Genomic DNA, 288,358 nt, shown 5'->3' on the forward strand with positions numbered 1-288,358 from the left:
GTTTTTAGGGATCTTATGAAGGATCTGTTCAAGGTTATTTATACAATCCAAATCAACAGCCTTACATCCTCCATCAGGTCTGTAAAACACACCGAGGTAGACAGCCTGGCTGCCCTTCATGTGGATACTAGCCCATGTTGATTCGCAGTTTGCAGACAGTTCTGGTTCATCTTTAGCAATTAAATTATTTCTGATAGCCAAAATACTCCTCCACCACGAGTGGTGGTTATTCTATCTTTCCTAAATACTTGGTAGGTAGGCGGTAACATTTCACTTGAGTAAACGGAGTCATCAAGCCAAGTCTCTGTGCCTGCTATTACATCAGGTGAGAAGTTGGAAGTCAGAATTAGGATTCAGTCAGAATTAGGATTCAGTCAGAATTAGGATTCAGAGAGTCAGGGGTCAGATAAGGTTTGGGGCTAGGTTTAGGTTTAGGATTAAAACTTAGGTTACAGGTTAAGGCGACGTTTAGGGTTATGGTTGGGGTTAGGTTTAGGATATATTTGTGTCTTATCATTAATTGTGAACAAAAAGAAAGAAAGAAAAACAATAAAAAGATACATTTCAGCATATACCTTCATATGACATAAATGTTTCATTCAGTCAAACATTTTACCTCAATCACCCTAAGAAAATAATACCACAAGGCAAGGGCAAAAATTAGGAAAATGTACATTTTTCGGCAGGCATAATTGATGACGTTTTAATGTGAAATGTGTACAATATTTCAAAACCAAATTGTTTTTGTATAGGACAACGGATCAATTTTAATATGCCACAAATGGCCATATTAAAAGATAAGCGCCCCTAAAACAAGCAACCTGCCCTACACACCATCACATGTTACGCCACACTATAGGCCTACATGCTACCACACAGAGAATGCTGCAGTATTTTAAAACGTAGTTTAAAAACTCTGCAAAGTAAATCACAACTCGCCAATACTATATTCCACAAATATGGACATTAATGTATTCGGATCACTGAGGTGTGTCCAATTTAGACATTCCCTCATTTCAAATATTTAGTTTTGGTTTCTCTTTTGTTTAGAAACCAAAAAAATGTAATTTTATTCGTCACACCACTTATAAGAAACTGAAACCAAAACCGAAACTACCTGTCACAAATGTTTAGTTTTAAACAAAAGGTAGAAACAAAGAGTTCGATATCTTGTGATTCAAGTGGTTAGGCAGGACAATAGGAAACCACGTGACCAAAACCAAAACCAAAACCAAAACTAAAACTTATCATTATCATTATCAAGATATCATAGGCCTATTATTTTGTATTTAACATAGGCCCTACTTTACAGTTAACATGGTACTTTATGAAGTAGTGTTAATGAATCATCAAAAATTCAAAATTAAATTCATGTAGGCCTATATACCAAAATTATTAACTTCAAAATCTTCCAAACAGGACATAAAAGGTATAATTTACGAGGACACTATTTTGGTGCCACACTCTACATGCATGTAATCTAAGACCAATTGTAGGATATTGAGTTTGGATCTATGATATGGTCAGTTTTTTGTGAGTACATAATTTTTGGTCCTACTCCTACATGTATGTAATCTAACAGTATGGAAAATGGTGCCAGGTGCAATGCTAGCCATTTACATGTAAACATTAAAGAAACCACCATGAGTTAATATCAGCACATTTATATTTATTGCAAGCTGGATTTGACCAGGGATATGAGACAAGGGGGGGGAGCATATAAAGCAATTATTGAATAGGCCTATATTGTATGCTTTCCCACATGTGACTTATAGAACCAAAGCCTTGGGCCAAGGCTACTATAATTGCTTTAAGCAATGCATTATGTAAAGCCACACAATTTATTATTCAAGGTCTGACCGTCTGTTAATGACCTGGCAACAGACACGCCCACGGTACAAATAATAATGTAGCTTGTAAACATGGTAAAAGATACTGTTTATCGCAAAAAAAACATTAAAAAATGATACTTTAAGGTATTGTTTTGTTAATTTTTGTATGGCACATCATACATACACATGTGCTGAGGTCAAAAAGGTAACAATTTTGTTTTTGACCCCTTCAAAACAACCCCTTAATTCGTTTTTAATGTGAGTTGGTATAAATAAAACCATGTGATTCGTGCTTGATAATTATTTTCCTTAGGCTGAGTTCACATAGAAGTATACGGTATACGGTATTCGCTATACGAAATACGCTCATTCGATCAGGCTGAGTTCATATAGGAGTATACTATGTGAACTCAGCCTGATCGAATGAGCGTATTTCGTATAGCGAATAGCGAGTATGTCAGTTTACCCATTTTCTTCGTCTTATCAAATGCTTGTAACTTTACTTCTTGAGGTCACATTGCATTCAATGAGGTGTTATAATGTGCAGAATTAGATAGTGCATCTATTAAAAAAATGAATTTGCCCACATATGGTTTAGGTTTTTAAAATTTGGACGGTATACGCTGCACTAAAATCGAACACGCGCGATTCCCACTATACTATACTATACTATACGCAGGTATACGGCCTTTTCGAATAGCTCTTATGTGACCCGGTACTATGAAATTACCTTGCTCGATTTAATCTATACGCGTGCACCTGCAAAACGTGCATCGTATACCCGAATAGTATACTTCTATGCGATCGTAGCCTTATGTGACCCGGTACTATGAAATTGCCTTGCTCGATTGAACTATATACGCGTGCACCTGTAAAACGTGCACCGTATACCCGATACTTCTATGTGAACGCAGCCTTATACATGTATAAGGCATAATGTTGTGATTGCCGGAGACTCCCTTTAAGGGAATGAAACGGTTTTTTATGGACAGGATATATTTACAGTGTGCATGGTGTATGTATTGGGCTATTCCATTTAAAATCCACATACCCCTGTGGAAGATTTGGGAAAATATCTTCCACATTGGTCTGGGTGGAGGTCCTGGTGGTCCCATCAGGACCCAAGCGTGTGTCCACCCAGACCAACCGGTTAAACAATCAAATAGGGGGGGTATGAATTTCCAATGGTATTAGCCCATTAGGCAGCTCTATTTGAATTTCATATAATACACCTTCTGAGAATTTTTCAACCTGAATTTTTCACAGAGGGAGGGCGAGTCTCAAAATTGATGTCCTGGTGCTAATTTCATTTGCAATGCATACTCCCACTGTGGAAGATATTTTCAAAATCTTCCAGCCCCACCATTGGTTATGCCAATGTCCTTATGGCATGTATTCGCGCCAAACGATTAATAATAACTTCTTTTCATATGTTTATAAAGGAATCTCTTGGTGCTGCCAGATCTAGAGCTGAACAGAGATATGTTCAACGGCTTAACTAATCCAAGATTTACAGTGTAAGTACCCTGATATTTAATATTTGTATGACTTTGTGTACATCGAATTAGCCCATATTTGACCATTTTCGCCCCCCCCCCCTTGACTTTTCACTGGGAGGCAGTGGCGGCACCAGGATTTTTTCAGGGGTGGGGGGGCAAGTGAATTTCGGGAGGGGGGCAAAATCGACCAATTTTGCGCAAAATTTCCGCAAAAAGTGAAAATTTACGTAATTTTTTTTCTGGCAAACTGCCACCCCCCGTAGCGCCGCCACTGCTGGAAGGGGGAAGAGCAGCCCCCAGCTACGCTACTGCATATTCCCCTCAACCCTGCATTATCATTTTACAGGAGAGGCATATACAATTGTAGTAAATGAAATCAATCTTAAATAATTAAGGCGTATTCCTGCTGAGAACCAGAACGTATAATCTGTCGTATATACGACGGCCTTGCTCTGAGCTCAGCTCAAAGGCACGAATGTAGGTCTCAGAGATACATAAAATACTTTAAAACAAGAAATGTCTTTAAAAAGACAACGCCATGGATGAAGATCATGTTTCATAATTTTGCATTGCAAGTACTTGGAAAGCTAGTAAATTTGAATGTTTGGCACAACTAACCGGGTGCGAAATATTGGCATTTATTGGTAAATACCACCAATGACATACTAGGAAATACTCAAAATTTTCATGTCGAAAGCTGAATTGGAAAATGTGTGCTAAATTGGTCTACATTTAATTCATACTTGTAACAAACGGCTCAATTGAAATCACATCCTCTGAGTTTTACAACAATCCAACAATCTATATTCAGATAACCTTAAGAATGTTTGCTGCTTAATTAAGGGATTTCATATCAACCACATTTCATGACAATCCAATTATCTATTATCAGTCACTGTTAACCTTGATATTGAAGCATGGTAATTAATTTTAGATATATTTATTCACAATGTATAGTTTACTGGTAGTTACAATCACATCATAAGGCCACTAACAGTCAATTTTGAGTTTCCCGTCACATAATTTCTGAAAACAAGTGAGGTAACTTTTTCATTATTCATTATTTTTCTGCCTTTCGTTATATGACTAACACGAATCAGTTAGCAACCTGGACAACCGATTCTTTAGAAATGCTTAGTCGCGCTAAAAGTCGATCGATACATGTTAAAATCAGCACAATTCAGAGATACACCTTTTTGCTATGAAATTAATTTTCTTTGTCAAATATAAAGCAATATTTTTGTTTTCTTCAGTAATGTCAGTTAAAAACTTGGTGCTTGGATATACATTTTTTTTACAAATCCTGGTGTTAAAATTAAGCATCAAATTGTGTCTTTTAGTGTGATATTTTTGATTTTTATAGGCCTTCAGTTCGCCCGCGAGCTTTTTACGGAATTCATTTTTAGCGTCTCAAACTAATATAGTTTGCTAAAGAAAGATATTTCCCACCTCTGTAAAGCACATCGTGTGGGTCTATATATTATAGTTTTGTCAGAATTTCCGTTTTTGTTTTACCCTTTTCCCCTTCATGCTCCGAACATGTCTAACTCAGTACTTTTATCTCGAGAGCAACCAGCAGAAATAGTCGATATTTCCTTTGTTGTTTATCCAGGTCAATTTTCCATTGAAAGCAAATTGCCCGACCAGCGATTTGGTAGCCCAAATCCCCAATTGAGTGTTCTAGTTAAACATGATCAGTAGGAGCGCTATAGGCCTGGGAATTTCTTTGCTATATTGAAGTTCTAGCAACACTGTAGCCATGCCGGTATTCCTATTAAACCCAGGGATATCGATCCACAATGCTAGTATTAGCCTTAGATTTCACTCGTTGATTTTGAAAAATGGTCAGCCGGCAGTAAAAATGGTGAAAATCCTTCATTAGCGAACTATCTTACTTTGAAAAGCTAAAAGGTCAAAAAAAAGGCTCGCGGGCAGAGTTTAAGCCTATCAAAATCGAAAATCTTACACTAAATGACTAAATTTCACGCCTAAGTTTAACACTAGAATTTGAAAAAAAAATACAGTATCAAGCTCTACAATTTTTCCTGACATTTACTGAAAAAATGAAAATGATTGCTTTTCATTTGGCCGAGAAAATTAATTTTACATCGAAAAGGTGTAACTAAAAAATTTGCTCATTTCAACACCAAATTCGATCGTTTGTATTGCCTCATTGAATGACTGAGTGAGCCTTGCCAAACAAAAGAATCGGTTGTCCAGGATGCTAACTGGAATGTAAAATGTGTTGTTATTTGCCACTCATTCACTTGAAGATGGATGTTTAGCCCTAATGAGATTCAAAAGTATATTAAAAATAGTCACAATAATGAATTCAAGTGAGGGTCAGAAAATGAAGTGAGGGCGGTGACGGGAAACTCAAAATCGACTTTCATTGGCCTAATCAAAAGACTGATTACTCAATCCCAGGGATTTCCGGTTGCTCTACACGTACCAAAAATGTATAAAACCAAAGCCACTATCTACCCCAATTACTGGTATCCCCCCCCTCGACGACTAGTGTCACTCCCAACATCAATTAGTGTTGGTAGTAGTGCACTATTTATACCCAGCTCTGGTCAGATCAGGGAATGGTCAGATAATGCTCATTATTATTGTTTAATTAGTGGTCACACTTTACTTGTCAATGCTTGTTGACAGCTTATCAGTAGTCAGATCAGCAGGGGTGCAGTATCCTTTTTCATAGAGCAAAATTGTTCAAAATGTTCTAAAAACCTTATTTTTGAACGGATTTTAATCGTTAACAAAGTAAAATGTATGTTTAATATATTAATTATTTCATTAATAGCAATTTCCTAAATTTCCATCCATAAATAACCACAGAGCATTATCTGTTTACAAAATAAGTGTTTATTTTCAATTAGCCATCTTATCAGTAAAACTGATAGGAGGCCAAATTATAGTCAAATCAATTAGCCATCTTATCAGTAAAACTGATAGGAGGCCAAATTATAGTCAAAAACAGATTCTTTGTCTGGTAGTCCCGGCAACCCAGTCTATATGTGGCTCAGTTGTAAACATACACAACACAAACTGACTGTGAAGGAGCCTATATGCACGTAAACAACTTTCTAGTACATGTATAATAAAATCCGTTTTTGAGTATAATAAAGAAAGTCATGCATTGGCAACATGAAGGAAATACCTATTGCTAACTTGGTAAAATGCATACTCGTAGCCCAATCTTGTACATCATAGCACCCAGTTTGGGTTTGTAGTTTCGAAATGTTGCAATTAAACATTAGTTCTTTCAAATATGAAACGCTAAAACACAAATCTAGAACAAACAATCATTATATTTAGAAAGATAGCAAACTTTCCATGATAGAGATTGGACCCAAGACAAAGTACACCCAAATTAGGTGACAATTCGGAATTAAGCCATGGCTGGAAAAATTGTGACGATGTACTTGAGAGTTCTTGGCTTCGAAAGCAGACATGTGCTGATCGATACGTCAGCTGCATGTCCCCTTTAACGCAGTTTACCATTTTACGCTGTAAAAGTGGATAAACCTAGTATTTTTTTTTTTTTCAAAAACAACAGGAACACGGATAGACACGGGGTGTGTTGTCTAGTTGGAAACGACCGCTGTTCACTTAAGACCCAGCCAGTTGAATTCACCACCTGTGGCGAACTACTACCGCCAGGTCTAAGTGTGTGCATATGGATCATGGCAATACTCGCCATCATCGGTAATATCGTTGTGATTTCGATTCGTCATCGAAGACGTAATGAAACAAGTAGCCAGAATGTTCAACGTATTCTTATATTAAACCTAGCCTTGTCTGATTTTCTCATGGGTATTTATATGCTGATAATAGCGAGCGTTGACGTAAGCTACGGTCGGGACTTTTTCTGGTATTCTGAAGATTGGCGCGTAAAATCTCATCTGTGTAAATTCGCGGGTTTTTTAGCCTTATTATCAAGCGAAACATCCGTGTTCATCTTAACGGTTATAAGTATTGATCGCTTCATAATACTTGTTTTTCCGTTTGGGCAAAAACGTTTACGGGGAAAAATACTATATATCACTATGTTAGTCATATGGGCAATGTGGATTGTGATTTCTGTGTTCGCGTTGGCTTATCCTAATGATGAATTGTATGGCCAGTCAAGTGTGTGTATCGGTTTACCATTTGTACTTCGGGATGTAGACGTCTCTGGTGTTTTTTCTTATAATCACGTTACTGATAATGGCACAAATGAAGTCGGCACAACATATAGACAATTTGACGAAAGTACACAACCAGCCTGGGTTTTTTCCATTGTGATATTTCTTGTCGTCAATTCAATCTGCTTAGTTATCGTATGCATCTGCTATGTTACAATATTCATTTCAGTGCGCAGATCACGACAGTCTGCATGCCGCGATCCAAATCGTGGGGAAGAAATCAAGATGGCCGTCAAAATGGCGCTAATCGTCTGTACCGATTTGTTATGTTGGTGTCCGATTATTATATTGGGTATATTAGCACAGGTGGGTGTCCCTATCCCGATAATTGCATACGCGTGGATTATAATATTCGTGTTGCCAGTAAACAGTTCTGTAAATCCATATATCTACACAATTTTAGGCGCCATGGACTATCGGAAGACACGACGAACCGGAAGCAGTAGCCAACCAACGTTCAAAACTACCCTCAATAATCGCTTGGCTGGCATTCTTTCGGTCAAAGACTGTAGCAATGGTAGTAAAACCAATGAAACACCATCGTCACCAAATAAATCTGATCCTACGAATCCAGCTGCAGTGCCTCTCACACAGAGGAGATCGACCGATAGTGATGATGATCAACATGAAGATGGCGTCAAAGATGAGAATAATGGGAACTATGTAAAGATTGAAAATTCGAAACATTAGCTAACAGGATTAACATGCGGAGTGCTATCACATAGATGGATATAATATATCAGCACTTTTCCAAGTAACAATAGGAGATCTACAGGGTGACGTACTTGCTCCGTGCTTGTTTATTATTATTGTAGAAAGCATACTGAAATGATCCACTTTATGTCGAGTCGATTCCGAAGTCGTCACCCATCTACACCGGTCAAGAAGACTGACAACTATATAGTTGAGATGTTAAATGACCTAGACGTTGTGGATGAGCGTTTAGGTCTAAATTGAAGAGTTTGTTTCCAAAAGGCATTTAGCCCAAAGGCTGCTTTGTAGAATTTTTTATTTGAAGATATATCTAAGTGTAGCAGTAACCTGTAGCAGCACTATAGAAATATTTAAATGTATGTACATGTATAATATCGACTTTACGGAGGATATCGCCCTAGCTTAGGAATTCTAAATTGCCTGGAGCCCAGTCAGAGATCTCTAAGACTGCAACAGCATGCAGCAATAGATCTAGATCTTACAAAAGTGTTTCCAAGACAAAATACACCACTTCAAACTGTCATTCCTTGCCATCAACCATGTTTATGACTTCAAGTACCTGTTTTCCAAGTAGGGTTCCAGTGCTGGGGGGTATTTGAAGAGACATTAAAAGTTTTAGCATGTGGCTGCATGTGCAACATTTTCTCAGGCTTAAACTAGCTCTTAATCAGAGCCCTCGTGATTTGATGTAAGTCCAGTGTAGTGACCGTGACTTCTCTCTAGCATCGTGACCGTGACTTCTTCCAAGGCCGATCTAGTCCGAAGGGTCGCTGGTCCAAAAACTAAATTAAGTTCGCTAATCCGAAGGTTCTCTAGTCCGAATATAGAAAAGGGTTAGTGTTATGGTTATGGTTCTATATTCGGACTAGAGAACCTAATTATTTATTATTCGGACTAGCGAACTATCGGAAGAGCGAACCTTTTTCAGAATTCGGACTAGCGAATGGTAAATTACGTGTTCGGACTAGCGAACCTTCGGACTAAGGAGCCTTCGGACTAGGGCACCTTTGGACAAGAGTGTTGTCTCAGTAGTGACTAGGGAACAAACCCTTTGTTCCTGAGGCCGCCCCTCTGATCGCGAAATATTTAAATTCCGCTGTCAGCCGAGGAGAACAGCTCATAGAGGGTAGGACATGGTTTTCACATAACTTTATTAAGGACTCATATCAATACTTAGAATCTGAGCTAAATTAAAACGTCTTTGAAGCTGTCCTTCCCTTCGGGTCGCAATACCCCAAACACTTATGGTTAGGGTTAAGGCTTAAGAGCGTATTGCGACCCATTAATGTATATAGACGGTTAGCAATTACAATTTGAAACGGTTTCAGAATATCATAATTGTGACCAGCTCCAACAAAACCCTAGAACAAGTCGCCAAGCATGATTTTGAGTTTTAGGCTTTTAAATGTATTTCCCATTCCCATTTTTAAAAAAAATCAAATTTTGGAAATCTGAATTTCATTAGTTTCAAAGTACTTATTAAAAATAGGTTTATTTAATCAATAATTGACAGTTGAACTATGATAATCCCTATTCAATCCTGTGCAAAGCAGGAAACTAATTAGCCCAATCGCAATTAACAAAACTATCAAGATATCAATTACAAAATTAACCATATCTTGAAAAGTATTAATGCTATGTATATAATTTTGGTAATATTTTAAAGCTTATTGTCCCGTACGTACATTTTTATACAAATCATGAAATGTTAAAAATGCGACTTGTTCATGGTTTTGTCAGAACGGGTAACAATTTTGCTTTGAAAAACGCATAACACGTTTTGAATTGTTTTTGACGATTTCATGATTACGTGTTAATCCAATGCCAACGTGAACAATGACGATATCGCATCCAAGGAGGTACAACCTCGCATGATGATCCCGGTTATCAATGGCTGAAATCATATTACGTTACTGAACCCTAGCAGATTTGACCAATTCACACCACTCATAAACTTCGACTTAAGGCACTAATATTATGTAAAATAATAATCAGTAATAATAAGATTTGTAAAAAGCACTGAATATAATATATTCACGGTTAATTGCTTGAAGTATAATTATAGAATGAGAGTGATTATTAACTAAATATGAACATTGATGGCGCTATTTATTTGAAATCATGTTTGCATATATGTACAAGCTTACGGGTACGTACTTTTATACTGGCCAAAACTCAAGGTAAAGATATTTTATTCAAACCTCTTATCATGGAATGAAAGGAATAACTGATATTATTTGATATTAATTGACTATAATGAGTATACGTTTGTGAAGGATGTTATTCATCCAGGTATAGTAATTTGAATCATAAAAATATTACAATAGTTTGATCAGCTCTTAATAGCGGGAATTGTTAGGCTTTTACCACTATGCCGAAAAGTAGACCCACGTTAAGAGTGATACACTTTATCTGTCTGGTCTAGTATTATGTGCATTAAAGTTGGTAAATAAAGTATAGGACCCGAATCGATAATTCGATGCTTCTGGCGAGATATCTCAACAATTCTTGAAATAAAATAATTTTATATTAATCCACGATGTCCCGTCGATTCGGAGCTGACCTTACTATTAAAAATAAAACCCAAAAAAACACCCAACAACAACAACTTGAGTTTACCAAGTAAAAACGTAGTTTTAAAGTGAAAAAAACTTCTGATTGACACTGATAAACTCTGTTTATATACAGGTATATGACTGCAGTACATACATTTTAAATACATACAATTGTTTTACTAATCTACTGCACTGTAAAGGGTACTGGTTGTGTTTTTATATTATAAAAGAAGTGTCGAAATGAGAGGAATGAGCCATATGGGTCTTTTAGAGGTGCTATTATATAATTCAGGGTCATAAATGCTTTATTTTGCTAAAATTTAGTGGACTTTCGCAGCTCATAAACAGGAGTCTTTCCGGCGAACATACCCGTATGGTTATTGTCTTTTGGTCCTCCATGGGTGTATTTTTATATTAGAATTGCGATTTCTAAACGTAGGCATCGGACTTACGTCGATCTATTCAAAACCACTCCTGTATCGAAGCAAGGTCACGTATTTAGCAAGTTTTGAAGATTTTCCACGTGCGAAATCAACGTAGCTACATCGTTCAAAATGCCGAAATGTGTCCATTTTATTTCACAATATGTTAAAGAAAGTCAAGGATAATGAACATACGAAGGAAAGTCTAATTATTATTTTAATCCTATTTGTTTGCAAGAAATCATTATAATAAAGGTACAGTGATGTGTTAAAATTGACTAAATTTATACGCGATATCCATGCGCAGAGATTGCCCATTGAAATGTGTGTGATACTTTGCGTATGAAAAATGACATTGCGATTTTACAATTTGGACCCTAACGTCGTATAAAACGCATGTGTTACGTAGAAATTACGACATGTCAAAGTTCATGCAACGCGCCTAATTTTCAGGATGAAAAAGTCTCATTTTAAAAGTAAAGTCATGATATATGGATGTAGTGATCCTTAATCTACCAAAATATATGTGTTTGGGCAACTATAATATTTGGGGAGCACAAACATACAATTAAGTTTGCTTAAAACCAGCATGTTAAGTGAAAATTTTAGTCAAAATCAAAAGCGTGCTGTTTGAATTAGGCAGAGACTCGGTAGCCTGCGGTTACCATTAACTTTTCAATCACTATGCCCTCTATCGACCAAAATCAGATATTATAGTCGTTGTTCCAGCCGATCTTATTCTCCTTCGTGACGAATTAGCACAATCCAGTTTGGAACCGAGACTAGCAATATTTACCCGGGAATATTTAACACCGTATTAACGTACGTACAAACGTACGGCCCACGTGCTGCGTATGGAACATCGCAGTCTCTCTATTATAACAGTAGTGTAAACGGAGACATACCGCGCGCTAGTCCGAAGGTTCAAAATTAAGAGGTTCGCTACAGGAGGAAAACTAGGGCTACGTTTTGGTTTAGGGCTAAGCTCAGCAAACACAAAACGTTTTCGACATCATTCGCAAAAGGTTATAAAAGGTTGTCAGAAAACGTTTAAATGTCGGGTTATATAAAGGGTACATTAATGGTATAAAACGTTTTTATTAAATAACATTAAATAACATTTGTTGGTAATTTATTGCACAGTAAACACAAATGTTTTACAGAAAACATTTAAATGTCGGGTTATATAAAGGGTATAAAAACGTTTTAATAACATTCCAAAAAACATTTTTGAAAACTTGGTACAAATCATTCTAAACAAAATGTTATTTTTGGGTTGAAAAAATATTTTGCAAAAAATGTTTGCCCAAAATATTTACAATAACGTTTTTAAAATGTGTTCACGACCTTTATATAACCCGACATTTAAATGTTATTAAAACTTTTTGTAAAAACATTTTAAGAACATATATGTGTTTGCTGGGTGCAAATATTTTAACATAATGTTCTTTAAGTGTTGACAAAATATTTGGCCAAAAATGTTTGCAAAAATAGTTTACAATGACATTTCGAAAACATTTAAAAATATTGTTGTAGTGTGTTTTCATACAAAACGTTTTAAGAATATTTCATGACTGATATATAACCCGACATTTTAATATATTAAAACGTTTTTACCTAAACCAAAATTCAACATTTTTAAAAACGTTTTTGTGTTTGCTGGGAGGTTATGGTGCTAGCGAACGTTTGGACTATCGACCCTTAGGACAAGCGAAGCTAATAGATGTAGACCGTATAAAGACAATACTAAAATGTATTATTTCATGAGCAGAATGACGTATAATGATGTGATCCATCACACGCTATGCATATTACATGTATTATGGATCAACTTACGAGACAATAGCGCCATAACACATAAACTGGCCTCAAAAAGAAACTTATAATTTTTCACAAGGTCATATCTTAAAATCCTCTCCATAAAAATGAACAAAAATTGCACACAAGATTACTGTAATACTCTACTCTAAACACATGTCAGTAACCAAGCAGTTGTCCAACTGACACAACAGCAAAATGCACTGACATGGAACACCTTCCTGGACCAAAATTGACAGCCCAACAGATTTCTTTGGCTGGGTTCCAATTATTCACCTGTGCATGAACAAAAATTACACACAGGATAACTTCAATACTCTACTCTAAACATATGTCAGTAACCAAGCAGTTGTCCAACTGACACAACAGTAAAATGCACTGACACGGAACAGCTTCCGGGACCACATTCACAGGCGAATAATTGGAACCCAACAGAAGAAATCTGTTGGGCTGTGAATTTGGGTCAAGGAAGGTATTCCATGTCAGTGTATTTTGCTGTTGTGTCAGTTGGACAACTGCTTGGTTACTGACTTGTGTTTAGAGTAGAGTATTGAAGTAATCCTGTGTGCAATTTTTTCATTTTTATGGAGAGGATTTTAAGATATGACCTGAGTTTCTTTTTGAGGCCAGTTTATATACTCAGATTTTGTTTATCACACAGCCGTGATACTATTTTTAGTACCATAACTCCCTCTCAACGGTGGTCAAAATAGCACATTTTTAAGGCGCTTGAGATGTAATAGTGATTCTCGGCAGTGCCTTACATGTTAAATTATATCCCTTCAACATACTTTGGTATGAAGTTTACCACTCTATTTTAGTTGACTATATTGTTAATGTTTATACATTGCTTTAAGGTGATACAATGTACTACTCCCCCTGATAAATTGTGTGACTAATTTTGCATTTTTTCTCAAAAAATAACTACACACTGGTAACAAAGTTATGTATATTATAGGGGCAAGGAATCTAATTACTTCACTGAAATTTCAGTGATTCAAGAGAAGTGGTTCTTATATATGTTAAGAAATGAGGTACATTCTAGCGGTACCTCTTTTCTTACCATTAATAACGTACCGCTTGCCTTGAGTCATTGAAATTCCAGTGTAGTAACTGAATTACTTGCCCCTGTAATACATAACTTTTGTTACCAGCGTGTTATTATTTTTTGAGAAAAATGCAAAAATAACCACAAATTTATCAAGGGTACAACGAGCTTGTAGAGTTCACAGTACTTTAATTAATACTTGTATACCGTAAAACCTCGTCTACAAGCATATTCAGTGCTCTTGATGAAAGCTAAATTAATCAAGGCGCCATCCATCGACAAAATTAGAACATAGAGTTTTAGCAAATAAATTACCAATACAAGCATATACAAACAAGTACTTATTGTAAGACAAATCTATTGGATTGGGATATTTATGACAGCGTCGTTTTAATATTGCCTTCATCAAAATCACTCTATTATGCTTCAGAGGATGTTTAAAGACATTCCCATAACCCAATGGGGTTTCTGACCTTGTATGTCTGGCTTTTGTACACATATGGCACAGTTGACCATACCTTGCATTGGGATTGTGTGCAAATATCTGGTGTTTTCATCCTTTTATTTAACATTCAAACATCGAGACTTATGAATAAAATTAACGCAGTGGGACAATATGAATGTTTCCTGTAAGAAAGTCAAATATAAGTTATAAGTCTCAACTATTAGCTCGTTGGCTGCAGTTTTAAAATTACAATTTTGTGTGTGTGGCAATGGGGACTTTGCCTTTAAAATTAGGTTAAATTGATCAAATTTCCCAATCATAGTGCATTGTAGGAATGCCTTTAAGCCTCCTCTGATTATGCTTGTAGACGAGGTTTTACGGTATTGTATATAACATGGGTTGCAGGTGAACAGATCGAGAGGTGTAAGAAACCTAAAATAGGCTATTCCAGTTGAAATATATACACATCCTATGGATGACATGACCTTATTACTATACCTCATAAATATTTATTAGGTAATCCAGACATCTTATTGGTTAATAACGCCAGCGTCCGAGTACGGTATTTTGACTACTTCCCCGCACCTGTGCAATTACGCGCACGCGGGGAAGTAGGAAAAACTTCCACACCCTACTACCACACGGTGTATCGACCCCGCGAGTCACCGTTCCTTTTGACGTAGCATTATGCTACACAACGGCGATTCTGCAGGTCGCACTGAGGTAAGGTAATCAGGTAAGCCAAAATATCATAAGCTTATTTACCATGCCGGCCGGCACGTTGACTGGTGCATGGTGTGTGTTTTGACTTTTGTTTACGATTTTACCGTGATAGTGAAAATATTAATGAGGTATAGTAAAACAAATACAACATGTTTTATTTCGGGCAAGTAGTCAAAACTACTGGTCCCTCGGTGTTGGATGATTTGACTACGTCGGGAAGTAGTCAAATCATCCAACACCTCGGGACCAGTAGTTTTGACTACTTCCCCTCAAAACATGTTGTATTTGTATAATCTCCCACACAGGGAATGTGAATTTCAAATGGAATTACCCATTCGATCAGATAACTCCATTTGAAATTCACACTCACTGTTTGAAAGATTGTCACGTCTTCCTTAGGGAGTGTGTGGATTTCAACTGGAATAGCCCAATAGTTGTCAAGGGTAATATTATTTTTAATGTGTACAATCTGTCGGTTTCTAAACCGATCAGGGGTCAAAACATTCTACTCTAGGTCGGCCAAATTAAGAGACATCCTAAGCCACCCAAAAGATCCTCTGCCCAAGGATCGTGCACCATGTGTGTACTCTATACCTTGCAGTTGTGGTGAGCAATACATAGGCCAAACCAAACGACCACTAAAGGTCAGAATATCTGAACACCGAAGAGCCACAAGACAAAAGAAAGAAGAAGGCTCGGCATTAGCTGAACATGCTTGCAAAGAAGGCCATGAACCTCTGTGGGACGAAACAACAAAACTGGCACAAGTTTCTCACTTGGGGATGAGGTTGACCCGTGAAGCGTTGGAAATCAGAGTTAATGAAACTTCTACTATCAATAGAAATGACGGCAAAGACATCAGTCGTATTTTTTCATTTTTATGGAGAGGATTTTAAGATATGACCTGAGTTTCTTTTTGAGGCCAGTTTATATACTCAGATTTTGTTTATCACACAGCCGTGATACTATTTTTAGTACCATAACTCCCTCTCAACGGTGGTCAAAATAGCACATTTTTAAGGCGCTTGAGATGTAATAGTGATTCTCGGCAGTGCCTTACATGTTAAATTATATCCCTTCAACATACTTTGGTATGAAGTTTACCACTCTATTTTAGTTGACTATATTGTTAATGTTTATACATTGCTTTAAGGTGATACAATGTACTACTCCCCTGATAAATTGTATGACTAATTTTGCATTTTTTCTCAAAAAAGAACTACACACTGGTAACAAAGTTATGTATATTATAGGGGCAAGGAATCTAATTACTTCACTGAAATTTCAGTGATTCAAGAGAAGTGGTTCCTTATATATGTTAAGAAATGAGGTACATTCTAGCGGTACCTCTTTTCTTACCATTAATAACGTACCGCTTGCCTTGAGTCATTGAAATTCCAGTGTAGTAACTGAATTACTTGCCCCTGTAATACATAACTTTTGTTACCAGCGTGTTATTATTTTTTGAGAAAAATGCAAAAATAACCACAAATTTATCAAGGGGTACAACGAGCTTGTAGAGTTCACAGTACTTTAATTAATACTTGTATACCGTAAAACCTCGTCTACAAGCATATTCAGTGCTCTTGATGAAAGCTAAATTAATCAAGGCGCCATCCATCGACAAAATTAGAACATAGAGTTTTAGCAAATAAATTACCAATACAAGCATATACAAACAAGTACTTATTGTAAGACAAATCTATTGGATTGGGATATTTATGACAGCTTCGTTTTAATATTGCCTTCATCAAAATCACTCTATTATGCTTCAGAGGATGTTTAAAGACATTCCCATAACCCAATGGGGTTTCTGACCTTGTATGTCTGGCTTTTGTACACATATGGCACAGTTGACCATACCTTGCATTGGGATTGTGTGCAAATATCTGGTGTTTTCATCCTTTTATTTAACATTCAAACATCGAGACTTATGAATAAAATTAACGCAGTGGGACAATATGAATGTTTCCTGTAAGAAAGTCAAATATAAGTTATAAGTCTCAACTATTAGCTCGTTGGCTGCAGTTTTAAAATTACAATTTTGTGTGTGTGGCAATGGGGACTTTGCCTTTAAAATTAGGTTAAATTGATCAAATTTCCCAATCATAGTGCATTGTAGGAATGCCTTTAAGCCTCCTCTGATTATGCTTGTAGACGAGGTTTTACGGTATTGTATATAACATGGGTTGCAGGTGAACAGATCGAGAGGTGTAAGAAACCTAAAATAGGCTATTCCAGTTGAAATATATACACATCCTATGGATGACATGACCTTATTACTATACCTCATAAATATTTATTAGGTAATCCAGACATCTTATTGGTTAATAACGCCAGCGTCCGAGTACGGTATTTTGACTACTTCCCCGCACCTGTGCAATTACGCGCACGCGGGGAAGTAGGAAAAACTTCCACACCCTACTACCACACGGTGTATCGACCCCGCGAGTCACCGTTCCTTTTGACGTAGCATTATGCTACACAACGGCGATTCTGCAGGTCGCACTGAGGTAAGGTAATCAGGTAAGCCAAAATATCATAAGCTTATTTACCATGCCGGCCGGCACGTTGACTGGTGCATGGTGTGTGTTTTGACTTTTGTTTACGATTTTACCGTGATAGTGAAAATATTAATGAGGTATAGTAAAACAAATACAACATGTTTTATTTCGGGCAAGTAGTCAAAACTACTGGTCCCTCGGTGTTGGATGATTTGACTACGTCGGGAAGTAGTCAAATCATCCAACACCTCGGGACCAGTAGTTTTGACTACTTCCCTCAAAACATGTTGTATTTGTATAATCTCCACACAGGAATGTGAATTTCAAATGGAATTACCCATTCGATCAGATAACTCCATTTGAAATTCACACTCACTGTTTGAAAGATTGTCACGTCTTCCTTAGGGAGTGTGTGGATTTCAACTGGAATAGCCCAATAGTTGTCAAGGGTAATATTATTTTTAATGTGTACAATCTGTCGGTTTCTAAACCGATCAGGGGTCAAAACATTCTACTCTAGGTCGGCCAAATTAAGAGACATCCTAAGCCACCCAAAAGATCCTCTGCCCAAGGATCGTGCACCATGTGTGTACTCTATACCTTGCAGTTGTGGTGAGCAATACATAGGCCAAACCAAACGACCACTAAAGGTCAGAATATCTGAACACCGAAGAGCCACAAGACAAAAAAGAAAGAAGAAGGCTCGGCATTAGCTGAACATGCTTGCAAAGAAGGCCATGAACCTCTGTGGGACGAAACAACAAAACTGGCACAAGTTTCTCACTTGGGGATGAGGTTGACCCGTGAAGCGTTGGAAATCAGAGTTAATGAAACTTCTACTATCAATAGAAATGACGGCAAAGACATCAGTCGTATGTGGCGCTCTCTATTTTCAAACAACCAATCACAGAGCCGCTAATCTTATCACATCGTATGTGGCGCTCTCTAATTTCAAACAACCAATCACAGAGCCGCTAATCTGTACCACGTCCGCAATTAAGTGATATAAACGCTCATCGTGCATACAATCAATCAATTGGTCCATGAGTGGCCAAACGGTTCCTGGTAAGCCGTATACTTCTATTACAGTATATGCAGTCTTCATGTTCTCTGTTGACAGGGGGCAGTCTTCATTGAACAGCTCTTCCTCAGAGCGAACAAACCTTTAATTTAGCAGATAGGCGAGGTCTGCTTGTTTTCTGTTGACAAGGGGCAGTCTTCAGTGAACGGCTCTTTTCAGAGCCACCAAAACTTACAAAATCAGCAGATAGGCGAGATCTGCTTGTTTCTGTTGACAAGGGGCAGTCTTCAGCAAACGGCTCTTTTCAGAGCCACCAAAACTTACAAATTCAGCAGATAGGCGAGATCTGCTTGTTTCTGTAGACAAGGGGCAGTCTTCAGCAAACGGCTCTTTTCAGAGCCACCAAAACCTTTATATTAGCAGATAGGCGAGATCTGCTAGTTCTCTGTAGACAAGGGGCAGTCTTCATTGAACGGCTCTTTTCAGAGCCACCAAAACTTACAAAATCAGCAGATAGGCGAGATCTGCTAGTTTCTGTTGACAAGGGGCAGTCTTCAGCAAACGGCTCTTTTCAGAGTCATCAGTAGACAAGGGGCGATCTACATGTCTCATTCTTAGGTACTTTGTCCTGAAGAAGTCAGAGCTACTCCTGACGAAAGCTTGACAGTTCTTAACTTGTCCGACGGCGAACCCGCTAAAAACCTACTAATTGCTAATAGTGTACATAGGTGTCAAATTGCTATATATAGCAGCTATTCCAGATAGGGCCTTGTTGTAGTAATCCCTTGAAATACGAGTCGTTTTTCTTTCGAAAGGCTACACCAGTAGAATACCGCAAAGATTCGCCTAATGGCACAATGAGCTCACTAAACCTAAGTATAATTTTATGCACAGCCCATAAGTGCCCTCCAGTAAAAATCCCACCAGCAAATCAGAGCACAGAACCTTAATTCTTGTTGGGATTTCAGAGGAAAGAGCTCTCTATTTGCACAAGAAATTTACCACAAAAGGCAATGGAGCCCAAGTGTGCCATTAGGTGATCTTTACGTTCTGACGTATAATGCACGTATTTAATTGTAATGCCATTAGAAAACACACTTAAAGTCTTTTAAGACTTAATTTAAATTTGACCGAAATCGTACATTAAAATATACGATTTCGGTCAAATTTAAATCCTCTCCGCTCTTTGCTCATCAAGTTATTGTAACATAAGCAAGTAATTATGCTTCGGTTTTAAAACCCTTGTGATATTTATAAGTTACGGTCACGTTAACAGGTTAAGGCTTTCGTTAACCCTTGTGTTATGTATATAAATATAATAGTACTGTATTAAGTTGCCTTTTAATGGTTCATATCTAATAAGCTTTTGCACCTAAAGCCAATTATTTTATTATGGTTAATAAAGAATTTTATTTTATGCACACAGAAAAAAGAAAACGTTTCAGAACCGAACTTGTATATAATAGAGTATATTTGTGTTTTTAATAAACTTGCTGTTTTCAAATAATAAGAAAAATGAATGTTTTTCCTTTGTATTTATTATAAATCCTTCCAAAAGACATACGTATAAGACGGCAAGATTAAAACGGTATAGGACTGAATATGAGGAGAGTTGCTTTCCTTCCTCTTGATCTTTCTATAATCCTTCCACTGTTCCTTCCTTCCTTCATATCTTTCTTTCTTCCTTCTTATTTCCTTTCTTTCTTAGCTATTAAATCGAAGTATTGTGCTATCAGCTGCACACTATTTCGCCAGTAGATAGCTAAGTAATTTGCTATCAGCAGTATATAGTTAACGTAGTCCGCTAGCTATCAGCAGTTTATCGCTGATGAAGTATTCTGCTGGCAGCTGAAGATAGTTGATTAAGTTGCACGCTATCAGTATTAAATAGCTGACGAAGTAGTGTGTTATCAGTAGAAGCCAAGATAAGTAGTTTGCTATCAGCAGTAGATAGCTGATGAAGTAGTCCGCTGTCAGCAGTAGATAGCTGATGAAATAGTTTGCTAGCAGCTGTAGATAATTATGAAGTAGTGATGAAGTAGTTTGCTATCAGCAGTATAGTTGTTGAAGTAGTCCGCTATCAGCAGTAGATAGCTGACGAAAGTGAGCTGCAAATAGGCCTAGTTATGAAGTAGTGTCCTATCAGCAGTAGATAGTTGATGAAGTAGTGTGCTATCAGTAGTAGATAGCTGATGGAGTAGTTTGCTATGAGCAGTAGATAGTTGTTGAAGTAGTCCGCTATCAGCAGTAGATAGCTGATGAAGTATTCTGCTAGCAGCTGAAGATAGTTTATGAAGTTGCATGCTATCAGTAGTCGAAAGCTGATGAAGTAGTGTGTTATCAGTAGTAGATAAGATAATTTACAGTTTGCTATCAGCAGTAGATAGCTGACAAAGTAGTCAGCTATCAGCAGCAGATAGCTGATGAAGTAGTGTGCTAGCAGCTGTAGATAGTTATGAAGTGGTGTCCTATCAGCAGTATATAGTTGAAGTAGTCTGCTATCTGTAGTAGATAGCTGATGAAGTAGTGTTATCAGTACATGTAGTAGATAGTTTATGAAGTTGTTTGCTATCAGCAGTAGATAGCTGATACGTAATGTGCTATCAACAGTAGACAGCGGAAGTTGTAGTGTGCTCTCATTAATAGATAGCTTATGTAGTTTGCTATCAGTAGTAGATAGTTGTTGAAGTAGTCCGCTATCAGCAGCAGATAGCTGATGAAGTATTATGCTAGCAGCAGAAGATAGTTGATGAAGTTGCATGCTATCAGTAGTAGATATAGCTGATGAAGTAGTGTGTTATAAAGTAGTAGATAAGATAGTTGATGAAGTAGTTTGCTATCAGCAGTAGATAGCTGATGAAGTAGTGTGCTAGCAGCTGTAGATAGCTGATGAAGTAGTGTGCTATCAGTAGTAGATAGCTGATGAAGTAGTGTGCTATCAGTAGTAGATAGCTGATCAGGGCTTGAAATAAGCAGGAGCAAATTTAAAGGCAAAATGCCCTGGTTCTGAAACAGAACTGTGTGTGTTTGACTGTTGTAAATTAAAAATGGCGGTAAATTACCGGTAAAAAATGGGAAAATAAGTAAATTAATTAAATTATAAAAATTAATTAAAATGAATGATAAAAATTCAATTCTTTTCATATTAAGAGCTACATATAGATACTTGACACAGTCCTGTTTAGTTGAATACCTTTCCAGATGAAAATTAGCTTCAACGATCCGGCTAAAGTTGTAAAAAGTGAAACAAAAGTCATGTAGTATTTACGTACATTTTTAGCAAGTGTTTCAATGTTTTCTCTCATAACAATACATGGATACAGAGCCGGCCTATCTAGCCACTCGGCACTGGACTATACCATCTGAGAAAACTACATTCAGTTTATATCACATGCATATATGCTTTCATTTTCGTGATAGAACATTTATATACTAGGAATTTCAATTGAATGAACACAGCTTTCAAAAGCTTGTATTCGATCCATCCGTGATCGTATTTCGGGAATTTCAAACTGCAATGCGAACCCACAACCTTGGACACAATACTAAACAACTCTCGAGTTACGGACACACAGTTGCACACGCTGGCATGCGTACATCACATAGTGTACGCACACAAATTGTCACGCTATGTCAGGCTGTGTTCATTCAATTGAAATTTCCACTCATGACTGATAGTAATGAACCTGGTCATCATATTTGGATCTGGTTAAAAGTAAACTTGTCAATGTTATACTTCCAGGATGCTAACTACATGTACAACTTACATGTAGAATGATGATGTTTTACAGTGGGTGGCATGTCACAAGGTGTCAAAAATGGGCAAAAAAGCTATTTTTTGATATGTTGTAGATAACTTCTAACAATTGACACTTTTTTTTCCTTCAAACATGTTTATTTTTGGAGATAACCCATAATTACCGCCTAATTAACATACAGGCTTCTATGTAAATCTCAATTTTCAAACACGTTTTTCTCAAAATGTATTTTGCTGACAAAACTGACTGTAATTTTATTAATTTATGCAAGAAATCAGCCAAATTTCTTAACATATTAGTGCTTCACATGAGCTCATCAAAAATTAATTATTTAATCACTCCATTTATATCCTATGTATTTAACATGTAACCGCATCCACCTGCACCGCCTATGGCAAGCCAAAAGCCCCATTACGTATTGCGACAACGTGTTGCTTTCGCCAAAGCAACGCGTTGCTAAGCCAGCCAATAGAAATAGAGCTTTTAGCAACGCGTTGCTTACATCAATTCAGGGGCGCCCAAGCCGAGTTTTTGATTAGCCAATCATATCGGCGCTTTGAAGAGCTGTTGGTTATGTCCATCCCGCCTTAGTGGTACTAGCTGTTACATGTAACAGCATGTTTTGCGTGTATCACACTATTGTACACTCAATTGTAAATGAGAAATTCCTTGAGCAACAATATTAATTTGTTCATATCATAAAACGAAATCCATTTCAAGCGTAAAATTTCACAGATATTATGAGAACAATATATAAGCTTATAAAGATTTTCTTGCATGCTTGTGTGTATCCTGTAAGAGTCGCTGTGATTGGTTGTCGCCACAAGACGTAAAAAATGACAACAATATGTTGTTTGCGTTGCTTTCAGAAGGCGAAAGCAACGCGTTGCTTTGGGGAAGGTTACGTGCTGCTAAAAGCTCTATATCTATATTGGCTGGCTTAGCAACGCGTTGCTTTCGAAAGCAACGCGTTGTCGCAATACGTAATGGGCCTTTTGGCTTACCATAACCGCCACCCCTGGCATTTTCCATTCTAAGTGATGCCATCTTTTTACAGAATACTATGTGAATGCTTCTCTACACTGAATCTATATTAAATTAGGCTTAAAATGAGGTATCAACCACTGCTGTGGGACAAGGGGTTGTGTGGCAATCTAATGGGTAGCACAGTTTTCGATAAAGTGTTATTCCATCCTTTTGGGGTGCCCAACTCACGACATGCCACCAGTGGTACCCAAAATACACAGGGAACACTTTGGTAAAACAGAGACAAAAAGCATTTATATTCTGAATAGCACATTACCAGTACTTCATCAGCTATCTACTGCTGCTAGCAAACTACCGTAAAACCCCGTCTACAAGGATATACCTAAGAAACGCCCTCAATAAAATTGGTTGCTTGTTGTATTTGGAGTTTGAGCAAATATATACTGGCACTGGGTGGCTATGCATTCCATCTAAGTATGTTGTAACACCAATCAATTGTATTGACATAATAACGACTGTTTCGTATATCAGGATCGTATAGCTCAATTGATAGAGCGTCAGACTTTGGAACTGAAGACATGCTGAAGAGAGCATGGTCCGGGCACCGGTTCCGTTTTTTCATTCTCGGTTTAATTTTAACTTCTTGACATGCTCTTTTTATCTTTCTTCAAATCTACCTTTCTACTTTTAATTTTAGGTGCGTTTTTTTTTTTTTTTTTTAGTTTTTTTATAGTTTTTTTTAGTAATTTTGTGGTTTTATAGAAACTAGTAAAAGCATTTATTCTAAATAATAGCGAAACACACGGTTAGACAGATGTGTTGTAACTACTTGTCTGTCCTCGTCTTTGCAATAAAAACCTATGTTGCACCTTTGTGCCATCCCAATTCTTGAGGTAGGGTGCGTTTTTGGCTTAAGCACGATTTTGTTTCTACTTGAAATGAAATCAAAATAAATATTGTTCTGTTGCCACAATTGCAGTTTTTTCAATAAAAAAAATAGATGAGGAATAATAATTATTCCATATTTGAATCTATTGTCCCATCAAGAATAGAGTGTCTTCAAAAACTTCAATCAATTCATCTGACAAAGGAAACTATTCTGGTCATTCAATTTTGTTTCGCTTGCACATGTTATATCACAGGCGTTGGTAGAGAAGGCACACTTCTCTTGTCTTCACCGAAGTAGTGATGTAAACACTAACATGATTAATTACCATAGCTAGCAATGGACATACACTATTTTTTGTTCCACTTGAACCCATACTATAGGCTATTCGCTGTCGATATGACGTAATTAATCGGATTAACTACCATAGCAATTGATGAATACAATTTCGAATATATAGCCCTGCACTTCATCGTTCACGTGGCACCTATGCATTAAACCATAGTTGTCAAAGAAATGCTAATCACTCGCCATGTAAGATTAGTATTTATGAAAAGAGTGGTATAGACGAATCCAACAAGCCAAGTGATGGTCAGAATTTATTCGGCCATTATACGCTGGTGAAGTTGCGTAATTAATCGGATTAATTACCATAGCAATAGGTGAAAACAATTTTGAACATATCGCGCTGCGCTACAAGCAGGTTTCATAACATCGAGACTTAGGAATAAAATTAATGCAGTGGGACAATATGAATGTTTCCTGTAAGAAAATCAAATATCAGTCCTAAGTCTCAACTATTAGCTCGTTGGCAGCAGTTTTAAAATGACCATTTTGTGTGTGTGGCAATGGGGACTTTGCCTTTAAAATTAGGTTATATTGATCAAATTTCCCAATCATAGTGCATTGTAGGAATGCCTTTAAGCCTCCTCTGCTCATCACCTGTACTGTGTATGTCTGCAATCATAGATTGAATACAATACTGGTCTTTTCAAAGATCTTACAGGTGCAGCATGATATGGTTCAATGAAGAGGTACCGCCTGAACGTATCAGTGTATAACGCGGTATATTCAAAAATTGTTTTCACCTATTGCTATGGTAGTTAATCCGATTATTACGTAACTTCGCCAGCGTATTGGAATAAAACAGGAGGATGTGAGTTCATAAGGGCAATGTCGGGGATAGGTCACAATCGATGTGGAGAGATGAGAGGTCCGACCAACAGCCATAGCGATTCAACTAATTCCAGCGGACGGTCTGTGGCTAGTAAGGAATCGTCTTTGACCACATGCGCAGATCTGTCTCGTCAGGAAGATATTTAATATCCCGAATTTATAATAGGCCTATGCCTACCAGTTCCATCGTATAACCGATCTGCTAGAGAATATTTGTTACCATGTTTAATAAATTCGTATTTATCGTATAATCAAATGTAGCCAAATGTAAATTATGTGTCACACGGTTTTCTGCTGAACCACTAGCAGGCTATGTTACCACATCTATGACAATGACAAAGGTGAATTTTGATGATTTTTACGATCGTCCGGATGAGCAAATCACTGAATGGGTCTTTAGTACCCTCCTCTCCTAATCCTGCCAATATTATATGAATCAAAGAAAATAAAGAAAAAATAAAATTAAACAAGAAAAAAAGACAAAGAAAAGAAACAATAAAAGAAAAACAATAGAATAAATTAAACTAAATATGAAAAAAAATGATCACGAAAGGAGTCTTTAGAAAATGCAAGAAAATATAAATGAAAAGTTTGAACAATATTTTGTTTATAAAAGTTTGTGTGACCGTGATGAGGCTCGAACTCACCATCTTCCGATCTAAAGAACCAAAGTCTTATGCCTTGCCAAGTGAGCTATGCTCGTGAGATGCGAAATAAAGATAAAATAATACATTGTATACCTGCTTGTGTCGGTAAATGATTTGCTCAAATTCCATAATGATATAATATTGTGGAGGGCGCTAGCGTGAAATATGATATCATCACAGTCGCTTCTATTCCTTATAGACGGGTTTCTACGGTACTTCATCAGCTATCTACTACTGATAACACTACATCAGCTATCTACTACTGATAGCACACTACCCAGCAAACACAAAACGTTTTCGACATCATTCGCAAAAGGTTATAAAAGGTTGTCAGAAAACGTTTAAATGTCGGGTTATATAAAGGGTATATTAAGATAAAACGTTTTCATAACCTTAAAAAACATTTTTGATAATCTACTGCTCAGCAAACAAAATGTTTTACAGAAAACGTTTAAATGTCGGGTTATATAAAGGGTATAAAAACGTTTTAATAACATTCCAAAAACATTCTTGAAAACTTGATACAAAACATTCTAAACAAAATGTTATTTTGGGGTTGAAAAAATATTTTGCGAAAAGTGTATGCCCAAAATATTTTCAATAACGTTTTAAAAACGTTTTCATGACCTTTATATAACCCGACATTTAAATGTTATTAAAAGGTTTTGAAAAAACATTTTAAGAACATTTCTGTGTTTGCTGGGTTCAAATATTATAACTTGTTATTTAAGTATTGTCACAATATTTGGCAAAAATGTTTGCAAAAATAGTTTACAATAACATTTTTTGAAAACATTTAAAAATATTGTTGTAGTGTAGTTTTCATACAAAACGTTTTAAAACGTTATCATGACCTTTATATAACCCGACATTTTAACGTTATTAAAACGTTCTTACCTAAACCAAAAGCCAAAATATAACTTATTTAAAACGTTTTTAAAACGTTTTCGTGTTTGCTGGGTACTTCATCAACTATCTACAGCTGCTAGCAAACTACTTCATAAACTATCTACTACTGATATCACTACATCAGCTACAGGGCTTGAAATAAGGATTTCAGATCCAGGAGCAATTTTGGGTGTTTTTGTGTAAATATTGACCCTGATCTATACAAACAGTCAGTGTTGTGAGTCGGTAAATTACCGGTTAATTTACATGGTAAATTACCGGTAATTTACCGCCATCTTAATTTACCGTGGTAAAATAGGGTAAAATAAGTAAAATAAGTAAATTATGACAAAAAGGATTTTTTAAATTAAAATTTCTAATAAAATTGTTTTTGTTTGTTTGTTTTTATAGTAGATAACCAGTTTTGTTTGCAATATTTGCACAACTGACTTGAAATAATGATTTTGTAGACCCCTGCTACCTATAACTGCCCATACATGTAGGCCCTACTGTTACAAATAGACTGTACATTCAGCGGATCAGTATGTTCTTGTGACTTGCAGGTACATTGCATACAACACTCATACATGTACATTGTATAAGCAAGAAATAAAACAATAACACCTCAAATCTTGTAATAATTTAAACCTGGCTAATGAAATTATGAAAACACTGAAATGTGATGACCCACGCAGCACGCTACGCCACTGTGAAGTAGTGTGTTATCAAAAGTAGATAAGATAGTTGAAGTAGTTTGCTATCAGCAGTAGATAGCTGATGAAGTAGTCCGCTATCAACAGTAGATAGCTGACGAAGTAGTGTGCTATCAGTAGTAGATAGTTGATGAAGTAGTGTGCTATCAGTAGTAGATAGCTGATGAAGTAGTGTTATCAGTAGTAGATAGTTTATGAAGTTGTTTACTAGCAGCAGTATATAGCTGTTAAGTAGTGTGCTATCAACAGCAGAAGTAGTGTGTTATCATTAACCCTAACACCCAAAAATCTTACAAAATCTTACGATGAAAAAATCTGCGCATGCATGAATCCCAGGGTCTGCGATGACGCAATCACCCCAAGTGTTATATGCGCACGGAATTGCTGGCCGGGCAGCAATAACCCGTGTAGCTACCGGTCCGTGATCATGTGCTTGGCATGCGAGGGGTCAAAGGTTCGAATCCCGGGGGTGCCAAGTCAAAAATTCTTCTTCTCCTTGACTTTTTCGGATCTTCTTTGACTTCCGATCCCAAAAAGCAGGGTCCAGTGTTAGGGTTAATACAATCATGTAGATGGTCAATTCCAGCCAAAGCGGGCCAAAATTCTCTCTGGGGGCCATTTTGAAAATGTTTTCCTTTTCAATTCTAGACTTATCAAATGAGACGATCATGTCTAGTGAATCATCAGGTGGAAGTGCCATCGGATTGAAAAATAACTTTTTTTGCTAGACCTAATAAAGTGTTAAATGCGCATATGCATGTTACCCACGAATTCAAGCATTTTTCACCTGTTGTACGCCATAAAATTTCACTTTCTTTAATATCTTTCAATATTTTATGTGTGACTCATATACACTAGAAATCGGTGAAGACTTTGAACGTAAAATAGAATTTTATTACATATATCTACAAAGAAATATTTTGGTTATTACAAATTTTAAGAAAGAACCAGGTGTACAGTTAAGATTGTGTCAATTCTTCGAACTCTTTCCAAAGTGGCTGTCATTTAACATTACTGTATTATTTCGAAAGATTAGAATAAATGCTTCATTTAATATAAAGTTAGATTTTGTATCTCGTCGCAGGATGAGGATCTCGGATGGATTCGTGGGTAACAGCGTCTGGAAAATAGCAATTCCTATTAATTTTTTTTTAAATAAAAATAAAAAAATACGTTTCCGTATGTCAATAATTCAGGCTGCAATGGCACTAAAATGAATTTTAATCAAAATACAGACTACATGGAATATTTAGAATGGATCATTATGGCATTTTGGGTATAAACATTTTGAGAATAATGAAGTTGCCAAATTTAAATAGACAGAGCAAACAGTTTTATATTATTATTTTAGTAAAATCATTCCATATTTTCATGCAGCAATATTCTATTAACTCGTGTTTGACAGTTCCTATGAACTAAAACACTATCAATACATTGTTAACTATAATTTAAGTAGGGATTCGTGGGTAACCAAAATGTTCGTGGGTAACACATATTTGAAGGTATGTATTGGTAAGCGGCAAAATAGAAAATATTACAGAAGGTTGGAAACCACCATGCGGTTATTCCTCCATTGTGTTTCAATGATTCCTGTTTCTCTAACCAATTGCATTTACCCAAAAAATGGTAATTTAGGATAATCAATCAAAACTTCATGATGCAGCTTCAGTATACCTTCAAGAGGACGCTATTAAACAGGACTGTTTTGGAACCTATTTCGCATGTTTTCAAAATGTTAAGATGCATAAGAAACATATAATTTACGAGTAAATCCTTGGATTCGTGGGTAACGCCGAATTCGTGGGTAAAGCTATAAGTACTATAGTACCGTTTGGGGTTTGCGTTTCTTAGGTGTATAAACTGTAAGTACTGTCAAAATCATAGCATACCCATGGCTTGAATATGTGCTGATTTAAACTTAAAATAATCAATCTCCTTATTTTTCAAGGTTAGCATCTATTCGGGATTCGTGGGTAACAAAAGTTTAAACCGTCGTAGATTCTTTTTTAAAGCGGTGAACGTATTTTACGATTTGCAATTTTAAGCGCTTGTCAAACTAAATTCAGTGTCCAAAGTCATTAAATGTTAATTTAAGTTATGGCAATTATATTTGCTGGACTCGTGGGTAACAGTTGATACGTGGGTAACGTCAAATTTGATTTTATGGAATTTTATGGGTAAAACGTATTTGCATAAAATAATCACTTGGACCTCAGAATTATAGAACGAAACTTCGTTTCATGATATAGTCATTTATGGCATATTCACTTAACATTTTCAGAACGATCATTTTATTTTTGATACGCGGGTAACAAAATTATTAGCCAAATTGACTTAATGGCCTCTAGAGTCCACAAACTTTGGTGGAATTCAATCGTTTTACACATGATGAGAGATCATGCAAACGTCTTTCTAACGGTAATAATTTCATTTTGATTGAAGGACATTCAATGACATATATGGTGCTTTATCTTTGAATTCGTGGGTAACGCCAATTCATTTAAGCTATCATAACTTGTCCCCTGGTATGACTTGCTAGTAAAGGCCTATATGCACAAAGAGAGCACATTGGACGTGACATGATATGCTCCATCAATAACGTGATTTCCTTTATTAATGACATTTTAATGTGGAAAGTTAACATAGTGAGAATTTTGTCCCGCTTTCGCTGGAATTGACCAGATATAGTTTATGATGTAGTTTGCTATCAGCATGCAGTAGATAGTTGTTGAAGTTGTCCGCTATCTGCAGTAGATAGCTGATGAAGTATTCTGCTAGTAGCTGAAGATTGCATGCTATCAGTAGTAGATAGCTGATCAAGTAGTGTGTTATCAGTAGTAGATAAGATAGTGGATGATGTAGTTTGCTATCAGCAGTAGATAGCTGAAGTAGTGTGCTAGAAGCTGTATCAGCAGTAGATAGTTGATGAAGCAGTGTGCTATCAGTAGTAGATAGCAGACGAAGTAGTGTGCTATCTGCAGTAGTAGATAGCTGATGAAGTAGTGTGCTATCAGTAGTAGATAGCTGATGTAGTGTTATCAGTAGTAGATAGTTTATGAAGTAGTTTGCTAGCAGCAGTAGATAGCTGATGAAGTAGTTTGCTAGCACCTTTAGATAGTTGATGAAGCAAGAGCTGTAGGCATTCTTGTATTGTTTGTAAAATGTTTTGTCAAATAAAATACATCTTTTAAATATTATGTGTTCATTTATCTTATTTTTGTCTCTTTCTGTTTGTTACAAGTAATCAGAAAATATCATAAAAAAATATAAAATAAATATCGATTCATCGTATCGTGTCCCTGCTGGTTTGATTAATTATTAATATAGCGCCACCACTTTTCCCGATCGAACCTTTCATAAATCACTATATACTTGACATGATCAAGATGAAAGATGGCCGAACTTCATTAAGTATGCATGATATCTACTTAATATTCATATTGACATTTCGCGATAAATATTCATATTCACATTGCGGACCAATCAGAATACTTCGGTGTAAATCAGTCTTGCCGGTTCTGAATGCATAATTAATACTTGATATCTTAGATAGTCTTTAAAATGCGGAAATAAACACTACTTATGAATAATATATCATTCATCGATCATGAATATGCATGTTATCGCGACCTTAAAATCATCCGATTGAATCCATGGCGTTTACTACGTGTATATAGTGTCGCGAAAATCAGAAAAGTGGTGGTGCATCGGAAGGATATTTTTCTCCAGGGGGAGAGGGGCAAGTAAATGAATACCATTTTAAACGATCATTAATACGGTGGAATGAACAATATTCATGTATTTTGTTGTATCTTTTAATTATAAAGAGTAAAAAATCAGACAGATTCACAAATAATATTTATTAAAAACATATTTTATTTCACACATTGTACAAATATCACAAACAATACAAGAATGCCTACAGCTCTTGGATGAAGTACTGGTAATGTGCTACGTATCAGCGATAGTTGTAGTAGTTTGCTACCAGCCGATAGTTTCCTCGACTAAGTATAGTGTGCAGTATCAGTAGTCGGCTATCACTATGGACCACAATGGCCTCATCCCAATGACAAATTACAGTAACCTCAATAAACAATCATAGTGCAAAATCTGACCTCAAGTTGCAGGGTATGAGTTTTTGTACCCAATTTTCATTCAATGAATATACAATTTTATTGAGGTTAAAGAACTGTGCCCTGATAGATGAGTATGTTGTGGACCCTAGTGTATTAGCAGCAGGTATTTCAGCAGCGTAGTTACATTTAATGTGGGGGTGGGTGTGTGGAGGATTACAAAGCAATATTTTCGTCCCTATTGTCACATTCCAATCCCGATTGTCTAAATTTCCACGTGGGGTATATTCGTGTGGCAACCCTATAACTACACAGCACAATCTGTTAAACTACCGTAGCCTATTTTGAAAATGTTTGAGAATTACACAGATCACACTCATGAGAGAATGGTCGCCCATGGAAGACAATTCACATAAAAGATTATAGCAAATAACAATTATAAATACAGATCGCTTTCACTGGCTGATTTGAAACCCATCGTATTATTAATTGCTCTGCTCTTGTCATAGAGTTCAAAATATCAAGAGCTATTTTAAGAACCAATGAACCAATACTAGGCTTGTTTGTACTCATTTTAATGCACTTTTCATACCGATTCCAAATATAGTAATTGAAATGTAGAATTATGAAATTTTTGAATATAAATAAAATATAATGTGTCGTCTGCAGTCGGCACCCGCGTGGAGAGAGTTATACGATGGTATACAAATATTAACTGTCTATGAGTGTGATGGTCGAAATATAATCACGAGGTGAAAGATGGATTGTTCCATTCCACGAGCCGGAACGGCGAGTAGAATGGAACAATCCATCTTTCACCGAGTGATTATATTTCGACCATTACACGAATTTAAGACAGTTAATATTTGTTTTATATCACTCATGCATAAATTCTATTACTAAAATACTATTCAGGCCTAAGGTAGGATATACATTTTTTCATCAACATAACACCATGTTTTGCCGTGATATACTTTACATTTTGGGGTCCACCCCATAACTAAATCGGCGAGTCCAAGAGTCAGCGCACGGCTTGGCGCAGGCGCACTACGGCAGAGCACATTGATGGTAAAGACTATCACACGGAGAGGGTGATAGTAAAAATGATAAATGGTAATCAACCAATGAACTGTCTAGAATTTATGTATGAGTGATATAATACATCATGTCCATCACAAATTGTTTCAGCACATCTTCGAAATGGTTGCTGCTGGAAGCAAAAGGAAGAAAACAATGCTTAGTCACTCCTGTTACACTACCCTTTTCCAATAATAGATATATTAGTTTGCTATCAGTAGTAGATAGTTGATGAAGTAGTTTGCTATCAGCAGTAGATAGCTGATGAAGTAGTTTGATAGCAGATAGTTGAAGTAGTTTGCTATCAGTAGTAGATAGTTGAAGTAGTTTGCTATCAGTAGTAGATAGCTGATGGAGTAGTTTGCTATCAGCAGTAGATAGTTGTTGAAGTAGTCCGCTATCAGCAGTAGATAGCTGATGAAGTATTCTGCTAGCAGCTGAAGATAGTTTATGAAGTTGCATGCTATCAGTAGTCGAAAGCTGATGAAGTAGTGTGTTATCAGTAGTAGATAAGATAATTTACAGTTTGCTATCAGCAGTAGATAGCTGACAAAGTAGTCAGCTATCAGCAGCAGATAGCTGATGAAGTAGTGTGCTAGCAGCTGTAGATAGTTATGAAGTGGTGTCCTATCAGCAGTATATAGTTGAAGTAGTCTGCTATCTGTAGTAGATAGCTGATGAAGTAGTGTTATCAGTACATGTAGTAGATAGTTTATGAAGTTGTTTGCTATCAGCAGTAGATAGCTGATACGTAATGTGCTATCAACAGTAGACAGCGGAAGTTGTAGTGTGCTCTCATTAATAGATAGCTTATGTAGTTTGCTATCAGTAGTAGATAGTTGTTGAAGTAGTCCGCTATCAGCAGCAGATAGCTGATGATGTATTATGCTAGCAGCAGAAGATAGTTGATGAAGTTGCATGCTATCAGTAGTAGATATAGCTGATGAAGTAGTGTGTTATAAGTAGTAGATAAGATAGTTGATGAAGTAGTTTGCTATCAGCAGTAGATAGCTGATGAAGTAGTGTGCTAGCAGCTGTAGATAGCTGATGAAGTAGTGTGCTATCAGTAGTAGATAGCTGATGAAGTAGTGTGCTATCAGTAGTAGATAGCTGATCAGGGCTTGAAATAAGCAGGAGCAAATTTAAAGGCAAAATGCCCCTGGTTCTGAAACAGAACTGTGTGTGTTTGACTGTTGTTAATTTACCGGTAAATTAAAAATGGCGGTAAATTACCGGTAAAAAATGGGAAAATAAGTAAATTAATTAAATTATAAAAATTAATTAAAATGAATGATAAAAATTCAATTCTTTTCATATTAAGAGCTACATATAGATACTTGACACAGTCCTGTTTAGTTGAATACCTTTCCAGATGAAAATTAGCTTCAACGATCCGGCTAAAGTTGTAAAAAGTGAAACAAAAGTCATGTAGTATTTACGTACATTTTTAACAAGTGTTTCAATGTTTTCTCTCATAACAATACATGGATACAGAGCCGGCCTATCTAGCCACTCGGCACTGGACTATACCATCTGAGAAAACTACATTCAGTTTATATCACATGCATATATGCTTTCATTTTCGTGATAGAACATTTATATACTAGGAATTTCAATTGAATGAACACAGCTTTCAAAAGCTTGTATTCGACCCATCCGTGATCGTATTTCGGGAATTTCAAACTGCAATGCGAACCCACAACCTTGGACACAATACTAAACAACTCTCGAGTTACGGACACACAGTTGCACACGCTGGCATGCGTACATCACATAGTGTACGCACACACATTGTCACGCTATGTCAGGCTGTGTTCATTCAATTGAAATTTCCACTCATGACTGATAGTAATGAACCTGGTCATCATATTTGGATCTGGTTAAAAGTAAACTTGTCAATGTTATACTTCCAGGATGCTAACTACATGTACAACTTACATGTAGAATGATGATGTTTTACAGTGGGTGGCATGTCATAAGGTGTCAAAAATGGGCAAAAAAGCTATTTGTTGATATGTTGTAGATAACTTCTAACAATTGACACTTTTTTTTCCTTCAAACATGTTTATTTTTTGGAGATAACCCATAATTACCGCCTAATTAACATACAGGCTTCTATGTAAATCTCAATTTTCAAACACGTTTTTCTCAAAATGTATTTTGCTGACAAAACTGACTGTAATTTTGTTAATTTATGCAAGAAATCAGCCAAATTTCTTAACATATTAGTGCTTCACATGAGCTCATAAAAAATTAATTATTTAATCACTCCATTTATATCCTATGTATTTAACATGTAACCGCATCCACCTGCACCGCCTATGGCAAGCCAAAAGCCCCATTACGTATTGCGACAACGTGTTGCTTTCGCCAAAGCAACGCGTTGCTAAGCCAGCCAATAGAAATAGAGCTTTTAGCAACGTGTTGCTTACATCAATTCAGGGGCGCCCAAGCCGAGTTTTTGATTAGCCAATCATATCGGCGCTTTGAAGAGTTGTTGGTTATGTCCATCCCGCCTTAGTGGTACTAGCTGTTACATGTAACAGCATGTTTTGCGTGTATCACACTATTGTACACTCAATTGTAAATGAGAAATTCCTTGAGCAACAATATTAATTTGTTCATATCATAAAACGAAATCCATTTCAAGCGTAAAATTTCACAGATATTATGAGAACAATATATATAAGCTTATAAAGAGTTTCTTGCATGCTTGTGTGTATCCTGTAAGAGTCGCTGTGATTGGTTGTCGCCACAAGACGTAAAAAATGACAACAATATGTTGTTTGCGTTGCTTTCAGAAGGCGAAAGCAACGCGTTGCTTTGGGGAAAGTTACGTGCTGCTAAAAGCTCTATATCTATATTGGCTGGCTTAGCAACGCGTTGCTTTCGAAAGCAACGCGTTGTCGCAATACGTAATGGACCTTTTGGCTTACCATAACCGCCACCCCTGGCATTTTCCATTCTAAGTGATATGCCATCTTTTTACCAGAATACTATGTGAGTTAATGCTTTTCTACACTGAATCTATATTAAATTAGGCATAAAATGAGGTATCAATCACTGCTGTGGGACAAGGGGTTGTGTGGCAATCTAATGGGTAGCACAGTTTTCGATAAAGTGTTATTCCATCCTTTTGGGGTGCCCAACTCACGACATGCCACCAGTGGTACCCAAAATACACAGGAACACTTTGGTAAAACAGAGACAAAAAGCATTTATATTCTGAATGATGTGAAATCAAAAGGGTCATTCCTCGATCACAAGTTCACTCATATTTGTGACAAAAAAATGGGGCATTTTCCCTAGAGTTGTACATGTACAGTTCCTTAGAATGTTTAAAATATAAAAAGCTTGTGAGATAGTCAAGCCATGATCAACCCCTCAAACTTTGGAAGCACATACATCAAGGGGGCTTGGGAGGGGGTGCTGCTTTCAGTGTTTTCACCAACAAGCTGATACTGCACACTATACTTAGTCGAGGCAACTATTGGCTGGTAGCAAACTACTACAACTATCGCTGATAGCACATTACCAGTACTTCATCAGCTATCTACTACTGATATTGCACTACTTCATCAACTATCTACAGCTGCTAGCACACTACTTCATAAACTATCTACTACTGATATCACTACATCAGCTACAGGGCTTGAAATAAGGATTTCAGATCCAGGAGCAATTTTGGGTGTTTTTGTGTAAATATTGACCCTGATCTATACAAACAGTCAGTGTTGTGAGTCGGTAAATTACCGGTTAATTTACATGGTAAATTACCGGTAATTTACCGCCATCTTAAATTACCGTGGTAAAATAGGGTAACATAAGTAAAATAAGTAAATTATGACAAAAAGGATTTTTTAAATTAAAATTTCTAATAACATTGTTTTTGTTTGTTTGTTTTTATAGTAGATAACCAGTTTTGTTTGCAATATTTGCACAACTGACTTGACATAATGATTTTGTAGACCCCTGCTACCTATAACTGCCCATACATGTAGGCCCTACTGTTACAAATAGACTGTACATTCAGCGGACCAGTATGTTCTTGTGACTTGCAGGTACATTGCATACAACACTCATACATGTACATTGTATAAGCAAGAAATATAACAATAACACCTCAAATCTTGTAATAATTTAAACCTGGCTAATGAAATTATGAAAACACTGAAATGTGATGACCCACGCTCAGGGCTGTCAACTCTCACGCATTGGCCGTGAGTCTCACGCATTGGGTCACTTTCTCACGCCAAGGTAGTAAAATCTCACGCCTAGGTAGTAAATCTCACGCAAAAAGCTGGAAAATGAGTAAAATCTCACGCTTCGTCATGAATCCTACCCCCCCCCCCCGCTTTTCACATTCTCGAACGCCGTGGCTCAAATAATCAAGATACAAAAAGAACATTGGAGTCGGCAAATCCCAGTACGCCTCTGTCTCACGCAAAGCAATTCCAAAAAGTTGACAGCCCTGCCCACGCTACGCCACTGTGAAGTAGTGTGTTATCAAAAGTAGATAAGATAGTTGAAGTAGTTTGCTATCAGCAGTAGATAGCTGATGAAGTAGTCCGCTATCAACAGTAGATAGCTGACGAAGTAATGTGCTATCAGTAGTAGATAGTTGATGAAGTAGTGTGCTATCAGTAGTAGATAGCTGATGAAGTAGTGTTATCAGTAGTAGATAGTTTATGAAGTTGTTTACTAGCAGCAGTATATAGCTGTTAAGTAGTGTGCTATCAACAGTAGACAGCAGAAGTAGTGTGTTATCATTAATACAATCATGTAGATAGTTTATGATGTAGTTTGCTATCAGCATGCAGTAGATAGTTGTTGAAGTTGTCCGCTATCAGCAGTAGATAGCTGATGAAGTATTCTGCTAGTAGCTGAAGATTGCATGCTATCAGTATAGCTGATCAAGTAGTGTGTTATCAGTAGTAGATAAGATAGTGGATGAAGTAGTTTGCTATCAGCAGTAGATAGCTGATGAAGTAGTCCGCTATCAACAGTAGATAGCTGACGAAGTAGTGTGCTATCAGTAGTAGATAGTTGATGAAGTAGTGTGCTATCAGTAGTAGAGAGCTGATGAAGTAGTGTTATCAGTAGTAGATAGTTTATTAAGTTGTTTACTAGCAGCAGTATATAGCTGTTAAGTAGTGTGCTATCAACAGTAGACAGCAGAAGTAGTGTGTTATCATTAACCCTAACACCCAAAAAACTTACAAAATCTTACGATGAAAAAATCTGCGCATGCATGAATCCCAGGGTCTGCGATGACGCAATCACCCCAAGTGTTATATGCGCACGGAATTGCTGGCCGGGCAGCAATAACCCGTGTAGCTACCGGTCCGTGATCATGTGCTTGGCATGCGAGGGGTCAAAGGTTCGAATCCAGGGGTGCCAAGTCAAAATTCTTCTTCTCCTTGACTTTTTCGGATCTTCTTTGACTTCCGATCCCAAAAAGCAGGGTCCAGTGTTAGGGTTAATACAATCATGTAGATATAGTTTATGATGTAGTTTGCTATCAGCATGCAGTAGATAGTTGTTGAAGTTGTCCGCTATCTGCAGTAGATAGCTGATGAAGTATTCTGCTAGTAGCTGAAGATTGCATGCTATCAGTAGTAGATAGCTGATCAAGTAGTGTTTATCAGTAGTAGATAAGATAGTGGATGATGTAGTTTGCTATCAGCAGTAGATAGCTGAAGTAGTGTGCTAGAAGCTGTATCAGCAGTAGATAGTTGATGAAGTAGTGTGCTATCAGTAGTAGATAGCTGACGAAGTAGTGTGCTATCTGCAGTAGTAGATAGCTGATGAAGTAGTGTGCTATCAGTAGTAGATAGCTGATGTAGTGTTATCAGTAGTAGATAGTTTATGAAGTAGTTTGCTAGCAGCAGTAGATAGCTGATGAAGTAGTGTGCTAGCAGCTTTAGATAGTTGATGAAGTACTGGTAATGTGCTATCAGCGATAGTTGTAGTAGTTTGCTACCAGCCGATAGTTGTCACGACTAAGTATAGTATACAAATATATTCTGCTATGAGAGGTTCTGGTTAAAACTATGGGCCCGAGGTGAGATCAATAGTACTATTTTTCTGAGGGGCGCAGCCCCGAAGGAAAATAGTATTAATTGATCTCAACGAGGGACCATAGTTTTAACCAGAACTTCGAATAAAGGCAGTATATATTTGTTTTATATACTTCATTAATATGTTCTTTGTTCATTGATTGGTTAAAAGAAAATTATATGACGTTTTAACTCTCCCGCTTCTATCCTGAGTGAACAGCACGACCAATTTAAGCACAACCTATATTTTGCCCTTCAAAAAAATCGAATAGGCTAAAATCGGGCTAACCAATTACAGCAGCGCGAAATCACGCTATGGCAGTTTCGCGTGCGTGAACTGTTCCGTCGCATTGAATGCGCGCACGCGGAAGGCATGGTCAAAAGTACTATTTACGGCTTGGAGGTACTATTTACGGCTCATCCGGGACATTGAAAATACTATTTACGGCTTAGAGGTACTATTTACGGATAAGAGTACTGATGGGAGAACTATTTTTGGTCATGTGATCCACTTTTAACCAATCAATGAACAAGAATATATTAATGAAGTATATAATGTTGGATAAGTAGTGGGCTATCACTATGGACCACAATGGCCTCATCCCAATGACAAATTACAGTAACCTCAATAAACAATCATAGTGCAAAATCTGACCTCAAGTTGCAGGGTATGAGTTTTTGTACCCAATTTTCATTCAATGAATATACAATTTTATTGAGGTTAAAGAACTGTGCCCTGATAGATGAGTATGTTGTGGACCCTAGTGTATTAGTAGGTATGTCACAGTGGCTGCACAATAATTCTGCTACACTGTGCATGCAAGCATAACAGTGAATTGAAAAGGGCGCGTTTCAAATTTGGCCAATTTTAGAAAACATCCATGTCGATAAATGAATTTCTTCATATGCTTCATTTATCCAAATTGTTTAAATTTTTAATATATGGTGTGTGAAGCCTTTCCGAGGCTAACATCGGGTCCATAAATAAAAAAATTGTTTTGTTTAAGAGCTACTGCCTGTTTTTATGGATTTTTGAAGATCGCTCATAAATCAGTAAATATAGGCCTATTGAAGTAAAGGAACTACCACCATTTAGCTGCAATACTAATCTTTCTTAGCATGTAAATTAATTCCGTCGACAACGAATGAAACACTTCCCTACAACTAGTTGAAACAAAACATTAATCAATGATATTTTTAGGGAGTAATTTTCCAAACCACAATAGCTCTAAGCCATTGTGTGTGTCCAAGGCCATACTTTTTTTGTATACGCGGTACAGTAAAATGGCTTTTGCTTTTACCGATTATCCTCCCATGTTAATCCAGATGACAAAATGTTAATTTAAAGTCTCATTGCAACTGAATTTTAATTTTTACTTTTCGGACTTGGCTTTGAGTAATGGTGACACATACCATGTTTACAGTAAAATGAAAATTATATTCCAGACACCGTCAAAATGTCAAACTTTTTATTTTTTGTATTGTTTTTAAATAATTAACTGCAGTTCATTTATTCAACCTCATAACAGGATCATACTTAAAAAATTGATGATGAATGAACAGACGTTCATTAAATATTGAAAAAAAAACCTAAAATTACTCATGCCTAATTTGCATAATAATATCATAAATACATAATTAGCTGTAATTACCTAATTTGCATAATTAATTACTTTTTGTGTATTTTTTGTTATCAATTGAAAGAACTTTGTATACATATGTGTGCAAAAAAACCCGCACCTTTATATCATGTATGGTTTTCTATTGGCATCAATTTTGCATATTAATTAGCTGAACTTAGTCATTTTTTGAGATTTAATTTGTCTGCAGATTGGCCGAAATTGCTAAAATAGTATATTTGGTTAATTTATTATAATTATTCAATGATAGATTTTTTAATTTTGTTTTCTGTAACGAAGTCAGAAAAGATATGCATTTAACATGTGATATTTAAATTAACGCTGCTTTTTCAAGCAAGCATCCAAATATACCTTCAAAATCTTAAAATGTGCCAATTTTGTCATTACAGCCATTTGTGGCAGGATTTCATTCCATCTACGAGCATCTTTAAATTGATACTACGTCACAATGCATTGACCGATTTCAATTCTGTTTTTTGATGCTTTAATAAAGCTCAATAATGTAGGAACATTAAATAACATGTTTCTGCTGCGATTATTTTTGAGGTGATATGCCTAGTATTAGCAGCAGGTATTTCAGCAGCGTACATGTAGTTACATTTAATGTGGGGTGGGTGTGTGGAGGATTACAAAGCAATATTTTCGTCCCTATTGTCACATTCCAATCCCGATTGTCTAAATTTCCACGTGGGGTATATTCGTGTGGCAACCCAATAACTACACAGCACAATCTGTTAAACTATGTACTGTAGCCTATTTTGAAAATGTTTGAGAATTACACAGATCACACTCATGAGAGAATGGTCGCCCATGGAAGACAAAATTCACATAAAAGATTATAGCAAATAACAATTATAAATACAGATCGCTTTCACTGTCTGATTTGAAACCCATCGTATTATTAATTGCTCTGCTCTTGTCATAGAGTTCAAAATATCAAGAGCTATTTTAAGAACCAATACTAGGCTTGTTTGTACTCATTTTAAAGCACTTTTCATACCGATTCCAAATATAGTAATTGAAATGTAGAATTATGAAATTTTTGAATATAAATAAAATATAATGTGTCGTCTGCAGTCGGCACCCGCGTGGAGAGAGTTATACGATGGTATACAAATATTAACTGTCTATGAGTGTGATGGTCGAAATATAATCACGAGGTGAAAGATGGATTGTTCCATTCCACGAGCCGGAACGGCGAGTAGAATGGAACAATACATCTTTCACCGAGTGATTATATTTCGACCATTACACGAATTTAAGACAGTTAATATTTGTTTTATATCACTCATGCATAAATTCTATTACTAAAATACTATTCAGGCCTAAGGTAGGATATACATTTTTTCATCAACATAACACCATGTTTTGCCGTGATATACTTTACATTTTGGGGTCCACCCCATAACTAAATCGGCGAGTCCAAGAGTCAGCGCACGGCTTGGCGCAGGCGCACTAAGGAAGAGCACATGATGGTAAAGACTATCACACGGAGAGGGTGATAGTAAAAATGATAAATGGTAATCAACCAATGAACTGTCTAGAATTTATGTATGAGTGATATAATACATCATGTCCATCACAAATTGTTTCAGCACATCTTCGAAATGGTTGCTGCTGGAAGCAAAAGGAAGAAAACAATGCTTAGTCACTCCTGTTACACTACCCTTTTCCAATAATAGATATATTAGTTTGCTACCAGTAGTAGATAGTTGATGAAGTAGTTTGCTATCAGCAGTAGATAGCTGATGAAGTAGTTTGATAGCAGATAGTTGAAGTAGTTTGCTATCAGTAGTAGATAGTTGAAGTAGTTTGCTATCAGCAGTAGATAGCTGATGGAGTAGTTTGCTATAGTATCAGCAGTAGATAGCTGATAAAGTAGTTTGCTATCAGCAGTAGACAGTTGATGAAGTATTTTGCTATCAGCAGTAGATAGTTGATGAAGTAGTTTGCCGATCAGCAGTAGATAGCTGATGATGTAGTTTGATAGTAGATAGTTGAAGTAGTTTGCTATCAGTAGACGAAGTAGACGAAGGCAAGTAGGCAAGTAGACGAAGAAGGTTGCTATCAGCAGTATAATATTATAGTTGATGATGTAGTATGATATCAGCAGCAGGCAGTTGATAAAGTGGTTTGCTAGCAGTAGACAGTTGATGAAATAGTTTACTATCAGCAGATGGTTTATGACGTAAATTCGTCAGACAGTTTTAAAGGGTTTGGGCGACCATTTTGGACTTACCCGATTGAAATAAAATGGAAATGTTTGTTTTGTTTTCCTTCGCCCCAAAAATAGACCAAGTGGAAAAAATTGCTTTTAAAGGTGATATTCATTGAAATACAAATAGGGTACCGTACGCGTACCAATGGAAAGATTGCACGAGAGCTATTATGTTCAACAACGCGCTGAGCACTATAAGGCGGCCTGATAACAGGGCATTTTCCAATAAAGAATGCCAATAATATAACTTCATTACAAAAGCTGCTCGTCTCAACTTTTCCCCAACGTGCAGTCTTTCCCCCTGTCTGTTCGTCTTTTGTTTCTCACTCCTATGCGCCTGCACCAAGCAGAAGCTTGGACTATCGTTGCGCCTAGTGTTCCTAGTACTTTGGCGCTTTACAAATCCTGCCAGTCAGTCATTATAAACTTATTTGTATATTATTTATGGTATATATATGGAGGGAATACAGTTCGAAGCCTTAACTCACTACAGCGCCAAGTAACTGCAAGAGAAAATATCCTGTGTGATGTGATTACGTCATCATGCAAAATCAATTATGGGCATCGAAAGCGTAGCCGATCAAGGGTTTCCCCAGTGTCACGCTATGGCCGTTCGTATGTCAAAACCACACCCAAGAAAAAAACCCCATATTTTTCCTTCTTTTCGTCCCCTCATATTAAAGTTAGGTTTATCAGTAGATAGCTGATGAAATAGTGTGCTATCAGCAGTTGATGAAATAGGGCAAAAAAGTGTTTGGCCTCTCTTCGTATAAAAAAAAAGGTTGGTCATCCAAATTGGTAGGATCCAGCCAATGTCAGACTTTAGATGTATACTAAAAGGAAAGTTTTGATAGGATAACCACTGCTTTGAAATGTGAAGTCTTCTTCTGAGAGTAAATGATTTATTTTACATAAATTTGTTAATTTTAGGTTGGAATAATACCTATTTTCACTATGAAAATGGGAACAATTACAGCAGTAGATAGCTGATAAAGTAGTATGCTATCAGCAGTAGACAGCTGAAGTAGTGTGCTATCAGCAGTAGATAGCTGATGAAGTAGTGTGTTATCAGCAGTAGATAGCTGATATAAAGTAGTATGCTATCAGCAGTAGATAGCTGAAGTAGTGTGCTATCAGCAGTAGATAGCTGATAAAGTAGTATGCTATCAGCAGTAGATAGCTGATGAAGTAATGTGCTATCCGCAGTAGATAGCTGATGAAGTAGTGTGCTATCAGCAGTAGATAGTTGATGAAGTAATGTGCTATCAGCAGTAGATAGCTGATGAAGTAATGTGCTATCAGCAGTAGATAGCTGATGAAGTAATGTGCTATCAGCAGTAGATAGCTGATGAAGTAGTGTGTTAATCAGCAGTTGATAATCAAGTTAATTGAATGAACTGTACAAGCTGACTTCGTAGTATTTTTAAGCATCAGTCTCAACTATCTCGAAGGTTAAAAACATCCCGTGTTCCTTTTGGGGGAACATGTTCAAATGATCATCCAAATCTAAACAGGAGTCAAATTTCAAAATTGCTCAGAGTTTGTTACAAATCATGTCTCTGTATTTATCTGGTCATACTGCTTCAGAAAATGTATACTTTGACAGATCTGCCATATCTCGAGCTGGTGATAGACAAAATGATAAATTTTCGGATCCACATATATATAAACAAATGCTCCATTTTGATAAAAAAAGGTCCAAAATTGGAACAAATTTAAAAAGGAATAGTTTACCTCACCTCTGGTGCTGCATTACCAGACAAATGTGACGTGTCATGTCAAAAGGAGACACTTTTGGGCAGGTTATCAATTTTGAGATTTTTACATATCTTAAATATAAAGATATTTGGTCCACAACGCTGTTTTCCCCAATGAAATCGGACATTCCTAAGCGAAGATATTGAGTTCGTAATTAAGGTATGGTATTGTAAAATTGGATATTGAGATATTGGCCTTTAAAAATATTATTGACAATGTTGAGAGTAGGAATTACCTTGAAAAATGTCTCAAAAATACAAGATGCCAGTTATATTCTGGTCTGAAACGATGAGACAATATTTTTAACATTAATAATATCACAAATTCGCAAGAAACACACATTGTGAAAAAGTTACCCCGGACAGAGTTTTGGCTACTTCTCTATTTACGATCCTGCCCAAAAGTGTCTGCTTTTGACATGACACGTCACAAATGTGACTGCAAATGTCAAGGTTAAAAGGACTCAGTAATTCAAAATACCAGAGGTACAAATGTATACTATACTCTTCTATAAATGTGAGACCATTTTGATCTTTGACCCTTGTGGAGCCGAAAAATTGACATTTTACCGTTTTTGCTTTTAACAGATAGGTCAAACTTCTTCCGATTCATTTCAACTAGACGAATACTCTGTTTTGGTTTTTAAAATATATTTGAACAATTTTGAAATTTGGCCCCTGTATTAAGGTCAATGACCTTTTGAACAGAAAAGGGGTTTTAAAAGAAAGAAACCTCTGGTGCTGCATTACCAGACCAATGTGACCGCAAATGTCAAGGTCAAAAGGACTCAGTAATTCAAAATACCAGAGGCATACTATACTCTTCTTTAAATGTGAGACCATTTTGATCAAAATTGGTGCATTTTTTATTCTTTGACCCTTGTGGAGCCGAAAAATTGACATTTTACCATGTTTGCTTTTAACAGATAGGTCAAAATTCTTCCGATTCCTTTCAACTAGACGAATACTCTGTTTTGGTTTTAAAAAAATATTTGAACAATTTTGAAATTTGGCCCCTGTATTAAGGTCAATGACCTTTTTGAACAGAATGCATCAATTGTGCAATGAACTACATAATGCAAAAGGGGTTTTAGAGGCTTAACATTGGGCTGACACATTAAAGTCAGTCAAATTTATTCTGTTTCTCCACTTTTTATATTCCACTTTTTCTATCATCAAACTGCAGAAATTGTGTCAAAATGAGTTATGAAATATCATAATTGAATCAATTATGTTGTCAAATGCGCTGAAAAAAGTAATAATCTAACTTTTTGACATCATTTTGGGGTCATATGATCAAATGTCAACTGGAAGTGGTCAAAGGTCAGATGCCAACCAGAAGTTGTCAAAGGTCAGGTTTTAACCGGTAGCTCATGGTCAAAGGTCAACCGGAAGGGCAGCCATTTTGAACCAGAAATAACGTCAGAGGTAAATCGAGGGGGCTATTTTGATTGACTTTTTGAGGGAAAGGAGTAATTGCCAAAAAAGCACCCTCTTTTCTTGGTCCTTCGACTCTAGCCCCTTACCCTCCCCAGGGTTCATAATTATTGCACATCCCAACTGATTGATTTATTGAAAGGATCCTTCCGAACCTTTAAATAGATGTTGCTTATTGGAATCTGATTTGTGTGAATCCTTTCATGTCTAGCCTTGGTACTTTCCGTTGAGAAACTTTTGACACAATATGTACATCGGAAAGGTTTCTCCTTGGTATGGATCCTTTCATGTCTGGCTTTGTTACTTGTCCATGAGTAACTGTTGTCACTATATTCACATTTGTAAGGTTTCTCTTTGGTATGAATCCTTTCATGTCTAGTCTTGACACCTGCCTTTGAGAATCTCTTCTCACAATATTTGCATCGGTAAGGTTTCTCTATGGTATGGAGTTTTTCATGTTTAGTTCTGCTAATTTTATGTGTGAAACGTTTGTTACAAAATTTGCATTGGTACGGGTTCTCGGTATGAAGCATTTCATGTGCAGTCTTGTCACTTGGGGTAGAGAAACGCATGTCACAATGTTTACATTCATATACACGTACTTGTCTCTTTTTAGTATGATTCATCTCATGGACAGTCATGTGACCTGCATGTGAGTAACTTTTCATGCAATATTTACATTGGTATGGTTTCTCTTTGGTATGAGTCATTTCATGAGTAGCCTTGCAACCTGCATATGAGAAACTCTTATCGCAATATGAACATTGATATACCGGTATTTGTTTCTCACCAGTGTGAATCATTTCATGTGCAATCTTACTGCCTGCATATGCAAAAACCTTGTCATAATATATGCATGGATAGAATTGTTTCACGCCGGTATGCGTCATTTCATGAGTAGCCTTGCTCTCTGCACATGAGAAACTCTTATTGCAATATGAACATTGATATAATGGTTTCTCACCGGTGTGGATCAGTTCATGCTTAATCTTTTATCTTCCGTAAGAAACTTTTGTCACAATAATCACATGGGTATGGTTTCCGTTTGGCAAGATTTCTTTCATGAAAAGTCTCCCAATGTGCCATCATCTGTGATACCAATGTGAAACTCTGGCTGCAATATTTACATTGCAAAGGTTTCTCTTCGTTGTGAATACTTTCATGTGAAATATTGGCCCCTTCCTGTGAGAAACCTTCGCTGTAATAATTAAATAAGGATGATCTCTCTTTGGCATGAACCATTTCATGTCTTGTCCTGCCAGCTGTCTGTGAGAAACTCCTCTCACAATATCTACATTGGTAAGGTTTCTCTTTGTTGTGAACCCTTTCATGTACAGTCTTGGCACCTGCATGTAACAAACACTTGTCACAATATTTACAATGGTAGGGTCTTTTCTTGGTATGAATCCTTTCATCACATGGCGCATTGCCTTTTGTTCTTGTCATTAGACCAAATGTTTTACTGGCTGTACCAGTATCTTCGTAATTTTGCTCTATGTCGTATCACATGTTTTACATAATATGTGAAATCACTGTAATATTGTCCGCAATACATACATGTGTATGGCTGAAAATGGCACAAGTATTCTGAGCCAGGTTGTGCTTGGTAGATCGCCTTACGCTGCAGTTGTTGTCTAGGCTTCATGGCTCTGAAATATAGAAAAAAAAAGAATTGTTTTAGAAAGAGATAATTTCAAAGAGTACCATGCGTAAAACTTACAGCCCGTTCAATATTTACGCAGGGAGGGCAGATTTGAGAGAGTATCTAAAACCTTTGCGAAAGGGGATTTCAATTTTTTTTATTTCAACCATACATGTATAGTATACTTTATCAACCTATTTCAGATATGAACCAAAATTACTGTTTCTAAAGGTTGGAAACCGGAGACTAACACAGTGTACAGCTACTTCAGGCTTTGAGTTTTGAAAATACTAGGCGTGCAAAAAATTGCACAAATTTATTGAAATGTTAAGGCAAGAGAAACTGAACTTATATAAGTATCAACTTAATAAGACTCTTATGTCCATGCACAAAACAAGTTAAATCAGGTCTCTTTAGAGTTAGACCTGGTCCAACTATGGACGTGAGACTTAAATTCTTTTCTTTTCCTCACTTACTCCTAGTAATTATGAGAAAGGTTTTTAACACAAGTCAACACATACATAAATGACAGCCAGTGAAAAAATTTCACTGACCATCCAGCTACCAACTGAGCTAATTAGTCAGATGGAGAAGAGCCCCATATTTTTTTATCTATAGGCCTTCAGTTCAATACCTGCCCTCCATCTGACTCATTAGCCCAGTTGGTAGAGCATCGGTCCGTGATCCCAAGGTCCCAGGTTCAAATCCTGGATGGTCAGTGAAATTTTTTCACTGGTTTTCATTTATGTATGTGTTTGACTTGTGTTAAAAACCTTTCTCATATTTAATTTACCACATAGTTTAACTTTATTTCTCCGTACTCCTAGTAATGTTAAAAAATTAAACTTCAGCTATATATAACATGTATTTGGCTCTACAATATTATAGAATAAGGTATGTAAATACCAAAATGTTCCTTATCCATGACTTATAGATCTCCATAGTTACAGCAGGTCTAAAGTTAGACCTGATCAAACTTGTTTTGTGCATACAGACCTAAGAGTCAGACAGATTTTATAAGGTGAGCTTTAAATCACACTCAATTGGATGGTAAGGTGAGCCCTCTACGTGTGTTGCATCCTCTCACCTTAAAACTCAAAGCCTGTTACTAAAAATATTTTTAAAAAAATTATTTGCAAAATTTATACAGCACTGCTTTACTTGCCCATAAGGTCATGTGTCTTATGGTGGGACCCCAAAATAGTGGGAGATGTTACATTTTTCTCTCCTTTTCCAGATTTAACTTAGTTGTTACAGAGCTGATTTGCGCTGACGGGTCTACATGTAGGACCATTATGCTCATGGAGCCGTGGAGCATAATTTCGGACATTCTTGGCCTATCCAGGTCAAAATTTACAGGTTAAAGTATCCGAAAAACACACACAAGTGTTTTTTTTTACAAAATTCGAAAAAAAAGGAAGTTATAGAGTTAAAGGTCCGTAACCGGATCGACAGCATCATCCCCCCGAGTTTTCTCATTGTTGATGAGTTTTTGGTATCACTTAATAGATTATATTTTCTCATTACGATCCTGAAATTTGACAATCCAATTTGATGTATTTTCGGAGAAATCAAGAAAAAAACAGGCTATATAGTGGTAGCCACCTTCGACATTCTGGGTAGGAAAAAATGAATCCATGAATATGAGCCGTTTTACTCCCATACCAATTCGCACGAACGGAAATAGGTCTGAAATAATGAGGCTGCTATAATGATAAACGCTTAAAACAAAAATAAAGAATACATAAGGGATGAAATAAATACAAAACAAGACCTTACCTTGTTAAGTATGATACAAGGAATATGAAAAAAAATATGAGAAAAAATGCCCCCCCCACTATAAAATTAATTAATTAATTAGAAATAAAATTTAAAAAATCATTTTTTTTATTAAAACAAATTCTAAATCAAAAGAAAAGTGTAAAATGTACATGATGATAATAATATTAAAACAAATTCTAAAAGAAAAGAAAAATGTAAAATGTACATGATGATAATATACAAAATTAAAAGGAAATGTATCAGGGTCAAATTAAAATAAAAAGAATGAGATATTTTGTCACAAGAATGATGGACGTAGTGGTATGGCGAAGCACTCGGCGGGAGTGTTGTTCAATGCAATTCATGCGTAACAACGTATTGGCTTGCTAATTGTTCACTTTTACGCTGAAAATGTTCTTGTTTTCTCACATAGATGCATAAAGGGGACAATATTTGAAATTGTATGTAAGTTTGAAGACAATCCATATCCTAAACTGAGAGGGTTACCCCCCTTTTAAGTTACTTATTATTCAAGGTTGGAAATACTACTTTTAAAAAAAATGCTAATTTTTTTTCAAAGTTGGATAAAGTTGTACATTTTAATTACTTTTGTTTCTATTGAGCAGCTAGCAATGCATACTAATTCAATGTGTCCTTGCCTGTTCAGTAGCAGTAAAACAGTTTTTTAACAGTATTTCTTCGGATTCCAACCTTACGGCCTATCACTTTTTTTCAATTTTTGTGAAAAAAACAATAATAATAATAATAATAATAATGATTTTTGGATTTTTTTCCCTGTATTTTCGGGTACCTGGATTCCCAGGGGTATGTCACAAAAGTAAAATCTTTAAAATACTAAAATGGTTTATCGCATACCTGTACACTGTCATTGACTCTGGGGTTTTTTCCACCTCTGATAATGCTTTTTTCACATTTTCCACTTCGGTTTTCAGTTCATTGTTTTCTTTGCACAGAATGTCCTCAAGTGTTCCTCCCTCAAGTTCATCTACATTGCTTGTGTCTTCATCTGCTTTGAATTGTTCAAGATTAACACAGTGCTTGGGAGGTGCACTTGTTGGTTTACTGGTAGTTGTACTTGGGGTGATATCAAAGATGGATGGCACTACATTTGGTCTTAGAATGCGGTTTGTAGTGAACTGGTCTTTGAAAAAATCACCCTCATGGAAATGCAAAGAGCATACTTTGGTATGTCTAGAAATGCTGCCTGGGTCCCGTTTTATAGCATGAATCCATCGTTGCCTTAATAGCTGGTTCTGTGACGGTATCTTGTGGAAGCTGACTTTTCGGCCATCCTGTATTCTGTAACCGGCTTTATGACATGATGGAACAGAGCAATGATGCACCATTCTGTTCCTGAAATATATAAAAATCAATATTAAAGAAGGTTGTTAAAGAAATTACACATTCACTGCATTGAAATAACAATAGCTATGCATCAAAATATATGCCTAGTAGCGGGCCTAGTATATATAGTTATGTGAATGAAATCCATACAATGTAGCTTCATCAGCAATTACCAGTAAATAGAATGAAAACAACCCCCCCCCTTTTTTTCTCTCTAGCTCTCAAATCACATATTTGAATTTGCTGAAACTATAGTCAGACCTAGTACAAGGCTGGCAACATAAAAATTTCAAACCTACCCCTGGAATTACTTTTTCTGTCAGAATAGTTCCTTCAAAACTTTTTGAATCGCGTGAATCGGACAATCCATTCTGAAGATTCACAAAATTGGCCATTTTTAGGAAAATTCTGATTTTGTCATAAATATGCTCAAATAAAACATACGATCAAATGTACTGATATCATATATCATATAATCATAATTTTTTTTATACATATTAATGGAGCGATAGTGGGAACAAAAATAAAGAAGGCATGAGATGTATTGTATTTTGTTTATTTAGGGTTCTTTTATGTAAATATTAAAAATTGCTATTTTATTCCTTACAACATTTTCAAAATGCCTGAAATCACAAAAATAACACTTGCAACTTGCATTTCACCATGGTAGGTCTGGCCCAGATTATGCACTTTCAAGTTTAACACATGTTTGAATGGGAAATATTTTGCCTACTCACCACATGTTTGGAGAGCACATTTCACAAGCACAAGTTCAAGTTGACATCAAATTTTGATTCTATATTGTTTGGCAATAATATCTTTTGCCATGTTCAAAGTTTGAATTTTGTGTTTTTGATCGCACAGATCGGGTATTTTCCTTCCATCCATATACATGCTTACCTCAACTGTTTGAGTATCAACGCATGGGTTTTATGTGCACAGTTTAACTATGCACGATCCTGGAACCCAGGATTGATTGCAGATATCAGAAACGGGGATGGCCCTCCTTCTCTTTTCGAATAACTCTGACACTTAAAGGCCGCTCCAAATATCTGGAAAACACATTAGTCATAAAGTTATGAGCTGTACAAAGTTTGGTGGTATAGAAGTGAACATTGACTTGATTATATTTCAAGCCTACTTTTTTGGGTTGCCCTTGAAAGTTTGCCTGGTCAACTGGATGGGTCTTTAACATGCACAGGGTTTGACTCTTCCGGTACCGTACACAGGCCTGACTGGACGGCTTTGCATGACTTCCGAACCATGGACGTCGCACATACATGTACATTTTGTACAGTGCTACCTATATGCACATGCTAGATAGTGAATGGGGGTGAGAAGAAATTCTACAAATTTACATACATGTAAATTCTGTGATATAACTTTTAATTGAAGGATTCCTGGCGATAGGAACTTTTTGGGAGGGAAGAGAATTCTCTCCTGGGCAAGCCCAAGGCTCTAACCAGGTATCTATACGAAGGGATAAGCATCCTACATGTAGGTTACATAACCAAACCGGAAGATGTAGCCTAGGTCTAGACAATAGGTGGCATATTGCAGGAGGGTTAGAGTTCATAGAGGAAACGTTAAAGGTTAGTAGATTTAGGTCACCCAGGCACATCACTAATTTATGTGTTTCACGAGTTGTAATGTACCGACAGGTAAAAACATTGATTTCTTAAAATTCTCCCGATTTTTAATTACTAAATATAAGTATAGTACAAACAAACCATTCTTTGGTGAATCTATGCAATATGACGGCAATTTTGGAAACATCTATGAATCAATCTTAAACATCTTCATGATATTATTTTTTTAACGCATGGTCAAAGCATGCTCTTACGCTATCCACAGACTATCCGGTGGAAATTGCAAAGCAACGATCATGCGTTAATACAAAATGGCGAATGATGTATCCTAGGTCGAACAATAGCGTGACGTAGTTTCCGGCATTGTTCCTACATGTATGCACTTTCACCCTCCTGGCTCAAACCCTTGCCGATTGTATTCTCCAGGCTGGCAGCGCAACGCTTTAACCCCTCGGCCATCTCGGCCTCTATACGGCGTATGAGCGTGAGCGAGTCTAGGTAGGTCTTTCTGGTATGAAAGGCAAACTCTAAAACACATTTGATAGTCAGCCAAATTGGCCTAAACCGGGGCCCAAACACAATACAAACATAGAAATTTAAAAGAAAAGATTTGTCAAGGAAACCTACATATGTTGTATGTGAGGCTTGTAGCTATACTACACTTGACCCAAATATTTATTTTTGTGATGAGAGAATCACACATGGAATTTTAGAGGGATTGTGATAGCAGTTCCACATAGAAAAGCTGCACTTTCACGAGACTATGCTGTTTTGTTTTTTTGATGCATAAAATGTTGGCTGAATATTTTAATTTTAATTTTTGATGAAAGTCAATCTTTGACAAGATGAAACTTTGCTATAATTATAGGCCTATGATGAAAATTGCTACGTATGACAAAACGGTTTTACAAGGGCAGGTTATTTCCCCTTTTGTGACATCAGCCCGACCAAGTCCAAGAGAATAGGGTATTGCAGCTGCAGGGAATTATATGGCAGGTGAATTCAAATTTACCATCAAACTACATCATTTTATATCAAATTAAAGCCCTTGAGTAAAGAAAGCCAACACTGAAAACCTTTTTGTCATAGCACTTTCCGTAGCAAAGTTACATATAGTCAAAGATTGACTTTCATCAAAAAGATTCAGCTAGCAAAAATTCCCCCAAAAAAGCATTTCGGGGTGTTTCTAGATCTTAGTCTCATGACGATAGCAACTTTTTTAATGGAACTGCTATCAAAATCCCTCTGAAATTCCATGTGCGAGTCTCTCATCACCAAAAAAAATCATATATTTGGGTCAAGTGAAGTATAGATAACATAGAGTGGAATGAGCTACCAAATCATTTGGTTTACATTCTAGACCCCACTCAATTTAAAACCAGCGTAACAAAACACCTTCAAGAAATCAAGAAAGCAAATGAGACTAATTTACATGAACTGCATGCACAATTGATGCATGCGCATATCAACCTATCCGTGTGACTCCGCAAGGAGTGTTGGACAGTATTAGACTGCGGAACTCAGTCCTCAATGACATTGATAGTCAGTGTCTTAGTCCGAATAATCAGATCAGACCCAGAACAAAATATTAATTTCTGACATGATCCTGTACCGTGACTGGATCAGTCACTTATCTTTTGGTCGTTATATGACTATCATTTGAGGTCTGAGTTCTTACCATACATCTTCCGAGGTGCAGTTTCAGACAATAGCTTGGGATTATTGGGGCAGAGGTTATCTTTTGAATGTACCGTACGTATTACGTAGTAAGCTTACATGTATGTTACAATTACATCATACATATATGGCTCAAAATATGCTAAGGTGTCATATTATAGCCATATATTTTGACATCTTTTTTTTTAAATAATAATTATAGAAATGGAATATTTGCTAGTTTAGTGGCAAGTTTAGGTAGTAAAGACATAGCATACACAATTTAAGTAAAATCCTTTCACTCTAAATAATAAAAAAAAAAAAAAATAGCTGTAAAATGCCTATTTTTACACTATTATTTGTAACATGCCAAGAGACGCCTTTTTTTCAACAGCTTTTAATTTTTTTATGGATCCTTATAGAAATTCATGTGACCTGTTTCCCAAAATGGTGCAGTAAACCAATCAAAAAAAAACAGAAAGAGGCATTATGAATTATAAGTTAACAGATCAAGAAAAGGATTTAAAAGTTTGCCTTTTATGATATGTTACTATTGTCTGTCAAACTTTTGATTGATTTTGAAGTCCCTCAGTTTTTATAAACAAAGACTTGAAGCATAAACTAAAGGGTAAATCTATTGTAAATAACTTCATTTCTCCATATTATAATCAATTTGTAAGTGGCTGCCATCTTTTTTGAACATATAACAATTTTAAAATTTTTCTTGAAATGTCTGTCAAAATATAACATCCGCAAGACGGTGCTGTAATTCCTGCTAAACTAGGGTGATACAGCTAATTATGCTACATGACATAGCATTTAGCTCCACCTAGCTTTGTGGCACTATCACTTTGTGAGGAGAAGCTTTTTTGATGACACAATCCATTGTTAAGTGTTGTCTGTCAAACATTTGTACGCAAGTAACATACGCAAGATTTGTATGTGTCTGTCAAAAATAACATACGCAATTTGTTTAAAAAAATTAAAAATCACTTGATGTTCACATTATGATGATAGTTTAGAGTTTATAAAAGTGTTTTAAAACATGTGATTTATAAACTGCATGTGATCTTTATTCAATTTCCCATCTTGAACTACTGTTTTGCCAAATTATTATTCTGTATGTTACATTTGACAGACATCTTGCGTATGTTATGGCTTGACAGACACACATATTTTATTTATAACAATTTATCCTCCTTATTGTAATATTTGGACACATTTTTTCCACAATCAGTTGCTGTAGGTCCTACACCTAAATAACCACAAAATACCTTATGTAATACTTTATAAATTTTTATTTGATTGCAGAAAATCATCAAAATTGTGTCTGTCAAATATAACGTACATAAGGGCTAGAAAATTAAATTTGTGAAGTAAATGGTCTATAACTTATCTTTCTTTTAGTGTATTATGAACGATATATGTGCATACTATAATTTAAACCTGGTTGGAGACCAAAAGAAAAGAGCTGGAAAAATAATTGTGTGTTACACTTTTATGACACCTTAGCTTATTTTGAGCCATATATACAAAATTTTACATTCACCATGTCATGTTCACAGCAAATGTTCATACGTAGCTGACTGGCTTCTCTTCAAAAATTCACAATGAAAAGTAGCTTAGTTATTATGTGTGCAAAGCACACTTTTACTTTTGGCATTATTATAATATATATTTAATTTCTAATAAATTTTTAAGCAACTTTAATACCTTTCGGCAAAACCGTTGTCCCGGTTTTCATACATCCATGTATTCCAGCCGTTCAAGGTAGCTATGAATAATTAAGTAGGTGACGTATTTACCAAGTTTATGGATGTAGTGTTTTGGGGCCAGGGCCAAACCAGGGGGATGACACTCTATTCACGTGGTTTCTTTTCCAACGCTAAAAGATAACGAATTTTGGTGGTTTGTAAATGAAAAGTGTCCGCACTATCGATTGATTACGTAACTGTTATGAATAATTTATTAGTTTTTCAATGCAATCGCCTCGACCCATTAATACATATTATCTGTATTTATCAAAGTACTTGGAATAGCAATCTGGTGAGTTCACTGAACTACGCCCAAATACTGATGGAGTTTTAATGGCGCTAATCCTCTCCATACACAGATGAACAAATACAATAGGAGAAGGTCAACACATATGACCTCCTATATGACATGTTATATGAGATGTACAACAACCTGAATATCATAAAGATCAGTGTTCGTTTGTGCATATGAACTGCATATTTACAATACTAAATATTACTCGTTATATATTATGTCAAATATTGGTATTATGACAACACGGTATATACATTGTATATAAAACGACTAATAGATCCTACTATCATGGCGTCAGGTCATTGGTTCATCATATCCCGTATGTTTCTTAAAATTCATTCATATTTGAGACAAATTTCTGTGCCCATTTTATAGGCGTACAGGTGGATCCGGTTTTTTTGTCATTTTCATTTCTTTTTGATGAAAGAATTTAGGTTTTCCACTGCACGGAGGCCACTATGTGATACTAATTTAATGCTATTTGTAAATGAATGCGGATTCCCGGTTGTTGTTTTTCCACAGTGTGACAACTGTCCACCCATCCAGACAACATCATCACATAATAAAACGTCTGTATTTTTACGATGAGTAAATATTAAACTGAACTTTGCCTTGGAACATTGTGTAAGACGGTGTAAGATTTTGTGGGCGCCCTCAACATTATTATCCTCTTTGTATCCGTAAATGACATGGCATAGACTGTGTGAATTCTATGAAGACTAGGGGCCTACTTATACATGGGGTCATATCCATGGACACAAGTAACGATAATTGACAACACGATACGCGACTGTATTTAGGAGGCTAACCACTAATAATTAATAATGCCGGGTAGGGCCTACTCCTGGGCGACTCGTGTGGGCAAGGACGCTTAGAACGGTGACCAAATGAGTCTCAAATTTCACCGGGGAGGGGCACTCAAGTATGATAATGTAGGCCTATACGCATGTGTGGCCAACTTTTTAAACACCCCCTAAAACGAGTTTTTACCCTACCAGCAAATTTAGGATCAATAGGCCTAAGCTAACTTAATACACTAAAGGAAGTTTTGGATGAGAAAACGGACATTTTGATGAGAAACGGCCAAAATGGTAAGAATTTAAATGTTCTCATTCTTTTGGATGAGAAACTTCCTGGTGTGTGTGTCAATCATTATTGTCTTATTAAAATCCGGGACTTTGGTTGACCTGTGCTAGACTCCAGCACATGTTAATGACGCAAAGACAGTTGTGGTAACACCATGGTCGCAGACCTGCAAAAAAGCTCAAAAACAGATAGTAATGAAACCAGTTTTTATTTTCCTTGCTCTAGCGAGTTCACAGAGAAGGTGTTTCTAGTACAATGCAGCGTCGGACTCTAGCTGAGAGCGTAGCCTGAGTCCAAACGGACTCCAAGAAGGGCTCTCCATACACAAATGAACAAACACAAGGAAAGTAGTCTCCTCCGTGACCAGCTTGATTTCGATGGAGCGAAACCAAATTGGCTGCAGAGGAGACGGGTAATTTTGCCATGCAAATGAGGTGAGTGCCCTCTCAAGAATAAACTACTCTCTGGCCAAACCATAGATGAACTCCTGGATGGGGCAGCTTTAATTAGCATGAGGCCGCATTGATATGTAAATAGCGTATTGTTATTTAAATTTGCGCCCAGACGTATTGAGGGCGACAGTCATGTTATCCAGACGGAGAATGGCTGCATATGCCGGGCATGTCAATTTGCTGAGTGAAGGCTGATAATTACCTTTCTGTATAGGTAATAAGCTAGTATATTTCGTGTACCAGTTGGTTATAACAAAAAAATTAGTATCATATTAAATATATTAAATGTATAAACTTTGAAATTTACATGAATTTGAAGAGCAGAGCTTCGAAATGTAGCTAAGTCAGGTGATGTGAAATTCTGCTGCGTGACCCCCTCTGCGTGGTAGAATTATATTCATAAAATATTGAATTTAACAGATATCGTGGGTAGCCAACCACGATTTATCAGCATTTAAAATATATGTTAATTAACAAAGATAAATAATAAAGAGTACAAATGGCAATTAACTAGTAAACAAGCCTGAAATCTTAAAATGTTGCCACGTGATTTCCCGAACACATGATATGTTAACATGTGACCACTATTCAGATTTACCGTAAATTTGGAGTATGCTTGCACATCATGCACATACACTGTGCATTTCTTTACTTCCGTATAAAATCAATAATTCATGCTGGGAGCAAGTAACATTGTCTGCTCAGAGCAGATTGGTATTTTATTTTACTTGAGAGCATAATAGAAATACATGAAAACGAATAAGGCGCCATGATGGAAGGTCAGGTCGGGTATCAAAGGTTATTCATAACTTAAATACTACTTGTATTTCCCACCTTGCCTCTGTCACATGTGTCCTTCATATTATTGACAGCAAGTCCTAATTTTGACTTTGCTATTGCAAAATGTCATTTCATATCAAATTAGTAGACTTTCTTTGAAAAAACATATCACTGGTGCCTGATGGGAATACCCGTCCGCCATTTCATTAAACTGGATCGTTTTCGCCTGTTTTGCGCCCAGATGTATTGGGGCGCGCTATACTCTCATTGAACAGGCAAAGTTCGCAAAACTAACAACGTTGTTATTTGCCAAATTCAATTAACATGATCCAAGGGTCGAACATGAATTATTCATAACGAGCTATAACGGATCGATAACTGGCCTCACTTTCTAGCTAGTAAACCAGCTGAATTTTTCATAGATTTTGCGTTGCTAATAGAACAACCGTGAATTTAGTGTCACCCCCTTGGCCAAACTTCCCGTTTGTGGCGGGACGGAATTTTGATAGGCCTTTTAAATTGTAGTACCTAAAAAGTGTTAATGTAGTTAGGCTACCCCCTTAAAAACTCATCAGTTTTGATCTATCTGTATACTGCCCACGACTTTTCCGGGGACTTTTCATCCCTTAGTATTTTGGAGGGACCGGACACGACCCCATCGAAGTAGGCCTACTTTCGTCCACCACTCTTACCACCGCTTACACGAATTAAGAATAATACACGTGGTATCATTTATATTTCTTCCCATTTTTTCTTTTCATCCGCCCTCATTTTTTCTTCCCTTTTCTTTCTCCATTCCCGTTTTTTCTTTTTTTGCCCACCTCTTCTTTTTTTTTCTTTCGCCCCTCTGCATTTGCCGCCCTAGGCAACCGCCTTACCTGGCCCAGAGAAGATGTAATAAAGAGGAGGGTCAACGGAATTATATCCTTGAGATAATCCCGTGGGTAATCCCGGCATAATCTCAAGTAGTTAGACATCCACTTGAAATATCCTATGATGTTATGTGTGTGACCGCCCATGATTGACCGATTTTCACTTCAAATATTTCCAATGTTTCTATAGAGAATTTGTTAAAAAGTATGAAACGCGTGTGTTAATGTCCTGCTGCTTGGATGGAATATACCACATGTGGATATAATAGGCCTACAAGAAAGAAATCGAGTGCTGTAAAATGTCCCCCTAAATCCACCGTTTTTTGCAAAAAATAATATAAATTTCTAAAGAAGAAATTTTTAGGATTTTTTTAGAGGTGATGATGATTGTTGATCATTTCTATTTTATTATTTTATGTATTTTCCTGTCATTTCCTGCAAACCTAATAAAGATATTCTGATAATTGAAAACATTCTTTATCATAAATAATAGAGGCTGAAAGTGGCAACAAGCAGCAAAAATTATAATTTGCCATCGAACTTCAGTCATATTTTATCTGAAATCTGACAGATGACATGCATGGTGTACATGGCATGATTACATGCACATGCACACTGACCTATCCCTAAAAGCAGTTAATTAGCTGCGACTTGTGTATCACACCCATCGCGGGTTCAAACCCCATTGTGGTATATTGTAAAACAGCTAAATAGGGTGATTCATCATTTACTTTGAATGAGCGGTCTCACACATATTCTGTTTGAGGATAGCTTGATCAACCTCATTATTACATCTCTGCCTGGCCTAATGGTCGGAACGGCCATGTGTGCGGCCCGAGCTTCAGTCATTTATCTTTTGGTCGTGTTATGACTATCATTTCTTATGAGTTCTTGTAATACATCTTCCGAGGAGCAGTTTCAGATAATAGCTTGGAATGGGATTATTGGGACGTTAACACCACTTGCACCCACATCTCATATGCACAGTTTATCCCTTACATACCCTGTGTCTGAATAGCTATTGTAACCCACCAGCCCTGTGGTTAAGAGGCTAGAAAATAATTCCTAATATCTCATACCCTCGTTTGTATGCCTTAATCTAATCCTGCTACCCATAACAAGGACTATTTAGCACATTTAACCTTGAGTGAGACTGCTCAGTGCATGTAGGAATTCATTAGTCATTTTTACTAAACATGTTTGCAATTGGCTTACAGCCATCACATGCTGATAATACACATAACTGATTGGTTAATAAAAGCTAGGCATTTTCACTTTGGTCAGTATAATAAGCTATAATTTGTTTACTTTGTGATTAGGCATTTCTGTATAGAAACCTATTCAGCAAGCTGCAATATGCGATTTACTTCAAAAAATATAACTACAGTGCACACAATTAAGTCCAATCTCTATATTTAAAGCCTTAATGTACGATCTTTTTAAATTTTTAGATTTTTCTTTTTTTCTTCTAAAATGATAATATGCAATCATTATGAAAGTTCCCAATACATTTGGATGCGAAAAACATTGGGAATTTGCAAAGAAACAACATCATAAACTTCACCTCTATCACTCGAAACATCTCGCATACGATTTGGATTAGGACAGCGAGTGCGGCCTCAGAGTTAGTCTCCTCACGGCCAGTTTAGTTACGTTACGCCCTCCACATGTGGAGGGGCGTAACTAAGCTAGTTTTGTAGGAGACTACGGTTTGCGGTCGTGGCCGACATAAAGTCATAATTCTAAAAATTATGACTTTATGTCGGACCAACAAAAAATAAATCCCGTTTTACTACAAATAGGACGAATTTGACAGTTTGCTCATAGATTTAAGTTAGAATATGTGTAAGTATTACAAATATGCCAAAAAATCGGTTTTGAAAAAAATAAAGGTAAATTCTGAAAAAAGATCGTACATTATGACTTTAATTGAATGTTTATTGACTCTTGTAATGACCAAGCAATGTGTGTATAAACATAATATTTTCTGTTACAAAATAATAATTGCATGGTGTTCATAAAGCTTGAATATAAGACAAATATCCCTGACAAAAGCTAGCAAGACCAAAATGTATTGTAATATGTTTACTTTAGTGATAAGGCATCTAGCATCTGTATAGAAAACTATTCAACAAACTATAATTTGACCCTGGAATTTGACATACAGTGTTCCTGAAACACATTAGGAGATTTGCTTCCAAATAAAACGTGAAATAGCATCTGATGGGCTGATACAGTAGACATTTTGATGTAATTTTCTTCGTGTAATAGCCAAATTTGTTTCCTGCAGCGCATGCAGGTGGCTTTAAAAAAACCTAAATGAAAAAATGAGGTTTTTTGAAAATTATTTTCCAGATTCAAGATGCAAGTATCATCAGGCCTCAAACACTTAATGTCAAATCAGTACAGAGTAGGTTTATGAATATTGAAATTTAGACCAAAGTAGCTCAAAGTACTATAGGCCTACACCTGATTCGTGAACTTTGTCTTTTTAAAGACTTGCCCTTGAACATGGATGAAGCAAACCATTCAATATCAATTCTACACCTACAAGTCTTTATCCATTTTCAAGTGCCAAAAGTAAATATGAGGTATTTCCTGCATGTACTTTGGGCCCTTGAACATGGATGAAGCAAACCATTCAATATAAAGTCTACACATACAAGTCTTTATTCATTTTCCAGGGCCAAAAGTAAATATGAGATATTTCCTGCATGTACTTTTGGCCCTTGAACATGGATGAAGCAACCTATTCAATGCAAAGTCTACACTTACAAGGCTTTATCCATGTTCAACGGCCAAAAGTAAAATTATGAGGTTTTCCCCACCCAGCGACGATATACTTTGTAAACAGTCTTACGAATCCTCTTCAACTTTATTTGCTAATTTTTATAATGACTTTTAGACCTCAAGCAATTACTTCAAGCAAACATCAGTCTATAGTGTTTGTAGCGCAATACATGTGTGTGTGTGTGGGGGGGTGTTCACAAGAGGAATTGGTCATTTCAAACATTTTGATAAGACCTGGTTTAACTCCCTGCCGATCTAACAGTAACATTCCTCAAAATCAGAATGGAGCTTTGCAAATAATTCACCCAAATTCTCGCTATTCGCAATAAGGGCGCCGCCAGCGGTTTGCGATGTAATCGTGATGTATCATGGGAAAATTGTGATGTATCATGGGAAAATGTCGACATCCAAGTCAGCGAAAAACGACTATTAACAGGCTATTACATAGGAACATGTGATTATATTTTTTAGTTTGTCAATATAACGGTATTACACGCAAATCGATAGAGAAAAAATTAATTGTGCACATTTCAAATCATATTATTAAGTATTATTGAGTATCGATTCAAGCGTGTAACACCTTTATTTTGACAAACTAAAAAATATTGTCACGTGTTCCTATGTAATAGCATGGTAATATTCAGATTATGCGGACTTGGATGTCGAATTTTTCCCATGATACATCACGATTACATCGCAAACCGCTGGCGGCGCCTCTTATTGCTAATAGCGTAGAATTGTTTTGCATGGTGAAATTATTTTAACAATGTTGCTGATTGGTCCAATTAATAATGAAAACTTCTTTGTGACCAATAGGCAGGTAGTTCCCATGGGGTTAAATCATTTGTAATAACAATGACTGACTTGCAGAATAACATAATTTTACAAATATCAATTAATGATAACGATTATTTGTACCTCGCTATTATTGTAAATAATGTGACCCATACAAATACAAACTATACATTGGGTAATGTATGCTTACTCTTTTAACTCATGCTAAAATAACAGCGCTTTTCGAATCAAACATAAAATACTTTACTGACTCTGGCAAAGTCCCATGTAAGTGGCAGTTTTAAAATTGGGGGGGGGGGACATATTACTAGAGTTAACTAGTACATATTATTAACTTGCTGTACACATTGATAGTGGATTGCATCATTAAGGTGGTACTACGCCCCTTGATAAATTTATGCATTTTTTTTTGCATTTTTCCTCAAAAACTATAATAACACACTGGTACCACAAGTTATGTATATTATATGGGCAAGGAATCCAGTTATTACACTGGAATTTCAGTGATCCAAGACAAGCGATATGTTATTTATGATAAGAAAAGAGGTATCCCTAGAATGTACCTCATTTCTTATTCATAATGAACCACTTGTCTTGAAGTAATTGAATTACTTGGCCCTATAATATACATAATTTTTGTTTAATACTGAAAGTGTGTAGTTATTTTTTTAGAAAAATTAAAAAGTAGTCACAACATTTATCATGGGGTGTAGTACCACCTTAAGTTTGGGTAAATGTTATGTGATACAGTGTATATATACCAAAAATATATTGAGGTGCATTTTTTATAGTGTTCATATGAGGGCATTTTGGGCCTCTGAACACTCACTTCTTATATTGGAAAATATACTCTGACCTGTTGAAAATGTGTAATGTTTTTTTAATGTTTAGATTGTCAAACAATGATGATTGCATGTTTTGATTTTGCAAGTTCTTTCCCATAAATCACAAAATAGTTTAACATTTGGGGATGGATCAACTTTACTAGAAAATGTTTGTCAACACAGGGGGGGGGGGGAGCTCTTGAGGTGGGACTTTATTTGAGTCAGTACGGTGTAAAATGTGTTATATTTAAGTGTGCGATTTTTATAGGCCTATACATTTTTTTACTTATTTTTTGTCAAAGCTGAAATAATGTGATGAGGCCAAATCAGTACCGTTTATGCTCATGGCTGCCAATAAGCCCAATAAAAAAATGGTTTTCAGAATTGGGTCAGTAGGCTAGGAAAACTTTTTGAAAACTTCACAGCCACTGTACCTCGAAAGTGAAAAACTTCACAAATGTACATGAACATGGGTTAAAAAAAAAACCCTTTTTTTAAATGGGTGATAAATTAATGTGACAGCACCTAAAAAGGTCCCATGAAGAGGTATGGTGTATTATACATCAAAATGTTGAGAAAAATCCAAGGAATTGATTAAAAAAGGTTTCTTCTAAATTCTATTCAATTTGTATTAAAGTGCTATGCTACAATGTACGTAATCAAATTTACAAAATAATATATGCCACTACATAATGTATGTACGATTCGTACACGGCAAATATACATTACGTTTTACACACTCAATTGAGAACTTGAGTTCATCCATGGAAAAACTAAATATGTGACACGATCTGGTCCACGGGGGCCAAAGGCGGCAAATTTGAAACTGAGATATAGGTAAAAATAAGGAGTAAAAAACAATAAAATACATAAGAAAATAGACATAAAAAAACTTCATAATTTCATAACCAAGTATGCTAGGCCTTTGGTGTTTTCAGTAAACGAAAGCCAATTGTAAGTACAGGGTGTCCCAGAATGATCTATACCGGGAAAGATGGAATTTTTTAGGTATGATGGGCGTGTTAAATGGTCATATTGTTTTACATTTTAAGTTTAACATATATTTAGCTTTCTCAGATTTTTTAGATTTTAAAAATTAGACGTTTCTAGTAGAAAATATAGAAGATTGCGTAAAAATGGTGAATTCTAAGTTTTGACAACGCAACCTATTTTGAAAATCTGTAACATTACTAACCGTTCAGCACAAGCTTATTTGGAAAAAGTTATGCAGGTATTTTACTTGTGCCCTGTTCGTATTTCCACTAAATAGCCGATATCTATCTATTATTTATGACTTTCACGAAGCAATCATTATATGGAATTAAGGATTTGCGGCCTAATCCCATTCTCTCTTTGGCGGTGGTTTTAGTTATTGCGGTGTGAGGTTGAAATGCTTCCAGAGGTCGAACTGGTTGTGATACAGAAAAGATGGCTCCTCAATTTATTGTACAGCAGCGTGGATTTCTTTCAAAAACTTACTGGCAAACCGGCAGCTATGTTGAGACGCAAAGAAGATTCATTAGACGATTTCGCGAGCACGCATTCCAGTCAAAGGAGCGATAGTGTATAACGTAAAGAAGTTTGACGAGCACAGAACTGTCAGGAATCGGCAGATTGAAGCTTCAGGTGCTCGTAAGACTGTAAGAACTAGAGCGAACATTGCAGCTGTCCGGCAAGCTTTAAGGTGCAACACCAACAGTAGTTGTCGTCGAAATGCTGTGCCAAACATCCCACGTTCTTTATTTAATCGTATCGTGCATTTTCAAGGGTATGCGAGTAGTTTGCGCTGAAAATGTTTCTGGTTTTTCATCGATTTTACATTATTGCATGCCATGCCAAAACAAATAAAGGTAGCGTGCTGAAATTAACAGAATAAGTAGGAGACATGTCAAGCATTATAATGCATGTATCAAAAATAGATACACTGCCCGTCTTCTATTTTTAGTTATTTTTGCAAATACGGTACAAATCATTCTGGGACACCCTGTATAATGTAATAATTATAGTAACTCAATTTTCAAAAATGCCTCCTTTGGCCCCCATGGACCAGATCGTGTCACATATGATACAAGCATACATATTTGTACAGGCCTAGATACATGTATTTCAGAACATTTGTATGTACATGCATTTGTAAATGTATATGAAAGCCGTATAAAATTAATGTTTTGGTTCTTGTCCAGAGGATTTTTGTGAATTGATGGGAGAGAGTGTAAAATTAGCATTGTTAGTAGTATTCAGTCTTTTCCAACAGTGCTCGGCGAAAGAGGCTCCCTTTTTTCCCTTCTTTTTTAATGTGAGATTCTGCTGTTAAAACCCCCTTGTATAACAAAAAGTCTTGGAAGTGATCCATGTTCTCTAATAAACTTATTTGTTTAGTATTCCAAAGTCTAAAATATTTTGAAAACATATGAAAAATTGGACAAATCCCAGAAATTGAGGAGGGAGGGGACAAGAACCAAAACATTAATTTCATATGGCCTAATAACAACATTTTTCTGGCTCTTCTGGGTCTCATGGAAACAGCAGAACACTAGCAGGGTTTTTCCACATTTTTTATATATTTATTTATTTCCTTTTTTTTTGGGGGGGGGGGGGTTTGTTTTCGGGGACGGAGTCAGATGAGGGGGGGGCTTGGGAAAATTGACTGCTTAAATGCCCCCTACAGCAAATTTAGAACAAGTTTTGATATTTTAAGCATAAAATAGAGCTTTCTATAGCAGTCAAAATTGAGAGAAAAATGGGGTAACATTAGTGAAATTTTCAGGGACAAATCTGGGAGGGGGACAGGCTCTGGTCAAAAAGCAGGGATGGCAGTCGGTGGGGGGCCCATCCCTCCCCAGGGAAAAACCTTGAAGAGCAATCCAAAGGAGCAGATCCCCCACCCAAAATTAATCCAATTTCAGAGCATTAAGCAGGTTTACCCATCAGCTCTTTACACCTGATGAGGGAAGACCTGTCAAATGTGTCCAAAATGAGTACTCCCAAAATAAATATTACAGATTGCAAATTTTATGTCTCTTTTCGAAGCCAAGTCTTTGATTTCAAAGTGTACAGTCATCTTTAATCCGGGGTCACTCAAGTATGATAGTGTACGCATGTGTGACCAAATATTATTGAAACACCCCCTAAACGAGTTTTACCCTACCAGCAAATTTAGCCCCTTAATAAGGTAATTTAATATAGAATTTACCCTCTAATGAGTTTTTGGCATATAAAAATTAAAACAAATGTACCTTTTTGGAATCGTAATTACAAATATTTGTAAAGGTATCATAAACAAGTTGTTCAGTTTCAGAAAACTACCCTTATTCTTGAAAATCAGTGTTTTTAAACCCTAAATGCGTCATTCACAGTAATTTGCCTTGCCTAAAAAACACCCCTTGTTACTTGTTTTTTTGGTCACACATGCGTACAGACCATTTATGTGAGTGCCCCCCGGTCTTTAATGAGTCAACTAAAAACTAAAGAGGTTCTGGTTCTGTAGTCATTTTGGCCTTTCTAAATATTAATCTCTACTCTTTTGACCATTGCTAAGGCTATGGGAGTAGCACTATCCTGTTGCCATGGAGACTGAGTTAATGTACCTCTAGATTTAGTGTAACGAATTGGTGCAACTTTTGTCGTTAAGCACAACATTCAAGTTTCTGCCTTTCTCGTGTGTTACATTGTAGTTTTGTACACGGCACTCTTAGCAATGAAAGTGCGCTAAATCGCACCAGTCGCCCCAAAAAATCTGGAGGTAAAATACCTCCCCCTCCATGCACAAAAACAAGATGGCTGTATGATGACCCCCACTTCCCTAATATAACTTCCTTGATCTCCACCTATTGCAAAGGATAATTCTGAACACTCTCAATGTTCACATTACACGCTTCTTTAAAAACCTGCAAAAAATCTGAAGTTGCAGCGGTTTCATCAACCACAAAATGTTGTTTACCCGAGGTCGATGGTATCAAACTACCAGCGGCTGTCATTGAGTCTATGTGAGGCTTGGGGCCTGGGTCCTTTCTAATTGTTATAGGAACAACCATTTTCTCTATCTTTTCCGGTGTGACAGATCCGTGGAATTTCTTCATATGTATGACCAACGTTGCGCGTAGCGAAAATGCACGACTGCAGACACCACACTGGTAAGGCGCTTCGGACGTGTGCGTCTTAATGTGCTTTTTCAGATAGTCAAGTCTGACGCATCGATATTCGCAGTAATCGCATGCGTACGGTTTTTCACCGGAATGGTAGTACATGTGCTGATTCAACGCCGACTTCTTATTGTACGACTTACCGCATTGCTCGCAAACCCATTCTTTGACGCCGAGATGTTTAGTATTCTCATGATGTTTCTTCATTGATTCTTTCGGGAAAGTTTTCCCACAGAACAAACATTTGTGGTCATGAATTTTCAAATGAACATTCTTGATGTGGGTCTTGAGTCCCGAGCTGGACGAAAACCATATCCCACATGTACTACACATCACTCGTTTCCCACCAGTTGCATGCAAGTCTTCATGTTGTTTCAACTTATCTTTTCTCTTGAAAGCTCTGTCACAGCCCTCAACAGAACACACATATGGTTTGTAGTCTGAATGACTCAATTTGTGCCTGGAGAGCGCATTCTTCTGTTCAAAAGCTTGTTCGCATTCGTTGCATTTGTACACATAAGTAACTGAGCAATCAATTAAAATTTCAGGGTGCTTTTGCTTAATGTGATTTAAACATATGTACGCTGATTGAAATTCCTTCATATCGCAATGTTTGCAGCTAAATGGAAATTCTTTACTACGAGGCTTATCTAGAAGCGCCTCAGTTTTGGATCTAAGTACTGCATAACTTCTTCGATGTCTTCCTCTGTCAGGGTGCTACTTTTCAGCTTATCTCCCACTGATATATGCGTTTCATGGTGCCTAGTTAGCACATCTTTTCTTTTGAACGCTTTACTGCAGTTTTCGTAGCTGCACACGTAAGGTCGGTGATCGGAATGCGTTTTCCAGTGTTTAGTTATGTCGCACCTGTGTTCAAATTTGCTACTGCACTTGTTACAGTGGTACAAATGAGTCACAGAGCAGTCTTCCAGAGGATGACTTAATTGGATGTGTTGCAGTAACCAAACAGCCGATATAAAGTCTCTGTCGTTGCAATGCTTACATCGGAAAGGTCTGCTTGGGTCAGTTGGTTTGGCCATGTGAGTAACCAGTCCAGCATCAAGAAACTGTAGGATTTCTGTGAGGACTGCATCTCCATCTGCCTTTGGTTCATCTTTGACAGTAACCATGGCAACAACTCCACCTGCAGTAGACTCATCTTTGACAGCAACATTTGCATCCATCTTAAGATCATCTGCACTTGTTTTTTCTTCCGGAACTATGCAAGCGTTGATCTCTAGGTGGAAATCAAACCCAGCTTTAGATGTGAAAATATGTTGACACGTTTCGCAAGTCAAGTTTGTCTTTGGATGCATCTCCATATGTTTCTCAAGATCTTCTTTGGTGAAACATGAGTATGGGCACAGTTCACATTTGTGCTTATTATCCATATGCATCCTCCTCGTATGAGATCTCAATTTTCTGATGTGGTTGAAGCTCTTCATGCAAATCTCACACGTAAAACTTTCATCACCGTGATTTGCCTTGTGTCGTCCCAATTCCCGTCTCTCCAAAAATGCAAGTCCGCATACTTTGCAAGCATGTTTTCTTACGCCTTTATGGAAATCCATGTGTCCGTTTAACGCTTTCTTATTCTTGAACGTGAACCTGCACTTGCTGTGAGTGCATTTAAACAAGGTCACATGATTTGCATTCATGTGTTTCCTGAACCCTCTTGCTTCGTAGCTTTTTCGACACTCATGGCATCGGTATGGTCTCAGTATTGGCTCTTTGTTTGTGTGTGTGGCAACATGCTTAGCAAATGCTGCTATCTGCTTGGTTGAGTCTTGACACACATTACAGACAAACATTTTTGGTTCATCAGAAGGAGCTAAGAATTTCAACAACTCAGGGTCTAAATGTTTCCTATCAGTGATGTTTAGCCTGCGGACTGTTATTTTTGGTCGTTTAGCTGCAGTACTTTCTTCCTCTTTAATCATTTTATCAAGGTCTACGACCATCTCATCCTCATCATCATCATCATCGTCATCATCATTATCACCATCACTGTCAGCACTATCGCTAGATTTTTCCGACACACTATCATCACCTTCAGTTGAATCTCCAGACTTGGAAACATAACTCGCTGACTGTACTAGTGCACCTGTGCTTAACCTGGTAGCTCTGGCATGATCATCTCGCATAATTTTACTATCAGTTGTAGCAGTCTTTGGGGTCTTGCTCATATGAGAATTGAAATTGATGACCTCAAAGTCATCGTCTGTGATCACTTCTTTCTTGATATTCACCACTGCACACTTTGAGTCATTCTGTGGTTCTACCGAGTTTTGACAGATTCCGCAGATATTTGGCTTGATGGTCCTTTCTGTGAATAATTTCTGTAGTTCTTTGGTCACTTCTTGAACTTTGCGAGATCCACATGTTTTGCAGAACACCAACACTGCTTTCTCTTGTGACTGATCCATTTTGATTCTGCAAGACAAAATAGAAAGAAAATACATGTAGTAAGATGGGGGAAGATGTGGCTAAGGAATGCAGGCCGCTATATATCCAGAAGATTTGTTCCCAGATAGCAAACTGATGTTGGGCCAACGTCGCAATTAGTGGCCGGTGTGGTCAAGGGTGGCAAACTGACGTTGGGGAAACGTCGGGTGAACGTCATAAAACTTGGTGGGCAAATGGGTGGCAAAATGATGTTGGGCCAAAGCCCTGGGGAGGGCCACTCAGTATACCAGTGTGTAAGCATGTGCGACCAGAAAAAGTTCCAGGCTTAAATGTACATTGGCCCAACGTTGGGCCAACTAAGCTTTTCTATCTGGGTTATTCAAGATCCCCATTTGATCCTTTGAATAAAATGTATTACGTTTTACTACCTGAAGAGAATTGATCAAAAATTGAATTCCCTGCTAAGGTTGGTATCTGTCAATTAGTTGACCACATCACCAGGCTGTCATTCTAGCTATAGGCAGTATATGGCACACATGGGTCAATGAGTTACATAAAAATGATCTTGTGTGGTATTTGGTTCCCATGATGTGAGTTTTAACTGAGGCAATTTGTGGTTAAATGTTGATCCCTCAATACAAGAGTTATTACTGTCGATTTGGTTGGAAAAGGAGGTGAGACATGATCAAATCTCTCCAGGTAACAAAACGTAATGGTAAATTAAGTACATGTGGAGTGACTCAGAGACCTGTTACTATGTAAATATTTGAAATTTTGTGTCATAGTGATTGCATTTTTATATAAATTATGTAAATAATAATGACACATGCATGCATGTAATACATCAAAAATGTTTAAAAACATTAAAAAAGACAAGTCAAAGACAAGTGAGACAACTATTCTTAATGTCATTTTGACTTTGACTTGACCTACAGGTAAAAATTATTATCATATGTGACACAATCTGGTCCATGGGGGCCAAAGGCGGCAAATTTGAAACTGAGATAAAGGCAAAAATATGGAGTAAAAACAAAAAGATACATAAGAAAATACACATCACAAAACCTCATAACTTTAGAACCAAGTATGCTAGACCTTTCACCTTTGGTGTTTTCAGTATGGCTCTGTTCACAATCAATGGTAGAAATAGGGTAACAGATGGTCAAAATTTAAAACCTGTTTTTTTTGCAATATTTTTACTTATTACCTGTTAAAAAATGACATTTCAGAACTTAATCTTTGGGTTAAGGGGTACTACACCCCTGGCCAATTTTGTGCCTTTTTTTGCATTTTTCTCAAAAATTATAGCACATTGGTGACAAGTAAGATATGTATATTATAGGGCAAGGACTACAACTACTGTACTGAAAATTCAGCAACTCAAACCAAGTAGTTATTGATTTATTGATCAAATATTGGTTTTCCCTCATTTTTGACTGTAACTCCACAACTGTTATCTGTGCTGAAATAAAATTTCAAGTGCAGTAGTTGCAGTCCTTGCCCCTATAATATACATATCTTACTTGTCCCCAATGTGCTATAGTTTTTGAGAAAAATGCAAAAATAGGCACAAAATTGGGCAGCTGTGTGTGGCGATTCAATGTCACACCCACCATGTGTAGTACACATTACTACATCAGTTCTAAATGGCAATGGGAATACGCCGTTGGGATGATGCTATCGGAAATTTGGGAATGCTTCATTACAAGTTTATATTCATGAGCAAACAATGTGATCGCTATATATCATCTTTGATTGGCTGATGGTAGAGATGATGGAAATATCATGTTTCACCGCCCGATGACGTCATCAATAATTTTGACCCCCTAGCTTACTGAAAAAAAGTAATGCTAAATCGTCTTGATTGACCTGTCAGAAATAAAATTCCTCTTAAAAAGGACAAGTAGCGACCAAGATGATTCATTAGTCTCTACTAATTGTGTTTTGCCACCCGTTTCCTTTACTCGCTGTGTACATAGTAACTACAAAAGTATAGGGACAGGTGGTGAAACACGATTAGTATAGTGTCTGGGTTAGTATCAAACTTTATACTAGTGATGTTTTATAATTATTTTAAACGGAGTAAAGTCAAAACAAGATTTTATTACATATAATGTAATGTATTTATTTATTTTTAAACTTTTAAACTAGGCAACATTCTGTAATATTTTGGTTTATTACGTTTTTAAGACACTACCGGTATACTACTATACACTATAGTGTCATGGATATCAACAAATTTAATTAGCAGCCGCCTGGAGGGCGTAGAAATGGGGATTTCTTTGGGGATATTTATACCAGGGTCAGTCCATCTCAACTCACCCAATGGTTTGGCTGCATGGTCACCCTCTCATAATTTGTTTTTAAAAATCACTTACAGTATAATATATAAGTTATATCAATAGCCATTAAATGTGCCAAATGAACACATTTCAAACGGTAGGTCTCTACTCCTTGACGTTTCCGAGAACCGGCCTATTGAAAATTGGGTCGGAACCCCCTTTTTGTGCATGTGCATCGCGACATTAATTTTCTTCCCAGTTCAGACATCCATATCTTCCCCGAGGGGTAAGCTTCAGGGCTACAAATTCAATCTAGGGTGTCTTTGACCCAAATAACCAGATTCACCCCCATTTGCTGATATATAGACATCTACAATGCATGTTCGTGCTGACGCACATGACAAATTCCCATTTTTGACCCCCCCCCTCCTCTTTATAAATACTAGATGTCACACATCATCTATTTTGCAGGCAAAAAAGGTTCAGGTGTGGAAACGGGTAGTGAAAGACGATTAGTATTTTAAATTATAACGTCATGAAAGTGGATTATACCGACTAGAATATGACCATGTTGCTACATTGTAAAATGTTTTTAAGTTTCAAAATAACCAAAACCTTGTTTTGACTTTAAACAATGACTTTTTAAAAACAATGCACTATTCGTACAGCTGCACTGAGCAATAGGGGAATCTCAGGTTCATGACAAACCATGGAAAATCCATGGACAGACTGACCCTGATCTGTTAATGTTTGACTATATCCACTTTCAATATTAATTTTTCATGATTAGGACACATTCAGAATTATTTCTTTATTTTTTAAGCAAAAATTTAAAATTTTTATGATGTAATTGTGTTTCAGAGACAAGTATTCCTGTCTCATCAGAGCATGACCATTGTGACTGTGCATTGAAACAGTGCAGAGAACTTTCCTTGCTTGTCCTCCACCATGTTTGACTGTCTTCGCTTAGTTTGACCTATTCTCTCGGTCGGGGCCACATCACATTCATTCATGCATTGGCGTGAAAACAACTTATCGCATACCATATTTTTATTTGCAGAGAGTCAAATCTGGCACAATAGTGTGATAGCTTGTGATACACTCCAGAGTTCAGTGAATGCGAATGTTGTTTTCACTCCAGTGCTATTGTCAGCCGGTTCATGCCCGGATGTCCGACGACACAGTGTAATTTACCCATTACCAACTTCAAAGTCGTGCACCATATTGTCTTACATGTAACTCCAAAGCTGCAGCACCCATATTTATCCAACAGTCAAATATGTTGAAAAATCACTCATGAACTTTCATGTTCATTTATTTTTCAAATTCAAATTATTATTTAATTATTCAAATGCTTATATTTACCCCCATAACGTATTTGAGATTAAACATTGACTTTGTTGTATATTTTACACCCTGAGTCTACGATTGGTGCACTCATTCAGCTGTACCGTAGTGTTCTGCATGCAGGTCGTTATTAACAGAATCCATGCGTGAATAGCTGACCCCTGTTCCCACACACACCCCCACACAGCGGCCATGCGAAAGATGGATTTTTAATGTCACAAAAAACAAAAGATCCACCAAATTTGCAACGGATCCGCCTCACAAACTTCAGCGCATTCAACGCTACGATAATACACGATGTTAATTTGAGATGACAGTGACATTCATACACACAAAAATTAAATATTTGCAATTAAAAACTTGTGTTTTTGAACGATTCTGAATTTTATCAATATGAAAATACAGCGATGACGTCATTGGGTTAACGATTTTCCAACTGCTGATTAGTTGATTGCGTCACTGTCAGTGATCTGTGCATGCACGGTACGGTCCGTATGGAATGATTTCTCGTATGGGTAAAATACACTGTGCAACAGAATTGACCTACTGTGCAAGGGCCCTATGCTATACCGTATACGTGTTATTCAAGGTACGTAAAGCTTACCTAAATTTACGTCTAGCATTGTCTAGTATTGATTACAATAATACATGATATACGGCCGGGGCCGGCTTTCAAGTCAAGCAGATCTCCCGGGTGCGGCTAACCTACCTCTAATGCAATTCGATTGATTTGGATGTGTTAGTTAATAGTATTAACGCTTACACGATAAAACGTGTGCACAGAATGCTTGTCTTTATCTGGAGATGGCGAGAGTCAGTCAATTTCTTGATTGGGTTACGAGCTGTCCGTTAAGCAAAAACCAATGGGTGCACACCACCAAATAGTCCTCCCGCTGACATTAACATGCACGATTTGAGGTTGGTGATTCGGCATGTTTTTTGAGTTCTGAGTTCCACGGGAACAGGGAACAGGATCAAGAATCGCAAAAAAGTAAAAAAAAAAATAATAATAATAAAAACCAAAAATCAATAATATAGAAGAAAACAATTCAAAAGCAAATTAAAATCTTTTGCTTTCCATTTTCAAACTGACGCTTTCCTTTTGGGACTCATATTTTGTTCCTCGTTCCTGTGGAACCAAAAAAACATGCCAAATTACCAACCTCAAATCGTGCACTGTCTACCCGCTGAAGTGAACACCAGCATCAGCTGCTGCTGTACATATGTATGTAGGGCCTAAAAGTATGTATAGGCCTACATAAAATTGCTGGGAAGCACTCTATCAGAGATTTAGGCAGAGTAAAATATAAAACATGTTTCTGCCCCCCCCCCGCTTCCGATTTTGAGACCGCTTCAATTTTTTTTAAATATGAATTCAGTTATACGTATCCGAGAAAAGATGTCTCGACTTTTTCTGTAGCCTAGTTGTTTATGCTTCAAAAATCTATACATGTAGCCTGTACAGACAAAAATAAGACGGGCGTCAACATTTAAAAGTAGGCCTACACACTCTTTGACTATTAGTTTGGCATCACGGTTGTTTGATGGGATCATTTATTAGTTTTTCAAACAAAACATCATGTACAACCCACTTTTAGGCTTAAACAGCTAAAAGTGATATCATGCTAAGGTATACAGATGCTTTTGAGTCATTCGCAACTTTAATTTTCCCTCTTTTACAAAATGATTCAATTTTGCAGCATTTTTACAGCTTTTTCGGATATAAAATGTATATATTAATGACAAAATTGGTGGCGCTATTTAGTTACTGGAAAATACTCTTTCAAGCTTTTAATACAAATAATTCCTTTTATTGTTTGATAAAATACGTTTATAAAATTTCCTTCTTGCTTGTTTTACCTATTCCAGCTGTTTTAATGGCAGTATTAATCACCTACCCCTTGCAAATAAAGAAATATGATTTAGGATAAATAGCGCCATCTATAGTTTGCATTTAGTTAATAATGAAGCATATTCTATATACATCAAACAACCGTGGCATGCTGTCAGGGCTGTGCTGTGAGAATGATTTTTATGACATAGGCCTATAGCTATTTCTCACAACATAGGCCTACGTGCCTATTTATTGCTAATAAAGTATATCATGCAAATAGGCATACAGTTTTGTTTTTTTTTACAAAGAACATAATAGTTAAATAGGCCTACAAGGCAGTAGCGTAGCCAGCCAGGGGGGGGGCGGCAGAGTGCCCCCGCAAAAAATGAAAGAAAAAGTGCCCTCTGACAAAAAATAATCAAAGAGAAAATGTGGAGGGTAAAGGAAAAGGACAAGGAGGCCTTTTTGGCCACCAAAATTCACCCCACTCATGGGCCAAAATAGTTTAAAATACAAAAAAATTTCGAGTTGCGCGCGCACATTGTCGCAATAAAGCACTTTTTATCCTTAATGGGCGAAAATAGTGTAAACCCAATAAAGCCTTTTGGGAAGCTCAAAGCCATATACAGTGTTTATCAAAAACAAAACCGGCATATTAGACTGGGAGCCCAGAAGATTTATTCAGCTCAGAAGACACAAAAGGTTTGATGGCCCGGTTATGTTAGTAGGCATAGGCCTATAGGGCAAAATTCAATATTCCATATTGCTGCATCCACATCCTGTACGTTCAGCCTGGGGTTTACCGTTACAAAATAGGGGCAAAAAAAAGCATTTATTCAGCTCAAGAGACACATATGGACAAAACTTGTTGGATCGATATCACTCCCAGGAGGATACTTTTCATGCCTATTGCAATGACAGCAATTTGGGCCTGTATGGGGCCCAGACAGTAGCCTTAAAGGGGCCCGCCCATATGGTGTTATTCAGCTGAAGAGGCACATGGATGAATCTTTTTGCATTGGAACTATTACCAATTGGGGTTTACAAAAATATGACAGCAACTTTTTCCTGTATGTACGGTGGCCCAAACAGTAGCCTCAAAGGGCCCGATGTCACATGACTTATTCAGCTCAAGAGACACATGGATGTATCTTTTTGCATTGGAACTATTACCCATTGGGGTCTACAAAAATAACAATGACAGCAACTTTTTCCTGTACGGGGGCCCAGCCTTAAAAGGCCCGATGTCCCATAACTGGTTATTCAGCCAATCATCTGATCATGGATCTTTTTGAATTGGAACTATTGCATATTAGGGTGTACAAAATACTAATGACAGCAATTTTTTCCTGTACGGGGCCCCAGACAGTAGCCTCAAAGGGCCCGATGTCCCATAACTTGTTATTCAGCCAGCTGTAGTGAGCCGTTCAAAAATGCAGTGGGAATGGCCCTGAAGGAAAAAAATATCTCAATTATGTGTGTGTTTTTAAATGCTCTCTTTTTCATTCAAATTGGTATAACATGAGGGAATAAGTCGCATTGTGCCGAATGAGGCATTTAAATACGCTACGAAGTATATTGGTATTGATGAAGTAACTAGTTACTGCTGATATTGGTATTGATGAAGTAGTTACCTACTTCTGATATTGTTATTGACGAAGTAGCTATCTACTGCTGATATTATTTGGTATTGATGAAGTATATAGCTGTCTGCTGCTGACATTGGTATTGATGAAGGTCTATTTTCTTTGGAGTAGCGGGCCCGTAAAAAAGCGAAGAAAAGATACATATATTTTAACCAGACGATTCCAGTCTTTGACTCGCTACTGCTGTCGTACTTTCTAATTAATATTTCACTTGCATTATATTACTTGTTAAGTCTGCTTTCGCCACAATGATCATCCTCGAGATAATGAGGACTCCGATAAACCAGGGGAGTGCTTAATCGCGGGAACACACTTTTAAATGGAAGCTAAATTTGCGGCTTACAATGTTATGATGCGATTAGCAAAATCGTTTCTCCACGAATACGCCCACACCCAGACCCAAACCCTCTAAAATATCTTCATTGATTATGGTTACTCAGTGTATACATTTTCGCCCTTCTCGGGCACATTTGCTCCATGGATTCTCAGTCAAGGAATCAAGAACTCGTCAATCTAGTGTAAATCCTGGGGTAGTCCATATGTCATCCTCCCAACATGCCCAATGTTATGGAAATGAATGTTTCTTGGCAAATTTAAGCTAATTTGCCGACAAATTGCAAAATTTTAGTGCGGTTCACGCGCATTGTTCCATTCAATATTCATAATTTTTATTTGTTCATTTTAGCTTGAAATTAGTCATTCCAGTCAATCACTTTGGCACCATTAGATTTCCTCGTATTTGGTTTCATAAGGTGTCATAACGGGCTGAAAGGAACTTTGTATTCACTTGCGTCGCCGTTTTCTACTTGTAGCCCATCAAATCCGTCAAGGCCCATAAATGGGGATTTTCCAGGTTAAAGAAAATGAAAAGCCAGTTTGAACTTGCTATATCTGCTTATATCTACAGCCTAGCTATGACCTTCTATTTTGGTGGATTGGTAAAACTGGTAATACCCGGGGGTAATACACATGATATAGAAAAAACAACGGACTATACCATTGCTTTTGTTTATATTTTCCGGGGAGCAAAACTTGGCCCCCTGAAAAGTCTCAAAGTTTGATATAGTTTCAAGCTAAATTTGTTGACAGTGACAAACAGGTGCCATATCCTACAAAATAATGAACAATAATTTTTTTAATGATTTTTTACCATGTTCTGGAAATACATACTTTTGGATACGCTTCTTTTCATAAAAAATTCAAATCCATCAACATGCGTTATGAGATAATTAGGTGGGGTCCCTTAGGCATAAACGGGAGGGCATGTTCATTTGCAAACAAACGTCAATAGAATAAATTATTAACCCTTTATAAATAATGCAAAACAAATCATTTTATTTCTTGTCAAGTATATTTTGTTCTGGTTTCTCGTTCATGTATCGTTTACGTTCATGTACATATTTACGTTCATGTACATATTTACGTTCATGTACAGTTATGTAACTTGCATGTGAGAAATTCTTGTTGCAATATTTACATTGATAAGGTTTCTGTTTTGTATGAACCCTTTCATGTTGAGTCTTGTGACCTGCTCGTGAGAAACTCTTGTTGCAAAATCTACATTTGTATGGGTTCTCTTTGCTATGAATCCTTTCATGTTTCAGCCTTATTGCAATAATTACGTTCATGTACAGTTCTGTTACCTGCCTGTGAGAAATTCTTCTTGCAATATTTACATTGAAAAGATTTCTCTTTGGTGTGAATCCTTTCGTGTACAGCCTTGCTACTTGTACTAGAGAAACACTTGTCACAATGTTTACATCGATAAGGTTTCTGTTTTGTATGAACCCTTTCATGTTCAGTCTTGTGACTTGCCCGTGAAAAACTCTTGTTGCAATATTTACATTGGTAAGGTTTCTCTTTGGTGTGAATCCTTTCATGTATAGTCTTGGCACCTGCATGTGAGAAACTCTTCTTGCAATATTTACATCGGTAAGGTTTCTCTTTGGTATGAATCCTTTCATGTACTGCCTTGGCACTTGATCGTGAGAAACCCTTGTTGCAATATATACATTGGTATGGTTTCTTTTTTGTATGAATCCTTTCATGTACAGTCTTGGCACCTGCCTGTGAGAAACTCTTGTTGCAATATTTACATTGGTAAGGTTTCTCGTTTGTATGAATCCTTTCATGTCTAGTCTTGTCAACTACCCGTGAGAAATTCTTCTTGCAATATTTACATTGGTATGGTTTCTCTTTTGTATGACTCCGTTCATGTACAGCCTTGGCACCTGCCTGTGAGAAACTCTTGTCACAACATTTACAATGGTATGGTTTCTCTTTTGTATGAATCCTTTCATGTATTGACTTGGCACCTGACTGTGAGAAACTCTTCTTGCAATATTTACATTGGTAAGGTTTCTCTTTTGTATGAATCCTTTCATGTGCAGTCTTGTGATGTGCATGTGAGAAACCCTTGTTGCAATATTTACATTGGTAAGGTTTCTCTTCTGTATGAATCCTTCCATCTTCAGTCTGGTGACCTGCCCTAGAGAAACTCTTGCTGCAATATTTACATTGGTAAGGTTTCTCTTTGGTGTGAATCATTTCATGTTTAGTCTTGTGATCTTTAAGCGAGAAATTATACTTGCCACAATATTTACATTGGTATTGTTTAATTGAATTCACTCTAATAAAGATGTAAAGTCTTTCATGTATAGTCTCCAAATGTTCCATCATCTGTGATGCCAATGAGAAACTCTGGCTGCAATATTTACATGTGAATGGTTTCTTGTTGGTATGAAGTCTTTCATGTGCAGTCTTTTGACCTATCTGTGAGAAACTCTTATTACAATATTTACATTGAGAAGAGTTTTCTTTGTAGATTTGCTTCCATTTGGACTTTTCATCTGCCTGTGGCCAACTGTTTTCACTGTCCTCTTTCATATGGTTACTTTCATTTGCTGATGTGGCCCCACTATTTATTTCACATGAAGTATGTTCAATAACTTTGTCAGTTACGTATTTCATTCTTGTCACAGCATGTGAATGATAGCGGCTATACATTTCTAATGTTGTCCTATGTCTCAGTACATGATTAACGTAATATGTAAAATCACTGTAAAACCGTCTACAGTACTTACATTGGTATGGCTTCAAACATGTTGCATACCTTGACCACTGTAAATGCCGAAATCGATGTCTAGACTCCATGGTTCTGAAATTAAGAAAGTTAGAGAAATAATCAGTGCTTGCAAAATAATTCTTACAAAACATTATTTGCACCAGTATAATCCAAAGGGTAGGGGAGATTGGGGTTAGTTGAAACATTTTTCACAAAATCTTCTTTTTAACGCAAACCGTTTACTTCAAGAAACACTAACCATATGGGTTATTCCATATGAAATCAAGGAGGCGCCCCACCTGACCCCCTCAGATTTGCTTTATATTTTAGTCATATGTTGTACCTGTAAAAATATTAAAAACCTGCAAATTTGAGGTTTGTAGCTCTTACGGATTTTCTGTGGCAGCCATTTAAAGTTGGAGTAGGGGGGTCTAAATTTGGACCCAAAAGTTGCCCTTTAAATACATTTCATCTTTGGGAGTCTGTGCCTTCTTTATAAAAAGAGAGAGAGGCCTGAGACTTTGTATACACACTAACTGCATGCCCAATTTGTCAAAAAATATAAAATAAAAAAATTCTGTAATTGCACGTTGTGTCACGGGGTCATTAAATATTCAAGAAAAAATGTAAGGTTTTGTAAACTGGCAAGTTTAGCCCCCCTAAATTCACTTTTTTTGTCAGATTAATTATTTTTTGTTATCACTGATGCTATATATAGGATAAATACAATGCATATCCAAAAAATTGAGGTCACAACTCATTTACATTTTGAACAGCGCCCTCACGAAGATGACATTTATTGTAAATTCAACATTTTCATGGGGCCCAAAGTCGATGTGGCCCACCTTCAAAATTTATAAAACATCACTTTTATATAACTACTAGTCTTAAATTACAACTTTGCTAAGTCCCAGTAATTGTATAGGTTGACTTCATATAAAACAACAAGCCCAAAGTTGACCATTTTCTTATGATTGCATGTAGTGCAAATGTGCCGAATTCGGAAGGCTTGAAAGTCAAATTGGCCCTAATATTGAAAATGAAATGGAAATAAAAGTAAATAGGGCCAATAACTACGCATCTAGTCATTTATTTTCAATATTGTGGCCATTTTGACTTTTAAACCTTCCGAATTCGGCACATTTGCAGTACATGCAATCATAAGAAAATGGTCAACTTTGGGCTTGTCGCTTTTTATATGAAGTCAACCTATAAAATTACTGGGATTGAGCAAAGTTGTAATTTAAGACTAGTAGTCATATAAAAGTGATGTTTTATAAATTTTGTAGGTTGACCACATCGACTTTGGCCCCCCTGAAAATGGTGAATTTGCATTAATTTTCATCTACACCAACTTCAAATGGCTACCATAGAAAATCTGTATATATTGAAAATGAAATGGAAATAAAAGTAAATAGGACCAATAACTACTCATCTAATCATTTATTTTTAATATTGTGGCCAATTTGACTTTCAAGCCTTCCGAATTCGGCACATTTGCACTACATGCAATCATAAGAAAATGGTCAACTTTGGGCTTGTCATTTTATATGAAGTCAACCTATACAATTACTGGGACTTACCAAAGTTGTAATTTAAGACTAGCAGTTATATAAAAGTGATGTTTTATAAATTTTGAAGGTGGACCACATCGACTTTGGGCCCCCTGAAAATGTTGAATTTGCAATAAATTCCATCTTCGTGAGGGCGCTGTTCGAAATGTAAATGAGTTGTGACCTCAATTTTTGGATATGCATTGTATTTATCATATACATAGCATCAGTGATAACAAAAAATAATTAATCTGACCAATAAAGTGAATTTAGGGGGGCTAAACATGCCAGTTTACAAAACATTACATTTTTTCTTGCATATTTAATGACCCCGTGACACAACGCATAATTACAGATTTTTTTATTTTTATTTCTTGACAAATTGGGCATGCAGTTAGTGTGTATACAAAGTTTCAGACCTCTCTTTCTTTTTATAAAGAAGGCACAGACTCCCAAAGATGAAATTTATTTAAAGGGCAACTTTTGGGTCCAAATTTAGACCCCCTACTCCAACTTTAAATGGCTGCCACAGAAAATCCGTAAGAGCTACAGACCTCAAATTTGCAGGTTTTTAATATTTTTACAGGTACAACATATGACTACAATATAAAGCAAATCTGAAGGGGTCAGGTGGGACGCCTCCTTGATTTCATATGGAATAACCCATATCAGTATAAACATATACATACATGCTACAAATACAGCCTTAAACTTTATTGGACCTGCTTATGATTATTCATATAATCCAATTTGAAAATTTAAAAAAAAGTGTTTCAACTAACCCCACCCCTGGGGTAAGTTGAAACATAGGGTGGGGTTAGTTGAAACACAGCTTGTAAAAATTTCAAAATAATTATTATTGTGTTGTTAGGGTTATACTTCCCTTGAAGCAGGGCCATAGCAAGCGGGGCCGCCCCACTTTTTGAGAAATTTGTTATGTTTTTCTTTATATCTTTATTTCAATTTGGTGATATATTTGTATTTTGGCCGCCCCACATTTGTCATGGCCGCCCCACATTTTACAACCTTGCTACGGCCCTGCCTTGAAGGCACCCTTAAATATACAATCAGTGTGAAAAAATGAATAAATAAATATGTGGGAGTTCGGGTCAATACTTTGGACACAAGGTGACGAGTGTCACCATGGACCAAAATATGAGAAGCCTAAAATATTATAAAATGTACTTTCTGTGTGCACTTTTTGCTTGTATTATTGCTTTTTAACCATATTAAAGCAATATTGAAGAAATGGTACCAACATGTTACAAATTTTTTTAAAGTCAAATTTTTAACCATATTTTTCTATGCGATTTTCATGTGTCAACTAACCCCACCTCAAAAGTTTCAACTAACCCCGATGCCTATTTTTACATTTCAAAGTTCATTACACAAAAGAAGAAAGACAATAAAACTTTTATTTAACATTATTCTGGAACTTACTACTATAGTGCTTATGATACTCAAAAAATAATCCCCTGAATCTTCAAACAACATGGAGATAACGCATCTTTTCTGAGGGGTATAAAAATTAGTCAGGAAGTCAAAAAACAGATATTCCTTTCCCAAGCCAACACTGGTGGGGCATCAGTGCTGTTGCTAATTTGGTGGATGACCCTTACTAATACCTAATTACTAGGTGCCAGTATTTTACCAAATTAATTTTTTGTGTCAGAAAAAAATACAATGTTTCAACTTACCCCGCGTTCCAACTAACCCCAATTTCCCCTACATGTGTATGCTCGTCTCCCCCGAATTCCCGGTTATTGCTTTAGCTTTGGGATCTTCAGGTGGCATACAAGCAATAATGTTCGATTTCCATAAAGAATATATTGTTCGGGGGCACTTAAAACAAATGACCATATGGGTATGCTCCCGGAAAGACCCCCTTTGGATTCCGTGAGTCGAAAGACCCCTATATTTGACCAAAATAGACCTCCGAAAGACCCTTGATTTGATAATTTCAGCTCTAAAAAGGTTTTTCAGGCGATTTTCAACCAGAAAGCCAAGAAAGACCCTTGATTTTGACTGTTCGCAGCTCCAAAAGTCCCCATTTTACCTGTTTGCAGCTCCAAAAGACCCCCTTTTACCTGTACAACCTCAAAATGTGGAATGGAACCAGTTATAATTTATAACTAGCTAGAAAAGGTGATTTCCAAAAAAATGCATTTACATAAATCCTTAATGTTACAAAATTTCCTTGAAACTAAAAAATAACTTGGTTCAAATTTCCCCCGCCCTTGTATGTTGTAATTTGGCGGGCACTGTCTCAATTGTGGGTCATTATAAAATTTGTGTTATTCAGAACAACAAGCTGCATATCAAATAAGCCGGTAACCTGTTAAGCTGTCTGAAACATCACCATTTTACCGCGTACGTACCACTACTGATAATGGTAGGCGGTAAAATGGTGATGTTTCCGACAGCCTAACAGGGTAGGCCTACCGGCTTAGGCTTACCGTACTTGATACGCAGCTTCTTGTTCTGATAATAGTGATATAATGTTACGTAGCACTAGAACTCTGGCCATAGTATCCGTTTTTACTTCTACTTGGGCCAGAGGCACTTACATTGAAAAAATTGTTGAGCATGCTTGAACGATCCAGTACAAAAGTTGAAAGCATTTTAATGCTTGATCGAACCAATACAAAATTACAAATGTGTGACAGGTGATTCAGGTCGCTAATAAACATGATAAAACCCACTTGAGAACACACAATCGCCATTCATTTCTAAAGATGCATTTATACTCAATCGCTTTTGCAGAAAACTGAATCGCACACATGATCAGTGTACTAAATCGCCGTCATATTTGCGTTCTGAGCGATAAATAGGCCTATTATATAGTTGACACCCTCTGTCGGTCAATGTTCATTAAAATTACATGCATAACTTGTGCAGTTGTAAACAACAATGATTCAGTCTGATAATGAGTACATGTACATCAAGCATTTTAATAAGTACATATCCATGAGTATAAACACAGCTTTAAATTACACAATGTCAATGACTAATACTAATTTACATAGGCACAAAAGGCTGTGTTCATGTACCGTTACTCAGCCAAACATGGCAGAGTAGGGCCCGGATGTCCTATCTGCACAACATTAATTTTCTCAACAAGGAAAGTCCCGAAGGACTGGAAGAATCAAGGACTGGAAGCGCTTCAGACATCTCAAGAAAGAGTCTCAGAAGAGCTGTCGATTGGCATACAATCAGTATGTTTATGACATCGTCTGCAGTGCGCCTGGCAGTAGCAACAAGAAACTTGGAGCCTTGGTGAAGTCAAAAAGATGCGACCAGATGGGAGTAGCTCCTCTGAAGGATGGTGGCTATCTGCATGCTGACCCGAAGGTGAAAGCCAACATCCTGAACAAGCAGTTCACATCAGTTTTCTCTGTTGATGATGGCTCAGCTCTCCCAGACTTGGGACCCAGACAGAATCCACCCATGAGTAACATCACTGTTGACCTCAACGGAGTCATTAAGCTGCTCAAGAATCTGAAGCCATACACTGCATCAGGACCTGACGGTATTCCGGCAAAGCTCCTCAAAGAAACAGCTGAAGAACTGGCGCCTGCAGTGACACTCCTCTTCCAAGCATCAATCAACCAGGGTAGAGTCCCATCACAATGGAAGAAGGCATGCATAGTACCAATCTATAAGAAGGGAAGCCGATCAGAAGCTGCCAACTACCGCCCCATCTCTTTGACAGCCATCTTATGCAAGCTCTGTGAGCATATCATACATTGTGCCATGATCCGTCACCTTTCTGAACACAAGACCCTTTCAGACAGCCAGCATGGATTCAGGAGGCGGCGCTCCTGCGACACGCAACTTCTCGTCACACTACAAGACCTAGCCAAAGGACTGGACGACAAATCACAAACTGACGTCATCCTACTGGACTACGAGAAGGCTTTTGACAAAGTTTCACATCGTCATCTGCTGTTAAAAAGTCGAGCATTATGGAGTAAGTGGGCCAACCTTGGAATGGATTCGGGACTTCCTACACAATCGCTCCCAGCAAGTCCTCCTAGATGGTCAACGCAGCAGTGAGGCTACAGTATCATCTGGCGTCCCTCAAGGCAGCGTCCTGGGGCCGTTACTGTTTCTCATCTACATAAACGACCTGCCCAACTGCGTTTCCAACTCAACCACTAGATTGTTCGCAGACGACAGCGTAGTGTACAGGGACATATCATCACCAGCTGACTCTGCACTCCTTCAGGAAGACCTCGACTCCCTTCAAGCATGGGAAGACAAGTGGCTGATGAAGTTCAACGCATCTAAATGCCAGGTCCTGCAGATCACCAACAAACGCAATCCAATCCCTCCATCCTACACCATCCATGGACACAGCCTGGAGAATGTGAGCTCGGCAAAATATCTTGGAGTGCACTTGGACTCACGACTTAGCTTTAATGCCCATGTTGATGCCATCACCAGGAAGGCTAACTCCACCCGGGCCTTCTTGAATCGCAACCTTAGTCACTGTAGCCGTAAGATCAAGGCAGCTGCATACACAACCTTCGTAAGACCAATCGTCGAGTACGCTGCAACCTCCTGGGATCCCCACACCCAGCGTAACATCCGCAAAGTTGAACAGGTTCAGCGTACCTCTGCACGTTTCGTCACCAGTGACTACAGTCGTGAGAGCAATGTGACTGCCATGCTGAAACACCTAGAATGGCCATCACTACAAGAGAGACGCCAACAAAGCTGCCTTGTAATGATGTATAAGATCCACCAAGACTTAGTCGACATTGATTGGACCAACTACCTTACCCAATCCACATCTCGGACAAGAGGACACAAGTCTCGCTTCGTGTACCCTCAGACCAGCTCATCAGTCTATGCCAATTCCTTCTTCCCACGTACCATCAAGGATTGGAACATCTTGAAGAAGGATCCAGCTGAGTACTCATCCCTCGACGCCTTCAAGATTGCGCTGAGGGATCGTCTCCTGATGTAGCTCCGCACACCCAGTTTTTAACCTGCACTGTATATTTCGCACCTGTCTACAATTTTATGTTCAAGTTGTTCCTACCCATGCACACAAGCAGTGCGTTTTTCCTCATAATTGAGGCTGCACCATAGATGAACTCCTGGATGGGGCAGCTTTAATTAGCATGAGGCCACATTGATATGTAAATAGCGTATTGTTATTTAAATTTGCGCCCAGACGTATTGAGGGCGACAGTCAGGTTATCCAGACGGAGAATGGCTGCATATGCCGGGCATGTCAATTTGCTGAGTGAAGGCTGATAATCACCTTTCTGTATAGGTAATAAGCTAGTATATTTCGTGTACCAGTTGGTTATGACAAAAAATTAGTATCACATATTAAATATATTAAATGTATAAACTTTGAAATTTACATGAATTTGAAGAGCAGAGCTTCGAAATGTAGCTAAGTCAGGTGATGTGAAATTCTGCTGCGTGACCCCCTCTGCGTCATCCCCCGCTGCGTGGTAGAATTATATTCATAAAACATTGAATTTAACAGATATCATGGGTAGCCAACCACGATTTATCAGCATTTAAAATATATGTTAATTAACAAAGATAAATAATAAAGAGTACAAATGGCAATTAACTAGTAAACAAGCCTGAAATCTTAAAATGTTGCCACGTGATTTCCCGAACACATGATATGTTAACATGTGACCACTATTCAGATTTACCGTAAATATTTGGAGTAGGCCTATGCTTGCACATCATGCACATACACTGTGCATTTCTTTACTTCCGTATAAAATCAATAATTCGTGCTGGGAGCCAAGTAACATTGTCTGCTCAGAGCAGATTGGTATTTTATTTTATTTTACTTGAGAGCATAATAGAAATACATAAAGACGAATAAGGCGCCATGATGGAAGGTCAGGTCGGGTATCAAAGGTTATTATAACTTAAATACTACTTGTATTTCTCACCTTGCCTCTGTCACATATTTCCTTCATATTATTGACAGCAAGTCCTAATTTTGACTTTGCTATTGCAAAATGTCATTTCATATCAAATTAGTAGACTTTCTTTGAAAAAACATATAACTGGTGCCTGATGGGAATACCCGTCCGCCATTTCATTAAACTGGATCGTTTTCGCCTGTTTTGCGCCCAGATGTATTGGGGCGCGCTATACTCTCATTGAACAGGCAAAGTTCGCAAAACTAACAACGTTGTTATTTGCCAAACTCAATTAACATGATCCAAGGGTCGAACATGAATTATTCATAACGAGCTATAACGGATCGATAACTGGCCTCACTTTCTAGCTAGTAAACCAGCTGAATTTTTCATAGATTTTGCGTTGCTAATAGAACAACCGTGAATTTAGTGTCACCCCCTTGGCTGCACTTTAAAGGAAGGAAGGAAAGAGATACGAAAAGCAAACGTCTACTGTTAATAGTGTTACGTGTTAGTAATTAGTACGTAAGCTTACCTGGTACATGATGTACAGTGTAGTTCGATCAAGTCAGGCTGATCTCCCGGCTAATCTTCTTGCTGTGCAATTCGATTGAATTGGATGTGATAATATTATGTGGTTACACAGGTAAAGAGTGCTCAGAATGCTTGTCTTTTATCATAGATGCAACAAACAGAAATATGGTGTGGCGGAAAAACATTGGGCTACGAGCTGTCCGTTAATTTAAAACCATGGGCACACCACCAAAATAGTCCTCCCGATAGTAGTAGTAGTAGGCCTAGTAGTAGTAGTAGTAGTTCGTAACTCCCGCCTATAAAAGGCGCACCCCTGAAAGAGGGTAAAAGTTAATTTAAAAGCAAAGAAATCGTTGTAACACAAAAGTCACTGAAGCTTAAGTTCACCAATTCACTAAAGTTCACCACTTTTACAGAAGAACAGTCACCAAAAAGCGCTGTGAAAAAACAAAAGCACTACACTACACATCAATCAAAACAGTCACAAAAATAAAGCTCCATCGATCGATCTTCAAAGGATGAGAGTCATAATAAATCCACTGTGAACAACAACTAACTGGGTGATTTACAAAGTAAATAAAAAAACAGGGTGCACAATCCACTTCAAATACAAAAAGCGAATAACTAGAAAAAGTCACATAAAAAATGAAAAACATCAATATGAAAGTTAGTTTTTTCCACAAACAGGGCGGTGAACGGGAAAATGTTCATGCCGGCACTCCATGCTGCAGTACATAGTGTCACAGTCGTCGCAATCTAAATAAAGTCCTCCAAGAATCTTAGAATCTGGTCTGAGACAATTAGCACATTTTGCTTCAGCCGGGTCTACGGTTTCTGCACCGTCTGTGGCTAGTGGCTGTGGGGTTTCCACAACTAGTTCGTCAACTGGGTTTGGAACTTAATTCAGCTGGGTTATCCAACTCTGAGTCATTATCTCCAGAAGTTGGAATTTCCTTGACTTCCTCAGGAATGGAGAGTTAACAGAATGGTTTACTACTGCAGTTGGAGTGCGTCAAGGGTGCGTGATATCACCTCAGCTATTTAACATCCTTCTTGAGCTGGTCATGTTATATGCACTTCATGACACAAATAGGCCTATAGGAGTAAACATTCAGGGACAGCTTATCAATAACCTACGCTTCGCGGATGACATCGCACTTGTAGCTGGGAGTGAAAAAGACCTACAAACTCTGGTAAACCTTGTGCATGAGAGTGAGTACAACACTGGGTCTGAAAATCAACATAGGAAAAACTGAGGTACAGGCAATCACCAAAAAGAACACACAAATAAATATAAATATCAATGGAACACCACCCTTACGAAAATGGCACGCAGTTTTTGAACGCATGCAGCACGCATGCAGCATGCGTGCCGCACCGCATGCAGCACGTGTGCAGTAGGTAGCGTGCGGATGCGTAGGCCTATATTTGGAACGAGGCACGCATGCAGGGAAGCGTGCAGATGCTTGCTGCATGCATGCAGGTCATGAGTGTGCGCAGTTTGCATGCAGCATGCAAATCCATTAGCGTGCATTGCATGTGTGCGGCACGTACTGGCCATATATATAATGCGAGATAAAATCATGAAAAAAAAAATCAAAAATAGTTGCTAACAGTGTATACTGTCCTTACATTAAGTCTTACATTACCTGGCTATCTATTTTACAATGAACCAAAATTGCCTAGCTTAATTTTATACAAGTCACTTATCTAACTTTACCTACCTGATTTTGAACCAGGGACCTTCTGCATGGGAGTCTGATGCTTTACCATTTGAGCTATTTGGGTGTACACATTTGATGAAGTGTTTTAAGTTAATATAAGCAATATTTTGATGACTAAACTGGTCAAAGTGCATCATTTTATGAATATTGATCAAATTTACTGTAAATATTGATAACATTCACTATAAAAATGTTGAATTTTGTTTTGATTTTTTTGCAGTGCCAACTGTTGTGGCATACCAATTAGCATCATTGGCATTGCATCATTGGCCCAATGTTGGACATTGGGCCAATGATGCAATGCCTACTATCGAAACAGGAATGGAATTCCAACATTGGCCCAATGTTGCAATGTCAACTTTCGAAACAGGAATGGCATTCCAACATTGGCCCAATGTTGCAATGCCAACTATCGAAACAGGAATGGCATTCCAACATATCGGCCCAATGTTTCAATGCCAACTATCGAAACAGAAACATTTGGCATACCAACAATGGCCCAAAGTTGAAATGCCAACTATCGAAACAGGAAATTGCTTGCTCTCCCCTCATGATCTGCCAAGAATTGCTTGTCCCCCCTCCCTGTTGGCCTGCCAAAATTGCTTGCCCCCCCTCTTGGTCTGCCAAAAAATTTTGGTCTGAAGGCTAACTTATTTATTCATTGTAAACATTTAAATATTTTCACTACTAGTTCATTGCAAAATTGTGACTTGATGTTAGTTGTGTAAAGGTGAATTAGTCATTGAAAATCCTGCATGCATGGCTTGCATGCAGGATTTTACCTTGCTGCTTCTGGAAACCCTGTATGCGTGCAGCATTCTGACTTTGTGATCTGAAAATCCTGCATGCGTGCAGCAATATACGTGCAGCATGCGAGATGTGTGCAAGATGCACGCAATTTGCACGCAGTCCTACAGTCCGCACACAAATGTAGTCTGCACGTAATTTGCGTGCAGATTGGTAGTCTGCACGCAGGTTCTGCAAGCAAATTGTGTGCGCGGTGGATATTAGCGTGCGATGCCTGCATGCAGACAGCTGGTTCGCACGCATGAACACGCAACCAGCAGGCCTTGCATGCATGCTGCACACATCTGCATGTGTGCTGCACACTGCCGCACGCGTGCTGCATGCTGTCGCACACATTTTTTATTGCTTGCATTTTCGTAAGGGCACTAGCCCAAGTTGAGGAGTTTACATACCTAGGAGGGAAGATCTGTCAATCTGGATCCTGCACCGAGGACGTAAAATTACGCATTGGGAAAGCCATAGGGACTGTTCAAAAACTCCATAAGATTTGGAGCGCCAAAGACATCCAGAGAAGCACAAAGATCGAGCTCTATAGGTACTTACGCTCTCGATACTATTGTACGGAGCGGAAACTTGGACACTAAAGAAGGAAGATGAAAACAGACTTTCAACGTTTGAAATGATGTGCCTTCGCAAAATAATGGGAGTGTCACGCCTCGACAAGATCCGAAACACCACCATTCGCAAAACCCTCGACATGGAATTTACCATCCTGGACAGAATCTCAACAAAAGACTCCGGTACTTCGGCCATATACAGAGAATGCCACCATCACGTTTTCCTAAACTAGCATTTGAGGCACATATCCATGGCAAACGCCCAAGAGGGAGACCACCAAAAGATGGAGTGACTGCCTGAAAGCCGACTGTAACAAAGTACACATCAGCTCCTTGGTCAGCGCTAGCAGGCTAGCTCAAGACAGAAGGAAGTGGCAGGACATCATGAAGCAGATGGCACCACTCAACCCCAAGTTGGAGTGAACGCCATAGGTCAAGGTAGGTCATACCAGGTTCATGAACATATTTCAAGTCAATGACAGGTGATTTCGTATCCTGGTGATCTGATTTAACAGAAGGATTTTTTAGTCCAAGATGTGTTGACTGAAGTTCAGAAAGTTTTGAGACGGTTTCCGAGCTCTTTTTTTTCTTGTTAAGCCAACTCACAAGTCTTTGTTTATCTCGCTTCTGAGTAGCAGGAGATTTCTTCTTTTCTTTTTTGTTCTGGACGGTGGTGTGTGGGTGTCAACCTTGACAGAAGCATCAACGGAAGGTGGTAACTTAGCATATTTAGTGTCCAAACCTGTCCGCTGCCCGTTGCTGTTCAATGGCGGCTCAGCTGGTATTGTCCTAGCGGTCGTGACCCTGCACCCGTGCTGGTGGCGGGAAATTTGTTCCAACAAATATCGAGGTATATTTTTCCTGTATTTTCTTTCAAAGTCCACACAGGAGGCTCAAGATGATCAATGTCAAGCGCTTGAAGAACCCTCAGAAGCTTTGTGCCCAATCCAGAGAAACTTGGTAACTCCATTTTCTCGGAAAGCAAGTGCAAAAGTCATATAAAACTGGAGCAACAACAACGCACGTCCACACACCCCGAAATCATTATCATTCGATAGCGGAAGTGAGCGCAAGTTGCCGTAAAACATGTTTACTGGAAACAATTAGCCAAATAAAAAATGTCTATATTGCATTGATAAGGTAGCCTAGGCACCGTTCATTTAATATGTTTAATCTGATTGCTAGTAGCGGCGAGACCGCGATTCTTCTAGTTAAACAGAAAAACCTATAAAATGTAAATTTCATAGGCCCCATGTCACATGGGGGGAAATGGGAGATCACACAAAAACAGCCAAATTTCCTAAAATAACGACAAAATCTGTTAAAACAGGCTGCTGAATTCTGCAAAATTGTGATAAATGAGGAGAAATGCTGCTAAATATGTGTGATTTACCATTTTCCCCCATGTGACATGGGGCCTAAACCCGGGGGCCTAAAAATTGAAATCCTTCAAATCCTGCAAAAGAAGAAATGTTGGGCTATTCCATTTGAATTCCATACTCCCCACCCGGCAGGATACGGTATCTTCCACAATCCACACAGCCTCAAATGTGACCGTACACCACGAATGAGCCGTAAATGTCCTCAATTGTATTCTGAGTTACAGTGTAAAATGGGCATGAAGGTCGTATTCATAGGTACCTCAATTTGGTGCTACGTGTAGGCCTACCTCATTTAATGAGATACACGTAGCACCACATGGAAGTACCTATGAATACGACCTTCATGCCCATTTTACACTGTAACTCAGACTATAATTGAGGACATTTACGGCTCATTCGTGGTGTACGGTCACAAATGGAGTTGCGGCAGTTGCCTGAATGGGTGACTACATTTGATATCTACACTCCTGTGTGCACTTTTGACGTCATGACCTCCATCTAGAGGGTGTAAGGATTTTAACTGGAACAGCCCATTGGCTACATTTCACACACCGGACATACAGGTAGGCTGCTAATCACAGTGTAAGCACATTATGTAGGCCTACTTTGGAGCTGTGGAGCAAATTCGATTTAAATTTCCCGGTTTTTTGTTTTGTTTTTTGTTTTGTTTGTTTTGTTTTTTTATCTCGAAGTCCGAAAGTAATATGCGCGTTCTCGTTATGAAACTTTAGTCCGGAATCAATTCTATTTTTGTTTTTGACGCCAGAGGAAAAAAGCATTTGGAATTCCAGAAAAATGCATGTGAAGTTTTAATTTTACATTGAACCCTATGCAAAATATACATGTTGGAGCCCAAATTGAGCTACATCTTACACATTGGCTGCCTTGAGATTCCCGTGGTTGAAAATATGAACGATTTCGAACGTTTCAAATTTTCAATTTTCACCCCCCACCACCCCATCCCACCTACCCACACCCCACACCACCTCCCTACGGATTTTTTTTAAAGGTGAGTGATCTTCAGTAGATAGCACAAATTAACATCAGATTACATCAAAAATCAGCCGGTGGGTCTCACACACCATATAAGTATTGGCTATATGAACGACCATACCATTGAAATTAAAACAGACTTTAAACATACAGGTGCAATCTAATTTTTAATTTACGCTCACCCAACGACTTAGCTACGCGCATGACGTGTACATGTAGGCCTAGTGGTACATTACTTGCACGAGTCTACTGTAGATGTGTATTGATCATTGATGAAGTAGTGCATTGCTCACATTAATTTTAGGTCTATGTGTGAAATAATATGTTATTTGATATTTAAAATAAACTTGTTAATTAACCATTTACTACTAATAATAAAAACGGGAATAAAATGCAGTAGACAAAATATTATATAGAATGTCCCACCGTAACATTTGTAGCTGTTCCCCCTGGTAAGTTGTGTGTTTCTTGTCAGGGAGAGCTCATACATATACCTCTGCGAACTCAGTGCACACAAGAAATGTCTTTAATGCAGACAGGTGTTGTCAACATGCTTTATACTGTTCAACTTCTGCAAGGATAATCTATTCTAGTGTTCTACTTTAATTATATTAATCCATCTGAAGTGTACTGGAAGATGAGCAATTAACAAAGCCTCAATTGATGTGAATATTTTAATGTCAACAATGTATCCTTTATGACAAGAGTGGTGCCCACAGGGCCAAAAATGGGCAACTTGTCAGGGGAGATGATTACTTACCAAAAGTGGGTTAACCAATAGTTTCAAGTTTCTCTTGTGTGAAAGGCAAATAATTAAGTAACAATTAATTACTGATACATTTTCAAATTTTCAAATCGCTGAGGGCAAGAAGACCGTAAGTCCACTTGGCCCCTCAACATGTATACATTAATGTATAGTTTCTTAGGGTTTTATAATGTTTAATACACACAGTGACATCGCCCGATATCTTCATGGTAGAAATCGCCATGGTAGGTTGAATCCACAGCCACCCATGGCCATTTTATTCGGACCTTATGAGATGCATAATTAGCGAAGTGACCTGACTAAGGCTACTGACAATAGCCGGGGTAATTGATTTCTCGCTGTGTGAGTAAGCTTGTATACGACATTGCGGTCAATGGTTATACTGCCTCCACTGAGTAGTGAGTGCAGCTATAGCCTGCTGCGCGCTGTAGTCCATACAGGACCAACGCAATATAACATTAGAGTTTTGGTCAGATTTTGAGTTCAAAGCGCACGGCCAATTTTCAAAGCGCACGCTAACGACTATCATATCTGTTCAACACGTATCAAGTGTATGAGACCACATCTGGTTTCTTGAGAAAAAATCATTTGCGGGAGATATTCATCATTTTCTAACCCAGTATCCGAAGATTTTCGTCTGATATCAAAATCGTGCATAGCAATTCACGTGTATCGATCCCGTGTATTCATTTTAGTGTCTCTGCTGCACCAAATAATTATTAGCCAGGCGATGTCGGTGTGATACATGTCCCAGGGTGAAAACATCATGAAAGGTTGTGAAACATTACCAAACTATTCGAAACTATACGCAACGTTAGTGTATACATGTTGAAGAGCCAAGTAGACTTGCGGTCTTTTTGGGCTCATGTCTTCATTTGGTATCATACCGTAAAGATTCGCCCAATGGTGCGTTTGGCCTCCCTTGACATAACTGGAATTTTAGGCACAAACTAAAAAAAAACTCCCAGCAGCAAATAAGGGCACAGACCCTTAATTCTTGTAACGATTTTCAGAGGAAGGGTCCAGCAAACACAACATTTATTTAAATTCAAACGTTTAAATGTCGGGTTATATAAAGGTCATGAAACGTTTATAAAACGTTATTGTAAAATATTTTGGGGAAATATTTTTGCCAAATATTTTGTCATCACTTCTGTTTAAAAGGTTTTGCATCAAGTTTTCACAAGTGAATTCTGAAGGTTATTTTAATACACGTTTAAAAAAAGTTTTTATTATATCCTTTTATATAACCCGACATTAAAACGTTTTCTGTAAAATAATTTGTGTGTGCTGAAATTTACCCCGAGGCACGGGAACTCATGTGAGCCATTATACGAATTTTAACGGTATTGCAAGTAACAAAATTCTCCTTGTGTTTATATCATTTTAAATGCTCTTATACATATTCGTATGTATGTATTTCAGTCAAGTAGGGACTTTCTTTTTTGGATGTGTTTATAATTCGTCTATTATTCCCCAATACCTCATTCAATTTCCATGAGTAGCTCAGTTAGCAATGTAATAACGCTATTTTTACCTAATTTTTTGGGAACTTAGCGAGGTACCGGAATACAATAATGGGTTTGGTGAGACCTTGGTTCGGTAAACTAAACTTTGTATTAATAAATTTGGAACTAAACTCATACCATTGTTAACTAAGTTTGGTTCGTTACGCGTCACCTTCATGTGCCGTTTAGCTTCGTTTGTTCTTGTTTGTAATGGACTCTACAAGGCCCCATGACACAAGGGAAAAAGCGGTAAACCGAGCAAAATCGCTCAAAAACGCTAAGTTCGCCAAAATTTCCCACAATTTCTGTTAAGGGATCTAAAATGAGCGTTTATTGCGTTTCGACAGTATTTTTTGTGGGACATGAGAGCACCTCAGACCTATCGAATTGCATTCTGAATACGAAGCATGTCTTTCTGATATCAAATAATTTTCATTTTTTAAAATCACAATACAATACAAATTTTATGACAAATTATAAAAATTTGATATTTTTCAAATTTTTGATATATAACAGTCCTCGAAGTAAATTATATAAATCTAATGATACATTCTTAAAGTGTATGTAGCAGGGAGGAAAAGCCGACGGTCAATTGAAAATTTTGACCTTTCATATTGAAGATATGGATTTTTGTCCCAAAAAGACCTATTTTTTTTTGGTGTTTTGGGAAAAAATCCATATCTTCAATACGAAAGGTCAAAATTTTCAATTGATCGTCGGCTTTTCATCCCACCTACATACACTTTAAGTATAAATCATCAGATTTATAAAGTTTACTTCAAGTACTGTTAAATATCAAAATATCAATTTTAATGATTTCCCATAAAATGTGTATTAAATTGCGAATTTCAAAAAATCAAAATTATTTGATATCAGATTGACAGTCTTCGTATTCAGAATGCAATTCGATATGTCTGATGTGCTCTAATGTCCCAAAATAAATACTGTCCAAACGTTCATACCCCACCCCTTAAGTAAGTTTATAATCTGAAAAAAGAGGAGAGATTCTGCAAATAATGTGCAAATAATGTGAAATAATGTGCGATTTACCGCTTTTTCCCTTGTGACATGGGGGCTTCTTACTTGCAGATGATTTTACATGCAGAACTCAAACAGGTGATTAAACCGTTGGGCTATTCCAGTTAAAATCCATACTCCCCTATGGAAGACATGCCCTTAATCTTCCACACAGGGAGTGTGAATTTCAAATGAAGTTACCTGAATAGGCGATTCCATTTGATATCTACACCCCTGTGTGCGCGATTGAGGTCATGACCTCCATCTAGGGGGTGTATGCATGTCAAATGGAATAGCCCATTGGCTGCAAGAGTGTGGCAGTCAAATTTCACTGTATCAGCTACACATTGAGTATGTACAGTACACAGCAGCAAAATATCGATTTCAATTTTTTATCTCGAAAGCCCTAAGTAATATGCGCGTTCTCGTTGCGAAACTTTGATCCGGAACCAATTCTAATTTTTTGACGCCAGAGGAAAAAAGCACTTGGAATAAAAAAAAATGCATTTGAAGTTTTAATTTTACATGGAACCCTATGCAAAATATACAAGTTGGAGTCCAAATTGAGCTATATGCTACACATTGGCTGCCTTGAGATTCCAGTGGTTAAAAATATGAGTGATTTTGAACGTTTCAAATTTTCAGGCCCCCCCACCTACCCCCCTGCAGATTTTTTTATTTTTTTAAAGGCGAGTGATTTCAAATGTAAAATCATGATCTGGAACAGACTTAAATATTGAAATCCTTCAAATCCTACAAAAGAAGAAATGTTGGGCTATTCCACTTGAATTCCATACTCCCCACCCGGCAAGACATCTTCCACACAGGGAGTGTGAATATCAAATGGAGTTGCCTGAATGGGTGACCGCATTTGATATCTACACTCCTGTGTGCAAGATTGACGTCATGACCTCCATCTAGAGGGTGTAAGGATTTTAACTGGAACAGCCCATTAAGCATTGGCTGCATTGATTTCACACATCGGACATACAAGGTAGGCTGGTAAATCACTGAGTGTAAGCACATTGTGTACTTTGGAACCTGTGGAGCAAATTTGATTTAAATTTCCCTTTTTTTTACACTCCTCTGTGCAAGATTGACGTCATGACCTCCATCTAGAGGGTGTAAGGATTTTAACTGGAACAGCCCATTAAGCATTGGCTGCATTGATTTCACACATCGGACATACAAGGTAGGCTGGTAAATCACTGAGTGTAAGCACATTGTGTACTTTGGAACCTGTGGAGCAAATTTGATTTAAATTTCCCGCTTCTTTCGAAAGCCCTAAGTAATATGCGCGTTCTCGTTGCGAAACTTTGATCCGGAATCAATTCTAATTTTTTGACGCCAGAGGAAAAAAGCACTTGAAATTCCGGAAAAAGCCATTTAAAGTTTGAATTCTCCCATTGAACCCTGTGGTAAAGCCACATTTTGAATTCAAATTGTGCAATATCCTATATATTGACTGCCTTAAAATTGCAGGGGTTGAAAGTATGGGCAATTTCAAACATTTTATTTTTTGACCCCCCCAAACACCCCCCCACAATGCATTTTTTTTCCTTCAAAAATTTGGTGTATGGCGGGTGATACAGGCCCCATGACACAAGGGAAAAAGCGGTAAAACGAGCAAAATCGCTCAAAAACGCTAAGTTCGCCAAAATTTCCCACAATTTCTGTTAAGTAAGTTTATAATCTGAAAAAAGAGGAGAGATTCTGCAAATAATGTGCAAATAATGTGAAATAATGTGCGATTTACCGCTTTTTCCCTTGTGACATGGGGGCTTCTACATAATCTCATGAACCTCCAATTAATGGAAATAGGGGGCTACCGGGTAACCAGGTGACGTTTTATAAACCACGCCCCAGTAGCGTAGCCAGGGGGGCAGGGGGGGGCAGAGTGCCCCCTGACAAAAATGAAAGAAAAAAGTGCCCTTCTGACAAAAAATAAAAGGGAAAATCAGGAGGGCAAAGGAAAAGAAAAGGGGCAAGGAGCCCTTTTCTACCAAAATTCAGCCCGAAAATACACAATTTTATCGCGCTACGCGCGCATATTGCAAGGATTAAACCCTTTCCATCCTGATAATGGGCAAAAATAGTGTAAAATACCAATACCACATCGTCCTAATAAAGCCTTTTGTCTCTATGTATTGTATGATGCAACTGTAATTTTTTTCGGCTGTGTCCCCAAAATTTTATTTTGCCCCCCCTGACCAAAAAAGCTGGCTACGCCCCTGCCACGCCCGTAGATCACACCAAGAGACAACAATAACACACAATAGTATGTTTACGTATGTTTAATTTTAAGTTACTGTACCACACTTACAATGAACGATCAGCAACAACGATGAAATATGCCTAAATGTCTAACATATAATTATTTCCCGTACAGATAAAGGAAAATGGCTTCTCTCAACATTTTAAAGTTCATTATGCCAAAAGGCACGCACAGTATATTTAAATTACAAAATCATCCGTTCCCAATGTGTTGCCAATCCCCAGCCAGCACAAAAATACTCTTGAAACGTTATAAATGTGTTATTAATGCGTTTTGGCTTGAAAGGTCGGTAATAATGTTGTCGACATGTTCTTCATGTTCTTGTAAAATATTTTGCCAACAATTTGCAAATGTTTTATTTTGAAATATTTTATAATGCTTGCAGGAAATTAAAAAAGAAGTGTCTTCTGTACCACGTATTGTGTTTACTTGGTCCTCCTACAGTTTCGCTTCTGCAACAGCTCCACCAATCTTCTGCAACAGGTTCATACTTGACAAATCTTCAATTTCCCAACTCTTTACGTAGGTCTCTCAGCAAACTCGAGCATCTCTCATCGATGAAAATGAAGATGATAATCTGATGTTGAAAAGCCCGTAAATTGATGATGAAATGCTGGGTTGCCTTAGTTTACATATACAATCACTCTTACTATTGAACGATGGCATAATAATATCTTGGATTCCTCGTATTAACAGATAACATTGATATTCTGCTCATGGTTGCCTTCTTAGTTGCAATCCCCGGCTTTCTAGGTGGATCAAATAAATGACAGTGCCACCAGACAAGTCATTGCACGCGAGCACTGCCACCCACCGGCTCAGGAAGGACCCATGTCTCAAACAACCAAAGGCAGGTTTCGATTTAAAGTTAAAGTTAACTGAACGCATATCCTAAAACTAAAAGGTTTTATGACCAGGCGACCTGTGAAAAAAGAGCGCGAGCCTATGACCATGAACTTGGGACACCACAGCAAAAATGTTAAATTGGTGCCAAAACTTTTGTTTTGTTTTGTATAACATTATTTTCTTTTGGTTTCCCGTTTTTGTGATCCCCATTTTCGAGACATCCAGGTATAACACGATCACAAATAATGATTAGAGTAAAATAAATAATCAAAGGTATTTGTGAAGCGCCATTATTGCCAAAGAAAAAGATGAAAAGATGGGACAAGAAAAAAACCTAGACTAAAAGTTGGTGAGGAAGTGCAATGTTATGCAATGTCTGTGTTTGATTTTTAAAACAAAAATGCGCTCTCTAGGAAACAACATAGTGGCAATTATTATTATTATTATTATTATTATTATTATTATTATTATTATTATTATTATTACCATTATTATTATTATTATTATTATTATTATTATTAGTTGAATTAGCGTTAGCCTAATTAGGTGCGGTTTTCTCGCTACAAACGCTAATTGCGTTAATTAGTGAGTATGCGCTAATTAGCGCTAATTGCACCCTCTCGAAAACAATATGGTATCAATCAGTTTAATTAGCATCAGCGTAATGAGCGCGGTTTTCGGACTTTTTTCTTGCTACAAACATTTATTGTACTAATAAGCGCTGATTAGTGATTTACGCGGTTCTCGAAAACAATATGGTGTCAATTAGTTTAATAAAGTGTTTGGGTAATAAGCGCGGTTTTCGGACTTTTTTCTCGTGTTTATCATTCTCCAATCAAGTTTCTAGGATTCAAACAACGCGGTTTTCAAAAACAATACGGTGCCAAGCTTAATTAGCGCGGTTTCGAACCTTTTTCTCTCGATACAAAACATCCTTGTATCATTCTCCGATCAATGTCTTGGTTTCATACAACCTGGTTAGCGCTACTTGCCAATAAGTGTGAAATGAAATTGCGAAATGCACAAGCTAACGCGCTAATTAGCGGTAATGTGTGCTAATTAGCGCATTAATGTTTGCTACTTTGCGCTAACTGTGTTAATTAGTGAGTATGCGTTAAAAATAGTGCTAATAGCGCGGGCGGGAGACCTTGAAATTGAAATTATGAAATAATGCAACCTAATGTTAATAAGCGGTAAACTAATTACACAATTTAGCATTGGGACATTAAATATCTTCGTCATTCTCCTATAAATTTTCTCGTTTTCAAACAACAGGGTTCTCGAAAACAATGGTGCCATTTAGCGCTGTCAGCGAATATATGTTAATTGGCGCTAATGGTTGTGCATTAATTAGCGCTTATTGCCCAAATGTTTGCCAATTAGCGAGTATTTCTAATTAACGCTAATTGTGGTAATTAGCGCTAACAGTTTAGCACGGTTTTCTGACTTTTTGTTTTGCTATAAACATCCTCGCACTTCTAATTATCCTATAAATAAACGTGTCTCTCAAAACCAATGTCAGACTCATTTGATGCCATTTTTACAAAAATTGACACTACAATTTACGATTTTAGACATTTCTTATTTTTTACATTATTCCTGGAGCCATTTGGCATTTTTTGTACATTCAAAAGTTTTGACCGTAATATTAATTTCTTAGACGTTCGTTATTTGGCAGAATTTTGATTCTAAATGCAAAAAGGTATTTCGAGGAGGAAAATCTTTTATAAAATTTTGTTGATGTTCAAACGTAACCGAGTATAATACACCTCCCCCCCAAAAAAAAAATTGTTTGCCCTTCTCCCCTTCTGCCATTTTTCTTAAAAGCTTAATTACTTTGGTATGTTACCACCAAATTACACGGTACACCTTATAACTAGGCTAATCTTAACTTACTGTTATAAGAAGAACCTTGGTATCTAATAATGACGAATCAATGGAACCCGCTTGATTTCTCAATTTTAACACAAAAAAAACACCTCTTTTGTGGATGCTGTGATTCTGTATAATGTATGTCTGTTTTTCTTGGTTGAAGTCGTCAACTTTATACTGTTTTAAGGTGGGTCCTATGTAACTTGGTGTCTAAGGGATCGAGTTTTTGAGTCAATCGGATCACATGACCGAGTAGCCACTTTGCGTCTTATCTGTATTGCTCATAAAGGTTACAAGTAGAAAAATTTCATTAAATGTTCGTTTACGACATTCTGTGCGTGTTTGTTTTCTATGTTTATACAATATATGCAAATGACGGAAATCAGCGAGAAAACTGCACGTTTGTTAGTATTTTGTTTTCAAAAAGTGGCCCATTAAGGTCAATAAGGTGGTACTACACCCCCTGATAAATTGTGTGACTAATTTTGCATTTTTCTCAAAAAATAACTATTATACACTGGTAACAAAAGTTATGTTTATTATAGGGGCAAGGAATCCAATTAATTTACTGACATTTCAGTGATTCAAGACAAGTGGTTTAATATATGTTAAGAAATCAAGTACATTTTAACGGAACCTCTTTTCTTATCATAAATATCGTACCACTTGTCTTGAGTCAATGAAATTCCAGTGTATATAGTAACTGGATTCCTTGCCCATAACTTTTGTTACCAGTGTGCTATTATTTTTGAATTTTTTGAGAAAAAATAGTCACAAATTTATCAAGGGGTGTAGTACCACCTTAAATCCATATTTTATTATTAATTAACTATTAATTTTATGAATTTGTGACTAACTAGTAAATGAAGAGGATATGCATTTAAATACTACTAGAGTACGATTTAGCAATTATAATAAAACCAAGAATCATATAGTAAACTTACCAGTTAACTTTTTTCTTCTTCTCCAGTCGTAAAGAGGGTACGTACAACATTGCTGAAATGCTCCAGTTCAATGTCTTTAGATCAAAAGATCCAGATAATTCCGCAGAATTGTTCTGCTCGAATTTGCCGGTTTTGCTCCCGTTTTCAAAGTTTTACATTTGTACCAATAACACGACAAACAAGGAATGGGGTTTCCGCATGAAATGCAGTCCAAACTCATCAGCTAAGAATTTGTCTTTCTGTCCCCGCTTCTTTCACATCTCTCATAGGAAGTTACTGTTATAGAGTATTTGCATCAATGTTTTGGATTTGATCACTCTCTGATAAGGGGCAAAAAGTAAAAGTTTAACATCCAATAGAAGCAAACTAAAAAACGCAAAAACAATAAAATACGTCAGAAAAGCAGCTTATCCAGGTCAGTTCTAGATGTATAATGGGAGCCAGCCAGCATCACACCCGCTAATGGAGTATGCCTGGTATAATTATCCTGATCATAAAAGAAAAACCTGAATAGTAGAAAACACTTAGTGCAACATGAAATCGCGTTCCTTCATCTGTTCGACATTTCATTTGATCGACTTGCACTCAACAACAAAGACCGGAGTACTTATGGTTTTCAATATAGGGTTTGGGTTAGGGCAGTAGGGTTGGCTTAACGTGTCGAACTTATGGAATGTCGAACAAACGTAGGGTGTCTGGTGAAATACAGGTACATTTACCAATAGTACCAATAGAAATTCGTTTGCGCTGCTGACGTAGTCAAAATACATATCTGAGACTTGAGCTCCTCTCTGCATTTTTCAATGCGAAATGGGAAAATCAGCATTATAATTTTGTAATGTTCGTTCCGCATGTTCCGTCGAAACTCTTCCTACACCAACTTCTAAGCCGTATTATAGTTCCTCGAAAAATTGGGCATTTGTAAAATTGCATATTTCCTAGCGATCTCTTAGTCATGTGCAGTATGAACTTTATATAATATGCAATATGAACTTTGCATGTCCTTTGACATTACCCAAATTGAAAAAAAAAACACCGCCCTATCAAAATAAATGGGGAAACGATTAAGCACTATTGAAATAGTACGCACAAAATTGTGCCGCGTAAATTTTAGGCCAAGACAAAACTCCCTAGCAACTATCAATCAATCAAACTACCGTGTAGTTACTTAATTTTGGTATCAGTTCCTGAGAACTGACACCTTCTAATACAGGTTTGACGATCATGTGACAATTCGAATCATATCGAATTGTCACATGATCTGTAAAAATATCAATATCGATATCAATACTATTTGCAGCAACGAAACGGACCACAGCTGATGTACTAGACTGTCTATTTGAATACAAGTATCGGGAGCATCTAGGAGCGTATCACCTATGGAAGAGGTGCTGCATGTTTACGTCATCGTTTCAAAAAAAATTAAATGGCGAAAAACGACGAACAATTGGTCGTTTCTTTCCATTCCTATGATACTGTGAAAAACCAAATAGCTGAGGAGTTAGCTCAATATGCTAGGAAAATATTCTCTGCGATGACTCCATGATGAGAAAATATAAGCTGTATTTTTGCCGGAAAGGATCCGAATAATTGGCAGTCGATGTGCGCCATCTTGGAAAAATAGCTCGAAATAGAGTTCCTCGACAGTCCTTCAAGATTGAGGAGATTTTAGCATGAACGATATACACACTTTAGTACGATTTTAGCCTGACGATGTTAGACTTGATCAAGACGGACTGTCGTTTGTACTGTAGCGGTCGAAATTCAATAAAACAAGTAAAATATGGACCTAATGTTCTCTCTCCTAACATTAAATTCTGACGACACATTGTGGCAAGTAACGAAATTGTAACGATCTTGGTGCGGCAGTGACTTGCGAATTTTGTCCGGAGGGTGACGGATGTTGACTGTTGATGGCGGGTCGTTTGCGAGTACCTGCGGCATTGAAACGGTGGTCTGCGATGGGTTACGATTTTTAAACGATGGTCCACGATTTTTAACTTTTGTGCAATTTTTTACATTTTTTGACGTCAGTTCATATAAAAAGAAATACCAATAAGAATAAAAAATATTAATATTTTTTATTGTTATTGATATTGATGTTAATTTTTTTGATTATTATTGATATTGATATTTTATTATTATTGATATTGATGATAATATTTTTGATCATTAGTGATATATTGATGTTAATATTTTTGATTATTATTGATATAACAGTTTGGATTTTTAATGATATTGATTTTAATATTTTGATTATTATTGATATTTATATTAATATTTTTTGATTATTATTGATATGTGTAATATATTTTATTATTATTAATATTGATATTAATATCTTTGATTATAATAATTGATATTGATTTCTGATTATTATTGATATAGATATTAATAGTTTAGATTATTATTGATATTGATTTTACTATTTTTGATTATTATTGATATTTATATTATTTTTTATTGTTATTATTGATATGTATAATATTTTTGATTATTATTGATATTTATGTTATTTTTGTAATTATTATTGATATAGATATTAATAGTTTGAATTATTATTGATATTGATTTTAATATTTTTGATTATTGTTGATATTGATGCTAATATTTTTGGTTATTATTGATATTGAGGTTAATATTTTTGATTATTGTTGATATTGATGCTAATATTTTTGGTTATTATTGATATTGAGGTTAATATTTTTGATTATTATTGATATTGATATTTTTGAGTGGATAACCAGAACGCTGTGAAGATGTTGATGTCGGCCGCTGAGTCACGTCATCATCGCCGCCAATCCACCGTCAGCTGCCGTTCATTGCCGCAAGCAAATCCGCTGCCAGCCGTCTGACCTCGTTGCTTGTTGTCGGGCTCCGTCGAGACATCGTCACTCGCCGCCCAGACAACGTCCGGTTTTGGTCGCTAGTCTCCGTTTCCTGTCGCAGCCTTTCGTCCCTTACCGTCGTGTTGTCGCTGAAGGTCGTCTCCACTCGTCGGCGAATCTTGTTTTTCCTCTTTTTGCCGTCGCTTTGCCGTCAACATTTAGTGATTTTCACGTTCGTCACCTTTCGTTGGATATCGTCCGTCATAGTGTGACCGGGCCTTTTACCGCTTTGGACTATAAGATGGGAGGGCGAGACTGTGAATCACGAAGTACTCCTTTAAAAGCCATAATATTGGAGATTGTCATCTGCGCAAGGAGTTAAGTGTTTGGAGAAAGCACCACCATTTTTGTGCGAGGATTTTATACGCAAAGGATTAAAATTAAATCCATGTGTACAGTGGACTTTGCTGAACAGTGACTTTTCGCAGGACAAGTGAACAAGGATATACATCAGCCGCTTTCAATAAAAGACTTAGATTTTGCTAACTTAATCAAACAGTATATTATTGTTGCGCATTCGTGTGAACTTGGGAAAAAGCTGATTTTGGCTTTACACATTCGAGATTCGAAATAAGACATTCGTTATTTCGCAGAATTTTGATCTAAAAAAACACTTTTTTAACACCGGTCACGTTATTCCTCTTACGTCTTGACGTGTGTGCTTATAGGTAATCGTCTTACGTCTTGTTTGCACATCCCAGCTGCTTGAGGCTCCCCCGATAATCATAATAATAATTCGATCGGCGAGCTGATAAAAATTATACGCATAGGTGTTGGAATGAAATAGCAATTTTCTTCGTTTTACCTCATTTGTTCGGCTCAAAATTAAAAGTGGACGATGTAATCAGTGAAAACTAACATTTAAATAGAAGTCTATTCGTTGTGCTAATCACGTATTATTGCTTTAAATGTTTAAAAATAAGTAATGTCTGCCGCGAACGTGAGGCGATACGGTTAAGAGTGCATGGCGATAATGGGCTATTCCAGTTGAAATCCATACACCCCGTATGGAAGACATGACTTTGCTCCCATAAGGGGTGTAGATTAATTACGCACCAGATAACCAACCCCTTTTGAACTTAACAGTCACTGTGTGGGCGATTAAGCGAATATGGTCATGTCTTTCATAGGGTGTATAGATTTCAAATGGCAAAGCCCAATATTGAAGTCAAGCTTAGATTCATATTAGAGCACGATGCAGACGAATAAATTCACTCTTTAGACTAAACTGAGACAGTAGGAAACAATGTGTAGTCTAAATATTTGGACATCAATTATAGTAGACAGTGACCGAAATATATGGTCTCGCAGAAATCATTACGCCGATCAGATATCGATCCGACAACGATATCTTTTGGACAACTTCGCCAACAACCAAATGTTCAAAAGAAATAAGTTCCCCCCTAATATTACAAAACATTTCATTGCATAACTTGACGTACATTTTGTTGATTTGAAAAATTCAACAAGCAGTGAATAGAAGAATCGTTTTCCTATCCTCCCAACAATGCCCAAAGTTATCCCATTTCCAAAAATTCTTTGTTCAAATATCATCAAATTTTCCATAAATGATGCTTTCAGAAAAAAAATTGCACTTTTTAATATCCCGTTACATTAATGCACAAAACGTTCTCGATATCAACGTTATGATTGATTAAGTTGGTTTATTTTCCTTTTTCTTTCTGTTTTTGATCCCTCAGTAGCCCCCATGTCACAAGGGAAAACGCGGTAAAATGAGCGAAATCGCTCAAAAAAGCTAAAATCGCCAAAATTTTCCACAAATTCTGCTAGGTAAGCTTAAAATCTGGAAAAAGAGGAGATTCTGCAAATAATGTGCAAATAATGTGTGATTTACCGCGTTTTCCCTTGTGACATGGGGACTCTCAGTTACCCATGTAACCATCATGCAGTACACAACAATGATTCGTTGAAATTGATGTTGTCACGAATGAGGATTTCTTTTAAGTTTTTAATCAGCACTTGTTTCAAAGTGATAAAATCACTACATTGTAGAGACGGAAAATCTGGTCACCATGCATACACTTGACCAAAGGGGTGAACATTTACCTGTAAATGGATAGGCTGAAACATCTTACATCTGTTGTTTGTTTGTTTGTTTGTTTGTTTGTTTACCTTTATATATAACGATGGATTTCTTGGATAAAGGCGTATGATCATATTAAGGAGTTAAAAGTTCAGAAGTTGGGATGCCTACATCCAATCTCTTAATTCAAGCGATCTCTGATGGCCATATCATCTTTCACTTGCGCCATTATTTAAGAGAACCGTCGCTCTAATTCGTTGCAACTGTTTCAGTCTACCATTTACAAGTAAATTTCATCTCTTCAAACCCTATTAAATAATATTAGATTACCGGTAAATCAGTCTGCACTTCATGAAATGTTTTAAAAAAGGCTGAAAACGCCAGAACGTTTGTTTGTTACACCTTCAACTTTGCAGCCGATTTGTGTGCATTTGTGTTTGCCGCCAAACGCGGACACAATACTGTTTCACCTTCCACCGTGCACATTCCTGCAGCCGAGGACCGTCCGCGGTTTTAAACTGCTATAAAGCCCGAAAATGCATGCTTAATGCATGTGACCAATAGTTGCTCAAAACTGTGGACCATACGTGTAAAAAAATACCGTAAAATGTTGTATCGTATTTATTTATTTACTTTTTTTGTCTTTGTTTTGTTTGTGTTTTTTATTTTTTTATTTCATTTCATTTTTTTTTACGGAAAATTCGTTTTGCAGATTTCTTTTTTAATTAGTGAACTTTTCCATGATATACCCCTGTGAGTGAAGCACTATAAACATGATAAATTAGGAACAATTTATGCGGTACAAAATGATCGTGTTTGAAGCGTGACAATCCGCCTAAAACTGACTGAAAACAGGGATAATAGCGCCCTCAATGACAACGCGGTACAAAACACCATTTTTTTATAAAACGCCCTCCAGTTAAAAAAAACCCGAATTTTGTTTTCATAAAAATTGCGCATTATATTTTTCACATAGGGGTGTGTCGGCCTGGGGTTTCAGTGCAATAGGTCTCTCATAGGATAGGGTGTGGCCGGTGCACGTCGTTGGACAGGAAAACCCTCTTATGTGTCGTTTGCCCCTGAACATCATGGGCCCTAAAGCAAAACCTTGTTGGCAGTTTTATTTTAAATATGTTCAAGGGCCACAAGTACATCTCATGATGACAAACGACGATGTGCTTTGAATGGTAAAAATTAAATTAATGGTCTTAATTGTTAATCATTTAATTCCATTCTTTCTGCCCATGATCATGGTGCTGGTGAGTATACGGTATTGCATATATTTCAAGTGGATATGACAAGATCATTGGAGCCACATTTTTTTAGGTTTAGCCATTTAACTATATCTGTGTTACATCACAAAATATTGAAACAGGGCTGTCAACTCTCACGCAATGCGTGAGACACGCGCATTCGGGCACTTCGTCACGCGTCTAATGCTCTCCCTCTCCGGGGCCGTTAGACGCATCAACATCAGCGCACGTCCATTATTTTGTCTAATTTCTCTCCCAATACGCGTTCATTAACCTATAAATATTTGTTTTAATTGACGCGAGCTGTAAATCCCTTTTAATCTGTTCAAATTAGTTTGACAAATACTTATCTATTTGATTATACTGACACAAGTACAATTCTTTGTAGTGTAAATAGAGTCTTAGGTGAATGACTGATTGATGGGCTCAAAGTTGATGAGATTTGGCCTCGAATTCCTTCATTCAGAAAGAGGACATGTACTCGGATTTGTCTAAGCCCGCAAAGTCCACATTCATTTATTGTATGTAACATATCTACGTTATTTAATCTATTGTCATTCTATTTCCAGTAATTTTTAAGTTCTAACGAATGTTTGATGACGAAAAATCGATAATATGTTACATACAATATCTAGCAGAAATATATTATCGATTTTACGTCATCAAACATTCGTTAGAACTTAAACATTACTGGAAATAGAATGGCAATAGATTAAACAACGTAGATATGTTACATACAATATTTTACGTACAATAAAAAGTCTGAATACTGCTTTAAGATTATGTTTTGATTGCAGACAACAAACTTGGAAATCCATATATTTCTTTTATTATAAAGTTACTCCTCTATAGGGGGTGGCCACTTATTTTCTGCAATAGCCCATTGGGCAGACTATAGCAAAGGTTATTTTAGGTCAATGCTATTCGGGTAACTTTCTCTTTCTCTTAAATATAGGCCTATCATACTTATAACTTAACATTGTTAAACACCTGTTTTATAATTATATTTAATTAATTCACACATCACGCCTAATTAATACTAATTAGTTGAACTTGATGTGAACTCTACTGACGGTAATTACATTAACTAATGGTGTTTTAATGAAACAGCATTGGCGGACATGAATGTCGTGTGTATTCGGTAAAACTCTAGTCGAATGTGCGTAGTATATTTATGTTTTAAACACAAGATAGTGTTAAAAAGCACACATTTAATCTTGTGTTAAAAGACATAACATCTTCATATTTTACGTGTTTTCATGGTTTTAGTGTTTATAGATTAACACCCTTATACCTTGCACAAACCTTATATAGCCATCAAAGTGTTCAAGTGTTTATTTAAGTGTTGCTCTGCTGTTTTTGCAGTGTGTAGATCCCAAAATCAGAATGTTTTAATAAGCGAGCCCTCATCATGCCAAGATAAATTTTTATTATGTTGCATTCGATAACATACATATACTTCACTGTCACTAGTTATAAACCTTTTTATAAACATAATTAAATGTATAATTCTTCGTGATTAATAACCATGATAACGTCGCTGCTCAATACAAACAAACTCTGAAAGGGTAACTTTTTAAGCTCATGATAACATAATTATTTGTTATTTAACAAAAAATCTACTATGGCATAATCTAGCAAAATACAAAAGTTACACTGTAAAAACAAAATATTGACTAAAAATTTGTTTTAATAGAATATATTAAATAGTACTGATAAAAACATGTAAGCGCAGGAGTCAGTAACAATAACAAGTACCAACACGTGATTTTTTAAGCAGTGCATATATATTAGGGCTGTTGTCGAGTAGAATTTACATTGTCGACAATCTTAAGATCCGATGTCGACATGTCGACAGAGCAATACATCAATTACATCAATAAAATCGAAATATTAAGTTCAGAGACCATGTTATGAGGTCGTTTTTTTCATCAAAATATGCAAAAAATGCATCAACCTTTAATATGGCGGACTACTCAAATGCATTCAACACTGAAAGCGACAGTTGGTCTCACACACATAGCAATGCATTGCGATTAAATAGGTTGATGGGAGCGTTTGATTGAATGGACTGCACTGCGCCATGATTACGGTGAAGTGGACACCGGTTCATATCCTTTGTTTGGAGCCAATCGATAAAAGCATGCATGCAGGGCCTCTATTCGCCGTCGAAGAGATGATGTAAATGGATTGATTACCATAGCAGTTGATGAATACAATTTTGAAAAGATCGCCATGCACTACAACGTTCACGTTCACGCAGTACCTACTCTCTAAATTCCAAAGAGTGAAAAAGTCAATCCTCCTCGGAGTGACTCTTCGGGCCAATCGAAAAGATTGACATTTCAATCTACCAAGAGTGAAAATAACATATTTTCCTCCATATGAGTAAAATTTTCACTCTGCAAAGAGTGAAATTTCAATCTTTTTAGAGTGAAATTTTCAATCTTTTGACAGAGTGGTCCCTAAGCACAATCTCTCTCGATTGAAGTGTGTTTAAATTTAATAAACATAAATAAACTTCTGCAAAATGAAACATAGCTATTCCTAATCCTTTAGTTTAGTTATTTCACCCAGGCTTCAGCCCTGGGTGATATTACATTCAGTTTAGACCTTGTCCTTTGAACCCAAATTGGCTACTTTGAAACGAAGTAGCCAAATGCATTTGCTTCGTCCTCATTAAAATTATTTTACAGGATAATGCAGAGTATCTAATGGATCTGCAGGCTACTAAAAACTAACCTCACTCCCCATGACAAAATTCATAAAACTATATTCAGTAGAGCTTGACTTTACCCAGGGAATGGGTGGAATATTAACCTCATTCAAGTCCCCATGACAATTATTCCTACAGCTGTTCTGTAGCCTATGAAGTTATTTTTTGACATATAGGGATGATGTTGCAATATGAAAGTTGACCGGTGAATGGCCATGGCCACTAATTCATGAACTTGGCTAGCTGGCTGGCTGGTCTGAGGTCACACTTCTTAACATCTATGATTTGAATTGCATTGTTGTTCTCATCACAGACTGAATTAGAAGGAACCATTAGAAGGAACCTATTATAATCGGACACTAAATTAATTGTAAAAAATCCTCCTGCTCCCATCATGCAAGTTATTCCACTTTTATCAAAATAATTAAGTATTGATTAAGCATTTGCCAGTGAAACATTCTCACTCACAAAAATCACAGATACTCAACATGAGAATCTGTGCAATGTTTGACAGAGAAGGTCACTAAATCTGGCCGTCACAAGTTCATAATTAGTTTTGATTGATCTTCATGTACCAAATCATTTACTTTAAATTGATATCCTAGCTGTGACCTCTGAACCAAATGTTCTATAGCATAGTAACACCACATGCATTCATATATATACATTTATATACAAACATATTGGCATAATGGGGACTGATGTTCTCTGACTGCAGTCAGAGGGCAACATGTAGTACCAGTATGGCTAGTAGCATACAGGTATAGTTCATATACTTAGGCCTATTCAGCATACTGCAGTTACTGTCCGTTTTCCTATACACAATACACAGTGCTCTCACCATTGACGTGTGACCTCAACAAATGATCTATGTTGGGAGAATGGACACTTGCCTAGTTAACATCACTGTGTGAAAAATAACCAGCCAATATTTTATTTATTCTCCAAAACTTCTAGCAAATATATTTCTCTAACATGACCTAAAATTACAGCTAGGTTAGATGTTCAGAAATGGTCGCACTTTTGTAAAATATGAGTGAGGGCAAGGCATAGCTAGCCAACTCCCCGTGTTAATTGAATGGAGATTTGACCACAAATATTGGTATCGGACCGCTCACTTCTGAAGGATGCCACAAAAAAACGGTAAAAGCTACATTTAAATTATTCTAAATTGGTTCTAGAAAATAAAGTTTTGTAACATGTCCTAAATTTTTAGCTAATTTAGATGTTTGGAGAGGGTCGCACTTTTGTGTTTTAGGAAGGATATGTAAACGACAGATAACACCAAAAATATGAAGAAATTATTTCCAAAACGTGTTAAGTCAACAATCATTATGTTGCTCATTTTGAAGAATGCTGGTTAACAAAAAGCAGGTCTTTGTGTCATTTCGTGAACAATGGTACACATACCATTGTTTCCTTTCGTTTCCTTTATAATCGGTTACCCAACTGAAGCTGTAATACCAGCTTTATTGCGATGTCGCACATTGAAAACAGACACTTGTACACAACCAGAGAAGATCTGATTTAATCAGTTGAGCTGCTTCAATGAGTGTTATCTTGGTTTAATAGCTTTTAATGGGGTTTAAGTCCTGCAAAGGTCGAGATGAATTCTACTGTAGACATGACTGCATCATGGCAATCATAGCTCAGTTGTGGAGTACTAGTTCTTTGGTTGAATCATCACCTTCTTGACTGATCAGAAGACCTGTGTTTTATATAGGCTTACTGCATACACTGCCTACCTCTTTGCAGCTATGTGGAGCTAAGGTGGGGCAGTCCGGGGGTTGTGCAGTCATGTGACCTCCGTACGGCCTGGGTATTCCCTTTTAAAGGGATTTTTATTTTAATATTTGGCAATTTTTTGGAAACGAGGGCAAAACCATGCGTTATGGTGTTTTTCGTTTGCTGTGACAATCAAGCTCATAGTCTTGTACTAGGACTAATTTCAGATTATGCCCTTCCAATTGTTTCTAACAGTTTCGTTTCTAATACCTTTTAGAACCAGTTACCAGAGGTAACATACAAATTAAAATTATGGGCAAATTCATATACTCAAGATTTTGGATACTTATACTTGTGCTAAGTCTTTTTTTGTAGCTGAAATTGTAAGAAATCCGGCAAAGTTATAGTTTTTTGGCCCATTTCCCCTCAAATTGCAAAACTATTAAAATTTTACTTTTATTGCCAGTTAGAACTAGCTAAATGATTAAGATTTAGCTGTTTCATTTGACCAAACAGGATAATATTTTTATCCAGATAATTAGTACTGTATTTTTCTGGAATGAGGAGAATACACACAGCACAGTGTTGCTAACTATGCAGCCTTTCCGCCCAAGGTCAGAACTACTCAAGCGTGAGCTGCTATATTTAAAGAGGATGGTCTTACGCCCAACACTGTCTTATAGATGCAGTGGAGGTGGGTTGAAATCAATCAAAGGAGGAGCTGTCTATATTCATAAGTAGTTCAAAGTTCAAACATTCTTATGTAATTGACACCACAAACTTACTACTTACACCAAAAAGCTATGTGGCATTATCTCAAAGCGGTAACCATTTTCATACTGTGGCCAACATACCGTACCAACAAAAGTCCAAGTTTTGAGATATTTTCTCAAAACATCAAGAGCTATCTCAAGAATCACTGATCTAATACTATGCTTGTTTTGTAATCATTTTATGCTGATGCCAAATATGGCCATGTTAATGTACAATTCCGAAATATTTGAATTTTAAGATAAAATTTGAAACTTGTCGTCTGCAGTCGACACCCGCGTGGAGACACATGACAGAATCTCATGATAATTATTAATACATCTGATCTATCTAATACCGAAATTCTCCATAATACTCCACATAAATATATATAATGAGTATTTAACTTAAAAAGTATTATGTATAAATGAAACATTCCTGGCGAAACAATGACATAATCCATAGCTCGTTTTAAGTCTAGCCAAAAGTAAATACCCACAAGAAATGTTATGATTATGACAATTAATATAACTGATAGCAATACATAGAACCATTCATTATTTATCATTATTATTGGTGTAGTTTTGTTATGTCTGAAGCGAATTTAAAACAAACAGCCGTCTATAACAAACGTGTTGAAATGCTTAATAACAACCGAGCTGCATCGCTTACATGAATTCGCAATCAACGAAAAGTAGCTTCACGAACACAATATCTCGGTCATTGACCCTTTTAAATTTAACGCAAATCCACTGCCACGACACGATCCAGTTTATAGCTGTTAACGCAAAGTGGGCGGCGCTCAACCGCTCAAACAACACATAGCTTTAAATATAACGACCCTATGTTCGCTTGTTGCGGAGTTACTGCTCGTGTGCAATTTCTTTGGTCCTGCAGTTGCAGCTGCTATAGTTATGGTTAAACTAGAATAGTTAGCGAAGAACAGACTCACTTTGTGTAAGAAACAGAAAGTTGACGCTGTATGTTGATGGAGCCTAAAACTAACAGAAGAAACTGTATTATCTATATACAGTGATATACTGCAAAGAATCACCTTGGCAGGTAAAATAGGACTTGTGATTTGTCGATATATACTTGAACTTAACTATACCCTTCGATGGACTTGTTGGAGTGTTCCTTTTGGTGTGGACTCTAATCCGGTTTTGTTTGGCGCAATTAGAGCAGAAAGGTGAATAAAAGGTAAGAAGAATTTAGATTTTCATTGTTATTAACATTTTTGCGCTTTGATTATGTTTGATTCTTTGCACTAGTGTTATTGAGATTTTCATGAATTATGACTGTATTGTCTGAGGCTTTACCATTTACAAAGACTGAGTTGTTGCATTTAAATAAAAGAATGTTAACAATTGGAAATCGAGATACAAAAAGATAAATAAAGACAACACGTGAATAAATTAGAATCAGAAGTTTGTTTACGTTTTATATTTATTATCGGCTAACTCAGATTTGTGCAAACAGTTAAGATCTCCTTTCTTGTTCTTGCTTAAGCATATTGGAATTTGGCGCACATTAATTGTGGATTTTGTCAGTCTTTGTGGATTTTGTCAGTCTTTGATTGTTATGTGGGTTGATTATCAACGCACTAATCACTCGTATCCATGGCAACTGCATCTTTATAAATTTGAACCATTTATCCCCATGACACAAAATGTTCTGAAAGGTCCCTAATATAATACCTATTGTTCCATTGGTTCTCTACGCGTTTGAGTTTACATGTTTTATATTGAAAACACTAATTTGTAAACTCAAACACGTACAGAACACCGAACTCCGAGCTCCAAACCCCGAGCTCCGAGCACTAATAATATGTATAGGCCTACATGCCTAATGGCCGATAAGGGGCCAATAATCTATATTCTCTAAATTCATCTTTCAAATTGCGAACTTGGTAAAACTTGAAGACCTGAGCGCAAGAAGACCGTAAGTCCACTTGGCCCCTCAACATGTATACACTAAAGTTACGTATAGTTGCTTAGGGTTTTATAATGTTTAATAGGGTGAAAACAGTTCTTGGGTGAAAACATCATGAACGGTTGCGAAAGATTTGTTTTGGCTTCTGAGCATGTATAAAACATTACCAAACTATACGCAACTTTAGTGTATAGGCTATATGTTGAGGGGCCAATTGGACTTACGGTCTTCTTGCGCTCAGGTCTTCACTTGCATTTATCAAGTTGCAGTCACTCTAGCTATTTTAAGGCTTATTTATTTGGAATTTCGATCAAAGCATTGATATATTTATTTGCTAGCTTACTTTAAGATGATACTACTTTTCTAGTATTAATTGGTCGACCAGTATTCACATTTTTCTTTTTCTTTTTTTTATACAAGGGTTACATACTTACATAAAAGTACCATTGTAATCGCGAGAAAAAGTGCGTTGCTACCATCTCCTCACAACCTTTTTGCCCACCCGTCCCGGGGAGAATTTACCATCATAACGCCTGCTGTTTACATTTTGATGTTGTTCAACTTTTTCTACCGTATTCCCAATTACAAATTTCGAGAGAATGCGTTTTAACCAGTCCGCTACCAAATTGCCGCTAAGCATGGGGTTGATATACTGTATTGTACCATTCCCAATAACGCCTATTTAAATTATACCAATATTTAGTTAGATCGTCAAGTAAAAATTCACGCAGTTGCAAAGTCATCTTAGGGTGAACTGTCAAAATTGACGCTATCCAACAATAGGCGCTTAAACCGGATTGGTCCGAATTGTTACACACGCGCGTATTCTTATAATTGCGTTGCCTGTGTGTGTCGCTGGGCGGAACAGCTATTCTGCGGTATTAAAGGGGCATTTTGTCATCCACAGTCTCATTTCCCCACTTAAAAAAATGCTGATATTTTAATACCATCTGAAACCTCTGACTACATTAATGTGTGTGTGTGTGTGCAAAAATTCTTTGTAGATTCAATCGATTGGCAAACAAATCGTCAAATGTTCTGTTAAGGGTAGATGCGGTATTGTAGGTCGAAGTAGCAAAAAAAAAAATTTCATTGTCTAAATCATTATATTATTGGAAAATAACACTTTGATGTTTTCCAGAGGTTCATTCTACAAATCATATACTTTGGAAATTTGCTTAATGTATTGTTGTTAATGAGTTGTGTACGTTTTACAAAAGTGTTGTTGTTTGAGTCCTCTTTACAACATAACTCAAGAACCACAGGGCCTACAAAAGTATATCTGTGATATTTGAATTCTTCTACACACTCGGTATGAAATGATCAATGCAATTTTTGCCAAAGCTCACTACCATTCGCAACATGCTGTAAACTACCAAATGGCAACAGTTTAAAATAGTTGCTAACCTTAACAATACATTTCATGGCTATGGAGCTTATGTAATACATATCATAATATGCAAACGCAAAATCGGAATCAACTGAAATTAGAGAGAATAAGCGTTTTTCGTGGATATCTACTGCATCACATAGGCATAGGCGTACTATAAAAAGAGGATGATAGAATCATGGAAATACTCCTTTAATAATACAGCATCTGTTGAGACTTTTTTTACAGGGTAATTTAGTTCGTCAAAGTTAATGAAGTACATTACAATCGGATTACTGTTTTTACAATGATACTTGATTGCAAAGCTTAAGCATTTAGCTTTAGCTTTTTGCTTTAACATTGCATTGGTAAGTGATGCTTGTGGATCAATGTTCATGTGTTGCGCACTATATTTTTTTCTCCTCTTTCCCCTTTCTCTTCCCTCTTTTTCTTCTCTCTTTTTCTCTCCTTCCACCCTTTTCCCCTTCCCATTTTTTTGCTCTTCTTCCCAGTTTTTTTGTGTCCGGGGGGGGGACGCTTGCCCCCCGGTCCCCCCACTGGTTACGCCACTGGGCGAAACTGCTAGCACGTACCGCGTAATTTTACGATCTCTCGCGTAAACGCGAGAAGACGCGAAGCTCTGTCGCGTATACGCGAAGGCACACAACGCTACCGTGATTGTTAGACACGACACGAATTCAACGATCGGCCCTCATGAATATGCGAGAATTTACAGCATACAAAACACGGGGACTTTGAGTGGTTGCGAATGGTCTGTAGTAGTCTGTGCATAATGGATACGCATCCCTGAAGTTCGCAATGATACGGGTCATCCCTGTTTATTGCTACTATATTCTGATTGGATCAGATCGTGTCTTTCACATACCGCTGTAATCTAGAATGATCTAGATTGGGATATCCGTGTAGAAATTGCAGACGTGAAGCGTGCGTGAATAGGAACATACGGCTCACAAGTGATTATAGCCTATATGAGGGCACACTCTCCACATGACATTACACCCTTACTTATCTGACTCGCTAGATACCTGGCATTTTCTAACTATTCCTTAATAGCCCGTAATGTGGTTGGAAAGTATCGTGTGTCACAAGTGCAAAGACCCCGAGTTGACGTTGTAACCGTCACCAACCTATTCGCGCTCAAAAATCAGATACATAGGTTGGTACTGAAAGTGAAGTTAAGGCTTTGTTTTCATGCAAGAGTTGAATGGTTATTAATAATTACATGCGAGGGTTGTAAAAAGACAATTGAATTGGATAAGTACAAATGTATACCATGAAATCCTCATTAATAGATTTAGAGATAGATAAGGATTAACGCTAACCACGGCTATACAAAAGGCTACAGCTACGTGACACAATTGCGTAATCATCTGAACACACATAATGTGTGCTCGTCGAAAACGTTGGCCGGCCAAGGTGCACACTCGTTGCTTGCCATCCATGGTCTTGTGCTCCTCACACGACGATTCCGTGGTTCACCGGACCGGGCACCGGACAGGAGGAAACAACTTTTTCACTTCATCTTCTTTCTTCCTTTTTTCTTTTCTTCCCCTTCGCCCACAAGCCTCCAGTAAGTCAGGGTTAAGAACCTTTGACACGTCACTATGAGACAAAATGGCCTCATATCCAATGGTATACTGGTACTGAGTTCAATAACCTCAATTTAACTTCTTCAGTTTATAACGTTGACCTCAAGGCGTGGAGTACGAGTTTTTGTACCCATAACCCAACTCTTCACGCAGTACGATGCTGAACTGTCCTCAAAGTGATCATAGTACAGTGACTGATAACCATGTTGACCAGTATAATGACCACTGCTGACGTAATATGTTACAGGGTGTCCCTAAAAGAACTGCCGGCCGGAAACTTAATTGTTCGGGTATTTTAATGCCACACATAGCCAAATAACTTGAAGAATAAATCAGCTATCACGTACTTTTATAATTTTGACCACATCGTTCTTGAAATATAAGAATTTTACGAAACTTTCGATCCGTTCCACGAAGTCAAATATCTACGCCTCATGCGCTGATGATGCGCAGTTATTTATGGATGAATACAGATCACCAATTGATATTTAAATCCGTGGAAAGGTTTGACTTACACATGTTTTTAATTTTGAGAACAAAGTTCAATGTGGTTCAAGCATGCATCAGTTACGTAATCGCCCTGATTATTTCAGATTATTCCCAAATTTATATCATTATCATTTGATTGGTGAATAAATTATGTTTAAAGGGCATAAAAAATTGCTCGGACAACTTTATATCATTGGCAAGCTAATGAGGACAATGAAAATGACTCCTTTTTTGAGAAAATAAGACGTTTAAAATAGATATTCCGCAAAAACCAACTGTAAGCGGTGAGTTCCTTCGAACGAGACAAATTTAACCTAGAAAAAAGTTTGACGTCATGAAATGAAATGTGCCCGCTTTGACTGAATGCACAGAACGTATGGTATACTGTTGTTGTTCTCAGAAAAAAAACTCTGAATCAAGTATTACAAATTTAATGGTTTTTAAACATATGGATAAAATCAGCCGCTTCTCTATTATTAGTAAATTGTGATATTACAATTCATATGTATATCAACATCATGAGAAATATTTGGACTAAAACATAAAAAAAATATTTTGAGTTTAGAATTTGATCGTGATCAATATTTATAACAATTTCAATGGGCCGGTAGCTAACCTTTTGTTGACCATTGAAGGTCGGGCATTTATACATGAATGAACATGAAAAGAGCTCAAGGCTCATGTGTTATTGTTTAATGTGTAGTAATAGGCTTAAATGAAAAGGTGTTCGGGATTCCCCCACTCTCCCCTATAGTGTCCGCTTCATTTATTTACGTCATTCAGCCCGCTGCCTTGAAAATTAATTTCGCTTCGAACGGGGGAAGGACCCGTACGAGCCCGAATTTTACCAACACATTTTCTCTTTTTTCAGGAGAAATACGCATATAAAAATAGCAACGAGTGTCAACTTGTAATGTATTAATTATTCTCTTCGAATGGAGTTAAACTTGTTTTTGCAATAGATATGCCCTTTAAATGCATGTTTGAACCACATTTTATACTTTGTTCTCAAAATTACAAAAAATGACTTAGCAATTATCGTAGTAGGCTGACGATATGGGATGTATGGGTTTCAATTAGAATATATAGCCTAGCCTACTATTCAAAATGACAGATATCGATTATGGTAAAGTCCGGGGTTCCCAAAGTTACTTTCAAAAAGGTCCGAATTCGTTTCATTGACGGTCATTGACATTTCATTCCAATTGACTACCAATTATAACATAGCGTGAATTGCATTATGTTAATTTTCACATCAATTTAACACTTTTAAGTAGTTTACACATTTGAAATCACACAAATTAACCCGCCTGCTTATACATAGAGCGTGGTTAACCACACGCGCTAGGTGGAATCATGGGGAACCGGGGCACTTATCACGCGAACTAACGGGTCATCACTTCTGTGAACATGATTGTTGAGTGATGTTACGTTTGAAGTCTCAGTTTGAAAGTCACAAGGGTCGCTTGTCCGAAAAATGGTTGGCTCGTCCAAAAAATAACAAGGATGAGCAAGTCCGAAAGTTAGGGTGACCATGAGGTTCAGGTTTAGAGTTAGGGTTAGGGTTATATAAGGTTATGGTAGGCCTACTAGCGAACTTTTGGACTAACGGATACAGTCGTGGACTTACACAATAAATAGGCCCTATATTTATATTTGGCCAAATTTATGAATTAAAGGCAAATAACGTACATTTTTAGGGCATTTTTCACATGTTTTTTTGGAAAAGAGCTTAGACTTGTTCCAAGGTCTTCAAAGGCGTAGGTCCCGGGGGTATTGGGGTAGGGGTGGGGGTAAATCCCCCCAATATTTTGCCAGGGGTGGTCCATACAATCATCCCCCAATGTTGACGCCTGTATGTGGATTTCTGACCAAATTAACCTCCTATTTGGTTATTTTAGCCCCCAAAGTGCAAAGTGTTGCGCACTTCGCGCGAATTTATCTTTTTGCACCATATTTCATCAACTTAGCTTCTATATAGTAAATTTTTACCATTAACTTATTCTATCGCCAAAAGGTGCTTGATACACTATACTTCAAGACATTTTTCAAACCTCATCCCCCAATGTCAAAAAGAAATTTACGCCACTGCAAGTCTTTGATTTTTTTTTGACTCGATTGTCAGAAAACATGCCGAAAATGCACAGTTTTAGCTCTTTTTAAAGACATTAGTAAAACAGTAAACCGTTCTTTCACATCCAGTTAATACTAAACGAATAATTAGGATTGAGCTGTATTATGTTTCATTTAGCACAGCTTGATAATATTTTTTAATCCCCCAAAAATAGTGCTGTATTTTTCTGGAATGGGGGAGTAATGCCTACTTTTCAATAGTTTACTGCACTGTTCTTGTGGACATTGCAACACGATTTTGATATGTCAATGACATATTCTATTCAATGGCTTGAACCAACACAATTGAATTGATAAAATTTGTAATTTAGTCATGATAATACACGCGATATAGAATTGTAATCTTATCTTTGTGGATATGTACATATTGGGAAAAACAAGTTAAGTTGACCGCACGTTACCTATCCAAATACCTATGAATCGTCGAAGTATAATGAACAAATTGGTGTCAAAAACATAAGAAGAACGCAAACTACCAATATTCGATGATGATGATGATGATGATGATGATGATGATGATGATGATGATGATGATGATGATGAGTATAGATGATGATGGTGACGACAATGAGGTTGATAACGCGACAACAACGACGACGATGATGTTTATGATGATGATGATGATGATGATGCTGCTGCTGCTGCTGCTGCTGCTGCTGCTGATGATGATGATGATGACATTGAGTATGATGATGACGACGATGAAGTTGCAGACGCGAAAAACGATGATGTTGATGATGATGATGATTATATGGACGAAGATGATGATAATGATTATAATGTAGACGACGGTGATTATGATGATGATGACAATATTATTGATGATGAAAATTATTTAGTTGATCATCACAAAACCCTTCCGCTAAATGAATAAATCATACAATTGAATGGCTTTGCCCCTCTCATAACCTCCAACCTCCAATATGTTCAGTGATTTTAACAACAGAATTTAGTGGGTGGTAAAGCCAATGTCCTCTCATTTATTTTGCTAGGTTTTGAAAGACTTTTAAGCATATGTCAAACGAGCCATTGAAGTTTAATGACATATTGAAGCACTAGCCCAAGCTTATCAAAATAATTGATCTCAAAATTGACCAGATTTTGGTATAATTTGCGTGAAATTCAATTGACGCGTCGGCTTGGTCGGGGTCAATACACTTTGTTTTGCGAGGGCACGCTGGCGTTGAGAAGTTCACTTTGCCTCTGTTTATTGCTCTGGATAATGGGCCATGTTTTTGAACACTTGATGGACTGAAGGAGATTTACGTGTTCTAGTCTTTATTTTAATAGTTCATCTCGCTAAATAATGAATAATTTTATGATAACACCACAATAAAAATAATAATGTTGTTGCTGTCGTTGTGTTTATTCCCGTTGTCGACGTTGTCATCATCATCGTCGTCGTCATTGCCAATAATGAAGTATCATCATTATTATTTTCATCAACATCATATCATCATCATTATCATCAACAGCATCATCATCGTTATTATTAGCAATCATAGTCACCTTCATCATCACCATCATCAATAATTCATCATTGTTGTCGTCGTCGTTCTCGTTTTCATCATCATCATCATAATAATCATCATCATAATCATCATCATCATCATCATCATCATAATCGTCATTATCATCTTCATCATCGTTATTAGGCCTATTATCACTTCTCATCATCGCCATCATCATCATTCTTCCATCACCGTCATCGTCATATCTTCACCATCGTCTAGCGAATTGCTTGTATTTTTGTTTGTTTTTTGTTTGTTTGTTCTTGTTGTTTTGGTGTTGTTTTTTTGTTTTTTTTTTGTTTTTGGCGCCACGGCCACGGATAGACCTACATTATTGTGTGATAGCTTATGCGGTTATTTTTAGCGCTTAGTAGTAGAAACTATTTGGTTTTAAAACAGGTGACTCAAACAGCTGACGCAGGTAGCAAAGTTTTTTTTTCATGATGAAGGCGCTACATTCATATAGCCTAATACTCATAACACCGTTGGACATTGATGCAACTTGGCGACTCTTGGTGTTAGGATAATTTAAACGCATGCGTGAATTTATGGTTTTTTTTTTCTTTCAATGTTTCTTGCATTTGTTTTATACAAAAATATCATCATCAAATATACAAAGATCACAAGAAAAATAAACAACAAATATTAAATAAACGAAATTATTAATGATACAGAATGACGGGGTAACTTGTACAGTACAAGATCATATTCATACAACCTTAGGGATGAAATCAAAACTCGACCGCCGGGTGACCGGCGGTTACCGGCGGTTGAACCACTTCCCATTGTTTAGAACAATAGAAACCGGTGTTGATTTCATCCATAGAACATTTAAAGGAATCAAAAGCCTGAAAAAGCGCGTGAAATGAGGCTAAAAAGGCCAAATTAAAAGAAAGTGCAGGAAATCTTGCAAAAGCAGGAAAATTCTCATGCATGAATTAGGGTGATTTCATGATTCAGCATGAGTGAAACTGAGAGTCTGAACTGATCAGTTGTAGTCCTACTAGGCTATAGGGCGTATTGGAAATCAGACCCTAATTCTAAGAATATCCCTGTGTTGAAGGTGAAATAATACCCCTCGATTAAAAAAACGATTATTCCTAATTATGTGGCCTTAAAATGCTCTAATTCTTAATTTCCGTAAAACCAAATGTTTACATGAAATTAGAAACTGTTGATCATGATTTCTGCTCTCGACACCGTACAAACCATGACAAGGGGAAGGTTATTCAAGCCACAGCGGACGAGGGACACCGGGTTGTGACCGCTTGGCCGGATCAGTTGCTTGCCCACTCAGGCCCTTTGTGGTTTCAAATACTCCCGCAAATACTGTTCTTTTGCATGTGCTAAGTGATGATGTCACTCATGTATGCTTCTCTATTCCGTAGTTGTGTTGATTGAACAGTTTGACAGTTAAAGGAGTAATCATTGATTTGTAGGCCTATGACCAGAACATCCTAAAATCCATGCTCCATCACAATTTTTGGCAAGGTTGTCGAATTCGTAAACCACGGTCATTCATTTGAACGTGAGCAGTCGATGGTAGGCCTACATCATACATGACGGCGTTGGCCAGGAAAAACCTCATATGTGCTTGTGGCCCCTGAACATGTTTAAAACAAAACTGCCAACAGGTTACATAGGAGGTTTTGCTTTAAACATGTTCAGGGGCCAATGACACATAGGAGGTAGGCCTATAACTTTTTCCTGTCCAACGACGATGAGTCATCCAGGTGAGCAGAACAGAACGATATATGTACCGTGTGTATTAAATAATATATATGAGCTAAAATGCTTATCAAATTTTTATGTTACTCAATAAGCAGTTAGACAAAAAATTTTGTTCAGCAAATCGGTAGGTAGCCCCTAAATGTCCTTAATTAACATAGACGGGTGATATCACAATATCCAATGACAAAGTTAAATAACCTCCATTCAACAAGCATACCTCAAAAGATGACCTCAAGTTGTGAGTGTGAGTTTGTGTACCCATCACATTCAAAGGTCACTGTATACTTCTAGAAGCTTATTGGGGTAAAGGAACTGTGTAATAAGAGATGAGCATATTTTGGTTTCAATTTTTTGATATTCCTATATAGCTATATAGCCACGTGCATTGTTGACGAATCACCATGTCGATTTACTGCTATCAGAAAATCAATCGAATATTTGGCCTTTGTTGGTTTTGAAAGTTAGTTTTTTTATTTGTCTTTTCACAATTTTAAGTTGCACTACAGAATGTGAATTAATTATTATATTAATTCTTGTGACTGCTGAACTAGAGTTCACCTTAATATCCTACGATTAATATCGGTATATGATCATTGGGCCTTAGGAAAGTTTTGAGAGGTTCTGCTGTGATTTTTTTGGGGGGGGGGGGTGCACATTGGCCATAAATGCCTTCTTGCTATATACATAATGTTTATGCTCAAAAACAAAAAATGAAGTCTTGTTCATTCGCTTTGTAAAAAATATCGTCAAATTTGTATTTTAGAACGAAATTACACATTGGAACCTATGTAATTCAAATTACCAGTGTTCGAAATGTTGGTTGCCCGTATTGGTCACATGTAGTTGTTCAGATTGTCCGCTTACGGACAACCAAGAACTTCGGTGGACAACCAGAAATTACAACCTGGTTGTCCGTGGGACAACCCCTTTTATTTTCTTACTTCGGACACTGCAAATTACGCATAACTGGCAAACGCATCGAATCAGCTGAAAATTTGGGAATAAGCTTTTTCGTGGACATCAACTGAAACATATCATACATGAAATACTCCTAAAGGTCCATTCTCCGATAAAGTGTTCAAAATGCCAAATCTGTGTCGCTCGTATAATCTCGAGTCGTGTTCAGACTTGTTTCGTCAGAAAGAAGTGACTTTTATTAATATAACTTAACTTATACTTAGGAGTTAGTTTTTAAAATGTGTGGGGCTTGAGGTTGTAACATGCTTAGAAAGTATAAAACAATAAAGCTGATTATGAATATCCATTGGTTTCCTCCATGTCGCCAGCCAAGGTGCGTTCCGTATAATGTATCCCTGCTCGTTAAACTTGCCCGCATATAAATGATTATAGGTATTTTTCATTAGCTGGTATCATGCCCTAGCTAATCATGAAGTATAAAACATCACAACACAGGTTATTAAAATTTTCCAACAGACTATGTCGCCAATGTAGTTCACAGATACGTTACTATATGTCTTATGGATAACAAACTGTGAAAATAATTGGCTAGATGAATGTTCTCATGTGTGATGGATCCAGCAGACTCCAGCGTCATATTATTATGTGGTACATAAAACAATGGCTTTAAAGTAAAAAAAAATCAGGTCTTTTAATGGCAAAAAGTCCTGACGTCACGTTCATGTTTTCACTTATGCGTTACCTAAATGAGATAAATTACCTAAATATCATACCAGACTTTAGTACATTGGGTGATGACTGATCAAGTATGGTATTAAGTCGGTAAGTTTTTACACTTACACGATTAAGACAAAGGTGGGACAGGGCTTCACAGATACGTTACCACAGATACGTTACCCCCCCCCCCCCACCTCATACGTACAAGTAGGCCTAATATTGCTCAAAAATGAAGTGCTGTTGAAAAATCACCCATGCATTGTTTCATGTTCTGAAAGCATTAAAGTTTACGATTCTAAATGATTTTCATGAATTCTTCGTGGTTTGCATTTTGTCATTCCTGAGACCAAACTTGAACACTTTATCGGAGAATGTACCTAAAGTCGTTTATGATAAGTTGAATAAATGTTTTCAAAAATTTCCTGCAAAAAAATGTATAAATCGGTCAACTGCACCGTCTGCTTTGTCGTATAATATTATTTTAATTACAAGAAATGTGGCGTTGAGTTCAGCACTGGGAGCAAACACCACGGCTCGTCGACTTGCCATAAAAGAGACCTTATTTCCACACAAAACTACATAAATACACCATATGTCACTCAAAGTTAACCGATTTGGTTAAATAGGGTATATTATGCATTTTGACAATTGAATAACTGGCACGGCATAAAGGGATAACAATATACCAACTTATAGGTTTATACATAATATAGAACTCATGATACAACATTCAAAGTTCATCGTCATGACGATTTCCTTTCAACCGATTACAGAACTACGTGTTCGGGGGTCGAGATTGTTGAATCTGATTGCTTTGCCATAGTATTTGTAACACTAACAGCAACATAAAAATGTTCTTAAAATGTTTATTCAGAACGTTTTAATAACATATAAATGTCGGGTAATATAAGGTTGTGAAAACGTTTTTAAAACGTTATCATGGTTATTGTAAAAATTTTAGGCAAAAAAAGTGACATTTTTGTCAACACTTAAATAACGTGTGAATGGTTTTGCATCAAGTTTTCAAAAATGTTTTTTGAATGTTATTACAACGTTTTTGTACCCTTTATATAACCCACATTTAAACATTTTCTGTAAAACAGACAATCAGCAACAAATTAGATATTTTGTATTTTTTTAAAATTATTTTAGCTGTTCAAGAAATTCTATTCAAGACAATCATTGCTACTGCAATATTTTCCAAAGCTGTACAGTCGCATTTGAAATATAACTTGTGATAAGGATTTAAAGTTGAAAAGTTTAAATTTTTATTAGCATTTGTGTTCATGAAAAGATTTGTTTGAATTGGTTTCCATGGCGACTAGTTGTTTGTTGATATTGTAAGTTTTTCGATTACCTTTCAAACAGCCTCATCCTCTATGTCACTGTTCATTAGTGCTGTTTGTTAGCCATTTATAGGCTTCAACATAAAAAGTCCACTTAATTAAATACGTTCTGGTAACAGATCAAAAAAAAAATGAAGTACTCACTCGAAATATATCAGTTCCAATCAGGAACCATGTTCACTCTGCAATGACTGTAACTGGTGTTTCTAGACGTCGGCAGTCCTACGTTGCAATTTTTGTAGGTTGCCGTTTTGAGACGATCTGGTCATAGATTCTGTCCAATTTGTATGCCCCCTCGTCCTTGTTCATAGTATTTTTTGCCCATCCAAATAAATAGCTTCTTTTAGCCAGCGTGTAGTCTTGTCTGCCTCTTGATCGATGATTTTGGCCTCGCCCAGCTGATTAGCCTACGTGGTTGCTAGCTGCGACATGCTCAGTTATTGACGATTTATGGATTTGGGATGTGGAGGATTTTCTTTGAGATCTAGTGAAATTGTTGGCACTTATTTTTTTTCTGCTTCGGTTTTGTGTTCAGACAATCTTGTTTTGAACAAACGACCTGTTTCTCCTATGTAAGTCTATATGGGCAACTATTACGTGGAATTTCATAGATGGATTCTGCTGTTTGGGTAGGGTCCCGTTTATCTTGCGTACGGTGCAGTGCGAATTCATGGCGGTCGAAAAGCCATGTTTCTTGAAAACTCTAGACATTCTCTCTGAAAGGCCCTCGACATAATAAGCGGGGGCTTACAAATTGGTTAATTGCACTCATTAACAACAATAAATCAAGGAAGTTTTCAAAGTATTTTGTAAACTTTTGCAAAACATCAAAGCGTAATTTTCCCGGGATAATTTTTCAATAAATATATTGATTTAGTTAATGCAAATCTTACAAACAATACGATTTTGTATGCATTAATTTATGGCCATACACCAGACAACAGTGCAGGTTTTAAAAGTTTTAAAAGTTGTCGGTTCACGTTACATTTAAAACGAACGATTTGGTCATGTTGGTACACCCTATACTTCATAATGCTGCAGCAAACGGCGGTGATGACATCATGATGCGTGCTATGGGTGTTATTAACATGAATGTGATATGTTCCTTTAACGTTTCAAAACATGTGGGACAATGACTTGCATGATTTAAAACTGATTTCAATAGTTAACACTCGGTCCGGGGTCATTGACCCCATCCTTATTCTGTATAATTTGAAAAGAAAATTGATAGATAGGCCTATCCTTAATTATTCATGACGCTATATTAAACCATACAACCAAGCACGCTTCAATGTCAGCAAGCACAAAACATTTTCGCATAGAAATGAAACTGTTCTCGGAACTTTTCCCAATTAAAATTAGGACGAAAATCTTTAGGCTATATCAAGCGAATTTGTAAATGTTGTTTAAACATGAGTTAGTTTCGGCCAAACATCATCAACAAAGCAATTAATTGGTAGGCATATCACATGTTCGGTATTAAAAGCGCATTAAAAAAGCAAAAAAGCAAAAACTTAAACTAATTTGCAAAAACATGCAACAAGTCAAGATTATCGAATTAAACATAATTATTCTGCAAATGTAAATCGCGCCAAAACATTGACCTAAAACAAAGTTGACAGCCTCACCCCCCCCCCCCCATACACACACACACACACACCCTCCAACTTAGGCTACTCGATTTTAAACCATCATGCAGTTATTGTTAACTATACGCGTATGCACACAACACAGGGGCACTCACAATAGGCAATTGAACCCTACTGGTAGCGCTGTGTTGTAGCTATAGGGATGAAATAATTAGCGTCATATATCAAAAAGTATATAAAAGCTATGATTTTAGTACTTGCTCTATGTTTCAATTACTTATTCTTTTCCAAATATCTGAATTTTCACCCCGGTAGGCCTACCGTGAAGCTTTAATAACGGGGGAACATACATTTTTATGAAAAAGAAATCCTACCATCTATCCAAACTCGCCGTGTTATTCCAATGCACATTTTGCTTCACCGGGCAGCCCTGGTTTGGTCGTATTTGGAAGATTGGTGTCATAAAACCGTAATAGGTACAAATTTAGTACTTTCTATCAATCAAGTATGTCTTATTCTCTACATGTCAATCTTTAAATAATAGCATAGTCCTTATAATAACGGTTGTCCGCCTTGATGAGTAAATGACAGCAAACCAGTGAAAAATACCCCAAAACTCGGTCAGTGGATCTCCGCTCGTACATGTCAATAGCGTCATCATCGATTGGATTAGTCGTCCGTAGCGGACAATTCGGTCGCTCATTGGATTAATATTATCATGTGGTAATAAATTTGCATTGGACAATAGATTACTAGATTACTATATAATGGTTTAGTACTGCATATAATCGGTTTAATCTTCAATAAGCGGGTTTATGGCTGGAAAGGTCACGGTGAATTTGCCGTGGACGTAACTGCACTATGCAAAGTTGAAATTCATACCATCAGAAATATATATGCATGATCTGATGAATTCACGAAATCAGTGCCCCTGTCAAGTGTCAATGTTATCGAACTAAAAATAATTCTGCTATTAATGTAAAACGCGCAAAAACATTAGTGACCTGAAACAAAGTTGAACATTTAAAGCCCGGCTTTACTGGGCGGGATACCCAGGTGCAGTGCTGATGTGAAGAGATTTACTGGAGGAAATACTACATAGATTTGTTTGTTGATACCCCGGATATAGTCGTACAAATATTGGCAAAGCTTCCTTGAGCAGAGCTTGCTGAGTGGCAACTGATTCTTGACGATTTCAGATACAGAATGCTACATCACGGAAAACATTGACAGACATATATATTAGCATTTAGGCCTAAACAGTTTGCATTGCCTTTAAAGGGGCATTTCGTGCCTCATTCCCCACTTTTTCAAAAAAAAAAGTTGAGATTTGTATATACCGGAAAGCTGTGCCTACATCATGTTTGTATACAAAATACAAAAAAATTCTTGTAGATTCAATCCCTAAACAAAAATATCGTCAAATTTGTATGTATTTATGTCTTGTTAACAAAACGAAATTACAGCACAGTGGCCTATGAGCATGAGCAAAATGTAATGTAGGGGCCTTTGCATGCATAACTCGCAAACGCCAAATCGGAATCAACTGAAATTTTGGGAGTGGATATCCATCATGTCCATTATCTACTCAAATACGTACCTTTATTATATATACCATAATAAGAAGATGCTAGAATCACAAAATACTCCTTTGAAGCTCAAAAGTCAGGGTCGGCCAGTATACAATATTAGGCCTATGTTAAAAATACAGGGTGTCCCTGAAAGAACTGTATTGTCGGAAACTTAATTGTTTACGTATTTTAACGCCACAACTAAACATAACTAAATAACTGGTGTGGTTAGCATGGTTAGAAATAAATCAGCTAGCACATACTTTTTGAATTTTGACAACATACTTTTTGACAATTGACCACACCGTTCGTGAAATATAAGAATTTTACGAAACTCCCTCATTTTTTAAACCTTTCCACGGATTCAAATATCAATCGATGATCTGTATTCGGAGTGCTAATCACTGCGCATTGAGGCGTTGTCATTGATCGATATTTGACTTCGTGAACGGGCTGAAAATGAGGTAGTTTTGTAAAATTCTTTTATTCAAAAACAGAGCGGTCAATTGTCAAAATTCAAAAAGTATGTGATAGCTGATATATTCCTCAACCACATCGGTTATTTAATATTAATGTGTGGTTCATGCGTTAAAATACCCAAATAATTAAGTTTCCGACGATACAGTTATTTCAGCGACACCCTTTACGATGGTAAACAATGATTTTAAGGCTTGACCATGTTGACAGGCCCGTGCTTTAAATGTATCAGAGTTGTGCGTATACGAATTACAAAAAAAAAAAAAAAACGGCATCAAACTTAATCATTGCTATTGTCTTTGTTATGTACCGGGACTTTTTTTTTAGATAACCTGTATAGATATCAGGTTTAAAGCGGGCATGATTTTGGAAGCATGCTATTCTGAGCGTATACACATTCTTTATCAATTTAATTTGAATGCAAAGAAAAGCAATTTAATGCAAGAATAATCGTATTCAAGAATAATCGTATTCTCCGTGCATTAAAATGCATTTAAATGGAACGGTGCTAATGACCTGCACACAAAGGCGGTATTCAGATCATCGGGGTCAGTAAACATGGTAAACAACATGTACCAAACAAAGTATACAGGGCAGAAATACCAAAACTTTAAGGGATCGGATCGTTTGCACGGTATTTTTATGGGGCCTGAGAGCACACCATGCAGACACACATCAAAATGTCCTTCTGATATCATTTTTTTTTAATTCGCGATATAATGCAAATTCTATGGCAAATTATTAAAAATTAATATTTTTTATATTTTTAAGAGTCCTTGGAGAAAACTTACTATCTTAGCCGCTTTTAAAAATGCGGCGGTGGTGCTTGTGTGCAATACAACGATGCGTTCCCATTGAAAACCGTTGAAAATGCAACTTTTCTTTTTGGGGTTTGAGGCTTTGGAGGCGCATATCTTGGTCAATTCTTGTTCGTTTTTCACGAACAGGGTGTCAAATGAGAAAGCAAAGTCCAATTAACAAAACGTATATTTCAGAATAATCCAAAGTTATTGAACAGCAAGGATGAATATAACTGACGAGTTTCTTTTTGTGCCTGGTGTAGTTGGGACATGTGGGACATAGTTGGGAGGGCGGGTTAGTGTAGTGGTCTTCTCACTCGCTTCTCACCACTGTGGCCCGGGTTCAATTCCCCGCGGTGCCACGTGAGTTTGGTTGCCGATCCATGCTCGTCCTCGCAGGTTTTTCTCCGGGTGTTCCGGTTTTCCTCCTGCATCTAAAATCGGACCTCTTCCCATATCTCTGTCCCGTCATATCCGGATGGCATCCTTTGAATTTAGTAGCCTCTGAGCACTATTGGGTTTAGCCTGGCTTCGGCCGAATGTTATAAATAAATAAATAAATAAATAAATAAACATTACAAATTATGCCACACAAAAATCAGGTTTGAAAAAATTAAAAGATCGTACAGACTCGTCATAATACTCATGATACTAGTATTTATAATATAATATTTGATTGACCGATAAGATTTCTTAGAATGAAATTTGTTCAAGCATGCACGAGCAGCTCGATCGTTGACCCATTAATTGAGTATTGTCAGAAAGTTGTTATAAGTTTTTTTAAGTTACCGAACCAATGACCGATTACTTAGGATTGTAGATATTGGAATTTTGTCCATTCAAATGCAATTATCAACAAACTGGAGATAAAAGGATCACGAGAATGAGCTATATTTAGCATCATAAACGCCCGGGCATAAACCTAACGGATAACATTGATAATGTAGTTTACTAAGTTTAGCTATTGCAAGTTCGCAAACTGTGTTGTTTACACACATGTTTGTCCAGTATCGCATGAAAATATTTAACTGAAAATACTAACCTAAACCCCCTTCCCCCCCCCCCCCCCCGAGTACTACCTGATGATAGGTTTCAAGGAGAATATTACGATTATTTAGCCAAATAAGTTTTCATATCTAGAAACTGTTGGTTCATTGACCGTTCTGATTCGTGAATCGGATATAAATATACAATAGTATAGCGTTAATCACCATACATGTCATACAGACGAATGTTTTGTCTAAAAGCCGCTGTTATTATAATATAGTCTTATCCGATTTGTTATAAACCATAAAATATTTTAATCCCACTTTATTAATAGAACATACCTTCTTCTATTATTTAAAATAGCCTTCTGTTGATCTCATACGAAATGTAATGAAAATACCGATAATAATAACTAGTATTAAGGGCAATTTTGATTATATTTCACATGATGTTTAAAAGTTAATCTTTGGTATAAAAATAATAGTCTTAGCACAATTGTAGAATTGCCAATAATACTGACAGCTGTTGGTTTATTTTTTTATTTAAAATTTTTTAGTAACAACACAACACAAAATTAGGTGAGGAATTCAACTTATTGGTTAGGCCAAGTAAAAAAAGAAACAAGTTTCTCGTCCGGACTTTTTCAAAAACGGAGGAGGCAGGGCTTTACTATTTACTATTTTTCAATTTTTCCAAGATGGCCGCCATGCTAAATATGGCTGTTCAATGTATATTTAATCACCGATATTGTGTTATTTGAGTATCATTTTTAGTCCACTTGCTAAGCATGTTTCAACATTCAGAAACAGTGAAAATGTACATTTGTTCAGCTTGACAATAGGCATACGGTATTCGATATACCGAATTTCCTGGTTTATATCGGTTTGAAATCAATACCGAAACCAATATCGAACATTTTTTTTAATTTTTAAAAAAGTTTTTAAATGTTTTTCCTACCCTTACACAAACTCTTACCCACCCCCAAACCTTACTACATATACACCCACCCAAGCCCAACTAACCTTTAACCTAACCCAAAACCCAAAACCCTTGCCCTTACCCCCAAAAGGGAAATAGGGGAGAAATTGATTTCACCTGAAAATCGGACCTATATTTAATGTTTTAAAATGCATGAATGTGTTAACGTTTTAATTACTTTATTTTGCCTCATTTCATCGAAATTGATATTTTGTATCGCTAACAAAACCTTTCAAATAATTTTGGAAATTTAATTTTTTTTCTAAAATTCTAAAAATACCAAAAAAATACATTAGAGTGCAAAAGCTTTTTTCTTCTGGGTAAGAATTTTTTTCTTACATGCAACAGCTTTTTTTATTGCAGGTTAGACATTTGATAAATAGGTCATCATATACAAAATGCATGCATGGGCCTATTTATCTAATTTCTAACCTGCAAGAAAAAAGCTGTTGCCTGTATGAAAAAAATTCTTACCCAGAAGAAAAATGCTTTTGCACTTGAATGTATTTTTGGGGTATTTTTAGAATTTTAGATTTTTTTTTAAATTTTCCAAAATTAAGTCATAAAAAGTGCCATTTTGATGAGATGAGGCTAAATAAAGTAATTGAAGTTTTATTGATTATATTCATAAAGCTAAATATAGGTCCGATTTTGGGGTGAAATCAATTGGGGCAAGGGTGTTTGGCTAGTTGGGCTTGTATACAGTAAGGTTTGGGGTGGGTTATAGTTTGTGCAAGGGTAGGAAAAACAGTTACAATTTAAAAAAAAATCAATTTAATCCACCCAATTGGGCAGTAACCATGGTAACAACACCAGTTTGGCGCAGACGGGACCCAGTAATGGGCGACTGAATTCTGACCGTCTATAGAATACATTTTATTATCCCACATATATTTCACCGACTCTTTGTTTTAAATGTCAGTTCGACCATTCGGAATCTTAACCCCGTTTTTAAAAGAAACGATCAACAATAATCCAGAAGTAAATTAATCCGAATGATATAGCTGGATTCCCGGCTGCACAGTGTCATCGGCCCGATATCTTCATGGCAGAAATCGCCATGGTAGGTTGAATCCACAGCCACGCATGGCTATTTTGTTCCGACCTGTTTAATAGTTTTGAGACGCATAATGAGCCGAGGGACATCCGACTAAGGCTACTGACAATAGCCTGGTAATTGACCTCTATGTGAGTGAGTGAGCATGTATGCGCCATGGGGTCATCTGCTTTTAGACTGCCTCCCGTGCAGGTAGCCTACGCTGCGCTATAGTTCGGCACATATAAAATCAGAATTTTGGTCAGTTTTTGAGCTCAAGACGCACGTTTCTTTCTCAATACGCAAGCTAACGACTATCATATCCTTTCAACACATTATGTTCAAGTGCAAGGAAATAAATATGGCTTCTTTAGAACAAAAAATTACGGGAGATATTCATCATTTTCTATCCCGGTATCCAAAGATTTATCGCCTGAATATCAAATCGTGCATAGCACATTCAGGTGTATCGATCCCGTGTATTCATTTTAGTGTCTCTGCTGTACAATGTAATTATTAACCAGGCGATGTCGGTGTGGGCTGGCTCATAATAAAGCAGTAAAGGGGCGGGCGGGGAAAACATTTGACGAAAAATATCAAACATGGGCTAAAAAGTACATAAAAAAGGATAAAAATCATAAATATCAGAGCGGCCAGCATGCAGCATCCCAAAGGGTGCAAGACTTTTCACAGGGGGGGGGGGGCAGCTCCCCAGGCCCACCCTGTTGGCTAGCTTCACCACTGATGTGATATGATCAATGAACTTAATCCCAACCCCATTGTGTGTGAGCGTGACTGACTGACTTACATCTTCAGACATGTCAGACAAGTGTGGCCATTATGTCAGATCCTGATAGATCGTCCAGTACTCCATGGTACAGAAAAACGCGGCTAAATCAGCAAAGGAAATCAGGACTTACCGATCACCTACCTACGATTAATGAATAGTGTGGTCATATAGAGGTCATAGGAGGACACAGGCTGTAATGACTTTGCACGCGTACGAGAGTAGAAGATGAAGATTTGCCTTCCAGAATTTTAAACAAAATTAGTAGTAGATTATAGACCTATTTGATTTTTTGTTGTTGGTATGTTGTCAGGATTTCGACAAATCGGCAATTCCAAGCATCATTCTGCAACGCGAAATTTGCATATGCAAATTAGGGTCGTTTGGAAAAATTTCTCCCACCTTAATCTTTCACTTACACAAAATAGTTTCCATTATACTATTCACCTACCTAATTGGCTGCTGTATTTAAAAGAATTCATGTGCAAACTTCGCGTTGCGGAATGATGGTGCTTGGAATTGCCCAAATACAGACAAATATAAGATACTAAAAATTGTCGGTATAAAACAATCTATGGCATGCCTTACACAAATTTATACGCGAATCGTCAAACGCGAGGAACGATAATGGCACGGATTAACATTGCAAAACATCAGCGATCCTCGTAATTCCGGTGCGTACGAACTTGTACGAAGTTAAGGAGCGGTTCGTCGTTATATGAGATTCGTCGTTATGGAAAACCACAACCATGACAAGCATGTTGAATAACACAAAAATATTTTGAAGAAAAAAACCAATGGGCCTTTAAAATGATGGTTGTTTAACGGTGCCAATAGGTCATTTAAGGACACGCATTAGATTAGGAAGTATAATGTATGACGAGGTATGCTATTAAGCTGAAATACAGGTACTAAACATGAATTTCCTTAAGTTTGTTCCCCCTTCCTGTCTTCATATCCGCATATCTTATCATGATAGACGCTTGCACGCACACTTAACACCGGTTCTGTCATTGATTGTAAACCGTATATGTCTGATGCGTTACCCGTCAAGCATCCCGCTACCTGGTACCGAGTCAAACTCGCTAGAGATCACGCTAACACAGCGGTAATCTCGCCTCCACTCTGAGCAAAAACGGGAAAATTGAATTAGTATTAGCAATTATGTTATTCCTAAGTAGAATTTAAATGACCTATTATGGGTTACAAGTTCGAACTTTGGGGCTTATTTAGATAGGTCGAAAAGGTTATCGCGAGATCATGGTTGAATGATTCATAAATTATTTACAACTTTCATTCAGTTAAAGGACTATTTCGTGATCTTAGCATCCTCCTTTTATGACATTTTTCAGTAGATATCCACGAAAAAAGCTTATTGTCAAAATTTCAGTTATTCAGATTTTGCCTTTGCGAGTTATACATGATTATGCGTAGGTCTATAATACTGCTCCAGATGCCACTGTTGTGATTTTGTTCTGGTACACCAGAGTGTGATTCAAATTTGACGATATTTTTGCTAAACGAATTAATCTGCAAGACGTTTTTTGCACATAAACATTATGTATTTAATAGCCAGAGATTTCCAAGTGTGAAGTGAGATTCTGTTTTGAAATGCTCAGATGGAGTTCGCATAAATGATAAATGGAAGTCAGTTCCACACGCGAGGTCCGTATGATGGAATCTTAGACTATGACAAAGGCTGCCGACTGTTAGAATGAAATTACTGTAAAATGGGGTAACTTTGGGCACTTTTCAGAGTTTTTAAACCACTGCAAATAACTACTCTTTTTAGTATATACTAAGTAAGCAAAAAAGACAACCATGTAGGAAACTAGTGTGATTTGAGATGCTGTTTTGAAATGCTCAGATGGAGTTGGCCTGATGTTAAATGGAAGTCAGTTCCACACGCGAGGTCCGTATGAAGGAATCTTAGACTGTGACAAAGGCTGCCGACTGTGACTTTGAGAATGAATACAAGATGCGGGTATACATGTAGTCATCTGAAGTCATGTTCAAGGTATATTCGCCACTTGCACGGTTCCGCCATTATGCACTATGTGCGGGGAGAGCCTCGAACTGGCAGCATACATGAATGGGAATTGAACCAGTCATATAACATTCTGTGTAAGGTTACGTAATTCTTCCTTTCATGTATGCTGCCAGTTCGAGGCTCTCCCGCATATAGTGCATAATGAGGAACCGTGCAAGTGGCGAATAGGTATATAACTAAGCCCCTTGAGACAGTGAGATTCATGATCCGTGTTATGAGACAACGAGTTAAGCTATCTGTACTTTACGAAGCTTGTCCTTATGTTACTAGAGGACAACTGGTCTAATTATTTAATTCAAGACCTGAGTTAAAATGTGTCATGTCTTATGAAATAATATCTAATATATTGTGTCATTATAACATGATTTTGTCATGATTTTTGAACGAGACAGGAAATACAGGATCATATTTTTAATGAATTGTTCCACATGACTTTTACAGTTTAATAATGTTATATTATGTTGTTCGATCGCATACAGATCATACAACTCCTCCTCTAACCTTATAATCGTCGTTGGGCATGAAAAACCTGCATGTGTCATTGGCCCCTGAACATGTTTAAAGCGAAACCCCTTAGGAAAACCCCTATGTACCTGCTTGGAAAACCCCCTGTGTACCTGATTGGCAGTTTTATTTTAAAAATGTTCAGGGGCCACAAATACATAGGAGGTTTTTCCTGCCCAACGACGATATGTATATGAATTGTTGAGGCTTTTGAAATCTGATTTTTCAGTCACTTAACTCTGTTCACATCACCATGATCATGATGATCATCCAGGTGTCGACTGTAGATGATAAGTTAAAAAAAAATTCAAATTCAAAAAATTCAGAATTGTGCATTTTCATGACCATATTTGGAATCAGCATGAAATATGCATTAAAATGAGTACAAGTGCACATCCATTATAGAGGAGAATTGCAATAAAGAATGAAAAATCACGGAATTGGGCGGGACGAGTTGGTATGTTGATGTGACATAGTAATGTGGTGGCTGCTGGTTAGGCCGAGTAAAAAAAATACATGTTTCTCGTCCGCGCCCTCCTCATTTTTTGAAGATTTTTCAAATTTCTTTTTATTTTGTAAACTTTCAGTTATAACTTGTATAGAAAAAGATGTTTCAGAAGTTGAAACTTATTTTACGGCTTTGCTCAATACATCATTTAAGAAGAGTTTTGTGATCACTAGAGAGGGGTCTACCTCTCAAAACAATAAAATAAAAAGGGCCTCCTCCTTTTTCTCAGATATCAATCTGTATGTCGAATACCCGAAACATGGTGCCAAATACAGGTATTTAGCGTCGTTTTCCAATAAAAAATAAAAAGCCCCTCATTCTCCTAATTTTTAAAAACCCGGACGAGAAACATGTTTTTATTTTTACTTGGCCTTAATTGTATTATGCTTTAACCACGTTAACATGCGGTTGTTGAATTGTACGACCTATTTACGTTAGGAATCAAGTAGCGGGGGGATCTAATATGTATAAGGATATTATGTGTTCGTACGAAATTTTGAGAAACATCCTTATCCTTACGTGCACATAAAATGTATATCCTGGGGGGGGGGGGAAATATATAGAAATTTTCGACTTCAAAGTGCCGAAGGTTGTAAGCCTACAACTTTTCAAATGTCTACAGTGCGGCAAAATTGAGCTAATTTCCAAAAATGACCAAATTTTAACAAACCGCAAAAAAAGTTACATGGGATACAGTTTTGGCCATTGTGACTTAACAACTTCAATCTAATCTCAGTGTGGATCATCAGATGACTGCAAAGATGATAAGACGTGGATTGAAACCGGGCTTCAATACACTGCTTTGTTTGCATCTTTACAAGACGTGATTGCAGTCCCCAACCTAGATACAATGAGATGGGATTAATATACAAGAGTTTAATAGGTCAATCTAGTATCTGCATTCATTTCTAACTACTTTTAATATTTTGGTAGAATTGTAATGATAGTAGGTCTAGTTGAGAATCATTTACACCGATTATCACCCGCTGGTGTTTTCGCGGCGCTGTTGTACATTGTTGTACATTTTACAAACAAACAAACAAACAATAAATAAATAAATAAATAAATAAATAAATAAATAAATAAATAAATAAATAAATAAATAAATAAATAAATAAATAAATAAATAAATATATATATAAATAAAATTATTATTAAATTGCTTTTATAATCTTGTAGAATTTTCTGTAACAAATTAAATTTTCAGACCACATATAATGCAAGTGCTGTCATCCCAGCAAACCCACAACGTATTACAGAAAAAAGTTTAAATGTCGAGTTATAAAGGGTATGAAAAGGTTTAACAACATTCAGATAACATTTTTGAAAAGGTGATCCAAATATTCTAACAGAATGTTAATATGTAACTGTTGACAAAATATTTTGCAAAAATGTTTGCCCAAAATATTTTATAATAACGTTTTCAAAACGTATTCATTATCTTTATATAACCCGACATTTAAATGTTATTAAACCGTTTTGAATAAACGTTTTAAGAACATTTTTGCGTTTGCTGGGATCATCACAATCAGTGATAAATGTTGCATAAAGTGTAAACTCCTTAGATCTTTCTCTGGAGCGCCTCTTCGCTTTCGTACCTTGCAGACAAAGTATGGTCATGGTCTATGTCTAATTAATTGTAATCTTGATAATGTTGGTAATCAATTAAGTGTGGTCAAACTTTAATTGATTGAATTGATAACGCTACCCATCCTGCTAACCAAGTATAGACGCGATCATGATGATAAGATGTCCCGGCTAGATAAGCCTAAACTTTGCTATTCATACAATGTACTATAAAATGTTTCTTATTATTTTGAAGCCATTTATTGGCTCCCTGTCTGTGGTAAAATCAAAAGCAAGATACTTATTGGCTGCCTGTCTGGCGGATTGGTTCGTCTGCCTGTGGAATCTTGAATTGGAAATGCACAGGTTAGTCTTGCAGACGACAAGTCAGAATTGTACATTTTCATTCCCATATTTGGAATCAGATTGAAAAACGCATTAAAATGAGTACAAACAAGCCTAGAAACGGTTCAGTGGTTCTTGAGATAGCTCTTTATATTTTGAGAAAGTATTTCAAAACTTGGACTTTAATGTTGAAGCCTAGTATTATGGCTAGCATGCAGAGTAGGCCTATTTGGGTTTTCTAGGGCATGTAGGGTGAGCTACAGGATATGTGGGCTGTTAACTTTGGTTTATACAAGACTACGATGCCTCAGATCAGCCACATGGCTTGTCATCTCTGAAGTTCATCCACCATGTGCTTGGTGCGCTTGTGAATCTTTCTGCTGCATTTTTTACCAGATTGTTTTTCCTAAATTGTATCCTGATTTACAGTGTAAAATGTGCATGAAGATCATATTCATAGGTACATCAAGTTGGTGCGACAAGTATCTTATTTTAAACCAATCAATAATCTTATTGTTGAAGAAGATAATTAGCTTCGACCTTAGATGTCTATAAATTTCTTAATAGCTCTGGCCTTTGTTTGCTTTGGCTAAATCCTGTTCAAGTGGTGGGTTACAAAGCATTGTATTTTGTATAGGTATGTATAACCATCAATTAACAATAAGAGGACATTCTTGAACCTCGTTGACTTGTGGATGATTTGAAATGACCGCCAATTATGACTGTTTGGTATTTATTACCAGCAATGTGGAAAAGGAGACACATGTATATATAGAAACGAAAAAGGTACCATTTTGGAGCAAGGTTTAACAAACCATAACTCCGCTTCTGGATATCGTTTGAAGTAAAAATGATATACCATTTTAAAGCTTATGATATATATTTTCTAAACACGAAATAAAACAAAGTTGGCCGGAGGAGGAATTTACGGCTCATTCGTGATGTACGGTCTCCTATTCGCATGTTCCAAAATGCAAATATCTGAATTTTGATTAATTTTAGGAGTATTCTTGGAAATCTCCGATTGACCGTATAAAGTAGTGTGAATTTGATGAAACTTTTCTTTCATTCATGACTCCTTGTTAGCTTTGAGAGTCAAAATTATTTGATTGGTTCTGTTCTATGTCTTTCAGTACTTTAGGGTGTTAGACATAGGAAGTCATTTATTGCTTCTACTTAAGTAGTATATATTGAGCATGTCTGCTATTGCAAACTATGACTAAACAATACCGATGTCTGTGTTGATAACTGGCAACAACGAATCATTTCAATTTCTTGACGGAAACTCAGAATTCTTGAGTATCACGCATGCTGGTGTCAATGCATGGTTGTGGTTCTCTCTGATAGACTCACTCCCGCTCTTTCTCTTTCTCTCGGTCTATAACTTATTTTAATCGTTCTCCCAACTCCCTGGTGCAAATAGTTGCGGCCGGAGGAGGGATGGTGGGGGTACTCAAGTTTGGTTTGGGTGTGCCGCTGAAAATTTTAAAGTGGACCCGTCCATATCACTGCATATACCAATTTTGATTGATTGAGCCCATATTTATTGGTCGAGCTATGAGTTTTAAAATATTGGATGAGACGTAGTCGAGTCCAATATTATGAAACTCATACGAACCCAATATAACATATTGGGCGTAAAACATCCAATTTTATCGCCAGCCCATCGGGCTGGTACCTGTTTCTGGGATGGGGTCAGTTTGCTCAAGAGATTAATTTGTATTGGTATTGGAATGACTTTTTGTTAAAACTTGTTGTGGTTGATTTTTTTTTTAAATATTTTAATTCGATGTGTAAGGAAAAGTAAGTATGTTTTGCCGTTTCAACGAATGAAAACGAGTGAGTATTACCAAAGTTATGTTTGAATTAATATGACTTTAAAAGTTTTAGGTATAGGCCTAAAATGTAACAATAATAGTTAATATACAGCATCATATGGTCAGCAGAAGAAAAGTATGTCATTTCAGTGTCTTTGACCCGGGGTCCTTGACCACTGAACAGCGTGATATCATGTTGATAACAGATCTAAGAATCAAAATCTTCATCATATGGACCATATTGATGTCAAAGTAATTATCTATCATATCCTGTGTCGTTTTATGGATAAAAATGACTCAAAATGCTATTGATGAAATAGTTGCTATCATGAACATCAGTTTTGCCTTTTCAACAGGAAAAATCCGATGCAAAATAAAGTTTTTAGGGCCTAGCTATAATATGGGCATAATTTATGCATGTAAGCCTATAGTATTGAACAATGTACCCATTTGACATGCACTTATAGATAAATAAATTGTCTTACTTTATTAATTTAATAACTTCTATGTTATAAATAAAATGACACATAACGTAAGTGAAGCGACTTTCTAGCTTTTTTATTTGATTCATAAACTTACAGTCAAGACACACAAGAGTGAAGATTGCAGTGAGTAATCAGTCCTTTATAAATGTTCTTGCCACCATCTATCATATAGTAAACTATACATTGCGAATTAATATCAAATTATTTTAAAATAAAAAATGTACATGTAAGGTGAGTATATATTATGTTATATGGCGAATTTAAGGAGTATTTCGTGATCCTAGCATCCTCTTTTTATGACATTTTTCAGTATATATCCACAAAAAATGCTTATTCTAAAAAATGTCAGTTGATTCCGATTTTGCCTTTACGAGTTATGCATGGTTATGTGTACACAATGTGTTGCAATTTTGTTCTGGTATACCAGAACGAAATTCAAATTTCACGATTACTTTGCTAACGAATTAATCTGCAAGAAATATTTTGTACATAAACATTATGTAGCCAGAGGTTTCCAGTGATATAAAAATCTCAACTTTTTTGAGAAAAGTTAGGGATGATGCTCTTTTAACTAAAACCTGCAGTCAGTGCAGTGTAGTATTTGTGACGTGGTATATCGAAAGCAGACACTTTTGGGCAGGATCGTAAATGGAGAAATAGCCAAAAATCTACCCGGGGTGATTTTTTCACGATTTGGGTTTATGATGTTATTAATGTTTAAAATATTGTCTGATCGTTTCAGACCGGAATATAATTGGCATGTTGTATTTTTGAGACATTTTTCAAGGTAATTCCTACTCTCAACATTGTCAATAATATTTTTAAAGGCAGCTTATCTGTTATTAATATTAAAGGCCCATTCAGTGATTTGCTCATCCGGACGATCGTAAAAATCATCAAAATTTTGGTACCGTACCTTTGTTATTACATAGATGTGCTAAGTCTGCGAATGGTTCAGCCAAAAGCCGTGTAGGCCTATTTAAGACAAAATAAGACATTTTACACGAATCTGTATTTTTAGATACTGACAGTATCTAAAATTAGCTACAAGTATTTGAATGGCGGGGCTTGAACTTCGTCAGTACTGCTGTTTTCTTCATTTTTTGCCAAATTTGGCATTTCAAAAATACCAAATGACAATTTGAATGACTTAGGCCTATCCTTCTCTTTTAAGCAATTTATAAACAATTTTATTTTTTTTACTCTTGCACTGGGATCACTGAATGGGTCTTTAAGAAATATGGTGTATCATGTCAAAAACAGACATCTTTTGGACAGCTTATAAATTTGGAGGCTTTCACATAAAGAGCTATTTTGCTCCACAACACCGTTTTCCCCAATAAAATCGGACATTCCTAAGCGAAGAAATTGAGTTCGTAAGTTATGGTATTAAAAAATTGGAAATTGAAATATCGTGGGTAAAAAGCTGAAAAGACAAGTAAAACCAGAACAGAACAATTTAGAGAACAATAATGAATTAATAATAATGAACAATAATGAATTAAAGAGTTGACAGGAGATTAGGAGTTAATGTTTTCTGCAGTTTCAGTGTACATCTTCTCACCGTTGATGGTTTGGTGGACTGTCATGTAACATGGATAAGCCGTGATCCTAAAAATGCCTTTCACATTGACCAAAACTAATTACAAGACCTCTTCTACATTGAGGCTGGCTTTCCCTTTTAGAGGGAATTTTTATCATTATTATGTTTTGAATCCAATATTTTCAATTGGATTCATCAAAACATAATAATCAAGAAATTTGGACCCATCATTTATACGGTGTTCATTATATACATGATATATATATTATTATAGGCATGTTAAATTAGGCGTATTTATAGAGTAAAATGAAGTATGTAAGTGCAACTTTCAAATCTGGACCTCACTGCATTAAATTGACCGGTGTTTTATTGTTTTCTGGGCTATCGTATCAAATGAGGTGTCAAAATGCGCAGAAATCAATTCTGCTTCCAACGCATTTTACAGATTTGTAATACAATAGCCCCTTTTTAAATAATGGTCATTATTTAAAGGGGGTTAGTTACTTTTTTTTTGAGATGTTTAGTTAAATTTCATTGACACAATTTTAGAATGGAAGATATCTATAGTGAATTTGAAAAAAAAATATACTGTCATTAAAATGTCAAGGATATGATCAGCATAATCAGGCATTGAAGATTAGTATCAAATTAAACAGACCTCGCATTCTTTGAATTCTCCTTAATCACGTTAATTATTGTAACACACGTATTAGGTCAGCCAAATTATTATCATTAATCCCTATTTATTAATTTGATTCTATAATTAGGCAGATGATCACAATAAATGGCATTGATTGATGAAAAGATTACCCTAATACATGTAATATATTAGTATTTTGTGAGACAAATGACTAATCTTAGTATTTTGAGCTCCATGCATGAACTAACCACGAACTCAGGACCACGGATACATTATGTTACGGTTTGGACAATATGGGTACCACAGTTGCTAGTACTTGGGCCAAGTGTTACTTAGACGAAGTCAGTGGCCATTGATGGCCCTAAACCAGTCAGATACTTCCCCCCCCCCCATCCACCCCCACACATCCAATAGTATTCTAATGCTCTGTGTGCTATTATACTCATAGGCTTCAACATGAAAAGTCCAAAGTTTAGAGAGGTATCTTAAGAACCACTGAACCAATATAAGGCTTATTTGTACTCATTTAAATGCATTTTTCAAGCTGATTCCAAATATGGTCATGAACATTTACAATACTGAAATTTTTTAATTTTCTAATTTGTTTTTGTTTTTTGAAAGTCATCGTTTTGCAGTCGACACACACGAGGCCGGTGTGGCCCACTTGTCAGGTCGCAACCTATTAAAACTGAAATTCGTTGGTGAGTCCAGAAGAATGTTGATTCTACTTCAGTGTTACTTGCTATATATGCCTTTGTTGTTCTATATACGGGTACAGGGCGTTAGTCCGATTCGCCGCTAGTCCGATACTCCGGTAGTCCAACACGCCGCTAGTCCGAATCTGGAATGTACTGCACCAGTGGTTTCCAAATTCGGACTAGCGCAGTGTATTTCGGATTCGGACTAGCGGCGTGTCGGACTGAAAACTGTATTTTCAGATTCGGACAGTTGCAGTGGTTTTCATTTTCGGACTAGGGCATGTTTTTTTTTCGGACCTGCGCCGTGCTTTTCATTTTCGGACTGACACACCTCCCAAATATAGGGAATTTGTGTTGTCGGACTAGCGGCGTGTCGGGCTAGCGGCGTGTCGGACTAACCGACGCACCTCAGCACTTGCTCCCCATACAGCAACGCATCATTTTCAAAGTCCTCCTTTTGGTCTATAAAGCTCACCACAAACTTTCTCCTTGTTACATCATCTCTGATTTGCTTCAGCTGCACCGTACCGGTTCGTCGACAACTGCAGTAATCAACATTATCTCTTCAGTTTCTTGAACTTAGAACCCAGAGTGTGTCATTCGCAGACAGATCTTTCTCATGCTTCGGCCGGACCAAAAGAATGGAACAAACTTCCCATCCATATTAGAAATGCTCACTGCTTTAGACTGTTAGCATTTTCAAGAAGCTAAAATGCCATCTACACTCTTATTTCGCCAATTAAAAAAGTCTTAAACAATCTTAATCAATCTTAAACTCGTGTTAGTTACGTGGTCCTCTCGTCGAAATATTGGTTAAGGGCCCTTAATTTTCTTGTTGTTTAAGGCTCAAATCAATAGTTGGTTAAAACTTTTAACCAATAAATGCATATAGCACTTTAACCAGCTTCAAGTTTAAGTGCTTAACCAACTAGGTTGTTTAAGGTCTTTTAATCAATATTTGCTTAATAACTCTAAACAGATAATGATTTATATGTTCTATTTTATCTAAGGATTGTTTAAGAAATACAACTGCTTAATCAATGGTTGTATTGGATTTAATTATGATTGGGACTTTCTTTCTTTTCTTTTTTTAAAATTTTATACTGAAACATAATTAATGATAGATTTGAAGTCATCAGATCTTGGTAAACTGAAAAAAAAAAAAAAAAATACAATTTCATGCATAAAGTTTTTTTTTTTTATCAGTTCAACCCGCTATGTATCCGGGCAATGTATCCGAGTAAAAAATTAAAATCTAGTAAGCCTTTCTCTCTCGCATGCATTACGATACAATGCTAAAATACAATACATCAACGCTAATAAATTCACACACTCGATACGGTATCCAGCATACCAATACTTCAATGCATCTCGTCTACATTGTAAGCTATAATTGTGCGTCATGCCCAAAACTGAACATCGCGGTACACACATTGGTGATATACATGTACCGTGCACGTAGACCAGTACAGTACAGTAGAATGTCAATCCCAATGACGTTGTTAAATCTAGCAAATGAACGCATCAATATCCATCCTTTATATGTCTCAACGATGTCTATGCATAACTTATGAAACGAATCTCGAGTTTGGTGCAACCTGATTGACTCAAACCTACCTATTTGAACGAAGTTTCAGAAGACCATAAGCAGCACGACCAGCATTCACTCGTGGCCGCCATTTGCTTTTGTCATTTTAAACAATAATTGGTTAAAATTCCGTGGCGCGAGATGTATCGTTAAACAGGTAAAGTACAATTCCACTAAACATTACACAGTTTAACGCCTTTAACGTAACAAAAATAACCACCTTTATACGCTCGAGTTTAACAGTATTTTAACATACGTTAAACTTTGCAGATTAAGCGCAAAATCACGCCTTTGAACATTAATCTTAAACTTTTCTTCTTATACTTGGCGACTGTTAACTGCCGGAACAAGAGTGTATTCAAACAAGCCTATCGGAATTAGTATCTCGTGTTTGCCTTTCAGCGCTAGTGAACATTTAATAACAGTGACTTTTTTGTGTATTGCGCTTTATAAGTTTTGTATCGTTGTTGTGGTTGTTGTTGTTTTAACATGTTCAAGAAAGATACCTTAAGACTAAAACCTACATAGAGCTGAAATATTCGCACCCTGTGAGCGCTCCTGTGTGTTAAAGGTTGTGCGTGTTTTGTTTCGGGTTAGGGACGGGGGTTCCTAATAATTAACGTTTATATTTCTTCATGTTCTTAGAGAGATGGGTATGATTGGTAATAGGGTGCGGTACACCATCAGCGCCCAAAGACCCACCTTCACCAATTCCTGGGCGAACATAGGCTACTCACCAAAAAAATGATGATGTGCCCCCGCCCGGTCCCTTACAGAACATAAGTGTGCATGGTCTTACCACATACATGTAGAACTAATTTGTGACTATTATTACCAATTACCATGGACACCACAAATAACACGTATTTCAATAATACACTATATTTGGGCATGTGTTGCCCAATTGAGGGTTAATAACCCACCCGCCTTAGGTAAGCATTCACTATTGTTCAATGTTTTGCTTTCTGCTCTTAATCTGGTCTTTTTGGATTCCGTTAACATGGTTAAAACCCTCTCCGCGCGGGAATCGTCTGCAGACGACGTGTTTAAAATTTTCTTTAAAAATTCACAAAAATTAAAATTATACATTTGCATGACCATATTTGGAATCAGCATAGAAATGCATTGGAATCAGTACAAACAAGCCCAGTATTGGTTCAGTGGTTCTTGAGATAGCTCTTGATATTTTGAGAAAATATCTCAGAACTTGGGATTTTTATGTTGAAGCTTATGATCAGCATGCAGAGCATTAAAAGAGATCTGGAATTATCTCGAACTTCCTGTACTATGGACCAAAGTTCAAATCACACTTCGTATTTTTGACCATAGAATTTTGGTTTTCAAAAGTTTTGATTACTTTCGGGTCATTTTGTAAGAAAAATGAAATTAATTGCTTATCTGAAAGTGTTGGATGGTAGATTGTGAAGTTATCATCGATAAGCTTATCATAGCAACCTTATATGGGATCATGTCTTTATGTCTTTATGATAGTGTGCTCATTATAAAACTTTCTAGCTATGTGATCTTGTTGAAATTGGTACTGACGATTTTGTTGCTATTTTTGATATGTTTTATACCACTTGTTATAATTTATAAATTCAGTGCCTTTAATGTGCATGTACTACAAATTTGCGTCATTCAGCTTTAGCATCCGTATGCGAATTGTTATAAACCAACTTCAACAGTGATGTACAATTTTATACCTCATTAAAATTTAGAATTATATTTTGTAACACGGACTACGAAGAGGGGGGTAGTTGCAACCCCCACAAATGTTCAATTTATTATAAATAAACGTCATAGCTATATGGGTCTCCGCTATACGCTATCCATTGATACCAAAATAAGTACAAACATTGCCCATATAATGCCGATATGACGTCATAATGTGAGGGCGACCATGGACATTTGAGAAATTCTGGCCATGTACCTGAGTATAGGCAAAATTGATTTTTCGGCTAAAAAGTCTACAAACATGCGATTTTCAGCGAATTATTCTCCTAAATATAAAAGGAAATGACTAATTTAACATAACTAACAAGTAAAAAATTAGTAGCTCTTGGAATAATTTTACAAGAGCGAAATTAAAAGATGGTGGGCCTCTCTCTGGGCCTCACCACCCCCCACCCCCCGGGTAAGGTGCTGGGGGTAAAAATGATATCACTAAAATGAGCGCAAAGGATGGATCTACGATTAGATTATGTCGTTTGGGCGTAAACATGTGCGGGTTTTTTTCTGACGGATACAACATCTTATATAGGGAGTTGGTACAACTCCTCTTTGTAGTTCTAGGGTTAATATTTTTCGTATTTCTAAAACAATAATCTGCAAGCGAATCTGCATGGTACCTTTTGACCATATCTCCATATCAAGTTTAGCGACAAACTTGTATCTCATTTTGCTTGATTGCATCACAATTCTCCCATGCATATAAATAGGTCATGTAGGAACATGTAGTATTCATCGAGTGTTAAATATGGTTAAAATTTCCGGTTCGAAAAAGTTCAGAAAACACAGAGATAAATGTATGAAGTGAAGCTTGCAAAATAGTCACACGTAGAGGTGGTATTGTGTGAAATTGCTTGTATTTGAACTTGAAAAGATATGAACTTTTGGCCAATTTGAGTGCTGAGTTGAAGTGAGTTCATTTTATAAGATGGTTATTGACGGAAAGTGTGAAGTCATGGTGGTTGTGATTTAATTTGGGCCGTCAGCGTACAATGACATATCTTTCAAAATGAAATTTGGATGTTGATGTTTAGCAGCTAAAAGTTGTATGAACTTAAATGTTTTCTCTAAAAATAGATATTGTTATGTTCACACAGAGTTCAACCACTTCCCATATAATTGGCGAGGCACATACTATTTAGTTGAATTTAGGTGAACAACTTTAAAGTTTTTAGATATTTTATTAAAATATCAAGAGCTATCTCAAGAACTTCTGAACTATATAACTGTTTGTACTCATGTTGGTGCATTTTGCATGCTGATTCCAAATAATGGTCATGAAAATGTACAATTCTAAAAATTTTGAATTTAAAAAACTTAAAACACATTTGGAACTTGTCGTTTGAGAGTGTAAAGGTTTAAAGGGTTGTTTATGTGGTTTACACACGATCTAGAATGACAGAAACGATGCTGAATGATGATATATACCATTCAACATGTTGGGCACAATGTGGGGTGGGGGGGGGGGGGGGGGTGGGGATCAAATAGTAAAGTGTCTTTTGGTGCATGGTAGATGTTGTAACAGTATAGGAATTTCTCCACAAAAAGGGTTTTGGGAACAAAAAACGGCCCTTAGAAATATGGGGTCTTAAGGGAAAGGTGGGTCTTTGAAGAAAACTAAGAAAAATATTTTTATGGGGGGGGGGCGGGGGACGGGTAAATATTAAAACAGGAAGTCTTGGAGAGTGCGTAATAATGCACATCTTAAAAAATTGAGCACAATTCGAATATGCCTTCACCATGTTAATGCTCCTTTACGAGTATACTCATTTGCCCATGAGTTGGATACAAAAACTCGTGCTCCACAACTTCACTCAAACTTTGATCCATGATTTTTGAATTGAGTTTCTTGAACTAAGCCGTTAAGTTGAGGCAATTATTTCTGGCACATGACTTGTGCGACTTTGAACTCAAAAAGCCTTAACCTCTTCTACCAGTGTTGGAAATTCTTTTGAAAATATTCTCGTGAGCTGTGAAATTTTGCTTAGAACCTGGATGTATGCACGAGGGGCCAAGAACCTTTAAAAGGACAATTATTAACCTTTTCTATGCTCATGCCAGCGATACTGTAACTTGAACTTGGACTTGTGACGCTCATGCGTGTAATAAGTGTAACATACTAATGTTAAGTTATTTAAAAATCTGCGGACAACATAACAAAACATAATATTCAAGGAATAGTCGCACATTCTTGTACATGCAAATGCTACATCCAGATTTTTTCTTCTTTCTTTTTTTTTCTTTCTAATAATTTGCATATATCACAACTTTGACCATACAAATCTAGATCTATTCCATGTATTCTAAACAATAATGCCTTCAAACCGATACAAACATAGCTTGAACATTTCCCATTTTGCTGAATGAGCCTAGTCCCACCAGGACCCAAGTGATGTGACTCCACATGGAGCGACCGTTTAAACAAACAAATAAATTCTAAAAATGTCGCTTAGAATCGTATTATTTCAGTACACATTGTACAATATTTTGACCGTAAAAAATGGTTAAACTTCGAATCCGTGAATTGACCAAAACACATGCAGATACTGTGACCAGAACGACCGATCCGCCCGTACCCGGCCTTCAACATATTCCATATCTTCTGGTTTCGCGGTATACAAGGCGAAGACGGAAAACGTACCGAACACACCTTAGGGGCACGCCTTAGATTTAAGCGCAAAATACAATAAGGATTAAGGTGCTTATGAACATCTAACAATAGAAGTTTTTGTGGAGTTGCAAGCGAAAGTTCTTAAAAACAAAAAGATTTGAAAAGTTGAAAGGCGTTTCAGCAATATGAAAGTCACGTTTGTAGTTTTCAAGAATAACAAAGCAAGACAAAAACTGATGTCAACAACTTTGAGGGCAAATGCCAAAATTGGGCTATTCCAGAAAATAGGTGCACACCCCCTATAGAGGAGTAAATTTTCAATCAAAGAAAAGTTTGGATTTCCAAGTCTGCTATCTGAAAACGACTGGAATTCCAGTTGCCAATGTTACTGGAAAAAGCTTGGAAATCCAATCAAATGAAAGAAAAATCACGGAAATGTTGAAAATGAGCTCTCAAATTGAGGATTTCTGATTTTGAACTATTTTTCTGCCGGATTTTTTTGCTTTTGGGCACTTTAAAAGTCTGGATTTCCAACAGTCACGACTGGACAAAAAGTCCGGATATCCGAACTCCTCTATAGGGGGTGTGCATCTATTTTCTGGAATAGCCCAATACACGCCATAGGATCTCTAACATGCACGCTCATCTATCGGGCGAAGTTCCTTAACCCTAACTTATTTGAACATTCATAAAGTGACCTTTGAATATGTTGAGTGCAAAAACCAATACACCTCAACCTGATTTCAAATTATGAGCTATGATTGTATCACTAGGATCCACAACACCCTCATCTATCAAGGCACAGTTCTTTAACCCCAATACATTTGTGCATTTATTGAATGAACTTTGAAAATCATACTCTGCAACTTGAGGTCAAATTTTGCACTATGAGTGTTTAATTAAGGTTATTGAACTATGCCATTGGGATGAGGCCATTGGGACCCATAGTGCATGGGGGTTAATGCTCTACGTGCTAAAGGCTTCAACATAAAAAAGTCAGTTTTGAGTTATTTTCTCAAAATATAAAGAGGTATCTTAAGAACCACTTCACAAATACAAGGCTTGTTTGTATTCATTTTAATGCATTAATTTTTTTTATGCTGATTCCAAATATGGTCATGAAAAATTACAATTATGAAATTTATAATTTTTTACAAAAAAATGAACTTGGTGCCTGCAGTCGATACGCGCGTGGAGAAATATAAATGAACGGTTGAAGATGCTATTGTTTTGGCGTATAGTGACGGTATACTCACAGTACAATTTTGTTTAATATAAAGTCTGTTAAGATTATGAATAAAAAATCATATTTGTCTTTCAATTTTGAGGAGATTTTATTGAAACTCCACCAAAAACATGCATGTCAACATCCATATATTGTGTGGTGAAATAGTAAAAGCAATTATATAAAACCGGACAAAATAACACGGTAATAAATGGCAATAAAATCGATGGTTCAAAATACACACTGCTCTATAACGAGTTAATTTTGTTTTGATTTTGAAATCAGGAGTTCTGATTTCTTAGCTCATATTTTTTTGGTAACAACATTTACGGCAAGGAATGTTTGAAAGTTCAAACGAAGTCAGATGCAAAAAGTGATTATACTCAAATCGAGAAAAAAAAATGAATATAACTCGTCATAAAATTAGGTTTCAACGTGAAAAGTCCAGGTCCAAGTTTTAAGATATTTTCTCAAAATATCAAGAGCTATTTCAAGAATCACTTAAAGACCCATTCAGTGATCCCAGCGGATAAAATTGTTATAAATTGCTTAAAGTGAAATCATTCAAATTGTCATTTGGTATTTTTGAAATGAAAGATTTGGGAAAAACCAAAGAAAACAGCAGTATTAACGAAGTTGAAGCCCCATTAAATTACATAGCTAATTTTTATACTGTCAGTATAAATTACAGATTCATGTAAAATGTCTTATTTTGTCTTCAATATGCGGACTAGTTTTTGTACCCAAATTTTCAAAGGTCATTTAATGAATGTACAAATGTATTGTGCACTAATAGATGAGAATGTTTTGGATCTTAGTGATAGTCGACACCCGTTATAGCATTCATATCTACATACTAAAAAAGTATGATGTTTTGCATAACTTCTATTTTGCATAAAGAAACACCGCGCGATGTGTGTTATAAGGGTGCATACCATCAAATTACTGTCCCTCATCATTTATTAGACATTAGGATAATCATCCCTGAAAACAGAAACATACAGTCATGCAGCGTACACTTAAGTGTGAAACATGTGTTTGAACCTGAGGTATACTAGTCTCAGGTTTGACCAAGAACACTAATTTATGCAGGATACACCCCATGCAGCCTACGCCTATATACGGTATAGGTCTGACCAAACACGGAGAAGCTGAAGGTCACTCTGTTATTTATCTTCTACCTGACCAGCATGCAAATCCCTCAGAATTTAGACAACAGGCAGGTCAAGGCCGTGTAGGCCCTATGTGTTGTTAGTATCGGCCGCTTTAGGGGCAGAATGGATACATACGGTCACTGTTCTAATATCAGTAGCGTGTCCAGGGGGGGGGGCTTTGGGTGCTGAAGCCCCCCGCACTTTGTTAAAAATCATGTAAAATCAGCCGTTTTTTGGCGATTTTAGCCATAAAGCCCCCCGCATAAATCTGAAAAAGGGGCTGAGCCCCCCGCAGGAAAAGATCCTGGACACGCCGGTGAATATTCTCTACTTTCAAAGAATAATTGATATTATATGTAGCATAATACTTTAGGATTGTGGAAACAGATACAGATATTGCAAATTCATTTGTTACATACACAGTCCGCTATATTTTGCCTTTTAAAATATAAGTTACCAATCATTGTGACATGCGCCCTTATTCACAAACACGAACTGCACGGGGTTTCCCAGCAAAACTTGTATTTTTTCATAGTGGCCGTAAAGTATGATATTTTGCATATGCAAAACTACATACTTTTGGAAAGTATGTAATTTTGCATATGCAAAACTACATACTTTTGGAAAATATTTGCATATGCAAAACTACATACTTTTGGAAAGTATGTAATTTTGCATATGCAAAATATCATATTTTGCAGAGGTATATGGTTTTGCACGCAGCACCGTGTGAGGGTTCAAGCTGACCATGAAGCTGGGCTGGACATGCAACTTGACCGAGATTAATTACTAAAACTCATTGAACTTTGATCAAGGTTATTTAGCAGGGAAGAAAAAAAAAACCCAACTAGAAATAAATAATAACACAGCTGTAAAAATTGCTATGATCAGGACGACATTAACCGTGCAGTCATGTCAAGCGGAAAAAGGTTCAAAATCTATGTGTACCTATAGGCCCTAAAGTGCGAATGTGTTATTGTAAACATAAATCATTCGAATCAGCATTTACAAGTTTATTTTAGCTTTAAATGCAACGATAATTAATTAAATAATTGTTAAATGTAGACAGTCGTTCAAGTTGTTCAAGTCGTTTCTTTTTATCTTTTGCGAATTTTTTAAAGAAATGTGTGTAAAATCATAATGTCAAATTGTATATTATGAAATAGGGCTAGGTATATATGACCACCCTTTTCTTTTTTTTTTTTTTTTTTTTTCGACAATTCAGAGGACTATATTGGGCCCAACCCTTAACAACCCGCTGAACAAAAAAACCCGCCACTGGATGGGCAGCCTGCCAGCCACCCCCGGGATACAAACATGGGATGGAGTATAGTGGGCAACATGTTCGGCACGTAGACTTGGTTCAAAGATCAAAATGGCTAAATTTTACGTTAGGCCGCGTATAATATTAGTGTTTTGGTTCTCGTCCTCTCCCTCCTCAATTTCTTGATTTGTAAATTTTGTAGACTTTGGAATACTTTAGGAAAGCTTAAGAAATTATGGATCACTTCCCAAGACTTTTTGTGGTACTCTATCCCTCAGAATCTCAATCCGGCTCGAGAACTGTTGAGAAAGACCAAAACTTCTAACAATTATTCTTATTACATTGGGAAAAAACCTCCCTCCTTCATCAATTCATGAAAATCCTCTGGACGAGAACCAAAACATTAATTTTGTACGGCCTTATATCAACAGGCAAGAATCTGAAATTAATTTGGTCTATTTGTATACTGAAGATGTATATATATCATTTAATAACAAATATTTATAAAGTCAATTGACACTTTTTCTGGTGCCTATACAATTTTAATGACGTGCTCTTTTTAGATATATATATCACATTTTAATAACACAAACTATGAAGAAACAGGCTTAATATATAGCCAACTATATCATGGTTGATCTGATTTAAAAAGTGCTAAAAGTAAAATTCCAAGAAAACTCACTTGCTCCGAGTTCATACAGTTTCGGCAATCGTATCAGATGTTGCCTTTCTCATTGGTGAATGACAATGGATCCTTTTTTTGGATGGATTGACGTCATTGGATGATGACGCCCTCTGGATCAATTTGTCATAGATGTGATTAAGTTGGAATGCCCCCTCGTCGCCGTTCATCTTTTTCATCATTACACCCGCTACGGAAGATATGACCTGTAAATATTCCTGCACATACAGGAACGAAATGGATGACTTACGGTCATGTCTTGCATTATGATAGGGGGTGTACGGATTTCAACTGGAATTAGCCCATTGACAAATCACATTCAGGTCATGGGGGGGGTGCACAAAATCAAGTTTTGGATTCCCCCGAAATTTGGAGATGGTGGGTATTTGGGAACTGACAGCGGATAAAAGGGAGTCTTCAAGGGTTTTCTTGGCTGTCTGGTTGAAAAATCGTCTGAAAAACAAAAACAAAACTCAGAAATGCGAAGAATGCGCAATTTAGGGATCTCTATAGCATGCTTAGAGCCGACATTTTCAAAATAAGGGGTCTTTCAACACTCTATTTCGGAGCTGCATGTCCAAAAACAGGGGTCTTTCTGAGGGGGAGCATAACCGTATGGTCACCTGTGTTAAGTGCCATTCCCGGTAACCCGGGGACCAAGGCACGTTTCTAACAATTATAGATCACCAATTTTTTTAAAAATTTTGATAAGAGCTTTAAAGATCATCAACCGCCAATGAAACTTACGAGCTACAGAATGTCGGAGCAACTTGCATTCCCGTAACACGCCCTAAGCATTGGTTTTATAAGAAGGCATATTGTCTTCAAAGAGTGTGCCGCCAAATGTATGTGAAGTAATAGATATGAATAAACGTTCCATCGGGCGTTCCATAGGTGAAAACAATAGCACATACGTATGTTAAATCAGTGTCAAAATTGATACAGTCAAAATTCTATTCTTGAGCACCTTTTAAGTTAATTTTAGCCGTTAGCATTTAGTAATTATGTTACAATTAACCCATGTAGTGCTTAACTATAAGTACGCCTTTAATGAGATGTTCAACGTTAAATAAAAAATGTTTCAAAATTTTCCATCATTGACGCAACCATTTTTAAAAGTAAAATAATAAATCTAGTTGGTTTAAATCTAGATTGTGCGAGATTAAAGTTCATGATGCATGTCTAGAAACTTTACATCTTTGAGAGTATTTTTATGGGTTTTTGAATAACTATCATAGTCCTGTACACAAAGTTTTGGTATTTTGGTATTATTATACGAGTACAGTCACTAAACGGCCAAGAATCAGCATCTTGTTTCGTATCTTGCCGACAAGGAGCCGTGTATTGGCATGTCAACCTTACTTTGCCTTTTGACCGGGTCGGAGAATGGGCTTTTTCAGAAAATAGATGTACATGTATATAGGCCTACCCTCTATGTGTTCCGATTTTTCCAGACTTTTTGTTCAGTCGTGATTGTTGAAAATCCAGACTTTTAAAGTGCTAAAAGGCGAAAATATCCAGCAGAGAAATAGTTCAGAAATCCTCAATATTTGAGAGCTCATTTCGGACATGACAATTCTGTGACTTTTATGCACTTTATTGCATTTCCAAGTTTTTTCCCGTAACATTGGCCATTGGAATTCCAGTCGTTTTCAGGAAGGAAACCAAGAAATTTCTTTTATTGAAAATATACTCCTTTATAGGGGTGTGCACCTATGTTTTGGAATAGCACAATTGATAAGAACCCAATATACCGATTATAGTTTGCGTATGACGTCCTGTCAACCAGGCCAAAAATGCAGTACTGTGCAGGTCAGCAACCAATCACACTATGCCTTTGCCCTGACGTCAGACTCAAACTAGTTAATTCGGTCTTCAATTATATGGTTTTCGACCTAATGGCTTTTTGAACTGTGCAATCGTCTGCGTGCTCCTATTGGTCCCGAAACCATTATTTTCCTCGATCATGTCGATGAACAGACGCGTGTCAGAACGAATTTTTGTCAACATAATTACAATTAAAAGTATATCAATATCGCTATCAAAATCACAATTAAAGTTTATTATAGGAAAATTAACTTGTGGAGATGTTTAAAAGTGATAAGATTTTAGGCAGCAGTGGACACGTCCGGAGCCTGGGGATCAGAGACAGAGGAGAGGAAGGGGGAGTGGGAAGGAGAAGTGGGGATATTGACCATTGAGCCACCGCACCCGCCCAACAAAAAATATACGGGGTCAATAGTCGGTATAGTAATTGTAGTTGCTTGGGGTCATCTGCGGTCAAATTTATTTTAGATATTCAAGATAATTAATTTTTATTTAAACATAAGTTTCAATATGTGCGATACCATTTAATCAAACTAACCAGCTCGCGCTTTTTTTGTATTGCAGAGCTGTGATGCATATCGGTTTTTATGCGTCGTTGCTCTTAAAACTGAAAAAAAAAAACCGTACGAAATTGAACTTTTGTAAGAATGTAACACGCTGCGCCGCTCACCTGTAGTTTCAATTCTTTATTTTAATGACTAAAACATACCAATGATTTTGTATTCATGATACGAAACTAGATAAAAATTCCTTTAAAAAAGGAATGGGCGCCCAACGTGAGCTTGGATGTGATGGTGAATTCCATGGTGTGTAGATTTGGTTATAAAAGGCAAATTTCTGAACTCCTTGAATTAATCACGGACCACGTGTCACAGGAAAACCATAACGCAGCGGTGTGACAATGTATACTGTAATCAACCGCGATGAAGGAACATATTCACTAAGTCACTTCAAGATAATAGAGAACGACCCCACCCCGGGCGGGGGCACCGGAATAGGTGGTATGCTCCCCCGGAATGTTGAGGTGGTGAGTCTTTGGGAGCTCCGCGTACCGCCGGGAAAAGACGGTGTTTCGGAGCTGCGAACGGTCAAAATCAAGGGTCGATTCTTGGCTTTTTTGGTTGAAAATCGCCTGAAAAAAACAAAACAAAAACAGAAATATGAGGAATGCCCTCATACAAATCTACGTTGTAACGTAAATATGTGAACTCGTATTCGTATTGTGACAATGTTATTTCGGATGTTGATTTACGGACGTTGATAAAACGTCATTAGGTTATGAACGTATTATTCAAACGTCCCTATTAAGTCCGGTCGAACGTTGTACAGAAAGTTAACTTCGTACGTATTCAAACCACAAATTCCACGTCATTACCGAATGTTTCAAAAAGGCTTTTTAAAATCATGTTCGTACTTGAAAATAACGTTGCAAATACATCACTTTGGGATATACGACTTAAGTACAAAGTCTGAAACTCAGCGAACGTTGTACGGTCAAGTTCCGGAACAAAACACTTTATTTACGCTAGTTCCCCTGGATCCATCCTTTGTAAAATACTTGCCCGGAATATTGTACTTGCGGGCTTGCTGCATTCCCCGGGCTGCATTCTTAATAATGACAGCAGATTAATTGAAACACATATTACCGGATTCGTCCCTAAGCAAAAACACAGTATACGCCTTGTTATCTCTGAGATAGTGTTTTCCCGGGGTATGATCTGGTATCATCAGATGGAGGCAGCCGGTGGTGTATTCAAACCAACGTGCCGCAATCCAATTCTTGGTAACGACACACCACCTACCTTTCTCCATCACTCCATCTTCACGGGTTCAAGTTCAGGGCAGACCTCATGGGATATCTTCGGCACGTGTAATATGCCCTTCAATAATCACCAGGTCAGTATCCGTGTTATAATAGACCACACAAATCACTTGGTGCATGGTGATGACGAGATGGATGGACAGCACGTTATAAATAATATAGCATTAGCAAAGATGAATCTATTTTAATATAATAGTTTTACCCCCCCTCTAAAGGTTGAACTAAAAACTCTATTTTTACAGCCATTGGAACAGCTAGCAGCTGTGATTCTATGGTTGAACACTATTAAGATCCAACTCATTCCCATCTATTAGTGCACAGTTCTTTAAACCCAATACATTTGTACATTAATTGAATGACCTTTGAAAATTTGGGTACAAAAACTCATACTCTGCAACTTGAGGTCAAATTTCGCTATGATCGTTTAATTGAGGTTATTGGACTATGCGATTGGGATGAGGCCATTGTGGTTCATAGTGAAAGCAAATCATATATTGCAAGAACGTCATACCAGACATGCCAGAGAGGACTTTGGAGTTGGGCCTCCGCTATAATTATCTGCCAAATCACATAAGTGCCAGTGCCAGAATTGGGTAAGTGCAATAGCTGCCACGCGTAGTTACCATATGTAGATGAGTAGGCCTATAATAATATAATTTCTGTAATTTGCCAAATGTTCACAGGCAGCTATTGCACTTATGCACTGAGTAGTCGAGATTTGAGCTATTTCGAGCCACTTCAAGCATTGCCAAGCCTCATCAACAATTTCTATGCTGGCCCAAAGTTCGGATACGCCATTATGCTATGAGTTTTTTCCTATATACATGTATTTCAAAAGAACTTGTCAAATTTAGCCTACATGATCAGATGATGTATTATTTTTTGCTAAATGGATTAATCTGCAAGAATTTTTTTGTACATAAACATTATGTAGCCAGAGGTTGCGGGCATACAACTTTTTTTTGGAGAAAAGCGGGTGGATGATGCTGTGGATCACGAAATGCCCTTTTACGTCGAAATCCATATGTATGCACCAAACCAGCACCTGTAAATTTGGAGAGCATTTTTGCACAGACAGAGTCCACTGTTGTAGGCACCGCACCAAAGTCCTCATCCAGATGCTGAACAGGCTTTGATGAGTAGCAGCATAGAAGTAGAAGTAGAAGTATTTAAGACAAAATAAGACATTGACATGAATCTGTAAGTTCTATGAAACAAACAACTCACGTGCCTGCATGACTAGTATCAGGGATAGCCTATAAACTTTTAAAAATACAGTATACTATGTTTATGCATGCATGGATCTCTTGCACTTGCATGGCCTGTGACCGAGTTGGCAGCTTTTCTATTTCCTGGTATTATTGTGGGTGCTACTTTGATAGAGGCTGTGTCAAAGACCGTGTTAAACTTGTTTGAAGTTAAAACCTCACAAATATACATTCAAGCGCCACATAATTTTACATACCAATTCTTTTGCAAGCATCACTTCGCCCCTGCCCAAAACATATAGACTCAGACCCACTAGGCAAATAAATAGTGAATTACGCATCCACACCCACCATTTGCTATAAGGTCACTGAGGTGAACCACCGCCTTAGGCTAAAACAAGCAGGTACACATTGTGTTCTGATGGTTATGAACTGAAACACTAAATACATAGTCCACGGCGGGGGAGGCATTTTCCTCATTTGTTTAATTGGCGGCTACTATTTGCAGACGTTGATTTTGAAGGCATTAGTTAAGTCTTTTGACCTAAGTATGCAGAAGAGGTTTTTGACTTCGGTATAAGGTATTAGAACTCATCACAGTTCTACATAAAAGAAGCCTCTATTTGAATTAAAAAGCGGGATTAAAAGGCCTTTGTCTTTTTGCTGGACTAAACAATTGCAGGCGTCATAGTGTCAAGCTAACTTGTACAGCTACAGGTAAGCTCAATAAGGTATATGCATTAACTTAAGATTTCGTCAATTTTCTCTTCGCTCTATCCACAAAATGCCTTTCATGACGGACGTCGGAGGCACCCATCCACAGAGATGACATGTTATGTTGAACATTAGAATAAATCCCGCGTCTTGAAATGGGGGGACGGGGCGGGGACGACCGTCTTCAATTGTCACAGGAAAAAGTGGCTGAAAAAAAGGGAAAATGTTGCCGAAAGGTGGGGTGAAAGTCCCCAGGATTGACGCCCATAACACGGATCGCGTAACTTATGATCTCTCCGGGATCGCGGAATGATGTTTGCGTTATTCCAGAAACGTTGTTTTTCGTCTTGGTGGCACGGGTGGGATTTTGGAAGCCAATCGTCACTACCTTCTGCATGTTCTGATATTATTGTATAAATTTGTCTCATTTGCAAAATAAGACTATTATTTTTGGTCAACTGTCTTTGTTTTTACATCAAACAAATAACTCTGCTCTGAAATGATCCAACGTTCAACCGTGACCCAGTTCATGGCCTGAAAATATACGCATTCTCTCCAAGGAATATTACTAATTAGATACAATTCTTGAAATTTCAGAAAACCTGTCATTCTCTTCTGACACCTACGGGCTATATATTTCAATTTCACTCACAAAGTTGTCATATTTGACCCATATTTGAACCCTAAGACGTCGGGCAAATGCGGGTGACTTGTCAAGCAATGAACTTGGCTGTTGGTGTTACGTTATCATACACCCGGATCATACACTATGGGTCACAATGGCCTCTCCCAATGGCATAGTCCAATAACCTCAATTAAACAACCATAGTGCCAAAATTGACCTCAAGATGCAAAGTATGAGTTTTTGTACCCAAATTTTCAAAAGTCATTCAATGAATGTACAAATGTATTGGGGTTGAAGAACTGTGCCCTGATAGATGAACATGCTGTTGATCCTAGTGATACCGTATCATAGCAAGGCTGTTAGGTTGCAGGTCCTTTTAGTATCGTGTAATAATCAGTTGGTAAATTATACTGACTTATGATCTATGTTATAAATAGCGATCATAATTATATATCTATAACAGTCAAGGTTATAATATTGTAATCAATTTTTATCATACATTATGACGATATATACGGTGATTGGTTACCGCGCAGGCGCTCATGACTAAACACCCTTGCATGAGTTGAAAGTTAAAGGTTTAGGAGGTAGAATTGCGGATTTTGGACATTGCGGCTGAGCTGTCAAATGTGCGTGTGTATAACCCACAAAGTTCAACTTTTCATTCAACGATCAGCTGCGATCGAAGTCAGGTTGTGTTTCAGAGCGGTTAATGCAATGAGCTGCAGTTTTTAAGTATTGGCGCAACGCCTGTCATTGGATTGTATTGGAGTTATCCACTAATGCCCAGCATTTCGTAGCTTTTACCTAACTGAGAAATTACATTTTCAAAGGTTTCATGTCTTATTTTTCGTTGCAGAACTTTTGTGTGTGACAGTTTACCAACTGACTGTATGCAGAAATGGCGGCTATTCGTACGGGAAGTAGCCGGGTGTTTCAAGCGGTGTGTCCGCGCTCAACAAAGGTAGTGATACCGTGTACTCAAAGACTGAAAAGTATGCTTGCAACGGCAGCAGCAACGGAGATATCTAATGATTCAAACACTTACACGGGTTTGAACCCACCACCACAGTGTCCAATGCACAAGAGTAATTTACTTAAAACTTCATCAGCAACAGCAGTTTCACCGTCTTTATTGAATTCATCAGCTGCTGTTGCAGCAGGAGCATTTACAGCACAGTTCAACCAAACTGGTAAACCATTTGAGGAGATACCTGGTCCAAAAGGATTACCGCTTCTCGGGACTTTGTTGGATTACACGAGTGTTGGTAAGTGTTATTTCACTGTTATTTCAGTGTTGTTCAGTCATTTGCTCATTCGGAAAATCACACAAATCATCTAAATTAAGTTTTTTACAACTTTGTTAGTAGTATATAGACATGCTAACTAGCGTTAGTAGATTATGCCGAAAGCAGTGTACAGGGTGTAACAATAAAATTTGTACAATTTTGAAAATAGAATGACACAATTATGCCGCTTATTTTTTGGTTTCATATTTATATGCCTATCAAGATAATTTCTTTAGCCACCAGTTAGGCTTTGTTCCAATAAAATCGATGGTATACAAGTGAAGATATGGCCAATTATGTAACCTAGTCTTAAAACCACCTGGGCCACTTTTGTCTAAGTGTTACTAAAGTGACTGAATAGAGTTGAACCATGGAGCAGTTGGGCGGTGCTCTTATGATAGGTAGTTTTAAACAATGGGGTATTCGAAGTGGTAGAAATGATTACATAATAGAATATCTCCTTGAATTTTTGAAAGTCACAACTAAGCACTGACATAACAACCTCATTTACTAGAAATCGTGGCTGCAGCTCAACAACTTCAACCCCAATTCACGTTGGAAGAGCGTATTTTTATGGTTGTGACATTCGGTAGCACATGGAGTCAAGCAGAAACCATAAGATTGTTTATAGCTCATTTTCCAAACTCACGTCTTCCATCAAGGCTTACAATTACATATAACTATGAGAAGTATGTAGAATTTGTTAACAGAAATGCTGGCATTAGTGGTCGCCCCAGAACAGCTAGAAGCTCAGCTAACTTAATTTCAAAACTTTATTGTTTTGTATATGGATGCAAAAACTATTCTCAGTTTTACCAATGATATCTCAGGGATATGAGAAATTACTTTATTTATAAGATAATTTGAAAGAAATGTTATGACTTCATTTATATATTTTAAAGAAATTTAAATTTAAGTTCATGTTAATTATATGAAGAAACACCACTTATAATTCTTTTGTGTCAGTTCTTTGATGTTTAATGCACGATAAGTATATCTAGGTGGTTCAAACTTGATATGCGCAAACATGGCAAAAGTGGCCCAACACGTTTTCGGCACGATTTAATTAACCGGACATAACTTTTGAACCCAAGCTAGTAAAGAAACCAACTAAACGTCTTCTTGTAGCCAAGATATTACTGATTGTATTGGATATAACATGTTTGCCATAACTCTTTTAGTTTTTTCCTGAGAAGTCAAAATGCAATTGTATAAATTTTATTGTTACACCCTGTATTTAAAGACGAACTATATGAGATTTTCATGAAACTGTAGTATACTTTTATCACATATTTGAAATTTGTGAATGGGGCTTCAACTTTATCAATGTGCTGTTTCCTCGGTTTTTACCTAATGTTTCAATTTAAAATTACCCGTTATGAAAATTTTAATGAATTATGATTCACTTATAGGCGAGTAAATTTTTATACACAATTTTATAGTTTACTAGTACAGCGTTTCTTGCTGGGATCACTGAAATTACCTTGGCTCGGTTAGTCAAATGCCAATGAAATACTGCTAATATCAGATCATTCGATCCAAACAAGACGTGAATACTCTGGCATAAATATTCAATTTCAAACACATTTAGTGTCCACTCTAAAAGAACCTGCGAGTTTCTGAAGCTTTAAGCTCTTTTTTTTTAGTGTGGCATGTATTTCAAAATGCTGCAAGTCCAAACTCATGGCATTAACGAAATGGGAGGAATAAATACCTATCTATGCATGCCTGTTGGTCGACCTTTTTCAATTAATAACTTCAGGAATGGTTAGTTTCTTCTTTAAATCTTACGGCGATGCATGCTTTATGATTAAAAACGTAGGCTACACTGAACCAGCAGCAATAGCAGCATCTTTTAGCTCGATTTTTAAAAAGACCTCATTCGTTGAAATCGGTCAAGAAATAAAGACACGATGATTCAAAATCCCAACGAAGATGCAAATTCAACAGTTGCAGATTGTTCCATTTGATGCCTTATATTAATTTGGACACAAAGCGTTCTCAGTTCATAAAAGCAAGAGAACTAGTGCCGCGCTGTGCTTTCCATTAATTAAAAGTGCAACTTTTGGTTTCGTTCCTTCCTTAGGTTTTCGATCACCGTTTCTTTAATTCTTAACCAATTTCAACAAATGAGGTCTTAAATCAGAGCTTAAGGGCACATGTATATTGACTGCCAGTTTTTGCTTGTCTTTGCTTAGTGTATACAGGGGGTGACTGTCACTGACTGAACATAACTAAATTTAGTACCCCTGTTTAGTACCTGAATTAGTGTCTGCATAGTCCTTGCGATATAGACAAACTCGCTCTCGTGATTTTAATCTGATAGTGGTACCCAATTAGCATGATTGGTATGATTAAGGGTTGAATGACATGTCTCTATGACACATACAATAATAACATTAAATAAATAATTGAACAAACTTTATCCCGTCACAATAGAAGGTGACCTTTCCACCTAATTATGTACACATAAATGTACATGTATAGCGAACTCAGGAAACAAGAACAGGTCGGTTGATTGACTCAGTCTTGATTAAACCTTCAATAGGTCAATAACCTCAACACGGGGGAGCCACGCATTTGATTCGTGGCTTGGGACATTTGTATTATATGCAGATTTACTTATCATTATTTTGTAACATGCATGATCTGAACCAGTTAGACCAAAGTCAGCAATAATTAAATCGGGAAACAGGAAAAAACTAGGCGCAAAACTAATAAGTAAAAACTGAAGAAAATCAACTTTTTGCAATCGAATAGCTAGGCCAATGGCACTGTGGGGATTTAATTTAAATATCAGTAAGCGTTGGGACTGAGCAAGTTAAAAATGTGAATGGGCTCATGTTTTACCTCTATCCACGCGGCCACGCGGATGTCGATTGCAGACGACAAGTTTTAATTATTTTTTTCAAATTAAAAAAAAATGTCATTTTCATGACCATATTTGGAATCAGCATGAAAAATACATTAGAATGAGTACAAACAAGCCTAATATTGCTTCTGTGAGAAATAGCCTAATCTTAAAATTTGGAATTTTTATGGTTGAGCATAATTTAGCCAGCTCACAGAGCATATTACTTTCCGACTTTGGTCTTATACTGCCATCGGAAAGGAACATAGGCTACGTGTACGCAATACGCATGGTACGTATTTAATATGGGGGATTCATAATAAAAATCTCTAGCAAATAACGAAGCGAATAATTTATGCGTGTAATAATACTTAAATTTAATAGATTTAAATCTATTTTGAACCATAACTGGATTTAACTAAACGGTGTCATTGTTTTCGGCCTATATGGCTATGAGGCCACACACCATTGATTGGGGTGAGAGTTTTTGAAAAATTATTGAAACAAGTCCACGCCCCCTGAAAAGCTAATGATGCGCCCCATACTTCACCGTAGTGCAGCCCCCTGGGGTTTCCAAGCATCGAACATATAAACCCAGCACGTTCAGGTTAGTCAACTGCGATTTGAATTGTCAATATTAAATATTTGAATGTCTCCTTTATCATGTCATTCGCGGGCAACTAAATTTGAACAACAAGCTCATTGTAGGCGTAAATGATTGTGATCAAAATTGACGTCAAATAAAGGGAATTAATTGCGCCGAAGTGTACAAGCAACTTCAAAACCCCGGTTCAAAACGTGACAATGTTGCATACACTCTAAATTTTGCAACGGATAATTAATGAAGTTGTGAACAACTGGTTGAACCGTTTGTTGCACTGTCTTGATGCTACGTAGGCCTACTTTGAATAAGCCTGTATTTCGCGCGAGTTGAAAAAAAAAACTTTCGTCAGGAATAACTATGACTTCTTCACGACAAAGTACCTAAGAACAAGTCATGCCAGTATGTCGCCCCTTTTCTACTGATGGCCCTGAAAAGAGCCGTTCATGGAAGAACGCCCGCTGAATAGACCTTTGATCTTACAGTACCTTACGCTTCCCGAATTGACTACTTTTTTTGCCCAGATTATATATTGTATTTACAATGATAATAAAAAAAAATATTTGAATGTTTGACATCAATAGGTCGGTTCAAAACATTGGAGAAGATGCACGAAGCTACAGTAGACAGATTTAGGGAGTATGGTCCCATCTTCAAAGAAAACATCGCAGGTATCACAAGTGTCCATATCATAGAGCCATCAGATGTACAGGAATTATTCCGCACAGATGGAAAAACCCCGGGAAGAATACTTATGGAACCACAGTATCATTACAGGATAAGGCGGAAAAGGAATGTGGGATTAGCTAATCTGTAAGTTGTTGTTGTTGTCTTGTTTGTCGGCTGCTTTCCTTGTTTTGTTTGTTGTTTACCTGTTTCTTTTGTTTCTCTGTTGAAGTGTCGCATGAATCCGATGTGCGTCGATAATAGAAATAATAGAAAAAAACACGCAGAACGGTTATATTCGCTATAATAATTAGGTATATATGATTAAAGGTCAGTTTTTAATTAGAATAATTGATCAGTTCAAGGTACAGCCTTAAGTTAATGAGGAGAAATTAAATTGGTTCATTGATTTCATAAGATTATTCAATGTTTTGGCATGTTTCCGAAAGCCTCTAAAGTTCCTTGACGCTTGTTTTCAATGAACATGCGCAGATTATCCACTCGTAACTGAAATAATAAAAATTCCCTTTAAAAGGGAAAGCCGGGCTCGATTGAGAAAGAATCTTGTTATAATTAAATCTTTTTATTAGTAATAATGATGGTTTATCCTAATTCAAGTGCTAGAAACACTGAAGAAATGAGATGAAAAGTTTCGGAATAATCCTTATAACAGGGCTAACCTCCTGCCGTATTAATATATATCGTTTGTAGGGACCTCATTATTTTCACTTGTTCGTGCTGAAAATGATACGATCTAGCAAAATGAGTCTGCTGTCCAAATAAGATTACATGCTAAATGTAATCAGTGTAAGTAATTTTGTACCTTCGTTTCATTGAAATACCCATGTTTCGATCACATTCTGTTATAAAGTTGAGTATTCAGAGGACCTTGTACACACAGGTTTCGTAAAAAATAATTATGTTTGCTTTCATAGTATTTCCCAATGCGGAGAGATAATATACTGCTGAAATTCAAACTGTTGTGCTGGGCATTCTATACTCGAATTCCCGACTTAATCATGGTAATACTTATTTTGCTTAACAATTAATGTACTGCATGCTGGCGATATGCTTCAACAAAAAAAAAAAAGAGCAGTTATAGTTATTTGCATAAAATATAAGGAGCTACTAGGCTTGTTTGTACTCATTTTTCATGCCGATTCCAAATATGGTCATGAAAATGTATAATTCTGAAATTTTCTAACAATGTTACCTATTGTGATTATTTGTGATTCAGGCAAGGGGAAGATTGGCATAAGATACGCAGTCCATTACAGCAGTTACTAATTAAACCACGCAGTGCTCTTAGATATCTACCAAAGATGGAAAAATGCGCCGAGGATTTTGTCGATTTGATGAGCGTTACTAAAAGTGGAAATGGAGAAGTACCTGAATTCCAACAAACAATGTACAGATGGGCGATAGAATGTGAGTATACAACTGATTCTTTTTTTTTTTTTTTTTTCCATTTTTATTCACCTGTACTTGGGCATGGTGGAAGGGCTGAGTATACAACTGATTCTTAACGTGTTGCCGATTGGCTCATCAAATCATGTATTAGCCATCTTCTAGCCAATCATGACATGTAAAGACTGCACAAAAAGTAACGCAGCTGTTATAAATACGCCTATAGCGTCAGAACTAATAATTTTGTTCACATTATTTTAACATAGACAGAAGGATTATTTATTTACGCGCATTTTGATACCCCATTTGTCGAATTTCGTTCAATATTAACAACACAGCAGTGTTTTTAAAGAAAAATACCCGAATTTAAAAGCGATTTGTATTGATTTGAAGTCAGCGCAAAGATAAATGGAGGGTTTTACGTGCCACAATGCTTGTGTAATAACGTTGATCACTGTAAACTGCAACTTTTAAATTTGGGTATTTTTCTTTAAAAGGACTGCATGCTGTGTTGTTAATATTTAACAACATTTGACAAATGAGTTATCAAAATGCGCGTAAATAAATCGTCCTTCTTTCTATGTAGAAATACTGTGGAAACAATTATTATTTCTGAAGCTACGTTACTTTTTGTGCAGACTTTAATGCATACATAATGGTGTATACTGCAGACAGCAAAAGAATTAAGGTATACCAGTTATGTTCACCCCTGTATATAATATCCTAAACAAAGACAAAAATGTCAAAATTAAAACCACCCAACATTACCTTTACTCCGTAGCTCTAATTTTAATAAGACCTCATTTGTTGAACTCGATGCTAACACCCCGCCGCCAACGGCAACGGCCAATACGAACTAGCGATCAAGAAACCAAAACGGGGAGCCCTGTAATATTTTGGCCTTGGTAAAAGACCGGGGTAAAAGAGATTCGCTGGCTGATTTTGTCATGAAATACCAGGATAACGAGAGGGTCATTATCCCAAATAACCGGTTATACATGAAGACATTATTAAAGTATGAATTTCTGCAGTTGATTCTTGTATTGGACTCTTATTATGACTTTGAGGGCCATTTTTGGACAATTTTAAGAATTGGTGACGTCACAGCATTGTTTTAAGTACCGCTATTATTATATGAGCTGAATTTATCGTTTGTACGATCGAGTATTTTCTGTAAAAGCGATTGAGTATAACTCAGCGTTACTCATCAGACGAGTGAAGGCAATTCGTCACTTAGGATGTCTGAAGCGGAGCAAATACAACAATTCTAACACCTTTGTTGCGTTCTGAGGGTATCTGAAGGATCCAGGATGATATGGCGATAACATCAAGTTACTTGACTCCGTCATTCTTTATGGGTTGAAGCCCAGGTTGAATACACTGCTTGTACGTAATGGTGACATCCCGCTATCTCTAAGGTCCGCTATCTCTAAGGTTCGCTATCTCTAAGGTTCGCTATCACTAACGTGTAAAGTCTATGGAGATCAGAATCCCGCTATCTCTAATAGAGAAAAGGTTCGCTATACCTAAAAAAAGGTCCGCTACTTCTAAGGTTCGATATCACTAATTTAGAATAAGGTTCGCTAGTTCTAAGGTTCGATATCACTAATTTTAAATAAGGTTCGCTGTCACTAATTTAAAATAAGGTTCGCTATCACTAATTTTGAATAAGGTCCGCTATCACTAATTTATTGAAGGTTCGCTATCTCTAAGGTTCGTTATCACTAATTCCAATAAAGGTCCGCTATACCTAAGGTTCGCTATCACTAATTTTGTTTAAGGTTCGCTATCCCTAATTTCGATTAAGGTTCGCTATACCTAAGGTTCGTTATCACTAATCTTAAATAAGGTCCACTATCTCTAATTTTAAATAAGGTCCGCTATCTCTAATTTCAAATAAGGTCCGCTATTTCTAATTTTAAATAAGGACCGCTATAGCAAACCTTATTTGAAATTAGAGATAGCGAACCTTATTTAAAATTAGAGATAGCGAACCTTATTTAAAATTAGAGATAGCGAACCTTATTTGAAATTAGTGATAGCGAACCTTAGAGATAGCGAACCTTAGAGATAGCGAACCTTAGAGACAGCGAACCGTAACCTTGTAAATATACTACTCATCCTGTCTTGATAACAGATAAATGTTAGACCTTGCGAACACAGCTCGGTGTATAGCAACAAGTATAGCTATTACTATATAGCCTACCAATCATTCAATTGGCCCACTACTCAATAGGCATGAGTAAGCCTAATGTTGCATGTCCTATATCTGTCAAGTTCCTTCAAATAATATTATTATGACATTAAATGGTACTTACTGAAGGTTGACAAATATCAATAAATGCCATTAGTAGATCCTGTGTCATCGCAAATATCTAAACCAAAACACGCAAATCCAATTCTTCAGCACGAGATTTTAATGTAACAACACACATAGCACAGATTTGTTACATGTATGGGCGATGAGCTCAAAATGCCCGAGTGCCCTTTGTGAACATAGGAAGAAAACATCATGGATGGAAAGGGACCAGAAGGATGATATTTGTTATTTTTAATAATCTACATCTGCAAAATCGTAATTAAGTTTAGGTTGGGTTTATATGACATTAGGTTTTATAATACACTGTAACATTCTCAGAACATTTGGGATGAAATCTTGTGTAGCAACTAGCGGATTTCATGATTAAGCACATGAATAATAATAATAAGTTGACTATGTCTAAGTCTTTTTGGGTTAAGGAAACTCATCATGTGTGTACACGAAAATACAACATAATCAGGAAAAATATTTCCGAAGAAGACGCTCAAAAAATTCAGAACCTCCAGCATGGTCCGATGTGTTCAAATCGTAAGTTTTGAACACATTGGATATGTTGCTAATGCCTATAAACGGCTCTTTTCAAAGCCACCAAATCTGGCCTTGTAAGCAAGTATATAATGCTAGCTTTTAACAGACAACCTACTTTTTAAAATCCAATGTGTTATGACTGACTAAAAACAGCACATAATTTTCTTATTATGTTCTTTAAATTAGACGAGTTATTTCAAATCGAGAAAATAGATATATCGCTTTTTGCAGTGTCTAACGTCTGAACTCTTTCATACCAATCGTTAAAGCTTATCGTGCAATGTAATACATATCTTAATACAGTCCAATTGAGTCCAATTCATCCATACTATTTCCTTCGTGTGATCAAAAAGGGCACTCGAACATTTTGACCCCATCACCCATGCATGTAACAAATCTTTACTAATGCGTGTTATTACATGAAAATCTCGTGCTAAAGAAAAGGATTCGCGTGTTTCGCTTTAGATTGGTGCGATGACACACGATCCATTAATGGCATTTACTGATATTTGTCAAATCTCCCTAAGTACCATTTAATGTCATAATTTATTTGATTAAACTCGACAGATATAGGCCATGCAACATTAGGCTTACTCATGCCTATTGAGACTGGGAAAGTAGCGGGGCAATTGAGTGATTGTCAGATAGCTTACACATTGCTACATTGTTTGGGCAACTGCTGAATGGACTATTCCAGTTAAAATCATACACCCCTTGTGGAAGACATCTCTCACACAAGGGGTGCAAATTTCGAATGGAGTCACCCCCCCCCCCCTAAATCCTGGCTACGCCCTGACTAGTGGACGTTATCCTTTATGACTACCGGATGTTAACCATCACCACCACTGTCGTATTAACAATTTGCAAAGGTAACATATTCAGGGGCAGTCTTCATTGAACGGCTCTTTTCAGAGCCACCAAACATTTTACATTAGCAGATAGGTGAGGTCTGCTTGTTCTCTGTTGACAAGGGCCATCTTGAGTGAACGGCTGTTTTCAGAGCCACTAGTAGGTAAGGGGTGGCCTACATGTCCCATTAGGTACTTTGTCCTGAAGGAGTCAGAGCTATTCCTGGCAAAAGCTTGACAGTTATACACTTGTCCGACGTCGAACCCGCTAAAAACTTACCAATGTGAACTCCCGTCGTAAAAGCATATCTCGCAATTTGTAACATGTTCAATTTCCTTTATATTTGACAGCGATGTGCTACATATTCTTCGAGGAGAGACTGGGGTGTCTAAATGAGGATCTTTCCAAAGATTCCGAGCCAGTACGGATGATCAAATCAGTGGATCAGTTCTTCACTGGTTTACGAGATTTGACTTTCAAATTTCCGTTTTACAAAATGGGTGTACAGACAAGGACGTGGACGGAGTTTGCTGAAGCACAGGATTATTTCTATGCGTAAGTATTCACATGCTCACCTATCAGGGCACAGTTATTTAATCCCAATACATTTACACATTCATTGAATGACCTTTGAAAATTTGGGTACAAAACCTCAAACTCTGCAACTTGCGGTAAAATTTTGCACTATGATTGTTTAATTGAGGTTATTGAACTATGCCATTGGGTTGCGGCCATTGTGGTTCATTGTGATTATATATATAATTTTTTTGTCCTGGTTCTGGTCAAATACTTCCCAACACTTTACACGAAGCCAGGTGAGAAGATTCTTGTGCGCAGTACGTCCGAAGATCTAGTTACTTTGAGATGTGTATTGGTAGAATCTTAGGACTTCTTTCTTGAACATGTTGAATCCTTTTTTTTTCATTTGTGTTGACTATTCTTTGAGGAAGCTGGTTTCAGTCTTTGGTGTTTTGTTTGGAAAATATGAATATACCCGACAGTCCTTCTTTTCTGTTGGTCTTTGAAAAGATTTTTTGTGGAGATTTGTGGTGTGCGGTTTAACAGGTTGTAGAAACCTGAATGGCTGCCTGACCACTTATGATTGTGTGCATGATGGTGAGTTGGTTCACTTTGCGTCTAATGTTCTAATGTTTCCCATCCCGGTTCGGCCATCATACTTGAGGGACTACTGATTCTTCTGTAGTCCCTCCCTCATAGCCCTTCATTGAATGGATTCAAGCTGCTGTATGAGCTTTCCTGTGTGTAAGTCCCAAACTCTAGATTATTATTCTAGCTGAGGTCTGACCATATGCCTGGGCTTAAATCTTGGGGCATAACAAGAGGTTTATCCTGATGAAGCCCAACTGACGATATGCCTTTGCGGCTGTTGTTTATGTGTGTATTCCACTTGGGGTCGTTTGTTATCTCTGCATCTACCTTTGATGATTTTGATCGGAGGAAACTATAAACAAGATTTTGCGGCAACCAAAATTGAACAAAATCATATTCAGCTAGTAACCTCTAAACAACACTTAAAAACTTAAAGGAGACACATTTTATTTTCATCTTTACTCGTTTGTATTTGGACGGTCTGTGCATATTTATGATGATAAAGCGATGCATCCTCACTGTGATTTCCGCAGACCTTGGTGACGAATTTTGTGTCAATTAAGCACAGGAGTTGGAATGAACTAGTTATTCAACAAAACGATTACTCTGTTTCCGCGCCAAAACGATTACTATGTTCACGGCGCTTATATAGCCAAAAGGCTGGGCTACTGTGCAGATTCTAAACATACATTTTTGATCTTTTACGGACTATATTCCTTTATTCCCTTCCTTTACCTTGTCATACATGCATATTGGTAGATTTCCTACGGGATTAAGTTAGAGTATTATACGAAATGATTAACATGGCTCAATTTAATTTCTAAAAATAAGTAATATTTCAGAAACTCGCGTCCTTAAAATAGATATTGGAAAATTAAAAACATTGTTCAGTTGTCATTCTTTAATATATAAAGGCGAGTGGGATGGCCGTGAGCCAAATTCTTCTAGTTTTTGTCATTTATCTAAAAACTGCAATGTATTTCTTAATATCAATACATTGATATACGAAATGAGTCAATGAAGGTCTTGTGGTTCTTAAGTTAATTTAAGACCAATAATATCAGAAACGAAAAGTCGTTGGAAATGAGGCTATTTTGAGCTTTATAGACGAGGCCGAGTTATTTGACGTCAAAAATAATGATTATATGTTATATGAAACGATAGATGCACGGTGCATTTTTTCACCCCCCCCCCCCACGGTTGTTTGATGGAATCATTTATTAGTTTTACAAACAAAACATCATGCACAACCAAATTTGAGGCTTAAACAGCTAACTATGATATCATGATAATGTATACAGATGCTTTTGAGTCATTCGCAATTTTAATTTCCCCTCTTTTACAAAATTATTTACTTTTATAGCATTTTTTTAAAGCTTTTTTAGATATAAAATGTATCTATTAATGACAAATTGGTGGCGCTATTTAGTAACTGGAAATTACTCTTTCAAGCTTTTAATACAAATAATTCCTTTTATTGTTTCATAAAATATGTTTATAAAATTTGCTTGTTGCTTGTTTCACCTATTCCAGCTGTTTTAATGGCGGTATTAATCACCTACCCCTTGCAAATAAAGAAATATGATTTAGGATAAATAGCGCCATCTATAGTTTGCATTTAGTTAATAATGAAGCCAATTCTATATACATCAAACAACCGGAGGGTCAAAACTTTTCACAACCCCCCCCCCCCATTTTACATCAGGCCTCACCTACACTCTAAATTACAAGGATTTAAAAATAAATCCTAAGGATTGTAGTTAGGGACCAATCAATTTTAGATTTAAAATTAATCTTATAGATTTGAATTTTAAATCTTAAAGATTTATTTTTAAGTCTGTAAGATTTAATTTTAAATCTAATACTTGATTGGTCCCTAACTACAGTCCTTACGGATTTATTTTAAATCCTTGAAATTGAGAGTGTAACAAGTGTTTGTGAACGATCCCTAAGCTGTAGGGTAAAAGCTATATGGAATACCGGACAGTACGGAATACCGGACGCTTACGTATTTCACTTCCTTTATGCAGTGTCATCTGCATCTGGTTGTTTCGCATTTCACTGCAGCAGATTTGTGGTGAAATGTAAAACAACCAGATGCAAATTACACTGCATAAAGGGAGTGAAATACACACGCGTCCGGTATTCCGTACTGTCCGGTATTCCCTACGGTTACCCTATGTGATGCAATGTCACATCTATTTACAATGAATTTATTCGTATTTTTCAGACAATCAACAAAATACGTTGATAGAACATTAAATAACATGAAGGAAACGGCAGCGAAGTCAGATGGAAGTGGGGAGCATGAGGCTACCTTCCTGGAACATATTATGGCCATGTACAATTACAATGTGGAAGATGTTAACAATGTCGTCAATGATTTACTATTAGGAAGTATTGATAATGTAAGTTGAAGAAAATAATCCCGGGGAACACTCACTAGTAACAAATGGGTGACGGGGACGTGCTGCCACATTAACCCCATTTTTCAACTCCCTCTCACCCATTGACCCACTTTTTTGTTTTACTGAACTCCCTCTCACCCAATGACCCCCTTTTCAGTTTACTGTCACCAAAAGACCTTCTTTTTAAGATTTTGGGAAAATTTCTAATAATCTCCATTTTTTCATTATTTATAAAAAACAGCTTTGTACTTTAAAAATGAAACACGAATTACAAGGAATTACTGCATGCAAATAGTCCTTAAAAGTTATTCTTTAGGCCTATACTACATTATATTTAAAAAATATAAAAACTTACATTATTAGTATTTCTACGAGAACACCATCGTTTACCACAGTACCGGTGCAGCTAGCCCTGTGAGTGGTCGAGCTTTCGTAAAATGTGTCTGACTTCATTAAAACTTTTTTTACAGTTATCACATGCTTGTATCTTCATCCTCTATTGCTTGGCCAAAAACCCAGAGGCACAAGAACAACTTCACAAAGAAATTACATCACTTCTCCCAGAAGGGGCTCCGTTAACATCGGACACATTACAAAGAGCGCCATTTATGAAAGCATGCGTCAAAGAAACACTCAGGTAAGTTGGAAAGCGAGGAAAGGACAGAAGGGTCAGATATAGGAATGTAGTTAATGTCACTTGCGTGCTAACCATAGGCCTATAGGCTTCCAGGTTTTGAGATATTTTTCTCAAAATATTAAGAGCTATCTCAAGAACCACTAAACCAATACTAGGCTTGTTTGTACTCATTTTAATGCATTTTTCATGCTGATTTCAAATATTGTCATGAAAATGTACAATTCTGAAATTTTGATTTTTTTTTTTTTTTTTTTTTTTTTTTTTTGTTGTTGTTGAAATTTTTGCTGTAGTCAACATGGAGAGTGTTAATCTGGTAGTCCCTAGTTTAGTAAAGCACTTACCTGCAGCGTCAGTATGTAAACGGTGCCGAGGTCTTGTGGGTTTCACCATGGAAGTAAGAGTTTTCACATAGTGTGTGTACCATAAAGCACTAAGGTGTTTTTAAATGTTTATTTATACGGAATGGTATATCATTGTTCAATTTCAGAATGTTCCCAGTGGTAGATGGCACAAGCCGAATTCCAAGAACAGATATTACACTTGGGGGATACACCATACCGGCAGGGGTAAGTAAATGATATCCATAGACTATAATTTTATGATCTATATCAACACTATTTAGAGCTTATTTGTCAAGACCAAGTGAAGTAAGTTTTTTCTGCTGACAGTTTCGCCAGAAATCTTCTGGCTTCCTCAAAGCGTTGAGGATGTTATTGATCCATTTGTTTGAAGCAGGAAACTTGACTGAATGTTTTAGTTTTTAACAAATTAAAAGCCATATCAAAATATTCCTCTCATCTCAAGGTTTAACAAAAAGTATAGTTTGACCTATCTGCGATATACCGTTCTTTTAAAAGTTATAAAGAAAAAGGTCATAGCCGGTAGAGTAGTTATTTTTGATGTTGTTGTATGTTTGTTTTGTTTGTTGGTTTTTTGGGAGGGGGCACACTGCTGTCAGAAACTTAAAGTACTCCGATTTCAACTGAAATTATCTCAAATTGTTCGTCATGTAAAATAAAGTCAGCTAAGGAATAGTTTATCATGATAAGGCAGAATGGACGATATGTACTCCAAAGATATGGGAGTGGCAATCATTCGAAATTGGGACAAATCGTTTTGGAAAAGAAAATGTGCCACACCCACGCGGGTATGGGGCTGACAACATTTGCACCTTTTGATATCGGGCTTACTGTGCAACAAAACTATCTCAGAATGCAATAATTTAAATTGGGAAGCAATTTGTTATATCCATATCCTATATATATCGAAGGTCATTGCGTGACCCATATCTATATAGCTCGACCATATCGGACATACACTTTATCCTGAGACTTATGTAGTGTCTGACACTGGATTTCTATTCCAAATATGGTCTTCCCGCCACCAAATTAGATTTGTTTTCGAATATGGAAAACACTTGATCCAAAGTGGTTCGCTTTAGATGGCTTGATTCAGTGCCAAAATGATTCTATTCCCCCGAAGGCTTGGTTCAATTTTCAACATACAGTAATACTAATCCATTGACCTTGTGCTCTAGAGTATGATCATATTAATACCCAAATGCATTCAAAGATCATCGGGTGTACAAGTATGCTTAAAGGTTAATGAACTGCGTACTGGTGGATTGGAGTGTAAGGAAAGCTTAATGTTATGTGTGACACAAATGAGGCATTTGTCGCTCAAGATCAATTTTCATTTTTTTTTTCATTATTAATATTCTTGCTATTCTTGCTTTATTAAAAGTGGAAGCCCCACTTTTTGGTTCATGTTCCTAAGGGAATTAGTCAAAGTTAAAATGTATCCATGTAAATTCTGTTCTGTCTGTTACCAAAGTAACAGCTCGGTTCTTCTGTGGCGAACTAGCCAAGCGGGGCTCACGTCTAATTAACAATGTTAAGAAATTTCGTCTAAAATGGAATTACGCTCGAGAAGATACCACTGTTGCATCTACTCTGCGGAAATCTAACAACAACAAGAATCAAAATTATTTGATATCAGAAGGACATTCCTGGTATTCAGAATGCAATTTGATGTGTCTGATGTGGTCTCAGGCCCCACAAAAAAATACTCAACATCGATCGCTTCCGACAAGTGTCTCATTCTGCAAGATCGTGCCATAATGTGCATGAGGGAAATGAACAACTATGTTGCGTGCTAGAATTTATGTAGATCATCCAATAGAGGATGAAAACATTAGAGTTATATTTAGAAATGTAATCATTTAAGTTGAACATTTCCGTAATAGTGAGGAATGTCTTGGGAAATACTCAAAATTATGTCATTTGTTAGCATGGTTAGTAAGATTGTTTTTGATTTTTTTTTTTAGAAAATATTGAATTATAGGTTATTCCCTGCATATGTATACAACGTGACGTGTTGGGGTGGATTTGATAAAACTTGCTCGCACAACAAATTGAACACAGATAATATTTAATATAATAAATACACGTAATAACTTTACAACTAGGATGAGAGGGGTTTAAAGGGGCATCCACAGCTTTATCCCCCAACTCATTCCAAAAAGGTTGAGATTTTTACCCGGGGATTTTTATACCATCTGAAACCTGGGACTATCAAATTGCATTCTGAATACGAGGATTGATATCAAATGATTTTGATTTTTTTTTTAATTTGCGATATAATACAAATTTCATGGCAAATTTAAGAGTCCTCGAAGTAAACTTTATAAATCTAATGATATGTCCTTAAAGTGTTTGTAGCTGGGAGGGAAAGCCGTCCATGTGGAAATATTGAGTTTCGTATATTGAGGATATATATTTTTTTCCCTAAACCATCTAAACCTTTTAGGTCTTTTTGGGAAACAAAATGTTTATCTTCAATCTTCAAAGGTCAAAATGTTCATATAATGGACGACTTTCCCTGCCAAATGCTTTAAGTACATATCATTAGATTTACAAAGTTTACTTCGAGGACTGTTAAATATCAAAACCATTAAAAATTTCAATTTTTTTAATACCATAAAATTTGTATTTAGGCTATTAAAAAAAAAAATCAAAATTATTGATATCAAAAGAACATTACTCGTATTCAATTAAATACAATTCGAAATGCCTGATGTGCTCTCAAATCCCACAAAAATACTTAAGGGTATGTTCTCTTGATTTATTTTTAAGCGACACATATTTGCAGATGTTGTTATAGACGTATAACTCAATTTTATATCTCTTTTCTCAACTTTCACAGACGGTTGTAAGAGTACATTGTGTAGCTGGGATGATGGAGGAGTACTTCAAGGAGGCACACATATTCAAACCAGAGAGATGGCTGCGAGATAATGAGGCGTCACATCATGTCAACCCATACCTACATCTGCCTTTTGGAAAAGGCCCTAGAATGTGTATCGGCAGACGGCTTGCAGAACAGGACATTTATGCTATGCTCTTTAAGGTAAATCTCACACAGCTCGCAACCGTAATAACCAATAAAGGAATGATATCCCGGGCTGATATCATCCTCATTTAAATAATATTGAATACCTGAATACAAAACCCATCCAAGGCAATAATTTGACCAAATTGAGTGAATACCTGAATGCAAAACCCACCCAAGTCAATACTTTGGCCAAATAAGGTTAAGCATGGGACATTGGGCTATTCCAGAAAATAATTGCACACCCCCTATAGAGGAGTAAATTTTCAATAAAAGAAATGTCTGGATTTCCTGGTCTGCTTTCTGAAAACGACTGGAAATCCAGTTACAATTGTCACTTGAAAAAGCCTGGAAATCCAATTAAATGAAGGAAAAATCACGGAAATGTCCAAAATGAGCTCTTAAATTGAGGATTTCTGATGTTGAACTATTTTTCTGCCGGATTTTTTTACCTTTGGACACTTTGAAAGTCTGGATTTCCAACAGTCTCGATTGGACAAAAAGTCCGGACATCCGAACTCCTCTATAGGGGGTGTGCATCTATTTTCTGGAATAGCCCATTGTTGCTTATACATAGGTCTATTTATGTATAAAAGAACAACACAAATCCACCCTCTACATGCACGGCTATTGAGCATGTGAAATCCAAAAACCACCCAAGTCCACTTGGGTGGTTTTTGCACGCATATTATAGTGCCCTGATGGCTGACCTGTTAAATTGAGGTGATGGCAACAGTGATGACAAAATAGGCCCTAAGTGGTAAAAATCGCAGAAATGGGGCTGAATGGGCACAGAACAAGAAAAAAAAAGATTGAGAGCAAAGGGTAAAGAATACACTTACTACGTGATTAAAAAAAACCACCCAAGTCCGGCATATAAAACGACCCTCACAAAGTCCCCGAAATGATAATCGTCATACCTAATACAGTATAACCCACTCATTTGCATGTAAAACTTGCCCTATTTACCATGTAATTCTAACTGAAGGAATTAAAATGATACACACATTTTCCCAAAATTACTTTCCATGAGCTTGGGTGGGTTTTGTATTCATGTATTCAATTGCATAAATAAAGTTACATCGAATATTCTACAGGGTGTCCCAAAAAAGAGGCCCCTCATTGCGCCCTCTTTTGCTCCTATTTCTGAAAAGTTGATCAAATATATTTTGGTATGTAAAGAAACCTTGAGTCGTTAGCTTTAATAAACCAAAACAATTATATCAATCGGCTCACAACTTTTGAAGATATGCTCTTTTAAAGAAATGTACCCGTTTTTCACCCTGTCCACGGAGAAGGTTTGGCTACTTCAAAGATTGAAAAGGAGTACACATACCATGCATGAATATCAAACATTCCGCAATGATGACTTTATAAAATAACTTTATTTATGTAATGGGCTTTACCGGTGGGTTTATGGGCAATGGATTTTGTTAATAGTGTCATTAAATTGTGGGTAAAATGGATGCCGAATGGGACTTCTTTTGCTTTACTTGCAATTACTTATTTGTTCTTGGCCTTTTTGTTTTATTATGTTTCTTACTTTCTTAATTTGTTGTTTCTTGCTTTTTTTTACAACATAAGTCATTTCTCTTTTTAGGATAAAAGGTAGCCCTAAAAGGCTGTTTGGTTTGTCTTTGGTTCTTCTGAAGTGAGTTTACTGTGCTGCTCTGCCCTCTACCTGGTTGCCTCCTTGGCGAATACAGGTTTCAGCCCTGGTCCTCATTGCATCAATTGCGTTGCGTACCATACTTGTGCGCCGGATACTTGCGAATGCATTCAGTAATACGTTTGCGAAGATCTTGGATTTTGCCACAAAGGAAAAAAAAGTGGTGTGAGGTCTGGTGATCGTGCAGGCCACTCCACAGCATGAGCCATCCCAACCACTCTGTTTGCTATCCGTGGACAGAGTGCAACACGGGTACTTTTATTCAAAAGGGCATATCTTCAAAAGTTGTGAGCCGATTGAAATAATTGTTTTGGTTTATTAAAGCTAACGATTAAAGGTTTCTTTACATACCAAAATATTTTTAATCAACTTTTCAGAAATAGGAGAAAAAGAGGGCGCAATGAGGGGCCTCTTTTTTTGGGACACCCTGTATATGTCGAATACTAGGAGTCTGTATGAGCCTTAACCATGTTAACTCGGGGAGCTGATCCTGGTTATGATAGGAGACTTTTCGATACTGGTTGTTTTGTCCTCTGTAGTATACGCTGGCGAAGTTACGTAATAATCGGATTAACTACCATAGCAATAGGTACAAACAATTTTTGATTATGTCGCGCTGCACTAATACGTTCATGTGGTACCTCTGCATTGAACCATAGATGTCAAAGAAATGCTAATATCACTTGCACCTGTAAGATTAGTCTCTTTGAAAAGAGCGGTATTGTATTCAATCTATTATATGATTGACGACAGGTGACGAGTGAAACCTGCTTGTAGTGCAGCGTGGTATATTCAAAATTGTTTGTACCTATTGCCATGGTAGTTAATCCGATTAATTACGTAACTTCGCCAGCGTATAGTGTGTTGTCCGGGCGTGTTGTATTCCATACAGATTAGCGTACATTAAAATACATTTGCATGGTATGCCCTAAACCAGTTAAAGCTACAATAGTAAGTTATAGCTATTTTGTTTGACAAAAGAGTCGATTTACATATCGTTTAAGAAGTATTAACGAAATAATCCTGTTCTTTTTATTCCCCACAGCTTATCCCCAAGTACAAGGTTGAGTGGCATCATGGAGACATGCAGCTTCTGTTCCGTCTCACAAATTGCCCTGATAGACCAGCACAGTTTACCTTTGTGGAACGCAAGTAACACTGGACAGATCTATCATGTCTATTCTATTACTATCGGCACAATTGTGAAACCTGGTAAATCTGGACAGAACTGGACAGATCTGTAATCTGTTCCATTACTATAGCACAAACTGGACAGATTTATGTCATTACTACTAGCACAATTTACCTTGGTGTACCGCCAGTAGGAACCTGGACATAATAATGGACAAATCTGGACACATCTATTCCATAACACGATTTACATGGAACGCAAATAAACCTGGACCGTGGCAGACCTAGCACCTGGACAGGTCTATTCCATCAGCACAATTTACCTTTGTGGAACGCCATGAAACCTGGACAAACTTGGATTGATCCATATTACATTACTATCCGCACAATTAACATTTTGTGGAACTCCAGTAAACCTAGACAAAACGGGACAGATCTTTTCACAACTATACAGTGAGTTGGCTGAAAAATACTTGCATCAAAACATCAAGAGAATCTTCCCGTTTGGTTTGTGTTTGAAATCACTATGGACCACAACCCCAATTAAACAATAATAGTGCAACATTTGACCTCAGGTTGCAGAGTATGAGGTTTTGTACCCAAATTTTCAAAGGTCATTCAATTAATTTGTAAATGTATTGGGGTTAAATAACTGTGCCCTGATAGATGAGCATGTTGTGGATCTTATAGTGAATAACTAACTAGCATCATACGGTGATTACATTACCCTCTTTCATCTTACTTTGAAATTGTATGTTCGCAATTACGCTGCGTGCGCCTTATCTCTCTCTCTCTCTCCCTCCCACTCTCATAGATTCACTTTCGTGCATGGGACGCCAGTATCGACATGTTGAGATACGGCTTATGTCGACATACGGCATGTCGACGACGGCACTACTTAAACACGAACATCTATCTAAGGGAGGATCAATTAAAATGCTTGATAAATCATGTTTATTATGTATATTTCTGCGTGTTGAATTCCTTCATGGAGCTCTTGCAGAGTGTAACCAAAAAGCTAGTGGATATACCAGTAAAATCATAATACAGTAAACAATGATGTATCAATGTGCTCAAACCCGGTGCTATATAGTACCAGTGACTTGTATTCAACAACACAACACCTCAAGACAGACCAGAACGTCAGTAAAATTCTCAACTGCAAAACAACTCAGGAAGGGCAAGACTGACAAGTTCTATTCAGCTTCTGCTAGAAAAAGAATCACTCGACAGACCATCGTGTGTACATTGTGGAAGAATACAAAGTAACGCTTACAAACATGACAAAGTGTGGAAAAACGGAAAGCTTACTGCGTTATCTAATTCATTGATGGACCAGGAAGATTTAACGTTGTCGATCGCCAGTAAAACTAATCAGGTTTGGGTGAAACTTGAAAATGTACTCCGTGTTATTTAATAATCCGTGAATGGACGAGCAATGTTTCAGCAACTTGGAGTTAAACTAACAAAGTGTGAAACGAATGGAAGGCACCATTTGCGTTATATATAGTAAAAACTCGATAGTTAGCATACGTGCTTATTATCGTGCACTTTTGAAAACATGAAATTGTACCGTCCGGCGCTTTACCAACTGATGAGCAATGGGCATGACGGGTTTGAGACACACATTTGCAGATTTACTTGTTCGTATAACTATGTGTATATCGATGATTTGCTCAACAACTTCATGTTTGCATGTTTTAAAAGCGCTCGATAGTAAGCATATATGCTAACTATGGAGTTTTATACAGTATATATCGTATCATTAATAGACCAACAAAGTTTGACTTTGTGGAACTTGGAGTAAAACTAACAAAGTGTGGGCGAAGCTTGACAACTCCATTCAGATCTGTGTTATCAATACACCGTAATCCTTGTGAATGGACGAGCAATGTTAAACTTTGTGGACCTTAGAGTAAAACTAACAAATTGTGGAAACCAGAGGAAAGCACCACCATTCAGCTACTGGATTCATATCAATCTTGAACGGACTATAGCAAAGTTAAATTTTGTGGGACACCAGTAAAACTAACAAAGTGGGAGTGAAACTGGAAAACTAGCTCCATATTTTCTAATACATCATTGAATGGACGAACAACGGGCTATTCCATTTAAAATCCACACTACCCATGTGGAAGATTTAGCTTAAGTCTTAATCCACAGAGGGAGTATAACTTTTGAATAGAATAGGCAATTGGGTATAACTTTTGAAATACTCACTCCAGTTGTGGAAGATATAGGTAAGGCCACAGGGGGAGTATGGGTTTCAAAATGATTAACTCCGAACAACCCCTGAGGCAACATGCCATGTTTCCACGGTATGGGACGAGCAACTTTGTGAAACTTGGAGTAAAATTAACTAACGAGTGGAAAGAGCTGAAACGCATCATTCAGCTATAATGTATATGTAGGAACTGTGACCTGACCTTATATGGCGATAATGTTGTTAAACGATCGCTCCGTGCGGATGCACATGCACACTTGAATCCTGAAGGGACCAGGTTCGAACAATATGCATAGTTAAGTATTAAGAAAACACAAAATGTAGCAATTTTCGTCTTTTGTAATTATTTTCTGTGAGCAGTTTGTCATATATGTGAATTTGTACGCACAAATACAAGAAAGGAAACCATCTGATAGATTTCTTTAAAAATTACCTTCTGTTGAAATATTATTTTCGGTACCAGTGTATTTTTATTTTTTATCTGATTCTCATTTCATATTTTACTTACTATTGTATTCTCTATTATATCTGTGTTATCATCATACAACTTTAATACAAATAAATGTAACTAAACTCAGGTCAAAAGTCAATGTGGACAAATGCGATTGCGAAATCACGAGGGCCGCTTAAGTCTATTAAAGGAGTATTCTGTGATTCTAGCATCCTCTATTTTTTATGATATGTGTGAGTAGATATCCACGAAAACAGTTTATTCTCAAAATTTCTGTTGCTTCCGATTTTGCGTTTGCGAGTTATGCATAATGTAAATATAAATTATTCCATTGCTCCATAGGCCACTGTGCTGTAATTTCTGTTAGCAGAACATAGGCCTAATTTCAAATTTGACATGTTTTTGCTAAGCGAATAAATCGGTAAGAATTTGTTTGCACACAAACATTATAATAGCCAGAGGTTTCTGGTGGTATAAAAATTACAACATTTTTTGTTGTTGTGAAAAAATGGGGATGAGGCTATGAATCACGAATATTTTATTTATTTAATCATTATCGTAAAGGTAAAGAATCATATGTCCTATAATTGTGCACTTGTTTACCACGTGATGCCATTATATTTATATCATATCTTTTGATAAGAATTATTGTTTCAAATAAACAATGAAACTGCAAAATGGTTCCAACATATAGTTGAAAGTTTATATATTTTTAAGCTGAATTTATACTTCATCGCTGAGCGACGAACGAGTCGGTGCCAATCTACGCGCGTTTTGTGCGTTAGGAGAAGCGCGCTGACTCATTGGTCAAATACCACTCGCTCGTAGCTCAGCGATGGAGTATAAAGTCAGCTATATTTGGTTTGTTTTAAAGATAAGTCTGGTTTTTCGAGCTGACGAATTCTAATGTGTACACACGTATACTCTGAGCCAAAACAATCTCACCGCCAGTGGTAAAGTTCAATAACCTCGATGCAACACGCAAAGCTCAAAATTTGACCTAAAGTTGTGGAATATGAGTTTTTGTACCCAACACACTCACAGGTCATTCTTCATGTATAGAAGGCTATTGGGGTTAGAGAACTGTGTACTGGGAGATGATTATGTTTGAGATCCCAATGATGTTCAATTATGATTATGACGAACATAGCCCTAATAGCTCTTCCAGTTGAAATCCAGACACCCCCTATGGAAGACTTGACCTTGATATCACACACATGCAGGGGGTGTGAATTTCAAATGGGGTTGCCTGAATGGGTGACTCCATTTGAAATCTACACCCCCTGTGTGGGAGATTAAGGTCATGTCTTCCATATAAGGGTGTATGGATTTCAACTGAAATAGTCCAATCACATTTTTACCACATGCACAACACAACTTAGAACATGTTGAAACTGTGGAACAAAGCCTGCAGACGCATATGGCAAGCTAAGCGGCTCAGAACGTGGGACTAGCTACGCGCAGCTTCTTTCTCGTTACGTGCAGCTTATTAACCAATCAGATTCGCGGTTTTAAACACGTGGAGCTGATGTAAACATCCTCTCTCACAAATATTATGTTGTTAATTTTTGTAAATGAAACTATCTGTAGTATATCAGCAAAAAATGGCATAGGTGCTATTAAAGTAATATCTGAACAGAATAATGATTGTTCTATATTTAGGGGCTATCATTTTCTTCGGAAGGGATCCCAAATATAGGGGGTCATACTTTTTTTTTTAGATATAATAAGGGGGAGGGGGGTCATAAATTGATAATGACAAAATGTAGGGAGTCACGAGATGACTACAGATAGTGTGTTTATTGTATTCAAAAAGACTGGTTTCAATACAATTTTAGCCTGTCTAGGGGGTAAGGTGTATCGGTGGGAGTCGGGGGTCATAACATTTTGATGCCGAAATAGTGAGAGCCGCAATTTATTGACGCCGACTTTTTGTAAATTTAGGAACCACCCCCCCCCCTTCCGAAAAAAATGATGACCCATTTTACTCTCTCCGTATTTACACAGTGACATGTGATATCGCTTTCCCTGCAATATCTTTACACATCGCTTTACATCAGTAGTAGTTGTTGTTTGACCTTCATATCCCCTGCACCGCTAATACAGCCCGAGTATAAAGTTACTTGCTATTAAACACGGTGTAAACTTGGAAACACTAAATAAATATGCTTTGTGTCATTTTAGCCAGGCATTAGCAACATGTTCTCTTGACACGTGCTGTGATTTGGCCTCCTTTACCCGTTCGTTATCTATGCTAATTCCGTAAATTAATTACAAGATAATAATTGTGAAAGAGGATACCTATAACTATACTACGCGCAGCTAACGACCCAACCACGTGATTAAATTTGACTATTTTGATTGGTCAAACAGCTGTTCGTAACGAGAAAGAAGCTACGCGTAGCTGTTCCACGCTTTTGGCCCCCTTGGCTTGCCATAGACGCACGCTTATGACGTGCGGATCGCTGCCGTAAATGGACAAATTGACATATATGTCGAATTGCCTATTAATGACAGCGATCGCACGTTATACATACCAGCTTAGAAAAGTGCGTACGCCTATAAATTACTTGTGCATACTGGCAAATCAGGTAGTATCGGTGCATTGGCATTGTCATGGCTGAAAACCAGAACGTATGATTAAAACAATTCCATTAACAATATTACGTGTTTCAATTTCAGTTCTAATATAGGCCTATATTAAGGGAACGCAATTTAAAATTATATGGAAAGTGGAAAAGCCTTTATATGCCGTGTAAATTAAATATCTTTGTTATTGCACTCGGTAATTTATTAACTAATAATAATGATGAATAATGTATCAAATGCGCATGAACACTATATTTTGACATTGAAAGACACTTGATGAAGTTTGGCAGATTTCTTATTCCAAGATCCAATACCCCCGCTATAGAAGACGATGATCTTTTAAGATCTCCAACACAGGGGTAGATTTGAAATGGAGTCACCCATTTTGGTAACCCCATTTGAAATTCACACTCCCTAGTCTCTAAACATGCTAAATTCCTATCCTAAGATTAAAAAGTTAATCTATTCGATTGCGATGAGGGACATATCCAAGCTTATATTAAAAATTCTTAATCTAATAGATTAAAATTCAGCTAATCTGAATTAGATTACCATTTTTTAATCTAATAGATTGAAATTCAAATCCATTGGATTGAATTTTTAATCTTATTTAAATTTCGATCAGTCTTGGATGACACTACAAGCGTAGGCTACGGTAGTGTCTGTTATTTCACATCCTGCATTTTACTTATAAAAGCCATGAGGCGGGGTCCCCATGCACCACCTGTGGCGCCGTCATTGCATTGCCTATAGGCTACAGTTTCAGTTTTTATGCAAGGCAAATTTGCATTCAACGGAACTTGGGCTAACAAATCTGCCAATACATTCAGAATAAACTGTCTTTCAGCAATTCTTGTATTCTTATTGTTTTTTCCACATTTTTAGCCGATCCTCAATAATAAATTGTATTCTTTAGCTGAAGATGTATTCATCAGGACAGGAAAAAGGAGCCAAAAACAAGAGGGGGACCAAATCTGTATTGAAACAGACAGTACCTGTCAATCATGTTATAATTGTATACTAATTTATACTGTTTTATTATTATAACTGTAAATAAGAATTTAAATATATTATAGAATGGTTGTTAACACTCATAACTAAATACACTTGTAAAAATTATGTTTAGCAAATTTAATTTGTTTAAAAACACTTTTTAAACGCATTCTTGCTATCACCCTGTATTAAATCATGTTACACTATACTCTAAATCCATATAGCTGTAAACACTTTTTAAACACGCTATATGCGTTTAGCCAAATTGTTATTATTATTATCAACATGTACCTTTTCAGAAATAAAAGGTTTCATATTTTGTAATTTTTAGGAATTTGATACCTATAACACTTAGCTTCTAAACACACTTGGCATGAATATGTTTATTGCTAAGGGACCGTTCACAAACACTTGTTAGGGGGGCTGATGCAAAAAAATTCATCGCGAACAATTTTCGGGCCCCCTTTACAGATCTCAAAAATTTCAGCCCCCCCCCCCCCTTTTTTGACATGAAAATTATGGGTCAACCTCAATTTTCCCAGGAAAATTTGTGGTCATTTTTTCAGGCCCCCTTAGGAGGGTCAACATTTTTCAGCCCCCCCCTTTTTTTTGCATCAGGCCCCCAACAAGTGTTTGTGAACGGTCCCTAAACACGTAGTTTTTGAGTGAATTATTAGTGGTTGGTTTTTAACACGGTATATGACCTAGGGTTAATAAGAATAACACTTTTCGATGCTCTATCCCCAATTATTATGGACCAAATGATTACAAAAATTATAACCCTATACCCTTAAATAGAACCAGTGTTTATATTATAAGCACTGTTCTTAAACTCTTTCTATGACCAATTTGTAAACATGTTTATTTAGATGCTAGGGACCGTTCACAAACACTTGTTGGGGGGCCTGATGCAAAAAAGGGGGGCCTTGAAAATGTTTGACCCTCCTAAGGGGTGGGGGCTGAAAAAATGACCACAAATTTTCCTGGAAAAATTAAGTTTATATGCTTTTCTATGGGGTTGACCCATAATTTTCATGTCAAAAAGGGGGGTCCTGAAAATTTTGAGGTCTGTAAAGGGGGGGGGCGAAAAATGTTCGTGATGAAATTTTTTTGCATCAGACCCCTCCCCTTACAAGTGTTTGTGAACGGTACCCTATACACTGGGTTTAATGGTCATACGTGCCACTTTTACCATAGACCTATGCTTTAACAAGATTGGGCTATTCCGGAAAGTAAGTTAATTGCACACCCCCTATAGAGGAGTAACTTTTCAATCAAAGAATGAGTTGCAAGTGTCACTTGAAAAAGTCTGGAAATCCAATGAAATGAAGGGAAAATCACGGAAATGTCCAAAATGAGCTCATAAATTGAGGATTTCTGATTTTGAAATATTTTTCTGCTGGATTTTTTCGCCTTCGGACACTTTGATTTCCATGTATACGACTAGACAAAAAGTCCGGAAATCCGAACTCCTGCTATAGGGGTGTGCATCTATTTTCTGGAATAGCCCATTATGGCAAAAAGTGAACAAACTTTTGTCCGTGAATACTGTGATGTTTATGATGTTTAGAAATGTGTCATTAATATGGATATTGAAATGCATTGATTAAAAAAAACCCGGTTAATCTTTAAATACCGTGTTTATACAAATATTTTAGTTGAGTATTTTTGAGTCATGAAACCAACGTACCTACTAAACATTGTATTTTTTATACAAAATTATATTTCCGCTTTTATAAAAGTTGGTTTTCATTCATTCATTCATTCATTCATTCATTCATTCATTCATTCATTCATTCATTCATTCATAAAATGCTATACCATTTTTGTTCAGTATTATTCACATCATTCACACTATTAAATGCATTTTTATAGCGTTTGTGTTTACATAATAGATCCGATAACTTAGATTTTGTTTTTATCGTTCCTGTTGGAAATAATCGTTACGAATTCGGCAGAGTGCCGAATAACAATTTACTACAAAGTACAAACCACCCCATCTAACAAATGAAGTGCTTCAAGCGATTCGCCTAGCGCGAGTAGCGATCAAGCTTTTATATTATTTTAATAATAATCATGATAATACAAAAGCTTGATCGCTACTCGCGCTTGGCGATAATTATTTTATCTGTAAATAGAGGGCGACGTTACTGAATTTTTAACAGCTACAAACAGTTGTTTAGGAATTGGATATAAACGTAATATTTATTATTACTTTACAAGTGATAGGAGGTATAACGGCGTATAACGGCCTTTGCATCTGGAATCTTTATAATGATCACTTATTAGGGACCGTTCACAAACACTTGTTGGGGCCTGATGCAAAGAGGGGTCCTTAAAAGTTTTGACCCTCCTAAGGGGGTGGGCCTTGAAAAATATTTGATCACAAAATAACTTTTCCTGGGAAAATTGAGTTTATATGATTTTTTATTGGGTTGACCCATAATTTTCATGTCCAAAAAATGGGGGTGGGGGGCTGAAAATTTTGACACCTGGGGGGGCAAATGACATTATTTTGCATCAGCCCCACCCATCCCCCCCAACAAGTATTTGTGAACGGTCCCTTATCCTTATACCTGCATTTTAGGCCTAGTTGGGAATGGGTGGAAAAAAACAAAACACTGTGCTATGTAAAGACCCCGGTACATGGTTTATCCTTCGCATTTTGTATAGGGCCTACCCAAGTTTTCAGAAACCATGCAGATTAAAATACAAATCGACAATTAAACGAAAACTTGTATTCACTGAACACAGGCATAATAATGTTCAAATTGGACAAACAAATAAAATACAATGAATACTGTGTTTTATATATTTATGATGATTATGTACAAAGCACATGTCACGTTTGTGCGATTTAACTTTTGAAATGATACAATAATTATAGTATTTGATCAATTTTTAATAATACGAGTATGTACATAAAAGCTATACAATTGCGTCATTGTCTTATTTTGACTCATCATTTTACTACATAAGGGACCGATCGTTATTTACGGCAGGGGGAATGGGCGTTTTGGAAAAAATATCGACCCAAAGAATCGCGTTCCCCCCTCGCGCCGGCTCAAAATTTTCGGATTCCCCCCTTGTTTTCCCGAATATCTCCATTTAAAACTTACAATCCCCCTCCTGGTTCAACAAAATTTCACGTTCCCCCTCAAGACCCAAACAATTTTTCGGGTTCCCCCTTAAAATGCCCATTTCCCCCCTGCCGTAAAAACCGATCGCTCCCTAAGATTAAGAAAAGCATAGGCCTACAAGTCTGGTGAAGTTCCCACGCCAGGGAACTGAGAAGAGCGCTAGAGTAGAGCTCTAGAGAGAAAGAGGAGAGAGATTGAGGGGAGGGAGTATTGAGCCAGACTCCCTGGGGGGGGCACTCAACTTTGGAAGTGACGGTATGTGCCTGTCAATAGGCCCCCTCTTTTGAAGTCGACTATACCCGATGACCCCCTTTTTTTTAAAGCCATACCCGATGACCCCCCTTTTTTAGTTGCGGCTACCCAATGACCCCCCTATTTTTTTGGTTGAGGCTACCCAATGACCCCCTTTTTTCTATAATAGCATCATCAAAATGGAACAAAAAAAACAACCTGTCCAATTTTGCTCAATTTTTTCAAAATTATGCCGAAATTTTCACAATTTTGCTCCATTTTTTCAAAATTTTCTACCCGATGACCCTTTTTTTAAAATCTTATACTCGATGACCCCTTTTTCAAAATATTGTACCCAATGACCCCTTTTTTTATTTTGTTTGTACCCAATGCCCCCCTTTTTTAAAATAACGCTTTGTACCCGATAGGCCCCTACTTCGCGACTCCGGTAGGCACATACCCGTCACTTCCAAAGTTGAGTGCCCCCCCCCCCCCCCGGGGCCAGACTGTCCCCCAAGCATTTGATTTGATCACAATCACAAAATAAATTATTATACATCAAGTATTCATCAGAATTATTACAAAAACCACAAAGTGGGGAATCAATTCTACCAATTTTATGAAGGAACTTGTGCAAATTGCTAAAGCCCAAAGTTGAATTTCAATAGGCCTACTACAAGAAAAGTTATTATTATGAACTCCGTTACAATCCGTATCTTGGTCCAAATTTAAAGCATCAATCCATAAGCTCTCTGTTTTTTTGCAGGTCCCTCTTGTGTTTTCAAAATGTTGTATGAATACTTGGTAATTTTGCCATTTTCAAAATTAATAAACTTTCAACAATCTTATCAAAATATTTTATTGAACATTAGAGGGGTTATAAAACCGGTCAATCGAATTCCCTTTATAAGGTAGGCCTATACACTATATTTTCATAGAGATGTCAAATTCAAGAACAAGATCTTCAAAAAATGTATCAGTTGATATGTTTATGTCAGTTTATATAGGATATTTAGGCCTAAAGGCTATTTATGTCAGGTTATATAGGCCTAAAGGCTATAAAACGTTTGGAAAACCAAGTTTGTTGCAAAAAGTGGTTGACAAAATAATTATATATTTTGAAAAAATATACCATAGGCCTATTATAGACATTTAGCATTTTAGATATAAAACTTTTAATAACGTTTTCATGACCTTGCATATAACCCGCCATTTAAACGTTATTTAATAAACATTTTGACTCAACCCCAAAACACCTAGACCTAATTATTAACTCGTATAAAGAGGCAAAAGTAAGAGGTCAATAACATGAATAAAGAGATTTGTCATTTTTGTCTCAGATCTTGTCCCCGTTTCGACCTGCCAAAATTGCTTGCCCCTCCCTCCTTTTGGCCTGCTAAAAATCTTTGCATCTACCCTCTATAATTGACCAACCCGGGGTAGGTCCGTACACATGATTATTGCACCACACCTAATGTTTTTTCCCAAGTTCCGAGAACATTTTTTCTATAGTTAATGTGAGGGAAAATCTGAAAATTGCTTGCCCCTCCCCCCTTTTGGCCTGCTAAAAATCTTTGCATCTAGGGCCTACCCTCTATAATTGACCAACCCGGGGTAGGTCCGTACACATGATTATTGCACCACATCACCTAATGTTTTTCCCAAGTTCCGAGAACATTTTTTGTATAGTTAATGTGAGGGAAAATCTGAAAAGTTTGGCCAAAAATGCAATATAAAGAATTGAGACCTTTTTGGGGCCCTTAATCTTTTAGGCCAAAATGCCTAATTTTTTATATTTATTTAAGGCACTCCTTCCTCCCTCCCTTCCTTCCTTCCTTCCTTTATTCATTCATTCATTCATTCATTCATTCATTCATTCATTCATTCATTCATTCATTCATTCATTCATTCATTCATTCATTCATTCATTCACTCATTCATTCATTCGACGGTTTGTTCATCCATTCATTCTTATTTCAAAATAGGCCTACATTAAATGTCATTTTAGAAATGCTAGGGGCTGTGCAATAATTATGAGCCGGGTGGGGGGGGGGTAAAATTTCCAAATTGTGTGATTGCCCCCCTAGGCCTACGAATTAATCTCTTGTCTCCCCCCCCCCCCCCTCGGCCTGCCAAAAACATCTTTGCCCCCTCCCTCTAGGCCCCCCTACATGCCAAATTTTTGGGATCCCAATTTGCAAACCTTTAAAATAGTCGAGCAGGAAAATTTGAAGCGTTTCGTGACTGTTTTCTTAAGCCTTTTTAGAGCTTTTTATTTATAGAATGGCGCCCAATGAATGAGTGCCAAAAAGCCCCCTTTCGCTCGCCAAATCCCCCCCCCATCAGCCCACCATGTAATATTACACAGCCCCTAAATTATTCACGTATGATTTTATCACTTGACAATAATGGCCCTTACCGTTTTCCGTACTTACCGCAAGGAATTGTGGGCTTTGTTATGATCATCAGCAAAATGGCTTCCAATCAGAAGGTCAGCGAAGCTCTGGAGCACATTGAAAAAGCCGAGAAAAGGTACAGTAACCCACGCGATGTCGTAAAAATAGCACCGGAATACGAGATAACAGTTGTTTTTGTATATGATAAGGTTTTTATAGGCAAATTGCTTGCAAAATGTATTTGTTTCTTCAATTTTACTCTGGTCATTTTTTCTTCTGCCAAATTCGGCAGCATTTCATGATTTCACTCAGTGTTGCATCAGATTCGGGGATTCGAAGATATCTTGTTATTAGTATGTTTTATGATTTGTCATCTCAACAAACATACAATACTCACTGACAAACAACATGGTTTCCGTCAAAAGCACTCTTGCGAAACTCAACTCATCCTCACAATACAAGACCTCCTGGCAAGTTCTCTCTACAATTATAAAGGAAGACTCGCAATTCGCAAACGCAAATCGAAATCCACTGAAATTTTGGGAATAAGCTTTTTTCGTGGATATTAAACTACTGAAAAATGTCATAAAAGGAGGATGCTAGGGTCACAAAATCCTCTTTTTAACACCAACAACTCGCGTAGATAGTGTGTTAGTGTGTATGCCCAGCGAGGTCGATCACGTCACACTTAGTGTGACGGAAACCAGACAACTCGCCCCAAATACAACTCGCCTAACGCTGGACAACTGGCCTCATGGACAACTCGCCCTAACGGACAACTCGCCCCAGTAGTAACACACTGGCCCCACATACAAACTCGTATTTAGTGTACGTAGAGAATATCTTCTCTAGCATACGTAAGAACGTTTTATCACTCGGCTAGGGATAGAACAATGGTATATCAACAACTACATGAACATCGTTAGTTGGCAAAATGTTGTGATAATTATTGCTTGAAATTTCGGTCAATATTTGACAACTTATACTTTGGCACGAACGGCAAGTCGCACATCGGCATTCAGTAACATCACTATCAGTAGAATACACACACTCATCAACTCGAATAGTAATTAATAAGTAGTCAATAGAAAACAACATACCAATTAATATTCTTGGGTATGGCAAGTCCAAATTAAGGTGCAAAATTAAGCAAAATTGACACCAGAATTTCGATCATCCGTGCGATCACCGTACAGCGAAACCTGTCGAATTCCACTACCATGACACTGGCCAAACTACCGTCGATCGCGACGTTCTTTGTATGTTGTAATTATTTTCGTTTTATAGCGCATAACATTGAATTGAGGACGTAGAGGAGGGCCAAGAAGTTCTACCCGATAATATAATTATGTAATGCCGAGATATACGGACGTGTGTCCTGAACTCGCCACCCTTAGCGTTACATGACAAATATTATGAATTTTTACACCAACCGGGTTTCTAATTAGATTATCTCCACAATCATCAACCCTAAACTAGCAAAAGTATACATTTTTGGAAAGCAGAAGGCATAAGCAATTCAAATATATACATTTCAACTCATTATACAGGGTGACCTGCAAGTTATATAGGGTGGAATAAAAAAGATTTTGATAAAAAATGGGCCACTCAATGCATTGCTTATTACCAACTTACAGTAATAAACTGGAAGTAAACAACATTCATTTGGTTAGAGGATATGAAGAGCCAACTGACTTTGGAAGAAACCAAAATCACAGCTGTTTGGTAATTTCGAAATATAGGGTGTCCCAAAGTATGTCAGATTTTTTTACAATTCAACATATTTTGAACCTAAACATGTTCCCCCTAACCCATACAGAAAAAATATGTCCATATTTAGATTCCTGGTCAAATTTCCCTTCAGAAAATCTTTACTTTGACTATGATAGGATAGGAAATTAAAATTTTACAGTAACTTTTAGATTTTGAAGACATCTGCATTACTTACTACAGTGTTTAATATGACAACGGGTAGTTTTGTATGGAAAAGTTTGTATTTTCTTGACTAAACCAATCATAAATGATTAAAAACAATTAGTAGAATTGTTTAGCTGTAAGGCCATTAGTCTTTTAGATGCTAAATAGAGTCCAAATCCAATTTACACCCTTTAGAGAAGCATATTACGCCTAAAAATACCAATCCCATAGAGTTTGTGTGTACCACATCCCCCACCACCACATCCCCCACCACCGCCACCCTGCCCATTCTGAATTATATGACGCACAGTGTCAGTATTAATAACGTTCAAGTATTTCTTTTTACAGGGTTGAAAGTGCATTTTATTTAGCAATAAAATGAGACCACAAGCATGACAATAACTTCTTGCTTGACAGAGATATCATCATTTGTTTTGAGTCGACTTTGGCAAAATGTAACGCCGCCACCTTTTTTTGGTAGCGAGCTCAAGACACACGACCATACCGTAAAGAATCCACCGTAAAATAGTCTACTCAAAGTATAAATATGGCAAAACAAAACATTATATAAAAAAATAATAAAACAACAACAAACAACGCTTGCGAGTTTTGTGTATTTTTTACCTCAGGTTGAGATGTTCAAAACTTGCACATTGTGCAGTCCTATAAGCTCCTATAAACATATGAAGATCTTCTTTGACATAACGAAACTATTGAAAGGACTGAAAAATATTTGGCAAATTTGTCAAAGATAAACGAGCACAGCTAGCAAAACAAACGCAGCAGCAGCTTTGAGATATTTTATGGGTTCCGTGCTGTGCACTGACTTTCGCCCCCCTTTTTGCACCGCGTGTTAGCGGCGGATTATTGCTGCCACTTACACAAAAACACCGGTGTGTTATGTGTTCAATCAATGGTACTGTGACTAAGCACATGGAACTCCGCGAAAGTGCCAGAACAAACCGACGGCGTACCTTGCTTGACAAGTCCCCGGGCCCGCGGCCGCGTGCTTTATTACATACTGATGTAGGCTACGATCGATTGCTTGACAAGTTCCCGGGTCAAGTAGTTTGCTCTCAATTTGATTAAGACCCCGAGAATCTACGGGCCGTGTTTTTTTGTTTGCGACGGAGGCGTATCGGGAGACAGTGTCGTGAAGAAGAAAAATGCAATGATTTTGTTTGCAAAACTGGTTAAAGCCTACTATTAATACGATTTCGGTCTAAATTAATTTGGTTATTCTTTGCCAAATATTATTATAGTAACAACTGTCAGGAAAGTTTTCTGGTCATTCTAAACTGTGGTGTTCTATAATATAAACAAAGATATAAAATTATCAATTATAGGGCCTATATCTTTAATTTAAATATTATTATTTTAATTATATAATTTTCTATATATCAGATAGGGGGGCCTACATTTTTTTTTAATGTACATACGAGTACATAATGTATTTTTATGATTTTGATAATTGTGATTGACAGTTAGGCCTATCATGGTTCATTTTGTTTTTGCAACTTGATCATGATTGATTTAAACACCACGGCAACTTAACTCCCAAGTGGACATGCGTCGCTGGCTATCTCTATATGAGCTTAATATGACCAGAACGACCCGAGGGCATCTAGGTCCCTAACCTTCCCATTTTTAAATCTTGGTACTTTTGTAGGTACAAGGTAGCCCTTTTTATTTTATAGCGTGCATGTCAAGTCATTTTCATCTTATGGTTGATGACGTTTTTCAGATAAAATAACTTTTCTTCCACACCCGCAGGCCGCACAGACCTTCCTCGCATGCACTGTTAGTTAAACACGTTTAAGAAAACCAACAACAACACACACACAAAGAACACACAGATTAAATGTTTCCTATTTTCTCTACAAATGTCAAACTTAAAAAAATATGCACAATATATTGTATTACTATTAGTCCTATATTATGTTGTAAGAGAATTAAATGAGAAAGATTTTCCATTTCGAATTATAGCGGAAAGAAAACACAAATTTGGATTTATGCGCGCAAAAGTAACATTTTCCATTTCCGCGCTCAATTCGTCGAGTAGGATATGTGTGTTCAATGTGTGGGTGGGGGCGTGGGTGTTTCTTTCTGTTTTCGTGATTGCTGTAAAACTACAATGATGATGTACTTAGCTGGCACCCAAGTACCCAAGAAAACAAGACAGTAGGCATAATAAACCTTTAACAACAACATCTCTCCACATCCTCGCCCCGAATCTCGCCCCTACCGACACACACGCCCATAAAACGCACACCTAGTACCTTCATGAGCAGTAGGCTATTGAACACACATAGGCCTACTCGAAGAATTGAGCGCGGAAATGGAAAATGTTACTTTTGCGCCCGGCTTTTGCGCGCATAACTTAATTTGTTTTCTTTTCTTTTTCCTGCAGTGCGGTAGGCGTATATATATAGAGAGAGACATTATTATATCATCATGCATGGTACTGTATACTTTTAATGTGGGAATGAGATTTTAATGTAGGAATGGGATTTTGACGCAGTAGGCATACTAAACCACTAACATGGAATCAAAGAGTGTGCAGGACTATATCTTACTGCAGCCTATCGTCTTGCACAAGACCGAAATAGCTGGAATGACATCATCAAAAGTCATGACTCATAGGACGACGACGACATAATTCTAAAGTCTCGTTGACTTCTGTTTTGTTTATTTGTTCTCTCTGCATCCACTCCGGACACGCACCCTTCCCCACACCCTATAGGCCTATGTACATATCACGCACCCTCATGAACACGCATACTCAACAGAAGAATTGAGCGAGGAAATGGAAAATGTTACTTTTGCGCACATAAATCCGAATTTGTGTTTTCTTTCTCCAATAATTCGAAATGGAAAATCTCAGTTTTTATTATTATTAGGTTTCTGTCTTTCATTTCCCATGTTGATGATTATACATTTCTGCATGTTGTACATGCATTATTTCTTTCAAACCTATATATTATATTAATCATACTTATTTATGAAAAAGGGTGCAATCTGACTATATTCTGATTTGTAAATAATTGACAGTTATTTGATCATGTCGATAGATTATGCTACATGCAGCAGTGCGCTTCAATTCGCCGGTGCTCCTTTGTTAAAAGGGAATTCCTAGTTGGAGACAGTCAAAGAGCTTTAAAATCTCCGATAAATTAATTCATGGTTGAATAATAGCATTTTCATCAACGCAACATAACATTATGTAGGCCTATATTTGATAATGACTATTACCAGTAACACCCGGAGGGGGCCTTTACATATGATATGCTTAATAAATAAAATTTAAATAATAAATAAACTCGGCTTCCAAATCTAGGTATATCAAACACCCAGATTCGGAAGTGGTCCTTTGTTACCAAAAATAAATAGATGTTTGAATTGGTGAATTGGCGATCTGATACATAAAAAATACAAAATTATATAATTAAAACAATTAAAGATATATAATTAATTTAGATTTATATCTTTGATTTATATTATAGAACACCACAGTTTAAAATAACCAGAAATCTTTCCTGACAGTTGTTACTATAATAATATTGGGCAAAGAATAACCAAATTAAAATTAGACCGAAATCGTTGATCGTATTAATACTAGGCTTTAACCAGTTTTGCAAACAAAATCATTTCATTTTTCTTCTTCAAGGCACTGCCTCCCGATACGCCTCCGTCGCAAACACAAAACGCGACCCGTAATTCTCGGGGTCTTAATCAAATTGAGAGCAGACTACTTGACCAGGGGACTTGTCAAGCAATCGATCGTAGCCTACATCAGTGTGTAAAGCACGCGGCAGCGGGCCCGGGGACTTGTCAAGCAAGGTACGCCGTCGGTGTGTTCTGGCACTTTCGCCGAGTTCCGCTTACTTAATCACGGTACCATTGATTGAACATGATCACACCCGACGTTTTCGTGTAAGTGGCAGCAAATAATCCGCCGCTAACACGCGGTGCAAAAAAAAAAAAAAAAAAAGGGGGGGGTGAAAGTCAGTGCATAGCACGGAACCCACAAAATATCTCAAATCTGCTGCTGGTGTTGGTTTTGCTCATTTGTCTTTGAAAAATTTGCCAAATATTTTTTCAGTCCTTTTAATAGTTTCATTTTGTCAAAGAAGATCTCTGATTTAATATGTTTATAGGACTGCAAGTTTTAAACATCTGAAAGTGTGATCTCAAACTTATTTTGAGGCTTTTTTTTTATACCTAACTGAGTCGGTAAAATAAAAATGCACAAAACTCGCAAGCGTTTTGTTGTTGTTGTTTATTATTATTATTATTATTTTTATAATGTTTTGTTTTGCCATATTATATACTTTGAGTAGGCCATTTTATGGTGGATTCTTTACGGTGTATCTCGGCAAGGCATAATTATAATTGGAAAAACGTGCGAAGAACGACGCGATCGACGGCAGTTTGACCAGTGTCATGGTAGTGGAATTCGACAGGTTTCGATGTACGGTGATCGTCCGGGTGATCGAAATCCTGGCGTCAATTCTGCTCAATTTTACAACTTTTAGACTTGACATACCCAAGAATATTAATTGGTATGCTGTTTCTATTTTAACTACTTTAGTATTATGAAACAATTAATTTCTACTGAGTGCGTGTATTCTACTGATGTTTCTGAATACCGATTGACATTTATTTATGCGCGAATTTCCGTTCGTGCGCTTTATAGTGTACTAATAAGTTGTCACATTTGACCAACATTTTCAGCAATAATCATCACAAAATAATGCCAATTGACGTTCATTTAGTTGTTGATATACCATTGTTCTATCCCTGTAGCAGTGTGATAAAACCTTCTTACGTATGCTAGAGAAGATATTCTCTGCGTACTTATCATTGGGGTGAGTTGTACGTGGGGCCAGTTTGTATACGTGGGGCGAGTTGTCCGTTGGGGCGAGTTGTCCGTTGGGGCGAGTTGTATTTGGGGCGAGTCGTCTGGCATTCCAATTCGGTGTGACGTGCCCTGAACTCCCAATAACTTTCGTAAGCGACCGACAAATTGCAGGAAAGCGTGCCAATTTAAGCTTCCTGTAATATCTATTGCACATAACATACGAAGTCACAAACTTACAAACTTGCACTTCAAATACAGCAGACCAGCTGTTAATTATTACCGATCCTGTAGAATAACTTACATAATCTTCAATTTCATGGAATCCCGTTGCTCAGAATTGCAAATGTCATTTTTATCTGTCAAATCCGCTGTGTATGTGCTCAGAGATTTTATGATATGCTCCATAAATCACAGGTGTGAAACTGACTTTATACCGTAACCATTTCCGATGGGCGGTAACCTTCCAAACACGTGTGATTGGCGATGACAGCGTGAGAGCGCAGAGTGCAATTTTGACAGTCGTAAACATTTACCACAAGATCCGATATACCCGGAAGTGAGCACACGATTTCGGCTTTTTATTTCTTATAAAAAGAATTATGGGTAAAATGGGCAAGGGGCTAGCTTTGCAGACTCGGGTCACAGTGCCGTTGTGTACATAGAAACCAGTTATGATTGGCTGATTATCCTGTTGTGGATGGGTAGATATCCAATCACTGCATTGGTTAGAAACTTTTATTGATTAATCGGTAGTATTGATTAATAATTGGCTTTGTTGTTAAAAATCAGTGTCGTGTTTTCATGATGGCGAGTCAGTGTTGAACGAAAATTTGCCGAGTGAATGAGCATGCAAGTTGACTTTTACGGGAGTCTCGGCGCAAGTCGACCCCTGTGCAATTTAGCGATTGTCAATGACATGCAATGTATTAAGCTTACTGAAGTTACTCACACGATATGGCATGGCAGTTTTTGCATTTTTGTCCCTTTTAATTGACAAATTGGAGTGGGGAGGCATTTATTAGAGGGGAGCATTTGATATACAAGTGCTTTTCAGATCATTGCTTAATCAGATCATGTTGAATGCTTGGGCTTGCTTGCAGTAGCAGGGCTGTCAACTTTTGGAATTTCTTGGCGTGAGACAGAGCCGTACCAGGATTTGCCGACTCCAATGTTCATTTTGTACCATGATTATTTGAGCCACGGCGCTCGGGAATGTGAAAAGCGGGGGGGTAGGTGGAGCAACAAATTATTCATGACGATGCGTGAGATTTTACTCATTTTCCAGCTTTTTGCGTGAGATTTACTAGCTTGGCGTGAGACCGTGAGAAAGTGACCCAATGCGTGAGAGTTGACAGCCCTGGCAGTAGTCACTTCATGCTGAGGTGTTTTGGGGTAAAAGTTTGGCAAATAGAAAATTCACTGGGTTTGTGCTTTGTGGAATGAATAATGGTAGGCCTATGGTACAATGTACATGAAAATAAACTCAACCCAGAAACTATCGAAACGATTATAGATGGTCAGATATATATCGGGAACTGAAATATATAGCAAAAACTTATTAAAATGTATATAAAGCGCAGCATTTTGATACCTCTTTTGTTGTTGAGTTATGTGCGCTTGAGTGGTTTCAAGTCAGATTTTGAAAGTTGCACTCAGCTCCTATTCAAGCTAAATGCGTTCGTCGTGTACACACACACACACACAAAATCAAGACAAGACACCGATGTGCTCTGTTTACTTAACCATGAACTTTACTTTATTTTACTCCTTCGACTTCCAACTCCAATACTTGCTACCCTTTACTTATCTCTATCTCACTGCACTGACTATCACTGACTGGATTCGTCATCGCATGCTCTGAACAAGATGTCTTATCTTCCCTTGGTCAATGTCTCGCCATTTCCTGAGCAGGATGCGGCGAAGGCCTTCTAAGGTGGTGTCAGGCTTGATTGCCTTGTTAGCTTTCCTCTTAAGAGTGTCCCACTCCCACAAGTGTTCTAGTGGATTAAGGTCAGGGCTCTTTGCAGGCCAGTCGAGAGTATCCACCCCCTTTGTCTTGATTTTGTGTGTGTGTGTGTACACGACGAACGCATTTGGCTTGAATAGGAGCTGAGTGCAACTTTCAAAATCCGACTTGAAGCCACTCAAGTGCCCATAACTCGACCAAATGATATCGTAGGGCAACAAAAGAGGTGTCAAAATACGCAGGAGAACGCTGCGCTTTATGTGATACCGTACATTAAATAAGTTTTTGCTATATGTTTCAGTTCCCGATATATCTGACCATCTATAATCGTTTCGATACTTTCTGGGTTGAGTTTAGCAACCTAATACTGGACATGGGTTATTCCAGTTGTCACAGTTGAAATCTATTACACCCGCTATGGAAGACAATCAAGACATGACCTTAATGATCTCACACACAGGAGGTGTAGATTTCAAAATATGGAGTCTACCATTCAAGTAACCCTATTAGAAATTCACACTCCCTGTGAGAGAGATTAAGGTAGTGTCTTCGATATGGAGTTAATGGATTTCAACTGGAATAACCTCATTGAGTAGACTATCATTGATTCATTTTCATTCATTTCATTCAGCTGCGAATTCGAAGCAGGTGACTGCAAAGTTTCTTCATGTACCACGATCCGAAGCCAAAGCAGCAATGGCATCTGGCAGTAAAAAGTTGTAGAAGCCCCAACAGTTTTTGTACATAAGACAAGTAGGATGTTCTTTGCCTTCCAGGTCTTCTTTTACTACGCAATGGGGTGTAGAGAGCATATATCCTGCAGAATTCATCTTCCTGCATCCTTAGAATATGTCCCAGGAATCGTAGAACTTTGTAGTGACTTTCACTTGACTGAGTTGATAAGACTATCATTTATTGTGTTGTAAAGTGCAAGTTCATAATTAAACTGGCCTCAAAAAGAAACTTATAATTTTTCACAAGGTCATATCTTAAAATCCTGTCCATAAAAATGAACAAAAATTACACACAGGATTACTTCCATACTCTACTCTAAACACATGTCAGTAACCAAGCAGTTGTCCAACTTACACAACAGTAACATGCACTGACACGGAACAGCTTCCGGGACCACATTCACAGGCGAATAATTGGAACCCAGCAAAAGAAATCTGTGAGAATGTGTGTACACAAGTTCTTTACACATGCAATTATTTCAAAAGAGTAAGTGGAATAGTGTGGAACGGGGCTGCTTCTGCTTTTCACACACTTTCTTTAAGAAACAGGTCTTGTTCCACACTATTGAAGTATTGAAGTAATTCTGTGTGCAATTTTTGTTCATTTTTATGGACAGGATTTTAAGATATGACCTTGTGAAAAATTGTAAGTTTCTTTTTGAGGCCAGTTTATGTACATTGTACATTTGTACTTACCATTTTTTAATTAACATATTTCCTTATTTCAGTCTGAAGACATCATTTTTCAAGTGGACACCAGACTTTGATTCCGCTGCACATGAATATGAGAAAGCAGGTAAATGAGATGTAAATTTAGTGCCCTGCGGGGCAACTCGAAAATCCAAAATACCCTGGACCGATTCGGACTACCAGCAGAGCAGATTAAACAAAATCATGGGTCAGTCAGGGAATATCAACGAGTTGGGCCGGACCAATTTGAGTTCTTGCTGAGATGAAACGGATCGTGTCATTTCTTCTGGTCGAATTGGTATCATTCGCAGGATCTGGCTGGAAAAAATCTTGCCCTGCAGGGCACTATTACAAGTTTCCCACATAAATTTACTTTCATGTGGCTTCATGATTTTTGTTCACTGAAATGTTCCAAATAAGTATGGTAATGAAATAATCCATGCGCATATTTTTTTTGGGGGGGGCGTGGGGGGCGCAAATGCAGGGGGCGGCCAAAATGAAGGGCGGAGGAAGAAGAAGGGGCGGAAAAAACAGGGGGCAAAAACGAAGGGGGCGGCAAAAAGAATTAGTAAATAAAAAAAGGGCGAAAAAATTTGATAAAGCATAAAATTTTTTGAAAATGTGTTGCTTTTAGGCGCTTGCGCCTGAAACTTTTTTTTTTTTTTTTTCTTCACTTTTCAAACGATCGAGAAAAAAATTGGGTCAACCTTTTCGGGCTGTTGACGAAGGGGGGGCAAAATTGAATTTTCTTCGGCCCGCGGGGTTGGGGCGGCCACGGTACGCCACTGTAATTTGCCACACAATTTCATCTTTTTCCATAAACTTTGAAACCATAGCTTTTTTTTGCCCCTTTTTATCAATTAGTAAATCTCACTTTAAAAAAAAACCCACTAGTTATAGATAAGGTAGTGAAAAAATAATTAATTTGTTTATGAATCTCTGTCGCTTGAAAAATGTAGTCGGATACAAAATATATTGTGTTGATTTATTTTGTGTGATATTGATCAATGATGCATTGCCCATCCATCACTGTCTTGGACACAGATATTGCGCCATCAATTGACGAAATGTATACGTCCATGTGTTTACCATGTGACTTGGGGGTGATTTGAGGGGACCCCACTTGAGATGAGTCTGGTATTTATTTCTAGCTATCATGTAAATGAGACACATGTAGCAGCCGACAAGTGCATCATTTTGATATGGATGTACACAATTCATGTTATTAAGGGCTGGGTGAACGTTTGGACAGTATTTATTTTGGGACATCAGAGCACATCAGACATATCGAATTGCATTCGAATCGAAGAATGTCATTCTGATATCAAATAATTTTGATTTTTGAAATTCGCAATTTAATACACATTTTATGGCAAATCATTAAAATTGATATTTTTGATATTTAACAGTACTTGAAGTAAACTTTAGAAATCTGATGATTTATACTTAAAGTGTATGTAGCTGGGAGGAAAAGCCGATGATCAATTGAAAATGTTGACCTTTCAGATTGAAGATATGGATTTTTTTTCCCAAAACACACAAAAAAATAGGTCTTTTTGGGAAAAAAAAATCCATATCTTCAATATGAAAGGTCAAAATTTTCAATTGACTGTCGGCTTTTCCTCCCTGCTACATACACTTTAAGAATATAACATTAAATTTATATAATTTACTTTGAGGACTGTTATATATCAAAAATTTGAAAAATATCAAATTTTATAATTTGTCATAAAATTTGTATTATATTGTGATTTTCAAAAATGAAAATTATTTGATATCAGAAAGACATGCTTCAGATTCAGAATGCAATTCGATAGGTCTGAGGGGCTCTCATGTCCCACAAAAAATACTGTCGAAACGCTCATTTTAGATCCCTTAAGAAGTTACATCTGGGAAAATAGCATCCACTGTTGCAGCAGTCAATTTTGCTGTGAAATTGCAGTTTTATGCTTGTGGAGGTGAAAAGAAGATTTTTGGAATATCTACAATAAATAATTGAGTCTCTACTGACTTTTCTTTCTCTCAGAAGCCTCAATATATTTGGTTGCATTTCTGAAACATCTGGGTGTATTTGGGTGATTTCAGACACATCAGGGTGCATTCCAAATACATTTGGGTGCATTTCAGACACATGTGGGTGCATTCCTAATGCATTTGGGTGCATTACGGTCGGGGAACCCTAACCAAACGTTGTATTGAAATCAGTCTTTTTGAATAAAATAAACTAGGGTGCATCAGACGCCCCTCATGTCAAAGAATTTGTTGTCCCCAGTCTTAAAATGTGCCAATGATCATAAAAGTAAGCTGTGCAAAATTTGAAGGAAATCTGAAATTGTCTAGTGGGGCCTCCGAGAGCCTGAAGTTAATGCATTGGATCTATGCATTAAAGTTTGTTGACCCCTGTGTAATTTCAATTAGAAGCTACTGCGAACTTTTAAAATATCCGCTACATGCAAACCGATTGGTCTCACAAGCTGAAATTACATGAGCTGATAGTCCTGGGGTAGGGGCACTCACATAACGGTCTGTACAAGATATGCGTGACCAAGAAAACAAGTAAAGACGGTGTTTTTGTTTTCTTGTTTTCATCTCAAATGCGGCAAAAGGGTTGTGTGACACCGCCCTGAACGCACTGTTATTTATAATTATGGGCCTATTTCAATATTATCTCGAAGAGGATCATTCATACTATCAGCTCATGTAATTACAGCTGCTGAGACCAAACGATTTGGATTTAGCGGGTATTTAAAAACATCGCCTAGCTTCTCATTGAAATTGTACAGGGGTCAACGAACTTTTATACATAGACCCAATGCAATAACTTTAGGCTCTCAGAGGCCCCACTAGACAACTTCTGATTCACTTCAAATTTTGCACAGCTTATTTTTATGATCATTGGCACATTTTAAGACTAGGGACAGAATGATCGATTGAAATTAACCAAATTGAGGGGCGTTTGATGCACCCTAATAAACACACTATCTGTGGTCATCTTGTGACTCCCTACATTTTGGTCAATCAAAAATGTTATGATCTCCCCTATTTTGCTTTCCAAAAATTTATGACCCGCCATATATTTGGGACCCTCCCTTCCGAAGAAAATTAGGCCTTAGGCCCTGACCGTAAATGCTCAAAAATCCGCAAGCCCTATTTGTGTCACACATGTTACAGAAGATTGGTCGAAATAACAAATTTATGTTTACTCTTGATTTATTTTCAGCTGTGTGTTACAAGAATGCCAAGTCACCAGCAGATGCTAGAAAGATGTACATAAAGGCAGCAGATTGCCATAGGAATTGCCAAGCGTATCCTTTATTAAAACTGGTGTACCACAAGGTTCCTTACTGGGCCCCTTATTGTTTGCCTTTCATTGTGTGTTCAGAGCATTAAGGCAGTAGATTGCTAGTTTTGTTAGAAAGCTGACCTACTCCCTGTGGATCTAATGATTACAACAGAAACATAATCCAGAGCCCCTAAGCATCTGTAATAAATTGGGAAGTTCTCGGGGGTGGGGATTGGGGAACTGTCGTAGCCCTACGGTTGGGGGGGGGGTATTGAATTTTATTAAATTAGTCGTACAGGGAACATTTTTGTATGTGCAGTCCTACAGTGACTTTTTTAATGTATTTCTCTGACACCTTCAGCATCATCTAATTCCTCCAATTGCCACAACAAGCAAAGGCGTCATGTAAACTTACAACCATTAAATCCAAACGCTATGTATTTTAGATGGGTGATCTACTAGGTAGTATCCTTAAATTCAATTAAACTAAACATTGATTCATTGATTGCATTACCCATGTGTAAGGGAACAAAGCCAAAAAAGTTCCATGAAATGTTAATGTAACTACTAGAGGTGTTAACGACACATGATTTCTAATTCAACACTTTGTTGGGGAAAAATATGACAATCGACACATGTTGAACTCGCAAAAAGTTGATAGATTAAAATCACGCCATTATGAGTTATGATTGCCAACTTCTGGTGTAAACATAACATAAACATACTTCCTGGTTAGTTCTACTTCAGGGTTCGGGTCAACTTTGGGAAATAATTTTTGATTTTCCGATGAAACATGATCGTACGGTGTCGGTTAGCTTATTTGGACAAAATAGCATGGAAATTTCATTTTTTTTCTTTTTGATATTTGGCATAAAGTGTCGAAGAGGGGCAATTTATTTTGACATGTCGGATTTAGGGTCATGTCAACAATAATACGACACATATGGCAATCAGTTAATACCTTTACCTACAAAATTCTTATGGCAGCCACCTGCAGAGGTATACAGTCGCCAAGGTACCACAAAGTACCTACATAGTACCAATGCTGCTACTGCACACAAGACTCACCAGCAGTGTACTGCACATGGTATACCTGTTTAGGTGACCCCAATAGGAATTGTGTAGTCCAGTTATATTTGAAAGCTGACCACTCCCTGTGGATCAGAATATCATCAGTCAGTGTTTCTAGAGATTATAAGAGAGACATATGTAATCCATATTTTAACCCATTCCTAACTAAACTAGTTTCATCTATAGGGCTTTGTTGATCTTTTGGTTTGTTCCTTAAGTTTTTAAAATATATGTTGTTAAAAAGCGTAACCCTGCCTACGTTAAGAGGAATTAGCTAGTGAAGTATTCATAATAGCATAATCCTTAATAATGGACAACTACTAGACTCTTCCACGCAGCCAAAGATTACAAACAAGCAGGGTTTATATGTAAGGTATGTGGTTGCGTATTCGTGAGATATTATGTAAAGTGATAATCTTGAGGTTTTCTGTACAAAATATTTTGTGAGATCTGCTTTACCAAATGATCTAGAATCATTTTTGTACCATAAGCACCTTGACAAAGTCAATAGGTCAATCTCATGGTATTATTAACCCATTTATCATTTAAGCCATTGTTATGATCAAAGACAGAAGTAAAAAGAATAGTTTGTGCCTGACATCATCTGTCAATTAAATTCGGGGATGGTTTGTTTACAAGTATCGTAATGATTGAGTTTCTGAACACAGTGGAAAAACAGTGTGCCTTTTGGTTAATTTTGCACCTTCAAATCATCCCAAATCGTCTCAAAAAGGGCTTAGTAATTAATAGGAAACTTTCTTTCCTGAAAGCACCCATGTCAACAATGCCTAGAAAAGTTGCTTTTTGCTTTGTAAAAGTACCATCATTTTTGCCATCTGAGATTTGTTTTCTCCAATCAGCATCCGATGATTCTTTTTACATGCTACTTATCAATCAAGGGCGTGAGGAGTTTGATTACCAGTGATGGCAGATACAAACTAGTCTTTTAAATTCTGTCTTAGATTATAGTGTACATATGTCATGGTGGTTATCTAACCATAGCATTGATCCTTAATGTTGTACGATATCAGACTCTTTCACTGTGCTAAAGACTATGAGCAAGCAGCCAATATATCCAAGGTAGGTTTTATGTAGGCAGTTTCATTATTCATTATTTGACACGCAGGTGTTGTATTAAAAAGCATTTCTTAGCCCTTATGCCAGATTGCATGCACATTTACAATTACATACATCAGATATTTTGAGAATTTGAGAAAAATGAATTTGTCATTGAAATAATAAAAGTGTTACGTTAGTGAAAAAGAAAAGTTGGTGTATGCGGGAAACAATAACCAATTTTCATTGGCTGTACATATGACCTGCAGTGTATGTGTGTTCCTTCCATTATACATGACTGCTGTATCCTGTGCTGTAACTTCTGCAGTGAAAGGGCAATGGAATTTTACCAAATTATTTATCCCCCGACACCCCCCAACCACAAAAAAAAACCCTACAACAACAACAACAAAAAAAGGCCGCAATATTAAACAGTCCAGTACATCTCATCAGGCTTTTTGATATTATTTTAAAATGCTGATAAATGAAACTAGTGTTTTCTTGAAACAATCAGCTCCATTTATTGTCATTTACAGCTTTCTTTTCAATATTTTGGTTTTTATTGTTTTGGCTAGAAATAAGGCAAAACAAAAAAATACTTATTTCTCCAAACCTTTTCTTTAAGATTTTTTATTTTTTAAAGATTTTTGTTTAAAACTTCATTTTGAATTAAGATGTGATTTGTGAGTGTTCAAAAGTGCACAGCATAAAATTGTGGTTGATTTACACAATTGAAAGAAACTATACACAATGCGAGTATCGAATTGAGTAACTTTCTTCCAAATTTGTCCCAGAATTTCATGATTTTACTGCAAAAAAATAAAATAAATGAATTTGCAGTTTCAGCTGACATGGATGCGCTAAGAAAAACAAATGTGCGCGGCGGCTTTGAGATATCCATATTTTTTCGTTTGGCCTAATGCCATTACAATTTTTTCCTTTGTTGTTTTATGTGAGCTGATCTTGGCTATGAATAATGATGATCTCAAAATTGTATCTATTTCTCTTGTCTTTACTACAATGAGGATATTAATATTGTTTTTGTTTGTCTATTTCTTTTCAGGATCTAAAAAAATATGATGAATGTGTAGACCTAATAAAGAAGGCAGCTTTTATGTACAGGGAACATGGGGCTCCTGATACGGCAGCTATCACATTAGAAAAAGCTGCAAAGTAAGTCAAATATGTGTGTGGCCTGCTCCCACAAAATGAGCGTAAAGTCGCAAATTGGTAGTTTTGAGACCTCCTGGCTGCTGAGTTGATGTTCTTTGTTTGATGCACACATGTACAAACTAGTAGTATGTCCTTTATGAATATCCTATTGTGCATGTTATGCCCCATTCACAAAGGACATACTACTGTCATACATAAATGCCCTTTTCACAAAGACATACTTCTGGCATGTACAGAACATCAATTCAGCAGCCAGGGGTCTCTGAACTATCAACTTGCGATTTTACGTTCATTTTGTGGGCGCAGGCCACATGGTTTAGAGGCAGTAATGTAGCCGTCCCCACCTGCCTGTGGAACATATTACTCCCTCACCCCACCCCCTGTGGGATGCTGTCCCTCCTGATATGTTAGATTTTTAGGCCATCCTTAACCAATTTTACCATTTTTGTCAAATATATCCCTCCCCTTAAAGTCACATTGGCTCCCCGCAGGAAAAATCTGACTATGTCACTGCCTAAAGTGCTATTCCTAGGCCCATGAAAAAAGGGAGGGGAGCAGTTCTAGGGGGATCACAGGCGGCTCCTGATACTGCAGCTATCACAGTAGAAAAAGCTGCAAAGTAAGGGACATGTGAGGTCTACACTTTGCTTCACATCATGTTTGATAGTGGTAGTGACGTAGATGTGTATTTCGCTGATTCCAGTATCAAATCATGCACACTAATACTTGCAGATTGTATGCATACATACAAGAGCGGTTTGTTGGTACGTTTGCGGCACACACCTAGGTTTCATTATCATTGAGGTATGGGACTTTTTATTTTTTCGGAGAAGAGCAGGTAGGGCAACTACTTGTTTGTATTTCTACATGTTCATACTTCATATTCTGTGAATTTTGGTAAATTCGCACGAGTCCGTTTTTTTTTAAATCACATTTTTGTTCCTAAAATGGGGTTTATAGTGCCCTCAACGGGCACTCTCGCCATAGGGCTACACGTAAAGACCAGTTATAGACAAATGGCCCTAAAATAAAACGGACTCGTTCATTTTTCCTCAAATTTTGCATATGATGTAGATTTAACATCTGGAATGTAATGCAAGTGGTGTCGTTGCTGCTCTTCTAAATTCATTTATAAAATGTCCGCCCCAGACCAAGGTGCACACCCACATAAAATTCCTAATATTACTACCAATCTGGAGGTGCAACGTAGTATAGAGGGCTAGCCTTGTCCAAGAACCCTGAAAAACAGGGTTAAAATAATCTGCTCTGATGTGTAGCAAAAAAAGTGTTTAAATCGCAGAACTGGTGCACAATTTTAAGGAAAATTGTTCACAGATATCACAGTGTTGTAAAACACCTTCTCTGTATGCTTAATCGCTTGCTACATTACCAGTCAGTCAAACTTTAACCCCTGAGCACTACCTGCCGATCTAACATTGCCTCTGATTGGTCAATTACGTGATATCTTCACTTTAATCACCAATCAGAATGGAACTTTGCAAATAATTCACCCCAATTTTTTTTGTGTTTTGAAATTATTCTAACAATGTTGCTGATTGGTCCAATTCATAATGAAAACTTCTTTTTGACCAATAGGCAGGTAGTTCTCATAGGGTTAACAAAATTCTGAATACGGTCGTGTCGTGGCGACGTTACATTTTGCCAAAGTCGACTCAAAACAAATGATGATATCTCTGTCAAGCAAGAAGGTATTGTCATGCTTGTGGTCTCATTTTATTGCTAAATAAAATGCACTTTCAACCCTGTAAAAAGAAATACTTGAACCTTTTTAATACTGACACTGTGCTTCATAGAATTCAGAATAGGCAGGGTGGCGGTGGTGGGGGATGTGGTACACACAAACTCTATGGAATTGGTATTTTTAGTGCGTAATCTGCTTCTGTAAAGGCTGTAAATTGGATTTGGACTCTATTTAGCATCTAAAACACTCATGGCCTTACAGCTAAACAATTCTACTAATTGTTTTCAATAATTTATGATTGGTTTAGTCTAGAAAATACAAACTTTTCCATACAAAACTACCCGTTGTCATATTAAACTCTGTAGTAAGTAATGCAGATGTCTTCAAAATCTAAAAGTTACTGTAAAATTTTAATTACTTATCCTATCATAGTCAAAGTATAGATTTTCTGAAGGGAAATTGGACGAGGAATCTAAATATATATGGACATATTTTTTCTGTATGGGTTAGGGGGAAAATGTTAAGGTTCAAAATATGTTGAATTGTAAAAAAATCTAACATACTTTGGGACACCCTATATTCCTAGATTACCAAACAGCTGTGATTTTGGTTTCTTCCAAAGTCAGTTGGCTCTCCATATCCTCTAACCAAATGAATGTTGTTTACTTCCAGTTTATTACTGTAAGTTGGTAATAAGCAATGCATTGAGTGACCCATTTTTTATCAAAATCTTTTTTATTCCACCCTGTATAACTTGCAGGTCGCCCTGTATAATGAGTTGAAATGTATATATTTGAATTGCTTATGCCTTCAGCTTTCCAAAAATGTATACTTTTGCTAGTTTAGGGTTGATGATTGTCGAGATAATCTAATTAGAAACCGGTTGGTGTAAAAATTCATAATATTTGTCATGTAACGCTAAGGGTGGCGAGTTCAGGACATACGGCCATACTTACGTTTTGTACGTTGTCAATGTGAAGTATTTTTAGATGGCTAAAATAATATCGTAAGTACCTTTTTTTAATTTATGTATTTGATGATGATGATTATTTCACTATGTTGCTTTTATTGTTTCAGAACGATGGAAACCGTTAATACTAATGTTGCTGTAGATCTGTACATGGAAGCGGCAGATATTGTTATGGTAAGTTGAGTCATTATGTTAATGTATGTATATTCATACGTAGTGGTAAATGTAAATAGAAAGCAAATTTAACTTCTACACTATCTCAAATTTGGTACACTCGCCAAAGCACTTTCACCGGCTCAACCGTCGTCTTCAATGGATGTTATTACTCCGAAGATTTGTTGTTGCTAGTGATGTTGAGATACGTCCAATGATGTCACAGATGAGGTCAAACAAGATGATGTTGTGGTCCCTGGGGAATGGGGGGGGGGGGGGTTTGGGGAGTCAGGAAGTTTAATTTGATGCAGCGTGTTTATACTGTATACTGAGCACCTCACATTACCGCACTTTCACCTTCACTTGCATTTTTATTAAACCTTCATCGGATCGTTTCTACTGCGCTGTAAATGCAGGGTAACAAGTCCCTACTTCATGTATTTAATGGGGAAGGGGGAAGTCCAGAAAATATTTCTTATGACCTTCAAGGTCAGATTTTGAATGCTTGCACTGTATTGTAGTAGGCTAACTTACTATGTCACCCACTAAATCTTCACCCTAACTGTTTTTAAAGAGAACGTTACCGCATATATCACCGTGGTTGCCTGTGAGGTTCACTCGCATCACCCCGCATTCACCTTCACCCGGTCTGTTTCTTAACTCAAATTCACCGACAGCCGTTGCTCAGTAGATATATACTGTGGAATCCCCTTCAGCTATAAACAAAGACCATAGTGTAATAATTATGTTTGTGTTTATACATAATCTTGTTCTTGTTCATTGCAGTAGTTTTCTCTGTTTTCCAGTGCAGTGAGCGGCATTTAAATAAAAATAAAAATTCATAAATTTATAGATTCATAGTGCACAATGCCAGCTCACAGGCCTCAGCACACTTTACAGATTTTTTGCCAACCACTGTGGCCCATGACACGCCTTATAAACCATTATACACCATTCTATTACCCCCACGACCCATTATTCAAAATTGCGCACTGTGATTTGTTGAAACGCGTCATATGAAAGACCATTAATTAGCAATAAAGTGGCCAGGGCAACAAACTTTATATTCTTCTGGCATCACAGCGCACAGCAAAGCGCAATGCAGTATATTAGCATTATATTCTACGCAAAGCATTACGCTTGGTTACGCATTCTGCAATACTCGCTATCACTTACGCTTTGGCTACACGTAGGCGCTCCACCTTGAGGTTTTAAACAACTTGAAATATTTGGGCAAAAAATGTGATATTTTCTCTTTAAATCGCACTATTTTGTGGTAATAGAATAGAATGTGCCTCACCCATTATTTACTGCCTCGGACACATTATTTGCGTGTAAAGGATAATGCATTACCCTTTATTTCTTAATTCAGGGACGCAGCTTAATATAGACGTAGTCTCTATAGTAGTCTACCAATATATAACTAAGCACAGGAGAATTTGTGACGTGCAAAAAAAAGATTTTTCAAAATATCCATTTTTAAGTATTCATTCAATTTAAGTTTTCACTAAAATTGAAGGAAATCATGGCGATCTGGTTTACAATCCATGCAGAAAATGAACCAATGCAACAAGCTAAGGGGAAATATTTCTGGAAAAAAAGGAGAACAAATATTTTTAAAATTTAAAAACTGCAATTTTGAACTTTTTTGAGGGAAATGCGCACATTTTGGGAATATGTGACATGATCAAGGGGAATGAGTCACATGTCGACCCTGGTCGAAAATGAGTTTTACACATGTTTCTAAAGAGGACATTTGCAGCTTTCAGAAACCGAAAACCCCATGTTGATACGACTTTTCATTGCCAAGTTACGTCAATTTATCGATCGCTGAAAACAATATTATAACAAAAGAATTTTAACACTTTCTTTGCCAATATCTCAAAATCAATATTAGCGACACCCGACTCATTTCCCTTGATCGTGTCACATATTATGGACAAGTAAATTGTCCAAAACTGCTGCGCAAAATTTACTCTCAAAAATTGCGCATTTTAATTTCCCGGTGCTTATATAATACCATTGCAACCATTTGACAAATGCTTTCACTCAAGTACCATACTATTCATCATTATATAACATTGTAGCATTTTGTTGCTCTTACATGCACTTCCTGTAGGTTGACGAGAGATTGAGACAAGCTGTCGATTCCCTGTCGAAAGCTTCCAGGCTGTTGGTTAGAAACAGGGATTTTCAGAAAGCTCTAGAAGTTATGAAGAAAGAACTTGATATGTATGTAGAGCTGGAACAAGAAGGGAAGATACACAAGGTAAGGCAATAGAAACAAATTCGATATTTCGATCGTCCATCGATGCTTGGTCGATCCTTATTATTTATGAAATCAAAACAGGGACTCTAGAATACCAATGAAGTAGCTGCGTGGCATGTACCCCTGGGACGGCATCAATAAGACTTGTGAAGTGTAAGTGCAATGTGGTTCATGATTGGTGTGAATGATCATACCACATGCACTACACACAATCATTATACATGTTGTCACTAGTATGTGCTTACATGTTGTTCAGCTGTTTTTGTTTGTATTCATGCAACATCTTTTTGATCTAGTTTCCGAAGATTTCCGATCATCAGCTGAAGGTCTATACGGGTGTTATCTTACATACATGTGTAATTGTTGGTCGATCCTTCATGTAATTATTTTGTGTAAGCTAATCCAAACTCTAACTCTAGGCCTAATCCTAATCATAACCCTAATGCTAATCCTAACCCTAACCCTATTCCTAACTCTAAACTAACCTTAACCGTAACCCTAATTTTGTGTAAAATTACATGAAGGAGTAACCTAATTGTTAAAAAAAATTCTTTTATGTTTACTTTTTTCAGTGTATAGCAATTCAAATTCTGATTCATTTGCATAGAGGTGATTGGGTAGCAGCAGATCAAGCTCATAAAACAGCTATGGGGTGAGTGTACTTTATATAGTTCCTCTTTTCACTTTAACCCAACAGTTTGGATGGAATCCTGATTTTGAAATTTTACATGTGATGTTCTCTTTCCCCGCAGAAGCCTCGCATGAGTGCGGCTTCCCGCACTCTTATGTATCTGAGGGTACTCGTGTTCGTCGGCAAACTATGAAAACACCCCATTTTGCATATCATTTCGCAAACTTTTCAGAGGAAAAATGCCAGTTTTTTAGGGATTTTGCAAATTGTGTGCCCTTTTTTTGGTTCAAACACAAACAATATTTCTAAGATACCCTTTGTTGGACAGAAACTCGTACTACAAGTCCCGAAACTGAGGAATGTTTGCACATTTTTATTTCCAAAAATAAGAATTTTTAGCAGTATTATGAGCATGATGATTTTAAGCACATTTATTTTACTTAAAGGAGTATTTCGAGATCCTAGCATCTTCTTTTTATGACATTTTTCAGTAGATATCCACTCCCAAATGTTCAGGTGATTCCAATTTTGCGTTTGCAAGTTAAACATGATTATGTGGATCCCCACTGTTGAAATTTTGTTCTTTTACACCAGAATGTAATTCAAATTTGACGATATTTTTGCTAAACGAATTAATCTGGAAGAAATTTGTGTACATAAACATTATGTAGCCAGAGATTTGCAGTGGTAAAAAAAACTATTTAATACGGTTAACATGTTGTATGAATTTTGACTTGTTTTGGTCTGTAGGTATATTGGTTATGCACAAAGCGAGGTATCACTCTTACTTCAAGAGTTAATAGAGGCATATGATCAACAGGACCCAGACAAGGCATCAGAACTCTTATATAACCCATACTTTACCCATCTAGATAATGATGTAAGTTTTATCGTTTGCTTTCTTTGTTTGGTTGCTTCCTTTTACCATAGCTATGGTAATTAGAGGTTAACCTCCTGGGTACTACCTACCAATCTAACATTGCCTCTGATTGGTCAATTACATGATATCTTCACTTTAAATCACCAATCAGAATGGAGCTTTGGAAATAATTCACCCCAATTTATTGTGTGGTGAAATTATTCTAACAATGTTGCTGATTGGCCCGATTGATAATGAGAACTTCTTTTTGGCCAATCGGCAGGTAGTTCTCATGGGGTTAATAACTGTGCATCGGTTATTTGGAGGGCATTGTGAAAAATCAAAAAATTTGCCTTTTGAACTGAGGAATATCCCAAGATCTGAAGCAAAATGTTTAGATTTATCACAATGCCCGACATTGTTACTGATGCAAAGATACAAGAATCACAAGAAGTCAAGAAAATTTAGAAATTTTTTTAAGAAGTTGTATTAAATATTAAAATAAATTGTATAATATATATATATATTTTTCTGTAGTATGTGAAATTGGCTAGGACATTGAGAGTACCAGGCTATGGAGGTGGTGGTGCAGGCGGAGGAGGAGGGGGAGGAGAACAACAGGAGGAGGAAGATGAGTACGCTGGTGGGCTGTGCTAGCAATGGAGGGGGTCACTACTTAAGAGTACCCTGGTAGGCTGTGCTAGCAATGGAGGGGTCTCTACTTGAGAGTACTCTGGTGGGATGTGCTAGCAATGGGGGGTCTCCACTTTAAGGTGGAAACAGAGTTGACCAGCTAGGCTAACTCCTTGTAGCATCTGTTATGTGTATGCTGGTGGGCTGTCCTAGCAATGGGGGAAGTCTCTAATCAATTAGCACAACATAGTTGACCAGGCCAAACCTTTCACTGCAGCAGCATGTATATAGTATTACTATCATTACATTACCACCAATCATAAAATGTTTATGCCAGTTGGCAAATCAGTGGGCTGTTCCAGTTGAAATCCATACACCCCCTATGGAAGACATGCCTTTAATCTTTCGTATCAGGAGCGTGAATTTCAAAATGGAGTTACCTGAATAGGTGATGCCATTTGAAATCTACACCCCCTGTGTGGGAGATTAAGGACATGTCTTCCATAGGGGGTGTATGGATTTCAACAGGAATAGCCCAATGGTACCTCATAGTGGCCTAGCTGAGGTTTTGTCAGTGGAGACAAGTCCATGTTGAGGGACAGGGCCCAATGTACTAAGTCATCAAAATTGTCAAGAAAAAATTGTAATGATACAATATTTAGCGCATGATTTTTAACTGGTTCTTTGTATTGTAAAGAAGCAAACTTTACAAAGAAACACCTCTACAGTGGATGTGGGGTCAGGGGCCCAAATGGCAAAATATCATCAGTAGGGTGGTTGTGCCCTGGCCCCTTCCCCCAGAGTTACACCATTGAGCTTGGCATAAATTCTGCTACTTGTTCAAAGAGCTTAGCATATTAACATAGGATGTGAGTGTTTTTGCTTGTGCTGGACTATTATGTTATAGAGATTGTACAATTGATATACTCAAAGTTATTTACTTTGTAACATTCCATTCATCCCATTTTTTGTCATCTAACAAGATAATTCTATCATTAGCATATAGTAAAAGAAAGTTGTATGAACTACTCTGGTTATTTTACAGGAGAAGCATTTTTGTGCTTTATCACAAAGTTTTTGTGCTGTATCGAATGGACTGTAATGTCGGAAAAGCTTGTTTTGAAATGGCCTATTGAACCTCTCAAAAAACAATAGAAAACAAATGATTTCCCAACTCTTTGACTGATTGTTTACTACCTTGCAAACAAGCCACAGGGATATGTAATACATCATTGTAAATCTTATTTTTAGGAGAATCTGCTTGTCCAATTTCTCAAAATTGAAAATGCTGACATTACAACCCATTAAAGGTGACATAAAAGTGAACTGCATCAATGTCTGATGATCCTCATTGTAGGCCTCCTCATTGGAATAAAGATATCTTGATACATGCATGCTTTATTTCTGCTTAACCCAGTAAAATAATGTTATTAGTAATATTATAACCAATATTATATAATATTATAACTAAATGTTGCTGCAAATGACACATACAATTTTATTTCACTCACATGAAGGTATGCAACAGAAGTGTTAAAAAAGGCTGTAATGAATTTTGTTCTTAATGCAAAAATTTATGAACTTCCAAATTCCAGAAAAATACAGCACTGATTTATTTTGAATGAAAACATTTTTTTTTTTGGCTTAAGATTGGGACATGTTTCATTTACCAAAACAGGAATCTTAAAAAGTCATTGTTGTATTTTTCTGCAATTAGGTGTATGTAATATATTTCCCCATATATATTACCGTAAAAACTCGATAGTTAGCATAATGTGCTTACTATCGAGCACTGTTAAAACATGCAAAACGTGTAAAGAGTTTTGAGCAAATCATGAATACATAAAGTTATATACGAACAAGTAAACCTGCAAATGTGTGTCTCAACCCCATTAGCTCAGTTGGTAAAGCGCCAGACTTTGGTACAATTTCATATTTTCAAAAGCGCTCGATAATAAGCACATATGCTAAGCATCAAGTTTTTACGGTATATAATTCTGGTTATTTTATATACATTATTGTCTAGTGAAATAACCACAAAAATGTGATGTGAGGCATACTTTGCCAAAGTATTGAAGTACAAAGACTTCCTTTCATCCATTTGTTGTTGTTTTTTATTATTATTATAAAGTAAAAGTCAAACAGTGAGTACCCATCTACATGAGAAACAAAATTGTAAATATATTGAAAAAAAAAATCGAAATATTCAAACAGTTCTTTAGCCATAATTCCCAGATGTCTACTTTATCTCCTACTTATGTAATACTGTATGCTGAAAATACATAATGAGGGTGTAGGGAAAGAAGGCCCTATCTGAAATAGCTGCCAGGTGCCATATTTTATGATTATGTACAATATAGAATGCAGAAATTATCCAAATGTCTATGGGGCAGCTATTGCAGATAGGACCTTGTGGCACTAATCCCTTGATTAATATGTCGTTGTTGGGCAGGAAAAACCTCCTATGTGCTTGTGGCCAGTGAACATGTTTAAAACAAAACTGCCATCAGGTTACATTAGTCCGACGAGTAGGACCTGTTTTTTTCTTAGTTTACCAACTCTGATGCTCTGATCGCTCAAGAAAGATTAACCACAAAAGTCCACTATCCTCCATTTTGGGGGGCGCGGTCACTGGACTTTCGCGATTCGTCTTTCTTGCGCCATGTGAGATAGTGATCATAGTGTGAAAAGTGTATAGTCTGGTAACTTAGAAATAAAAGATGTTTGTGAAATGTAAAATAATATTGTATATAGATTGTACTCTGTTAAAGTTAAAAATGTTCAACCTACATTTATTTAAATGTTCAACCTACATTTATTTTTGTGTTTTTGAGTTCCAAGCAACTGCCGCGAAAATAACAATGCGCGAATATATTCTTTTCGTGTATAGATCAATCAATATAGGAACCTTAGAATAGGTTTTATACACATTTACTTCTTTACATTGCTGTATTTCATATGGTGTACACACTTCCAATTCTAGAAAACATTTGAATTTAAATAGTTATGAAATATGATGGGGGGGGGGGGACAAAAACTCCAAAAGTGCTCATAACCATCATGTAGTATATAGACTAAAGCGTACTAATAGGCCAGTTGTTGTTTGTTGTAGAATAGTCTTTGTAGAATGTACCATCAACATACCATTTTGTTCTAGTGGCCATGGTGGCTATAGGTGCTCAAGTGCTAATTTCACTAGCACAATAGTAAGGCCAGTGACAAAATATGATATGTTGATGGTGAAAAGAATTCATCCTATAATGAAAGACAGAGATAAAAAGACTAAATCGCATCTGACGTCGGGGCAAAGGCGCGACGTGATTGGTTGCCGACCTGCACAGTATGGCATTTTTTGTCTAGTTATCAGAATTTCAGACCTGAGCTAGTCTTTTTATCTCTGGTTTTCATTATAGATAATAATAAAAATAATGTAGGCCTATTATAATAACTATTTAAAATTAGGACTGTGACATAGTCTGTGTAGTAGACTGCAGCTTCCATGCATTTGGCATTCTGAAATGGACCAAAGGTACCATTGGGCTATTCTATTTAAAATCCACACTGCCCCTGTGGAAGATTTTGGAAACATCTTTCACAGGGGGAGTATAAGGCTTAATTAGGTTTAATAAATAAAGCCAAAATAGGTATGAATTTGGATATTTAATTACTTCATTACTTTATTCATATAACAGTTAAGAATTGTAAAGGAACCATTTCAAAAACATTTAGGATGTAAACATTTCTGCAAAATCTGGAATTTTCAAAATTAAGGTCGTTATTCTTTAGTACAGTCAAATTTTTTGCCAGATTTTTAAGATTAGGGTTGGTTTGTGGAGGACAATCAAACAATGTTATGGTGTTGTTGTTGTTGTTTTTTTTTTGGGGGGGCTAGGCACCTACACAATCTGTATTTTTTGTGTGTTGCAAATTAATCTAGCCAAGCCAAAAGCAACAAGTTTGCAATCTAAATACAGATTAGCAAGAATTTATTTGGCGACTAACACTTTAAATGAGTGAAAATGTTTTAAGAGTGTAAGTTTTGAAAGTTATTAGCATTTAAACTTTTCTCAAGCTTATTAAGACTAATTGGGGGTGGGGGGGGGGGGGGAACCGCATTCTGCATTATGAGATGTACTATTTTTTTGGTACAATTATGGAATACCTTCGCACTGAGAACCATAAGAGTGTAATGCCTCGTTGTGAATAAGATATAAATTGCACACACAGGGTTCTCTGTGTAGGGTATAATGTAATTATTCCTTTTTTGTTGCCTGACAATTAAAAGTTGCAAAGTTATTGAAAAGGAAGTAACTGCATTTTACCAATATTACTAACATACTGTAAAGATTCGCCTAATAGCGCACATGGACTCCTTTGCCTTGGAGTATATTTCACATACAAAGAGAGCTCCCTCCTAGATCCTCTGAAAACTAGACAAGAATTAAGGTATCTGCCCTTATTTGCTGGTGAGATTTTTACGGGAGGGCACTTATACATTTGTAGTTTATACCTAAACTCCCAGTTTATCAGTGGAGCCCCATATGCACTGGTAGGCGAATCTTAAAAGTCGTTTAATGTACATTATATTAAACTTGAATTAAACAAAAATATGAAGCAAATTGAGTGAAATGGAAAAAAGAAGAATGTTTTAAAGATATCCCAAATGAACAAACATCTCTGCCCTTCAGAGAAGAGCATAAATTATGTTAGAGTTTGGTTCCAATAAATGATTCATAAAAGTTACATAATCAGTGGATAGTGTAGACCTTTCTGCATTCGCAATCACCGGAATTCACCATAGGTTTGCGTTGTTAAAGGAAAAACTGAATTGAGTGCCCTCTCAAGAATATAATGTTCTAGCCTCAAACTCTGCATAACCTTAATTTAACGAAGAACAACTCCAGTCCTGATACCCTACTTTAGAAGATATCTTACCCTTCCCAGAATCCTTTGCAACATGATGCATCACCTCATTTCATCAAAATAACGACACTCTCTTTCATGTTGAAAATAGACTGGTTAAACATATGGGTTGATAATCAAGATATAAACATATATTGAGGTACATTTCGTCACAATCGACTCAAGCTGCACTCGGTATCAAATCGTTATAGGAAATTGAAATGGGAGAAATGCATTATGGGAAGTGTAGCATATCTTCTCTGCTCTACACTGTAAATAATATGAACCATTATTATTAAGGTGCAATATTTATTTTATACTGAGTGAGCTGTAAAATTGTTAGATTACATTCTTGATGTATGATATAATATCATAATTATAGCCAAATAAAGAAATAATAACATAATAATAATATAACTTGAGAATTTGTGATTTAAGGTTGGTCTGAACCCTGGAAATATGGAAACTTTCGGGCCTCATAACTTCTAAATTGTTGGTCCAAAGTGTATAAAAGTATACATATTTAGAATGGCAAAGACTTGATAAGTTCATCTGTGAGGTCAAATTTGGGCCAAAATGGCACTTTTGGCCAAAAATCCCAAAAATAACGGTTTTTGGCCCACTTCTTTTTCGTGCATCGTAACAATAAAATTATTGGGCCAAAAACCCGTTTTTTCATTTTTTTGAATTTCGACCAACTTTGAGAAATTTGCGCCAAAAATGGTCAAAAAATGCAGATTTTTCAAAAAAAAATCATAAAAAAGCCCGATTTTGGCCCAAATTTCAAATATTTTGGTGAAATTGGTCAAAATTCAAAAAAATGAAAAAACGGGTCCTAGATATTTTGATCTAGTTTTTAAAAATTAAGAAAAAACAAATTTTGGCCCAAGAATTTTTTTGTTACGATGCACAAAAAAGAAGTGGGCCAAAACCATTATTTTTGGGATTTTGGGCCAAAAGTGCCATTTTGGCCCAAATTTGACCTCACAGATGAACTTACAGGCATGAGAATTTTCAGGTTTAAGCCTGAATTCAGGCTTTTTTTGTTGTCCAAATTTCCGCACTTTCTTTTAATTTCAGCCCGTTTTTGGCCTTTTTAGCCCAATTTCACGCACTTTTTCAGGCTTTTTCAAACACTTCAGGTTTTTTCATGGATAATCATTCTCATGCCTGGAACTTAGCAAGTCTTTGCCATTCTAAATATGTATTCTTTTATATACTTTAGACCAACAATTTAGATGTTATGAGGCCCGATAGTTTCCATAATTCCAGGGTTCAGACCAACCTTAATGGTGTGCTTACTATTGTTTAATTTTTGGCCAAAAAAAAAACACATCAAAAGAAAGTCCCCCTCTCAAAAATATGTCATAAATAACCCAAATTAAAGACAAAAACTGCCCGTTCCAAAAGTCACAAAGTAGGCCTATGCTTGTAAACTGCAAGGTGTATTGGGACAAGGAATGAGACTGACCATCTTACCACTCACTGTGCTGTGCTCTGCATTAAGATGGAGATTTGCATGGCTGAATGATCAAGAATGTTCACTTGGTGAGGATTTTAAACTGCACTCAACCACACAGTCCACATGGGTTTTGCATTAGTGACAAGCCACAAATCAACTTCTGTGACAAGCATAGGCCTACTTTGTGACTTTTGAAAAGAGCAGTTTTATTATTACGATGGAATTATTAGTCGAACGCATACACGATGTTCATAACACACAGTACGTACACGGCGTGCGGGACGATGATATACACAACAAAGGGTCGTACCACAACATGACCGAAGGAGTGGTACGTATTGGCGACATGTGCGCTGGTAGTAAATTCCAATTTTCTTTGCTTTGCCGTAGTTGTTCGGCTCAAAAATAAAAGGGATATATCTGACAGTAGTAAAAGCTAACATTTTATGGCAAAGAAATGCTAATCTATTTTGTTTGAAAATGTTATAATATGGCTTTAAATGGTCTATACATGTTGCGAGCGCAGCGAGCAGGAAAATTTGCATATTTAAGCGTTAACGTACTGTTTTCCTAAGCCTTTTTAGAGCGTTTTATTTAAAAGGTGCTCCAAGAATTTGTGCCAAAAATCGCCTGCCTCCCCTCTCGGCTTGCCAAAATTGCTTGCCCCCCCCTTTCGGCTCGCCAACAATTTATTGCCCCCCCAATTTTACCCTCCCCAGGGCTCATAATTATTGCACAGGCTCTAGCACTAACAGTAACAAAGATCATCATCATCATCAGCCGTGAGGGCCAAAAGGGTCTCAAAACCACACAAGGGTCTCAAAAGTACAATAAGGTCTCAAAAACACACAAAGGTCTCAGAAATAAACACACAACAAGGTCTCAAAAGTATAATAAGGTCTCAAAAACACAGAAAGCTCTCCGAAAAAACACACAGTAATGTCTCAATAGTATAATAAGGTCTCAAAAACAGGGAAAGGTCTCAAAAACAGAAAGGTCTCAAATACAGAGAAATGTCTCAAATACAGAGAAAGGTCTCAAAAACAGAAAGGTGTCAAAAACAGAGAAAGGTCTCAAAAACAGAGAAAGGTCTCAAATACAGAGAAAGGTCTCAAAAACAGAGAAAGGTCTCAAAAACAGAGAAAGGTCTCAAAAACAGAGAAAGGTCTCAAACACAGAGAAAGGTCTCAAAAACAGAGAAAGGTCTCAAAAACAGAAAAAGGTCTCAAAAACACGTTATGGTCTCAAAAACACGTTATGGTCTCAAAAACACGTTATGGTCGGGAATATTTTTGGTGCATTTCCGCATGGGGAATTGCAATATTTTTGGTGTATTTCCGCATGGTGAACTGCAATATTTTGGTGTATTTCCGCATGGGGAACTGCAATATTTATTGTGTATTTTCGCATGGGGAACTGCAATATTTTTGGTGTATTTCCGCATGGGGAACTGCAATTTGTTTGTGGCATTTCCGCATGCAAAATTAGCTATTTTTTTATACCATACTTATTGGTTTAGATGGTTTATCATATTTATAATATGAAGACCGGTGGCTATTGAGACATGCTGACGATATATACCACTGATTACCGTAAACATCGACCCTTTTCTGATCTCACCGGTGCTATTGATGTGCATCATTTGAGATCTGCGTGAATTGGTAATCGAGAACCGTTGGACCTATAATAGAATGTGGTCACAATGTCAAGTTGATCATTATTATAATAGTCATCATTAAGAGGCGTGTAAAATTTATTTTAATAAAAATTAATTTCATTCAATACTAATATTATAGGCCTCTATACTAAACCGGCCTTTCGGACAAGACTTTCCAAGATATATTTTCTTTTAATTACAACAAATGAAACGAAAAGTAAAACGATAGTAGGCCTAATATTGAATTGAATAAATTCATATCTACATTCGGACATGCAACAGTAATTATTACATGCGACATTAATTTAATTATTCTCCTCAGCGAGACTACAATAAAAATAAAAACTCTTACCCACTGTACATCTCGTCTTTGTATGTGCAGTTCCCAGTGGCGTAACTAGCGCGGGGAGGGATTTGAACCCTTGCCCCCCCCCCCATAAAAAGGTAAAGTAGGCCTACTTCTGAGAGTTATTAATTAACCTTATTATTTGGTCATTTTAACCTAAAAAACCCAAATTTTGCGACCTTTGCGCGCATTTATTCAACTTTTGAACTTTTGTACCATATGTCACCAGTTTATCTTCAACTTATGCCATATTTTTTGCGCGCTTCGCTACCATAAACTTCTTTTGTCGCCAAAAAGTGCTGGATTCACTATACTTCAAGACAATCTTTCCAACCCCATCCCTCCCATGTCAAAAAGAAATCTACGCCACTGTTCCGGGGACACATTCCAAGCAGATCCCATGACTCTAACTTAGACTCCCCCTTCCCCGTGTCGACAGTGCGACATAGTAATTTAATTTAGCATGATGAAATGACGCATAGGCCTATTCACTGCATGTCAAAGCAGTGAATAGTCATTTGACTTAAACTTTCACAAAAATGCAACATAATTTGGATTAATACATCCCATTCGGAAATACACCAAACATATTGCAGTTCCCCATGCGGAAATACACCAAAAATATTGCAGTTTCCCATGTGGTAATGCACCAAAGTATTGCAGTTTGTCATGCGGAAATAAACCAAAAATATTGCAATTCCCCAAGCGGAAATGCACCAAAAATGTTGCTGTTCCCCATGCGGAACTGCACATCCCGATGTGCATCACCGCATGTGGAAATGCAAGTTGAGATGTGTAGTTCCGCATGCGGATGTGCGTGACGGAATGTGCAGTTTCGCATGCGGAACTGCAAGCGGATGTGCAGTACTGCATGCGGTACTGCACATATAACGGTCGGTTGTAATACCTGGTTTGAGACCTTGACGTGTTTTTGAGACCATAACGTGTTTTTGAGACCATAACGTGTTTTTGAGACCATAATGTGTTTTTGAGACCATAACGTGTTTTTGAGACCATAACGTGTTTTTGAGACCATAACGTATTTTTGAGACCATAACGTGTTTTTGAGACCTTTCTCTATTTTTGAGACCTTTCTCTGTGTTTGAGACCTTTCTTTGTTTTTGAGACCTTTCTCTGTTTTGAGACCTTTCTCTGTATTTGAGACCTTTCTCTGTTTTTGAGACCTTTCTCTGTTTTTGAGACCTTTCTCTGTTTGTGAGACCTTTCTCTGTTTTTGAGACCTTTTTCTGTTTTTGAGACCTTTCTCTGTTTTTGAGACCTTTCTCTGTTTGAGAGACCTTTTTTCTGTTTTTGAGATCTTTCTCTGTTTTTGAGACCTTTCTCTGTTTTTGAGACCTTTCTCTGTTGTTGAGAGATTTCTCTGCTTTTGAGACCGTTCTCTGTTTTTGAGACCTTTCTCTGTATTTGAGACCTTATTGTACTATTGAGACCTTGTCGTGTGTTTGTTTCTGAGACCTTTCTGTGTTTTTGAGACTTTATTATACCTTTGAGACCTTATTGTGTGTTTATTTCTGATACCTTTATGTGTTTTTGAGACCTTATTATACTTTTGAGACCTTATTGTGTGTTTATTTCTGAGACCTTTATGTGTTTTTGAGACCTTATTGTACTTTTGAGACCCTTGTGTGGTTTTGAGACCCTTTTGGCCCTCATGGCCGCCCATAGTCAGGATTACCTACGGGATTATCTCAAGGATATAATTCCGTTCTCCCTCCTTTCTTTACATCTTCTCTGTGTAGACTGGACATGTGTTTATCAACATTACTTAGCACGTGCATATGACTATAGACGAATCCAAATACACGCATCCCTACACCTGACTAGCAGCCTTTAGTTGGGTCCCCGCCGGCTACAATGCATCCAAAATGTGAAATGATTCGGCCTTGGCGGACATTTTAAACTGCATTCCATCACCCGTTTTACACCTTCCGCGAAAACACAGGTAGACAAAAGATTGATTTAAGTTTACAACACAATACAGTTCCAACAGTTGTGCAAATAAAAGCCGCCTTACACCTAGATAAGGTCGAGGAGGGTTAATAGAATAATACAATAGAGATAATTCCGCAGGTAAATCCCGTCGCATGTATTCAAAGATGTACAAATGGATGAACAAAAGGACTATGTATGAATAGATGCGACAGGATTACCTCTATTGTATATATTATTCTATTAACCCTCCTCGTCTTTGCATCTTCTCCAGTCCAGGTGTTAGGCGGCTTTTATTTGCACAATCGGGCGCTCAATACCCCAGGTTGCTGAGGTTGGTGCTAGCGGGAAACCAAAGATGGCCGACCAAATCCTGACAATGACTTGGCTCGTTGGATTCGTCTATATAGCATATCATACATAATCGGGGTCAAAGGTGAAAGGTACATTTCAATAAAAGGCTGAAAAATAGTGATGGCACTCAGGTAAAAAAAATCTTAATAGGGGAAGTGTGTAGTTCAATTTGAAATGCAGGCTTGGGATACGTTTTATAGAAACATACACTTCATATTATTGATGATACGAAATAGTTCATCAATGCCCTATCTAGTACGCTGAGCGCAAGTAATTCATCAATGGGTAATGCTGATAGCAAGTAGTTCATCAAAGCGTTACTGATAACAAGCAGTTGGTCAATGCGCTATAATAATGCTGCTATAGCAAGTATTTCATCAATGCGCTACCCAGCAAACACAAAAACATTTTAAGAACATTTTAAATAAGTTATATTTTGGCTTTTGGTTTAGGTAAAAACGTTTTAATAACATTAAAATGTCGGGTTATGTAAAGGTCATGATAACGCTTTAAAACGTTTTGTATGAAAACACACTACAACAATATTTTTAAAATGTAAAAAAAAAATGTTATTGTAAACTATTTTTGCAAACATTTTTGCCAAATATTGTGTCCACACTTAAATATCATTATGTTAAAATATTTGAACCCAGCAAACACAGAAATGTTCTTAAAATGTTTTTTAAAACCTTTTAATAACATTTAAATGTCGGGTTATATAAAGGTCATGAAAACGTTTTTAAAACGTTATTGAAAATATTTTGGGCAAACATTTTTCGCAAAATACTTTTTCAACCCCAAAGTAACATTCTGTTTAGAATGTTTTGTATCAAGTTTTCAAGAATGTTTTTGGAATGTTATTAAAACGTTTTTATACCCTTTATATAACCCCGACATTTAAACGTTTTCTGTAAAACATTTTTGTTTGCTGAGCAGTAGATAATCAAAAATGTTTCTTAAGGTTATGAAAACGTTTTATACTCTTAATATACCCTTAATATAACCCGACATTTAAACGTTTTCTGACAACCTTTAATAACCTTTTGCGAATGATGTCGAAAACGTTTTGTGTTTGCTGGGTATCTACCGCTAATAGCAAAACGTTCATCAATGCGCCATCTACTGCTGATAGCAAGTATACTTCATCATTGCGTTACTGATGATAGCAAGTAGTTTATCAAAGCCCTATCTACTGCTGATAGCAAGTAGTTCATCAATGCCCTATCTACTGCTGATAGCAAGTAGTTCATCAATGCCCTATCTACTGCTGATAGCAAGTAGTTCATCAATGCCCTATCTATTGTTGATATCAAGTAGTTCATCCATTCCCTATCTAGTACTGCTTAGCGCAAAATAGTTCATCATCAATGCGCTATCTACTGCTAATAGCAAGTAGTTCATCAATGCCCTATCTATTGCTGATAGCAAGTAGTTCATCAATGCCCTATCTACTGCTGGTAGCAAGTATATAGTTCATCAATATGCTATCTACTGCTGATAGCAAGTATAGTTTATCAAAGCCCTATCTATTGCGGATAGCAAGTAGTTCATTAATGCCCTATCTAGTACTGCTGAGTGTATAAAGCAGCTCATTATCAATGTGCTATCTACTGCTGATAGCAAGTAGTAGTTCATCAATGTCCTTTTACTGCTGATAGCAAATCAAAAAGTTCATCAATGCGCGATCTACTGCTGATAGCAAGTAGTTCATAAATGCCCTATCTACTGCTGATAGCAAGTAGTTCATCAATATGCTCTATCTAGTACTGTTGCTGAGCGCAAAGTAGTTCATCATCAATGCGCTATATACTGCTGATAGCAAAATGTTCATCAATGCGCCATCTACTGCTGATAGCAAGTAGTTCATCAATGCGCTATCTACGCATGACAGCAAGTAGTTCATCAATGCCATATCTAGTACTGCTGAGCGCAAAGTAGTTCATCATCCATGCGCTATCTACTGCTGATAGCAAGTAGAAGTAGTTCATCAATGTCCGAGCCTCCTATTTACTGTTGAGTGCAAAGTAGTTCATCATCAATGCGCTATCCACTGCTAATAGCAAGTAGTTCATCAATGCCCTATCTATTGCTGATAGCAAGTAGTTCACCAATGCCCTATCTACTGCTGGTAGCAAGTAGTTCATCAATACGCTATCTACTGCTGATAGCAAATATAGTTTATCAAAGCCCTATCTATTGCTGATAGCAAGTAGTTCATCAATGCGCTATCTACTCCTGATAGCAAGTAGTTCATCAATTCGCCATCTACTGCTGATAGCGAGTAGTTCATATCAATGCCCTATCTACTGCTGATAGCAAGTTTAAGTCGTTCATCAAAGTGATATAGGAAGTATATATTTCGTCGATGCGCTATCTACTTCTGAAAGAAAATCATTCATCAACTATATACGACATAATTATGGAAAACAAATCTGAATTATTTCTTAAATTAATGCGAGCCGCAAAAACAAACGCACGAACAAACAAACAAACGATGTTATTTTATTTTAATTTATATTTCAATACCGCAAACCCCCGTCTACAAGCATATAGAGTGCTTCTAATGAAAGCTACAATAATCCAGACGCCATTATGGAGTTTGAGCAAATAAATTACGGATCCAAGCATAATCAAACAAGTATTATTTTAAGACCAACCCAGCAAACACAAAACGTTTTCGACATCATACGCAAAAGGTTATAAAAGGTTGTCAGAAAACGTTTAAATGTCGGGTTATATAAAGGGTATATTAAGAGTATAAAACGTTTTCATAACCTTAAAAACATTTTTGATAATCTACTGCTCAGCAAACAAAAATGTTTTACAGAAAACGTTTAAATGTCGGGTTATATAAAGGGTATAAAAACGTTTTAATAACATTCCAAAAACATTCTTGAAAACTTGATACAAAACATTCTAAACAGAATGTTATTTTGGGAGTTGAAAAAATATTTTGCGAAAAATGTTTGCCCAAAATATTTTCAATAACGTTTTAAAAACGTTTTCATGACCTTTATATAACCCGACATTTAAATGTTATTAAAAGGTTTTGAAAAAACATTTTAAGAACATTTCTGTGTTTGCTGGCTTCAAATATTTTAACATAATGTTATTTAAGTATTGCCACAATATTTGGCAAAAATGTTTGCAAAAATAGTTTACAATAACATTTTATGAAAACATTTAAAAATATTGTTGTAGTGTGTTTTCATACAAAACATTTTAAAACGTTATCATGACCTTTATATAACCCGACATTTTAATGTTATTAAAACGTTTTTACCTAAACCAAAAGCCAAAATATAACTTATTTAAAACGTTTTTAAAACTCTTTTGTGTTTGCTGGGAATCTATTGTATTGGTATATTTACGCTTGCTTCGAATTAATTTAGTTTTCATAAAAAACACTATATGCTTGTAGACGGGGTTTTACGGTATGTTATTTTGTATTTATTTATTTATTTATATTAATTTATTTATTTATTTATTTATTTATTTATTTATTTATTTATTTATTTATTTATTTATTTATTTATTTATTTATTTATTTATTTATTTATTTATTTATTTATTTATTTTTTTTTTTTAAATATTTTTTAAATATTAAAAAAAAAAAAATTTTGGGGGGTTGTTTTGTTTTGTTTTATTTTCTTAATTGCTACTTAAATTAATTTTTAATTCAATTTAGCTTTTATTTAATTTATTTATTTGAATTTTATCGATTGATGTAGTCAAGCACGTAGTCAAGTATCCAGGTCAAGTAGGTAGGTCAAGTGTAGGCCTATTCGATAATTTTGACAGGATTTCAATTCAGCTTTTAATCTTCTAATTGGGCTGTTGCAGTTCAAATGCACACACCCCATCTGGAAGACATGACCTTAATCTTTCACACAGGGAGTGTATGTTTCAAAGTGAGTCCCCTTAATGCATACTCCTGTGTTGAAGATTAAGGTCATGTCTTCCATAGGGGTGTATGGATTTTAATTGGAATTACCAATTGAGCATGCGCAGATGTGATGACGATGACGCCAAGTGACCAATTGAGACCAAGTGGCGCGAAAAAGGAATCAAACAGGCTGCGGTGCAGACGAGAGAAGGATGCTCGGAAATTCAGGTCGTCTTAATTTTTGCAAATTCCAGTGTCAGATTGGTAAGTAATCTGGTTTATTTGTCATTTATCTGCTTAAATTTTGTTCACAGTCACCTCACTATTATGATTAAATTTTAATTCGTAATGATAGGGGAGACCGGGGCGTGTCCGCCCTATTTTCTTCAATTTCGCCTAGAGAGGGCAATTCTCATGTTAGAAGGCTATAGTTTTGACATTTTTAAGCTGTATACTATAGCTAAATACTACCACATTTGTAAGGACATTGAGCTTTCAGTAACGGCAGGAGAAGGGAAAATAAAAATCACGATGACAGGGCGGACTTGCCCCGTGCTGGGGCAAGTCCGCCCCTATGGTGGGGTAAGTTCGCCCTGATAAAAAGAAAAGATTATAATATTGCAAAACAATTATAAATTTAATGCAAACGTTTAGTAAAGGGTATATTAGGCACTCACTCTCTTCCAAAGAGTCTACTAAATTTAATGGAGGGGTATAATGTAAGCTAATAAATGTAGGGAACCCAAATGAGCAAAACCTTTATTTACAACTTCGACATTTATGGTTTTAGGGCATAAACGGTGGTATGAGTAATACTAACTTTTTTTGACGATAATTACTGTGGCGAAATCTGTCGGACTGTCTTGTTTTCTTGCGTACTTAGCTATGACGTGTGCCCGCTTATTACATCATCATTTTACTTTTCCAGCAGTCACAAGATCAGAAACATGGGGTGGGCGGACTTGCCCCGAGGGCGGACTTGCCCCGGTCTCCCCTACCAATAAAATGACAGTCAATTTCGGACAGGGATCTCAGGTTAATAAAATAGGTGCCACGGTGCAAAAAAAGTAATAACATGAATAAACAAAACAAAACAAGAAAATAAATCGCCATCTTTATCATAATCACCCGCATCACCGTATTTTTTGTTGTCATCTATCATCATCTGTCATCGTCATTATTATCATTATCATTATCGTCAGCCATCATCATAGACTTAGACGACAACGTTAATGAGTAAAATTGTGACGTTCATCATTGATCATGATCTTTCACCTGGGAACCAAGGGAGAACACTCAGAACAGTGCCAGTGCATTGATTGGTCACCCCAGGTTAAATAAGAAATAAATAGCAGCATGGATACTGATATTGGACTCTATCATTCTTGACATTTGCTTAAAAAGTTACCATCACGGCGTCTTCATTCAGCGTAGTGTTTACAATCCTCCGGAGAAAATAAATAAATAAATAAATTTACCTATTTCTGGCTTTTAGTAACATGAATATTTTTTTTATTTTCCAGGAACAACATGACTTGCCTAATGTACGAAAGACGTTTGGAGCGACTTGATAAGATACTGCCTGGGAAAACGGAAGACTGAAATCTTGACGGACATAGCTGCAGTGTACACCATTATTCTGAAAAAGTTAAGTAGCCCAATATACCATTCTTTTAAAATTTGTTATTTGTGACCCATTCCCACAAAACATGGAGCATCGTGAGAAGAAAGTGGACTTTATATATGTTAGAAAATTGTTTGAAATTGTACATTTCTCAGAATTGCATGACACTAAATATCTATTGCACCCTTGATAAATTGTACCATATCTTCAAAAGCATCCACAGAACAAAAACAAAATGATCATGAATTATGCGTCTATCTAAATGTCCAGATTTCATCAGATAAATGGTAATGTGAAACTAATATCTCGGCGCTGGAATTGTTGCCTGTTTTTACCTCAGGATTCCGAAATCTTCAAAATATTGGATTCTGTCATATTTACACCAACGTAGACTTCCATTTTACATGGCGTTTTATTTTAGTATTTGAATATACATTGTAATTGTTTGAAAATATTTATTTTCAGAAAAAACGAGGGCTTTGATTTGAGAAATTTTACATTTATTAGCGCACGTGTACATTGTGTTAATTTTCCCATTCAAGTATTTTAAAGTAAAAGACCGCGCTGATTCCGAACTTGATGTTCATCACATCTCTTTGACATTTTATAATCTTTTGAGAATTATTGAATAAGTAGGTTGAAATTCATTTCATGATACTGAAGCTCAGAATTGATTCCATGCATTATCAGACAATTATCATCGTCAGGTTATTTGGCGATTTCAAGTAATATACCTCGAGTATATCGTACATATACAGAAATGTTGGGCTCCCTGTAATTTTAGTAGTTTTGATCATGAACACTACCTTCTGGTGAATTGTGTTTGGTTAAAATTTGTAGCTGCAAAAACAAGATGTTGTATGCCTATACGCCTATATGTGGTGTGTTACTAGGCCTATTATAATAAACATCTCAAAAAAAGTAACTACCCCCCTTAAATAATGATCATTTTTTAAAAAAAAACGGGTGATTTGTATTACAAATCTGTAAAATGTGTTGGAAGCACATTTTGACACCTCATTTGTAGCAATTGACTAAATAATGACGCCACAGCGTACATTTAAATCAATGTAGCCCAAGATTTGAAAGTTGCAGTAAATTCTATTGATTTTGCATTCAGTGTAATGGAAGGAAGTCTGTGTAATGATATACTGAGTGTTTTTGTATTGTAAAATCTGGACATCACTACATTAAATTGACCGGTGTTGTATTGTTTTTTGGGCTATCGTAATGAGGTGTCAAAATGCGCAGAAATAAATTCTGCTTCCAACGCATTTTACAGATTTGTAATACAATAGCCTCTTTTTGAATAATGGCCATAATTTAAGGGGGGTTAGTTACTTTTTTTTAAAGATGTTTACAATCAATTACATTTCTGATTCAGGGTGATGAAATCCACGGTAATGAGTTTTACAAAATCGTGGAAAGAACGTGCAAATCGGATATTTCAATTTTAATATAGCTGATTCACGCCCTCTGTATAATAAAACACTAGCAAAATTAAGACGACTGCCATTTTCTTTGGGAGATGGGTCCAGTAAATATAAAAATTAACGTGACCAGATTCAATTTGTGTAAATCTCTAAATCATTTTTTTCAGGCCCCCTTTTTGCATCAGCCCCCCACCGTGTTTGTGAACGGTCCCCAATAGCCTAGTCGTACCTAACATAACCCAAGCATGGCACAACCTAACATAACCCAAGCATGGCACAACCTAACATAACCCAAGCATGGCACAACCTAACATAACCCAAGCATGGCACAACCTAACATAACCCAAGCATGGCACAACCTAACATAACCCAAGCATGGCACAACCTAACATAACCTTATCCGTTATAGCACAACCTAACCTAACCTATCCCAAAATCTCTCCTAATATACACTGCAAAAACTGTGTCTAGAGATTGAACACTTTTTTGTCCTCGATTTGTAAACATGTGCAACATGTCTAACTTCAAAACATCCAGTGTTTAATATCTATATAATATATATTTAGCATTTAAACATGTTTACAAATCGAGGACAAGATAGGTGTCTAGAATGGTGTTTTGCAGTGTAACCATATAACCCAGCACACGGACAGATAGGCTTGGTCTCTAAAATTTTGTTGAAATTTGTTGAAATTATAATCTTTAATATAAACGCGTTTTATGTTGATTTCATCACCCTGTGCCAGAAATATATTATATGGGCCTTTTTTAAAAATTAAAAACCTCCTTGGTATCGGCCCAGACCATGCAACAATACAATAACAGAGAAGTATGCTTTACATTCCCGGGCCTACATTTCTGCACAATAAATATATCAAGGCATATTTCTTTGAATCGCGAACTAACTTTGCGATGCTAATTGTCATGATGCATGCACCGAATCAATAAAGAGCTTCAGTATCATAAAATGAATTTCAACCTGCTTATTAAATCATTCTTAAAAGATCATCAATGTCAAATGATTTGATTTCATTATCATTTAGATGTTATGAACATCAAGTTCGGAATCCGCGTGGCTTCTACATTAAAAAGTAGTTGAATAGGAAAGTTAACATAATGTACATGTACGCTAATATAAACGTAAAATTGCTCAAATGGGGGGCCTTCGTTTTTTTCTCAAAATTACGATTTTAAGACGACAGCATTGTACATTTACATACTAAAATGAAATTCCTTGTTAAATGGAAATCTACTTTGGTGTAAATGTGACAAAATCAATATTTTGGATAAATTCCAGGATCCCGAGGTAAAACGGCCAACCGTTCCAACACCGAGTCATTAATTTCACATTATCATTTATCTGATGAAATCTGGACATTTTAGATGGACGCACAATTTATGATTATTTGTTATTTGTACCGTGGATGCTTTTTAAGATATGGAACAATTTATCAAGGGTTCAATATATATTAAGTGTCATGCAATTTTGAGAAATGTACAATTAAAAACAATTTTCTAAAGTATAAGTCCACAGAAACTTTACATTATTGTTTTAAATATGCTCGACAACCTCAACCGGGGGAACACTCCCTTATAGTGTAACGTGCATGAGTGTCTACCCTTTTTTAGTGTTCCACTATTTACGCCGTAGAAACCCGAATATTAGGCATTTTTTCGAAATTTAGTGATTAAAAAAATGCATGCATTCAATCATCTTTCTATTAATTTTATTTTATTTTGCATTATGCCGTACGGAGACTCATAGACCCATCGGAGGACTATTGCCGAAATCAAGTAGGCCTACATCAGAAAAGATCAACGAAGCTATACATGATATACACGAGCATGATAAGTAGAGGTGGGCATGCAATGATAGAGGGACCAAAACACTGATATCTGAAGACCTGCAAAGCGGAGAACCGGAAGGCAAAAGGAAGATTGCACGATGATATAAAATCATACAGATGGTAGCGGAACAAGGGATGTACAAGACAAGCAGAAATTGAACATTATTGAAGGCTTCACACTACAGAAGATGAAACGGAATAGCGAGGGGAAGTGAAGACTATTATAGTTGCACCATTACATTTTGCATTAGGTAAGTTGTCGAAGTAGTAGGTAGACTTTATAAATCTAAGTGTATGTAGCTGGGATGAAAAGCCGACCGTCATGCGAAAAGTTTGACCTTTTGTATATCATAAAGTTTCCCAAAAGACTTAAATAAATGTATGCATTTTCAACATTTTTATGGCGGCCGGCTTTTCCTCCCAGCTATATAATTATCATTAGATTTATAAAGTTTACTTAGTCAAAAATGTCAATTTTTAATAATTTGTCATGAAATTTGCATTATATCGCGAATTTCACAAATTAGAATCAGAAGGACATTACTTGTATTCAGAATGCAATTTGATATGTCTGGTGTGCTCGCGGGTCCCAAACTGTCGAAAGGTGCATGGGTTTAAAAACCCTATAAGGCCTTTGAAACACAGGCCAAAGGGACCGTTCACAAACACTTGTTAGGGGCCTGATGCAAAAAAAAAAGGGGGGGCTGAAATTTTTGACCTTTCTAGGGGGCCTGAAAAATTTTCCTGGGAAAATTCAGTTTATATGCTTTTCTATGGGGTTGACCCATAATTTTCATGTCAAAAAGGGGAGGGGGTCCTGAAATTTGTTGATCTGTAAAGGGGGCCCCGAAAAATTTTCGCGATAACAAATTTTTTCATCAGGCCCCCTAAAAAGTGTTTGTGAACGGTCCCTAATTATTAGTTGCCGCTTATTTTTTTCAAAAAAATGCTCATTTTGCATATATTTAAGTTTGAGGTCTGTTGAAGCTATAGAAAGAGTAAATGAGCTGATCGATCACCTGTAGATCGGCAACTATAAGGCCTACCGATATTCGATCGCAAGCATAGGCGTAGCGGGTGGGATAACCCCCCAATATTTTGCCAGGGGGATGGTCAACTAAACTCCCCCCCCCCCCCATGTTGACGCCTGTATAATGGGTTTCTGACCAAATTAACATCATATTTTGCCATTTTAGCCCCCAAAATGGCAATTTTGGCGCGCTTCGAGCGAATTTATTCCACTTTTGAACCATATTTCACCAATTTTGCTTCAATATGGCAACATTTTTCGCGCGCTTATTTCGTCACCAAAAAGAGCTGGATTCACATTACTTCAAGAAATTTTTTCCAACCCCATCCCCCCATGTCGAAAAGAAATCTACGCCACTGATCACATGACCAACCGGTGATCAAATCTGGCCGATTCGAGTTTATTGTCATAACATCCTATAATTATATACATTTTAGCTTTTTATCTAAATAGTTTAACGAATATCCAATTTTCATTTTCATTGCAATTTGGGTCGAAGTAGTTAAGCATGGTATTAAGGATTGTACTGTTTTTGGCAAAATGTTTTGCATTTAAAGCAAATAGTAATGTATTTAATCGGAAGTAGTCCCCGTCCTCAATTGGTGATCTAGGTCTGAACAAGTGGTGGCTTAAAAGCTTCGGTCAAATTTTAATTTGATTACTCTTTGCCAAATATTTTAACAGATCATTTTAAAAAATCGAACATTATGGCATTAATTGCCTTAAGGGGGTACTACACCCATGTGGTAAATTTGTGACAATTTGTGCATTTTTCTCAAAAAATAATTACACACTGGTAACAAAAGTTATGTATATTATTGGGGCAAGGAATCCAATTACTACACTGAAATTCCAGTGACTCAAGACAAACGGTTCAGTATATATGATAGGAAAGAGGTAGAGGTACATCTTAGCGGTACCTTATTTCTGATCATAAATAACAAACTGCTTGTCTTGGGTCACTGAAATTCCAGTGTTGTAATTGGCTTCCTTGCCCCTATAATATACATAACTTTTGTTACCACTGTGTTATTAGTTTTTGAGAAAAAATTTATCGAGGGGTGTAGTACCCTACATTTTGGTCATCCAAAATTTTATGACCCCCCTATTTCCTTTCCAAAATTACCCCCATATATTTGGGAAGAAGAAAATGATAGCCCCTACATTCTATGACCTACCAATTATGTTTTCCCGTTTTCTTATATTAAATCGCAAAACTGCCTGACATTGTGATTTTTGTTTTGAAAATTGACCAAAATTGAATTAATCATTTTTCATCATATAGGCCTTATGTATTCAAATGCTAGATTGTCCGAGATGAAATGAGTTTTTCTTTCATATATCATACATAACTTAAAAACGTAATTAAAGTTCAATTTTCAAATAAGATTCAACTTCCTTTATGGAAATAAGGTAATTAATATTCATAAATGTGAAAATAATATGAAAAATGTTATACTGAGTACAAGAGGTAATCACACTCACCAAATTAGCAGTTTGGTGATCGCGTGTAGGCTATATACATAATCATGATAATGGATTATCGGGATGCTATAGGCCTAGATAATCATGATACTAGATTAACGGGATTTCAGGCAAGATTATGCGACGAGTTAGCTAATATGCAAATAGCCAAATAACATATGACACATGAAGTCACCAGTGTTCTGCAGATTCTTACTTAAAAAGAAACCAAAAAATACACATGTGACACGATCTGGTCCATGGAAGTCAAAGGAGGCAGTTACTATAATCATTACCTATTATACTAAAGTTCTGTGATGTCTATTTTCTTATGTATTTTATTTTATTGTTTTTCTCTTCATATTTTTTGCCTTTTTCTCAATTTCAAATTTGCCGCCTTTGGCTCCCAAGGACCAGCTCGTGTCACGTTTAGTTTTCACATATCAATTCAACTGTAGCTTTGTAAGTTAGCTTTACACAAAACGTCAGATCTTTTCGGATAGTGTTTTATAAAAAAAACTATACCTCTCCTTTGTTTTAAGGACGAGATCCACTGCTGACTAGTGACTACTGTCTTCTTCAGGCCATTCACGGAAACAACGCAGCTGTTTACCATTGTTTACCTATTGGATCGACTGCCGTATCTTCATGTCAGAGGGCCAAGTGGGACATCCAAAATCGGCAAGGCATCAAAATTGACAGAACAGACCCAGATATGAATGTTGAGACTTTGCTGTTAATAAATCTTTTAATCTGAAATTATCAGTGGTTTTACTTTTTTTTTTAAATAAAGAAAATATATCGAAATTACTCACAATCTCTTTCAATAATAAATATAGCTTCTGGTGATGTCATCTGACTATTGTTTTGTAAAAGTAAAATCACTGATAATTTCAGCAGTGGTCGTTTTATTTCATTGTGCGCATTGTTTCTGGATGCAGTCAACACAACTGATCAAAAGTTTAATAATGACTTTAATGACTCTAATGAACATGGTAAATGTTATATGTAGACATGTGTCTAGGCCTATCTCAGCCCAATTTGGGTGCAATTTTGTCAACACCCAGTTTAGATTTGGACAACACAACAACTTTTGTAGTGTATGACAAACAATTCAACGACCGTGTTTTAGTTAATACATATTACTTTTTTAATTTAATTTTTAATTTATTACGGGAATCCCGACGCTGCGTGTGATCATTTTTGTGGTAGGCCTATCTGACGGTAATCCCATTTATCAACACTAACCTTCACACGTATGTGACTGTTGCCTTAGCTTGCATTGGCAAAAATACCTACTAACATTATACCTTGCTAACACCTCAACGTTGTAAAACGTTGTAGCAATTTTACGATGTTGTGACAACGTTAAATGACGTTGTGTGTTACTCGGTTAACCCTAACCTTGGGTTGGCACTATGGCACTGTAACAATAACCCTAACATAACCATAAAACTAACCTAACCACCATTAGCACGACTCAAGGGTGGTCTTAACCCTGGAATTATGAAAAAAACTTTTGGGCCTCATAACAGCTAAATTGTTGGTCTAAAGTATATGAAAGTATACATAGGCCTATTTAGATTTCCATTATTTCAGGGTTCATACAAGCTGTATCAAAATGATTGGTACCCATCAGTTTTCATCGATAATGGATGAGCCTGACAGATCAAAATTCAACATAAGATCCAAATAATTTGTAAATTAATTGCAAAAACAAGTCATAAACTATACATTCTGGATATTTCAAATGTATCCAAAAGTGTATTTGGAAGAGGTAGGCTTTTCAATAAACATCAAAATTGATGGGTACCAATCATTTTGATACACCCTGTACCACCCTTAAAGGATCTATACCACTACACTTTGCAGGGATGTGAAGTTCATGTCAACGTTTTGCACATAACTCAATATATTTCGCCAACCCACACGCACATGACCAAATTATCAAATAGACCTACGTCAATTTTAAATCGGAACTAATGACATTAAAATGATCACGCATTTTGCGCACTTAATTGCGATTTACGCGAATAATTATGTGAATATTCATGAGATCATATGAAATGAGAATATTCATGAGGTCATGTCATAATGTGAATATTCATATGAGTAGATAGTCATCAGGTAATGAAAATATAATAGTGAAAATGTTTTACATTAAAATATTAATCGTGATAAAACCACACACTTCTTCTGAAGTAAATTGAACAAATGTATTTTTATAGGAGTTGCGTGGTTTGTGTGATCGAATATTAATCAACATTTAAATATTTTTAAATATTTTTAAAAATCTGAATATTCAAATTTATAAGAATATTACAATTTTATGAATATTCATTGTATATTATGATATATGTTAAAATATTTATTCATCATTCGTTGGATGAAGTTTTAAGAATATTCCATTTTTTAGTTATTTTTATTTTTATTTTTTGAATATTTTCAACAGGTAACAAATATTGTTATGTCAATAATATCAATAAAAATGTGAATATTCCGAATACTTTAAAATTCACGAGATGATTCAACTTCATAATTCAGATTTTTTTAAATTTTGTATGAATATTCAAATTGTAATATTAGAAATTTCATATTAAAAATCGTAAATATTTGAATATTCAAAATTGAATACTCGTCTAAATTTGATTTTTTTTTCAATATTCATAAAAAACACAATGGATTGTTAATAAAATTTGAATATTCATAGAAATTTATATTAAAAACATTCATAAAATTTGAATATACAATTATACAGGTTTCAGTATTTTCATAATTATTGTTTCATCAATTTTTTATAATGTAAATGAATATTTAAATTCAAATTTTCATAATTAAATGTATATTCAAACTTATATATTCAAATGTAAATTTATATATTCAAATTTATATATACGAATTTATGTAGCTATTCGAATTTATGTAGCTATTCGAATTTATGTAGCTATTCGAATTTATGTAGCTATTCGAATTTATGTAGCTATTCGAATTTATGTAGCTATTCGAATATATGTAGCTATTCGAATATATGTAGCTATTCGAATATATGTAGCTATTCGAATATATGTAGCTATTCGAATATATGTAGCTATTCGAATATATGTAGCTATTCGAATTTATGTAGCTATTCGAATTTATGTAGCTATTCGAATATATGTAGCTATTCGAATATATGTAGCTATTCGAATATATGTAGCTATTCGAATATATGTAGCTATTCGAATATATGTAGACTCTAATGAACATGGTAAATGTTATATGTAGACATGTGTCTAGGCCTATCTCAGCCCAATTTGGGTGCAATTTTGTCAACACCCAGTTTAGATTTGGACAACACAACAACTTTTGTAGTGTATGACAAAAAATTCAACGACCGTGTTTTAGTTAATACATATTACTTTTTTAATTTAATTTTTAATTTATTACGGGAATCCCGACGCTGCGTGTGATCATTTTTGTGGTAGGCCTATCTGACGGTAATCCCATTTATTAACACTAACCTTCACACGTATGTGACTGTTGCCTTAGCTTGCATTGGCAAAAATACCTACTAACATTATACCTTGCTAACACCTCAACGTTGTAAAACGTTGTAGCAATTTTACGATGTTGTGACAACGTTAAATGACGTTGTGTGTTACTCGGTTAACCCTAACCTTGGGTTGGCACTATGGCACTGTAACAATAACCCTAACATAACCATAAAACTAACCTAACCACCATTAGCACGACTCAAGGGTGGTCTTAACCCTGGAATTATGAAAAAACTTTTGGGCCTCATAACAGCTAAATTGTTGGTCTAAAGTATATGAAAGTATACATAGGCCTATTTAGATTTCCATTATTTCAGGGTTCATACCACCCTTAAAGGATCTATACCACTACACTTTGCAGGGATGTGAAGTTCATGTCAACGTTTTGCACATAACTCAATATATTTCGCCAACCCACACGCACATGACCAAATTATCAAATAGACCTACGTCAATTTTAAATCGGAACTAATGACATTAAAATGATCACGCATTTTGCGCACTTAATTGCGATTTACGCGAATAATTATGTGAATATTCATGAGATCATATGAAATGAGAATATTCATGAGGTCATGTCATAATGTGAATATTCATATGAGTAGATAGTCATCAGGTAATGAAAATATAATAGTGAAAATGTTTTACATTAAAATATTAATCGTGATAAAACCACACACTTCTTCTGAAGTAAATTGAACAAATGTATTTTTTATAGGAGTTGCGTGGTTTGTGTGATCGAATATTAATCAACATTTAAATATTTTTAAATATTTTTAAAAATCTGAATATTCAAATTTATAAGAATATTACAATTTTATGAATATTCATTGTATATTATGATATATGTTAAAATATTTATTCATCATTCGTTGGATGAAGTTTTAAGAATATTCCATTTTTTAGTTATTTTTATTTTTATTTTTTGAATATTTTCAACAGGTAACAAATATTGTTATGTCAATAATATCAATAAAAATGTGAATATTCCGAATACTTTAAAATTCACGAGATGATTCAACTTCATAATTCAGATTTTTTAAATTTTGTATGAATATTCAAATTGTAATATTAGAAATTTCATATTAAAAATCGTAAATATTTGAATATTCAAAATTGAATACTCGTCTAAATTTGATTTTTTTTTCAATATTTATATAATACACAATGGATTGTTAATAAAATTTTAATATTCATAGAAATTTATATTAAAAACATTCATAAAATTTGAATATACAATTATACAGGTTTCAGTATTTTCATAATTATTGTTTCATCAATTTTTTATAATGTAAATGAATATTTAAATTCAAATTTTCATAATTAAATGTATATTCAAACTTATATATTCAAATGTAAATTTATATATTCAAATTTATATATACGAATTTATGTAGCTATTCGAATTTATGTAGCTATTCGAATTTATGTAGCTATTCGAATTTATGTAGCTATTCGAATTTATGTAGCTATTCGAATTTATGTAGCTATTCGAATTTATGTAGCTATTCGAATATATGTAGCTATTCGAATATATGTAGCTATTCGAATATATGTAGCTATTCGAATATATGTAGCTATTCGAATATATGTAGCTATTCGAATATATGTAGCTATTCGAATTTATGTAGCTATTCGAATTTATGTAGCTATTCGAATTTATGTAGCTATTCGAATATATGTAGCTATTCGAATATATGTAGCTATTCGAATATATGTAGCTATTCGAATATATGTAGCTATTCGAATATATGTAGCTATTCGAATATATGTAGCTATTCGAATATATGTAGCTATTCGAATATATGTAGCTATTCGAATATATGTAGCTATTCGAATATATGTAGCTATTCGAATATATGTAGCTATTCGAATATATGTAGCTATTCGAATATATGTAGCTATTCGAATATATGTAGCTATTCGAATATATGTAGCTATTCGAATATATGTAGCTATTCGAATATATGTAGCTATTCGAATATATGTAGCTATTCGAATATATGTAGCTATTCGAATATATGTAGCTATTCGAATATATGTAGCTATTCGAATATATGTAGCTATTCGAATATATCTATTCGAATATATCTATTCGAATTATCTATTCGAATTATCTATTCGAATTATCTATTCGAATTATCTATTCGAATTATCTATTCGAATTATCTATTCGAATTTATCTATTCGAATTTATCTATTCGAATTTATCTATTCGAATTTATCTATTCGAATTTATCTATTCGAATTTATCTATTCGAATTTATCTATTCGAATTTATCTATTCGAATTTATCTATTCGAATTTATCTATTATTCTAATTTATCTATTCGAATTTATCTATTCGAATTTATCTATTCGAATTTATCTATTCGAATTTATCTATTCGAATTTATCTATTCGAATTTATCTATTCGAATTTATCTATTCGAATTTATCTATTCGAATTTATCTATTCGAATTTATCTATTCGAATTTATCTATTCGAATTTATCTATTCGAATTTATCTATTCGAATTTATCTATTCGAATTTATCTATTCGAATTTATCTATTCGAATTTATCTATTCGAATTTATCTATTCGAATTTATCTATTCGAATTTATCTATTCGAATTTATCTATTCGAATTTATCTATTCGAATTTATCTATTCGAATTTATCTATTCGAATTTATCTATTCGAATTTTTATCTATTCGAATTTATCTATTCGAATTTATCTATTCGAATTTATCTATTCGAATTTATCTATTCGAATTTATCTATTCGAATTTATCTATTCGAATTTATCTATTCGAATTTATCTATTCGAATTTATCTATTCGAATTTATCTATTCGAATTTATCTATTCGAATTTATCTATTCGAATTTATCTATTCGAATTTATCTATTCGAATTTATCTATTCGAATTTATCTATTCGAATTTATCTATTCGAATTTATCTATTCGAATTTATCTATTCGAATTTATCTATTCGAATTTATCTATTCGAATTTATCTATTCGAATTTATCGAATTTATCTATTCGAATTTATCTATTCGAATTTATCTATTCGAATTTATCTATTCGAATTTATCTATTCGAATTTATCTATTCGAATTTATCTATTCGAATTTATCTATTCGAATTTATCTATTCGAATTTATCTATTCGAATTTATCTATTCGAATTTATCTATTCGAATTTATCTATTCGAATTTATCTATTCGAATTTATCTATTCGAATTTATCTATTCGAATTTATCTATTCGAATTTATCTATTCGAATTTATCTATTCGAATTTATCTATTCGAATTTATCTATTCGAATTTATCTATTCGAATTTATCTATTCGAATTTATCTATTCGAATTTATCTATTCGAATTTATCTATTCGAATTTATCTATTCGAATTTATCTATTCGAATTTATCTATTCGAATTTATCTATTCGAATTTATCTATTCGAATTTATCTATTCGAATTTATCTATTCGAATTTATCTATTCGAATTTATCTATTCGAATTTATCTATTCGAATTTATCTATTCGAATTTATCTATTCGAATTTATCTATTCGAAATTTATCTATTCGAATTTATCTATTCGAATTTATCTATTCGAATTTATCTATTCGAATTTATCTATTCGAATTTATCTATTCGAATTTATCTATTCGAATTTATCTATTCGAATTTATCTATTCGAATTTATCTATTCGAATTTATCTATTCGAATTTATCTATTCGAATTTATCTATTCGAATTTATCTATTCGAATTTATCTATTCGAATTTATCTATTCGAATTTATCTATTCGAATTTATCTATTCGAATTTATCTATTCGAATTTATCTATTCGAATTTATCTATTCGAATTTATCTATTCGAATTTATCTATTCGAATTTATCTATTCGAATTTATCTATTCGAATTTATCTATTCGAATTTATCTATTCGAATTTATCTATTCGAATTTATCTATTCGAATTTATCTATTCGAATTTATCTATTCGAATTTATCTATTCGAATTTATCTATTCGAATTTATCTATTCGAATTTAGCTATTCGAATTTATCTATTCGAATTTATCTATTCGAATTTATCTATTCGAATTTAGCTATTCGAATTTATCTATTTAGCTATTCGAATGCATATTTTTAATTTTAATGATATGCATATTTTTAATTTTAATGATATGCATATTTTTAATTTTAATGATATGCATATTTTTAATGATATGCATATTTTTAATGATATGCATATTTTAAATTTTAATGATATGCATATTTTAATGATATGCATATTTTAATGATATGCATATTTTAATGATATGCATATTTTAATGATATGCATATTTTAATTTTAATGATTTGCATATTTTTAATTTTAATGATATGCATATTTTTAATGATATGCATATTTTTAATGATATGCATTTTTTAAATTTTAATGATATGCATATTTTAAATTTTAATGATATGCATATTTTAATGATATGCATATTTTAATGATATGCATATTTTAATGATATGCATATTTTAATGATATGCATATTTTAATGATATGCATATTTTAATGATATGCATATTTTAAATTTTAATGATATGCATATTTTAATGATATGCATATTTTAATGATATGCATATTTTAAATTTTAATGATATGCATATTTCTAATTGTAATGATATGCATATTTTAATGATATGCATATTTTCATGAGATGCAAATTTTAATGAGATGCAAATTTTAATGAGATGCATATTTTAATGATATGCATATTTTAATGATATGCATATTTTAATTATATTCATATTTTTAATTTTAATGATATGCATTTTTAATTTTAATGATATGCATATTTTTTTGAGATGCATATTTTTAATTTTAATGATATGCATATTTTAATGATATGCATTTTTTAATGAGATGCATATTTTTAATTTTAATGATATGCATATTTTAAATTTTAATAAGATGCATATTTCTAATTTTAATGATATGCATATTTTAATGATATGCATTTTTAATGAGATGCATATTTTTAATTTTAATGATATGCATATTTTAATGATATGCATTTTTTAATGAGATGCATATTTTTAATTTTAATGATATGCATATTTTAAATTTTAATAAGATGCAAATTTTATTTTTAATGATATGCATATTTTTAATTTTAATGATATGCATATTTTTAATTTTAACGATATGCATATTTTTAATTTTAATGATATGCATATTTTAATGATATGCATATTTTAATGAAATGCATATTTTAATGATATGCATATTTTAATGATATGCATATTTTAATGATATGCATATTTTAATGATATGCATATTTTAATGATATGCATATTTTAATGATATGCATATTTTAATGATATGCATATTTTAATGATATGCATATTTTAATGATATGCATATTTTAATGATATTCAGATTTTAATGATATTCATATTTTTAATTTTAATGATATGCATATTTTAATGATATGCATATTTTAATGATATGCATATTTTTATAAGATGCAAATTTTATTTTTAATGATATACATATTTTTAATTTTAATGATATGCATATTTTTAATTTTAATGATATGCATATTTTAATGATATGCATATTTTAATGATATGCATATTTTAATGATATGCATATTTTAAATTTTAATGATATGCATATTTTAATGATATGCATATTTTAATGATATGCATATTTTAATGATATGCATATTTTAATGATATACATATTTTAATGATATGCATATTTTTAATTTTAATGATATGCATATTTCTAATTTTAATGATATGCATATTTTAATGATATGCATATTTTAATGATATGCATATTTTAATGATATGCATATTTTAATGATATACATATTTTAATGATATGCATATTTTTAATTTTAATGATATGCATATTTTTAATTTTAATGATATGCATATTTTTAATTTTAATGATATGCATATTTTTAATTTTAATGATATGCATATTTTTAATTTTAATGATATGCATATTTTTAATTTTAATGATATGCATATTTTTAATTTTAATGATATGCATATTTTTAATTTTAATGATATGCATATTTTTAATTTTAATGATATGCATATTTTTAATGATATGCATTTGTTAAATTTTAATGATATGCATATTTTTAATTTTAATGATATGCATATTTTTAATTTTAATGATATGCATATTTTTAATTTTAATGATATGCATATTTTTAATGATATGCATTTTTTAAATTTTAATGATATGCATATTTTTAATTTTAATGATATGCATATTTTTAATTTTAATGATATGTATATTTTTAATTTTAATGATATGCATATTTTTAATGATATGCATATTTTAATGATATGCATATTTTTAATTTTAATGATATGCATATTTTACTGATCTGAATATTTTAAATTTTAATGATATGCCTATTTTAATGATATGCATATTTTAATGATATGCATATTTTAATGATATGCATATTTTTAATTTTAATGATATGCATATTTCTAATTTTAATGATATGCATATTTTAATGATATGCATATTTTAATGATATGCATATTTTTAATTTTAATGATATGCACATTTTAATGATATGCATATTTTAATGAGATGCAAATTTTAATGAGATGCAAATTTTAATGAGATGCATATTTTAATGATATGCATATTTTAATGATATGCATATTTTTAATTTTAATGATATGCATATTTTAATGAGATGCATATTTTTAATTTTAATGATATGCATTTTTTAATGATATGCATATTTTAATGATATTCATATTTTTAATTTTAATGATATGCATATTTCTAATTTTAATGATATGCATATTTTTATTTTTAATGATATGCATTTTTTAAATTTTAATGATATGCATATTTTAAATTTTAATGATATGCATATTTTAATGATATGCATATTTTAATGATATGCATATTTTAATGATATGCATATTTTAATGATATGCATATTTTAATGATATGCATATTTTTAATTTTAATGATATGCATATTTCTAATTTTAATGATATGCATATTTTAATGAAATGCATATTTTTAATTTTAATGATATGCATATTTTAATGATATGCATATTTTAATGATATGCATATTTTAATGATATGCATATTTCTAATTTTAATGATATGCATATTTTAAAGATGCAAATTTTATTTTTAATGATATACATATTTTTAATGAGATGCACATTTTTAATAATATAACCAGATGCTATATAAATTCGAATAGCTATATAAATTCGAATAGCTATATAAATTTCGAATATATAAATTTGAATATTCATTTAAATATATAAATTTACATTTGAATATATAAGTTTGAATATAAATTTAATTATTCAAATTTGAATTTAAATATTCATTTACATTATAAAAATTGATGAAACAATAATTATGAAAATACTGAAACCTGTATAATTGTATATTCAAATTTTATGAATGTTTTTAATATAAATTTCTATGAATATTCAAATTTTTATTAACAATTCAAATATTTACGATTTTTAATATTAAATTTCTATTACAATTTGAATATTCATACAAAATTTTAAAAAATCTGAATAGGCATAAATTATGAAGTTGAATCATCTCGTGAATTTTAAAATATTCGGAATATTCACATTTTTATTGATATTATTGACATAACAATGTTACCTGTTGAAAATATTCAAAAAATAAAAATAAAAAATGGAATATTCTTAAAACTTCATCCAACGAATGATGAATAAATATTTTAACATATATCATAATATACAATTAATATTCATAAAATTGTAATATTCTTATAAATTTGAATATTCAGATTTAAAAATATTTAAATGTTGATTAATATTCGATCACACAAACCACGCAACTCCTATAAAAATACATTTGTTCAATTTACTTCAGAAGAAGTGTGTGGTTTTATCACGATTAATATTTTAATGTAAAGCATTTTCACTATTATATTTTCATTACCTGATGACTATCTACTCATATGAATATTCACATTATGACATGACCTCATGAATATTCTCATTTCATATGATCTCATGAATATTCACATAATTATTCGCGTAAATCGCAATTAAGTGCGCAAAATGCGTGATCATTTTAATGTCATTAGTTCCGATTTAAAATTGACGAAGGTCTATTTGATAATTTGGTCATGTGCGTGTGGGTTGACGAAATATATTGAGTTATGTGCAAAACGTTGACATGAACTTCACATCCCTGCAAAGTATAGATCCTTTAAGGGTGGTATGAACCCTGAAATTATGGAAATCTAAATAGGCCTATGTATACTTTCATATACTTTAGACCAACAATTGAGCAGTTATGAGGCCCAAAAGTTTTTTCATAATTCCAGGGTTAAGACCACCCTTGAGTCGTGCTAATGGTGGTTAGGTTAGTTTTATGGTTATGTTAGGGTTATTGTTACAGTGCCATAGTGCCAACCCAAGGTTAGGGTTAACCGAGTAACACACAACGTCATTTAACGTTGTCACAACGTCGTAAAATTGCTACGTTTTACAACGTTGCGGTGTTAGCAAGGTATAATGTTAGTAGGTATTTTTGCCAATGCAAGCTAAGGCAACAGTCACATACGTGTGAAGGTTAGTGTTAATAAATGGGATTACCGTCAGATAGGCCTACCACAAAAATGATCACACGCAGCGTCGGGATTCCCGTAATAGGCCTAAAATTTGTTTCACAAAATTAAAAAAAGTAATATGTATTAAATAAAACACGCTATTTGAAATGTTTTGTCATACACTACAAAAGTTGTTGTGTTGTCCAAATCTAAACTGGGTGTTGACAAAATTGCACCCAAATTGGGCTGAGATAGACACATGTCTACATATAACATTTACCATGTTCATTGGAGTCATTATTAAACTTTTGATTAGTTGTGTTGGCTGCTTCCAGAAACAATGCGCACAATGAAATAAAACGACCACTGCTGAAATTATCAGTGATTTTACTTTTACAAAACAATAGTCAGATGACATCACCATAAGCTATATTTATTATTGAAAGAGATTGTGAGTAATTTCGATATATTTTCTTTAATTAAAAAAAAAGTAAAACAACTGATAATTTCAGATTAAAAAGATTTATTAACAGCAAAGTCTCAACATTCATATCTGGGTCTGTTCTGTCAATTTTTGATGCCTTGCCGATTTTGGATGTCCCACTTGGCCCTCTGACATGAAGATACGGCAGTCGATCCAATAGGTGCGTTGTTTCCGTGAATGGCCTGAAGAAGACGGTAGTCACTAGTCAGCAGTGGATCTCGTCCTTAAAACAAAGGAGAGGTATAGTTTTTTTTATAAAACACTATCCGAAAAGATCTGACGTTTTGTGTATAAAGCTAACTTACAAAGCTACAGTTGAATTGATATGTGAAAACTAAACGTGACACGAGCTGGTCCTTGGGAGCCAAAGGCGGCAAATTTGAAATTGAGAAAAAGGCAAAAAATATGAAGAGAAAAACAATAAAATAAAATAAAATACATAAGAAAATAGACATCACAGAACTTTAGTATAATAGGTAATGATTATAGTAACTGCCTCCTTTGACTTCCATGGACCAGATCGTGTCACATGTGTATTTTTTGGTTTCTTTTTAAGTAAGAATCTGCAGAACACTGGTGACTTCATGTGTCATATGTTATTTGGCTATTTGCATATTAGCTAACTCGTCGCATAATTTTGCCTGAAATCCCGTTAATCTATTATCATGATTATCTAGGCCTATAGCATCCCGATAATCCATTATCATGATTATGTATATGGTCGCATGTCATAAGTTGGGTACAATTTCAATTACATGGTCAAAAATGACAAAAAATTTATTTTTTGATATGTTGTATATATTGACAACCTCTAATAATTAACACCATTTTTAACCATAACACATGCTTAATTTATGAGATAATGCTTAATTACTAATTAATTAATACACAGGCGTCTATGTAAATCTCAATTTTCAAATGCGTTTTTCTCAAATCGGACCTCAATTACAAAAATAACTGTAAAATTTTTATTTTATGCAAGAATGGCATCAGATTTGGAGGATATGTTCTCAATACATTAATGTTTCAAATGAACTATTTAAATAATTGTACGTACGTTAATTACATTGCGAAAGTCAATGACCTTTTTACAAGTAATTAGCGAGACGGTTATTCTATTATTGAGGAAATGAATATCAAGAAGAGAAATGTACATTAGCATGTTGCTAAAAATACTGAAATTCAACTAGGATTTCATCAAAAATGAAAAAAAATGGAACATATAACCCGTTAAGGTAGCGCTACACCTGTTGATAAATTTGTGACTATTTTTGCATTTTTCTCAAAAAATAATAACACACTGGTAAGAAAAGTTATGTATATTATAGGGGTAAGGAATCCAGTTACTACACTTGAATTCCAGTGACTCAAGACGAGCGGTATGTTATATTTATGATAAGAAAAGAGGTACCGCTAGAATGTACCTCATTTCTTAACATATATAATGAACCCTTGTCTTGAATCACTGAAATTTCAGTGAAGTAATTGGAGTCCTTATCCCTATAATATACATAACTTTTGTTACCAGTGTGTAGTTACTTTTTGAGAAAAATGCAAAATTAGTCACAAATTTATCAGGGGGTGTAGTACCACCTTAAGTAGTCAGTAATTGTTTCAGTTGTACACATTCAACATTCAAAGCTGTCAGTACATCATAGCCTCGCTAGATTTGAAAAAGTAACCAGTAGTTTTGACATGCTGACATGTGAATTTTCACATCGGCCCTATTGCACACTCCCGCATCCGCCTGCTCCACATCCGCCTGCTCCTCCACCCCTGGCATTTTTCGTTTCAACTGATGTGATTTTTTTATTGAATAATGTATAATTATATGCTTCAGTAGACTGAAAGAGTATAATATTAGGCTTAAAATGAGGTATCGACCACTGCTGTAGGATATGGGGTTATGGAAAGCCAATCAAATTTGTAGCGCAATTTTCCGAAAAATGTAATCCCTCCACCCTTTTTGCATACCCAACTTATGACATGCGACCATATAGCCTACACGCGATCACCAAACTGCTAATTTGGTGAGTGTGATTACCACTTGTACTCAGTATAACATTTTTCATATTATTTTCACATTTATGAATATTAATTACCTTATTTCCATAAAGGAAGTTGAATCTTATTTGAAAATTGAACTTTAATTACGTTTTTAAGTTATGTATGATATATGAAAGAAAAACTCATTTCATCTCGGACAATCTAGCATTTGAATACATAAGGCCTATATGATGAAAATGATTAATTCAATTTTGGTCAATTTTCAAAACAAAAATCACAATGTCAGGCAGTTTTGCGATTTAATATAAGAAAACAGGAAAACATAATTGGTAGGTCATAGAATGTAGGGGCTATCATTTTCTTCTTCCCAAATATACGGGGGTAATTTTGGAAAGGAAATAGGGGGGTCATAAAATTTTGGATGACCAAAATGTAGGGTACTACACCCCTCGATAAATTTGTCTATTTTTGCATTTTTCTCAAAAACTAATAACACAGTGGTAACAAAAGTTATGTATATTATAGGGGCAAGGAATCCAATTACAACACTGGAATTTCAGTGACCCAAGACAAGCAGTTTGTTATTTATGATCAGAAATAAGGTACCGCTAAGATGTACCTCTACCTCTTTCCTATCATATATACTGAACCGCTTGTCTTGAGTCACTGGAATTTCAGTGTAGTAATTGGATTCCTTGCCCCAATAATATACATAACTTTAATATAATAATATACATAACCAGTGTGTAATTATTTTTTGAGAAAAATGCACAAATTGTCACAAATTTACCACATGGGTGTAGTACCCCCTTAAGGCAATTAAAGCCATAATGTTCGATTTTTTAAAATGACCTGTTAAAATATTTGGGAAAGAGTAATCAAATTAAAATTTGACCGAAGCTTTTAAGCCACCACTTGTTCAGACCTAGATCACCAATTGAGGACGGGGACTACTTCCGATTAATACATTACTATTTGCTTTAAATGCAAAACATTTTGCCAAAAACAGTACAATCCTTAATACCATGCTTAACTACTTCGACCCAAATTGCAATGAAAATGAAAATTGGATATTCATTAAACTATTTAGATAAAAAGCTAAAATGTATATAATTATAGGATGTTATGACAATAAACTCGAATCGGCCAGATTTGATCACCGGTTGGTCATGTGATCAGTGGCGTAGATTTCTTTTCGACATGTAATGTGAATCCAGCTCTTTTTGGTTACGAAATAAGTTTAAAAGCGCGCAAAAAATGTTGCCATATTGAAGCAAAATTGGTGAAATATGGTTCAAAAGTGGAATAAATTGCCATTTTGGGGGCTAAAATGGCAAAATATGATGTTAATTTGGTCAGAAACCCATTATACAGGAGTCAACATGGGGGGGGGGGGGGTGAGTTTAGTTGACCATCCCCTGGCAAAATATTGGGGGTTATCCCACCCGCTACGCCTATGCTTGCGATCGAATATCGGTAGGCCTTATAGTTGCCGATCTACAGGTGATCGATCAGCTCATTTACTCTTTCTATAGCTTCAACAGACCTCAAACTTAAATATATGCAAAATGAGCATTTTTTGGGGGCCCCCTTTCCAGATCAACAAATTTCAGGACCCCTCCCCTTTTTGACATGAAAATTATGGGTCAACCCCATAGAAAAGCATATAAACTGAATTTTCCCAGGAAATTTTTTCAGGCCCCCCCTAGGAAGGTCAAAATTGTCAGCCCCCCTTTTTTTTGCATCAGGCCCCTAACAAGTGTTTGTGAAAGGTCCCTTTGGCCTGTGTTTCAAAGGCTTTATAGGGTTTTGAAAACCATGCACCTTTCGACAGTTTGGGACCCGCGAGCACACCAGACATATCAAATTGCATTCTGAATACAAGTAATATCCTTCTGATTCTAATTTGTGAAATTCGCGATATAATGCAAATTGTATGGCAAATTATTAAAAATTGACATTTTTGACTAAGTAAACTTTATAAATCTAATGATAATTATATAGCTGGGAGGAAAAGCCGGCCGCCATAAAAATGTTGAAAATGCCTACATTTATTTAAGTCTTTTGGGAAACTTTATGATATACAAAAGGTCAAACTTTTCGCATGACGGTCGGCTTTTCATCCCAGCTACATACACTTAGATTTATAAAGTCTACCTACTACTTCGACAACTTACCTAATGCAAAATGTATTGGTGCAACTATAATAGTCTTCACTTCCCTTGCTATTCCGTTTCATCTTCTGTAGTGTGAAGCCTTCAATAATGTTCAATTTCTGCTTGTCTTGTACATCCCTTGTTCCGCTACCATCTGCATGATTTTATATCATCGTGCAATCTTCCTTTTGCCTTCCGGTTCTCCGCTTTGCAGGTCTTCAGATATCAGTGTTTTTGGTCCCTCTATCATTGCATGCCCACCTCTACTTATCATGCTCGTGTATCATGTATAGCTTCGTTGATCTTTTCTGATGTAGGCCTACTTGATTTCGGCAATATTCCTCCGATTGGTCTATGAGTCTCCGTACGGCATAATGCAAAATAAAATAAAATTAATAGAAAGATGATTGAATGCATGCATTTTTTTAATCACTAAATTTCGAAAAAATGCCTAATATTCGGGTTTCTACTGCGTAAATAGTGGAACACTAAAATCACTATGTACTCCAAAAAGGGTAGACACTCGTGCACGTTACACTATAAGGGAGTGTTCCCCCGGTTGAGGTTGTCGAGCATATTTAAAACAATAATGTTAAGTTTCTGTGGAAAATTGTTTTTAATTGTACATTTCTCAAAATTGAATACATGAATACAAAAGCCACCTAAGTCCATGGGAAGTGATTTTGAGAGAAAAACCTGTGTATCATTTTAATTCCTTCAGTTAGATTTACCTGGTCAATATGGTAAGTTTTACGTGCAAATGAGTGGATTAACCTGTATTAGGTATGACGATTAGCATTTCAGGGACTTCGTGGGGTTCATTTTAAATTTTGGACTTAGGTGGTTGTTTGAATCATATACAAAGACAACAATGTTAGAATGAGATTACCACTAGTAAGATAATACAAAATAAAGCGCACAGGTATGTATAATGTTGATAAGCATTCTGCCATGTAATATAAACCACACACTTTCCTTTATTAAACCCATTTTTTTTTTCAAAAGTCACTCTCTAGCAATGAATGTGTTACAAGTGGACTTTTATACATACTGGATTTTAATCAATGTGTTACAAGACTCAAATCATGGAATTGGGTGATTCTTTCATACATGCTATTTTTCACATGCTCAATAGACACAGAGGATGAATTTGAGTTGTTCTTTCATACATATGACAGGCCTATGTAAAGGAACACTTTCCCATGCTTAACTCAATTTGGTTTAAGTATGGACTTAGGTGGCTTTTGTATTCATATATTCAATTGCATGACACTAAATATATATTGAACCCTTGATAAATTGTTCCATATCTTAAAAAGCATCCATGGTACAAAAAAAAATAATCATAAATTATGCGTCCATCTAAAATGTCCAGATTTCATCAGATAAATGATAATGTGAAATTAATGACTCGGTGTTGGAACGGTTGGCCGTTTTTACCTCGGGATCCTGGAATTTATCCAAAATATTGATTTTGTCACATTTACACCAAAGTAGATTTCCATTTAACAAGGAATTTCATTTTAGTATGTAAATGTACAATGCTGTCGTCTTAAAATCGTAATTTTGAGAAAAAACGAAGGCCCCCATTTGAGCAATTTTACGTTTATATTAGCGTACATGTACATTATGTTAACTTTCCTCTTCAACTACTTTTTAATGTAGAAGCCACGCGGATTCCGAACTTGATGTTCATAACATCTAAATGATAATGAAATCAAATCATTTGACATTGATGATCTTTTAAGGGGGTACTACACCCTTGCCCAATTTTGTACCTATTTTTGCATTTTTCTCAAAATTATAGCGCATTGGTGACAAGTAAGATATGTATATTACAGGGCAAGGACTACAACTACTGCACTGGAAATTTTATTTCAGCACAGACAACAGTTGTGGAGTTACAGTCAAAAATGAGGAAAACCAATATTTGATCAATAAATCAATAACTACTTGCCTTGAGTTGCCGAATTTTCAGTGCAGCAGTTGTAGTCCTTGCCCTATAATATACATATCTTACTTGTCACCAATGCGCTATAATTTTTGAGAAAAATGCAAAATTAGGGACAAAATTGGCCAGGGGTGTAGTACCCCCTTAAGAATGATTTAATAAGCAGGTTGAAATTCATTTTATGATACTGAAGCTCTTTATTGATTCGGTGCATGCATCATGACAATTAGCATCGCAAAGTTAGTTGGCGATTCAAAGAAATATGCCTTGATATATTTATTGTGCAGAAATGTAGGCCCGGGAATGTAAAGCATACTTCTCTGTTATTGTATTGTCGCATGGTCTGGGCCGATACCAAGGAGGTTTTTAATTTATAAAAAAAGGCCCATATAATATATTTCTGGCACAGGGTGATGAAATCAACATAAAACGCGTTTATATTAAAGATTATAATTTCAACAAATTTCAACAAAATTTTAGAGACCAAGCCTATCTGTCCGTGTGCTGGGTTATATGGTTACACTGCAAAACACCATTCTAGACACCTATCTTGTCCTCGATTTGTAAACATGTTTAAATGCTAAATATATATATATATATATATTTATAGATATTAAACACTGGATGTTTTGAAGTTAGACATGTTGCACATGTTTACAAATCGAGGACAAAAAGTGTTCAATCTCTAGACACAGTTTTTGCAGTGTATATTAGGTGAGATTTTGGGATAGGTTAGGTTAGGTTGTGCTATAACGGATAAGGTTATGTTAGGTTGTGCCATGCTTGGGTTATGTTAAGTTGTGCCATGCTTGGGTTATGTTAGGTTGTGCCATGCTTGGGTTATGTTAGGTACGACTAGGCTATTGGGGACCGTTCACAAACACGGTGGGGGGGGGGGGGCTGATGCAAAAAGGGGCCTGAAAAAAAATGACCCAAATTTTCCTGGAAAAATTATAATAAGTTTATATGCTTTTCTATGGCCCATACTTTTCATGTCAAAAAGGGGGCCCTGAAATTGTTGAGGTCTGTAAAGGGGCCCCCTTACAAGTGTTTGTGAACGGTCTCTTATGTAAAGTAATGCTAGGTGCGTTTAAATAAGTTAAATATATTGATATATTATTAATTGGGCCTACACTATAGGCCTACATGTAGAAAGTTGTGTTCCCAGTAAACATAAAAATGTTTTAAAACATTATTAACGTTTTGATTTTAGTCAAACATAAAATTACATTAGGGCCTATATGAAATTTTATTGAAAAATATTTTAGGCAAACATATTTTGTAAACACTTCAACATCATTCTGTTAGAATGTTTTTCAGCAAGTTTTCAAAAATGTTTTTGAATGCTATTAAAATATTGTAGGCCCTACACACTTCATACCCTTAAGTTTAAATGACGTTTTGTGGTTGCTGGGTTTACTATAAGGCACGATCAGGTTATAGGTTGAGATACACTGTGTTGCAAAATATAAGATTAGGTTACACTGAGAAGACTAATTCGACAAAAAATGTGGTTTAAAAACATTTTTAGTGCATGAGCATGACAAATTTATGATGAATTATGAATTAAAATTAGTCATTTAATTTGTCACAACTACATTGTCATTCATTAATTTGTCATTCATTAATTTGTCATTTTATAAATTACTCAACAATTTGTCATTAAAAATGAGTCGTGAAAATATTTTTAATGATAAATATTAATTTGAAATGCTATAAATTGTTTCCTCAACATTCCAAGCACATTTCAGCATTTTTGTCTTTAATGATAAATATTTCATTTACATTGACTAATTTTAATTTGTCAAATTATACCACATTTTTTGACCAATCTTTTCAGTGTATGGTAGGATAAGTAACTTGCAATTTACTGTCATTTTGTTTGGAAATGGGCCCACAAATCACCGAGAGTCATAATATTTTGATATACTAAAATATAGGGTTTATAAAACTGAAGTGTGGGTCCTTTTTCAAATACAATTGAAAATGGGTCCCCGGGAAATGGGTTCATGAAGTTGAATGCAAGGAGAGCTCTCGATCATACAAATGATCAACCTCAGATTTAGAGATTTACACAAATTGAATCTGGTCACGTTAATTTTTATTTTTACTGGACCCATCTCCCAAAGAAAATGGCAGTCGCCTTAATTTTGCTAGTGTTTTATTATACAGAGGGTGTGAATCAGCTCAGTATATTAAAATTGAAATATCCGATTTGCACGTTCTTTCCACGATTTTGTAAAACTCATTACCGTGGATTTCATCACCCTGAATCAGAAATGTAATTGATTGTAAACATCTCAAAAAAGTAACTAACCCCCTTATATTATGGCCATTATTCAAAAGAGGCTATTGTATTACAAATCTGTAAAATGCGTTGGAAGCAGAATTTATTTCTGCGCATTTTGACACCTCATTTGATACGATAGCCCAGAAAACAATAAAACACCGGTCAATTTAATGTAGTGATGTCCAGATTTGAAAGTTGCACAATACAAAAACACTCAGTATATCATTACACAGATTTCCTTCCATTACACTGAATGCAAAATCAATAGAATTTACTGCAACTTTCAAATCTTGGGCTACATTGATTTAAATGTACGCTGTGGCGTCATTATTTAGTCAATTGCTACAAATGAGGTGTCAAAATGTGCTTCCAACACATTTTACAGATTTGTAATACAATCACCCGTTATTAAAAAATGATCATTATTTAAGGGGGGGGGGGGTAGTTACATTTTTTGAGATGTTTATTATACTAGGCCTAGTAACACACCACATTTTAAGGTATCGACGTATAGGAATACAACATCTTGTTTTTGAAGCTACAAATTTTAACCAAACACAATTCACCAGAAGATAGTGTTCATAATCAAAACTACTAAAATTACAGGAGCCCAACATTTCTGTATGTACGATATGCTCGAGGTATATTACTTGAAATCGCCAAATAACCTGACGATGATAATTGTCTGATAATGCATGGAATCAATTCTGAGCTTCAGTATCATGAAATGAATTTCAACCTACTTATTCAATAATTCTCAAAAGATTATAAAATGTCAAAAAATTTGATTTCATTATCACTTAAGATGTGTTGAACATCAAGTTCGGAATCAGCGCGGTCTTTTACTTTAAAATACTTGAATGGGAAAATTAACACAATGTACACGTGCGCTAATAAATGTAAAATTTCTCAAATCAAAGCCCTCGTTTTTTCTGAAAATTAAAATTTTCAAACAATTACAATGTATATTCAAATACTAAAATAAAACGCCATGTAAAATGGAAGTCTACGTTGGTGTAAATATGACAGAATCCAATATTTTGAAGATTTCGGAATCCTGAGGTAAAAACAGGCAACAATTCCAGCGCCGAGATATTAGTTTCACATTACCATTTATCTGGTGAAATCTGGACATTTAGATAGACGCATAATTCATGATCATTTTGTTTTTGTTCTGTGGATGCTTTTGAAGATATGGTACAATTTATCAAGGGTGCAATAGATATTTAGTGTCATGCAATTCTGAGAAATGTACAATTTCAAACAATTTTCTAACATATATAAAGTCCACTTTCTTCTCACGATGCTCCATGTTTTGTGGGAATGAGTCACAAATAACAAATTTTAAAAGAATGGTATATTGGGCTACTTAACTTTTTCAGAATAATGGTGTACACTGCAGCTATGTCCATCAAGATTTCAGTCTTCCGTTTTCCCAGGCAGTATCTTATCAAGTCGCTCCAAACGTCTTTCGTACATTACGCGAGTCATGTTGTTCCTGGAAAATAAAAAATATTCATGTTACTAAAAGCCAGAAATAGGTAAATTTATTTATTTATTTATTTTCTCCGGAGGATTGTAAACACTACGCTGAATGAAGACGCCGTGATGGTAACTTTTTAAGCAAATGTCAAGAATGATAGAGTCCAATATCAGTATCCATGCTACTATTTATTTCTTATTTAACCTGGGGTGACCAATCAATGCACTGGCACTGTTCTGAGTGTTCTCCCTTGGTTCCCAGGTAATCGATCATGAACAATGATGAACGTCACAATTTGACTCATTAACTTTGTCGTCTAAGTCTATGATGATGGCTGACGATGATGATAATGATAATAATGACGATGACAGATGATGATAGATGACAAAAAAAATACGGTGATGCGGGTGATTATGCTAAAGATGGCGATTTATTTTCTTGTTTTGTTTATTCATGTTATTACTTTGTTTTGCACCGTGGCACCTATTTTATTAACCTGAGATCCCTGTCCGAAATTGACTGTCATTTTGTTGGTATCATTACGAATTAAAATTTAATCATAATAGTGAGGTGACTGTGAGCAAAATTTAAGCAGATAAATGACAAATAAACCAGATTACTTACCAATCTGACACTGGAATTTGCAAATATTAAGACGATCTGAATTTCCGAGCATCCTTCTCTCGTCTGCACCGCAGCCTGTTTGATTCCTTTTTCGCGCCACTTGGTCTCAATTGGTCACTTGGCGTCATCGTCATCACATCTGCGCATGCTCAATTGGTAATTCCAATTAAAATCCATACACCCCCGATGGAAGACATGACCTTAATCTTCAACACAGGGCGTATGCATTTCAGAAGGATAAAGGGGGACTCACTTTGAAACATACACTCCCTGTGTGAAAGAGTAAGGTCATGTCTTCCAGATGGGGTGTGTGCATTTGAACTGCAACAGCCCAATTAGAAGATTAAAAGCTGAATTGAAATCCTGTCAAAATTATCGAATAGGCCTACACTTGACCTACCTACTTGACTACGTGCTTGACTACATCAATCGATCAAATTCAAAAAAATAAATTAAATAAAAGCTAAATTGAATTAAAAATTAATTTAAGTAGCAAATAAGAAAATAAAACAAAACAAAACAAAACCCAAAAAAAAAAATAAATAAATAAATAAATAAATAAATTTAAAAAAATAAATAAATAAATAAATAACATACGGTATTGAAATATAAATTAAAATAAAATAACATCGTTTGTTTGTTTGTTCGTGCGTTTGTTTTTGCGGCTCGCATTAATTTAAGAAATAATCCAGATTTTTTTTCCCATAATTATGTCGTATATAGTTGATGAATGATTTTCTTTCAGAAGTAGATAGCGCATCGACGAAATATATACTTCCCATATCACTTTGATGAACGACTTAAACTTGCTATCAGCAGTAGATAGGGCATTTATATGAACTACTCGCTATCAGCAGTAGATGGCGCATTGATGAACTACTTGCTATCAGGAGTAGATAGCGCATTGATGAACTACTTGCTATCAGCAATAGATAGGGCTTTGATAAACTATATTTGCTATCAGCAGTAGATAGCGTATTGATGAACTACTTGCTACCAGCAGTAGATAGGGCATTGGTGAACTACTTGCTATCAGCAGTAGATAGGGCATTGATGAACTACTTGTTATTAGCAGTAGATAGCGCATTGATGATGAACTATTTTGCGCTAAGCAGTACTAGATAGGGAATGGATGAACTATACTTGATATCAACAATAGATAGGGCATTGATGAACTACTTGCTATCAGCAGTAGATAGGGCATTGATGAACTACTTGCTATCAGCAGTAGATAGGGCATTGATGAACTACTTGCTATCAGCAGTAGATAGGGCTTTGATAAACTACTTGTTATCAGCAGTAGATAGGGCATTGATGAACTACTTGCTATCAGCAGTAGATAGGGCATTGATGAACTACTTGCTATCAGCAGTAGATAGGGCATTGATAAACTACTTGCTATCAGCAGTAGATAGGGCATTGATGAACTACTTGTTATCAGCAGTAGATAGGGCTTTGATAAACTACTTGCTATCAGCAGTAGATAGGGCATTGATGAACTACTTGCTATCAGCAGTAGATAGGGCTTTGATAAACTACTTGCTATCAGCAGTAGATAGGGCATTGATGAACGTTTTGCTATTAGCGGTAGATACCCAGCAAACACAAAACGTTTTCGACATCATTCGCAAAAGGTTATTAAAGGTTGTCAGAAAACGTTTAAATGTCGGGTTATATAAAGGGTATATTAAGAGTATAAAATGTTTTCATAACCTTAAAAAACATTTTTTGATTATCTACTGCTCAGCAAACAAAACTGTTTTACAGAAAACGTTTAAATGTCGGGTTATATAAAGGGTATAAAAACGTTTTAATAACATTCCAAAAACATTCTTGAAAACTTGATACAAAACATTCTAAACAGAATGTTACTTTAGTTGAAAAATATTTTGCGAAAAATGTTTGCCCAAAATATTTTCAATAACGTTTTAAAAACGTTTTCATGACCTTTATATAACCCGATATTTAAATGTTATTAAAAGGTTTTAAAAAACATTTTAAGAACATTTCTGTGTTTGCTGGGTTCAAATATTTTAACATAATGATATTTAAGTGTGGACACAATATTTGGCAAAAATGTTTGCAAAAATAGTTTACAATAACATTTTTTGAAAACATTTAAAAATATTGTTGTAGTGTGTTTTCATACAAAACGTTTTAAAACGTTATCATGACCTTTACATAACCCAACATTTTAATGTTATTAAAACGTTTTTACCTAAACCAAAAGCCAAAATATAACTTATTTAAAATGTTCTTAAAATGTTTTTGTGTTTGCTGGGTAGCGCATTGATGAAATACTTGCTATAGCAGCATTATTATAGCGGATTGACCAACTGCTTGTTATCAGTAACGCTTTGATGAACTACTTGCTATCAGCATTACGCATAAATTTGATGAATTACTTGCGCTCAGCGTACTAGATAGGGCATTGATGAACTATTTCATATCATCAATAATATGAAGTGTATGTTTCTTTAAAACGTATCCCAAGCCTGCATTTCAAATTGAACTACACACTTCCCCTATTAAGATATTTTTTACCTGAGTGCCATCACTATTTTTCAGCCTTTTATTGAAATGTACCTTTCACCTTTGACCCCGATTATGTATGATATGCTATATAGTCATATGCACGTGCTAAGTAATGTTGATAAACACATGTCCAGTCTACACAGAGAAGATGTAAAGAAAGGAGGGAGAACGGAATTATATCCTTGAGATAATGGGGCCAAAAGGGTCTCAAAACCACACAAGGGTCTCAAAAACACATAAAGGTCTCAGAAATAAACACACAATAAGGTCTCAAAAGTATAATAAGGTCTCAAAAACACATAAAGGTCTCAGAAATAAACACACAATAAGGTCTCAAAGGTATAATAAAGTCTCAAAAACACAGAAAGGTCTCAGAAACAAACACACGACATGGTCTCAATAGTACAATAAGGTCTCAAATACAGAGAAAGGTCTCAAAAACACGTTATGGTCTCAAAAATACGTTATGGTCTCAAAAACACGTTATGGTGTAACTTGTATTTGGCGCCCTAGTGGTTGCCACACCTTGCTAACTGCTCCTACTGTTTGTGATGATTTTACCTGTTTGTAGACCTTGTATCTGTCTATAATTTTAACTGTGAGCTGATTTTACAGTGCTGCTAACACTGGATGTACTGTGAACTATGTATTTGTCTTCATTTTGGACAATTTTGAGGTAAAATTTCTTGGATTTCTTGTATTCTAAAACTGTATATACTACTAGTGTGTGTGTGGACAGCTACTCTACCTGCTCAGTCAACCTAACCTAATCTCCTGTACCAACTAGGTATACCAAGAACTTAGTGGAGCAAAATCAATGAATTATTGATTATGTTATCATCTTTGCAATGGGAATTATAGTAACTGATTTCAAGTATCTCTGGTTGCTTGTTTTGTTTACATGTTTGCAAGCTGATCAGAGGTTTACAACAGAGACACAACTTCAGTATAGCTATAGACCTAATGTGACTGGAAAAACTTTTAATCACAAAAAGTTCCTAACTTCCCGTGTTCAACTGTATCCAAACACCACAGCTTCATTCCAACTTGATCTGCTTATCTGTGGCGACATAGAACTGAACCCTGGTCCTTCATCATCATCTGATGAAAACAGTAAATATAGCAGATCTGAATTATTTCACATAGGCTCAAAATGTTCCAAATTGCCTGTGTCCTCTACCGTCTGGGCTACAATCAAAGGACTTGGTATTCAGGGTAAGCAGTCTACTCATCGGGGGTTCCGTGGTGGTATTAGACAAGATCAAAGTTTTTTAAATAGAACTATTAACCATCGGCGGAATGACATTCCTGAATTGGGGACCACAGATCAAGAACAGCTTGCAAGCCCTGAAGTATCAAATGATGGAAGGCACTCACCGAATTATGATGCAGATGAAGACAAGTTTGACTGTTTTAAATCAAGGGGTTTACATTTTATTCATATAAATACCCAATCACTGCTACCTAAACTTTCTGAATTGAAAATTATTGTAAACAAAACTAGAGCTTCAATAATTGCAATATCCGAAACATGGATTGATGATTCTGTTACAGACTCTGAAATTGAAATAGAAGGCTTTAATGTTCTTCGTAATGACAGAAATAGACATGGGGGGGAGTGTGTTTGTACATTAAAGATAACATTGCCTTTAATGCAAGATTAGACCTTTGCAATGATCAGATCGAATCGATTTGGGCTGAATTATTGTTCCCCCAAACAAAACCAATTGTTGTAGGGGCTTGCTACCGCCCTCAAACTAACTCTCACTTTTTGACATATTTGAAGACACTTTGTCTAGAATTCAATCTGATTTGGAACTCATTATACTTGGTGATTTTAATGTCGATTATGCCTTAAAACAAGACTATCTTTTGTCAAAAATGAAACATGTGTTGCAAATGTTTGATTGTAAACAAGTTATTGATTCCCCAACTAGAGTGTGTAAAACAAGATCTTCTATTCTGGACCATGTCATCTGCAATAACCTTGACAATATCACCCAATCAGGTACAGTCGGTGTAGGCATTAGCGATCATCAGTTTCTTATTTATTGCACTAGAAAGACAAAGAAGGTGAAGTTCAATAAACACAACGTGGTCAACGTGCGTTCTCTTAAGAACTACAGCAAAGATGATCTGCTGGTTGCACTAGCTGATACTGACTGGTCACATGTTTATTGCAGTGATGTGGATTCTGCTTGGAATGTATTTAAAATGAACTTATTGTGTGTCATTGACAAAATAGCTCCTGTCAAAGAGGTTCGAATAAAAAATAAAACCGAACCATGGATGAATAATGACATCTTGGATAACATCCGTACAAGAGATAAGCTTTTGCACAATTTTAGACATGATAACAATCCTGAGGTTTACACAAAGTTCTGTAAAATAAGAAATCAAATTCAACGGGATATTAAGAAGGCAAAAGCTTCATATTTTTCTAACAAAATTGAAGAAAACAAAAACAATCCTAAAGGACTTTGGAAACAATTTAAATCCCTTGGCTACAGCTCCAAAGGTAAAGATCATTCTCAAATTGTTTTAACTGTGAATGGTGAGAAGTGTTTTAATTCTAAAAAGTCGCCAATTGTTTTAATGATTTTTACACTACTGTTGCTGGCAACCTAGTGAAAGATCTCCCACCATCGAAAGGTCTTTTTTCGACTGAGTCTAAAGTTTTTACAAATTTTTATAAAGAAAAGGATGTGAAACCAAACAGTTTTAGACTCTCATCCATCACTTCTGATTTTGTTTTTAAAGAACTCTGTTCATTAAACACATCTAAAAGTACTGGGCTCGATGGTATCCCAGCAAGATTTCTTAGGGATGGAGCCTTGGTCATCAAAGATCATTTAACGCACATTATCAATTTATCTATCAGTTCAAGTTCAGTTCCAACCGAATTTAAAATGGCTCGTGTTAAACCACTTTTTAAGAAAAATGTAAGAACAGAAGTTGGTAACTATCGTCCTGTGAGCATTCTTAGTGTCACTTCCAAGATCCTTGAGAGGGCCGTCTATGTCCAGCTTGAGAACTACTTAACAAAGAATAACATCCTTTACAGCTTCCAGTCTGGATTTAGGGGGCTTTTCTCAACGGACACATGTTTGACTCACCTTACTGACTATATTCATAGTCAGACCGCTTCTGGCAATTTTACTGGTATGGTTTTGATTGATCTGCAAAAGGCTTTCGACACTGTTGACCATGTCATTCTTTTGAAAAAATTAGAGGCCTTGGGAGTGTCCTCGGTTGAGTGGTTTAAATCTTATTCAACTGGTAGGAGGCAAATCGTCAATGTCAACCAGGTTGATTCTGCCCCACTTGATATTTCCTGCGGAGTTCCGCAAGGCAGTATCCTTGGTCCACTCCTCTTTCTCTGCTATGTGAATGACATGCCCACCAGTGTCGACTGCAAATCACTTTTATATGCTGATGACAGTGTCTTGCTTGTTTCTGATAAAGATCCCCAAAAGATCGCTGATAAACTGAGTCTCGAATTAGACTCTTGCAGGCAATGGATGATAGATAATAAGCTCTCCCTTCATCTTGGTAAAACTGAGGCCATCTTATTTGGTACCAAAAGGAAGCTAAATTCTGTTGATAGTTTTACTGTTGCTTGCAATGGAGAGCTAATTAATACCTCTCTCTCTGTGAAATATTTAGGGGTCACCCTCGATAACACTCTTTCTGGTGAATCAATTGCTTCTAATATTATCAAAAAAGCAAACGGGAGACTCAAATTCTTGTACAGACATGCAGACTTTTTATGCATGAAAACACGCAAGACACTGTGTTCAGCTTTAATTCTTTGTCATTTCGATTATGCATGTTCTTCATGGTATACAGGGTTATCTAAAAACTACAAAAACAAATTACAAATTATGCAAAACAAGATTGTTCGTTTTATTTTGGATGTGGGGCCACGTACTCATATTGGGCAGAAAGAATTGGATTTGGTGGGTATGCTATCAAGTCAAGACAGAGTAGTTCAATTAAAACTTAGTCATGTTTTTAAAATTTTCCATAACTGTTGTCCTGAATATATGAAACTGCATTTTACTAGAGTATCATCTCTTCATAATTACAGTACCAGGGGTAGTCCATTCAACTTTAAGGTTCCTCACTCCAAGGGCCAAAATAGCCTCACTTTCTTTAATCTTTAATAGTGCAATTCATCATTGGAACTCACTGCCAAATGAAATCAAGAACATCAATGATTTTAAATTGTACAAACAATCTGTCAAACAGTTTTTAGCTGATCAAGGGTCCATTTGATTTTTTGAGTTTGAGCTGGTCTCACATTTCTGTTTATTGCGTCCTTTGTGCACGTTGTCTCTGCTCTTGTTTTTGTATGGCAGTTTGTTCCTATATTTCTCTTGCTTGTAAAGGACCCCAATGGAAATAAGCTTTTCCCAAGGCTTTTTGGGCTATCCTTGGTACTTGTGTTGATTTGTAATTTCGTTATACAATTTTGATGTGCAATATATTTTATTTTGTTATAATAATACTGTATATGTAGTGTAATTTGTATGTTATTCTTATAGTACCAAATAAAATCAATCAATCAATCAATCAGTCTCAAAAATACGTTATGGTCTCAAAAACACGTTATGGTCTCAAATACACGTTATTGTCTCAAAAACACATTATGGTCTCAAAAACACGTTATGGTCTCAACAACACGTTATGGTCTCAGAAACACGTTATGGTCTCAAAGACACGTCAAGGTCTCAAACCAGGTATTACAACCGACCGTTATATGTGCAGTACCGCATGCAGTACTGCACACATCCGCTTGCAGTTCCGCATGCGAAACTGCACATTCCGTCACGCACATCCGCATGCGGAACTACACATCCCAACTTGCATTTCCACATGCGGTGATGCACATCGGGATGTGCAGTTCCGCATGGGGAACTGCAACATTTTTGGTGCATTTCCGCTTAGGGAATTGCAATATTTTTGGTTTATTTCTCCATTACAAACTGCAATACTTTGGTGTATTTCCGCATGGGAAACTGCAATATTTTTGGTGTATTTCCGCATGGGGAACTGCAATATGTTTGGTGTATTTCCGAATGGGATGTATTAATCAAAATTATGTTGCATTTTGTGAAAGTTTGTCAAATGACTATTCACTGCTTTGACATGCAGTGAATAGGCCTATGCGTCATTTCATCATGCTAAATTAAATTACTATGTCGCACTGTCGACACGGGGAAGGGGGAGTCTAAGTTAGAGTCATTGGATCTGCTTGGAATGTGTCCCCTGAACAGTGGCGTAGATTTCTTTTTGACATGGGAGGGATGGGGTTGGAAAGATTGTCTTGAAGTATAGTGAATCCAGCACCTTTTGGCGACAAAAGAAGTTTATGGTAGCGAAGCGCGCAAAAAATATGGCATAAGTTGAAGATAAACTGGTGACATATGGTACAAAAGTTCAAAAGTTGAATAAATGCGCGCAAAGGTCGCAAAATTAGTTTTTTTAGGTTAAAATGACCAAATAATAAGGTTAATTAATAACTCTCAGAAGTAGGTCTACTTTACCTTTTCATGGGGGGGGGGGCAAGGGTTCAAATCCCCTCCCCCCGCGCTAGTTACGCCACTGGGAACTGCACATACAAAGACGAGATGTACAGTGCAGTGGGTAAGAGTTTTTATTTTTTATTGTAGTCTCGCTGAGGAGAATAATTAAATTAATGTCGCATGTAATAATTACTGTTGCATGTCCGAATGTAGATATGAATTTATTCAATTCAATATTAGGCCTACTATCGTTTTACTTTTCGTTTCATTTGTTGTAATTAAAAGAAAATATATCTTGGAAAGTCTTGTCCGAAAGGCCGGTTTAGTACAGAGGCCTATAATATTAGTGTTGAATGAAATCAATTTTTATTAAAATAAATTTTACACGCCTCTTAATGATGACTATTATAATAATGATCAACTTGTCATTGTGACCACATTCTATTATAGGTCCAACGGTTCTCGATTACCAATTCACGCAGATCTCAAATGATGCACATCAATAGCACCGGTGAGATCAGAAAAGGGTCGATGTTTACGGTAATCAGTGGTTTATATCGTCAGCATGTCTCAATAGCCACCGGTCTTCATATTATAAATATGATAAACAAACCATCTAAACTAATAAGTATGGTATAAAAACTATTAAGTATGCGCATAGCTAATTTTGCATGCGGAAATGCCACAAACAAATTGCAGTTCCCCATGCGGAAATACACCAAAAATATTGCAGTTCCACATGCGAAAATACACCATAAATATTGCAGTTCCCCATGCGGAAATACACCAAAAATATTGCAGTTCACCATGCGGAAATACACCAAAAATATTGCAATTCCCCATGCGGAAATACACCAAAAATATTCCCGACCTGCAAAAACATCCCGACCTGCATCACCGCATGCGGAAATGCAAGTTGGGATATGTAGTTCCTCATGCGGAAGTGCGTGACAGAATGTGTAGTTTCGCATGCGAAACTGCAAGCTGATGTGTGCAGTACTGCATGCGGTACTGCATATATAACGGTCGGTTGTAATACCTGGTTTGAGACCTTGACGTATTTTTGAGACCATAACGTGTTTTTGAGACCATAACGTGTTTTTGAGACCATAACGTAATTTTGAGACCATAATGTGTTTTTGAGACCATAACGTGTTTTTGAGATCATAACGTGTTTTTGAGACCATAACGTGTTTTTGAGACCATAACGTGTTTTTGAGACCTTTTTCTGTTTTTGAGACCTTTCTCTGTTTTTGAGACCTTTCTCTGTATTTGAGACCTTTCTCTGTTTTTGAGACCTTTCTCTGTTTTTGAGACCTTTCTCTGTTTTTGAGACCTTTCTCTGTATTTGAGACCTTTCTCTGTATTTGAGACCTTTCTCTGTTTTTGAGACCTTTCCCTGTTTTTGAGACCTTTCTCTGTATTTGAGACCTTTCCCTGTTTTTGAGACCTTATTATACTATTGAGACATTACTGTGTGTTTTTTCTGAGAGCTTTCTGTGTTTTTGAGACCTTATTATACTTTTGAGACCTTGTTGTGTGTTTATTTTTGCGACCTTTGTGTGTTTTTGAGACCTTATTGTACTTTTGAGACCCTTGTGTGGTTTTGAGACCCTTTTGGCCCTCACGGCCGCCCATACGAAAGCCTCAGCATGTCTCCGCCAGGTAGCTCTATCTCTTGTCTTGTTGAACCAATTTACTGTTCCCCAGTACTGATCTATCTCGTCTCTCCATCTCTTGCACTGTCTTCCCCGGTTTCTGTTTCCCACCATCGGTCTCCATACAGTAATTGCTGTAGTCCATCTGTTGTCTGTTCTTCTGCTGATATGCCCCGCCCAATTCCATTTCCTGTGTTTGGCTGTTTCCAAGATGTCTTGAGTCTTTGTTTGGTCTCTAACCCATTTGTTTGTCTTTCTGTCTTTGTAGGTGATCCCTAACATGTTCCGTTCCATGTTGTGCTGTGCCGCTTGTAGCTCCTTTTCCATTTTTGCAGTAAGCGTCCATGTCTCAGCCCCATATGTAATAGTTGGAATTATACATTGGTTGAACACTTTCCTTTTCAGGCATATTGGTATCTATCCTCTCATGATATTGCTAAGCTTTCCGTATTGCCTCCATCCAAGCTTGATTCTTCTCTTTATTTCCTGCTCTTGTCCTTTTTCCTTCAAGCTGAACTGCTGTCCCAGGTATATATATTCATTGACTTCTTCTATGTTGCAACCATTTACAGTGACTATTCTTTGCTGGACGAGGGGTCCTGTTATTATTTTTGTTTTCTGCATGTTCATCTTCAGGCCACATTCCTTGCTAGCTTCAGCGAGCTCCCTGAGCATGGTTTCAATTTCTTCCAGGCTTTCTGTTATGATGATTATATCATCTGCAAATCTGAGATGGTTGAACTTCTCCCCATTGATATTCACACCTTTTTAATCCCACTGAAGTGATTGGAATATGCTTTCCAGACATGCTGTAAATAACTTTGGTGAGATTGTATCTCCCTGTCTCACTCCTTTTTTGATGTTGATCTTTGCACTTTCTTTGTGAAGAGTTTCTGTGGTTGTGCAGTTTGTGTATATATCTCTCAGTAGGTTTATGTATTTACTTTCTACTCCTTGTTGATGTAATGCATCCAACACTGACTGGGTTTCCACGGAATCAAATGCCTTTTCATAGTCTATAAAGGCCATGCAGAGAGGTTGATTATAATCATGCCATTTTTCCTTCAGTTGATTGATGGTATGTATATGGTCCATGGAGGAATAGCCACTTCTGAACCCTGCTTGCTCTTTGGGTTGGTTACTATCTAGAGTGTTTTCCAATCTGTTGGTTAGGATTCTTGTGAAAAGCTTGTACACATTTGAGAGCAGGCTAATGGGTCTGTAGTTTTTGAGGTCTCGTTTGTCACCTTTCTTGAAGAGAATGACCATATTTGCCTCTTTCCATCGTTGTGGTACCTTTTCCTGCCTGATGCAAGTTGTGAAAAGCTTGGCGAGCTCTCCTGTGATGGAGTCTCCTCCTTCCACGATTGTATCAATTATCACATTGTCTGTTCCTGGCGCCTTTCCTCTTTTCATACTATTAAGTGCACGATTCACTTCCCAACTTGTGACATCAGGCATCTCTTCATTTGTTTCTTGTTGCAACTCCTCCACTTTCTTGTCACTATGGTAGAGCTGTTCATAGAACTCTCCTATCCGTTGTAGTATTACGTCTTGATCCCTTATTTCCTGTCCGTTTTTGTCTAACAGGGTTATTATCTTCTGCTTGCCATCAGATAACTTCTTGTTGGTTTTCTTTAGACTCCTGTTATTTTCTATTGTTTCCGTTATCTTCCGAGTGTTAAACTTCCTAATGTCTTCCCTCATCTTCTTTCGGATTGTTTTACATGTCTCTGTGTATTCTATATTTTGGATTCCTATTCCATCTCTCTTCATGTTCCTTCTTTTCTCCAAGAGCTGTTTGGTGCTGTCTGATATTTTTGATTCTTTTTCTTTTCTTGCCTTGCCCGCTACTTTGAGTGCACTTTCTTGGATGATATCAACAAGCTGGTCATTCCAACTGTCCAAGTCTGTATCCTCTTGCTCCTGAAGTGCCTGAAATCGGTTTTTAAGCTCCAATTGGAATTCCTCCTTCTTAGTTTTCAGGTTTTCAAGGTCTGCTTTCCTGTGCTTTGGTCTTAACAGTTTCTGCCTCTCAAGTCTGGTATCTATCTTCATTTTGCATAGAAGCATTCTGTGGTCACTCCCTGTATTCACTTTATTCATTACCTTGACATCGTGGATGATGTTAGATTTGTTTGTTAGGATGAAGTCTATCTCATTTTTGGTTTTACCATTTGGACTCCTCCATGTCCATCTTCTAGATGCACGTTTCTTGAAGAATGTGTTCATGATTTTGAGTTTATTGCTGATTGCAAATTCGATGAGCTTGTCGCCTCTATCGTTTCTTGTTCCTAACCCAAATTTTCCCATTACGTCTTCTTCTCCATCTTGTCCTAATTCTACTTTGGCGTTGAAGTCTCCTATTACCATGTTGTAATGTGTCTTTGATGTTTTCAGCAGTTCGGCTATCTCTTCATACAATTTATCCACCTCTTCGTCTTCATGGGCTGTTGTAGGAGCATACACTTGTATTATCTTGATGCTGTATTTCTTATTTAACTTCAGTGTGACCTGTGCCAATCTCTCATTGATACCTCTTACTTCTGTTATGTGTTTTGACCATTTCCTGTGGATCAGAATCCAACTCCTGCCATACTTTTGTTGTCTAAACCTATATGATAGAACTGATGTCCGCTCTTGAGCTCCATGAATTGCTCACCCCGCCTTTTGACTTCACTTAGTCCTATTATATCCCAATTGACTCCTTTTAGTTCCTCTCCTAGTTCCAGTAATCGGTCGTCTCCTAGTAGTGATCTAATGTTGTATGTAGCAACTCTTAGATCCCAATGATGGCCTATATGAACCCAGGGATTCTTAGCACCCCCTGTTCCTTGCCTGGTCGGGCCGCCATCTTGGTCCGGGGCTGCAGAACTGCTGGGGACTGGGGGCCATTGTCTTTTTTCTGGCGTACTCATCATGCTGGTTGTAGGCCTACCCCTCCACGCTGGCCTTGTGCGGGTTGGAAGGGAGATTTTTATTTCAGAGATCCATCTCCTTACAGGGCTAGGAACTTAGTCTGTCCCTTGCGGGTGGTGGTTGCCATTTTCTTCCACCCAAAAAGGAGCACCCATTGGTATAAAATATACCCATGGGAACCCCAGCACCAAAGGTGCTGGTAAGGGTAACTTTCAGCTCCTCGGCAGTGCTAGGCACTGCCTCCCCTTATGTAAACAAAGATGCGAAACTGTAAATTTTGATGATTTTTCCAGATGAGCCTTTATGAGCAGCGAGAAAATCTGCAGAATTCTGCTCTCCACAATATTGGTTAATCAAAACGTGTGGAAAAACAATGGTCACATGATCAATCACACAAGGGTTAGTATCAAAAACATTATTGTGATGCACTGTGCACTGTGCAGTGGCGTGGCCAGGTCTTGAGGGAAGTAGGCAGGAATAAAAATGCATGAAGAAAGGGGGAACCATGAGAACAGAGAACAAAATATGCAAAAGAGAAATGGTGAATTATTTAAAGAGGACGAGGCAAAAATCTACTTTTAGGTATTTAGATGATGTCCCCCACCCTGAGCAATTATAAATGGGCTATTCCAGAAATTAAAGGCACGAGACGGGATTCCTGAAAATTTTCACAATTTTTTGCTCTGGGAATAAAAAAAAAAAAAAAAATGGTCATTATTTTCACAACCCTAAAAAAGACATGGGAATTCCCAAGAAAAAGACATCCTTTTATTTTAGATTTCTCTCATCTCCTTTTTCCTCTTTTTTCCTTGCGCTAGGGGGCGGGGGCCCAAATAGGCAATTTTTACCAGGGGGCAATTGCCCCCCCCTGCCAGCTACGCCACTGTCAGACACATCAAATTGCATTCTGAATACGAGGAATGATTTTTTTTTTTTTAATTTACGATATAATACAAATTTTATCGCAAATGATTTAAAAATGGACATTTTTCATATTTTTTATTTTCAAAAGTCCGCGAAGTGAACTTCTTGTAGCTGGATATTCCTCGTATTCAGAATGCAATTTTGATGTGTCTAATGGGTTTCCATGTCCTACAAAAATATTGTGCGACCGCCGCTATCTGAGCCCTTAAGACAAGACGTCTGTTCGATTCTTGGTTCAAAGTGGGTAAAAACCATTCAGTAGGTTATCAGCCCCTGGAAAGTACATTTGCCGTATTTACTGGTATCAGCAGGCTTGAATTTATTTTGGTGTTATTTATCACATACCCATCATAATTATAACATGTAAGTGTTAATAATTGTATTAACTTTATGGCAGGCATTAGCATGATGATGTATTGATATTTATAACAATTGTATTGAGGTAGTCATTAATAATTATGTTAAATAACTGTATAGCCGCATTGTGTCCAAAGCTATTTCCACTTTTCTAGAAGATCATGACGTTCTTTTAGAAATTCAGGGTGGGTTCAAGTAGGATCACCGGTGTGAGGAGCACGGGTTCACACTTAAGAATATTGCCGAGATTGGCTGAAAACAAGTCAACCTTCCTGGCCTTCCTTGATTTCCGAAAGGCGTTCGATACGGTATGGAGAGATGGTTTCCTTCCATCGCTTGGAAAAAAAGGCATAAGAGGCAGTGTATGGAAACTCATCGATAGTATGTATACAATAATGTATGCAAAAGTAACTTTTTGGAGATATTGATACCCGGGTATTGATACACACCTTTTTGACATAGAAGACGGCGTGAAACAGGGATGTGTGCTTTCCCCAATTTTAGTTTGCGACTACATAAATGAGTTTGCTAAACTTTTAAAAGATATTAAAGCCATATTATAACATTTCTTTAAAAATAGATTAGTATTCATTTTCAATAAAATGTTAGCATTTACTGTCAGATTGTCCCTTTTAATTTTGAGCCGAACAAGTGAGGTAAAGCAAAGAAAATTGGAATTTACTACTAGCACCAATGCATGTTACTCCGGCGGTTGTAATATGGTACGATCCTCTGGCATGTGTGTGTGTGTTGCGCCGTGTACGTAGGGGTGTCTTGACGTCGAACGCGTATTCGTAATATTTCCATCGTAATAATAAAACGCCGGTTCCGGCGGTTTATTCAAAATCTCGGATTTTGACAAAACTACAGCACCTGAAGTCTTGATTTTTGCAGAGAATCTTTGTTTACTAAAGTACATTACAATCGCGCAAAAACCTGTGACTTGACTTGAAAATGTTTTTTGATATGACTTAACTTGCCAAAGTGACTTGAACCATCTCTGGTACCCCAGCCACCTTCCGATTTTCCCCTCATGCCCAACCCCTCTGGAAAAATTAGCTACGCCACTAGATCGGAAACCCTATAGCAATTAAGATAGGGCGCTTGCACTGAGTTTCGTTCGTTCAACCAATTAACATTAACTATATTTGCGATATCTTTTGTACAGCTACAATAACGTCTGCATGCATGCGGTGCATATGTCAGGTGGAATCCAATTGCAATCGCAATCAAGGGTGTAATCCAGATGGTGGATCTGACTCATGCGGTCCGTATCAGATCAAAGAAGCTTATTGGAGTGATGGTGGAAGTCAAGGATCTGGTAAGAGTTAAGACTTGATCCAGTTAACATGGTTACCGTTTTTTGAAATTAGATAGGGATCAGAAAATGTGCTCATTTCAAATTGTACCACCTATTGCGGGACCAGATTTCACTAGGTAGACTAGATTTCTATAAAAACATACCCTTAGTTTTCGCCGGGAGTTTTGGTGAAAGTACCCCCTATGATAAGACCAAGTGCACAAAATGACAATTATTGTACCAGAAATGACCTTTGCATGTCAAAAAGGTACGTGTTGTTGATTTTTTTTAAATAAAAAGTTTCTAAAAATAAGATGTACTTGGGCATGGAATCCAAAAAATTGACACCCCTTTGGAGACCAGGAGAGATGAATTTGATCGGGACTAGAAAAGGCTCTGGAATATGATGTCCCTGAGAGAATCTTTTTTCTTTTGGCTTTGATACCCCTAGGTAGGAGTCTCGATAGCGTTTGTCTCGCCTTTTTCGGATCGAGCATAGGTACGCGGCCAGAATCCAATTCCCCCTCCCACCGACCCACTACTAAAATTTTAACGCTAAAGGGAACCGTCAACATAAGGACAATTGTGGCCTTAAACTGGGCTAAAGCAAGACGCTCATGACTACTTTCTGTCCATTTTGTCCCGGTATTTCGAGCCAGGGGCAACTAGCCCTGCCTCCCTCCTCTACACATGGCATCCCAATTATGTCATCATGTGCTAACTACATAATAAAAAACATTATAAACATCTCCTTTATTTTGAGATAATAACTCAAAATCTATGCATCAAAATTTAAAACTGAAATAGCAAAAGGAAACCCAGTTTTGTTTTACAAATTTTGATGACTCATTTGTCTTAATACAGCCCAAAGTTGACATGGTGACCCTTTGAATGAAAATGAAAAAATTCAAAAGTTGCACCTAAAGCAATTGAAAATGTTACTTTTGTTGCTAGAGTGCCTGGTCACTGCGGGTCATCCTTCAGTCATAATAGAGAACGGAATGCTATGGTACACTGACTTGAGTAGCTTTTTATGCATCTTTTTTCCTTCAAGAAGTCACCATGGTTACAAACTTTGAGCTAATGAGGTATCAAAATTTGCAGAATTAATATGTGTTTGTTTTTGCTATTTCAGTTTATAAATTTGACGCATAGATTTGGAGTATTTTCTCGAAATAAATTGGTTGAATACTTTTAAGGTGGGCCTAATTAAATACAATATAATGATACAACAGAAAACAACGATCCAAAATAGAGGGATATAGTTTAATTACTGTTTTACCCATTTTGTTTCACTAGACTGGCGTACTTGTGCACAGGACATGGCTTGCGCAGAACGCACAGTCCGAAGCTACATGAATCGCTACGCGACATGCAGCCGTCTTCGTCACACCCCGACTTGTGAAGACTGGGCGCGTATTCACAACGGCGGCCCGAATGGATGGAACAGGGCCAGTACTACCGGTTACTGGCAACGTGTGCGAAATGCAGGGTGCTCTTAGAAAAGGAAGGAATCTGTTATCAGCATGAATTGATCATGATGAATAACTGTCAGCTTTATTGAGGCACCTTTAAAAAGTTTATACTAGATAGAGATATATAATTATTAAGAAACTGACGCTTTAAATAATTTTTCATTATTATTTTTTTTTTTCATTTATATTTTCTATAAGATTATTTGTATTCCTGTAAAACCAGGGTTATGTTAAAGAAGTATTTCTTGATCCTAGCATCCTATTTTTTATGACATTTGTCAGTAGATATCCACAATAAAAGCTTATTCCCAAAAATTCAGCTGATTCCGATTTTGCCTTTGGGAGCTATGCATGATTATAACATTGTTCCATAGGCCACTGTGTTGTAATTTCGATCTAGAAATAGAAAAATGTGACGATATTAATTTTGCTATAAACGAATTAATCCTCAAGAATTGTTTTGTACATAAACATTATGTAGCCAGAGTTCTCTAGTGGTAAAAAAATGATTTTGTGTGTGTGTGTGTGGGGGGGGGGTGTGTGTGTGAAAAGTGGGGGATGAAGCTGTGGATCACGAAATACCCCTTTCAGAGATACATATGTTGGAGATTAATAATTGTGTGGTTTTTTTTTGGTTTTTTTTTGCACTAGTATGTTGCTTTATTAGCTTACACGTATTGTTTGTATTGCTAGTTGCCCGCTATTGCCCACGAAATAAGGAACTATTACACCGATTTAGCCGTAATCAAATTGAATTGTGGTCTCAAATTTGTTTGACCCCTCCCCTATCAAATCACAGAAGTCTTTTGATACCTTTATGGGACATCAAATTTTTTATTCACCCAATATTTTCCACCCCTACAAATTTCTTTATGAACACAAGCTAGTGTTTAGGATTCTGAAGATCACATCACTAAAACAGTGTTAGCGCATGGTAACATCCTACACGTGTATTTAAAGGAGAATATTACTGATGAAAATATATGCTTTAATCTGTTATAAACGTACTTATTGAACACATACTCATATACACTGGTTTGACCGAAAACGGGGTCATATTTACCACGACACCAAATCAAATGTGCCGTTTCCCACCATGTGGTATTCAAGTCTCGCGCCAGTGTCGAACATGCCGATGGGATAGCTTCACGCTCTAGTGCGGGTACAGTGATGTCATAGCTATTCAGAACTTTTGTGTTGGCCTATAGACGAATCCAAATACACGCATTCCTACACCTGACTAGCAGCCTTTAGTTGGGTCCCCGTCGGCTACAATGCATCCAAAATGTGAAATGATTCGGCCTTGGCGGAAATTTTAAACTGTATTCCATCACCCGTTTTACACCTTCCGCGAAAACACAGGTAGACAATGAATGATGAATTAAAGTTTACAACACAATAAAGTTCCAACAGTTGTGCAAATAAAAGCCGCCTTACACCTAGAGAAGGTCGAGGAGGGTTAATAGAATAATACAATCCCGTCGCATCTATTCATAGATGTACTAATGGATGAACAAAAGAACTATGTGTGAATAGATGCGACAGGATTACCTCTATTGTATATATTATTCTATTAACCCTCCTCGTCTTTGCATCTTCTCTAGGTGTTAGGCGGCTTTTATTTGCACAATCGGGCGTTCAAAGCACCAGGTTGGTGCTAGCGGGAAACCAAAGATGGCCGACCAAATCCTGACCATGACTTGGCTCGTTGGATTCGTCTATATGACGACGTCACTTTACCCACACTGAAAATGTATGAAATAAAATCTAAATATCACGGGGCTGGACCACTGGATATGTGTTCATTAATTGTGTTTATAACATTTTTTTAAACGTTTTTTTTCAAAAAAACGTTCTTTAAAAACATTTTTTTTAAACGTTCTTTAAAAAGAACGTTTTTTAATCACTTGCATTCTCCTTTAACGTGTTTCTCAAGTTATAGCAAAGCAGTGTTATAATGCTGAGCACAGTTTCAGATTTCTACATGTATGTAGTCATTGTTTTGAGTATCATACTCTTTGTATCATCAATAACGTGGATGAATATTGGTACGTATAATGTATGACATGAAAGCTGGTAAAAGTTTAATAGGAATAAAATTAAAAACAACAATGTGTGTTTTTCTACATGGTTACTTGTCGTTTTGTCACTGAACTGTTATATTCAAAATACAAAATCCTCCATCAGTTTGTAATTTCAATAATATTATACATTCTGGTTAAATTCCTTATAGATTGAAAAGTCAAAAGCGATTGAGATCAGGGAGAGTCCCTAAAATGGTTTTAAACATTTAAATAAAAAGATTTAATTATAATCTAATAGAAATATTCAATCTAATAGATTAGAAAATAAGGGATTTTTGAGCTCTTAGATTAAAACTCTTATATTCCATATAAGGCCAAGTAAAAAAAAATATTTAAAAAAAACAACGACAACATGTTTCTCGTCCCCGCTCATTATCCTTTTTGAAGCCGTCCCGCCTGCATTGTTTTTTTTGTTTGTTTTTTTGTCTGTTTGTTTGTTCGTTTGTTTGTTTGTACAATTTTGGGGTCTCAAAAAATCCAAACTAGTTCCAATAAGTTAACAATCGTTGGTAACAAAGACTTTTAAAATTATTTTGAAAAATGTGGACACGAAATTTGAAAAGTTGACACCTATTACCAGACTGTCGTTACTTTAATAGCTTAAAATGTTAGTGAATGGAGACGCTCAATATGCATTGAATCTACCTAGGATATGAACGTCACCATTCATTCAATTTTAAAAACTATTAAAATACAGACAGTTTGGTGAAAATGCGGTGTCTAATTTTCAAAATTTGCGTCCACCTTTCTTTAAAAATTTCAAATAATTTGAAAATGGTCAAACATTTGTTATCAACCAATGTTAACTTGTTTTAAAACTCCATTAGTTTGTTCTTTTGGCAAGAAGAATTATTAAAGAAAAAGGTCGTGAAAGTAGGGGCGTGAAGAAGAATTATGAATGAAAAAGGGAGGCATATTATGGAAAACTAATGTAACTATTATAAAAGACAGAGATAAAGAGACTCAATCGCGACTGACGTCAGGGCAAAGGCGCGCCGTGATTGGTTGCCGACATGCGCAGTACGGCATTTTCTGACTTGTTGTCAGAATTTAAGACGCGAACTAGTCTTTTTATCTCATTCATTTCATTATAGACCTTTTTTGGTCGCTAACAGAGCTACAGCTCGAGGCGGTGTGGGTATTTGGGGTGGGTGGGGTGTAACAGACATAATTATATTGGCCTTATCAATAGATGTGAGAATCCTACCAGGGGAGTGCCCAACTACCCCCACTCCTTGGGATCTCATTACCTGGAAAAAATATAAATGATGGTGTCCCCAAGGCCCCATCCTTGGAACTCTTCTGATTATTATCTTCATTGACGACTTACAAATCCATCCATCCTATATGCAGATAATGTAGCCCTGATGTCGTCATTCAAGTCTAATGAATACAGAAAATGTGCTGCAACATCACTCGACGAAGACCGGGACGAAGACGTTAAGGAGATAGATACACGGGCAAACACGTGGAAGTGCAAGATCGCTACTATTTCCAACCGCTCTTTGCTCTACATGCCACACGCATATGCCTCTAAAGAAGTGTTTTTGACGAAAGGTAGACATTCTCCTAAAAAGCAACTATGTTACTGATACAGTCGGCTGTATAAAAATGTATTATTGTAAGACCAATCTACAGTAATGTTTTGTGAAGGGTACCTGCCTTTCGCCTCTTTCGTTAAAAAAACGCACATATTCAGAGGCATATGCTTGGAGACGGAATTTGACTGTATTTATTTTCAACAGATAAATTAATTTGATAAAAAATACTAGCATTGTGAGTGGCATGCAGAGTCGTGCTAGTAGTTTAGAAGCGTAAATCATGACGTATCTTTGACATTTGACCTCTGTAGATTTATTGGACAATTCAGCCTCGCTCATAAATATTCGTTGCTAATTTTGATGCAAAATTTACAATCAGGACAGTTTGCGCCATCATTTTGCTACGGAAGCCAATAGTACGGCACGGTAGGTTCCAAGAATGCATTTGTGTCATTATTGTGAACGTTTTTGAACAAGATGATACTTAATTTAATGACAGAAGCATTGGAAAGTTAATGGCAGTTTAAAAGTGGAAGTCGCAACCTGCCAAAATTACTCCAGCAAACCAAAGCTGCCACATTTTACATAGTCTACGGTACTGTATACTCAAAATAATGCTGATAATTTGAGTAGAAAGGTAACTACAAATCACGGCTGTTTGGTGTAATCATTTATGCATGAAAACATTACATAATTTTCAGTTCTAGACCTTTACAATACCAACAGCTATCACACTAATACATACATGCATTTTGAGCTATTTTTAACTCAGATTTTCCTTTCTTTTTATCAAATTTGTCATCTTTTTCTGCTTTTTTGTGGTAATTTTTATTCTATAAATTGTATATTTGAGTGCAAATTGAGGGCGCTATATACATATACTTTAAATTTGAATTAGCCAATTAATATGAGGTTATTTCTTACATTTCCTTCCCATTTGTTAGTCTTTTTCCTGATGTTTCAATACCATTATACAAGTGTATACCCCTTGTAACGATTCAAAAAAGATTTAAGATAAATAGCGCCATCTTTGTTTAACTTTACATTAAAATGTCACAGTTTTACATGATATCAAAGAATCGTAGATTAATATTATAAACATCTCAAAAAAGTAACTAACGGAACGGGATAACAATTGAAATGGCAGCCATGCTGCAGGACAGTTCTAAGATAACTTAAGATGACAGAGGAACAGGTCTCTAGATCGATTCCCCAACCATTCATACCTATCACACAGATTTCCTTCCATTACACTGAATGCAAAATCAATAGAATTTACTGCAACTTTCAAATCTTGGACTACATTGATGTAATTGTACACTGTGACGTCAATATTTAGTCAATTACTACAAATTATGGTTTCAAAATGTGCAGAAATTAATTCTGCTTCCAACACATTTTACATATTTGTAATACAATCATCCGTTTTTGAATAATTGTCATTATTCAATGGGGGTCAGTTACTTGTTTTGAGATGTTTGCTTATGCTCAAGTATCTCCTCTGTTAGAATAATTCACTACACTGATGCAATGTGTGCACCATGTATCATAATGATTGTGACATAGCATCAAAACACCATATTCCTGAAGTGTTTCACTTTAGATTAATGTTCTAATCGTTAAAATATCTTTTCGTAGGACTAGGTTGTACACGTACTGTCTACGAGCTGTTCCCCATTGCCCAAGTTAGCGTTACCCATCCGACACCACGTGGAGGTTTGGGTTCAGCCCCATATCTCATATCAGTTTATAACTTACCAAACTTCTGCTTTTTAAATTTTATAGTGTCACATATGAACTCAAATATTTATTAATTCCGTTGAAAATACTTACTAAAGTGAATGTTTACCAACAGAGGCCGCTATTTACTGCCGTATATTCAGTCTCCTATAGATTGATTACGAGTATGGGTTCAGCGACATACAGACTGAATATTAGAGTGCTTTCCCAAAACCGAGCACCGAAATTTGGCTTCCGTGTCTTCTGACTTGTGTGCTTGGTTGGATGGCAGACAAACGAAGGTCCCCCTTGTCGGACTATTTTAATTTTATATTAAGTGTAGCCTAATAATACTAGACAAATGAGGACAAAAACTACATACGGTATTCATTATTGGCATTGCTTTTATTTGCATAGCTACTAAACTAGGCGTTAAAAAGTTGATTCATTGGCAGGCGTAACACTATAAACAGTATGCTTCGACTATATTTATAAATACGTTTTTATAAATACACACGTGACCACCTCCGCGCTGTCATAACAGTCTCGAAGTGACATATCGGGTGGTCTTCCTATACATTTGAATGCAAAGGCGGAACAACATGCAGCAAAATAGTCTATTTTGTTCAACTTTGTGACTATATTATAAACGTTTCGTCGTTGAATATTTTGCCAACATCAAATACTTTCAAAATGTAATTTTTGAAAACAAAAATTCGGACCTCCCCCCATGTGTAATAATTTTGCTATTCAATTAATACTTAAATTTGATGATATTTATTTACAGAGTTCCTATCCTTTTCTGCATAGTGGTCAATGCATGAGGATTTGGTCACGCTTGCTGGTCTTAGTATGTCGTGCCCATGGATCACGTGCGTATTTTATTAAAACGTATTTATAAATATAGTCGAAGCATACTGCTAGACAACCCTTATATTAATACTTGACATTTCGGATCAGAACTAATGTTTCTCCTCGACTTGTAATTTTTGAAATCTTTAAAACTAACAGGAATAACCTTAATATTAATTAATTAATTAATATATTAATTTACTATTTTTTTATTTATATAGATTATTCTTGAAAATCCATGCTACTAAAATGTATATTACTTCCCAATTCTAAGTTGAGTTTTTTCTTTTTTCTTTTTCTTTTTGAGGGGGTATTACAAAAATACATTTGTTTTGGTGTTGTAAGCATTTATCCTTTTAGAAACAAGTCAGTAAGATCATGTTAGCCCGCTACGCCAATCAAACAAAAATATGTCCTACTTATAGC

At 36.2% G+C, this 288,358-nt stretch overlaps 5 protein-coding genes and 1 long non-coding RNA gene across 14 annotated transcripts; 3 read left to right on the plus strand and 3 right to left on the minus strand.

Annotated features, from left to right (window-relative positions):
* Window positions 1–45,713: 45,713 nt before the first annotated feature.
* On the minus strand, window positions 45,714–55,934 carry LOC140146371 (uncharacterized). 2 transcript variants are annotated; one of them, XM_072168194.1, is made up of 4 exons: window positions 55,814–55,931; window positions 51,756–51,907; window positions 50,367–50,864; window positions 45,715–47,736 (listed from the first exon to the last, which is right to left on the minus strand). In XM_072168194.1, exons 3-4 carry the CDS (start codon window positions 50,855–50,857, stop codon window positions 47,547–47,549), a joined length of 681 nt encoding a protein of 226 aa, XP_072024295.1. In that variant the 5' UTR covers window positions 50,858–50,864; window positions 51,756–51,907; window positions 55,814–55,931; the 3' UTR covers window positions 45,715–47,546. The 2 variants fall into 2 exon arrangements, with proteins under 2 accessions (XP_072024294.1, XP_072024295.1); XM_072168193.1 differs by lacking the exon at window positions 51,756–51,907 and having other exon boundaries at window positions 45,714–47,736; window positions 55,814–55,934.
* Window positions 55,935–68,540: 12,606 nt separating this feature from the next.
* On the minus strand, window positions 68,541–88,650 carry LOC140146372 (zinc finger Y-chromosomal protein 2-like). 6 transcript variants are annotated; one of them, XM_072168195.1, is made up of 3 exons: window positions 88,464–88,650; window positions 80,489–80,562; window positions 68,541–70,323 (listed from the first exon to the last, which is right to left on the minus strand). In XM_072168195.1, the coding sequence occupies exons 2-3, from the start codon at window positions 80,506–80,508 to the stop codon at window positions 68,541–68,543; spliced, it is 1,803 nt and encodes a 600-aa protein (XP_072024296.1). In that variant the 5' UTR covers window positions 80,509–80,562; window positions 88,464–88,650. The 6 variants fall into 6 exon arrangements, with proteins under 6 accessions (XP_072024296.1, XP_072024297.1, XP_072024300.1 ...); XM_072168196.1 differs by lacking the exon at window positions 88,464–88,650 and adding an exon at window positions 84,590–84,684; XM_072168199.1 differs by lacking the exons at window positions 80,489–80,562; window positions 88,464–88,650 and adding an exon at window positions 74,689–74,819.
* Window positions 88,651–115,437: 26,787 nt separating this feature from the next.
* On the plus strand, window positions 115,438–184,035 carry LOC140146374 (cytochrome P450 10-like). Of its 2 annotated transcripts, XM_072168202.1 has the most exons (10): window positions 115,438–115,729; window positions 163,974–164,382; window positions 168,440–168,668; window positions 169,759–169,949; window positions 173,976–174,180; window positions 176,966–177,143; window positions 177,614–177,780; window positions 178,268–178,346; window positions 180,985–181,188; window positions 183,885–184,035. In XM_072168202.1, exons 2-10 carry the CDS (start codon window positions 164,016–164,018, stop codon window positions 183,993–183,995), a joined length of 1,731 nt encoding a protein of 576 aa, XP_072024303.1. In that variant the 5' UTR covers window positions 115,438–115,729; window positions 163,974–164,015; the 3' UTR covers window positions 183,996–184,035. The 2 variants fall into 2 exon arrangements, with proteins under 2 accessions (XP_072024303.1, XP_072024302.1); XM_072168201.1 differs by lacking the exon at window positions 115,438–115,729 and having other exon boundaries at window positions 163,775–164,382.
* A 12,029-nt stretch (window positions 184,036–196,064) lies between these two features.
* LOC140146375 (gamma-soluble NSF attachment protein-like) lies at window positions 196,065–222,473 on the plus strand. Of its 2 annotated transcripts, none has more exons than XM_072168205.1 (10): window positions 196,065–196,130; window positions 206,201–206,268; window positions 209,383–209,467; window positions 210,841–210,889; window positions 212,636–212,745; window positions 215,525–215,591; window positions 217,690–217,839; window positions 218,412–218,491; window positions 219,221–219,350; window positions 219,867–222,473. In XM_072168205.1, the coding sequence occupies exons 1-10, from the start codon at window positions 196,072–196,074 to the stop codon at window positions 219,984–219,986; spliced, it is 918 nt and encodes a 305-aa protein (XP_072024306.1). In that variant the 5' UTR covers window positions 196,065–196,071; the 3' UTR covers window positions 219,987–222,473. The 2 variants fall into 2 exon arrangements, with proteins under 2 accessions (XP_072024306.1, XP_072024305.1); XM_072168204.1 differs by lacking the exon at window positions 210,841–210,889 and adding an exon at window positions 211,548–211,596.
* A 54,864-nt stretch (window positions 222,474–277,337) lies between these two features.
* LOC140141412 (uncharacterized) lies at window positions 277,338–277,682 on the minus strand. Its single transcript, XM_072163265.1, has one exon. The coding sequence runs from the start codon at window positions 277,680–277,682 to the stop codon at window positions 277,338–277,340; it is 345 nt and encodes a 114-aa protein (XP_072019366.1).
* A 2,450-nt stretch (window positions 277,683–280,132) lies between these two features.
* On the plus strand, window positions 280,133–281,865 carry LOC140146376 (uncharacterized). Its single transcript, XR_011858229.1, has 2 exons — window positions 280,133–280,282; window positions 281,561–281,865. It is a non-coding gene; the product is annotated as an uncharacterized lncRNA (long non-coding RNA).
* The last annotated feature ends 6,493 nt before the right edge of the window (window positions 281,866–288,358 follow it).

Source organism: Amphiura filiformis, chromosome 2 (genome assembly GCF_039555335.1).
Source record: "Amphiura filiformis chromosome 2, Afil_fr2py, whole genome shotgun sequence".
Taxonomy (NCBI): Eukaryota; Metazoa; Echinodermata; class Ophiuroidea; order Amphilepidida; family Amphiuridae; genus Amphiura; species Amphiura filiformis.

What these genes read in the sequence shown, in the direction of transcription:
- LOC140146371 (XM_072168193.1), bottom strand. Translation starts at nt 55,848, where the DNA reads ATGTATGAAAACCGGGACAACGGTTTTGCCGAAAG. An exon ending in GACAACGGTTTTGCCGAAAG is followed by an intron (nt 50,865 to 55,813) that starts GTATTAAAGTTG and finishes TATATATTTCAG; the next exon opens with GAACAGAATGGTGCATCATT. An exon ending in GAGTCAATGACAGTGTACAG is followed by an intron (nt 47,737 to 50,366) that starts GTATGCGATAAA and finishes TCTATATTTCAG; the next exon opens with AGCCATGAAGCCTAGACAAC.
- LOC140146372 (XM_072168195.1), bottom strand. Translation starts at nt 80,508, where the DNA reads ATGTTTGAAGCCATACCAAT. An exon ending in ATGTTTGAAGCCATACCAAT is followed by an intron (nt 70,324 to 80,488) that starts GTAAGTACTGTA and finishes TTTGTCTTGCAG; the next exon opens with AATCAAAATGGATCAGTCAC.
- LOC140146374 (XM_072168202.1), top strand. Translation starts at nt 164,016, where the DNA reads ATGGCGGCTATTCGTACGGGAAGTAGCCGGGTGTTTCAAGCGGTGTGT. An exon ending in GTTGGATTACACGAGTGTTG is followed by an intron (nt 164,383 to 168,439) that starts GTAAGTGTTATT and finishes TGACATCAATAG; the next exon opens with GTCGGTTCAAAACATTGGAG. An exon ending in GCACAGGATTATTTCTATGC is followed by an intron (nt 174,181 to 176,965) that starts GTAAGTATTCAC and finishes CGTATTTTTCAG; the next exon opens with ACAATCAACAAAATACGTTG.
- LOC140146375 (XM_072168205.1), top strand. Translation starts at nt 196,072, where the DNA reads ATGGCTTCCAATCAGAAGGTCAGCGAAGCTCTGGAGCACATTGAAAAA. An exon ending in ATTGAAAAAGCCGAGAAAAG is followed by an intron (nt 196,131 to 206,200) that starts GTACAGTAACCC and finishes TCCTTATTTCAG; the next exon opens with TCTGAAGACATCATTTTTCA. An exon ending in TTACCCATCTAGATAATGAT is followed by an intron (nt 219,351 to 219,866) that starts GTAAGTTTTATC and finishes ATTTTTCTGTAG; the next exon opens with TATGTGAAATTGGCTAGGAC.
- LOC140141412 (XM_072163265.1), bottom strand. Translation starts at nt 277,682, where the DNA reads ATGATGAGTACGCCAGAAAAAAGACAATGGCCCCCAGTCCCCAGCAGT.